General features: G+C 42.2%; 1 protein-coding gene across 1 annotated transcript; it reads left to right on the top strand.

Moving 5' to 3' along the window:
* The first annotated feature begins 21,032 nt into the window (after positions 1 to 21,032).
* On the top strand, positions 21,033 to 231,148 carry DDX10 (DEAD-box helicase 10). The gene is made up of 18 exons (XM_063127078.1): positions 21,033 to 21,226; positions 26,948 to 27,008; positions 28,034 to 28,164; positions 28,532 to 28,690; positions 30,966 to 31,086; positions 32,199 to 32,388; positions 42,800 to 42,926; positions 45,231 to 45,393; positions 47,633 to 47,717; positions 60,214 to 60,315; positions 64,197 to 64,284; positions 75,095 to 75,183; positions 77,750 to 78,173; positions 145,163 to 145,276; positions 150,313 to 150,474; positions 171,268 to 171,324; positions 219,066 to 219,190; positions 229,996 to 231,148. The coding sequence occupies exons 1-18, from the start codon at positions 21,044 to 21,046 to the stop codon at positions 230,162 to 230,164; spliced, it is 2,550 nt and encodes an 849-aa protein (XP_062983148.1). The 5' UTR covers positions 21,033 to 21,043; the 3' UTR covers positions 230,165 to 231,148.
* The last annotated feature ends 5,779 nt before the right edge of the window (positions 231,149 to 236,927 follow it).

The raw sequence follows: 236,927 nt of genomic DNA, 5'->3' as shown, positions 1-236,927 counted from the left end.
CGAGTGAGTGACTGCCCGCTCGGCTAATCAAGGCGAGGGCGCCGGAGGCTGAAAAAGGCGGGAACATGCCAATCCCTTGTTTGCGAAAGGGCGGGATCTGCATTATCCCTCAAAGCGGCTGAAGGGTTGTGCAGTGTATTGCAGTGTAGTTAGTGCCTCAGCTCTTGTCTACATGCGAAGGCCCTGCTTCATTCTCCTTCTCAAATATTTACTTTCAAAGTCTTTAGGGATGGAAAATGTTTGCTTTGGCTGTTGATAGCTGCATTTGTAAAGCTGCGAGAGGTGATAGGATATAAGGGCAGGAACTACGCTACTGCTTTAAAGCGCTTTTTTAACAGTTTTGACAACTGTTGGGGCCCAGGACACACTCCATATACCATTTGCAAAACTGTTATAAAGCGCTTTAAAGCAGTAGTGTAGATCCAGGATATCCAAAGGGAATTTATTGGCAAAAGCTGCACTGTGAATGATCAGTCAATAACGGGTTTGTCACAGTCAGTACTTGTTGCAGTTAAGGTGCACTGCAATCCTATGTATGTTTAGAGAGAGAAAAAGCCCTACAATTTCCAGCATGCCCTTAATTTGCTTCTGACCTCACAGATTATAATTCTTACAGCACCACCTAATAATAATAATAATAATAATAATTAATATTTCTTACCTGCCTCTCCCTCTGGATCAAGGCGGGGTGCTCTACATAAACTTGAAACTCTCCATAATACCGCATGCATCTGATGAAGTGGGATATGGCATGCAAAAGCTTATGACAGAATAAATTTATTAGTCTTTAAGGTTTCGCAAGACTTGTTTTTGCTGCAATAGACAGCTATCATCTGGAAATTGTCCCAAAGGGTGTGTTTGTCACAGCACAGGACTAGCACAGTACTAGAAAATCAGCTTTTGGGGCACACTTATTTGTAATCATAATAGATATTATCATCATAGTGGCTTCTCATGATTTTATGATTTGTAATCATTGTAGATATATAATAGTAAGCTTCCAGTGCCTATTAGCGTGGAAGCAAAACACAGCTAATCAAAAAGGAGGTAGTGGTTTCTACACTCCTATAAGTAGAAGTATGTAAGTTTGTAAATTAAAAGAAAAAGTAAAGACAGAAGGAACCCCAAACAGCCCAATAAAGATTGTGCATGTTAAGTGGCCTTCAGGAGCTACAAGATGTTAAATGTGTCGTGCGGGGGGAGAGGAATTAAAAAATAGGAGAGGAGAGATGGATTTGATCTGAAAGAAACCTAGTTCTGCAGAAAGGAGTGGCTGGCTGGAACCCCCAACCAATTCATATTAGGAGGTGAGTATACACTGCAACATTTTGTTGCAGGTCCCATTTATATTCATTTATTTATTTATCTGATTGATTAATTCACAGAGAGCTTCGACTATTAGGAGGTATAGAAATTTAATAAAATAAAATGGCTGGGGAATTCTGGGAGTTGTAGAACTTTTGTTCTGTCAATATGCATAGGATTGTGTCTTAAGTAGACCTTTTGTCTGATCCAGCAGGGTTCTTCGGATGTGCTTCTGACATGGCATTGCTGGATTATCTGGTACTGATCATTGAATTACCATGGCTTGGGAAAGCATGATCAAGGCCCTGCTATTGAGGATGTTCACACCCCAGGCTAGCTATGAAATAGCTTACGAACTGCAAAATGTGCACTTCCTGCAATGCTCCACACTGAAACTAATAAATGTACAAAAGAGTATCTCACAAAAGAGTTGTGAGGTACACAAGCACCTCACTTTTAAAACTTTTTCCCAAGAAGGATGACCAATGTGCTTGGACATATTTTCCCAGACTCATTTACGCATATAAACGTGAGTAATAATTTTGATTTAGCTTGGATTCTGTCAAACAGGGTTTTTTTAATGACATAAAAATAGTCTCTACACCTGGACAAAAAAAGCCTGATGTGATAGTTACCAGAAGACATAATTTAATTTTGCTGGTGGCTGATGCATATAGTTTTAATGAATGGCCAAGTGGGAGAAGTACTTCAACTACTACATTGTTATGTGACTCAGAAATTCTTAAGCTTGTGTGTTTACATATAATATTGTACTGTGGGAGACTTTGTACCCTCTCGTTCTCAATGGGTGTTTTTAAAGTGGCAGAGTTGTTAAAGGGCTGGAAGGGATGCTAAACAAAAGAAGGCAGAGAACAGGAAAACATGTTTTTTTAAAAATCAGCAGGATCTTCCAGCTGAAGAACTGTAGAATCAAGTCTCTTCCTGTCTCGATTAATTGCTATATGAGATAACTGAAGATTAGAAGGTAGCGTGCCAGACAAGTTTAATTAAACCCATGCATTAAATTACAAGGGAAAAGTCACACTGAAGTGTAAATGTAAATAAGAAGCTTCCCCCCACCCTCAAGATGTATACTATATTTTGGAATGGATTTGTCACAGTTAAAAATAGAATTGTTGAAGAGCTCATGATGGTAAAAAAAAAGTAATTCTATTTTATTGGAGTGTTGTTATTCAGAGCTCATATTATGAGAGTTAAGGTAGGAGGAACATCAATGAAATCCACAAGTTCCTCTTCTGGCTGCCCCCAGTTTTAGTCAAATAAAATTGTGTACATCACTCAGAGAGCTCTTATTATTGGGTCACTGATAGACTGAATGAATGAATGAATGAAACAAGTAGCTTTCTAGAAATAATACCCAAGTGCCCTTCTGGCTCCTTATAAGTTGAGCACTACTTTCATCTTGGTTTTGGCTTTGCTTTATACATAATCGCCAGCAGCACAACATTAATTCATAGGAACTCCTTTGTAGAGCTAAGTCTGCAAAAACAGCAATATGCAGCTGCTCCAGAGTGCACCCATGAAGCACTGTGTGATCAGGAGGCACCCCCGTGTTCTTAAGGCTTTTCTACACAAGGCTGTTAATCCGTTGCATCTACTTTCAGTTTTGTTGCAGATCTGAGATCCGAGCACTACATGAGGAGGGGTTACTTTCCTGCTTTTCTGCTACATAACCTCTAGGTGGCTCTGTCATAGAGTGGAAAGCACAAAGAAACAAGTGTTTTCTCTTGCTTTCAGAAATAAATAATTTTATTTACAGATAAAAAATTAGGCACAAAGGATAAAAAATTTAAAAGACCAAAAAGAGACCTTACAAAAGCCTCATGAAACAGCCAAATCAAACAACAAACCACATGAGTGAGGGTAACTCCTCTAGTTAGATCCACTCTCTGTATGAAGACACACAGGTCCATAGAAGGCCTGTGAAAATGGTAACCAAAATGAGCTTACATTTCACGTGAAATGTTGCTCTTTAATCAAATGTAGTTTGGCTATTACAGGCCATAATCAGAGAATGCCATGACCTTGTAATACTGAAGAAAACACTGGTATAGTACCCTATTATTAACTCCTGTTAGGCGTATCCACAATATTGTTATATTGGAAATCTTCAGATTAAGAGGAAATCATGTTTCCTTACTGGGGCTTTGCTTCCTGCTTTTCTAGTGCAACTGTGACGGGCTACATTACATGGGCAAGGGGCGACCACATGGTCAATAATGGAAAACTACCCTCTTCTTTGTGTTCATAGCCCTGAATGGGACAGTGCCCTTTAGTGGGTATTTTGTAGCACAAGTTTCCCTGCATATGGTAGGAAATCCTGAGATATTTCAGCAGAATCAGGATATCCAAGGTTTTATTAAGAATGGAATTACTGAAGAAAGGTGTGAGAGATATGTGGGAGGTTAACAATGTCATCAAAAGGACCTGTGAACTTCTCTGAATGGCCAGTCACAATCATGTCTTATTTCCCTTGTGTGAAAAAGCTCATTGTATTATATGGTGTGTGTGTGTGTGTGTATAGATATATAGATACACACACAAGAGATTTTTTTTAGTACTTTTGTAAGTAAACCCCTTAAAGATTTTATTAGATAAATATTATCAATCAATCAATAATAAAATAATGTCTATGCATCACAGCAATTACTAATGATAATAACTGCTGTAGATGGAGTCCCTTGGAGAATGTTTCCAGAGAAGCTCATGCATGCAATCATGTTCTACCAATGGTAAGGCAAATCTACTAAAGGTTTTTCTCCATTCCATTAAGTAATAGGACTCACTTCCAAGCTCTAATACTTAGGGTGGCTTTGCATATGCTCTTTGGGCCTATTTTGTTTGCTTTTGTAAGGTATTTCCCCATCACACAGAGGGAGTACATCTGCAAAGAGGTTACCTCATCTATCAGTGGCAACATGCCTCTGTGTACACTGACAGTGAGGAGCAGCTGGCGTTTGCTGGCATTTATGTGGAGGCATGTCTTACTACAGGTAGACATGGCAATGCCTCTCCTTGCTTATGTGAGGTGTGGAGTGCTGCACGGAAGCAAAATAAACCAAAAGCACATGTGCCACACTGTGTCAGCAAATTAGTGCTTAGAATTATGGAATACCATCTGGCACACTAATCCAACATTTTCTTCTACTTTGCATTCTCCCGGTCTTCTCCTGAACCGTTTTGCCTGTTTGGGTTGGAGAGGTAACATCAGAAAGCTGAGGGTGAGGGAGCAAATAATGGTTTGGGGAAATTGCAGTTTTTCACCTTTGTGAGAGTTTTCAGAATGCCTCTTCCCACTAGAATTGTGTGTTGGATATTATTGCTTTCCCTGCTATAGGAAGCCATTGGAACCATTACAGAATCAGCTGCTACCACACCAATGCACAGCCACTTCTCAAACCAATTTTCATTTTTAGCAACCAATACATCCTACATTAAGGAAAAGGACAAAATTGGCATTACTACACAGATCAAGAAAGAAAGTTTCTAGAATGAATGTGAGTGTACAGAGGTGAGCAACAGCCAGTGCAGCTCCAGTTTGGAAACACACCTGAGCGATAGTGCAAGACTTAGGCCTTAGCTAGACCTAAGGTTTATCCTGGGATCGTCCCTGTTCATGTAAATGACACACAGGGGATCCCGGGAGCAGGCAGGGATGACCCCGGGACGATCCTGGGATAAATCTTAGGTCTAGCTAAGGCCTAAGTTAGTTTGGGGGTGCTCTTGGATCCAGAACTGTCACTTGAGGCACAGGTGAACTCAGTGGCAAAGAGCACCTTTTATCAGCTCAGGTTGATATACAAGCTGCGCCCTTATCTGGACAGAGATAGCTTAGCTACAGTTATCCATGCTCTGATAACCTCTCGCTTGGATTACTGCAATGCGTTATACGTGGGGCTGCCTTTGAAAATGGTCCGGAAACTTCAACTGGTGCAAAACAGGGCAGCACGCTTACTAACAGGGACTGGCCGACGAGACCACATTACGCCAGTCCTTTTCCAGCTTCATTGGCTGCCAGTCTAAGTCCGGGCCCGATTCAAAGTGCTGGTATTAACATTTAAAGCCCTAAACGGCTTGGGGCCAGGTTATCTGAAGGAACGCCTCCTCCCATATGTACCTGCCTGGACCCTAAGGTCATCTTCTGGGGTCCTTCTCCGTGAGCCCCTGCCAAAGGAAGTGAGGCAGGTGGCTACCAGGAGGAGGGCCTTCTCTGCTGTGGCACCCCAGCTGTGGAATGAGTTCCCTAAGGAGGTTCGCTTGGCACCTACATTATATGCTTTTAGACGCCAGGTGAAGACCTTTTTATTCTCCCAACATTTTAACAATCTATAAATTTTAAATAACATGGTTTTAAATTTGTAATTTTGCATTGCTGCTGTTTTTATCTGGTTGAGCTTTTATATTGTATTTTATATTATGGTTTTATACTGTTGTTTTATACTTTGAATGGTTTTAATTTTTGTGAACCGCCCAGAGAGCTCCGGCTATTGGGCGGTATAGAAATGTAATAAATAAATAAATAAATAAAACAAAGATGGAAGCAACTGAATCAAGAAACACAGCGACAGAGGAAGCAGGATACAGAAAAGAAAGGTGGGCTAAAGTGAACTGCCAAGGGAAGTTAGGGCCGGTGGCATGTAGTGGTTAGAGTGTTGGACCAGGAGGACCAAAGGGTTCATCAGATGAGCTTTTTATTGCACACTCGCTACTGCCCACTCACGGTTTTTCACGCATCCTTTAGATGATGCCATCTGCTTCCTGCGTGACTCCCGCTCCTTCTTTCCCTTTTTTGTCACAAAATGAACCCCTTTTAATCCGATTTTTTTGGGGGGGGGAGACAGAATGCCACAGTTTCCTGCTGTGTGCAAGAAAAGTGTTGTGATAAAAACGGCCCCTGAATGGGCCACATGGTCTTTGTTTACTTCCTCTTTGTTCTCCAGGAAGAAAGAAGTAATGTGGGACAGGAACGGGCCGGAGAAGCAACGGTAGGGAAGTGCAATTCCCCCCCCCCCCCCCGGCCATCTGATGGTACTCTAAGGTTCAAATCACTACACAAAGATCTCTGAATGACATTTTATTGTCTATCAAAGTAATCTAAACAACCATTTTCCTTCATCAATAAAATTTTCTTCAGGAACGTTTAAAGAGTGACCTTACCTCACTTTACAATTATATTGCCACTAGCACTGCTATTGATTTTTATTCTTCGAGATACAATCCTTGCCCCCAAGGACCATAAAGTGTAAAGGACACAAACGTATGTATCAAAACCTCAGTACTGTTCTTTTTTTTTAAAGAAGAAAACCATCTTTGCTGAGAGTGCTTTTGAATGCTTTAGAGAGGTGCTTAACCCTTCCCCAGCCCATTGCTTCTCTACTCAAAATGACTATCCTGAAACTGTTTGTCTTTTGGTGGAACTCCACTAGGCATGTTTCCACTGCTATTAATTTCCAAGCAATTCACAGTTCACACATCAGGCTGGAACTACACAGTCAGTGGCAAATACAGGATTCCCAACCTATGTTTGCCATACATGTTCAAACCGGTGTTGGTAGCACCTTGCATTTACTGGGGAGATGCAACAGATGGGATCCTCTCTCATCTGCCCCTTTCCTCTGCAACCTCTCCTCCTAGCCACATTTCCCCTAGATAGGTTTCCCAGCGAAGTGAGTAAGATCTGGTTTGCACATCATAACCAACTATGGTTATGATAGTTAGTTGGGAACATTGCAGGAGCGAGCAAGTGTGTGGCCTCCCACCTGCTCGCCACTTCTGCTTCATTTCTGCTTTTGTAAACAACCCAGGAATGGTGCATTCCTGGGTGGTTCATCATGACATGAGCACCAGGAACCCTTAGTTGTTGAGCAGAAAACAACTCAGAGTGTTTAACTCAATACTAAACTCTGAGTTAAAACTCTTGAGTTGTTTCCACCACAGTAATCCAGAGTCTTGAGTTCACACATCACAATAAACAACCCAGGAACAGGGTGTTCCTGTGTTGTTTATAAAAGTGGAAATGAAGATTAAGCGGCAAGTGGGCAGGAGGCAGAGAACTTGCTTGCTCACTCCTGACAACTCATGGGTTGGTGTTACGTATGAACCTGGGGGCTGTCTATATATGGGGAAAGCCCTGGGGTGGCTATGCTGTGGTGTTTATATGATGCAGCAGACACTGTGGAGCCATCCTGGGGCTTTCCTCTAAAGCTCCAAAATAAAAAAGTCAGGGACTTACCCTGGCATTTTTCTCTTGAGTGAGGCAAGGGCAGCTCATCTGCTGTCTATCGCTGCTCTGGAGTGAGGCGGAGGTATGGCCGGGCTGTTGGCAACCCCTGATTGATCGCCGTTTGCCTGGGCAGTGGGGAGGGGGCAGGCCAGCAAGTTGAATGGCTGCCAGAACACGCCCATGCTGCCTCCGGCAAGGGGAGAAAAGTCTCCCTTTTGTTGTGTGTGTGGGGAGTTCTCCATTCTCTTAGCTTCAATCCCGGCGAGGTAAGGAGGGAAAAAGCCAGGGAGGGATGGGCAGTGGCAGTTCCCGCTCCCTGGATGATCCATATGAACCCCTGCCTTGATCCTTGGCATGAGGAGAAGGTAGCATAACCCCGCAGGAGCGAAACCATGGGGTTTGGAGGACTCGCAGCACTAATGTGACATCGTTAACCCAGGTCCCAGGTCTAAAAGTAGTTGGGGAACTGCACTGACTGGTTTTGCAGTGTATATATGAGAAATTTAGAATTAAGCCTGTTGGCTGCTGTGTTTTCTTATGATACTGTGTGTGCCCTTGGGTGCAGACACTAAACAGAACTGGGGAAACCTTTTGTTTCCCTATGACTGGGGTCTAGCTGCCAAGGTCCCAATTTTTGTTTAATTCCACACCATGGCCAGGCAGAGTTGAAATGCAGGTCATAAAAATGGTGCCCTGTTTAAAAAAATCTTATCTGATGCATAATGAAGCAGATAAAAATAGCACTGTGGAAAAATGTGAATGGCGAGTATGACTAAATCAATAATATGAAATGCATTATGGTTGTGTACAGCCCAGGGCAGGCCCAATTAGTACTCCACCTAGAAAAATTCCATTTGCATGTATAGACCCGTATGTGGTGGATATAAAGGTTGCTGAGGAGTGACAGGGGGAAAAAAGCTCTACTACCACAATTTAAAATAAAAATAAAAGTCCTAAAGCCATTAGATCTCACGGTATAAAGAGTAAGTAATTTTTTGTTTCCAGCTGGTGAAAGCATGAGCAGCATGGCTGATTAAGGATAAATACTTAAGAGTAAAAGTCTAGTGTCACTTGGATTTAAAGAGATTGCTCACATATATGAATTTAATTTATATCTCACCTCTTTTTTCCAACAGTAAAACTTAAACCAGATAACAAAATACTTATATGATACACATTGGGTACATAGAATTATCAGAAATCAACACTTTCTGGGTTAGATTATTCAGTATATATGGTACAGAATGCTACAAATAATTTTGGATGTCCATTAGTGAATCTGAATGCCCCCTGTAGACGAAGGCCGGAGTCAATCCGACCTTCCTGCAAGGTGGGCCCCAGATCAAACATCCCGTTGTCCCCGGCCACCCCTCGCCCTAGCCCTTCCCCAACCGGGATGAGCCAGAAATTCCTGGAATAAAACACACACACACTCAGCGTAAGGGCCAAAACAAGTTTAATATAAATCAGCTAAAACTAACACGTAAGGTTTTGGCCGGAGGTAGCAGCATGTATAAAAAGGATAAGGAATAAAAGGATAGGGTGAAGGGATTAAAGGAAAGATTACAAAAGGAGAAGGCACTAATAGCCAGCACTCCATCTAAAACCTGCAAACACACAACCCTCCCCTGGCCATAAAAGCGGCTAGCTTGTCTCAGGAAAACCAGACCTGTAAAAAATAAACAAAGACTCTAGCTTACTCCAACCAACCATCCTAGGCTGCTTTTGATGTTCTTCCTCCAAACCCAAAGAGAAGACACCCTCCTACGCAGGATACCCTTTTTATCCCCTTGTGGCTATAGGGCCTCATGACCCCGCTGAACCAACCTCTAACTCAGCCTGGCTGTTAACGCCCCTCCCTTCTTGGAGAGGGCTTCGCCCTCTCTCTCACACTAAACCCAATTATTCTAACGACTAGGGAGATAAACTGCAGGTGCAAGGCCCAATCTGACCTTGAAGTCTCTTGGAGTCTTGGCGCCTAGAGTCCCAAACTCCCACCTCCACTTAACATACCATCATGGCTACACAATACATACCAGAACAGATACACAGCAGAAAGAATAATACAATTAAAAAGCCAGTATACTTTAAGAGCCAGTACATTTCATAAATCAGCAAAACCCCACGTCCTTCACACCCCCTATTGGAGTCATAATTTTGGATTAGATTGATCCATGTTCTAATTGGTTTCTGTTCACCACTCTGCTGCTAAGATCATCTTGGCTCGCCGCTCTGACCATGTAACTCCACTTCTGAAATTTCTTCAATGGCTTCCAATTCACTTCAGAATCCAATATAAACTTCTCCTGTTGACCTACAAAGCTTTTCACTGTCTAGCTCCTTCCTATCTCTCCTCTCTCATCTCACACTATCGCCCCGCTCGTGCTCTTCGCTCCTCTGATGCCATGTTTCTCGCCTGCCCAAGGGTCTCTACTTCCCTTGCTCGGCTTCGTCCATTTTCTTCGGCTGCCCCTTATGCCTGGAACGCTCTTCCAGAACATTTGAGAACTACAAGTTCAACTTCAGCTTTTAAAGCTCAGCTAAAAACTTTTCTTTTTCCTAAAGCTTTTAAAACCTGATTTTGTTCTGACTTTATACTGTTAGTTTTACCCTACCCAGTGCCTGTTTACCCTACCCTGTGCCTGTTTGCATTCTCTTCCCCTCCTTATTGTTTTATTATGATTTTATTAGAATGTAAGCCTATGCGGCAGGGTCTTGCTATTTACTGTTTTACTCTGTACAGCACCATGTACATTGATGGTGCTATATAAATAAATAAATAAATAATAATAATAATAATAATAATAATAATAATAATTCAGTAAGTCAATTCTTCTGTTCTTAAAATAACAAATGAGTTATATCTATTGCCAATCATCACAGTGCAAGAATATATTGTTGAACAGTATGATCACTTTCCAATGCCAAAACTGAAAATCCAGTCATGTTACCATTAACTGCAAATATTTGACATTGGCCAATTATGTTTGTAGGCTACTGGAAAAGCAAATATATAGAAAGTTCTTGGTTTGCAAGGTGCATGACATCTCCCATTCTTGTTTATAAAAGGTGGGTACATAGAACTACCATTCCCAAGATTCCCTGTGGAGAGAGGCAACTTAAACCAGTTCAATTGTATCCTCCTGTACTACTTGATTTCCCTTGGCATCTCTTGGCATGACACAACCAGGGAGTTGCAGCTACTCAAAGGAGATAAAAACAATTTCGCAATGTGCTGCAAGCCTATACACACTTATCTAATACATGTCTACTCAAAGTAAGTCCCATTGGTTGCAATGGGGCTTGCTTCCAGGTAAGGTGGTATAGGATTTCACCCTCAGTGTCATTGAACTCAGTGGGACTTACTTCTGAGTAGGATTGTGCTGTAAATTAGTCAAGCTCAGTGCCCATAGAAACCAATGGGACTTAAACAGTTATGACTGATAATTCTCACATGCATTGGGGTGGGGGGAAGCAATGAGGCAGATCTACCACGTCATCTACAGCTTAGCTGGGGAGGGTGTTGGGGTCCCCCCTATTTTGACCCTGTTGAGGCTGGTTTTTAAAAAGTTCCTCTCGCATTAGAGGGAATTTTCCTATATACAGGGAAACAAGAGTGGTTTTGGATCCAGTGGATAAAATCTGGCTTCACCCCTGGAACACCTCATTAGCTTTCCCCCCACTGTGGCCTCCACTACAGCAGAGACCGACATCCTAACCATCTCCAGCCATCAACAAATGGGGGTAGGATTCTCCTCTTAGAGCATCATCACACAGGGGGAAATCATGTTTCCTTACCACTTCTCCGCCCCCGCTTCTATCCCTCATTACTACCTCTCTCTTCCCAGCCAGAAATTTTGCTGCGGGGCGCACACCCCTACTAACTGGCAGTAATTCTCCAAGTTTTCAAACAGAGCTCCTTCCCAGCCTTGCTATCTAAGACCCTTTTAAAACTGGAGATGTCAGGGATTGAATCAATGCAAACTGTGCTCTCCCACATTTAATTCCAAATTTAAAAAATGTCTGCTGGCTTGAATCGTTCATAGAGATGTTTAGTACTCAAATGTTTCTGACTTCACATAGATCAATACCATGATAAGCTTCCATGGAGAAACTAGCACAACATTTCCATGCTCCGCACCTTTCGACAAGGCACCTGAGCGCAAACCTCAATTTTGCATGATGCTGCAAACCTCCCTCAGGTGGGATGATCAGCAGCATGGATGGAAGATTGCTTGTTATGTGTTGTTCACCTGGAATGATTTGAACAACTCATTTTCCAAAGAAAGTTCATGAAGGAAAAACTAAATGGCCAGGCAAAAGATAGGCATGCAAAATGTTTGATCCTGTACTACCACAAGCATCACTTACTTTATTTTTATTTAAATTAAAAATTGCCTACCAAATCGTTTTCAAAATATCAGATTTCTAAAGCAATTAAAATATTGTGAAATATAGGATAGCAAAAACATTGTCTCAAAGAAGATAAGAGTATTGTAAAATAATCAAGCACCGCTGTAACAAAACTCAATTAGCAGAGCAATCCTATACGTGGCTACTGAAACAAGTGAGACCTGTAATAAAGGGAGCTTCCTGATGGATAGCTCCTAGCACTACCAGTCAAAAGGCATTGTGCAACTCTTCTGTCTTTCCTGCCTTAATGGACTTTGGGGTAAGAAAAATGACACAAGGAATGGTGGGAAAACCCAGGAGTGTAACAAACGGAAAAGGGCGATTTCTCAACTCCCCATTACATTCTGTTAATGGCAATTGCACATTAAAAGCCTTGCCTGTATACACCCAAATTCTTGCCATGTGGAGTTCTCCTGTACAGAATGACTGCCAGCAGTTACTCCATTCAATTCCCCTCCCTGCCATTTTCTGTCCATTCCCTGCCACCAAAAATCAGTTAGCATTCCATGCGTACTGAGTGTGCTCAGTCCTCACTGGGATCTGAGGAGGGGTGAAAACCCCTCAGGATCCCCCCCCCCCCCAACGTTGTATTTCTGCAAATCTTTGGGTTCCCCCCAAGTCTGCTAATTCCTCTGTGCTGTGTGTGGATCGTGCCATTTTGGCTACGTAGTTAGTGTTACTTAAGAGTTTGGTATTAGTAATGTATGATGACATTTGAAGGCAAATCCCTCCAATACACACAATGGGCCAATTTTGGGAATGCAAACAAAGAGCCCAATTCCTTTTTAGAAGTAAGTGGCAGGCTGTCTGCAGAATCTGGGCTACAATCCTAAATGCACTTACAAGGGAGTATGCTCCATCGAATACTATGAGACTTACTTGTGATTAAATGTGCATAGGATTGCACAGTTGGTTAAGAGCCATGGGCAGACATGCTAACCCTCACTCAGGGTTGTTGTTGAACAGTGAGTTGTTTGTTGAACCATAGGTTAACTGTGTTGTCTAAACCCAAGACATTTTCCACAGGGTTAACAAGCCATCCAATGTGGCTTTTTAACCATCCTGAACAATCTAACAACAAACCATGGGTTTTCAAGGTGGCTTGTTCAAGAAAAATAAATCACACTGCATGGTTAACATTCCACCCTGCAGAAAATGTCCTGGGTTCTGACAATACGTTAACCTACAGTTCAACAACAAACCACACTCAACCATTGTTGTACGAACCCAGTCAATGGCTCAATGATAGATAAAGCACATGTTGTATGGATGGGGCTCTAGGTTTTACTTCCTGTTCTCTCTGGTTAAGGGTCCACAGGTAACCAGATCGGGGTGTGTATGAAATCAACAATCCCGCCTCAAATCTGAGTTTAATAGTTGCTAATCATAGGCATACACAAGGCACACTCTAATGTCTCAAGCAATAAGCGCAGAATTGAGGGAGCCATCGAGTAGAGATCCAGACGGGGATCCAAGGCCATAGCTAGACCTAAGGTTTATCCCTGGATCGTCCAGGGGTCAAACCTGTTCATCTAGGTGACACACAGGGGATCCAGTGCTCAGGCAGGGGTGAACCCTGGATGATCCTAAGATAAACCTTAGGTCTAGCTGTGGCCCAAATGCAGTGGGAACAGTTCTCCGTCTGCCCTGCCACCATGCTGAAGAACCACGGCCTCCGAGAGAGCACCATTGTCCCCGGCAGCAAGAGTGAAAAGGAATTGCTCTGTTGGGAGCCTCTCTGCCAGGAACTGTGCTTCAAAGAGGCCAGGAGGAGGGGACTGGAAAGCTAATATTGCCTCGTATGCCCTTCCTCTGGTCAGTGTCACCACAAAGCCCCACCAATTCTGGGTCTTGAGGAGCATCTCCTCATTCCCTCCCCACCTGGGGGACGTCTACACGGGTGCTTTACCCCGGGGTAGCTTTGGAGTGATGCAGCTGCCACTCCGAAGGGATCTAGGGGCAAAGCCCCAAAGCTCGCCCCAACTTTTTTAGCTCGGAGCCAGGCTCTGTGCCTCTGTGGAAGCTTTTTAAGGGGGGGGGAATTAAAGGGGGCAGGGGGCGGATGGGGGGGGAGAGGAATGGGGCAGCCAGAGCGAGCTCAGAGGTACAAGAGCTGGCTGCCCTGTTCCCCCCCCCTCCCCAGTGCTCCCGGCAGCAGCAGCTGGGGAGAGAGGAACAGGGCAGCATGGAGTCAGCTGCCACTGCTGGGAACGCTGGGGAGGGGGAAGGAATAGGGCAGCGGGCTCTCCTACCTCTGAGCTCACTCTGGCTGCCCCGTTCCTCTCCCCTTTTTTATGTTTAATCTTTAGATGCAAAGGATCGCATCTCCCCTCTTCCCCCCCTCCCTGTTTGCTGCAAATGCGATCCTTCACATTTACAGCTAAACAAACAAAAACTTTTCCCATTAAAAAAAACACCCCTTATCAGAGAGGAGAGGGCACAGATGCTCCGAGGTGCCTCAGGTGGGCAGGCACGGCAGCGGCGGAGGCTCCTGTAAACCCGCAACTGCGCTCCTTCCCATATGGACACTGGGAAGGAGCATCAATGCTGCTGCGCCCCGGCTCGCTCTGCCGGGCGCAGCAATACTGCTGTGGTATAGACGAGGGCCAGCAATGGCCCTCCTGCGGTCAGGCAAGCTAAACGTGGAATAGCGCATCAGTGTCTCCAGTGTTTAATAAATAAATGAATAAAAATAATGCCCTTTATGATCTGAACTAAAAGGACCATTGCACTTGGCTTAATAGAAGTTGCCCCCTTACATCCTTACAAACAGGCACTTTAAAAACGCTTAACACACATGCACATTTACCCATTAGTAAGTCTGCTTACAGGTAATGGACTAAAGAACACAAGAGGCAGTTCTAACCTAAGATATCTGACCCCTTACTATAAATGTATTTAAATTTCATGCTACTTTAAATGCCATGACCTCCTCCAAAACATCCTGAAATTGTAGTTTGGAGAGATGCTATGAAATTTCTTTTGCAAGTATCTAGCACTCTCCACTGCAGAACTAACCTTCCCTAAGTTCTTGGGAAAAAGGCAATTACAATTAAACCAGTTAAAATCTGTAGTATAGCACATGCCATTAGAAACTAGCAAAGGCAGCCTACAAATATTGATTGTGCTATTTGATTGTGCACTATTTATTAAAGTTCAGCCAAAAAGGACTTAAAAGGAAATCTAATAGTTTGAACCCTCTTCCGACAACACCATGTTTCTGTCTCTACCAAGCTGGTATTGCAAGACCTGAAATTGCCATCAGAATCATTACTAAACCAACCACATTGGTCAGCATTGTAGGTTAACCACAACCTGAACTGTATCTGAAAATAAACCAATGCAGACTGCCAGTCAAGCATGGATGAGACGCAGACGTATATGATATTTTGCTATAGCTGTCAGTTCTAGAGAGAGGCCATAGCTCAGTGGTAAAGACATGCTTTGCATCTAGAATTCTTAATTCTTAGCATCTCTGTGCAAATAAGTTCAAGGAAAAGGCCTAAGAAGCACTCCTGCTCGACATCCTAAAGAACAGCTGCCAGCAAAGAGTAGAAAATACCAGTCTAGATGTATTAATGGCTGACAACATAAAGCAGGCTCTTATGCATCAGCTGAAACTTCAAACGAATGATAAGTATAACTCGAATGAGAAGAGTTAGTTGCACCTGCTGAATAAAAATAATAATAATGAAAATTCTTACCTTGTTTGATATCTGCAATGGATTAATTTTAGGGTCAGACCTTTCCCATATTTTTTATTAGGTGGTTTCTCCTCAACCTACGAAGGAAATGTTTTTATGTTCCAGCACTTATATTCCAAGTTTTAAGCCTATCTCTTAAATTCCAATATGATACATCAGTAAAGGGACTATAACAAACCTTTCTCAATGCCTTTCAGTGAGCTGTCAGGAAAAGTCTTGGATCCAGACTGTCAAACGCCAAGTTGGGTCTTCTCTGTATTTATTTCCCCATCCGGTAGATGTTCTTAGAGAAGTGTAATATGTCTGTCATCTATACATTGCAGAATGTTTCTTGTCAATTCAGCCCTTCTTGGGTAGATTTAAGAGTTGCAACTTTGGGATTAAACAGACACACAAACAGGAAGTTTAGTGTTTATTAAGAGACATGACAGAGAGACAGAGCAACACCCAAAGTTGAAAGCAAAGTAGGTCATCCTGAGGATGGCAATTAGAAGATGAATTAACAGGTTTGGCTTCTATTATTTTGCAAAACGGAGATTAAGAAAGCTGATTTGTGTTTTGATAAGTCACACCATAGTTTCTGGTTGTCTCTTAAGAAAGCACATTTAAGAAGTGTGCATTCATTTCAGGTTAGTGCACCTTTTTTAGGATTTATGGGACTTTACCCTCTGCCTGCTATCATGTTTTCTGTGCAGTTAATGTCATCCCACTCTTTAAACTTTCTTTGAGAGCTTTAGTGAAGGAATACATTCTACATGGTATTTATTATATTTCTAGCCTCTCCTAACCAGAAGGCTGAGGAAGAATTAGAGCAGTTTCACCAGTAAGATGAATCACTGTCCTTAAATGGTTCTTCAAGTCATCTTGAATAGACAGGCCTTGGGGAAACTTCGCCCTGATCCGGACAATTGCCCAGCCTTCACGTGGTGGCTATTGGCCATGATGGTTATAAGCAAACTCTGTGGTATGCCACAAAGAGTGTTTCCAGACAGAGGGCTGCTAGCACTATCTATCAAAACATACTTGGATCTAGGATCTGTCTTCCACAAGGCTCCATTCGCAAAAGGTCCCTCCATGCAATTTCTGGGGAAACCCCCCCCCCCATCCCCATCCCTCCATTCAGCAGGGTCTCCTGACTCTTACCTGGTTTGCACAATCACGGCAGCCCACCGTGGGACCCATGGCCACCAGATTGAGTATTCAACCTGCTGCCCACCTCCCCAACTTCTCGTGTGGTCTGAATCCAACAAGGGTGGCTTGTTAGGAGGGTTAACAAACCACCCCACAAACAGCCATGGGTTCTGGATGGTTTGTTAACTACCCCCAACAAGCCACCTTCATCCGGTTTGGATCACATGAGAAACTGTGCCTGGCAAGGATAGTTATGAAAATCAGGCCAGCATGTGCAGGGTGTTAAGCAAACCAGCCCTCTGTCTAGCATTTTCAGGGGTCTGGAGGTGCCAGGGAAGTCCATTTCCATCAGCGCAGTTTATCCAGTGTAGATCTGAGTCTAATCTGCTGATTGTAAGCCTATACGGCAGGGTCTTGCTATTTACTGTGTAATCTGTACAGCACCATGTACATTGATGGTGCTATATAAATAAATAAATAAATAATAATAATGGGGTCAGACAAAGGGTTCCTAGTTCTACCTGTCACAAGTCATTGGGCTCATCTACACCAAGCAGGATATTGCACTATGAAAGTGGTATATAAAAGGCAGGAGCCACACTGCTGCTTCTGTAGTGGTATTGAAGTGCACTGACAACTGTTGGGGCCCATTGACACAGACCATATACTGCTTTCATACCACTATATCCTGCTTGGTGTGGCTCCTGCCTTTTATATACCACTTTCATAGTGGAATATCCTGCTTGGTGTAGATCTGGCCATTGTGTACCTATTCCATCTTTTCCTCCTTCAGGCACAATCCTATCCAGATAATTGCCAGCCTCCAACTGTCCTTTGCAGGGCAGCTAGAGCAAGGATGGGATCCTCTCCTCTGTGTTCCTGCTGCTCTGCATTTTTGCCTAAATGGGTGCTTTTGCCCATCCAGGCGCAACTTCGGGGAGAGGCGATCCCCGGGATATCAGCAGGTCTAGACATGCGCCTTGTTGATTCTCCTTGATCTCTCAGCGACTTCCAGTACCATCGGCCATGGTATCTTTCTGGGGCAATTGTCTGAGTTGGGAGTGGGAGGTATTGCACTGCAGTGGTTTTGCTCCTATTTGGGGGGTCAGCTCCAGAAGGTGGTGCTTGGGGAACATTGCTCAGCCCTGTGGATTCTCCTGTATTGTTTTTTTTGCAGGGGTCAGTTCTGTTCAACAAGCTGCTCAACATCTACATGAAACCACTGAGTGTGGTCATCCGGAGTTTTGGACTGTATTGTCATCAGTATATTGATGACACACAGCATCACTTTTCATTCTCATCTTCATCAGATGAGGCTGTGGATGTGCTAGATCGGTGCCTGGCTGCGACAATGGATTGGATGAGAGCTAATAAACTGAAACTCAATCCAGACAAAACTAAGACACTCTTAGTAGGTGGTTCTTCTGATTGGATAGAGGATACTCAACCTGTTCTGGATGGGGTTGTGCTCCCCCTGAAGGAGCAGATTCATAGCTTGGAGGTGGCAATAACAATAATAATTACAGCAATAAGTAGTTATACTTAAAACATGTTCTGTAGTCAGGAAATTCCTGAATTAGTAAAAGACAACATGACTTGGCAAAGCCTGTCATGTCCAGCTAGAAAAAACGCCACAAGCAAGAAAAGAGGAATAATAATTATTATTATAAGCCAAATAAAGTCTGGGTGAATAAGTGCATTTTAAGGAGGCGTTTAAAACACACCACATTTTCTGTCTCTCCCAAGCTGCACATTTGTTTTTGTGTGTGTTTGTTTTTCCAGAGGGTGAAAAAGTTATTTTAGAGACAGGCAGTAAATTGCTCCTATTGGTTTATGTGGAACAAAATATTATGTATGCTGTCTTGTGAGTGTATGGGTGCTTCCAGTTGAAGGGCTCCTAGCACTATGGTCAAAATACATTGTGCAGCTATTCCAACTTTTCTTTCTTAACATTTTCCACAGTAAGGAAAAAAAGAAAGAAAGAAGCAGTGGGAAAACACAGGTTACAAATGGAAAACATTATCATCCGGATCCCACATTTTATTTATTTATTTATTGCATTTGTATACCGCCCAATAGCCGAAGCTCTCTGGGCGGTTCTGTGAACAAGGCAGGGCAACTGCAGGATAAAAACCTCCGATAGAAGCACCGTTTACTGAAAAGAGGCTTGCAAATAAAATAAAATAGCTACTGAGATCCTGAGTGTGCGGGATTGAACACTATACTATGGGGCCTTTCCACAAAGAAATTAATGTGAACTCTGTAGATTATATGCTTTCCTCCTCTGTGTTTGTGCGGTGTACACGGACAGCAAAACTACAACATATTTCACAATCTATGCACAATAAATTGTATGTTAATTCCGACATGAAGGTGAAATCTGTGAACTAAATCTTCATCTGAACAATTTCCAGAAAGACTGCGGTATTAATCTGTTGCAGTAAAAACAACTGAAGAGTCTTGTGGCATCTTGGACATGAGCCATGGTTAGCAGTGAGGGTAGGGGACCTCAGATATGTTCAGAGACATTTTCCATTATTATTTTATATACACCAGAACTCAAGCCGGGCTTTGGAAACCGAAACCAGAGCTATTCCTATCAGCTATTAATCCTATTTCATTCATGAACATTCTAGACATATGCAACAATTATGACCTCTAGTGGTTTACTGTGCAAAAACCATTATCTGTAGGGTGAACTCCTACTGAATAGCAACAGCGTTGTCCAAGCAATCTGTTAGCCTCAGCAAAGACACTGTTGACTTTGTCTGAAAATGGTATTGGATCTTCTCTTTATTAATGCTATACAACCCCCTAGAGATGAGCTGGAAACAGGTTTGGGGATACAAGGAAATTCCATAGATGCAGGACTAAGCTCTGGTTAAAATTAAGCCCCGTGCGACAAGTACAGGAATATAGTTCAGCCTTCCCAAACTTAGTGTCCTCCAGATATTTTGAACGGGAACTCCCAGCATTCCTGACAATTGGTCATGATGATTATATTTATATTCCACTCTTTTTCCTTTTGCAAGGAACCCAAGGCAGCTTACAAGGTTTTCCTCTTCTCCGTTTTATCTTTACAACAATCCTGTGAGGTAGATTAGGCTGATAGTCAGTGACCAGCCTGATCATTGACCAGCCTGAAATCTCCCGGTAAGCTTCATGGCTGAAGGGGACTAGAACCGGGATCTCCCAAGTTTAAGTCCAACACACATGATGATGGAAGTGGAAGTACAAAACATTGGGAGGGCACAAGGTTGGGGAATGCTGCCACTCCTTTCTCATATCACCCCTTCCTCTTTCAAGCAATATTAAAAACAAAACCCACCACCACCCTGAAGCATAACACTATGCAAAATCTCAAGACAAAGTATCAATGCAAAAGAGAAGATCAATACAAAATGTAAGATCCAGTATCAGAGGCAGTAAGCCTGTGTGCACCAGTTGCTGGGGAACATGGGTGTGAGGGTGCTGTTGCACCATGTCCTGCTTTGTTGGACCCTGGTCAACAGCTGGTTGGCCACTGTGTGAACAGAGTGCTGGACTAGAAGGACTCTGGGTCTGATCTAGCATGGCCTTTTATGTTCTTACCCACGTTATCCAATATCAGAAAATGAGAGCTGGTGTGGTGATGAAAGTGTTGGACTGGGACTCAGGAGATTTGGGTCCTAGTCCCCTCTCTGCCATGAAACTCACTTTGGGCCAATCATTGACTCTCAGCCTAACCTACCTCACAGGGGTGTTGTGTGAATAAAATGGAGGACCGTATAAGCCACCTTGGTTTCCTTGCAAGAGAAAAAAAGGCAGTGTATAAAGGTAATAATAATAATAACAACATTAATTTAACATAAATTCTATTAAAGTTTACAGCAGCTTCCCCCAACCTGGCACAAACCAACATCCCATCCCTGAGTTGTAGTCCGACACATCTGGACGGGGCCAGGTGGGGGAGGCTGGTTTATAGGACCGACGGTGGAAGCCGCATTAAGCAGCCGGCGCTCATCCGGGAGAGATCCCAGCCTTTCCAGAGTGGAGCCGACCGTTCTCAGCCAGCGGCGGATCTCCCAGCAGACGCTCGTGTGGATGGGTCGGAGGGAGGAGGAGGAGGAGGAGGCAGGGCTGGGCGGGGCGTTGACGCGCTCTCCGCGCGCCCGGCTCCTCCTCCGGCCGTCGCGTTTCCCCGGCAGGAAGCGTGTTTCGCAGCGCGCACGCCGGCTGTGTGAGCGGCTGGGGGAGTAAAGGCAGGATGGAGAAAACGGGCGCGGGCCTGGGGGAGCCGAGCCCCGATCCGGTGCGCAGCTTCGAGCGCTGGAAGCAGAAATACGCCAAGCGCAAGAACAAGCTGCGGCTGCAGCGCAAGCAGAAGAAGCGGCCCGAGTGGGAGGTGGAGAGGGAGGGCATCGCCAGCTTGGAGCGACGCTACTCGGAGGTGAGGGGAGCGGGGCGTCGGCCTTCTGGAGACCTGTTGCCCGAGCCGGGCAGCGGGCTAGTCCTTGGAACGCATGGAGGAATGGCGGCGCCGTTGAGCGTGTGCAGAGTGCTTTTCCCTCACGGTCGAAGGAGCATAACCGGCGGCCCCAGCGGTATCTAGGGAACATCTTAACGCGTGTTTAAACAGAAAAAGAAGCCCCACAACTCCCAGCATCCCCGGGCATGCTGGGAATTGTAGGACTTCTTTTCTGACTAAACAAGCACAGTATTGCACCTTACGGTTGTATCCAGTGTTTGTCTAACTTATATCCCATTTATTTCCATGCGTTTATTCTATGTAGGATTAACATTGGACATGATTGTGGCATCCGTTTTAGTGTTGGGTCAAAGCCACATTGGTCAGATGTGACTTTGGTCACCTAGCAGGGTAGAGGCAGAATCCAACAGAGGCCTTACTGCCCCACTGATTCTCTTCTGCCCTGCTTATTGGGAATCCCCACCACGCTTTAGCACTCATTTCTGGAAGCACTCATTTCTGGAAGAAGGTAGGGTGGCAGAGCTTGCATAAAGGAGTTCCACTGCCTTGCCTCCTTCCAGAAACAAGCACTTCATTTCAATGCTTTCCCTCCAAAGTGGTAAATCTCCCTTGCTTAAGTGATGGGTCCTGCTTGCACAGTGCAATCGGGGTGGGGGACCCACCATTATTATTATTAATATTTATATAGAGCCATCAGTGTTCATGGTGCTGTACAGAAGAAAATAAAACAGAATACAAAACACCCTGCCATATGGCTTACATTCTGAAATCACAATAACAAACAAACAGGGAGGGGAAAGGCCAACCAGCATGGGGGACAATAAAACTAATAATAAAAACTAGTATCATCACACTATGGATTATAAGCTTTTGAAAAAAGAAACGTTTTCAAGTAAGATTGCGGAAGGGAATTGATGGGGCCGAAAAGAATCAGGGCCGTGAGTGTCCTATTGATTCTGCCCTAGGTGCTTTGGATGTGCTGAGAGGAGAAGAAAAGCAAAATGCTCAGGAGATCTATGCAGTGGATGAAGTGGGCTATAGGAAGTGAGCTCATGCTATAATAAATGTACTAACCTTTAAAGTGGTGAAATGGTCTTTTTAATCTTTTCCTGCAGTGGACTAGTAAGGCAACATTCTAAAAATTGTCACACATACTGTGGGTTTCAGAATGTAAGACCAAAACTACACATTTCTTTCTTACTTACTCTCAAGTGAACTCAGGGCTCCCAACCTAGATCAGAACCCTAGCATGGGCAGAAGGGGGTGTTTTAATCCTTTATTTTGATGGATCCTTTTTTGGCAATTAAATTTGTAGGTTTCGGGGAGGCAGACCAGATAGCGAGAAAGCCTCCACCCCCATACTAGAGTCCCGGTCTGGATTGGGCCCCATGTGCTTTCCTTTAGAGCAAGAAGTAATGCCTGGGTTCACACAACACACTAACCCACACTCAGTAGCTAAGTGTGGGTTGCTGTTGAACCATGGGTTAGCATGTTGTCTGAACTCAGGACATTTCCCACAGTTTTGCTTCTTAACTATGCAATGTGGCTTATTTTTCTCGAACAAGCAACCTTAAGAACCCATGGTTCATTGTTGGGTTGTTTAGGGTGATTAACAAGCCACACTTGCATGGTTAAGAAATATCCCTGCCAAAGTTGTCCTGGGTTCAGACAACATGCTTACCCATGGTTCAACAAACAACCTACGATTCAACAAGAACCCCAAGCTTCACTCAACTACTGAGTGTAGGTTAGTGTGTTGTGTGAACAGTCCCAATGTGTAGCTTGGCCCTAAATGTGCAAGTTCCAAGGAGGCTTTGAGCCCAATCATAGAATAGTAGAGTTGGAAGAGGCCTACAAGGCCATCAAGTCCAACCTCCTGCTCAGTGCAGGAATCCACCTTAAAGCATACCTGAAGATGGCTGTTCAGCTGCCTCTTGAATGCCTCTAGTGTGGGAGAACCCATTACCTCCCTAGGTAATTCGTTCCATTGTCATACTGTTCTAACAGTCAGGAAGTTTTTCCTGATGTCCAGCCGCAATCTGGCTTCCTGTGACTTGAGGCCATTATTCCATGTCCTGCACTCTGGGATGATAGAGAAGAGATCCTAGCCCTCCTCTGAGACCTTTCAAGCACTTGAAGAGTGATGTCATGTCTCCCCTCAGGCTTCTCTTCTCAAGGCTAAACATGCCATCTTTATATTAGGAAAAAAGCCATTGACACAGAGGGCTGGTTTGCATGATTGTGGAGGGAAAATAAGCCATATCCACTTTCTCCACACTGTGCATAATTCTGTACACCTCTATCATATATCCCCTTATTTACCTTTTCACCGAGCTAAACAATCCCAGCTGTTGCAACCTTCCCTCATAACGGAGTTTCTCCAGCCTCTGTACTGCACTGCCCCCCCCCCATTTGCCACAGTTACCCACTGCCTGTGCCATATGTGGTACATGCTTGCAGGTAATAGCACATATTGATTGTGTTTGATTATTGAATATGTGTGTACATAAGGTGGGAAATCAGCATTAGCTCCTGCTTTCCATCTCGTGCACCATATGTATTTACAGCACAATATATTCCTGTGAAATTGCAAGGATAAAATTCCTGCACATAGAAAAGTAGTATGTCAGGGAGAAAGGTAAATGGGGTTCATGTTTCCTTCAATGGAAGGAGGTTGTGGAATTGGGTAGAACAGTCACATGATAGAGGGGTATAAAATTTTGTCTGGAGTGCAGAAAGTGGGCAGAGAGTTTTTTTGTCTCATATTTTAAGAACATGGGGTCATCCAGTGAAACTGATTGGTGGGAGATTCAGGACAGATAAAAGGAAGTTTAGTGCATGCCATACAGCACATAGTGTGGAATTCACGGTGAAGAAGTGTGGGGATGGTCACTTTCTTAAATCGTTTTAAAAGGAGATTTAGACAAGTTCATAGAGGATAGGTCTTTAAGTGACTTGGTCTGCACAATATGACAAGTTGGAATACTGGTTGAACTCTGGGCTGTTGTGTTGTGTGAACCCAGCCGCGTTAACAAACCCGACAACAAATTATGGGTTATTTTCATGAGCTGCTCATGGTTAACAAACTATGCTTTCTTAGCATGGTTGGATTCACACAACACAACAACCCAGGATTCAGTGACAACCCATATTCAACCCATGCTCAGGCTTGTCATGTGTGAACCCAGCTGATGGCTATCTATTACCTCTAGTATCAGAGACCGTGTGCCCCTCAACATCAATTGCTAGGGAACATGAGCTGGAGGATGCTATTGTACTGCTTTGGGGCTTCCCAGAAGCATCTGGTTGACTACTGGAGGAGAGAAGATGGTGAACTAGATAGGTCTCAGTCCTGATTCATCACTGGTTTCTTTGGTGTCAGTAGTGTTTGCATGACAGGAAGTGTGTTTGGCAGCCCCTACTCTTGGCTGCTCTTTTAAAACTATTTCTATCATTTATGACCAGGATGGGGATTGGAACTCCCATTGTCCACCATTTGCTATGCTTGCAAGGGCAGATGGGAATTGCAGTCTACCAATATCTGGAGGGTAACACATTCCCCACCCCAGATTTTTGAAATGATTGCATTTAGCAGAATCCATCTTTCTTTGTAGAAGACTCAGCTGGTGTGAGTGGTTTTTCAACTTCAATCCATATAAGCAGTTGAAATACTCAAAGCATTATATGTTGTTTGCAGTGAATTAATCCCAGTCTCACTGTTTCATGCTTCACAAACTAGTTCCCCCTTTCTCTGCATTTAAAGACACTGAAATAATTTCATTCTTCTTTAATTCTTCTAAAATACTTTCGTTGTCTTATATCAAAACCTCTTTGCTGAAATGGCCAATATGTTTTTTAGCTCCCACCGAAACTAAACTGCAGTGGCGCGCCCAATTGGCATTTTGATTACTCTTTGTGCCCATAATAGGATTTTGAATCAACGGCATGTGTGAGAAACACGCGGAGTACAAAAACAGCGACTGCTTTTAATTTATATGTATATCCCGTATCCCAAGAGTGGAAATAATGAGACAGATTTATTCTGAAGGCATACCTGTGAGTTTTAAGACTTCTGTATGAGGCAGATCTGTAATCAGTTTTTATCTCTGCAGTTAAATGAAAATTAGATGCTTGATTTGGGGAGCGGCGGGGTAAGGTGGGATTGCAGGTTGAAATATGTTCAGATAGCATCACTTCCTCTTATTATATATTGAAAAAGCATATGCACACACATGCATCTCATTCTGGGGAACTGCAAATACTGGAGTTGGGTGTGTTTACTGGATGGCTGTGTTCGGACGCCACAATAGTTAATGGTGGGTTAATAGTCTTATTCTGTTTATTTTATTTATTATTACATTTATATCCCGCCTTTTTTCCTCCTTAAGGAACCCAAGGCGGTGTACATAATCCTCCTCCTCTCCACTTTCTCCTCACAACAACAACCCTGTGAGGTGGTTTGGGCTGAGAGTCTGTGACTGGCCTAAAGTCACCCAGTGGGTTTCCGTGGCTGAGTGGAGACTAGAACCCAGATCTCTTGACTCCTAGTCCGACACGTTAGCCACTACACCTCACTAGTCAACTCACAGTTGGTTATTTTGCGGGTATTCCCCACACGATCACAGAAATAACCAACTGTGAATTGTTTCTAAGCATCTGTGAGTGGGTTATTAATCCGTGGTGCGTTGACTAACTCATCCCTTGCCCTCCTCTCAGTTCATTTGCGTAACATCATTCCTTGCTGCCGAAATAGAGTTCTGCCAGCTTGAGTAGGGTGACCATATGAAAAGGAGGACAGGGCTCCTGTATCTTTAACAGTTGTTTTGAAAAGGAAATTTCAGCAGGTGTCATTTGTATATATGGGGAACCTGGTGAAATTCCCTCTTCATCACAACAGTTAAAGCTGCAGGTGCCCTGCCCTCTTTTAAATCTGGTCACTCTAGTATAGCTCCTGCAGCTTTCACTGTTGTGATGAAGAGGGAATTTCACCAGGTTCTCCATATATACAAATGACACTTGCTGAAATTCCCTTTTCTATGCAACTGTTAAAGATACAGGAGCCCTGTCCTCCTTTTCATATGGTCACCCTAAGCTTGAGCAGAGCGGCTGCAGTCACGTTGACCTCTCTTGCCTAGTGACTGTAGCTGACGAAAATAACCAACAGTGCCTTCCACATGAGATGATAACCAATGGTGGTTTAAATAACTCACTCTGCATGTTGTTGGTGATTTGTGTGGGTTATTTCAGCAAAATAACCCACTCTGGGTTAAAAAAAGCCCTGCCACACCCACGGTTTTGTTTAAGGCTCTAATCCTACGCGCAGTTAGTTGGCAGTAAGTCTTACTGAGCTCAATGGGACTTACTTCTCCGTAAACATGGATAAGATAGCGCTGTAGGTCTGTTTAAGGAAACAACCATCCTCAGACTGTATCTCAAATGCAACAGTGCAGTTCCTGACTTAATGTTACATGTGAAACTGTATTGGCAGCACTTCAAAATCTCTCTCATGGCAGCTAATTGTGAGTAATTCAGAAATTCAAAGGCGAGGGAACTGAGTTAAACCGTTTGTACGGTGACCTGCATCAATTTTAACAGTACTAGCCGAAATGAGTTTCTTTCATATTTCATTCAATATTTTAAAATATAATGAGTTGGGTTTTGTTTCTTGTTGCTTAATTTCAGATAAATGCAAAAGAAATTGTCAGATTTTCGGATTTCCCATTGTCTAAGAAAACAGTGAAAGGTAAGCACAGTACTTTTGTAAGCGTCCTTATGGCAACCTTGCCAATAAGTTGTTAGCTCACCCTTCGGCATGACCTTACATTAGTCATTTTTAGCCTAGTACTTCCTCCTCTATAATTTTTTTTTATTAAGGTTCTCTGCCTAGTCACCTTGAAGCACTTGACTGGCCTGTAAGTAACTAGGCAGCAGTTATTTATATGCTTCTTTGATAAGCAAGTTAAAGATAGTTTATAGTCGCAAGTTCTAGTCAAAATAAAATTTCCTTCATGGAAGTCACTTCCATGTAGGGCTTTATACGAGTCCCACATGTAATTTGTCATGTGTGGCACAGGTAAACATCTATTGCTCTACTTATGTGATGAAATCAGACACAAGTGCATTTATTGTGCATTTATTTATTTATTATTGCATTCATGTCCCACCTTTTTTCCTCTTAAGGAACCCAAGGCGGTGTACATAATCCTCCTGCTCTCCATTTTATCCTCACACCAACAACCACCCTGTGAGGTTGGTTGGGCTGAGAGTCTGTGACTGGCTCAAAGTCACCCAGTGGGTTTCCATGGCCGAGTGGGGACTAGAACCTGGATCTCCCGACTCCTAGTCCAACACTTTAGCCACTACACCACGCTGGCTCTTATGGTGAACTGTAAGCAAGATCTGGCAAGCCTTTATTGCCTTTACTATTTTTAGGGAGGGCAGGCAAAAATCTCCATATATGATATGCAAAAACTTAGCTGTTCAAAGAGGTCCACAGAAATGTTTACTAGCCCACATGCCCTTTAGTCATCTGTGGCATTCTGTCCAAAACAACCCCTGCTCCCCCACTCATGTCTATTCCAGTTTACAAAATGCCCCTTGTCTAGTCACCAGTAAGTCACGCTTTGCTCATCACAGGTGACTAGAGAATGGTTCAGTCCCTCCCATACATGTTAAAAGGACCACTTCACAGATGCTGCCAAATGCCGCCTTAGATAAACTGCTGATTACAAGCATGTTAAAACCATAGTTTTGTTTTCTGTCCACCAGGCTTGCAGGAATCTCAGTATCGCATGGTAACCGAAATCCAGAGGCAGACCATAGGTTTGGCTTTACAAGGTAAAGATGTGCTGGGAGCTGCCAAGACCGGATCAGGCAAAACCTTGGCTTTTCTTGTACCTGTAAGTAATGAACCTCCTTGCTACATGTGATGCTATAAGCTAATCTTTATTGCATTTCATTAAAAGGTTACTTGGCCAAATACAGAGCTGGCCTGTAGCATAGCTTGCTGGGGCATGCTGGAAATTGTAGGACTTCTTTTCTGTCTAACCATGCATAGGATTGCACCATTAAGTATTTTTTAGTACATTGCACTTGGTACACTTTGGGACAAACTACAGTATGGCTGTAAACCTTACAATTGTAATATGAATATAATATATCCGCGTATATACAGTGTTGAAAAAAATATTGTCCTGGTTGTTCTGTTTAAATTTTTTTTTTTAAAAAAGCACTCCATTTTCTAATTAGCATTTTGTAACCATTCAGGCTCTGGAAATCTTATACCGCCAGCAGTGGACTTCCATGGATGGGTTGGGAGTTTTGATAATTTCACCTACCAGAGAGCTGGCCTACCAAACATTTGAGGTTCTGCGTAAGGTGGGGAAGAATCAAGACTTCTCAGCGGGTCTTGTCATCGGTGGAAAGGTTTGCTTCCCCCTATTTTTAGAATAAATGTTTTGAGTATGAAAAATGTGAATATTTGAGTGAGCTTTGCAGAGAGAGAGACTGGATTCAGACAACGTTAACCAACAGTGGGTTAAATAGTCAACGGTTGGTTAAATAGTCAATGATTAATTATTGTGTCGTCTGTCAGGACTTTTTCACATCATGCTTGGTTATTCAGCCAAAATAACGAACGCAAATAACCAACGCTGTGCAGAATTGATTATTTGGTTATTGTGTTGTCTGTTGGGCACCATTGAGTGTTTTGTTGCGCACAGTTCGTTATTTTCAGCGACTACAGAGTCCCCTGGCAAGAGTGACCAAAGTGGCAGCTGCTGCTCTAGTCCAGCCGGCAGAACGGGAGATGGGATACCAGTGGGAGGACTGAGGGAGGGAGAGAATGGGGGAGATGTGTCAATCAAACACACTGTTGACTAACAGTCAGTTCAACGCTGGCCTTAATCCACACCATGGTTGATTATAATCATGTCGTGTGGGGAGTACCCCCTTGATAATCAACCGTGGAGTTGACTATTAACCCACCATTGGCTATTGTGTTGTCTGAATGTAGCCAACGAGAGAGAGGTTGGGAACTCCTGCATTCATTGTTGTGTTTCTCTCTTGTTCTCTGACTGCTCCCCTGTTTGTCTTTTTGTGCCTGTCATTAAGGCTGCTTAGAACAGCCTTGCATTTAAACATTAGCCTGGCATGCAAGGAAGAATTGCATGGAGACAAGTGCATGGAATTCCGTGCAAGTGACTGATGGGGCTAGTGGAAGAGGGAGACAGTGCTCCGACCCTTCTTTGCGCCAGCATAACCATGGCTCAGGCTTCTGTAGGAGGGACAGATCTCTCTGTCCCTCTTTCGCTGGCCTCTAGCAGTGAGTAACTTTTATGGACTAATTTGCAAGGCCAGCTTAGGCAGACGTTTTTCCCTGTTGAATTCCACCCTGCATAATCCTTAAGGCCTGTCCTTATGGTTTGGCTTGGAAAGTTCCTTGGAAGGAGTTTCATTGAACCTGCCGGAACAGTCTTTCAAGGAAACCTGGGTCAGGCTGAGGGCCATGCCGATGAAAACAAAGCCATGTCGACCATTCCCCATTGTATCTGTATGCCCTGGCCAGTAAAAGCTGTTGCAATCAAGAAGGTATTGAAGCACTGCTGCCCTCTAAATAATTTTCCCACTGTTTTGCCAAGGGGCAGAGGGCACAGTCGTAGGTGTCCTCCAGAGCCAGTCAGCCTTGGTGTGTGTTGGCTCCCTTCCCATGGATACATTTGTCTTTGTGAACTCCCTGGGGCTTTTTATACCACACCAGTCCGCACCTACCTATACCTGTGAATTGACAAACTAGCTAGTAACTACTTACCTGCAAGGTTACATATATTTTTCTTGGGTTATCGGCTTATCACTTCCCACAGCTAGCATCTTTGATTACTTTATCTGTGCATCGGGCTACCCTGGTCGCCTCCCTTAATATTTTCATGGGAATATTAAAGGCGGGGAAGACACACAGTGCGGGAATACCGGCTCAACATTTAGCCAATGGGGGAACCACTGTTATACACCACTACACCCTCCAGATCACAATATTCTTCCAAAAGGCCTGCCACTGCGCCCACCTTACCCATTTTCCCTTTCTCCCTGCTGAGAGAGGCCTGCCTCTCAAAGCACAGAAAAGGGGAAGCAGCTAGCGCCTCTGCCACATGCCTTGCTCTGTCCCTGTTGGTGTGTGAAGGAAGACTCAACCAGTGATAGGAAAAGCGGCCGTTCGTCCCAGCACTGGCTGAATCCCCTTGGACTGCATCCCTGCTTTTATCTCCAACCTGACCCAAGTTAGCAGTGTAGATACTTCCAGAGGGCAAAGCCTGGAACTCAGGCTCTGCAGGCCTCATGTGGAACCTCCATGGGCCATAGGTTCCACACCCCTGCATTAAAGCCTTTCCTGGAAATGTTTTGATTCTAGAAAGGTCCAGTGCGTGTAAGCAAACTGTGATGTGGCATGTGCTCAGGAATGCCCCAGATTGGAGGCTGTTCCATCTTGAGAGTTTTCTGCGTGCTGTGGCTCAACGTGCAGCTCCAATGAGTGTCTCCATGTCACCACAAGGCACGCGCATGCACAGCTGGCAGTCACATGGGGGAAGTGGCCGCATCTGTGCTGTGACCTGCTGCACCTTGCCTTCTATAGAACTCTCCATGTGGGAGGTATATCTTCTGACCTGATCAATCCTAACCCCCCAAAATCTGTCTGATATTTCAGGACTTGAAACAAGAATCGGAAAGAATCCACAATATAAATATACTCATATGTACTCCCGGTCGACTTTTGCAGCACATGGACGAAACGTCGTATTTCCATGCCTCTAATCTGCAAATGCTGAGTAAGCATAAGATGTTAGTTTGAAACCATTTGCAGGATTAATGGGAATTCAGTTGTGGACTTCTGTTCAAAACGCTTGCGTTGGAAACCATTGCTCTGACCTTCAGTTCTGTTAAAGCTTCCAGCAGTGCTGTCTAGACTTTTACAGCCTTTCTGAAAAGAAGCATCTTCCCCCTGATCCTTTTTTGTAGCAGCTTGAAGGCCAGGAATCCCTGTCTGGAGCCAGTTCCATGGCCAAGGGGGTAAAGCGTCCTGTCCTGACTGCGGATGGAGGATCTCTAGTGGTAAGGGAAGGTTCCAGGGGAGCAGACCCAGCTCTAGGCGCTCATAAGGATGGCAGCTGTAGCTCTGTCTGCAGTCTTATGCGCAGTTACCTGGGAGTAAGCTCAGCTGAATGCAATGGGACTTCTCAGAAAGCACTAGTAAGATTGTGCAGTCCGTCAGCCCACTTGCTAGCCAGGAGAGCTGAAAGCAGTGAACATTTGTATATTGTATTTTATATTATGGTTTTATACTGTTGTTTTATACTTTGAATGGTTTTAATTTTTGTGAACCGCCCAGAGAGCTCCGGCTATTGGGCGGTATAGAAATGTAATAAATAAATAAAACATTGGCCGGATCCGTAGGCAGCTCCAAACTGACATTTTGGTCCATTGAGATCTGGAGCCCAACTGAGTCCTGATCTCTTCCCTTGGCTTGGGTAGAGATGAGAAGGCGTGGGCTTTTGCAGACTCCACGAGGGTCAGATTTGACCCCTGGGTCTGCGCTTCCCTCCTGGACTAGAAGATCCCCAAGATCGCTCCCAACTTTATGGTTCTACGAATCAGTGTCCTGATTACAGCTGAATGCTGGAGCCATGATACAAAACAGGCCCTAAATTGGGAAAAAGCCTGCCATGTTCCAACCGGTGCTATAAGTCAATAGGATGGGAATGGAAACCGTAGGGATTAAGAAGAAACACAATCTTCATTCTCCTGTATATTTTGGAGCAATGAGTTTCATGCGGATAAGCCCACAGTATCAGTGTAGAAATTAGTCTTGCCTTCTGTCTGAAGGTTAGAAAGCTTTAGATCGAAAATCCAATTCCCTCCAGCCGGCCTTTTCTCATTCCAGTACTAGATGAAGCCGACAGAATTTTGGACATGGGCTTTGCTGAGACGATGAATGCGATTGTAGAAAACCTTCCCAAGAAACGCCAAACGCTGCTTTTCTCGGCCACGCAAACCAAATCTGTGAAGGACCTGGCCCGGCTGAGCTTGAAAGATCCGGAATATGTTTGGGTGCACGAAAAAGCAAAGTTCAGGTAGGAAAACTCCTGTCGTTTTAGAGCTCAGTGGAATAAATTCACAAGGGAAGAGGGAGAGTGCTATTATCTAACCTCAGGATATGCTTGTGATGAAGCAGATCAGAAAATGTGCTCTCTCTCTCTCTCTCTCTCTCTCACACACACACACACACCACACACACACACACACACACACCCTCTCTCGCAACATGCATACATGCGTGCACACTCCTGTTCACACACGCATGCCCACACTCAGAAAAGAGAATTAATCTGTTTAATCAAACTGTGGTCATAGATCTCCTTGCTTCAAGTCCTGCTCCATTATTTCAAGAATTGTATGTGTCTGTATTACAAATCGCTTTGATATATAACTTTTTGGCCTTCAGGCAGGGAGCCGAGAGCTAAACGTAAGTATATAAAACAGCCAATTTAAAATAGGCGAAACGAGCTTAACTGTGCGGCTGACAAAAGCCAGCCCAAGTAATTTTTTTATTTGATCCAGCCCACCCTATCTCAGAGGCTTCTGTGCGTGACAGGAAAATAGGAAGTGCAGGATACCCTGTTACAATCCAGTTAATTACCAGTCGGACAGCTGAAGGCACAATGCAGACTTCCAAGTATGCATACTTAGGATTGTAACCCTAGTAAGTTCTGTTGAAAGCAGTGGGTTTCACTTCTAAGTGTCCCACCCCTGGGCATGCATCCCACCCACTACTGATCACATCATGCTGGAGTGTCCATGATTCTCAAGTGTGTGATAGGCTTTTCTGTTTACCCAGTTTCCTACTCCATACATAGCCTCAGTTCTGGGTGATGATGATGTTGGTCTACAATGGAGTGGGGACCTTGTCATCCTCCAGATGTTATACTACAGCTCAAGCTTGGGTTGGATCCAGAGTTAGTCATACTTCGAGTAGACCTATTGAAACCAATGGGGTGCCAGTTAGTCATGGCTAAATTAAGACCTGTTGATTTCAATAGGTCTATTGTAAGCATGACTAATGGCAGCTCCAATCCTTCATTACCTTTGACCATGGTAGCTGGGGCTTCTGGAAGCTGTTGTCCAACAATGTCTGGATCACAGGCTTCCCCATGCCTGATCTCCAAGCTTGATTTGAGTTCATGAGCTGTGTTGGCTAGCTGTGCTCTTTTTAAGGTCTGTTTGGATTATTGGGAACAAGTTTCTGAGGAAGACTCTCCCACATTGGCAACAAGATGAGTGTGTTGACCAACATGGCCTTGCTGCCACTGTGCCGGAAAACGTCAATATATCGACCTACATTCTTCTGAGTGCAGCTGGTTCAGGTTGGACTGTAACTCTGTGTTCCTAGGGTGGCCTTCTTGGTGATGGCCCCTCAATTATGGAATGATCTCCCCACTGAGGCTTGCCTGGAGCCAACATTGTTATATTTTCAGCACTGGGTTAAAACTGCCCTCTTCTCTCAGGCATTTGGCAGTATATAACAAGTTTTTAATCAGGTTCTGGATTGTCGTTGGCTGATGGTTTAAACATTATTTTTAGATGTATGTTGTTTGTTGTGCGTGCGATCTGTTTTTCTGTCTTTATGTAAATGGTTTTTATATATTTTATTATATATTTTAATGGTTTTTAATGTTTGTGAGCTTCCCGGAGAGTTTCAGCTACGGGGCGGTATAAAAATATAATGAAGGAATGAGTACCTGCATGTATGCATGGTAGGGATATAGGAAGCTGTTTTATACTGAGTCAGACCCTTGGTACATCTAACCCAGTATTGTCGACTCTGACTGGCAGCAGTGGCTCTCCAGGGTTTCAGGCAGGAGTTTTCCCAGCCCTGTCTGGAGACATCGGGGATTGAACCTGGGATGTTCTGCATGCAAAGGAGATGCTCCACCACTGAGCTATAGCTGTTCCCCAACGCATACATGGCGTGTGTGTGTGTGTGTGTGTGTATGGATGAGGGTGATTTGGGTGTGTGTTATGTGAGAACACGAGTGTTTGTCTGTGTGTGTTGGTGATCTGGGATGAAAGAGAAAAATAGACTGAAGAAGAGTGGGGAGAAATGAGTCAGAGGCAGGGAGGAGAACAGGACCTGAGATGTTGATTGAATTGAAGGCAGTGCTTAATAACATAAGAAGCTGCCTTTACTGAGTCAGACCATCTAGCCCTGTGTTGTTGGCACTGACTGGCAGCACCTCTCCGGGGTTTCAGGCAGGAGTTTTTCCAGCCCCACTTGGAGATGCTGCGGGTTGAACCTGGGGCCTTCTGTATGCAAAGCAGGTGCTCTACCAACTGAGCTATATAGCTCCTTCCCACTTAAGGTTATTCTGTCCCAGTTCTTTTAGCCTCGGCCCTTCAGTAATACTGACTATAGCTCAAAGGGTTGTAAGGATTGCAGAGTTAGTGTTTGCAAAGCATTTCAAGCACTGATGCATTATTATTATTATTATTATTTGTATACCGCCCCATAGCTGAAGCTTTCTGGGCGGTTCACATAAGATCAAAACACTTAAAAACAATATACAAAATTTAAAACCGCAAAAACATACAGCATACACAGAAACATACATTTAAAACAACTATAAACAGCTTTGAAAACAAATCTAGGATCAGTAAAGCTCATCACATATTGCTAAATGCCTGAGAAAAGAGAAAAGTTTTAACCTGGCGCCGAAAAGGTTTCAATGTTGGTGCCAGGTGGGATGATGATGATGATGATGATAATCTTACGTTGCTCTTTCAGAAAGAGTTGTAACATCAAAATGTGAGAGATCTGTTATTGTACCTTGATTGAAATTCGACTTGGCTGCTGGGGCCAGAGAAAATGGCCTGGCTGACCAAATCTACCCCTACACGTCTATTTCTCCATCCATGCTTGTCTAAAACATAACAATAGGCACTTAGACTTCTGATTTCTGACTTTATACATGTGCTTGCAGGGCTTTTTCTTCCTCTTCCTGATGAGAAAAGATGATTGTCTTTTTGATCGACCTCCACTTTCTCTCTTGAAACATTCCAGCAGCTAGAGTTAGACAATAAAAAGGAACAGAAGTAAATGGAGCCTTTCTTTCTCAACAGGAATTACTGCCTTGAGAAATAGTATTTCATTGGTTTACCAGAACAGGGGGGAAAAATTCTAAGCAGAATTAGTACAAGGCAGCAATGTCAGTTGCTTAATTCACAGAGCAATGGGCTGAATCAAATCATTACAGAACATTGCAATTTCTGTAATGCCAGTAACATCTTAAATAAAACACTGCAGATATTTTTTTAATGGTTTCAGGTTCTTCTTCGTGGTCTCTATGCATCACACATATGGGCTTTGCGCCTGCGCAGAGACCAGACCGGAACCTTCTCTAGCTGAGTGGAACGTTTTTGGCGGGAACCCCTCCCCCCACGCTACCGCGCATGTCCATGGGGTTCCCGCCCTTACCTCAGTTCTTCGTCGTCCGCGTTGTGCCTAGACCGAAAAACTTTACCTCTAGCGTTTTCTCTGTTGATCTATTTAAAATACTTTTCTAACTTACCTTTTCTTCAGCTTTCTTCTTTTTCGTCCTTTTTCTCTCTTTATCTATATAAAAAAAAAAAAAAAAAAAATATTTTTGTAGTTAGATTTCTCCTCAGCGACTTCGGTCGTGTGAGGCCTTTATGGCAATCAAAGCACCATTTAGAAAGTGCGTCAAGTGCGGAGCTAAGCTCCCTCCGTCTGACGGCCATTCTTTGTGCATTATCTGTTTGGGAGAGGGACATGTGGTAGAGACCTGCCACCATTGTATGTCTTTTACCAAACAAACCAGAAAACACCGAGCAGACCGACTCCGCTCCGTACTTTGGGAGAAGGCTCTCAAGGCCACAGAGGCCTCTTCGATGGAAAGAACGGCGGTTCATAAGTCTGTTGCCCGTAAAACGGCAGTTACAAAGACTGTTGCGGAGAAACCGTCAGACCATAGCACTGAAGTGCAGACCAGAGCAAATAGGGCTGAGATACCCCTCACGCCTGGTCGGTCTTTATCGAGTTCTATGGCTAAGACAATCCCAAAATCAGCCAGAACTCTGATATCTTCTTCTGAGCCGGAGAAGAAAAAGAAGAAGAAGAAAAAGAGGGATGTGGAGAAATCCACCGTACCGTCACCTCGACATCGGGAATCGGCCAAGAGCCATTCCACACCTCCTGCCGTACCGACCACTTCGATACCGAGGTCACCTTCGGTACCGAGATCTATGTCAGTACCGACGGCCACGGTACCGACATGTCCTCCAAGTTTGTCCGAGGGTGAAATTCGGGATTCAGTGTCGGTAACGTCTGCTCGGCAACCTATGAGGCCGCAAGAACTTGTACAGCCTTCCCCAAGACGGACCTCAAGAACAGATTGGGACAGAGCATCGCAGTACTCTGATTCCCAGCCTAGATACAGCACTTATGACTGGGAAAGATACCGTCCTCAACAATATTTTCAAGGGGATCAAGGTTACTACCAGCAGGAAGGTTATTATGCACAGCCTCCTCCAACAACAAGAGTCTGCCAGTTGCCTCTGCCTTCTCCATCCGCTCAGTTAATGTCGACGGTATCGACGCCTCGACACCGTGCACAGCAAGCAATACCTTCTGCTGCATCCGCTACTGTGCTACCGCAAGACGAACAGCATGGTCTGCAAGTGGTGACGTTATCATCACCAGAGGATAACTATCCTTCCGATTCTGAATCTGAACATTCAGTTGCTCCAGCTGCCCCTTCACCTGACGATGCAATCGACGATACAGACCCGTCCTCTCCTTCGGACGATATGGTTCGTTTTTCGGACCATATGCTTAGGATGTCCAGAGCATTGGGACTTGACATACAGGAAACAGATGAATCGGTAGTCGACCCAATTTATGATGTCTTTCAGTCGACAACGAACCAACGTTTGGCCATTCCTGTTCCTCAAGCCTTGAAGCAAACGGCTCAACTGTCATGGAAAACCCCTGCAGTGACACAGGCAACATCAAAGAGATTGGAGACACTCTATAAAGTTAAGGAAGAGGATGCACAATTTTTGCTTCAACATCCTAAGCCGAATTCCATTGTAGTGGAATCGGCACAGGGACAGTCACAAAAGACTCATTCTGCACCTGTCGATAGAGAGGGGAGGAAATTGGACCAAACTGGCAGGAGAGTTTACTCGTCTTCATCTTTGGGTATCAGAGCATCGGTGTACGAGGCAACGATGGCGAGATATCAGATTTTCCTTTGGGAAAAGATGGGTTCTCTATGCGAACATCTTCCGGAGGATAAGAAGGAGCTCGCAAGAGTATTCCAGAATGAAGCGACAGCCATAGCAAGGCAGCAATTGTCTACCGCTCGACATCAGGTGGATTGCCACTCAAAGTCGATGATGGGGGCCATTTCTTTGAGGAGGCACGCTTGGCTCAGATCAGCCAATCTTACTCAAGAAACGAAAGGGAGGATAGAGAGCATGCCATTCGATGGCGAAGGTCTATTTAATACAAAGACCGACGAGACGCTGGACTCTATCTACAAGGCGAGAACAACAGCCAAAAAGATGGGGTTTACTGCTCCTCCTCCACAGACTCAATACCGACAGAGGAGATGGATAAGACCTCCTCCACAACAACAACGGCCCCAATACCAGCAACCAAGGCAGCAGCAGCAACAACTTCAAAGGAAGCGGCCTTATCAGAGCCGTTTCCAACAGGAAAAGCGTCAGCCCGACTTCTCTAAGAAGCAGCGGGTTTGACTCCTCGGCTCCAGATCCACCCCCTTTTGCGAACCGCCTAGCACCCCATTACCATCAATGGGAGTTAATAACAACAGACTCCTGGGTGCTCACTATCATCAACTCGGGCTATGCCATCGAGCTCGATGCCCTCCCTCCCTTTTCCGGCGTGAAAGCAACGACTCCATCCCCTCCTCTGCTGCTCGAGGTACAGACCTTACTATCGAAGGGAGCCATCTCTCCCGTGCCTGCAGAGGAACTCAATCAGGGATTTTTCTCTCGTTACTTCACGGTCCCGAAGAAAGATGGAGGTCTTCGACCGATCATGGACTTAAGACAGCTGAACAAGTTCATCACCCCGAGGAAGTTCCGTATGACAACGGTTACTTCAATTCTGCAGCTTCTACAGAAAGGAGTTTGGTTTGCAGTGGTGGATCTGAAGGATGCGTACTTCCACATTTCCATCAGGAAGTCGCATCAAGCTTACCTTCGGTTTTCGATCGGAGTGTCCCAGTACCAGTTCACCGTTCTTCCGTTCGGATTGGCCACGGCGCCGAGGGTCTTCACGAAGGTTATGGCGGTGGTATGCGCCCACCTAAGGCAGAAAGGCATTTGTGTTTATCCGTACCTGGACGATTGGCTTCTCGTAGCGGACAGCAGCGAGGCGCTCCAGTCGGATATACTAACCACCCTCAACCTGTTGGACTCGTTGGGGCTGTGGGTCAACCACGAAAAGTCCATTTTGACTCCACAGCAGAGATTGGACTTCATAGGGGTAACCCTATCCTCTCGGGACGGGAGAGCATACTTACCTTTAACCAGGGCAAACACCTTGCAGCAGTTAGCCATCGACATCGAGAGCCGGCGGAAAGTATTGGCTTGGACAGTCCAGAGACTATTAGGCCTGATGGCAGCCACTACGGCAGTCATCAGGTTTGCAAGACTCAGAATGAGGGTATTGCAGGCCTGGTTTTTAAGAACTTTCGATCTCAGGCTCAATGCTCGAAGAACTTACCTTTCGTTACCGAAGCAAGTCAGGGCATCGCTGAAATGGTGGTTCTCGATGTCGACTCTTATCGAAGGCGTTCCATTCCAACAACAGGCGCCTTCGGTAACGATCACCACGGATGCATCCTTAGAAGGATGGGGAGCCCATTGCAGCTCCTTAACCTCTCAGGGTCGTTGGTCTCGATCACAGAGGGAGCATCACATCAACCATCTCGAACTCCTGGCAGTAGAAAATGCAGTAAAAGCATTTGCACAGATGATCGAGGGCAAGAATGTCTTGATCGCGACAGACAATACTACTGTAGTGGCATACATCAACAGGCAGGGTGGAACAAGATCACACCCCCTGAACCGTTCTGCACTCAGGATATGGAACTGGTGCATAAAGAGAAGGACTTACCTGACTGCGATCCATGTAGCCGGCAAGGAGAACGTCTTTGCGGACTCTCTCAGCAGATCCTTCCATGTCAACCACGAGTGGGAGCTCGACGTCGAAGTGCGGGAAAGCCTTTTTCGGTACTGGGGCCGCCCTGTTGTCGATGTCTTCGCTACCGAGGACAACGCAGTCTGCGCCAAGTTTTGCAGCAGGGCAGGAAGAGGAAAGCGCTCTCTAGGAGACGCTTTCACCAGAACTTGGAGAGGAAATCTCCTGTACATGTTTCCTCCCTTTCCACTGTTGACAAGAGTGATAGCCAAGATCCAGATGGACAACTCCGATTGCATCCTGATCACGCCGTGGTGGCCTCGACAGACGTGGTTCTCACACGCTCTTCGGTTATCGAGAGGGGATTACATCAGGCTCCCGTCGACACCGAAGTTACTGTCTCGACACCAGGGCAGGGTTCGACACGCAGATCTGTCGACCCTCAAGATGACTGCATGGAGGATAACAACAACTCCTCCTCTGCAACTAGAACTTTGACTGTGGATCACATTATATTGGCAGCACTAAAGCCTTCCACTAGGAAAACTTATGCAGCAAAGTGGCAAAGATTTCGGAACTTTGCTTCAGCACAAGATCAAACACCAGAATCTTGCCACTTGCCCTTCATCCTTAATTATTTATTGACACTTTTCCAGCAGGGACTTAAGCTCGCATCCATCAGGGTTCACCTTGCTGCGATTACATCTTTTCACCGGGGTGTGGATGGTTTTACACCTTTTACCCATCCAACAACCAAGAAATTTCTGAAAGGTCTGAAGAACACGATACCGACTGTGAAGACTATCGTGCCGCCTTGGAGCCTGTCAGTTGTGCTGCAAGCATTGACACGCAAGCCCTTCGAGCCCATGGCTTCGACGGACCTTAGGCTGCTTACTTTAAAGACTGTCTTTTTAGTAGCCATCACATCAGCAAGACGTGCAAGTGAGCTTAAAGCTCTTAGGATAGATGTTCCATACACTATCTTTCATAAGGACAAGGTTGTGCTACGCACAGACCCAGCCTTCCTGCCTAAGGTAGTGTCTACTTTTCATCTGTCCCAGCATATTTCTTTACCTGCTTTCTTTCCTAATCCAACTACACCTCTTGAGTCTTCTTTGCATACTCTCGATGTAAGAAGGGCTCTTGCTTTTTACAAAGACAGGACAGAGACATTTAGAAAGACAAAGCAACTGTTTATTTGTTATGGTGAGCCTTCTAAGGGACTCCCTGTCTCCTGCCAACGACTGTCACGCTGGATAGTGGAGACAATAGAATTGGCCTACTCTATTGCTAAATTAGAGTTAGTGAAACCTGTGACGGCTCATTCCACCAGAGCTGTTTCAACATCGGTGGCCTTCACCAGAGGTGTTCCCTTGGCAGAAGTCTGTAGAGCCGCAACGTGGTCCACTCCATCCACGTTTGTCAAGCACTACAGTTTGGACACCCGTGCGAGGCAGGACTGCTCGTTTGGGAGGACTGTGCTTTCAGAGATCTTCAGATGATGCACCAACCCACCTCCAAAGGTATGTCAGCTCGCTATTCGCCCATATGTGTGATGCATAGAGACCACGAAGAAGAAATGCAGGTTGCTTACCTGTAACTGTAGTTCTTCGAGTGGTCATCTATGCATTCACACAACCCACCCACCATCCCCACTTGGTGGTGTGAGACTTACAAATGACACTGTTTTATTGTGGAATGTACTTTACTTTATTTACACTCATGTTTATGGGGGCACAACGTCGGACTCCTGTAAACTGAGGTAAGGGCGGGAACCCCATGGACATGCGCGGTAGCGTGGGGGGAGGGGTTCCCGCCAAAAACGTTCCACTCAGCTAGAGAAGGTTCCGGTCTGGTCTCTGCGCAGGCGCAAAGCCCATATGTGTGAATGCATAGATGACCACTCGAAGAACTACAGTTACAGGTAAGCAACCTGCATTTCAACAGTGGAAGGATATAATGAAGCATTTTACATAGTTTGGGAAGCAGGATAGCTGCACCTTCTTCTTTTAACCCCCAACTTGAATTTAAGATGTTGGTTGTGTATCTCAACAATGTTGTTGTGCATGCAAACACAGAATCTGTTTAGAATGCATCTATGTTTAATTCCGCTTTGCAAACTGGGTTGTGGTGGGGCTTTCTGCTATAGCTCAGTGAAGACCACATATTTTGCATGCAGGGGACCACCAATGGAAACAGAAAGTGGCTTGGGTGTGGTGTGCGTCCCCACAATTCATGGGTTAATTAACCCATGATTTCCTGCCAGATGCCACTATTACATCCAAACAGGATCACAGCCGTTGATTTCTGGTTCCCATTTGAAAGCTATGTTCTTGGTAGCAGGATCATGACATGGTTAGAAGAAGATGCTGTCCACCTGCATCTTTATGGTACAAGACTGATTTTGCCTGACATTGGTTACTATCAAATCATGGTGATCAATGAGAAACATCCCATGCATGCCAGTCAAACGGCTACTCTTTGAATGGGAGTGGGAGAATCCTACTGATGGAGGATAAGGCTATCAATGGCTACTAGTCATGATGGTTATATTTTACCTCCACTATCAGAGGCCGTATGTTAGACTAGATAGGACTTTGTTGTGATCTAGCACATTTCTTCTTATGTTCTTGGAAGGAATTAGAAGGAAGAGAGGACAGGGAATTATGGCTGATTTATCTCCTGCTACCCTCAGTTGGATGTAGTGAAAATTACATTCCTTGTCCATGATCCTTACTTAATGTGTCAGTGTGCTGGTTATGACCTACAGTACATAGCCCGGCATGCGTGGGACCAGGTTATGTGAAAGACAGCATTCTCCCAAACAAGCCTGTCCAGGTTTTAAGATCTTCAAGATAGGGCGTACTTTGTATCTTGCTAACAACTGAAGGGCTTTTGGTGGGAACTCAAGAGAGGACCTCCCCGGTGGCTACCTTCGGGCTCTGGAGCTCCTTTTCAGGAAAGGTCTAGCTAGCTTTGAGTGATCGTCTGCCCACAGACAAATTCATTTTTATTTCAAACATCCTTTGACCCACTAACTGACCTATAAATATCATGATTGGTTTTAACTGCCTGTTTGTATTGATTTTATTAATGTCTTACCTGACTTGGCTTTATCCTTTTTTATGTTGTATTTTATTGCTAATTTATTGATGATACAGTGTTTGTAGTTTTGTTAATGCTGTTAGCTTCCTTGAGCAGCATTAGTTGATAGTTGGGGTGCAAATGTGACATCATCATCATTACAGTAGCTAGTAATGGTATTTATGATTATAATATGACTTTTCTGTTTTTAGTACTCCAGCAACTTTGGAACAGAACTACACTGTTTGTGAACTGCCTCAAAAAGTCAGTATGTTGTACTCGTTTTTGAAAACTCACCTGAATAAGAAGAGTATTGTATTTTTTGCAAGCTGTAAAGAGGTATTGCATACTGATATTCCTGTTCTTCAGTTTATAAAAAAAAATCTTTTGTGTGTTTCTGTATGCATTTTTGTATGCATATCCCTAATATGCGTGTTTCTGTATGCATTTTTGGTTGGTGGAATTGCATCATAATCTGGAGAGTGCCAATATGGGAAGACAACTGTGCTCCAATTTGCACATTGTTTTGGGAAGTGCAAATGTTGTATGTTCATATCACTGTGTGAACTGAAAGAAGTTCTCCAATCCCTATCTGTATCTCAGAGGTCCTATTCACAGATAACTAATCTACAGCTCGTCAAGAGAGAAGGGTAGGAAAGAGAGAAAGCTAGGGTAGAATCTGAACTACTTATTCTGATAAACACATTTTAAAAAATACCAACCACTCTTTAAATTGGCCGCTTTTATTTTGAACAAATAGCAGCCACGGGGCCCCTGGTTTGGACTGTGTCTCTGTTCTGGTTTGCTTTTGAAAACATTCCTCTCCAGCTGTTATTTACCCCCAACAGTGCTGTTAGCAGTAAACTGCACCTTTTGAATAGCATCCATGGAGTGCCGTCTTCCGAATGAAACCAGCTGGTTCGGCAACCTGTTCTGGATTTGGGAGCCTATGGTTGCTTTTTTCTTTAAAATAAAAGTGGTCAGTTGAAGTACACTTTAAAAATTAAAATTAAAGTGTGCTTAGTGTAAATATGTTGTTTGGCTCCTAGTTTTCTATGTTCAAGGGAGCATGTGTCTGTGTAGGTGTTTTTTGTTCATTTGGGCTCTTCCCTGAAGTTTAAAGTGGTGCTGGCCAAGCACAGAATTACCACGATATCTGTTGTATGTGACAGCTAGGCTGAAGAGCCAACTCACATATTACATGTTGGTGGCGGGTGGGCGGGTCTCACTTCTGTGTCTGTGTGTACAGGAATGATGCAGTGTGTGAAGGGGGGATTTGCAGATTTTCAGTTATAGCCAATGGAACTTGGACCCTTAAGAGTTCAGACTGGTTCTGACTAAAACCTGGAGCAGATTCCCCACCCCACTGACATTGGAGCTACCAGCCTGCACTTATAGAAATGTTGTAAATGAATAAATAGCTTGGCTGGGGGCTGTAGAGGAAGGAAGGGAAAAACTGCCCCTCCGCTAGCGCACTGTGTTCTGTGCTAAGCATAGAGGAGGGACGTAGCATTCTTAGGAATGTGGCAGGTGCCCGACCAGGCCTGGAAGTCTGATGGGCTCCCCCACGTCTGCCCCTGAGACCCAGTCGGGCACCTCTGATGCATTTGCAGACCCACAGGTTGAGTGCCAGCATGGTGAACATGCACCCGGCAGCCCTCCGGACTGTTCCGGAGCGTCCATTGTGAGCGACAATGGAGGCTCCAGGAATGATGTAATTTATTTATTTGTTTGTTTATTGCATTTATACACCGCCCCATAGCCGAAGGTCTCTGGGTGGTTCACATAAATTGCCTGTCAGTGGTAAAGGGTTGAGCAAGCTTTTAGCTCCTGGTCTAGAACTGATCAAATCCCAAGTCCTCTGGCTGCTATAGAGTAGAAATGAAAGCGCTGGGCGTTCCAGTCATAGAACCATAGAATAGTAGAGCTGGAAGGGGCCTATAAGGCCAGCGAGTCCAGCCCCCTGCTCAATGCAGGAATCCACCTTAAAGCATCCCTGACAGAAGGCTGTCCAGCTGCATCTTGAAGGCCTCTGGGGTGGGAGAGCCCACTGCCTCCCTAGGTCATTGGTTCCATTGTCATACTGGCTGGACATCAGAAAGCTTTTCCTGATGTCCAGCCAGAATCTGGCTTCCTGTAATTTGAGCCCATGATTCCATGTGCTGCACTCTGGGATGATTAAGAAGAGATCCTGGCCCTCCTCCGTATGAAAACTTTTCACTACATGAAGAATGCTGTCATGTCTCCCCTCAGTCATCTCTTCTCAAGGCTAAACATGCCCTCCTCTGAACCCCCTCCAGCTTGTCTGCATCCTTCTTGAAGTGTGGTGCCCAGAACTGGCCACAGTACTTAAGACGAGGCCTTACCAGTGCCAAATAGAGGGGAACCAGTACCTCGCTCAATTTGGAAGCTAGCCCTAATAGTCAAGGACATCCTGCATAATATAGTTTGGCCCTATATATTGATGTACATTAGGCTTCTCCAGCCTGGAAGGCTGGCTGGGGATGATAGGAATTGTGGTTCAACACATCTGGAGAGCAATAGGTTGGGGAAGGTTGATGGTACATGGTACTTTACAGAGTTACATAAGCAAAAGACAGGTCTTGCCCCAAAGTACATAACAATCTAAATCTTGGCTTCTAGGTTCAGTATTTGTTTAGAGTGTTCTGCCGACTTCGGCCTGGGCTTCCTATGCTGGCTCTTCATGGCAAGCAGCAACAGATGAAAAGAATGGAGGTCTACAACGATTTTGTGCGCAAGAAATCGGCAGTTCTCTTTGCTACGGATCTTGCAGCTCGGGGGCTGGGTACGTAGCCTCTCCGTTTCCTGCATGTTCATATAAAGTTTAAGGATGACTGTATGGCCTGGAGGATTGCAAACCCCATGGCTGCTTCTGCTTCTAAGCTAGCAAATTGTTATTGCCTTCTGTACCAGTCAGCAACATTCCTTTGTGTTTTTGGAAAGATGAGTCAAAAGCACAATTACAGTGATCTCATGAGAACAGCAAGTGTCTTATCTGTGTAGCCTGGTACTGTATCTGGAGGCTCTAATGAGGTGACATCCAGCCTCTTTATCCAATTAGTAAGTGCACCTGGGTGAAGGGGATGCTTATGTGTGCCAAAGAAATGCCAAGTTGTGCCTTGTTTATCACAACTAACTAGACTTATGCTATAGATTCTTATGATGAGAAGAGCTGCTTTGTTATTAACTACATGCAATTAATCACTTAAGCTTAACTTGGCAGCAATGCCAAGTTCAGTTATGCAATAATTGTTCTTGTGCCCAGGTGTGGGGGTCCAGATTTTGCTGAAGGGTCTTTTGTGCAGGAAGCTTTCACAGTCTGGTCCACTTTTATTGGAATATGCCTGAAAAGTGCTGAAATATACCAATAAATCAGTCTCCTTGTAAGCAAATCTATGAGTCTGGCTACTTTTTGTCTCTTTGGTAACCCTGAAAAAACCCTGAAAGCCCACGGCCGGGGCATACAATGTCTTATCCAGCCTTTGGATCCCCAGATGTTGGACTACAATTTCCACCTTCTCCAACCAGTATGACCTCTTGAGGGTGGGGGTTGTAGTCCAGCAATGCCTGTGTACTTAGGGTTGGGAAAGGCTGACGAAAGCATTTTGTCTCTGACCAGCAGTTCCTTATAACTAGGGGTGGGTGAATTCACCTGCGCCAGGCTCAGGGAGCGCTTGCCTCATTGCTCCAGCTGTTTGCCCCTGCTCAAGCTTCTTCCTGAAGCTCAGCTTGGCCTGGTGAGTGATTGGCAGCCGCCATTGATGGAGGAAGGGGGATGTGCGTGATTTCAGCACATGGGCTGGTGGCTGCACCCAACTGGGGCTGGGCGGGTGGACGCAGGAGAGGGTGTTCTGCAGGATATCTGGACCCAGTTGGGCGTTCGAAACATCCCTACTTATAACTGTATGTGTCCGGCCTGAAAGCACTCTTGTATAGTTCTTGAATTTTGACTGTCGAGTCCAGATAGTGAAATATATGAAAAATACAAGAGAATGTGGATACAATCCTCTAGGAGAAGGTGTGGGGCAGGTAAAGTGGTTTTGTTCCTCCCATTAGGCTTTGCTTCTCCCAGTGGGCTTTGCTTCTCTCATTGGAGAAGCCTCATGTTCAGCAAAGTCAGTTCCTGTGCCTGAGATGACCCAATAATATACGGTGGTACGGCCCTGCCCATTTTACCTCAGGGGACATGGCCTCCACCCCTGTGTCATTTTGTTCATGGAGGGCTGGGTGGGTGGGTGGTCATCCGGCCCCTCACCCCATTTTGGTTGCCCGCTCTTGCCCTGATGGTCAGCTGCACTAGCTTTTCCACCTTTTGGAGAGAGATGAGACAGGCAGAAAAAGGGGGATAGAAAAAGAATGAAGGTCAGATAAAGCTGAAGGAAAAACTAATATTTATTTTTATTTTTATTTAAGGATTTTTATGCCGCCATTCAGCCAAAAAAGGATCTCATGGCGGCTTACAAAAGTATTTCTTGACAGTCCCTGCCCACAGGCTTACAATCTAAAAGACATGACACAAAAGGAAAAGGGATTGGGAGGGAGGAGGAGGAGGGGGAAAAGGAAAGCAAATTCAGGCACTACAATCTTAGTTGCAAAAAATATATTAGAATATAAAATTAAAAAATTGTCCTGAGTTGCTCATTTGGGCTAAGGGTATTTCCTGTCTATAAGAAGGTTAAAGGCTGCTGGTCTTAATGATGGGACGGTTAGCCTTACTTTTGAATTTGTCAAAATGCAAATTATCTGTCTCTCCTTGTCAAGTATAAAATTACGTTCCCTTTCACTATCATTGCTTAGGAAATGAAGATGCTATTAATTTCAGTTCCATCTGACAAATAGATGAAGCTGGGCTATGTGATTAATTTTACTTTGTGAACAGTCTGTTTGAATACAGTGCCTCTAAAATAGATCTGAAGAGCAAAATGTGTAGCGAATTACACTGCCTGATGAGAAACTGTTTCTTTGTGGATGGGGTTACATGCTTTCTGAGCTCAAAATCTGTCCCCTCCTCACCTGTTCTACAGATTTCCCCGCCGTGAACTGGGTCATTCAGTTTGACTGTCCGGAAGATGCAAATACGTACATTCACAGAGTTGGGAGAACGGCCAGGTAAGGATCAGTTGAACAGATTACAAAAGATGATATATGGAGGTAGAAAGAATAAACAAAGAAAGCTCATGTCTCTTCAAGTTATAAAGCAGTTAACAGGGTGGATTTGCTTTAAATCAATTTGATTTAAATCACGATTTAAATCACTACTTAGAAAGACTCGATTTAATCATGTGACTTACCCCCCTCCAAAAAAAGTGCACTCTTCATCGCTATATTTTACACAACTCAGAGTTACCAAAGACTCATTCTTGCTTGTGTATTCTTAATATTTACAACCAGATGAAGGTTTCATTTTTAGAATAGCAACTTTTCAGATTAGTTTTACAGTTATATCAAAAAATACTGATTTGGTTATACTATTAGAAACACATCATAGATAGATAATTATGAAATTATTGCTAGGTGAACTATCACTAGTTGAATAGGTTAATCATTCATATTTGGACAACTTTTCTTCTGTACTTTATTGGAAGAAGAAAAATAATCTTACATAAACCTCTGGAAGAGCATGACATTGTGAATGGATTAATGGAATTCATTCACCAAAAAAATTAAACAGCCTCATGCTACATAATTAAAAACGAATCCTTATTTCATGATGAATAACCCTTGGACTATAATGTATCTTAAATAGAAAAGTATCTTTAGATAGATTTTTCCTCAAAAAGGATTTTATTAAAAAAAATCCAATTTAAATAAAAAAAATCCAATTTAAATAAAAAAAGTCTGATTTTTTTATTTTTAAAAAATATTGTTGATTTTTATCCACCCTGGTTGTCCACTTGGCTGTAGGTCTGGGTCCCCAAGACATACGGAGCGCATCTCCCAGGGCCGGAGCAGGTTAGCTGAATGAATCCTGCTAAAAGCTGCTCAGAATGTTAGGCTACATTAGCTTCTGGAGCTGAAAAAAGTGCAGAAAAGGGCAGCTAAAATGATTGAGGGGCTGGATCATCTCCCCTATGAAGGAAGGTTACATCAACTGGGATTGTTTAGCTTGGAGAAAAGGAGGCTAAGGGGAGATGTGATAGAGATGTACAAAACTATGCATGGTGTGGAGAATGTGGATAGGGAGACATTTTTCTCCCTCTCTCAAAATACTAGAACAAGGGGACATCCCATGAAGCTGATTTGTGGGAGATCCAGGACAAATAAAAGGAAGTAGTTCTTCACACAGCGCATAGTTAAATTATGGAACTCACTACCACAGGATGTAGTGATGGCCACCAATTTGAATGGCTTAAAAGGGGGGTTGGATAAATTCCTGGAGGCAAAGGCTATCAATGGCTACTAGCCCTGATGGTTGTGTGCTATCTCCAATTTTCGAGGCAATAAGCCTGTGTGCACCAGTTGCTGGGGAACATGGGTGGGAGGGTGCTGTTGCACCGTGTCCTGCTTGTTTATCCCTGGTCAATGGCTGGTTGGCCACTGTGTTAACAGAGTGCTGGACCAGATGGACCCTTCTTATGATCCAGCATGGCACTTCTTATGTTCTTCTATACATACATTTTTTGTCTATAAATGTGTAAATATATTGGATACACATATATGTGCGTTTTGGACGGACCTGTGAAAACTCACTAAGGCCTTAGCTAGACCTAAGATTTATCCCGGAATTGTCCTGGGGTCATCCCTGCCTGCTCCTGGGATCCCCTGTGTGTTATTTACATGAACAGGGATGATCCCGGGACGATCCCAGGATAAACCTTAGGTCTAGCTAAGGCCTAAGTCTCCTCGCCATTTCTTACGGTACCAAATACACTACAATAGGTTGTGAAAATGGTCATAAGACAGCCTTTCCCACCATGATACCCTCTGGATATTTTGGATTATTATAGCTGGCAAGGTGCTGTTGCACTCATCCTGCTTGCTTTTTTTGTTTTGTTTTTTATGGGCAGCTGGTTGGGTGTTCTGTGAACAGAATGCTGGGCTAGACGTACCCTGACCTGATCCAGTATGGCTCTTCTTACGTTCTTATGTACAATGCATTGGCCATAGTTGATGCGGATGACAGGAGCTGTAGTCGGAAATTTTCAGAGGGCACCAGATTGAAGAAGGCTGTCAGAAGCCCTGTGTTGCATTAAATTTGATAGAATGCCTTGGCTTTCATTCGATCTGGCTTGCAACTGTGGAACAGAAAAGAACGAAATGGCCGAAGCGTAGCCATCTTGGATGACTTGTATATGTGACAAGGGAAAAGAACTGAGAGTGCTGATCAGTTATGTTTCATGGAGATAGTGAGAAATGCCTTACTTAAACTCATTCTAACAAGGGCCGTAACGGTGATAACCAAAGTGTATAAATGCTTTCCTAAAAGTTACACTGGCATTCTGTCCAGCTGCTTCTCTTGCAAATGCAAGTAAGAACATGTCTCTGACTTTTGTTTGCAACCTAAATGCAGAAGTGAAGACATGTTTTTTTTCCTTCCACACAGAAAATATGTTTCTTTATCTCTCTATTTTTGGTCTTGATGAGCACTTCATCCAGCATCACATACCTTATTGCAGAAAGGTCCTGGATTTAAATTATTCAAAAACTATCACAACCCATGGGGCAAAGTTGATTCCAATTTCAGGATCTAAAAAATTCCACTCCCCCTCCCCCATTAAATCTAATATGTTGGTATGCCTAGCACACAGTTTGCCTTAATATAGCGTATTAGTAGCAGGCCGGGATACATTTTGCCTGTGTTTTAAAATATTTACTAGATGTGTATATTATTTTTGCATGGGACTCCGAGCCTCCCATCCAGATTACTGATCAGGTTCGTATCTGCTTAGCTTCGGTAATGATGCAGCTTCTTGTCTCCAGACTCTTCACTGGGCCTGTTATTAGTATCTGTTTTGCATACAAATATTCTGTCATTAAGTATTTGTTCTTGCAAATCTTGTTAAGAAATCACTTAGGCTCTTATTTCAGTATGCCTTATTCCGGAGGTGAGGGGAGTCATAAGCAGTATGCAGTTTCTGAAGCACACTCTGGTTGATTGTTAGGAAACTGAGAATCTCTTCTTTAATTTATTAAGCTTCTGGTGCTTATGACAGCAGAGCAGAGTGACAGCAAGGAGTCTCTAGAGACCTAGAAAACTGGGATAGAGACGCAAGCTTCCTTGAATTTTTAAGGAATGATTAAAGTGTCTTATTATTATTCACTTTTATACTGCCCCATAGCCAAAACTCTCTGGGCAGTTTACAACAATTCATAAAAATCGAAAAGACGACATAATGACAATAATCTACAATTTTTAACATAGAAAAATTAAAACAACAAAAACAGCTAAAAACAATTTAAATGAACAGTATTCTAAAACAGGAGTCATAGATGCCTCATCATAAACCATTAAATGCCTGGGAGTAAGGCATGGTCTTTACACCTCCATCCAGATCAGCATTTGAAGAAAATAATATTAGTCCAGTAACGCTGAAGCACAAAAGCAATAACCGAACAACAAGAAGAAAACCTCTGAGCTACTAAAAGAAGGACGCTAGGGGACAGTGCAAGGCATAAAGCGATGGAACAAATTGTGTAATATATCAAGGTGGATCAAAATCAAGTAAGCGATCCATTAAAATATTGGAAGCAAATCTGAAAAATTGTAAGAAGGAATTGCCATCAACGTCAATAAAGAGCAATACTCTGATATTGCTTAGGAGTGTTTTTCTTCTCCACCGGTGTCTCTGTGTCTAATCCCTTTTTACAGCTGTCAGAGCTGTTGGCCATCAGTACATCTTGTGGTGGTGAATTCCATAGTTTATGTGGAGTTAAGGTGTGGAAGCTTAAAGCTTACATTTCCATACTGGAAGAAACCAAAGTTTCCCATTATGTTCAAATTCAAGAGACTGTACACTAGTTCAAACCAGGCTAGGAACACAAGAAGAGCTCAGCTGGTTCAGATCAAAGACCGATGTGGCCTGGCATCCTGTTCCTCACAGTGGCCGGGCAGAGGCCTATGGGAAGCACGCAAGTAAGACATGAGGGTAATGCTCTCTGACTAGGCATTGATTCCAGATGTTCTGTCTGTCATCAGTGAGGTTTGATCCATGTATTCAAAGGAAGCAGTGCCAGAAAAGCACAGGTGACTTGCTCTAGTTCGCCTCACATTTCTGGGCCTTGTCCAAAGTGAGGAGGTGAGTGTTGTGTCCCCAAAGGGAAATACTGAGAGACCAAGTCTGGTGTAGTGAAGAGGGTATCGAACTAGGACCAGGTAGTCCTGCATTTAAATCTCTGTTTAGCTATGAAGCTCACTTTGTGATCTTGGTCCACTCACCCTCTTCCTTTGTGAGGATTCAGTGGGGCACGGTTGAGGAGAACCCTATGCACTGGTCTATGGTTGGATAAAATGGAGTAGACGTAATATTCTCCCACACACTTGGGCTGAGACCTGGAAGCTTGTGAAGAGGAAGACACTTGCTGCCTTTAAGCATCTACAGCATTCTTTCCTAACCTTAGGTCACCATATGATGTTGGATTGCAATGCCCATCACCCCTTACCATTGGCCTTGCTGGCAGGGGATGATGGAAGTTGTGATCCCTGGAAAGGCTGATCTAAAGCATTCTTCAATGATGAGAGAAAAGTACTTTGCACGTGTTTTGAAACACTCTGTGGCACATAGAGCCATTGCAAGACTATTGTCACAAAAACTTTTTTTAAAAAATGTGTTCCCAGAATTACAGTCAACTGTTGTCTTGGCCAGAAAATTTTGATGCAGTTTTTTGTTGGATTCTCTGGTAGGCTGTGTTAAAAATGCACCCCCCCCCCCGTATCATCTATAATTTTTCAGTGGAATAAGGGTTCTGTTCTATAATGTATTGCACATTACAGAATCCAGTTCTGTTAAAGAAAACTGCGTTTGGTTTCCTTTGACCTCATGTTTCTGACTTTTTGCATATTATTATTATATTTATTTATTTGTATCCTGCCTTTTGCATATGGAAGGAAATGCTGAGAAATCTATTCAAGCATGCCGCTGCCGCTGCTCTTTGATCCAAGATTTTTTGTTTAAAATGGGTTAAGAGGAGACAGGGAGAAGCACATTGGTGACTTCTAGTTCTCGTTGATGTGTTTGTTAACTGAATGCTCTAGGGACGCAGCTTTGCAAAGGAAGCTGTCTGAGCTGGTTTATTGACAAATATAGCTGCCACTTCACAGCAATTATTTTTGAGTGTGTACAGTAGCTGCAAATACGTTGGTGTACTCCTGTTCTATGTGAAGAAATCTTAAAATATCTGAACAAATGTATAGAGCAGATTGTGTAAATTTGACAGAAATTACAGGTAGCTGAATTTGTCCATTAGAAAAGAAAACCAACACTAGCAGTTCTTTTCTATTTAGTGAGGGCCACCAACTTGGGTGGCTTTAAAAGCAGATTAGAAAAACTCATGTAGAATAGAGCAATCAGTGGCTGCCAGTCATAGTAGCTATACGCTGCAGGATTAGAGGCAGTATGCTTCTCAATACTAGTATCTGGGAACACCTGGGTGGTTGCTTTTGCCCTTAAGTCCTGTTTGTGGGTTTCCCATTGGGGCGTTGGCCACCAGGGGAATTGATGACTGTTCTTACGCTCGTAGTACTGAGCAAGTTTTCACATTCATGAAAATGCTTCATCGGTTTGGGTGTCGAAGGGACCAAAACAAAATGGGTGGGGGGAAATGATGATGTACCTAATTCACAGTTTGTAGTCGTCTTCAGATGGAATGAATGAGATATTGGGGAAGTGTTACACAGCTTTAATTAGTTTAGACTGTGCTTGGTGAAAAAGATCTTTGGTTGAGCCAAAGACCTGGTTCATATGTAAGGTCCACAAATTGGTTAAACAGCTCCTGGGCTGTGAGCATGCTGCCTCCTGTATGCCCATCATTTCCACTTTTACATCATAACCCATGATTGACTCCTTTGTAGGTTGTTGAACGTGACATCCAAATTTGGACCGATGGGTTGTTTAGGGGCTGAACAACCCATGATTTGTTGTTGGGTTAACTCCTAGGTTGTTTACCCCCTAAGCAACCCATTTGTCCAGGTAGGACAATGAACTATGAAGGAACTGATTGTAGGTTGTTAATTAAAAGTGGGAGTAGTGGGTAAGCTGCAGGCAGTGTGCCCACTCTCTTCTGCTTGTCTCCAACTGCCCATGGTTTATTACACACGGATATCCCTGGTCTGCAGTGAAGAGAAACAATGTTACTTTTTCTTCTGAAAATATGAGCATCAACAGCTATTTAATTACACTTGGGGATTGTAGTGGCTTGATCTGTAGAGTCCCTAAATGTAGTCTAGTTATTCTAGATCATTTTGTGTTTATTGACCATGCATCTAATCCTATAGTTGGCATGTGGTTGTAGTTCCAAGTCATTTTGAGGAGGTAGTGGAGGATGTTGGACCAGAGTTCCTATTCTGCGTGCGAGCACACACACACAGAGTTGTTGGTAAGTCATAGCCACATGAATTCCCCTTTTGGGGGCTGGGCGAATTTATTCCCCATAAATTCGCCCAGCCCCCAGTTGGCGGCTGGGCGCAGATTTAGTCCAGTGGGTCTCCTAGGGCTAATCCCTAGGCTAGTTTGATGTTTGTATTTTCCTGTTTTTGATCCTTGTCTCTTCCTGTATCAAAACGGACACTTCACGATTGGAATACTTTTTAACAAAAGCCAGAAAAATGAACTCTAAATGATTGGTGAATATGTTTACTTTTCCCTTCCCATATATTTTTTCAGTTAAAAATATGAAGTCAAAGGAGTTAATTGCTAAACACTCGCTAAGTCCAGGTTGTACCTTTTAAATAATTTTCTTTTGGTCCTTCCTCTAAACCAACTCTAAATGTTCCCAGTATGAGATTGCAACTCCTTAAAGAGAACAGAAATGAGTGAGCAAGAGAGTGATGTACACTTAAAAAAAAAAAACTTTAAAAAAATTGAATCAACACTTTTAATAGTCATTAATGAGGTTAGAGATAATTACAAAGTTTCATGGGCTGTGAGAGTGCATAACTGCATCGAATGAAAGCTAAATTAAATATCTAATTAGGAATCTGGGTACTGGCTGTAATTAAATTTGGGTGGAGGGACCTATTTTAAGTCTAAAATCAAATTATTAGATCTTTGTGAAAATTTGACGCAGAAACCTTTGGACTGTTTTGACAATGAGAGAGAGAGAGTTTTGGGGTATTTATCATATTAGTAGTCTTTTGTTCTCCAGGAGTTCAGGAAAGTGTTCATGGGCCCTCATTTTATCTTCCCCCAAACCCCGTGGGTTGGACACATGGCTCATTTCAGACATCACATCAAGCCATAGTTTATGCTAGAGATCACTGAGTACCCAAACCAGCCTTTCACCTTCCGGTGGGTTAAGAGCTGCTTATCTGCTTTTGTTTTCCCTTGTTTCAGCTTCATATGCTTTCCCATGTCTCTGTGATGCAGCCATCCTGGAGATGGAGCGATGGTCAGAACTGTGTCTTGTCAATTTGAACATCACCCCAAATTTGTGAACCATCCAGAGAGCTTCAGCTATTGGGCGGTATAGACATGTAAAAACAAACAAACAATAAATCACAATTCATAAACAGCACAAACTGTGGTCTGCAAACCCACATCAAACCATGGTTTCTGATACTGGTTTGCTGGTTAGTAGCAAACCACAGTTTGACAATTCAGATATCATGCAAAGTTTTCTTAACCGTGCTTTGGTGTGATGCCGGAGTTAAGCTGTTTATAGTGATTCCTTGGGCCTTTTTCTTGGGCCTTTACTCATCTAAAGAATGATAGAAAATCTGTATTACTAACCCCAGCCTTAAATAAAGTAGAAAAAATGGTACTTTTTGTGTGTGAGCACACTTGTTTTAGTTTTTTAATTAACCCAAACTGACCCCAAAATCAGAAAGGCTGTCTCATAACTTCATTGACTGTGGAATAATTCTGTTCTATCAAATGGTAGCAAAAGATAAAGGTTAGATTATGACATTTTTAAGAACTAGAGAATACCAGATGTTGTTTTAAAATCCTGCAAAAAGGTTTCTACTGGCTCCTTATAAATATTTACACTTTTTCTCTAGACAAGTTACCATTAACATTCTCTTGACCTCTATGAGAAGGCTCATTTCAGTACAGGGCTATTAACGATTGGATAGTAGAGCTTGGAGTGTCTTCATGCAGAAACATTTTTTTAAATGTGTTTTTTTAAAAATTGATGTTCCTTTTGCTCCTTTGCCTTATTTTAGTCCAAGAAGATTATTTTGATCACATTTTATATAATCTAATGGAATATAATACCACTAGAGGACAGCAGTTGTTAGCTTTCATTTTTTAAGGCCATGGTAACATATTTTTCACCAACATTACATTTCATGGTGCACAGGAATGCAGCAAACTTAATATTTGAAAATTCAGCTACCATAAATTGTATAGTGGTGATATGTGTTTGTGTGTCATTTAATCGGATATTGATCTCTTTTGTTTTATGTAATGGTTTTGATACAGATTTAGGCCGTCGCTAGACCTAAGGTTTATCCCAGGATCATCCCGGGTTCGTCCCTGCCTGAGCGCTGGATGCCCTGTGTGGCACTTAGATCAACAGGTTTGACCCCAGGACAATCCTGGGATAAACCTTAGGTCTAGCTACGGCCTAAATCACATGTAGAGTAGATCCAGTGAACTAAAGGAGACATAAGTTAGTCCCATTGATTTCAATGGGTCTATCCTAAGTATAACTCAATGTCAATACAGCTACACATTCATGGAACCATGATTTGGTGGCATTCAAATTTTTTAAAAATGTTATGCTCACAGCTAGAATTGGCTGCTTCCAAGAACACTTGCTGACAAATTTTGGTTTGTTGCTGTATAATGTGTGAAATGATCCTTTGAGACTGAGGGCTGCGTCAGTGACAAACCATGAAGCATCGTTATGAGAACGAGCAGGTGCGAGCCTTGGATTCACACACTCTCTCCTCTCCTCTACTAACCAAGATATCAAGCTAGGTTGGTATCCTGGTTTGTGAATAAACTATGGTTTGCACAAACAGCATTTTGCTGTACACGGACAAAAAGAGAAACTGCAATTCGTTGCAAGCCATGATCAGAAGCTTTACATATGTTTTTCTTTGTGCATGTGTACTTGAGCCCAAGGCGTGTGCCTGTTTAGTCACAATCTGGCCTCCCACTGCTAGAAGCTGGTTTACTGCCATTTGTGGATTTTAAAAAATAAATATAAAAGGGCCTTTTTGTGCCCAGTTCTAAAGCCTCTGCAGCTGTGAGGCTGGCATAGTTAGGAGTTGTAGCAAGGTGGGTTCCTGTTGCTTAGGGTTGGGGACAAAAAGAATGGACCTGTCCAGTTTCACATTGTTTGCCTCACAGAGGATGCCTCAGCAGTCCAAAACCTCTGCTTTTGTGACATTTATTTATTTATTTATTTATTTACAATATTTATATACTGCTCCCCATTGAAAATTTCGGAGCGGTGTACAAGATAAAATAAAATAAAAACAGAATAAAACACTTTAAATTAGATTCTAAAAGATGCAAAATAAGGTAGGGTTGTTAATGCAGCAGGGCTATTCCAGATTTTAGAGGGAGAAGGGAAAGATTCTCAGCAAATTCTAAGCCAACTGTTAGATAGATACAATGTTAAACCAATTATATATATGCAAATAATTTGCACCTTTGGCTTGCATGCTTGTGACTCAGGCCCATTTAATCATCTGTAACAATACTCAGTCATTGTGTAGAACCAGTGAGTTGGCCAAAAATATAGCTGCTGTTGAGGAATGTGTACATGGGGTCTGGAAAATGGGTGGGGCGCTGCATGTTAGTGATGTATGCTCGTGTTTAAGCCTCATGGCAGTGATGCATGCGCATGTAACCCACTTAGAACATAGGAAGCAGCCTTATTCCGAGTCAGACCATCGGTCCAGCTAGCTCCATATTGTCTACTATGCTGACAGGCAGCAGTTCTTTGAATTTTCATACACAGGGTTTTCCCCAGCCTACCTGGAGGTGGTCAGGATTTGAACCTGGGACCTTTCTGCATGCGAAAAATCTGTTCTTCCCCTGAACCGAAGTCCTTTCCCTTGAATAATATTTTCAGTTGCCTCGGAGCCAAACTTTTAAAACGAATTCCAGCCACATAATGTACAATAGAGCCATGATGCGTAAATGTGGACATTGGTCCACTGTTGGTTTTTTGGATGCTCAAAGAGCCCATTGATCAAATTTGAGCAAACGCTTTAACACTTTAATAGGCAATTACTTGTAATAAACGGAGCTTTAGCCTGAGACCGTTTATACTTGGCAAATCCTTTATTTGAAGGGCTGCAGCCGCCTCGGTTTTCGAACAGGATCTCCCACACAGACTAAAGTATTTCTGTTTAATTGAGGTGGACTGATAGGGAGAGGCAGTCTGGTGTTGGCTTTATATGTAATAACGTTTGTGACTTTAAAATGGTCAGAGTCTCACTGTCTTCCATTTAACGGTTAGGATCATTTGGCGTATTGCACAATGACAGTAACAGCTGCTTTTGAGGGATTTTGAATGGAGATGGTCTGAAGTAGGAGATCTTAAATTCTAAAATTCAAAAAGCTGTCATTCTTTACTGAGAGACCGGAAAGTCATTTATAATATCTCTTACATGCTTTGTGCAGCCAGCGATGCCCCCCTTGACCTCTTTGGTTTGTGAATATAATGGGAGACTTTGGAAACAGCTAACTCCATCGGTGCTATGGTTTTGTTTCCTCAGCAGATGTTTTGCAGCCACCAATGTGCCGCTAGTAAGCTTTTTTTTATTTTTTTAAGGATCTGTCCAGAGCCTCTGCCCTTGAAAAAGGCTGTCCCATAACATGGTGCAAGACCTTGGAGATGGATGGACAAGGAGATGTCTCACTGCTATCCATATAACCTCTAGGCCTCAGCATGATGGGGACAAACTCTTTATCCACTTTGGAGCTGGCTACATTGGGACATAAGAAGAGCCAAGCTGGATCAGACCAAAGTCCTATCCAGTCAAGTTTTCTCTTCCCAAAGTGGCCAGTGGGATGCTTCTGGGAAGCCTACAAGTATCACTTCACTGGCTGCCAATTAGTTTCCAGACGAAGTATGACGTGTTGGTTATTACCGTTAAAGCCCTACATGGTTTGGGTCCAGGTTACCTGCGGGATTGCCTTCTCCCGTACAATCTGCCCCTCACACTTAGGTCCTCTGGGAAGAATTTGCTTCAGTCAGCGCAAATTAGGCTGACAACCATTACCCAGAGGACCTTCTCTTCTGCCACTCCCAGACTGCAGAATGGCCTGGTGGGAGAGATCCGCCAACTTAATAGTCTTCTTGAATTTAAAAAAGCTATAAAGATGGATCTCTTCTGGCAGACCTACCCAGTTGAATTTTAAGATGTCTTAAAAGATTTTAAGATTTTAATAATGTATTGGTTTTATGTTTTTAATCAGTTTTATGTATTTTATATTTTTGTATTCAGTGTTGTTCCCTGCCTCGATCCAGAGGGAGAGGCGGGTAAGAAATAGATGATGATGATGATGATGATGATGATGATGATGATGATGGAAGTAGCATATGAACTACTAGCCACTGATTGCCTTACACCCCATGAAATAATAAAATGGGCAGAGAGGTTGTTGTCACTGTCGTTGTGATGTCCCTGAGGTTATGCAGGGCCTTAGTGTGCCTGGAGATAGGCAAAGGACTATCTTAAATTATAGGTGTGGGCAGACTTTTGGCTTGCGGGATCTACTTTTTTTTCAGCCAGGGTGTCAAGATCCATACTCACAGCCAGTCACAAAATGGGGATGGGGAAGGGGGAGCCCATTACAGAGCGGTGGCTTGGCAACAGAGCCAGTTATAAAATGGCAGCTTGGGGTGGAGCCATTTCCAAAAAGTGGCTTCTTTATCCCATGGTGAGTCATACACTGGAGTAGCCTGCCTCAATTGATACACAATTTACTATGAATCAGAGATTCTAATGTCAAACCCTAAAAATAAATACAGAAATACCTGATTAGAGAGATAAAATGTTTTGACACATGAATGTGGATATGCAACTGGACTACTTCAAATGTGTCTTCGTACTTAATAAACAGATTTTTTTCAGAAATGCAAATGGCATCAGCTAGGATTACTGAGATTATAGCGTGGAGGGGGGAATTTAACTTATTTTTCACTTTGCAGCAGTTCTGAGGAAAACCCTTCCTCTGCAGCTGATACATGCACTTAAAAGAAAAGAAAACCCAGCAACAATGTATTTAATGTCTCTAATTTGGCCCTAAGAAGAGCTGTTCATATTTACTTACAATGCGGAAATCTTATCAGGAAAACGTCACAGCCATCCATTTATTTATTTATTACATTTATATCCCACCTTTCTTCCATTGTGGAACTCAAGGTGGCTACATGTGGCTTTCAGGTGGTCTCCCTTCCAAGCACTGGCCAGACCCAGACCAGCTTAGCTTCAACAAGGTGGCTGCTTCATGTGCCTTCAAACTCTGTCCTGTTCCTTATTTAGGTTCAAAGAAGGCGGCGAAGCTCTGCTTGTGCTGCTTCCTTCTGAGGAAAACAGTATGATTCAGCAGTTGTCACAGAAGAAAGTTCCTGTCAACAACATCAAGTAAGTTTTTTAGCTGTTTGTATCTATTGTGGTCGGTCTTTTCTCTTTGCATCTCCTCCCTATTGCTTCAGTTCACTCATTAGTTTCATTTATTACACATACATCCCTTCCAAGGGATATCTTTTCCAAAGAGCGCAAGGTGACATGTGGGTATGTCTCTCTCTCTCTCTCTCTCTCTCTCTCTCTCTCTCTCTCTCCCCCTCTCCCCCCTGCCCCTTTTTAATGCTTGCAGCAACCTTGTGAGGTAGACTAAGCTGAGAGATTGTGACTGGTCCATGTTCTCCTAGTCCAGTGTTCTAACCTGGGGGTAGACAACCTGGTGCCCTCCAGATATTTTAGACTAAAACTCCCAGATTCCTCTTCATGGTCTTTGGGCATCCCATAGATTATGGGCTCTGCGCCTGCACTGAGCCTTGTTTCGGGAAGCTTCCATAGCTGAGGATTGTCTTGGTGGGATCCCTCACCCACTGTCCTACTGTGTATGCCCCGCAGATTCCCTCAGTTCTCTTTCGACCACGACTTAGGCTGCCTTTCGGGAGCTTCAGTCTGTGAGAAATCTCTTTTTTGTGTTCTAGCTGAGATTTTTTACTCATTCTGTTAGTTTCCCCCCGTTTCCCCCTCAAGTTTTTCTTGTTCCTATTTTTTTTTTAAAAATCCCACTACTTCAACTGAGAGATTGTGAGTGGCCCATGTTCTGCTAGCCTAGTGCTCATGGGGTAGATAACCAGGTGCTCTCCAGATATTTTCAATAGAACTCCCAGAATCCCTGACCATTGGCTATGCAGGAGTTATAGGCTAAAACATCTGGAGGGCACTCAGTTGCCTGCCTGTGCTTTAACCACTATTCCACACTGGCTCTTTCATGGAGGTTATGATATAACAATCCAAAGCTGTGTGCTGTGAAAGAACTCCCTAGTGTACAATGAGCAATGAATTTAATTAATTAAAGACTCCTGTGATGCCAAAGGCCATGCCCATGGAACAGGGTGCCCGCTGCATCTCTGCATGATTCAACTGCTGCAGCCTTGAGTCCTTCTCATCAGCTTCCTCTGAGCATTCTCCCAACTCTGCATCTGGAGTGACAGGAGTGTTCAGTCATTCCCTTGACAGAAATACAGCAGAATTACCCACCCACAGAGAAGACATCCTGTGGCATCCCTGCATGAGTCACTGCCCCAGACTTTCTTTCATCAGTTGTATACGCATTTTGTGCCAAGGACAGTTTCTTGAATAGACAAATGTGCCCCAAAAGGTTGCTTATACCTGGTCTACATTACTTGGTAGTGGCTCTCCAAAGTTTGAGATGGAAATCTTTCCTTGCGCAACTTGGAGATGCTAGGGATTGAACCCTTTGCGTTCAAAGCTTGTGCTCTCCCCCCTGAACTAGGGTTCTTCTGGAGCCAGTGTGGTGTAGTGGCTAAAGTGTTAGACTAGGAGTTGGGAGATCCGGGTTCTAGTCCCCACTCAGCCATGGAAACCCACTGGGTGACTTTGGGCCAGTCACAGACTCTCAGCCCATCCTACCTCACAGGGTTGTTGTTGTGAGGATAAAAAATGAGAGAAAGAGGATTATGTATGCCACCTTGGGTTCCTTGGAGGAAAAAATTACATCTTTTAGATTGTAAGCCTGTGGGCAGGGACTGTCAAGAAATACTTTTGTAAGCCGCTGCGAGAGCCTTTTTTGGCTGAATGGCGGCATAAAAATCCTTAAATAAATAAATAAATAAATAAATAAAATAAATAAATAAAAAAGGCAGGATGTAAATGCAACAAATAAAAAATAAAAATAAAATAAAAATATCAAAGATCATTGATTCCACCCAGAAACATGGTAGCGGGTTCCTCTGGAGGTGAGTATTTCTTACTTATCCACTCTTTTTTAAAAAAACAAAAACAACCCACAACTTTTGGGGTGTAAGAGTAAAATGTGCTAAGGCCAAGCCAAATGTTGAGTGGAATGAAAAGCATTGCCCCAAACCGGGGAATGATTGAGGGGAGAGCGAAACCTTACAAAAGATGGGAGTACATGTATGTGGCTTTGTGTGTGTTTATGATTAAATATATTTTCTACGAACACATGATTTTATTTCAACAGGCATAGCTCCACTTGAATTTGGCACATTGTTTCTAATCAGTTTCATTAAACCTGTTTTGTTCTCTGTTTTTGTGTGTGTGTGTTTTCACAATTGATGGTGTTCTCTCTCCCCCCCCCTTTTTTAATACTTGATTTTCACCAGTGAAACTGCTGCTTTAAGCTACCTGACATGTACCTTTCAAAAAATGATGTTGTCCCTTTCAAAATATTGGTGACCCTGGTTTTTCCCCACTGTCTTTCAATTGGCTGGTGAATTTAGGATGGAGTCAAAACATCCACCCCCATCCCCGTTGGAACGCTGGCCAAAAGTGTGCCTTTGGTTTTAATTCAGGACAAAAAAGCTATCAGAAGTTTAGGAAATTCCTGTGCTGCTGCATTAAAATGTTAATCTGAAATATAAGTCTGTAGCTTTAGTGCTGTTTTTATCCCTTTTCCTCTGATAGTCTCCTTTCTTACAACGTAATGACATCTGTTTTATACCTCCATGCATACAAACCTAATTAGCATTGGGTGCCCAATATCTCAGTCACTCAATATGCACCAAAATTGGTTCACATGCTCCACTGAAGTAGCTGTTGGCTTCCAGTAATACTGTTTACCATGCTGTTTTAAATCATAGATGATAAGTGAAGATGCAGTAAAGCTTTCAAATCCTAGTAAATGGCGCTTTTCTGGTTTTTTTTTCTGAAAGGCAGATAATGACTTGCAAAGGTCGTTTAAATAGCAGAACTGTAGTTTATTGTAGAAAGGCAGTGGAGCTAATGAGCCTTAACCATTTTTATACCTAGAAGTGTTACACCCAAATTCTAGATACAACTGCCTCAGCTGGGTTTGCTGAGGGGCTAAAATGCTGATGGCTTCAGGGGGTCAGAGGCTGCTGTAAGGTCTAATTCAGCAGTCCCTGGTCTGGTGCCTTCCAGAAATGCGGGACTACAAATCCCAGAATCCCCAGCCTGCCAGGCTCGGCATGTTACTCAAGGCTGGACTTCTTTTCTTCAGCAGTATCAGTGCATGATTTACCTTTCGGCCATTTTCTGGCCCAAATAATTTGAGGACATGTCTTTTCTGCACAGATTACATGAAGTCCATGCTGCCTAGAGACAGCTGCTCTGTGTACATGAGTCAGTCTTTGCTTACTTTCATTGAAATCCCAAAGGTCTAGAAAAGCCATAGAAGCCAATATTGTTTCTAAGGCTTCAATGGGGTATACTGAGTTTGATACAGATGTGTCCTAGCCTTGTCCCATGATGGCGAACCACTTAATTTCCGCATCCATGTGCGTCCTACCTATCTGTGAAACTGCAGTTGTAGAAATGCCTCAGTCTTATTTAAGCGCTAAAAAAAATAATGTCTTCAACAGTTCTCTCATGAGAAATACCGTGTCATTGTGAAGTTTATTGCCGTATATTTTGCTCCCCTCTTCAGGGTGAGCTCAATTTTCCACCCTTTTAGAAGCTCAAGAAGCAATTTAATGTTAATTGTTTGGCTTTACCTTGAAAAATCGTTGCCTCTTCCAGTTTAAACTGTTCTCTGGATAAAAGGCCAGAGCTTCTGTTTGCTTTGCCTGCATTATTCATTCGAGGAGAATAGTCTTCATGCCTGATGTGATTTCCACTGAGTCTTGTTCAGAGGGGTATAGCTTTTATCTGTGGGAGAGGGGAAAAGTGCTCCTGTGAATTTGATACAGAGCTTTGAAACCCTTTAGGAGGAGATTTTTTTTTTTTTAAAAAAAGTGTTGTTTTTCACCTTCTCTCCCCACCCACCCACCTCTGGCTGTTCCCCTCAGAATCAACCCTGAGAAGCTTGTAGACATCCAGAAGAAGTTGCAGTCATTCTTGGCTCAAGATCAAGAGTTGAAAGAGAGAGCACAACGGGTAAGTTGCTCTTATAGCACTTTTGGTATAATTATTTATCTGGGGTTGGATTGAGAAGGGCTGTTCTCACAGAAAGTGCCTTCATTTGATTTCGGAGGATCCCCTTCCCCCCCTGTATCACAGCCTCCTGACCCTCTGAGTAGCATTTTCGGGGTGTGTATGGTTGGGTGTGCCTTGGGTGGAAGTGGGTGAGGAGGACTGCTTTTGCTAGCCCAGCTACATATTTGGATCCAAGCAATGGTATATTTTAATTATGATATCTCTTGAAATTCAATAAGATTTTTAGTTATGTGTGTTGCAATAGAGACTGAAAGGTGTTCTCCAAGGACAGGCACAGTGTCTTATGAAAGGAACACAAACTCTTCACTGTAGAATTAAAAATACAGTTGACGTCCTGGGCTTCTAACTACAGTCACTCCCAGGAGCCAACTTAACAGCAACAATAGCAAGGCTGTTTCTTCTTCCCACACCGCCCTGAGAGGCAGATAGCTGACAGCAGAAAACCTGAGCTCTCCACAGCTATATGGACACAGGAAGCTGTTTTATATTATGCCAGGCAGTATCCAATGGTAGCCTTACCTGGACCAGGGCCATTCACCTTAGTCATCTATTCTGTGTTGGACTACCTTTGGATACTGCCCTGTTTGTCCATCTAGTGCAAGGATGGGCAACTTATGTTCTGTTCAGAGCTGTATTCCCTCATGAGTAATCTGTGGAAGATTGCACACCAGCAGCGGGTAAGGCCAGTGCCAAAAATGGGTGGGTGGTCCCTGTTCTCTCTCTTTCTGCCGCTCCCTTTTTCTTTCTGCCACTCCCTTTTCTCTCTCTCTTTCAGCCACCCCCTTTCTCTCTCTTTCTGCCACTCCCTTTTCTCTCTCTCTTTCTGTCACCCTCTTTTCTCTCTCTTTCTTTCATCTCCTTTCCTCTCTCCACCTCTTCCCTACCGTCCAATGGGCTGCCATGAAAGTGACGGATCACTATTGCCAGAGAATCTGAACAGATCTCATGCAGAAGGCCTTTGAAATCAGACTGAAGGCCACATGAAATTAGGCCAAGTCCACAGGTTACCCAACCCTGACCCACCGCTCAGTGTTGTTCAGTGGGATTAGCAGCAGCTCTTCTAGGTCTCAGATAGAGAGAGGTCTTTTACATCAACTGCTTCCTGAACCTTTTAGGACAGTAGGGGAAGGTCTGGGAAGATGGTATCCCTTTTCCTTCCCTCCTCCTGAAACTTTTCTCCTCCTGAAGACATTTCTTTTCTCCCATGTATTTTAGAGTTTTTTAAATTTTGTTTTTAGATTTTATGGCGGTCTTTATTTTATATTAATTCCTGTGATCTTTATTGGGTTTTTTTTGTATTTTATTTTATTGGTTTTGTATTTTATTTTATTTTGGGGTTTTTTTTTGGTTTTATATTGTATTCTATTTTATTTACTTTTGTAATCTGCCCAGAGAACGTCTGTTATTGGGTGGATTAAAAATACGTTAAGGGCGCAATCCTCTGCATGTCCTACAACTCCCAGCATGCCCCAGCCAACATGGCTGGCTAGAGCATGTTGGGAGTTGTAGGACTTTTTTCTGTCTAAACATGCAGAAGACTGTGCCCTAAATTACTATAATTCCCCCCTCCCCATGTGCCCCAAACAGCACTACAGGGTCCCTGTTCCACTGCAGCATTTTATTTGTGGGAATAATGATGCACGGAGTATTCAACCGTGTGATCCTTCACCTGCAACCTGCAGAGGTACAATCTAGGAACGTTTTTACCATCTCAGCTGCTGTTTGTGCAAAATGCTTTTACCTTGGTTTCCATAGAGCCTGGAATTCTGGAAAGAATTACAGTGCTTTTTGGGTTGTATAGCAGTGACAAACTGCAACATTATCTTGGCTGGTAGTAGCTGTTGGTTCTAGCTGTTGGCTTACCATTTGGACTAGATTTTTTTACATTCATTTTTGATGTGGTGAAGTCACTGTGAAGTAACTCTTTGCCTGTCGTCACTTATTGATGAACATTTCCCCCCTCCCCCCTCCGGAATGCCCCTCCCCATACAGTGAGAGCTATTGAGACTTTGCACCTTCTGAAGAACTACCTTGTGCAGGATATGATTGTTCTAAAAATATTAGCACATTCGAAAGAAAAAATAAAACTGCTATTGTGTAGTAGATGGAATATAACACATGGTCTGGGGTCGAATTGTGATTCAGCCACAACTTTGTTATGGCCTTCACTGTCTTTCAGCCTAACCTACCCCACAAGTTTGTTGGGAAGATAAAAACGGAATAGTCCCCACCGATTCCACTCTATATTCCTTGGAGAAAGAGTTTGATACAAATGTGGGTGTGTTTTAAATGCGATAATTATTTTTTTAAAGTTCCAGAAACCAAACCAATTTGTGGATGACTTTTTACTGCCTCAGAAATGAACATGAGAATCCTGCCCCTTTATCAGAAATCTTACAGATCTGTGCCAATTATCCCCGTTTGTTTGCAATGCATGTCAAATCTTATAGCAATTTTCAAAGCTGCCAAAATATAATTTCATTTTTCCTTATTATTTTATTACTCTGATTTTATTGCACCTTTCCTCTGAGCAGCTCAGAGCAACATACATGGTGCCTTCCTTATTTTATCTTCCCAATAATATTATGAGGCTAAGAGCTGTTGTTTAGCCCAAGGTCATTCAGTTGGGACTTGAACCAGTCACCCCAGTTCTAGTCCAGGACTCCAGCTCAAGGGTAGGCAACCTGGTGCCCTCCAGATGTTTTGCACTGCAACTCCCATCAGCCCCAGGCACCACGGCCAGTGGTCAGAGATTATGAGAGTTGTAGATCTGAAGTAGTAGGCGATACTATTTGCAACCTGGCGCCTTTGAGATTGTTTGGACTACAACTCACATAATTCCCCACCATTGGCCATGGTGGCTGAGGCTGATGGGAGTTGTAGTCCAAAGCATACGAAAGGTGCCGGGTTGCTGTCCCCGGATATACCACTCTGGCTCTCTCAGGGTGATAGATCTTGTCCAAGGCATAGTGATAGGACCAGTGCAGAAGTTCAGAGAATGATCTGCTTCTACCACCAGTCTGGGAAATTGTGATAGTTTTGTCTTTTGTGGCAAGTACCAGGTTGCTCACTGGAGTGAAAGTTCAGTATATATGGACTTTTTGTGATTTCATAAGGGTAACAGGTGCTTCCTTCACAATGAAGTCTTTCTGTGCTTCTGATTTGGCCAGTTTCATTATAATCCTGTGTAAGCCTGCAGTTCCATATTGTTGATTTTTTGCCAGTAGCTATAAGGCTGGGTCAGGATTGTGTAGCTGCAACAGAAAGAGATGAAGGAAGGGAACAGAGCCAAATACTTTGGCTTCCACTTGGGGGATGGGGGTAGAGCAATAAACTTTACCCCCTTTTTAACAGCTTTTTCTGCAATGACTTTTTAAAACTCCCTTTAAAAAGAAAGATAAAATTAAATTGAGTGGAGTGAAATAGTCTTTGAGTTTCAGGATAGTGATGGAATGAGTTCAAACAACGGCTTTTGTCACAGCTGACAGATCTAGTGATGAACCTGCCCTGGAAATCCAAATTTTATTGCTATATTTAAAACCATTTTTATTGCTGCATGTTACCAATGTGAAATTGCAGTCTGCTTTCCCTTTCTGTTGAATAAAGCTTGTGGTTAGTTTCAAAATGCTTAAATTAAAGAGAGATGGGGGAAGAAGGTTCATCTAGCTTCATCAGTGGGCGCTAGGTGATGGCATCCGTTCATATATTTCCATGTGTGTTCATAGTGGTCCAGAGACCATGCAGAATACTTTATATGTCTCCTTGGCTTTAAGGAGGCTCAGCCTGCTAGTTTTAAGTTTCTTTTGCCTCAATCTTGTTTATACCCTAACGTGCACATGCTAAAAATTGGAATGTGCAACTATTCTTGTTTCGTTTACTGTCTCTTATAGGCAAGCTGTGGGTGAATTTAAAAGCCATGTGAAACTGGAATAGAAAAGTTGGCTACATGTGTAATACCCCTTAACCCCTGTGTTCCGCTGGCATTCTTGGCAACAGTGAGAGTTATTTTATTTTTTCTTGTCTTTAGCAAACAAAGAACATGGATTTCCACAGTTATGGAAATGTCTGTGAATTCTGCATGAGGTGCAAATTTGCTATTTCTTATATCCCTTTTGCTCCTTCAGATACTTAGATCTTTTTTTTTTTCAGTTCAAGCAAACGTTCATATAAAACGTTCATATAAAATATTTTTTAGTAACAGTGAAGCATGGCTGGAATACAAAGGCCTATTGAGGTACAACCATATGACAGTCTATTCCCTAATTGGGTTCGGGGGAGGGGAGGGGAGGGGAAGGGAAGCTGCAAGAGCAAATTATGACATAGGAAAAGTGAGTGCAGTAGGGTTGTGGGGAGGGAACTGCAGTATGCATGCATAATATTTGTATGCACCTGAGGAACTATTTGGATTCTATTCCATATCTGTCTCCTGCTTGCTGGCCTCATGCAGACATAATGGCCTTCTTCGGAAGCAACACTAAACGTTGGTTTATTGTTACGTGCAAATAGTTGAGCTGTGGATTCCCCCTTCCCTCCAGCATAACTGCAAGAAGGAAATTGGAAGCTTTCACCTCCATTTTTTGGAGGTGAAATAAGCATTATGTCTGAAGCTAGACAAACTGTGGCTAGTGTTAACATTGGTTTAGGGGAGCCGAGCCAACTTCACACCACAGTTTATGAAGTTGGCTTAGTTAAGATTAACTACAGTTTATTTTTTGGACGTAATGATAAGTTCCTCTTAACTGAAAACGGAAGCAAAAAGTCCCAATCTCCTTCCCAGCTGTCTTGGTGGGAGCCTTTTGGACGTAACACCATACCATAGTGTCTGAACCAGACCATTGTCTGGGCGCACTGAACCACATTTACAAGATTGCTAGCAGGTCTCAAGATCTTGCACTCACTTCACATTCTCCCTCCTCCCTTAACTGTGGTTAAGGGATATGTACCCAAGGGCACCATTTGCAGTCAGGCTTTTTGTTAACCAGAGTTTGGAACTGGTGAAAGAACCCTGGTTAAGCAGGTTCCCATAACTGCAGTTAAACTGGGAGTGGCAGGGCAGGGAGGAGAAAGGATTGCAGGAAGGGAGTTCAAAATCTGTCCCCAGTCTGTTAACTCTGGTTACAAGAGGTCTGGTATTACATCTCCACCACTTCACAGATGAGTAGTATTGTTTTATCTTCATCTTAAATATTTCTCTTGCACATGAGTGGATTCCTATATTTACTGCCTCTTCTGGATCTGTTCTGTCTATGGGAGCCTTCAATATTAAAGGAGCAGGTATCCATCACTTTGTCATCAAACCCTGCGGCTCTGTTAGAGATATTGCAATGGAATAGCCAAATTGAATTTTGAATTCAATCAAGCGTTATTGCTTCCACTTTGGATACAGCAGATTTTTTTTTTTTTACAAAAGTACATTGTTGTGTATGTGTGTTTTGAAAAAGTCCTCTAGGTGTCAAATGCCTCATTCCTTGAAAATATATATTTTTAAGAATGTTTTTAATGGTTGTGCAGGATTTAGTTTACAATACAAATAAGCTAACTGGGTCTGATGCTTAATACAAGGACTTTCAATAATGCCAATGAATTTGAAAGTCTGCTAGAACAGTTTGAAAACCAGTATAGCATCACAATTCAAGTATAGCCTACATCTGTGTGCGTATGTAGCAAGCTGCATTCTAGAAAGACAGACTGTTGGTCTATTTCACTGGTGGCTTTCCAAAATGTCGGGCAGAGGGTTTTTTTCCAGCCCTTTCACCTGAATCCTGCATCTGGAAATACCAGGGATTGAGCAGACATCCTATGCAGAAACATTTTTTCTTTTTTATTGTGAATTTAACAAAACAGAACAAAAATGAATCATGGAAAAGAAAAACAAAGAAACATTACATACACAGGGATATCATCATTTCCACACCCATCAGATATACGATTCATAAAAAGGGAGAGGGTTTTGCATAAGTTTCAAGGAAAGCAGACCAAATATCCATGTACTTATCCGCTTGCAAGTGGATAGATAACACCAGTTCAAATATTGATAGTGTTGCTAAGTCCTCAGTCCATTGAATTATGGGAAATAAGCAATTATCCTTCCAACGTGATAGTATGTCTTTTAGCTGTCATAAGGGCTCTGAAAATCCATTTGTGCTGACCCTGTGTTAACTTCCAAGAAGCTTGTAGGTAGTTTAGGAGGACATGCACATCATTCCATATTAATGATTGTTTCAGTACAAAGTTTATCCTTATTATAACCTCCTCTCAAAAGGGGGCAACTACTGGGCATTGCCAAAACATATGAATTAAAGAAGCATTAGGTGCATTGCATTTCCAACAATTATGCAAGTTAGACAAAGCCTTATTAAAATGGCTATGTGTAGTCCAATAAACCTAAAACTTTTTATATTGTATTTCGTAATTGTGTTTTAACCTGTTGGGTGTTTTACTGTGGTTTTAATTTTTGTGAACCGCCCAGAGAGCTTCGGCTATTGGGCGGTATAAAAATGTAATAAATAAATAAATAAATAAATAAAACAATTTTTTTTGCTGAATAAGGCCTAGCCTAAGATCCATAGATCTTATGCACAACCCCCCTAATGTACCCCCTAATGAGGTATACCCTCCTAAAATAAAATTGTCAAGGCTCCAAAGCCACGTAATTGTCAGCACGGGAAAAATGTATATGAATTGGATGAGAACACATTCTTTGACTTCCCCATCCTTAATATAGCCTTGTATATAAGTGACCAGGAAGCAGGACCTGCTTTTGGGTTGGACGAGCTGGGCGGTCATCTGTGGGGGCAATCTCAGCTGAGGGGGGCGCCAAGTTGAGTTCAGTGGCTTTTTTTTTTTTTTAATGTACTGTCTTTAGTGAGCTAAGTGTCTGTAACTTTATTTTTCAAGATTCTACAGGGTTGTTCTGGGGTATTAACTGCAACAATGATCTTCCTTTGCTTAGCTTTAAAGTAACTTTCTTTTTCAATTACCACTTTATTGTCATTGGTGCTGTGTAAAAATCAGTGGAACACAACTTTACTTTGAGGCAACTTTACTGAGCACTTAGCACTTCAAATACTGTAAACATTGTAAGTGCTATATCAATAATAATAAAATAAAGCTGTAAGTTGCAAGAGGTCAGCCAGATACCCTTTTCTTTTATAACTTTTGTTTATTACTTTAAAAGATAAAAATAATAGATATTCTAAAATACAGAACAATGACCAAAATATAGGGACAGTTACAATACACACACACAAAAGTAAAACTGTGTGTCAAGTTCTGCTGTGTTGCATAGTGTGCTACCGCTGCTCAGAATATGGCTTTTCAAATTATGGCCAGTGAAAACTGTGGCACAGTGGCTGGGAGATCAAGGTTTTGAGCAATGGCATTCTCTGTGGCATCACACCTGCACCAGGCCCCATAAATCCTCTGGGCTGCCCTGCAAATCTGACTAGGGAGGGGTCACAAAAGGCACTCCTAATCCAGGGCTCTATTTACCCTAGGAAGTCTATGCAGCTAAGTGAATGGACTTGCACAGAAGGGACCAAGCTCTTCTTCCTTCTTCCACCAGTCTGCTTAGTTTCTGTGTTAGCTGTGGAGGAAGGAACGTCTCTTCCTCCACAACCAGCATGAAAATGCTGGCAGTGGGGGGTACGGATTACTCTGTCCCTTTTTTTAGGGTGGCCATATGAAAAGGAGGACAGGGCTCCTGTATCTTTAACAGTTGTATTGAAATGGAAATTTCAGCAGGTGTCATTTGTATATATGAGGAATGTGGGGAAATTTCCTCTTAATCACAGCAGTTAAAGCTGCAGGTGCCCTGCCCTCTTTTAAATCTGGTCACTCTAGTATAGCTCCTGCAGCTTTAACTGTTGTGATGAAGAGGGAATTTCGCCAGATTCTCCATATATACAAATGACACCTGCTGAACTTCCCTTTTCTATGCAACTGTTAAAGATACAGGAGCCCTGTCCTCCTTTTCATATGGTCACCCTATAATTATTAGTCTGCTTGGTAGAAGGCGATTTTTACTAGTCTATTAAGATGCTAGTATCCTGCATTTCTGTGCTGGCTTCAGAGATTTTGTACAGCCATCCAGCTGATTGGGCTTAGTTCCCCTGAAAGGGACTCATTGAAGTTGCCTCTTTAAGATACTTTACTGGGTTGGGTTGGCCATGGTTAATGTTGTCTTTCAATAATTCATTTTGATTGATCTACTGGCCAGTTGTGGAAATAGGGATTTTTTTATCCTGAGTTGGGCCAGCTGCCTGTTTATAAGTGGTGAGGCCTGGGTTATATTTAGTTAGCAGGCTAGTAAAAACTTTTGCGGGCTAGTAATGCTTGTGAACTTATTTGCAAGACTCCCTTAAATGTAGTAATGCTACTGAAGCATTTAACTAACTGCTAATCCTACAGCACAAGCCTCAATTTTGGCCATCTGCCTTGCTGTGAGATAGCTGATGGCACTCATATTATGTACAAAGAAAGTTGGAAAATATCAGTCAGTTGTTTTGCATATATACTGTGTTCCAATGTGGGCCATTGGTGTATTCACATGATGAATGTCTCAGTTGCTACAGCTTGAGATTCTCACCATAATCGTTCCATGGTTTGTCCTGGCATTGAACTAGTTGTTGAGTACCCTCCTTATCACTTGTTTATACCAAATAACAACAGCAGATATTGAGGGTTATATAAAAGCAAAACTGCACAATTTAATTGGACTGACAGAATTGCCATTTTGTTGCAGGATTTTTGTGTATTTATGTAGTTTAGATTAAAGTAGAGGGGTGTGTGTGTGTGTGAGAGAGAGAGAGAGAGATAATGAGAAAGACTCAATTCAATAAATCTTTTGAACATTTTAAAAATTGTAAAATGTAATGAATGGTTATAGATTTTCAATAATGACTTGTGGGTAGCGGAAGAGTAAATGAGAACTCCATACATGAACCAGTAAATATATCTGTGAAACTATTTTTGCTCCTCTCCTTCCCAAACAAACATTACAGAACACTGGTGTGGAAACATAGAACAGCATGATTTAATGAATTATACACTTCAGTTACCAGCCAAATGAAAGGGCATGCTGGTAGCAGCAGGTTATTCAGTTTTATGAAAGTGGTTTTCCAGTGTTTTATTGCAGCCTGGATAACATCACGCTACAAGCAAAATCTGTGACTACAGTTTTTGTTGTTGTTTCGAACGATGGGTTTTAAGGGCAAAAATATCCCATACCACAGCTTCTATTAGTAGTTTAACATTATTTTCAGTGACAGAGGAAATAGCCTCAATTTTAAGAAGTAATAGAGAGAAAAAGACATTATTTTGAAAGGCAAGGAGAGAAGAATGCTGTAAGTGTACTTACGGTTTTAACTTTTGTGATTCACCCAGAGAGCTTCAGCTATTGGGTGGCATAGAAATGAAATAAATAAATAAATAAATAAATAAATGGGGCTTACTCTCAGGAATGTGTGCATAGGATTAGAGATGTGAATATTTGGTGAGAATGAGGAAAAATTCAGGGTGGGGAAACCTATTCTCTCTCTCCCCCCCCCCCCCGATCCATGGGGAAAAAACCAGGATTTTTAAAACCCATTTTCCTTGGTTTTTGTTTCCCCAGGCCTTCACATTTCTTAATATGATTCCAGTCAGAGTTCAACTACCAGACTGGACAGTGATCATAATTGTATTTGAAGAATTCCATTGTAGTGAGTCTGAATTTATGATATAAAATACAAGAATTCTATCTTCGCAGTTTGCGTAAGAAAGTAATCATGGCTCTGTGGCTAGGGTTTTTTTTGTTTTTGTTTTTATTTTAAATAAGAACTGCAGGTGGCCATATATGAATCTAAACCTGGAGGTTGTGTTCTCTAGCTTGCTCTCGAGAAACTGGAGCTTGAAGTACAGCAGGCAGTAGGTACGTTTCTGGTGCCCAGACAAAAGCAACTCTGGTGCCCAGACAAAGGCAGGACTGTGGAGAAATGCCCTCCTCTCGGGGGTGAGGTCGGGGGCTTTTAGTTATTTTTAGACCAGTAGGGGCTACCATCCCCAATGCATCTTGGAATGATGCTTTATTGTGACATAGCATTGTTCTGGGGTGTTATATATGTAGTGGGTTGGATCCACGTTAAGCATGACTAAGTCTGGAACCCACCCATTGGTTGTGGTTGAGCCATTGGTTGCTTATTAGATTATTCAAACGTTTTTCCTAGTCCTAATTAACAGAAGGCCTGAGCAATCCAGGGGTTTCATGCTACCTTTGAATTGCAAGTGTGTGCGTGTGTGTGTGTGATATTACATATCCATTTTGTCTTCTGCACTTGTAGTGGGATTGGTGGCCTGAGCTCATTAAGATGGATCCTTTCTTCCAAACACTTGGGTTCTTGGTCCAAGTCCAGGTTGAGATTTGCCTCCTAATTTTATACGGGATGTTCAGGGCCCATATTTTATGGTTATGTTCCCACCATTATAATTTCTTATTTAAATATGCAGATATTGTAACTGTTGAGGAAAGTTTAGAAATGTAACTCTTCCGAGAGCTCAAGATACATAAAAAGCATAATTGAAAAAAATTAATCTCTTGACTTTGGGACTCGTAATAGCGAAAAAGTGCTATGAGCTGATCTACTTTTAGGAGTAATTAGTTTTAACTGAAATGCAGTGCATTGATTTCAGTTCTTTAACATTTTGTATTCCTTTTTAGATGTTAGAATATGCCTCTACTGTGCAAACAAGTTTCTCTTCTCCTTTTTTCTAGTGTTTTGTTTCCTATCTGCGATCCGTCTACCTAATGAAGAACAAAGAAGTTTTTGATGTATTCAAATTACCCATAGCTGAATATGCCCTGTAAGTGCTATTATCTGTAATAATTACAAATGCTAAAAGTGCTAATTAAAAGTCTGGAGTTTTTTTGTTTTTGTTTTTAAAAAGTGGTTTCTTTTGTGCTGCACAAAGCAATGTTGAGTCAGAGTTTCAAATTAGGAATCAAACTATTCTTATAAAAAGTTGAGGGATGTGTGTGCATGGCCCACATAGGAAACATCAATAAATGAACACCTACCCATCTTTTGCTGCCTTCAAGATCACAGATTTGGGTAACATGCTAAGCTTTAAGTTTCTGTTTAGCTTAGCTGTCACCCTAGTGGGGTAGAGCAAAGTGGAAATGCACACAGTTAATTCACAATAAGCCAGGGTTCTCTGGAATCCATGTTTTTTTGTGCGAACCTGGCCACTGCCTTTCTGTGACCGGGTCTCAGGGCTGCTGGGTGGTTTGTTAACCACTACAACCAACCACCCTTTCTGGGTTTGAATGTTACAACGAGTTGTGTGGCTTGTTGTGATGCTTGAACCAGGGGAGAAGTAATTAATAGAAATCTGGTCAGCATGCAACCAGTGCATGCAGGGTAGTTAACAAGCCACCATGGTTTATAAGCTACTCTGATAACAAGTGAACCTGCTTCTATGTACTGATATGTTCATAATACAGAGCTGCCACTACCATAGCATGAAAGGATTATACATTGTAGCAATGTCAATTATGAATTACTCTTATTTCTTTTCTTCCCACATCCTGGTTTTCAAGTTTTTCTTTCCCAGAAAAATGTCCCAGCTAACATGCAACATAACATGCCTCCTTGAGGACATGAAACGTGCTCACCCATGATTTGCTGGGGGTTGGTTCCCCCCCCCCATTTGGGTTTTGTTTTGTACTTCTGTATGCCTTGGGATTCACCCAAGAAGGCAGGGGTGGGTGACATCTGGAGCTCTGGGAACCATTTTCGCCTTCTGCCCCCCCCGCTCCTGGACAGGGCACATTCTCCTGAAAAGTGAATTAAAAATATTATTTTATGAGGAAAAAATGGCATCTGGAGTATTACAGAGTGCCCAAAAGGTCAAATCTAGCTTGTCTGCAACCTACATTTGACCCTTCTAGGGCTCCATAGCAGCTGTTGAGCCCTAAAATGGTCTAATCTAGTTTCTTTGGAGTGTGAGTGTGTGGTGAGGGGGCAGTCATGGGTGGTGGGGGATGTGTGGCCTGCAGTCGACAGGTTCCCCAGCCCCTCTAAAATGGCAAGCATGCTTATACCTCCCTCTTTTTCTCTATGGCCCATATTAGTTCCAATATTACCATTACAGGAGCAGTTTGCTCTTAGAGGGAGTGATATTTTTACCACGATTGGGGTGCAGGGAGCAAAGTCTGCTTCCGTATCAATGTATCTTGGGCCCTCCCTGAATTAGTATATAGTGGTGGGCGGGCGGGAATAGTTTTGCGTGTAGAGGTAGTCTAGAGTGCCCTAACAACTCTACAGATTGCCTCAAAGGTTGCCTACTCATGCTTTAGATGGTCTGTTTCTCATATTTGATACTGGTTTACTTTATTTTACTGATTTAAATTCAGTAAAATTAATGCTGAAGAACAGGACTGAAATTCTTCAAATAATTAAATACATTATCTTGGAAAGCTACTTGTAAGAGGACGGATAAGAACTGAAGCAAGAAGGAGAGAAATAGCCTCAGTTCAGATTTTTGCCCAGCTAAAATTTGTCTTTGAGTAGTAGATGAGCAAGCTGGTCTCCATCCCCTTCATTATGTAGTTAAGATAATATGTGATATGGGGAGGGTGATGGACATTTAATGTAAAGTCCCATTTATTTATAGGTTAGTTGTAGCATTTTTATAGTCAGATTTTTTTATTTGTCTTTTATTATAATTGTATTTGCCTCAAGAAAACATATGATGTTACCCACTTTAGACTTCCATTTGTAAGGAAAAGTGGGGTAAAAGTAGCTATTGATGATGAACAGATTATCCATGACTATGCTAATCTTCCTTCACTCTAGCATGTAAATTTATTTATTTTATTTATTTATTTATTTATTTATTTATTTATTTATTACATTTTTATACCGCCCAATAGCCGAAGCTCTCTGGGCGGTTCTCGAAAATAAAGTTACAGACACTTAGCTCACTAAAGACAGTACATTTAAAAAAAAAACAGCCACTGAACTGGAGTGGACAATATGTCTGCCCCACCCCGCGGTCTTTTTTGTGGCCTGTCCTGCTGGCATAATCCCCCCCCCCGATTTCGCTGTTAAACAAGGCACATGGGAAGTAGCAGCATACCCAAATTATAGTGATGCATTCTACAATGTGGCAGCTGCAATTCCGGGAAAGGTGCAGTCCCTACTGGGGTTCCAAGAGACAAGTTGGCCCCTGTACCAGTGGAAGTTAAGACTGACACCAGCTTGATATGTCTGTGATCTGGGGTTCATCAAGGAGACCACGGCTAAAAGCACTTGCTGCTATAAAATGAATAAAACGATGCAGTCTGAGTTTTATGCACTGCAATGGGTAGCATTTAAAGCTAGAGCAGAGAGCCTGTTCTTACTTAGTACGCTTTTCTACTTTACAGCTCTCTTGGGCTTGCAGTGGCCCCTCGTGTCCGGTTTCTTCAGAAGGTGCAGAAGAAAATGTTTGAGAACGAGCCTGAAAAAGAAAACCCTTTAAAGGGGACGGAGCAGCCTGAAGATGCAGGTTTTTCTGTAAGCAATGAAGAAGCAGAGTACTGCAGAGTACCCTTCAGTGAAGCGGTAAAGTTAGGAGGAGAGGAGATGAAAGAGTTCTCCAACAAAGGCAGTGAAACTGAGAATGACACATCTCAGGATCAGCCTGAGACGGGAGAAGAGCCTGTAACAGTCAAGGGTTCAAAAGCTGAACGCCTGAAGTTTTTTGAAGAGGATGATGGTGACGATGATGACGACACTAAGGACTTTGATGTGCTGACTGTAAAACGGCGGAATGTGTTTGGCTTGGAAGCAAGAGACAATATAGTACCGGTAAGATAGTTTTTGTTTTTTTATACATTCAGATTTCTTTTGTTAAAAGCCTCTTCTGGGTTTGTTGTTGTTGTTGTTGTTGTTTGTTTTACCTTCTATATTAAAACTGACAAAAGGCAAAACCCTCACAATGCGACCAGGCAGCTCCTACTAAGTGCTTGAGTTCGTGTGTTTCAGGGCCGTAAGACCCTCTTTTCTTTCACTCCAGGAAATGTGAGAGCAATTTCTCTTTGATCCAGTCCCATAGCCCTGGTGAGGGGATTTGAATTAAAAACTTTTGTGGGTGGAGCCAGCTGTGTGAATCTTTTCCAGCCAATTAGCACCCTCCTCTTGACCACGCGGTTGCAAAATTAATAAAATCTTAGTATAGTAGAGTTGGAAGGGGCCTATAAGGCCATTGAGTCCAACCCCCTGCTCAATGCAGGAATCCACCTTAAAGCATCCCTGACAGATGGCTGTCCAGCTGCCTCTTCAATGCCTCTAGTGTGGGAGAGCCGACTGCCGCCGTAGATAATTGGTTCCATTGTCATACTGGTGTAACAGTGAGGAAGTTTTTCCTGATGTCCAGCCGGAATCTGGCTTCCCGTAACTCGAGCCCATGATTCCGTGTCCTGCACTCTGGGAGGATCAAGAAGAGATCCTGGCCCTCCTCTGTGTGACAACCTTTCAAATACTTGAAGAGTGCTATCATGTCTCCCCTCAGTCTTCTCTTCTCAAGGCTAAACATGCCCAGTTCTTTCACAGACATTCTTCCAATGTTGTGAATCTTTCTCTGGGGAAGCATTTCTCGTGCCTAAGTGTGTGTGCGTGTGTGGAGCTCAGATATAATTAGGAGGACTGTTGTGTAGTTACAAATTAAGAATGATACTTGCGAAGACTTTTCCCCATCACTACAGAGGTAGTTGTGACGAAACTTTCTTCAGTTGCTTTCCTTTCCTCATTCAAAATCCTAGGTGTAGGTTGTGGTCTAACCCAGCTAAATTCTTTCCTATGAAAAGCTGATTTTGGCTACTTGCATAAAATTTACTAATACAATCTGAACATGTTTAGCTACAGCTTGTTGCCCACCCCTGCCATAGCACTTGTTGCCTCTCCATGATGGCCAAACTGTTCTTAAACGTTTTATACTGCAACTCCCATTATACCATGCCAACATGGCCAGTGGTCAGGGATAGTCAAGTTCCTCCTCAGAAGAAGACTCCTCAAGGGGGGCTATGATAGGTATAGTGAGGAACATGCTCCAAAATATCTGAAAGGTGCCATGTTTCCTACCCTTGGGGTATGATATTGCCCACAACTTTGAAGTCTGTGTTTGTTTAGCGGCTAGTAATTTGCTTTCCCCCTGCCCTCAAATAAAAGTTGATAATCCCAGGATCCTCACATATATACAATATAATTTATATTGTGGCTCAGGAACTTGGAGTATATGTTATGGTTGAACCATATTCCCTAAGCCCCTCCCTGTTCAGATTATTGGCTAATATGAACAAGTAGAGGAACCCTGCCATTGAGTCAGCCCCTTAACAGAAGCGAAATCCGGGAGCAAGCCACATTATCTAGCATGCAGTCTATGGCAATGGTCTTCAACTGGTCCAGATTCGAGACCCACCTCGAACTCCCAACCTGCATCATGGGATTCACTTTCACAATTTTCTCCATTCCCAAAATAATAGCAACAGCTTCGCTGCGACCCATCTGGACTGATCTTGTGATCCACTCTTTGTCACGACCCACCAGTTGAAGACTACTGGTCTATGGCTATGACAGTTCCTAATGTCCGCTAGGAAGTATGAGGAGATCCTATCTGGGGTTGGCTGGGAATATAATTTTCAAGCTAGCCTTCATCTGAAGCTTTTTGCTCTCTAGACATCTGATTTATATGCTCCTGCCCTCTGGTTGTCCGAGATCTGGATTGCATAGATTGATTTACTTCAAGTTAATGTATTGATGCTTTCTCTTTATGTTGAGGGGGGGGGGTTAGATGACCTTTTGACTTTTTGAATAGCTTGATTCTGTTTTCAACATCCCCAAAATGTTCTTTGTATTAATGCAAGTATTACATCATAGGGTTTCATTTTTACTAAGGTTTTCGCTTTCAGGAACTCTGCCATTCCCATATTTCAATTTCTAATAGGCTTTTAAACCCTGGAATCGCTAAAACTAAAGAGATGATTTCATGTTATTTCATTACGTAGCAATAGGCCATGTGGATTTGCTGTATGAGAGGCATGCAACATAACTTATACTTGGTGTTTGCAATTATGATTCATTAGTTCTTCCCTTTTGAAAAGCTTAAGTGGCCATATGTCTTGGTGAGAACATTGACCTTTTTAAAAAATGTAGTCATGTGCATAGAAAAACTTTAAAAGAAAATAGTGGGCTTAATTGGGGAAAATAATGTTAGCATTGTTGTTGTAATACAAATACTTTATGGATCTAAAGTTCTTGGACTATTTAATTGCATGAAGGATTGAGAAGCTGAAGAAACATTCTCCTCTTATAGAAGGATTTTGCATAGTTCTTCATATGAATGAAAACAGATAAGGGAAAAGAGGCAAGCCTCAAAATGACACTGGCCAAGACATTTTGGGTGGAAACTTTCTTTAGGGTTCAAGAATTAAATTTATCGAGTGTTTCTGATAAGGAAACATCTAATATGGTAACAAGCTTGAAAGAGGTTGCCCTACTACAAATACCTAAGACATTGAATTGTGCCGCTGAGGAAGGTTTCCACCAAAACACGTTGGGCATGTGAATCCACACCTATAAATACTGGGGATGAGGAAATGGAGCATATGGATATTAACCTTAATGAATTTAGAACTTCAAAATGAGGATAAGTAACATAATTCCACAAAGCTGCTTCATCCCCAGGGTTTTTTCAGGAAATGTTCAGCTCGTGCGAAGAGTGCAGAGCAGGACCGCATACGTCAGTGGAAGAACCTTGACACCTTTTTAAGAAGCATTCTACTTCCACTGCACTTTAGCACTAGCTCAGTCTAACACTTCTGTTTTAAGCAAAAATTAATAAATAAAAATCAGTTCCGTCAGCATAAACTTTTTTGACAGCTCATTTAAAAAGTTGTCACGAAGGAAACAAGTTGCTTAATTAATTTTGGGGTTTTTAAGGCTGTGATATCTTTTTAAATAATCTGTGGGAGTTGGTCTTGAAATTAGCATTATTATGAGTAGCAGTGTTTTAATAATCTACTGAGAAAGGGAACGATTTCAGAATTTTCTCACTGTATAGCAGGAGGGGGGAACCTGTGGCCCTCTAGATGTTTTTGACTACAACTCCCATCATTCCTAGTCATATACCGTACTGGCTGTGTCTAATGGAAGTTGTAGTCTAGAAGGTCATGGGTACCCCACCTCTGTTGTATGGTTTTGAAATGTACTTTGTTCAGGTTAATAGGAGAGATCTTTTGTGTGTCTAATCTTGATTATGTGTAAAGAAGTCAACAACGGCCAATTCAGTTGCAAAGTGCCTTAAAAACTTTATAAAGGCTTGATTTTAAGGATTTATGATTAATTTACTGTGAAGACAATTTACACAATATTAAAAAGTAGCACCAACAACCAGCAACAAACCAACCAACCAGGTATAACCCCCAAAACCACACGTCTTAAATTCCGTAGGCCAGGATGTAAGAACATGTTTTTAAGCAACTTCCTAAACGTGAAACGTGAAGAAATAAATAGGATAGTGTTTTAATATGGATAAGGGCACTGGGTAAGAACAACGGAATGCAAGATTGCTGCTTGTGGAGTGTGTGTCTCGTAACTAGCAATATTTCTTCCGTTTATATTTGGCCTTTCTTTTAAGGCAGGGATGAGTAACTTGTGATCCTTCAGATATTTGGTCTACAGCTCCCATGATCCTTCACCATTGGCTACATTGGTTAGAATCATAGAATAGTAGAGTTGGAAGGGGCCTATAAGGCCATTGAGTCCAACCCCCTGCTCAATGCAGGAGTCCATTAGCGCTGATGGAAGCTGCAGGCTGAAATATCTGGAGGACCACGGGTTGCCCATGCCTGTTCTAAGGAGTTCAAAGCAGCACATACATCATTCCCAGGTAGTCTCTTCCTAGCTGCCAAGATGGCAACTTGGCTTGCCTTTAAACACTTGAAAGTGCTATCGCATGATTTGGCCCCATCCACGTGTGTGTTTTATAGTGTTCCCCTCACTACGAAACACATCATGCTTTAATGCAGATGATTCTCAAGTGCGCGGCAGGCCTCTCTGCATACCTAATTTCCCGCTCCAAATTTAGCCTCAAGATGATGTCGATCTACAAGCATTATTTGGGTTTCAGAACTCAATGGGCTGTGCTCTTTTTAACTGTTTGGATTATTTCAAACAAGTTGCTGCCGAGAGAATTCTCCTGCATTTCCAGCAAGGCTAGTGTGTGGTGCTACAAGGCTTAGGTGCTGCTATGCCTTAAACTTCAGTATACCTACTTTACTGGTCCCAGACCTGATTAGTTTTATGTCCTTTCAGTCCTTGTCTAAAGACCAATATGGAGATATACCTGAGTGCCATTTTGATCATTCATAAATTAACTTTATGTGGTGGTGGTGGAGAAGGAGGAGCAGCAGCAGCAGGGGGACTGTAATTCAGTGGTAGAGCACACTTCGCTCCCCAGCACCTCCAGCCAGGGCTAGAAAAGAATCCGGACTTGAAACTTCGAGAGCTGCTGCAAGTCAGTGTTGACAGTACTGAGCTAGATGGACCAATGGCCTGACTTTGTATAAGGCAGCTTCTTATGTCTTTCTGTTTTTTTGTTATTGGTGCAACATGTTTCTTGGGTGCTTTAAAAAGAACAGGGACCTGCTTGCAGGAGAGGGCACAACATGCAAGGAAAAGAGGAATGGAGAGGGCAAGGAGTGGCAATAATAAAAAAAAGAGTAGGGGCGTGCAATGTGTAGCCCTGAATAAATTTTAGCCTGTAACTCCCCTGATCCCTCACTGTTGGCCCTGTTGGCTAAGGCTGATGGGAGTTGTAGGCCAGAATATCTGTGGGGGGGGGAGCACAAGTTGCCCACCCTTGAAATCGAGGTTGAATAACATTTTCTGAAGACCGGAGAGGTTAGTAGTGTTAAGACAGGTGGGAAAGCAGGTGTCTTGAGTTTGGGGGATGGCTTCTTAGATGCAATGGAAGTCGGATTGCTCTTGGAAGGAAAGGACGTAGCAGAGCTCAGTGTGTAGACCTTTGGAGTTGGGTCTTGGAAGGAAAGGACATAGCAGAGCTCAGGGTGTAGACCTTTGGAGTTGAGTCTTGGAAGGAAAGGACGTAGCAGAGCTCAGGGTGTAGACCTTTGGAGTTGGGTCTTGGAAGGAAAGGACGTAGCAGAGCTCAGGGTGTAGACCTTTGGAGTTGAGTCTTGGAAGGAAAGGACGTAGCAGAGCTCAGGGTGTAGACCTTTGGAGTTGGGTCTTGGAAGGAAAGGACGTAGCAGAGCTCAGGGTGTAGACCTTTGGAGTTGGGTCTTGGTCCAAAGGCATTCACAATGATAATAGAAGTGTGCAAGTTTTATTTCCTTACGCTGGGTGTCCTTGGTAGCCAGGCAACACTTGTGGCTGCCATAACCCTGCCCTGCCCTTGAGTTGGACAACGGTTGTAATCTTGCATCTGGCATTGTATTGATCTTTGGAGGTGTTTCAGGTGTCTCCAAAGTACACTGCTACCGCAGGGGACAGTTCTCCGACTCCCAGCTGTGGATCCCTCACCTTTACAGTGCTAATTATGCACATCCATTGGCTACCAGCAGGGCTTTCATTCTTAGAAATCTAGTTGATAATGATCCTAGGAATTTCTTGTATCGGTATCATCCCCACCTTTGAAAATGATTGCTTTCTTGTATGTGTGTGTCTCAAGGACTTTGCTGTTAGATCACAGTGCTTGACTGACTTCATTTTCCTATAATGAGTGAAATGTGATTACTTAAACTGTACTGTCCAAGTCTATCACAAATGGAAGTTTATAAAAGGTATGTGACTTTCTTAGAACTACTTGTCTGTGTTATTGAACATCAATTTTATGTACGCTGACAGCTAAGGTTAGAACGCATATGGAGAGAGACAGTTCAAATAGAATGAAGTATTTTGTTAGTAGCAGAGCCTGAGCTAGACTTTTACATTTCTCTGAAGTCCTGTATGCCCCTTTCCCTCTGTTTCTGTGCTCTCTCTCACTGTATTTGAAACAATAAATAAGAGACTAGGAATATGACTTTGCACTTGGCATGTAGAAACGGAGCCTGTGAATTGGGTGGGAAAAGCCCTGAGGCCTTGGGTGACAGAAGGGTGTAGAACATGTTTTCAACCTGAGATTTCCTCACAATGTTTTTGATAAGTGTTTTCAGCTACTTCAACTACTTCTGTCTTAAATTATATAGTAGGTCACCTGGGGCTGGTTCACACATTTATGTATAACACTTGAATTCCCCACACTTAATAACTGCATGTGATGATTGGCAATCAGTTGTGTCTGCCCTGATACGGAATGGTGTTATATCTGAGGTTGCCCATTCACACACATGTGCCAAGTTATCATTTGATGAGATTGAAAATGAAGTGATGAAAGTCAGTTTTCATCAGTTTCGTTGGAAATGTTACCTGCTTATAACTTTTATTCATTATGAGCATTTAAGGATTCCTAATGGACTTATATGTTCCTTGTTGTGTATTCTTGTAGAGTTTTTACAAGTTCCATTGAAGTGAAACATGTTTTCTGGCTTTACGATAGGAGAACATGTTCTTTTGAATAGTTGATGCTACGGTTCTGCCGTTTAAACTAGAATGCTCTCCACAATTCAGAAAATCTTCACCTTGGATTTTAGTCACGATGGGATTTTAGCTGTGCAAATTAAAATGGAGTAGTTTTTCCCCCCTAAAAAGGATGTATTATTTGTTATCAGAGACCCTATCTTGAAGTTTATAAGGCCAAATATTAATGTATTTAAAGCCCCAAAGTAGTCCACAATGGCTTGCACTACTGAACCTTGTTTCTAGCTTTCCTTTTGGTCTTGATGTCAACTCAGTTGAGTGACTGCATAGCCAAGCCTTTGATTTTATTGAATGAGCATCAAGAGGGGACCAAGGCTCCAGGCGGATACCCCATGCCCTCCTCTAAAGTCCTTGAGAGTGATGGAAGGAATGGTGTTGACGTATGTGTGTGGGGATTTCATATTTGAACTAGTCTCTGAGCACAACCTAGAGGTAGCCTGTACCATACATCTGAAAATAAGAAAAGCCTCACTTGTGACTGACTTGGAAGAGTGTCACAGTTCCATTCCACATACTGTAACAGTTGTTGGGAAGGGGAAAGGAAGAGGTGAATTGTTGTGAGGGCCTGGAACAAATCGAAGCTTTCAGGATGTAAACCAGAAACTACAGTGTAAATGGTGGTGGTTATTATTTACAATGATATTTAAGTTGTCCTTAAAGGTAGAACGTTCTCATAGTTGTTGTGTAGAACATAGTTTGTACCCAGAAGATACTTGTCTTGAAATTAATGCTCAGAGGGTTTCCTCCTCTGAGTAAGATGGATAATCAAGTGAAGAAGTGCATTCTTTGGAAGTAAGACATTGTCCAAGACATGTGTCCGCATTGTACGAAGTCAGTTAAGAATGATTTTCTACCACTAGTCTGCTCAGATACTTCTATACTAATTTAGCAGATGATTGAGAGAGCCTTGCCCAAGCTCCATTGCAGAGAATGGAAGATGCTTAGCAACCCTGCTTGATGACTTATACCTCAAGTCAGGAAGAATCACGCTGACAGCATTATAATAATTTGCCCCCGGGTCTTCAAAAATATATTCTCAGTGGAATGTATTTGTCAGACTTTTAGGCTTTTAATAGAATTTGGTTTTGAGTTGTTTCTTGGATTTGATTGGAAAACATTAGAAGATGAAGAAATAATGAACAGACGTACTTTGAAAACAATTAAGAGTGTCTATTCTCATAGTTTATCCTGTTGCTTTGTTAACATCCCACAATAGCGATGCCGACTGGGAGGTCCATTTTTTGCATGATATGAAAACATTGTTAGGATAACCCATATACTCTCCCTGATCAGCAACGGAGTAAGTTTGTACACAGCAGTATCTATACAGATAATGAATGGTATGTGTAAATAGGAGCCAAGTGCTTGGATTTAAGGCGACAATCATAGGGCTAGTCCTTGAGGACCTTAATTTGTTGAGGACCTTAATATTCATATTAAATTCTCTGAGTAAAAATATAACAATGAAGGTCTTGGGGTTTTTATTTAAAGGCAAGGGAAATTACTAGGAAGAAATAATGATGGGGGAATACAAAGGCATGTGGCCTTTTAAATATGCAATGAGTGGGGCGGGGAGAGATGGGGGCTGCAGTGGTAACGTGTAGGAGGAATACATGGGAAGTGAGCAAGAGGAAAAACTAACGAAATGTTAAGTAGAGAAAATGTGGTGAAGACAGCCCTACTAATTAAATCAAACTTAAAATCTGATGAAAGACGTATTTCTTTGACAGACTTTCTAAGACTCTTTTGAAATATGGAAAGGAGAGAGTAGGTGTTAATGATGTATTTTGACGGAAGAATGAAAAGAGTGGAATTGTTGCCCCGGATATTGGGCATACAATCTAATCAGCATAGCAAGACAAGTGGTTTTTATTTTTATTTTACAAAGCAGATAAAAACTCAGCCTACTGCATCAGTGGGTGGCTTCTTAACTTCGTATTGTACAAGGCAGTTCAAGAGAAATCCTTGTTAGAATGTCTGTCTGACACTTCTGGACAAACAGTTTCACCCTTTCAATTTTCCATCAAATATTTCAGACACTCCTCTTTCAGCTTAAGAAAGAGACGTTGTTATAAAGTTTTCTTCTTAAAATGCATGGTTGGTCAACAAAGTAAACTGATCTTACAATCAGCCTGGTACTTCTTGCTTCTTGTGATGTAGGAAAAGTGACTTTCATATTTTAACTTTACATTTTTAATACCTTTATCAAAGTATTTCTCAGGCTGTGTAGTTTTCTTTGTAGGCATGTTCAGTTCCTACAGCAGAGGAGCTATTTGCTGTCAGATGAAATAAAGCTTTAAGTATGTTATTTGAAGCTGATGGAGAAAGACAGTTTGACGCAGTAATTCATCAGTGTGTGTGTGTGCATAAGAAGGGAGATGTATGACTGAACCTTAGCTTATAAGCATTATAAGTGTGAGATATGTTAACAAGTAAGATCTTGAAAAATAACATGTACATTTATTTATTTTTGCAAATCAGCCTTTTCCACTCTGATGCCCTATAGATGTTTTAAACTTCAGCTCCCATCAGCCCCAACCTGCATGAGCAGTTGTCAAGAATATTGTAGTTCAAAACATCTGGAGGGCACCAGATTGGGAGAGGAAGTTTCAAATGATGATTGGAGTAATTAGATGGGAGGACAACTCCTTTAATTAAGTTACAGTAATGTATGCACAGATCAATGAATGTAAGTTACAATAAAGACATCCAGGCTTAGTAACGTCAGGATTCTCTTGCTCCTAGCTGCCATGAGCCTCCTGCCCACGCAACATTTCACAGAACAAATTTGCTAGGGCAAATGCCAACAAAATACCAGCTACATGTACAAAAAGCCGTCATGGCTGAGCTTCTTAGTAACAATTTGATTTCTGATATAGTTCCAGATGCTGCTTGGGAAAGCTGCTGTTGAGAAAAAGATTAAAAAAATCACTTTCCATATGTGTGTTTGTATGTCTAGGCTATGAATTCTGCTCTTTAAATTAGGATTCAGCCCAGATCTGAGACTGATTCCTGGAAAAGCTGAAATCCTCTTCCAATGTTCGCTATTTGAGCCCATCATAGAGAAACATACCAAAAGAAGTAGTTATTTCATTCTGCAGGATTTTATTCTTTCTTGATACCTTTAAGAACATCACTGCATCCACCTGACTTTCCAAATTGAAGCTTGTTTATTAAATATATCCTGTTTAACCTTGCAAAGAAGAAGAGACGTCTTAAAATGCCCTTAATTCTTGGTTATGTTCACTTTTAATAGCTTACTCACAGCAGCAGGGAATAAATTGGTATGATGGAAATAAATTCTCTTCTTTGGTGTTTTCCTTGTTCGCTCTCAGTGAAATCTCTTGCTTATCTTCCTCTTTCATATACCATTATGAAAGTGGAAAATAGTATAACATCATTATACAATTCCTATACCATTCCATATCCCATACACCAAACATCTATGACTATATTCTTTCTGATTTAGCAGTTGTTGTAAAATATTCATGTACTCATTATTGGAATAAGTGTTAGCTGTTGGCTTTTGTAAAAAAAACTATATATATTAAATAAATACACACATCTTTCCACAGCTAAACTCATCCATGTTGATCTAATACACAGGATTCTGTGCCCTCATATCAGCAGAGCTGGTTTCTTCCTTGCACCCACTGATTTTATTTTTAGCTCAGCCTTACTTTTGGTTTTGTTCTCTATTTGAAGTGCCTTTTGTATTTGATATGATAGTGTATGTATTGCATATTGTGGATAAACTAGGTGCTAAGAGGTCAGATAGGAGTCAGGTTCGCAGTGTAAACATATTGTAAAGCCAATCGGAAAAGGGATGCCGAGAAAAGCATATTAAGAGTAAAATCTTCATGTATTTGGAGCAGAATCCGTTGACTTTTCTTCCTTGTTGAAAACAGAACTTCCATTGAATATACTAGAAGTGGGGACCTGTGACCCCCCCCCCCCCAGATGTTACTGGATGTTAATTCCCAACATCTCCATCCAGAACAGCCAGTGGTTTCCATTCAGTGCTGATGACTGTTAGCAATTTAGTTGTTGGATTCTAGTCTTTACTTAAAAGTAACGTATTTGTTTCAGATCATAGAATCATATCATAGAATCATATAATAGTAGAGTTGGAAGGGGCCTATAAGGCCATCAAGTCCAACCCCCTTGTTGTACAAATGAGCAGATGAGCTGATTTAGACACTGAGTGGGGCAAGTGTTACCTCTAATATAATGTCTGAAGTGTTATGCCTATAAGTGTGCAATGTCTGTTGTGTAGATGTTGCATTTAGGCAAAAATTCGTAATTATTGTTGATTTTGTGGGTCTGCAGTTCCCACAGAGATTAGTATGTCTGACATGGCCCAGAGCAGGCTTAAAATCATTTCTTCCACAAAACCAACTCCATAAAAATGACCCCCCAAAATATGACAAATAAGGCATTCTGTATTTCCATCCTAAAGAACGGATTTTTTTTCTGTTCTAGCAGCCAAACTGATCTCTCATCAGCCCTGTTCAGACAACACACTAAGCCATGAAGTGTAAGCATTTTGATTGCTTAGTGTGTTGTGTGAATGGTGTTTTTCCTAACTATAGCACTAGAGATGTGAAGGCCCGGGGGAAAAACCAGAAAATTTGGGGAAAAAACTGTCCCCCCCCATTTCCCCCCCAAAGCCTTTTGTGTTTTTCCCCCTGAAAAATTGGGGGGTGGGATGAAGAAAAAAGGGATTATGGGATGTTTTATTTTAGCATAATGAATAAAATGTTTAAAACAAGGTGTTCAGATATTTACTTCTCCAAATGATTTCTAAAAACTATGTACAGTATCAGATCATTACAATTTCTGTGCACCAAGGACAAGCAAGTCCTAGGTTACAAACTGAGACTACAACTCTCAAGTGCAACATGCATTTCTGCCTCTGGGGGGCACTGCCATTGAAGCAGAGACTGAAACTGATAGCTATAGCTCAGAAAATGAGCCTGATTAAATCTCATGCATATTCATTGTTTGTTTGACACTGTGGAGGACTAGCGGAGACATAAATAATTTTCTTTGTTACTAATGTTGGTGGTGTCTTTTGTTGTTGTTGCTGTTGTTGTTGTTGTTTTAAATTGTTTTTTGCCTGGTCCTCGTAAATTGGCAAAACCAAAAAGGTTCCTTACAGTTCAGGTGTTCCTAACAGTTCAGGAGCTTGTAGGTCCATTTGTTACCAAAAAAGTAAAAAAATAAAAAAGCAAATTCAATATTGTTTGAATACACTGTTATTTTAATATACCAAATGTAATAATTTTATGCCAAACCAACTTGTACATAATTACATTTTATGTCCCTAAATAACAAAGTGACTTTCAATCTGTAAAAAGTGCTAATATTGAATTATTTCAATTTTTCCAAAAATTTTCATTCCCCCCCCCCCGAAAAACAACCATCCCCCCCCATGGCTTCAAAATGTCCCGAAATTTTACATATCTAGTTGGCTACTTAACCATGATTTAACCATGCCCACTAACTAAAAAGAGTGTGGTGTTGGAGGAACCCAGGACGGTGGTTCTGGGCGACTTCAACTTTCATGCAGAGGCTGTCTCTGGGGCTCCGGCTCGGGACTTTATGGCCTCCATGACAAACATTGGGCTGTCTCAGTTTGTCATTGGCCCAACACATAAAGCAGGGCATACCCTTGATTTGGTTTTTTCTCCAAGCTGTGAGATGGGTAGTCTGAAGATTGGGGGGGGGGGCAAGTAACCCCATTGTCATGGTCAGACCATTTCTTGGTGAGATTTGAACTCACAGCGTTACTACCCTCCTGCAAGGGTGAGGGACCCATTTGGATGGTCTGCCCCAGGAGACTGATGGAATCCAATGGATTTCTGAATGCTCTTGGGGATTTTCCAGTGGAGTGAGCTGGTGATCCAGCCGAGGCCCTAGCCTCAGTGTGGAATGGTGAGATGCGGAGGACCATCGACTTGATCGCACCTGAGTGTCCTCTCCGGTCCTGTAGAGCCCGCTCTGTTCTTGGTATACTAAGGAGTTGCAGTCAATGAAACAGGCTGGACGTCGGCTGGAGCGCAAATGGCGCAAGACTTGAAGCAAAGATGACCGAGCACGCTGTAGAGCGCATAATCGTGCCTATTGCGTGGCAGTGCGGGCAGCAAAGAAGGCTTATTTTGCTGCCTCCATTGCATCCTCGAATAGCCGTCCAGCGGAGCTCTTCCGGGTGGTCCGGGGGCTGCTAACATCCTCCCCAGCAAATGGGGCCCTGGCTCCGTCAAGGACCCGCTGTGACCTTTTTGCATCACACTTTGAGGACAAGATCGCTTCTCTCTGCAGCGAGCTTGACGTTTTTAGTGCAGCTCCAGTTGAGGTGTCCGATGCCACCATCTGCCCAATTTTGTGGGATCAGTTCCAGTTATTGCAGCCTGATGATGTAGACAAGGTGCTTGCAGCAGTGCGGCCGACCACTTGCCCTCTCGATCCCTGTCCCTCCTGGCTTATAAAAGCAAGCCGTGGGGGTCTGACTGGATGGGTCCAGGGGGTGATAAATGCTTCTCTCCGGGAAGGGGTGGTCCCTGCTGTCCTTAAGGAGGCAGTAGTGCGACCACTCCTGAAGAAGCCCACCCTGGACCCGATGGTATTAGGCAACTACCGCCCAGTTGCTAACACTCCTTTTTTAGGGAAGGTACTTGAGAGGGTTGTGGCGGAGCAACTGCAGGCACTCTTGGAGGATACTGATTATCTAGATCCATTCCAGTCTGGGTTCCGATCTGGTTACGGGACTGAATCAGCCTTGGTCGCCCTGATGGATGACCTTTATCAAGATAGGAACAGGGGGAATGCAACCCTGTTAATCCTGCTCAATCTCTCGGCGGCTTTTGATACCATTCACCATGGTATCCTCCTGGATCGACTCTGTGGGATGGGCATCGGAGGCACTGTTTTACAGTGGTTCCGGTCCTACCTACGGGGTCGTTTTCAGAGAGTAGCATTGGGTGACCAGTCCTCGGCCTCCTGACAATTGAGCTATGGAGTGCCGCAGGGCACCATCTTGTCCCCAATGTTATTTAACATCTATATGAAGCTGTTGGGAGTGGTCATTAGGGGATTTGGAGCTAAATGCCATCAATACGCTGATGACACGTAGCTCTATCTCCCTGTGACAACTGAATCAGGTGAGGCTGTGCAAGTCCTGGACCAGTGTCTAGACTCAGTAATGGGCTGGATGAGGGCCAATAAACTGAGACTAAATCCTGGCAAGACGGAAGCCCTATTATTATTATTATTATTATTATTATTATTATTATTATTATTATTATTAATTTATAGAGCACCATCAATGTACATGGTGCTGTACAGAGTAAAACAGTAAATAGCGAGACCCTGCCGCATAGGCTTACATTCTAATAAAATCATAGTAAAGCAATAAGGAGGGGAAGAGAATGCAAACAGGCACTGGGTAGGGTAAACAGGCACAGGGTAGGGTAAAACTAACAGTATAGAGTCCAAGGTGAGTGGTTCCCGAGTCCGGGAGACAGGCTCATTGCCTGTTCTGGATTGGGTTGCTCTGCCTCTGAAAGAACAGGTTCGTAGTTTGGGGGTACTCTTAGACCCATTTCTGTCGTTGGAGGCTCAAGTAGCCGCCACGGCTCGGAGTGCCTTTTACCATCTTCGGTTGGTTCGCCAACTACGGCCTCTCCTGGACAGGGATAGCTTGACCATGGTGGTACAGGCATTGGTAACCTCAAGATTGGATTACTGCAATGCGCTCTTTGTGGGGCTGCCCTTAAAGCTGCTCCGGAAGCTGGAGCTAGTGCAGAATGCTGCAGCTCGGCTGTTGTCTGGAGCTGCCCCTTTCCAGCATGTAACTCCTCTGCTGAGGGAACTGCACTGGATGCCTATTCGCTACCGGGCCAGGTTGAAGGTTCTTGTACTTGTGTACAAAGCCCTAAACAACTTGGGACCAGGATACCTGAGAGAGCGCCTTCTCCCTTACCAACCTGCCCGGTCCCTGAGGTCATCCGAGGGCCTGCTCCTGGTGGTTCCACCTAGATCCATCCTCCGATTGGAATCCACCAGGGGAAGAGCCTTCAGCGTGGTGGCTCCCCTCCTGTGGAACTCCCTGCCTCTGGAGGTCAGGCAGGCTCCAACCTTGTACTCCTTTCGGCGCCTCCTGAAAACATCTTTATTCCAAGAAGCCTTTCTTTAACATGCAGCCTTGGATTTCTGTGTTGTTGTTGTCTTGCTTCTTTTTAAATTTTGTTTTAACTGTTTTATTCTGTTTTTATTTTCATTTTACCTTGTACACTGCTCCGAAATTTTTTCAATGAGGAGCGGTATATAAATATTCTAAATAAATAAATAACCACAAGAGGGTTAGCGGCCCTAACCATGGCTTGGCATGTTGTCTGACATGCCATCAGCTTCTGATTCCCAAATTGCCCTAAATTAGGGGTGGGCAACTTGTCCTCCATGTGTTTTCAGCTATAACTCCCATAGTCCATTGTCATAGGCTATGCTGACCTTTTCTTTTGGATGAAGACGCATATGACACTTTCCTACATGGACTCCTCCTTTACTGGTTTAATTTAAAACATATGCCTAGCTTACAGAGCATTTCTGTTGTTACCTGAATTGAACTCTGACCTTGGAATCTCCAAAGTATTCAAAGCCAGGCCAGGCTACTGCTGGTAGGATGGAAGTGAGGGAGGTGCAGCGTATTACACTGTTTCCTTTCCTCCCCGAATGATTTAATTTTGTTTTTATGAATTCCCTCCCATTGAAACCACAGCATCTGCCCATTAGCTGCCTAGTTGCCTTCACGCTGCTCTGAAAGAAGGGCTCCAGAGGTTTCCACAGGTGCTGGGAGGGGGCATCCTAGTTGCCTTCACGCTGCTCTGAAAGAAGGGCTCCAGAGGTTTCCACAGGTGCTGGGAGGGGGCATCCAAGCTGGGGTCTCCCCGCCTGAGACCACCTCTCTCTGCCCTGGGAGGGGGAGATCCGATAAACCCCATGGCCCCTGAGATGCCTACCCAGGGACCATAGGACTGCAGCCTAACCCTCATCCTGTTGAGCTCTTGAATATGTTTACAAGAAAAAAACCTGTGTGGTGTAGTAGCTAAAGTTTTGGACTGGGGAGTTGGGAGATCCAGGTTCTAGTTCCCACTCAGCCATGGAAACCCACTGGGTGACTTTGGGCCAGTCACAGACTCTCAGCCCAACTCACCTCACAGGGTTGTTGTTGTGAGGATAAAATGGAGAGCAGGAGGATTATGTATGCCACCTTGGGTTCCTTTGAGAAAAAAGGCGTGATATAAATGCAATAATAATAAATAAGAAATCTTAGATTTTGTGTAGAGCAACACCTACTTTCCCTAGGCAATTTCTGCCTAGGAAAATACCACACCCCACAGATACCACCATCATAGCGGAAGTGCATTGCAAGTCTTATTCCGCCACATATACATGGATTGGGATGACAGCCAAACATGGGAAAATAACCCCTCGTGTAGTTTGGTGCATGAAGCAGCCCAGTAGCACATTGAAGTAACCTATATGCAGAGTCAAGTGAGAGGCACTTAATGTGAATTGCTCAATGCCATTTTTACCAAGTGCTTTTTTAAAGCCCTACAGTTTCATATTTACAATTCCCCATGACCCTTGTCTGTCACTCTTGTGCTTCATTTCTTTTCTTAAAGCATGAGCCATAAATGCCAGTGACATTTAAGATTTCACACATCACATAACTAGGAACCTTCTGGAAATGTCCTCATCAGAAGACCCAGCTATTTAAAATAGTGTGGTAGAAATAGGGTTTTGCGTTACCTTTTTTTTAAAAAATCCTGCTTCATCATTTACTTCTAGTTTTACTTCAAAGTTTTACTTCGAAGTAAAACTAGCATACATTAACATGCTATTAGGGCAAAACAATATGGCAAAATCCCAGGCATGTGGAAACGTAGCACTGGCCTCAAACAGCTGGTTAGTAAATAGGGCTACGTTATATGGGCACACAGGTCATTAGTTATATAAAGAATGTTGCTGAGAGACATACCTTAATTATCTATTTATTTAAAGGCATTTTATTTTATTGATTTATTTCATTTCTATGCCACCCAATAGCCGAAGCTCTCTGAGCAGCTCACAACAAATAATTAAAATATACAACATTTAAATCAATTTAAACAGCTAAAAACAATTACAACAGAATACTGACATGTTCAGACAGCAGGCATAGATCCCTATCATATGCCATTAAATGCCTGGGAGTAGAGGACAGTCTTAACCTGGTGTGGAAAGGATGACAATGTTGGCGCCACGCAGGCCTCAATGGAGAGCTCAGTTGGGGGGCCACCACTGAGAAGTCCCTCTCCCTTGTTCCCACTCTCTGAGCCTCGCTCAGACAAAGCACTCAGAGGAAGTGCTTTGGACAACCATCTGTCAGGGATGCTATAGGGTGGATTCCTGCATTGAGCAGGGGGTTGGACTCGATGGCCTTGTAGGCCCCTTCCAACTCTGCTATTCTGTGATTCTATGAAGGCCCCAGATGTTGATCATACTGTCTGGGAGAGGTGTTCTGACAGGTATTGCGGTCCCAAGATGTGTAATGCTTTATAGGTTAAAACCAGCACGTTGAATCAGGCTCAGAAACATATAGCCCATCTTAGGTTGACTTGCAGGACAATGTCCTCTCTAGATGGCTTATGAATACAAAATAGGTAAAACACAGTTCCAGTAATGTATTACTTATTTATTTACAGTATTTTACAATCTAAAAAGACATGACACACTAAGAAAAAGGAATGGGGGTGGAAGAAGAAAGCAAATTAAGCCTATCAGACGCGTTGATGGAATTGCCTTGCTTCCCACGCCCATCTCCCTCAGTAGAGCCAGCTGGAATGGTTGCTGGTGGTAACAGCTGATGGAGGAAGTTGTCAAAAAGCCAGCAAACAGTAACTACACATTGACTCTGTTCAGACAACATGCTAAGCCATAGTGGGTAAGCATTTTGAGCTAAAAATGACTTAGCGTGTCATGTGAACCATGACTCAGCATGTTGTGTGAACCATTCCTAACCATGGTGGCTACATAGCCATGGTTTAAACACACTAACCATTTGCTGCAAAAAGAATTGCTTAGCGTGTTGTCTGAACAGGCCCATTAATTGAACTCTTTGAAACAACCTTCCCAACCTGGTGCCTTCCAGGTGTGTTGGACTACAACTCACATTGGTCATGCCGACCAAGGATGATGGGGTGTTCTAGTCTAATGCACTTGGAAGGTGTGCCAGTTTGGGGAAGCCTGCTTTAAAAGGTATTACTCAGCTCAGCCTGAAAAAAAAAAACTTCAAGATCCAATAACCAGCCATCTAAAACCAGCAACAACTTTAATAAAATCGTCTTTGTTAAAAGCCAGTTCTGGAACAAATGGTTCTTCAAAGCCTGAAGGTGGACATCTATCAAGCTGCTTGAAATAGAATCTGGTTCGGCCTACTTGCCTTGTTGTTGAATATACTTTAAGGGGAGTTAAATGCATCATTTGTGTGTGCTTTGCAGGATGGGCATAGCCAAATGAATCCTGTATGAAAAGATTGTGCGCACCCCTTAAATTTTCAGCTTTTAATCTGACTTGATTTAACTGCAGCTCTGTTTGTGACTTGCAGCGACAGCTCAGATAGAGCAACTTAAGGGTCAACTATGTAATACAGCCACAGTTGTGGTGATGTTATTAGACAGCCTCGGGTAAATTCTGTCGCTTTGAGCTTTATACTGCAGCTATTTAAATTTTACAGAACATTGCCGCTCTGACACTGGACTATGGAGAAAATCTAAATTGAGCTGCAGTTTGCCAAGGGTTATATTTCTTCTTGGAGTGAGTAATTTTAAAAATCTTTGCCATCACCCCACACCCATTACAAGTTAGCCTTCCTTAATATGAGGTTTCCCAAGCTTTCTCATTTTCAACATCTAAAATTCCTCATTTAATTATGTAAAATTGAGCTTACAATTGCCCCTTTTTAATCATAAGTATCCAGAGGTGCTGGTGATCTTCCTTCCTTCCTTTATTTATTTATTTACTTAGACTGGGTTCAGACAACACAATAACTAATTGTGGTTTAAATAGTCGATAGTTGGTTATTTAACCCACTATGGGTTATCGTGTTGTGTGAAGGGAGTTTTTTTAACCAACAGTTGGTTGGTTAAATAGTGTATCTATTTTGTATGTGAATGGCCTGTGGCCTAAGCATTAATAAATTACTACTACTACTACTACTACTACTAACCAATGCAAATAATCAAGGCTGTGCAGAGTTGGCTATTTCAACTACTATTGGTTATCGTGTCTTGTGGAGGGCAGCATTGGTTATTTAGCCAGCCACAGAGTCGCAAGGCAGGAGTGTTCAAAGTGGTGGCTGCTGCTCTAGTCCGGCTGGCAGGATAGATTTTCAGTAGCTGATGGAATACTAGTGGGAGGAGGGGGGGGGAATGACTGAGTCAACTCAGCTTGGACTAATAGTCAACTCAACACAAATCCTAATGCACACCACGGTTGATTATTATCATTTTGTGTGGGGAGTACCCCCTAATTAAACAACTGTTGAGTTGACAATTACAACACGACTGTTGTCTGAAAATAGCCTTACAGTATTTTTACCTTGCTTTTCAGCCAAAAAAGGGCTCTCAGAGCAGCTTACTACCATTAATAATGAGGGTTACAATTTAAGAGACATGACACAAAAGGAAAAGGGATTGGGAAGGAAGAGGAATAAAAGCAAACCTCAGGAACCAATTCTTAGTTTCAGGGTCCTTATAGGTGTTCTTTCCAGCAGGGAAGGGTGAAACAGGCTCCCTGCCAAAGCTATTCCTTTTCTGGCTGTTATATGGGGCCCAAATTCTTTACTAACAAACTACCTACTAAATGGTGAGGATGTATATAAACTAGCCATGTCTGTATTTGCCCGCATTCATTCTTAACTGTTTGCTTCTGCCTCTCTTAAGAAAGTATTCCTTTGCCCCTTTACTTTGTATATATTGGTTCCTAGACATGCAAATTGGCCTGACATGAGAGTGAGGATTCTTGCAATTCAGGGCTGGGCCGACGTCAGGCTTGTAGGATGGATTTACTTTGTTTTTTATTGGAATCTCAAGATCCAGCAATCCAAGCCTGGTGCAAAAGACATAAAGAATTTTGAGCCCAGGAAATTGTTTTGGGTAGTAGAAGAGAATGGAATCAGTCTTTCTGCACCAAACCTCACTCTTTGTTACCCCAAGCTTTCTTCATTTGAGCAGTGGGAAGGGGGAACAGTAATTTTGTGGCTGATATTGTTAAACCATTGGGAGTCTTAAATCCTTGCAGATCTGTTTATTATTTATAAAAAATCTATTATCAAAATAATAATAACAATCTCAAAGCAGGGTATAATGTGAATAAAGCAGTAAAATCATACTTTCAAATCATCAGTCAGCAATAAAACAGGAGAGAGCACTTAATAGGTAAATAATGTTGTACAAAGCACAGCAATACAGATTTAATCAAATCTACTTCAGTTCAGCGAGAGAGCTTCCGGTAGATCCAGATCTATCTTCTGCTCTCCTGTGGTGTACTAGCTAGCATAAAAAGCGCTGCTGAAATAAAAGCATCAATGACTCCTTAAAATAGGGGAAAGTTGCTTGTAGCGGGAGCTTTCCCCTGGGTACATTTTCAATTTATTTACCTTTTCTTCTCCTTCCCAGCTTTTCAATACTTCTCTTGCCTGTACTAGCAGAGCAATTAGGGTGGCCATGTGTCATCTTTTACCCAGGACAGTCCTCTGTTTGGAGGGCTGCCAGAGGACTGCCCTATATTTAAAGCTATCCTCTATTTGAAGTACTGCTCTGTCAGACATTTATGTTCAATGGATGCTTGTTGTACGGCAGGGATGGTCATGATGTCTGGGATGGTGCCAGTATTTATTTAAAATATTTCTTGGCCACGTTTCAGGGCAGGAGCCCCCCTCCCCCTCCAAAGGCAGCGTACAACTCTACAACATATAATAAAAAGCGATGCGGTATTTAAAACACACACACAACATAAACAGTAAAGACACAATTACAAACAGCAACAACAGCAAACGTATCAGGGGAAGGCCAGAGTAAAATAATAGGTTTCAGGGCCTTCTTTAGAGTCTGCAATGATGGGGCCTAGTTGACCCCCGATGGCAACTTATTCCAGAGGTGGGGGGCCACTGCAGAAAAGCGCCCCTCTTGTGCAGTTGCCCACTTAACTGCTGACATAGGTGGGCAAATGAGAAGGGCCTATACTGTGACCTCAATTCCTCCTCTATGCGTGAAGTCCTCGTCACATGTTGTATCCATCAAGGGGGCTTTATAGAAAGGTGTTTTTATCTATGAGAGGGTGGGTAACCTTTTTGCCTGAGGGCCAGGGGGTACTTGACAGTCTTTACCCTGTCCACTCATCCATTCATTCTCTCTCTCTCTCTCTCTCTCTCTCTTTCTCTCTCTCCCTCTCTCTCTCACACACACACTCCCCCCCCCCATGGATTAGCATACAGGAAAGGAAGGTTTAATGAACCCGTCTACACTCTCTGGTCTCCCCATCACAGTCATGCTCTCTCCAGACAACCGCTCAATTGTTTGGCAGGCTGAGTTAGCATGATTGACAAGGTTCATTTCTGTCTGTCCTCCTCCCCAAGAAAACGTCTGCACCAAGTGCCTGACAGTGTTACTGCAGGTCACAATTAAATTAACATTAATATATGTGCACATCCCTAAGGTCCCTTTAGTATACACCAAGTATCAGGTGTCTAGGGTTCAGGGTCATGGCACTGATGGATGGACACCCACCCACCCTTTTATTATTGTAAATAAGTGAGTAGCTGCCATTCATTGCTATGGGGAAAGGTGACTATTTATTTATTTACAATATTTACATACTGCTCCCCATTCAGAATTTTGGAATGGTGTACAATATAAAATAAAATAAAAGCAGAATAAAACACTTTAAAATAGATTTTAAAAGAAGCAAAATGTACAGTGAACTGTGGCTAGTCATTAAGGAAAGACTTTCTGGAACAATGATGTTTTCAGGAGGCGCCGGAAGGAATACAAAGTTGCTTTCTGCCTGACCTCCAGAGGCAGGGAATTCCATAGGAAAGGGGCCACCATGCTGAAGGCTCTTCCCCTGGTGGACTCCAATCAGATGATAGGCCTATGTGGAACCTGCCCTCGGATGACCTCAGTGACCGGGCAGGTTGATAGGGGAGAAGGCTCTCTCTCTGGTATCCCGGTCCCAAGTTATTTAGGGCTTTTGTACACTAGTACAAGAACCTTAAACCTGGCCTGTTAGCGAATAGGCAGCCAGTGCAGTACCCTCAGCAAAGGAGTTGCATGCTGGAAAGGAGCAGCTACAGACAACAGCCAAACTGCAGCATTCTGCACTAGCTGCAGCTTTAAGGGCAGCCCCACATAGCGTGCATTGCAGTACTCCAATCTTTAGGTTACTAATGCCTGTACCACTGTGGCCAAGCTATCGCTGCATTTTGGGACAGTGTAACCTGTTATCCATTGCACTGTCTGGTCACCACCGTCAGAGAGGAATGGGAGGGCTCATAAGAAGTGCCCTGTTGGATCTGACCAAAGGTCTGTCTCTGGAAGCACTCTGTTTATGACCGCCACCACCCAGACTGGGTCCTGGGAAGCCTACAAGCAAGGGCATGAGGGCAATAACCCTCTCCCACTCTTGTCCCCCTAGCAAATGGTATTCAGAGACATAAACTTAATAACAGGTCGCAGAGGGGCGACTTCAATGAAGTCATCCTTACCTCTGTATTTTGCAGGGCAGCGCGATAATTCTGAAAATCAGTTGTGGGACTAAACCCTGGCTCAGATTTAGCCCTGAGCTAATATATACAAACAGTCATGGTGGCATATATACAGTTGCTTCACGTACTTCATCAGTGAGAGGATGTATAGCTAGTAGTAATTCCCTCTGGTCAATAGATAACATGTTGGTCTGGGTTCCCAGTGTGAAAACCCTTTATGCTAAACTGAGCTTCACAAATGACAATTTATTTTTTGTACCAGCAAAAGCATTGTGGCCTCAACAGTGTTTCTTTTAGCCATTGGCCTTCAAGACTGGAAAAGATGCTTAAAAACTCCTTGGTCTGAATTATATAAATTATATCCACTTTCTCTCCCTGCCACCCCCTCACCCTGGCCCCAACTCTCATGAAATTCCATTGAAATATATCGCTCCTGTGTTTTGCATGTTCATAATCTAAAACGGTTCCAGTATGAAATCAAAATTCTGTGTTCCTGCTATGAGGCTTGAGGCATCTGAATGTCACGCTGCATGGGAGGAGATTGAATTCTTCCACTTTAATAGGATTGTGGGAATAATAAAGTTGCAATTTATAGTTGTCATAAGGAGAAGGTTAGCAGGTTGATCGGAAATGAATTGAAACTGACCTGCTTTCCTCATCTCTTTGAGTTAATTTACTGTCTTGCCTTTTCATGCAGCTATGTTCACTTATTTCTTTTAGAATTTTTCAGTCTGCAAGTAAACCTGCTTTCTGAAAAACGACGTTGAACCAAGTAAATTGGTGCCCAATAGAAGCTTTCCTGAGTATCGTTTAGCTGCAATTCTGTTTGTACATAATTATTGATGTTTGGTGCCAACATTGGCCACTGTGTGAACGGAATGCTTGACTAGATGGACCCGTTGATCCAGCATGGCTCTTCTTATGTTCATATTTCTGAAACAAACCAGATTACAAATAGTCAATTTCTTTCTTCCATCTGCCTAACCAAGAAAAAAGGGTTGTTTAACTGGAATAGAAAAGTTGGATCCCCATCAAGATTGGAATTCATGTCTCTGCCTGCATGCCCTTGTGGGGGATTGGATCATGGAGGAGGGAGGGGAGAGAGACAGACAGATAGAACTTGCTGTTTCTCAATAGGATAAAAGCTTGACTTCTTCCTGTCTCCAACAGTGGAATGTTACAACCTGTTCTTGTTTGATACCTGGTAGATGGGATGGGGTGACAGTGTGAGAAACACAGCTGAAAAAATATTAACAAGCCGCCATGATCAAAGGTGGTTGTGCTTTTTGTCCAACTCGCCTGTTTAATCCATACACACCTGGCAATTCAATTTGAATTAAGATGGTACCATTAATGTTACAACTCTGGGACTATTATGCCTGATCCTGTGAGAGGCAGTACTGGCACAGTGGTTCACAGGATCAAGCATGAAGAATGGGGTGTTCTTCGTTGTAGCTCCACAGCTCTCCTGGCAAGGGTTAGTCTGGCTCCTTCACTGCTTACTTTCCAGCAGGCAATTAAAACTTGGTATTTCTGAGAGCCTTTGTCATGGACCAGGATCCCAACTTCTCATCCTCAGATGATCCACCCCCTTGTCCTCCAGGGAGACTCTAGAGTTAATGGTAGAGGGAGATGACTTAGTGATGGAGAGGCATCATGAGGCTTCCACCTTCCCAAGAACCACTTCACTAGAAAGACCCAGGTGTCAACTCCCCTGTGTCCACAGGAGGCTATATTACCATCCTCAAACTGAAGACTCAGGCTATGAGGACAGTAGCATTCCTGAGCCACTCCTAAATCGTTACAGCCTGAGATTGCTAAAACAAGTCAAGCCCCTTTAATAGACCAAGCCTCATTGAGTATAGAGGTGGGACCAACCAATGTAATGGCTGTTGCTCTCCTATTTAAGTCCCAGTCTTGCTCTGCTCTTTGTTGGAGCAGCATATAGACAACCCCGTCTGGCTTCCACATCACTTAGAGCGTTCTGTGATGCTAATGTATTTCATTCTCATTCCCTGAGAAACCTGACGCAACTTGACCCATGCTCAAGACCTGATATTTAGCACAACCTTGAAACCCATAGCAGAACCATATATCACAGAGCACATTCAGAAACCACAGTCTAAAATGGTGCAGCCCGTGGGGAAATCACTGACCGATTTACCACTGCCTATACTGCTGTTACCCTCCTTTCCCCCTTTCTACGATTTTGTGGTTTTTAAATTATCTTTATGGCATGCTTTATTTTATACTGAGTTTGTCATTATTGTAGCTGCCTTAGGCTTTTCATTCTGAAAGAAAGGTAGGGTAAAAATAAAGTGAAAAGAGTAAAAGTCATTTGATTTCTAAAACTGCAGAGGTTGCAAGACTTCAAATCGGAGAAAATAGTTCTTGTCACCACTTTCTCTACTACACTTTACCTCCATAGGTATAAACATAGCTTGGCTTTAAACCCATTTGAAGGCTTCTTGAACATTTTTTAAGTCATAAAACATTATCCTGAACTGCTTTGTTCTCTGGACTGGAAAAAGAACATTCTCCAAGCTGCTTGAAAGCCATTTGGATTCTTCCCAGCTATCAGCCTTCCTTAACCTAGTGTCCTCCAGATGTGTTTGTCTGCAACTCCCAGATGCATAGCTGGCTGGGTGATTCTGGGAATTGTAGTCCAACACATCTGGAGGGCACCAGGTTGGGGAAGGCTGTTATAGGAAATGGGCTAGGCAAAAGCGGCAAAACTGCTTATAAGATCAGTTAACTTTTAGACTGCTGCAGTCCATGACCAGTGTTCAGAAGCTGCAAATTCTGCCACAGGTTTGAAGAGATATTTTATTCATTTCTGGAAAATACTTGCTTTAAAAAAGTCAAAGCAAGGGTTCACTTTGGGTCTGAAAGAAAAAACACGCTAGAAGGCCCAGTTGTGTATTAATGTGTAACTTTAACAGCTGTTCTAAAATTGGGTTTGACAGCTGATTTGCTGCAGGCTTATCTGAGGCAGCAGGATAAGCAACAGACAAGGAATAGCATCCTATACTGGCTGCACATAAAGCCCAATATGTACTTTTCCCCTTGAGGTTATTTGGAACAGATTGGTAGAAAAGAACAATGGCATCAGCGATTCAAATAGTCAAGCAGCGTATTATTATATTTATTTATTTATTACATTTATATACCGCCCCACAGCCGAAGCTCTCTGGGCAGTTCACAAAAGTTAAGACAGTAAACATTAAAAAGGATACAAAATTTAAAAACCATCAGAAACATAAAAACAACAGTATAAAAACAGTATCCATTAAAAAAAAACAGTTCTGGGGTCCATTAGAAAACAAACTTAGCGTTGTTAAATGCTGTTAAATGCCTGGGAGAAGAGAAAAGTCTTGACCTGGCGCTGAAAAGGTAACAATGTTGGCACCAGGCGAGCCTCATTAGGGAGATCATTCCACAGTCGGGGGGCCATCACTCAAAAGGCCCTCTCCCTTGTTGTTATTATTATTATATTATCATCATCATCCTTACAGTAATTTATTCTTACAGAGCTTGCCATGTATTTTTAAAACTATCTGCCACAATGAACATATACTGGCACGGCTGTAGATTTGGTTTCATTGTCCTTATAATTTCAAGATTATTACTTATAACTGTGTTATCTTCCTAGTCTCTCCCTTTTGGGTTTTGGAGCTGTTTTTACCATTTGCTCCGGTTCTTCGTCTGCAAAGTTTGCTCAGTGCTTTGACACCCACAGATTATTTGGCAAATTCATACATTCCCATATATGAGCCTTAATAGGGCAGGGCAAAAAAATGGGGACACTGTGTTCATGAACAGTGTGTGTGTGTGAGTGTGATGGTTGGATTCGGCACTGATCAGCTGCTTGGGAAGATGTTTGTGTGCCTGTGTAGGAAACTTGGATGCACCTGAAGTGGACAGGAGGCACAGGCTACCATCAGAAACCAACATGGGTCCCTTGTATTTAAACACTAGCTGATATACCCAGCGTTGCTCGGTCCCCCTAAGATATAAGTCTGTGAGGTAATCATCTTAAACTAGTAGGCTGATGCTAGGCCTGTGAGTTAATCTTTAAACAAATTAAATTCATTTCTCCCCCCCCCCCCCACGACAACCCCACAAGTTAGGCCACTCCTAGGCCTGTGAGGTAACTTTGAAACAGATAAAATTGGTTTCTCTTTTCTATCTTTCTCACCCCCGATGCAGGCCAGGGCTGCCTTAAAGCCACAACTCTCCGTGGCTTGCTTGACCATCTTCTGCTTTGGGCTCTTGGCTGGTGCCGAGAAGCCTCCAAGGGTGGCTGGGCTTTTTGCCCACTGAGTACTCCAGCAGGAGGCTGTATTGAAGCGCCAGGGGCAGACGGTCCATGCTGGATTGTGGAATCGGTGCCGGTAGGCAGGCCATGAGGGAGCTGAGTTAGGATGAGAGATAGTGACCTGGTTTGCTAATCCATACATTATTTAAAATCAGCCATTCTACATGCCAGTACTACACCTACCAGCAGGCCTTTGACAGCTTGCAGGTGCCCGCGTCCTCTGAGAAATCCTCTTGTTGCCAATGCTGCTCTTCAATAGAGCGTCGAGGAATAGCATTGCCAAGGAGGGGACGCGCCCAGCTCCAGCCAATCCTGCTGGGACTGCCTCAGCCTGCGCTTCTCACCCATCAAGTGCTCCAACAGGAGCCTGTACTGAAAGGCCGAGGCTGGGCTGGGCACTTTCTCCACTTCACCGGGTCTGTTTCTGGGCATGCGCAGAGTGCCTCCCCTTCCTCCCTCCCTCTTAACGGTGAAGGCTATGCACTTGCTTCTCCCAGATTCTGAGAAAACAGCGATATTAGGATGGAGCGCCTTTGAGCATGTTTGGCCCTTCAAAGTCATGCTGTTGTATCTAATTATGATTTTAAAACCACGCAGAGGGCGGGAGGAGGCACCACAAATGGACGTAGCCCATTTATGTGGGTTGTTTCCTTTTATATTTATTTATTTATTTATTTATACCATTTATATCCCGCCCTATATCATTAAGATCTCAGGGCGGCGTACAGATAAAAGCATACAGTATAAAACAGTAAATATACACAGCTAAAACCAAATTAAATCATAAACCAAGTTAAAACAATATAATTTAAAAGCAGTAAAACAGTTTAAACAGTTAAAACAATGTGCCATCTTAGTGAATTTAACCATTAAAAGCTTTGTTAAAATGCCATGTTTTCACTTGGTGCCGGAATAAAATCAGCATTGGCGCCAGTCGGGCCTCCAAGGGGAGGGCATTCCACAGTCCGGGTGCCACAACAGAGAAAGCCCTCTCCCTTGTCCCATCATAGCGAATGTGTTGTGCTGGTGGGATGCAGAGAAGGGCTCCTCCAACAGATCTCAAGTCTCGGGCAGGCAATATGGAATCAGCACCATGTACATTGATGGTGCTATATAAATAAATAAATAAATAATAATAATGGATTGACTGTTCAAGACCAACCTTAAGAGTCGAGGTTGTGAAAGACATGCAGCGGCAATCTGCCCATGCACTCACAATAGCCACCAAAGGCCAGTGAGTCTGGCCTCCCACCCAAGGCATGCTTGGGAGTTCTGCCCGAGGCATGCTGGGAGTTGTAGGTGTAAGCCTTGGTTTTTATTAAATTCTTTAAAAATATTTAAAAGCCAAAATTCTGTGTTTTTAGATTTTTCTGGTATATTGTACAACCAGACCTATCAGCATGCCAAATTTCAAGTTTCTAACTCATCTGGAAGTGGGTAAACATTTTCGGACATACATCGCACTCACATACTTTCTGCTTTATAGGTAGAAATCCACACACATCACCACCACAAATTGTGCATGCTGGACCCTCTAACCTGCCTGAGCTTCACTGTCAATCTCTTTCATTGTTTTCTCTTAATGTAAAGTAAGACCAGTCAAGGGGGATACAATAAAGGAATTGTGAGGAAGGTTGACTAGTAACATTAAGTGCAGCAAAAGCAAGTTGATGGAGAAGTGCAAGGAAGACTTTGTTAAGATCGATCTGGAAGAGAGATTTGAAGGAGAAGAGAGTGCACCTTGACCCATGGGGAGATAGAGGTTATTCTAGACATAGGATTGCCATGGGAGAAAGAAACAAAATGGTTAAAACAGGCTAAGCTTGTGTGCGAGCAGAGAGAGAGAGAATGAGAAATTATTATGGGGAAATGAGGGGTTGATCACAGTCAAAGTAGGGGAGCAGAGAGCTTTAAATGGAGTTTGATATTGAAGCTGAAAAAAGGCGATAGGGATTTAAGCCAAATGAAATTCACGATGCTTGACTCTGATCATGACAGTTCTTAAATGTATTTGTTTCAGCAGTGTCTTCTTCGAATGTTATGCATTCTGTGCTCCTTTCATTTTAATTAAAATGTCAGGGATGCATTAGCCTATTGATTGAAGGCTTTACGGTGCGATTCTTCGAGCTGGAAACCCCAAAGGTGCTTTGACACATGTGTGCATTGCCAAGGGGTGTCTAGGTGAAAAATTCTTCCCATCACGGCATGAAGGTTATCGTTATAAATGTGCTTACAAGCCTGAAAGAAAAAGGCTGCTGAAGTGGTGGTAGTGGCGATTACCCTTTGCTCAGTAACTCTGCAGCTAGAACAGCTGCGCTGTTTTGTGATGGATGCAGCTGAGTTTTTCGGTAGCCATGTATTTATTGCTGCACTAGCTTTTCTTAACTTGCAAAAAATATATATAAAAAAATCTCTACATGTTTGATGATATAAAATGTGCTCAATTTTACCTGCTCAGGGATGTAACCTCAAGTAAAAGTATAGATTCCAGATAACAGAAATAATGCAGTTAAGGATTTCAAATCCCCTTTGGAACCAACCTTTGTACCATGAAATGCCAGATATTATCTGTTGCAAATATCCTAAATTAATGAGCTGGGTATCTAAAAATTATTCATTGTAAACCTATTTCTGTTTCTTATATGAAATTTCTTCTACTAATACATATTTAACATATAAAAAGGCGGAGGCATGAGGAGCTTCTTTGGGGAGGAGGGAAGAACGGGGTGGGGTGGGGAGGTGTTGGACTGAGAGTCGGGAGATCCGGGTTCTAGTCTCCACTCGGTCATGGAAACTCACTGGGTGACTTTGGGCCAGTCACAGACTCTCAGCCCAACCTATCTCACAGGGTTGTTGTTGTGAGGACAAAATGGAGAGGAGGAAGATTATGTATGCCGCCTTGGGTTCCTTGGACAAAAAAAAAAAAGGCGAGATATAAATGTAATAACTAAATAAATAATCAAATCCTGGGGTTATCAAGTTGAGCTTTCTTGAGCAGGATATTCAACCAAGAAACCCCACTTTCCAGCCTGAAGGTACAGGGACTTTGAGAAGAACCTCAGATGATCTTATCATTTGGGCAGGGTCATTCAAAAAGCTTTTTGGATACCTGGATCCAAAATTGTTTAGGATTTTAAAGGTAAACATCAGCACTTCAAATTGGGCTTGGAAATGGACTGGTTGCTATTTCAGCTGTTTAAAGACCAGAGATTGTTGGCTTCTCCAAAGCATTTGGCTGGCCTTTGTTTGGAACAAGATATTGGATCATAATGACCTTTGGTCTTATCCAACAGTCTCTTTTGTTGTTAAGAATCTGTAGTATAAACTTGTAGGTTAAACCCACTTTGTTATTAAGAACTTCATGTTTCTGTAGGCTCCAGTGAAGAGACGGACAAAACCCCATTCTTTTTGTTGTTGAAAAAGTTAATTAAATTTAGTTGGTTGCTTAAAATTTCATGCAATGGGGGGTCAATTGGAATTCTTAGTTGGATCAATAATGGGTGACTCTGTGCATGCAATGTCATGTTCACTGATTGTGCTGTAAAAATAAATAAAACAACTCTTGACAATCTGAATATGCTACTTTCACCTCTGTTTCTGATGCCATGTTTCTCGCCTGCCCAAGGGCCTCTACTTCCCTTGCTCGGCTTCGTCCATTCTCTTCTGCTGCCCCTTATGCCTGGAACGCTCTTCCAGAACATTTGAGAACTACAAGTTCAACCGCAGCTTTTAAAGCTCAACTAAAAACTTTTCTTTTTCCTAAAGCTTTTAAAACTTGATGTTGTGCAGACTTCTACTGTTACTTTCTACTGTTAGTTTTACCCTACCCTGTGCCTGCTTACCCTACCCTGTACCTGTTTGCATTCTCTTCCCCTCCTTATTGTTTTACTATGATTTTATTAGATTGTAAGCCTATGCGGCAGGGTCTTGCTATTTACTGTTTTACTCTGTACAGCACCATGTACACTGATGGTGCTATATAAATAATAATAATAATAATAATAATAATAATAATAATAATAATAATAGTTTCTGTGTAACAACCTTTCCCCAATGCTGGTTGCAAATGATGGAAATTGTAGTTCAGCACATCTGCAGGGCACTAGGTTGGGACAGGCTGTTATATGGACTGTTGGGTATGGAAATAATTTTTTGCTTCATCAGTGTGGAAGCATTCACTGTTGTTTCTACATTAAATAATATTCTGGTCATCTATTCAGACAGATTAAAAACATGCAAAACAATATTTGTACATCTGATAAGGATATAAATTGACAGATGCTACTGTAGGAAGGCAATATGGAAAATATTAATTACTTGTAAGCAAAATTAAATGCACCCTGCCACAAGAGGATAAATGCAATTTAGAATATTTCATTAGACTCTTGAAGAACTATTATGTTTGCTATAAAATTACCCCGAAGTATGTATCTTTTGATAAAAACTGTGGCAGAAAAAATCTGTAGTACATACTCTTCAAAGTGCAGATAGAATCAAACACCAGCCTTTCAGTAATTTAAAACAATATTTTTAAGTGCACTTTTTAATTTAAAAACCTAAGCAGCGCAGTTTGAGAAAAGAGTTGCTATTTAAAATGAGATTCATTTAATTCAGTAAGCAAAGCCTCTGCTTTATTAGAGCTAAAAGAGCAGAATACGAAAGAACTCTCTGCATTTATTTTGCTGCAAATGTTCTAGAAATATTGGTGACACACACGGCAGCAAAGATGAGCGGGGGTATGGGAATGTAGTATAACTAATAAAATAAATGTGCTGGAGGTGACAAAGGAATGGAAGGGTGGACGTTTTATCTGAAACTTTATATTGTTATTTTTCAATATAAGGAATTAGTTTTTAGGCTTTCCAACACTTCAAAGAACAGACAAAACTAGGGATACTCCTGTATTTTTAATTGTCACACTCCAGGTCATAGACCAAAGGTACTTTCTCACCATCTCGAGCACTGTTACCGTGTTGTTAAAGGCCTTTATCCACTTGGCATATACTGTATTGATTTACTCTTGCAGTAGGCTTTCCTGCCCTGGTTTAAAATGACAAAGGATGGTTGTTCCTTCGGACGGATAAACTAGAAAAATAAAAAATATGTAATTACATCATATGTTATCAAAATGGACCTCAACAGCATGAATATTGGCACACCATGTGATGCCTCTGGGTTGTATCTAGTCGTGTTATTTCTCTAGTTCAAAGCTTTGACATAAATGTCAAATCCTGTATTTTTATTGTGGTTAGTGTTAACAGCTATGTTTTTTTGAAATCTGAGCTTGGAACAATTTGTTATCTCCAAACCAGGAACTCTGATTAGTGTTAACTAAAGTTTATTGTTAACAAGCCAGGATTAACTTTAGTTAACACTAATCAGAGTTCCCAGTTTAGACATAACAAATTTCATTTAACTGAAAATGGAAGCAGAACCGTCTGATCTCGTGGCCATGCCAGAGGGGAGTGGGGACTAAACTATGTTTAATGTTACATGTGAAGACCCCGTTCAGACAACATGCTAAGCCATGGTTAGGCCACTAACCCTTTTGCAGCAAATGGTTAGTATGTGTGCTTAAACCATGGGTATGTAGCCACCATGGTTAGGAATGGTTCACACGACACTAAGTCATGGTTCACATGACATGCTAGTCCATAATGTTTAGCTCAAAATGCTTAACCACCGAACTGAGCCTAAGTGTGCTTGGCCACTGATGAAGACTTCGTGTTGAAACGCATTTGGCCTGTTCATTTTATGTTGTTTCTGCTGGATATTTGTTCCAAATTGAAATTGTTATTTATTACAGTCACAGACCAGTAAAATCAACACCAAAACATGCAAAGGATAGATAAAAAGTGACATAAAAACAAAATACAGCTTAGTGAGTTACTTCTCTCAGAAGGATTGCAGCGTTATTTTTCTAATTTGCATTGAGGTCATGAGAAACTTAGAGACCCTTTCAGTAATATGGGAGGACACATCCCTTAAACAGATTAATACTAATGTTGTGGGGTTACATCCAGAAAAGGCTGTTAATAAAGGAAAGATTAACTTTTTTCTGCATTCCTCATACATGTTACAATGCAAAATGACATGTTCAACAGATTCTATTGCTCCAGAACCACAGGGACATCTGTTCATTAACTGGGATCTTACTAAATCGTCCTTCTAGTAATGCTGATGGCAACACATTAAAGTGAGCAAGGGTAAATACTCTCCTATACTTGGGAGGCAGTGGCAGACTTTTTATTTCTGGGCGCAAAGATTACTGCAGACGCTGACTGCAGACAGGAAATCAGAAGACGTTTACTTCTTGGGAGGAGAGCAATGACAAATTTTGATAAAATAGTTAAGAGCAGAGACACCACACTGACAACAAAGGTCCGCATAGTTAAAGCAATGGTATTCCCCATAGTAACCTATGGCTGCGAGAGCTGGACCATAAGGAAGGCTGAGCGAAGGAAGATAGATGCTTTTGAACTGTGGTGTTGGAGGGAAATTCTGAGAGTGCCGTGGACTGCAAGAAGATCCAACCAGTCCATACTCCAGGAAATAAAGCCAGACTGCTCACTTGAGGGAATGGTATTAAAGGCAAAACTGAAGTACTTTGGCCACATAATGAGAAGACAGGATACCCTGGAGAAGAGGCTGATGCTAGGGAAAGTGGAAGGCAAAAGGAAGAGGGGCCGACCAAGGGCAAGATGGATGGATGATATTCTGGAGGTGACAGACTTGACCTTGGGGGAGCTAGGGGTGGCGACAGCCGACAGAAAGCTCTGGCGTGGGCTGGTCCATGAAGTCACGAAGAGTCGGAAATGACTGAACGAATAAACAACAAAAAAGCAAACTTGAATCCATGAGATAGTGGCTTCCCTGTATGAATTAATTCAAAAGAATCGTGCAGCATAGACTTGGATGGTGTTTCTCAGGTCAGCCAAGAAAATGTATGAGGCAGAAATGTGCAGGTGTGTCATTTGATGTGAACATTTTTCAGTGAATTGTATGTGATCGTCTGAGATGCCTGACTAAAATAATCAAAAGGTTTCTCTGTAGCACATATTTTAAATGGGGTGTGTGTGAAGGAGGAGGAACAGGGTGGTAATGGGGGGCGGGAAGGGGGACTTTAATTCTTTTTTTTACCAGGAAATTTAGGGTTATATTCCCAGAGATTTTTAATGACTATATAATAAAAGGAAGTACTTCTTCACACAGTACATAGTTAAACTATGGAATTCACTACTACAAAGTGTAGTGACGGCCACCAATTTGGATGGCTTTAAAAGGAGGAGGAATGAATTCCTGGAGGTGAAGGCTATCAATGACTAAGCCTATATACATCAGTTGGTGGGGAACATGGGCAGGAGGGTGCTGTTGCACCGTATCTTGCTCGTGGGTCCCTGGTTGACAGCTGGTTGGCCACTGTGTGAATGAATGCTGGACTCAGTGGACCCTTGTTCTGATCCAGCAGGGCTCTTCTTATGTTCTTATGCCTGCATTTTCAAGGTGGTGCTTTATTAAAATTCTCTTGTAGTGCTTCTGTTTGCCATCTCTGATGCTGGTTCTAGAGAACACCAATGGCCAGTAGCAAACAGAAGGGCCACAGAGTTCTCTATTCTCTGTCTCTGCTGTGGCAATTCAACTCCTCAATTTCCAGCAGCAGAGGGGAGGGGGGCATGCCTCAATTTTCTGTTTTGTATTGATTTGCAACCCTTATGCAACTTTGGCTGCCTTGAGTGTTTGTTTCAAAAGGCAGAAGTTCAATTTAATGAGTAAATAAGGATAGGTGACTTCTGGCAAATTTTAAAATCCATGCTTTTTCTTATATATATTCAATAGCTGAGGGCCCTTACTTAGAGGTTTGTATCTTCTGTCCTTAGATGCCCCAGGCGGACATATTGCTGTCAGTCACTTAAGTATCTTTAGAACAGGCTTCCATTCTGCATGTCTTTCCTCATCAGTGTTAACCATAGTGTAGTGTGAAGTATCTGCCTATGAACCTGTTCAGATGACATGATAAGCAATGGTGGTTAAGCATTTTGAGCTAAACATTATGGCTTAGTGTGTTGTGTGAACTATGACATAGTGTGCCGTGCAAACCATTCCTAAATATGGTGGCTACATAACCATGGCTTAAACACGATCACTAACCGTAGTGAGTTTGTTAGTGAGCAGAAATATGGACTTCACAAAGTTCCAAAAATGCTGCTAAGAGACTTGTGTAGCCTAACACAGTGAATCGATTTTAGCAGGCTTTAGTTGGCCTACTTTTCTCATAGAGTCTTATCTCAAGATGAGCTGGGAGGTTTTCACTCCTAAGCAGGCACTAGAAAGGCAATTAGTTTACCAAGCTGAGAACCTGCGAGAGGGAGCCCCCTCCGCTCCTTCTGAGAGTGGGGAGGGATGTAGCCTGTCAGCTCCTGAGAGGGAGACAGACATCTAGCAGAGGAGGTTATAAGATCCAATCCACAAGCTTTGTGGTCAACCTGGAGAACTTCTGTGGCCTAAGGGATGGTTTCCCTCTGTTGTGCCCCCCCCCCCCCCCGGATAGACACCCAGCTATGAGAACTTGATTAGCGGGAAGGAGGTGTGAACTTTCTTTGCATGTATATATTCTGCATCCCTTCTCTATCAATAACTGTCATCTTTTTGCACAAGTGGATTGTTTCATCTTGGTAACCAAAAGAACTTTATGGATAACTTGGCCCTGGCAGAACTAGAACCCAGATCTAAGACACTAACCATTTGCTGCAAAAAGGTTAGCGCCCTAACATGTTGTCTGAACCGGCCCAATTTTATCTAGAGTTAAAGGTACAATCTTATGCATGTTTAGACAGACAACCAATTGCTGTTTAAAAAAAACCTGAAAAACATTCTTACCTTCTGGTGGATGTTGCTTTCTGCTGAGGGTCTGGCAGGCTTCCCCACCCCCACCCCCAAGCCGAATTCAGAAACAAAAATTAACACCCCCTCCAAACACTGCTTAGACTCCTTTTGCTACATACAGAAGAGACGGAGGCTCGGCTCCAGACACTGTTCTCTGTGAGGGCCACACGCATCGTTATTTTAGATACAAGCTCAAGAGACACTTCAATTTATGTGCTGAATGAATCTGAATATCTGTGCTTTTCCTGGCTGTACTACTAATGATGAGGGCTAAATGCATTGTTTCAAAAACACCGCTGTTATTTGACAACTTGTTCTCTTCTGCTTTGGTTAGGGCTGTAAATAAAAGGTGCTTAATTTGCCTAAGCCTGTTGAATGGTATTCTCAGGAGGGAAGCACTAATCATTTCAAGCACTGTTTGTGGTGTTTTGACAGCTTGATCCATTTACAAAATAGATTGCTGTGGATAGGCAGGGGAGGGGATGTGAAGAGTTCTTTAGATTCAGAATTGCCCATATGGACAACCCCTTCTCTCTCTGAAAAACTGAGTGGTATACCGAGAATGTAGAATACTTTAAAACATTTTCAGAAGAAGAAAACGTGGAGGCGGGTTGTATACAGCCCCAAATCTGTCTGCCCTAGCAAGGGTTTTTGGCAGAGTTTACCCATACTGACCTGCTTTGGTTATGGCATACATACAGAAAAAGAAAAAAAAAAACAGGAAGGCAACCAATCCAGGGAAAAGGAAGAAATCTTGGGGGGAAAGGAAATTAAGGGGAGACAAGATAGAGATGTACAAAATTATGCATGGTGTGGAGAATGTGGATAGTGAGACATTCCTCTCTCTCTCTCCCATAATACTAGAACCTGGGGCCATCCCATGAAGCTGATTGGTGGGAGATTCAAGACAGATAAAAAGGAAGGATTTCTTCACACAGCGCATAGTTAAACCATGGAATTCACTACCACAAGATGTGGTGATGGCCACCAAATTGGATGCCTTTAAAAGAGGGTTGGACAAATTCTTGGAGGAGAAGGCTATCAATGGCTACTAGTCCTAATGGCTATGTGTTACCTCCAGTATCAGAGGCAGTAAGCCAGTTGCTGGGGAACATGGGTGGGAGGGTGCTGTTGCACAGTATCCTGGTTGTGGGTCCCGTTTTTAGTAGAGGATAAAGAGTTAAAGCCCTCCTACCCCTGTGTTAAGGTTCCAGTCCAGCTCACCCTCCTGCACTTACTTTAAAGTTAAAAAAGTATAACATGTAGTTTCAGAGTAATGTGTAGCTTGGGACATGGGCACTTGACATTTTCGTCTCCAGTTTTGTGCACCTGGATATCTCCTCCCTTCTTTTGCTATGGGAGGCATGCAAGCCTGCCCAGTGGGCCTGAACAACTCATGACCCACCAAGACACCAGGTTCTACTGCTCCTTCTCCCCCCACCCCCACATAAGCAACTAGAAAATGCAAAATAAAGAGAATGGCAGATGAACTGGGGTGCAGAAAGAAACAGTAAAGAGATTTAGGAGATAGAATAACTGGGCCCAACAAAGGTGGATTGCTCAAGGTGAAGCAAAGAACAGGTGGGACGCTTTCCCAAATTTGAGCTGAGAAATTATGGCCTATTGTGTTTTGAAGGCCAAGGTCAGGGTAGGCAACCCGGCGCTTCCATGGTGCCTGTGGGTTGAGGTGAGTTGCAGTCCAAGGATTATATACATTGTTGGTCCTAGTTGGAGTAGAACCATTGCCATGCATGGGACTTCAGTTAGACTAACATTGGATAGAACTCACTGGATACAACCCCAAAACATCTGGAGAGCATCAGATTGCCTACTTGCCTAGATTATATTGATATATGAAACTAACTTGCACTGAGTCAGATCAATGAACGATCCAGTCCAATGTTGCCTACTGTGACTAGCAGGAGATTCTCCAGCTGAGGATGCTTTTTTTCATTGCTCCCATTTTTTATTGGAGATACGAGAGATTGAACCCAGGACCTTCAGTCAGTATGATGTAGTGGTTGGAGTGTTGGACTTGAGCTCGGGAGACGTGTGTCCAAATCCTTACACAGCAGTGAAGCTCACTGGTTGACCTTGAACCAGTCACTAATTCTCAGCCTAGTGGACCTCACATGGTTGTTGTAGTATGCTGTTGTTCAGAAGGAAGCAGTTTTTAATTTGTGTAATTGTAAATGCACATTTTGCAGTACAATCCTATATATAAGAAGTAAGATCCAGTTAAGTCAATGCCGCACTCCCATGTAAGTGTGTATAAGATTGTAGTCTTAGTAAATGAAAAAGAAGATACTGAACGGCTAGAAGGAATAAAACAGACTAGAATACATAGTTTTTTTTAAAAAAAGAATCTCTATATAGGCTATGAAAATTTTATTAGATGTTTAAAAATGTAGAGCTTCATTTGCAACTTGGCTGACTTTTTTGGGGGTCTGAGAATATTGCCAGAATGCATTGTGATGAATTCAAATGATTGCATAAGTCTTTCAAATATTGTTTCGGAGAAGTGAGAATTGCAAATGAAAACTAGTGCAGAGACAAGGGAATAGTTCTGGAGGAAGAGTTATTCATACCGCTTGAATGAATATCTTTAACCTTTTTTAAAACAACTGCATATACTTGAAAAAAAAGTAAGAAAAGAGAGGATATATACAGGGGTTGTGCGTTCACTGCAGTTAAGATTCTGTACCCAGAAAATGCACATTCTGCATCAAAATTGAATTCTGAAAAGTGTATAAGTAATGATACAGAGAAGATTTTCATGATTTCTCTTATTTTACACGATTTATTCTAAAACCCTTCCTAGCACATTAAATACAGGAGATATTAATCAGACACTATTATGTTTTTTGAGATTTCAACAGGCATTGCCAACCAAAGTTTCTAGCATATATAAAGACTAGAAATTTGCTTTTTTTTAAAAGAAAAAATATAAAGGAAACAAATTAGGATCCCAAACTCTGTGCCTTTGGTTCTATCACCTAACCGTAACTACGATCAACATCTAAGGCCTTCCTCCAGGTGCCTACTCTGAGGGAGACTTGGAGGATGGCAGCAAGGATGGTGCCCCCCCCCCCAATTATGGAACAATCTCCCTGATGAGGCTCGCCTGGCGCCAACATTGTTACCTTTTTGGCACCAGGTCAAGACTTTTCTCCCAGGCATTTAACAGCATATGCTGAGTTTTTTTTAATGGGCCCCAGAATAGTTGTTTTAAGTGGATGTTGTCTGTTTTTATGGTTTTAAATTTTCTATATTTGTTTTTAATGTCCACTGTTTTAATCTTCGTAAACCGCCCAGAGAGCTTTGGCTATGAGATGGTATATAAATGCAATAAATAAATAAAATGTTCTAGGTGTTATATCCTAGGTGTGAGGATAGGTACCAGAGAGAGCCCTTTGCCTTTGGTGAGAAAGTGGTGCAGTTCTCACATTGCATTTACTGTTAGTGAATCGCCAAGAAACTTCTCATGCGCAATGGCTATGGACATGAATGGCACTCCACAGTTGTGAAGCTGTAAAAGTCCCATTCCAGTGGGGCTTTTGTAGAATAACTCCTTGTTGGATTGTATTTTAAAGCAGTGAGTGCTTTAGGGATTTCTGCTGGTGTAGCGTTCATTGAAACTATGGGACATTTGACCCTATGCTGCCAATTAAATTTACCAGTTTTTCCATTTCTCCCAGTACAAACCTAGAAATCTAATTGAGCATACCTGCTAGCATGTTCAGTCCCTGCAACACTAATTCCCTGGCTCTTTCCAGCTCTGACAAACATTCATCTCCTGACCTGCCCAACTAGCCTGACATTGAGTTACCAGTGACCCCTTCCGCACAATAGGAAAGCTTACATCTTATCTGAGTCCGTATCATAGCGGTGTCTACAGTGTGGAATAATTGTCCCCCCCCCCCCCCCCGAGATTAGACATGCACTGACAATTCTTATTTTTAGGCACAGGCTGAAGCTTTCCTGGTACAGTTTAGCCTACTTATTTGCATACCCTTATGGATATGCAAATATTGTTTAATGATTCCCTGTATTGCTTTTATGTTTTTAAGATTGGTGTGCACCACTATGAGATGTGCAGGTGGTTTATGAATATTTGTAAATTGATAAATATTATTAATCATCGGCAAATATTTGTGCCACCCTACAGGTGTTGCACATGCCTCTGTTACTTTTAACATTGCTTTGTTCTTTGGGTAAAACACACACACACACACACACACACACACACAGAGTAACTTGCCCTTATTCTGAATTTTACTTCAGTGTGCTGTGGAAACCTTATCCTGATTTCTGTTGGTATAGTTTTCAGACTTTTGTTTAATTGTTTTGAAGATGGATTATTTTTATCTAGCATTTATATCTGCCGCATACATACAATCGCTTCCAATCATTTTCTGATACAGTTGAGCTGACGCTTACAGATGTTTTAAAATTACCATAATAGTATTGCATTGTGTTGAACAAGTAAGAATCTCTGTAAAAATGCATTATTCTGGATAGGCTTATGCCATCTTTAGCTTGCTAAATTAACTGGTTTGAAATGAGAAAAGAACATAAGGTTTTGAAACTTGCTACCAGCAAATCAGCCTCTTTCCTCCCCACACTCATCATTTGTGCCTCATTCACTCACATTTTGGCTTCACACCCATTCTGTGACCCATTTTCAATCCTCCAATGTTTCCACAATGCTTCTTCCATTTTGTCTTGAACTGCAGAAAGTCCAGTTTTTGAGAAACAGGAGAGTAGCGCAATCTCCAGAGGTATAGATACTCTTGGTGCTACTCTTCCATCTTTTTCAAGAAGTTTGGTTTGGATGTGGGTAGTGACATAAAGGCCAGGTGACCCTATTACAGCTCAGCACACATTCACCGTAACCTTTGCAGTGGGCACCATTGCGACGTCTTGCCTTGACCTGTGTCACCCACAGGCTACTTGACAGGACTATCCACGCCACTAGCACTTAGGACCTACTTCAATCCCCCTTGTGCGGATGATGTGTGTGAGGGTTTAGGCCTACTGCTGCTGCGTCTCTCTCGCCTTTATTCCCCACAGCTTCATAGCCCAGCAACCTAGCCCTCAGTTTCCCATTCCGCTGCCACTATTAACTGTATCCTCCTCAGGCACTCTTCCACAGACCGCAGCAGTTGTTTGAATTAATTGGAATTTATTAATATAAGTAATTGTGTATAAATAAGCTTAATGGTTTCCTCAGTTGCATTGTGTATGATTACAAGGTTTCTTCGTGTATTGGTTTCTGCAAGTTCTTTCTCAAAAGGTTCCACTATAGAATACTACTGTCTATATATTCAATTATAAACTGTCTATATACTATCTTTATTCTCAACCCAATATCTCATATCAATCCTTCCTATCCAGTATCTGCCTCTCACTCTCTTCACACAATCATCCACACTACTACTGTCATATATCTCTTTTCTCTCCACAGAATCATGCACTTCTACTGCTCATACACTTCTGTCTTCCTATCAGCTAAAACTATATATAGAAAGAGAGCTAGGGCTCAGCTACACCAAGCAGGATATTCCACTATGAAAGCGGTATATAAAAGTCAGGAGCCACACGACTGCTTTATAGCTGTATTGAAGTGTACTGCAGGATCTTCACTACTGCTTTATAGTGGTACTGAAGTGCACTGACAACTGTTGGGGCCTGTGCCAGCTCTACACCAAGCAGATATAACACTATGAAAGTGGTATGAAAGCGGTATATGGTATGTGTCAATGGGCCTCAACAGTTATCAGTGCACTTCAATACCGCTATAAAGCAGCAGTGTGGCTTCTGCCTTTTATATACCACTTTCATAGTGGAATATCCTGCTTGGTATAGATGAGCCCCTGCATTTTCCAGCTCCAGCCAGCCAATCCAAGCACTCCCCCGCCACCATCCAATTAGCACTCAGGCATTCACTCCCCCTTCTTCTGTTTCATACTTACCCAACCTAGAAATACAAATTGTAAGTACATTGAGGCCTACTTACTTCCTGGAACTTTATGCTTAATATAAACAATAGCTTTGCAAATATTTATATTTAAGGCATATAAGGCAGCTGAACATCACAGCCATTTTATAATCCTTTTTTAAATTTTCTTTTACTTTATTCCTCAGATCTTTTCAATAGTGCTAAAATGCTTTTCTGGCTATATTTTTTAATTATTAAACTAATAGCAACATAAGTCACATATGGGCAGCTCCTAGATGCTCTCTGTGTGACCTGCAGAACCCCTGGGGTGCCCAGCTGGTCAGCCAGCAGCTGGGTGGTGGGAAAGAGACCATTATTTCCCCAGTGCCGTCATCAGTGGGGAAACCACAGTCCTCATCATGATTGCACAGGAGTGGGAAGCTCTTACCTTGCCTCCTTCCAGCAATCCTAATCTCTGAGAAGTGGGAGAAGCTTTAATCTCATCATCTCTCCAGTGATCTTGACAGAGCCTTTAAAGGATCAGGAAACAGGTGCAAAGTTTGAATGATGTGCCAAGAATGTATAATAGACAAGTTTGTGTGGTCTTAAAGAAAGGTCGAAACATAATGGAGATATCCTAGTATTGATGAAATAGATAATTCATGAAAAATTCCCTTGATACTTTCCAAGTACCTTTTATTGCTGCATTGAAAACATGTTTCATAAGCTTTATTGCCAGTTTTAGGTGCAATAGAAATGCTTCTTGACTTCACTTTAAAGTAATATTTTTGAGAGTAATTATTTAAAGCTGCAGTGCTGTACTCATTGAGTGGGATTTACTTTTGCGTAGACATAAACAGGATTGCTCTGTAAATCATTTTTCAATAAGTTTGAAAACATTTTTCAAAGAAATCACAAATGCAGTGTCATGTACCCACTGAATACTATACTTGTTTTGAATCGCCACCCCATTATAGATATTCGTTGAGTCTTATCACGAAGAATTGTAGAATTATAAATGGAGAGAGCTTGATGGAAACCCATTACAAGCATTGGCTTTAGCAGATCTATGCATCATAAGAAACAAGGAAAACAGCTCTTCCCCTCCATACTATTGTACAAACAAAGTACCTGATACAAGGATGTCAGTATAAGCTACATTTTCCAACACCTGAAATTGCATGAAGGAATGAATGAATGGGCTGCCAGGAATGAATTCAGCTGTTCTGTTTGCATGTGTGTATGTGGTGGTGGGGATATTGTAGACGATGTTATGCCCAAAGAACCAATCATAGGCTTGAGGGCTGATAATGTATGTTCAGAAAACGCATATGGCATAACCCTCCTGAGATTTGTGCCCCTTTAGAATGAAGTTGGGAGATCATATGATAGCATTCTTCCCAGTGTGAAAAACTTCCTACTTACGGAATACCAACATATCAAGGAGAAAGATCAAATCTAGTCTTGTCCATGATGTGCTAGCATTCTATGTGCAATCATTTGTTTTTTTGTACATGGAAAAGCATTCAAACAGGCAATCTCATACCAGCATTCTGAAACACTACAGCTATGAGGGCTGTATCATGTAGTGGTGGTGTTTGTTTTCCAGAACGTGGGAATCAGAACTAAGATGATTTGTGGGAATAAAATATCTGAAGCTAGCAGTAATTGGTGAACTTTTAAATAAATTAATAATGTTAAGGAGGCAATTTTGAAGAAGCTTCCTGAGATAAAGGTATATCCTGATGGCTGCTTTATTTCCTTGAGCTCCAATTTCAGTTTAAACGGAGTCCTAAGAGAAAACCCAATCTATGATATAGTGTAGAGGTTTTTTTATTTTGGATAGTTAAACTTTAGAAGCTTTGACTATGAAGATGAAATACACTGAGATTTCAGTTCTAGAATAATAGGAAATCCATTCCGTTGTGCATCTGTAATAGGGGAAAAATAATAATTCTATAATATTATTCTCCCCATCACCATGTTAACTGAATAGTGTTCTGGTAGGTAAAGTAAATGGAGTTTATCAAGTAAATGATTGATTTAGACATAGGACAGCAGTTTGTTTTCTTAAAAGACAACAGTGAAAAGTGGAATAGATGCTCTGGCTGTGCAAATTAAAATAGTAAAGCTAATATTACTGTGCAAATTTTCTTCTCATTTTTTTAAGCATTTCAGCATTCAGGAAATGATAGAACAATGCCCAAGGCCAGGATCAAAAGCAATGTGAATTTTCTGATTTCTGCTTTGGGCTTATGTTTCCTGATCATCAGTCCCTCCTTCCATTCATGTCCCACCTGTTTGTAAGAGGTTAAGGCATGGGAAGCAATGGGCCTGTTCAGAGAACACTCTAAGCTGTGGTTAGGTCGCTGATCCTTTTGCAGCAAATGGTTAGTGAGCATGTTTAAACTGTGGTTAGGAATGGTTCACATGACATGCTAAGCCATAATGTTTACTCCAAAATGCTTAACCACCGTGGCTTAGTGTGTCATCTGAACAGGGTCAGTGAAAAGATTTTGGATGGGAGTCTTGGGAACTCCCCCCAATCCCAGCACAACTCCTCTTGCTTTAATTTTTATTTTGAAAAGGCCTATGCCTCCCCCCTTAGTTCAAAGTAGCTTACAAAACTAAAACAATACAGTTGTAAAACCAGCTTATCTAAAATACTAACCCCAAAGTATCAGCGTCTCTCATTATCCTCTTTAGCTGTAAAATTTCATACATGTGTCTTCCTTCTCTTCATCTCTGGGGTTCCAGACAGTGATGCTCAGCTTCCCTCCTTAGCTTCCTTCACTTCTTCCCCCACCCCTTCCATCCTGTTGTCACTTCTGACAAGGCTGACTAGCCCTCCTGTGAGCCAGTGATGTATTCTGTATCTATCCTGGAATGAAAGGCATTGAACATGCAATGTAGGATTGCTGAAATCTGAGAACAGGAAGTTGGTGACTCATTTTCTATACCTCTTTTAGAAGACCAAAAAAAAAAAAAAAAAAAAGATCACTGGAATTGCTTGTACTCTTACAATGAATCTTAGATAAATGCATCCTCTTAATCCTTAAATTGGATGGAACCAAAAAGACATCTAACCTCTGCTGGAAGGGGAGATCAAATAAATGATCCTCCACAATCTCAGGCCACAAGATTCAGAGTTCAAAGGCGCTTGCGGAATAAATAGTTCCAGATGGCTCAAGCAAACAGACCCAGCAGACATGAGAGTGCAGGCAAGTATTATAATGCAGACTAACCATCATTGGATAGATATTTCTAAAAAGCTTATTTCAATAGATAGGTCTCTTCATTCTTTGGAACAATTGTAATAAATATTTTACAAACTGTGTCTTTTTATATTGGTTCTCCTTGTCTTGCAAGGTAATTGCTCTAATTCAGCAATCATTTCGGTTCTCCGCCAAGCGACATGGATTATATTCTTGAATTTTGTTTAGGGCTAATTATGAACTATTGCATTTCAGGCCGAGTTTGTCCCTAAAAGAAATTTCCACTTAAGTTTTTGAAAGCTTTTCACCCAGTTATCATTTGATTCTGTGTCATATTGTAGTTGAGAAACTTGAAGATGATTAATAGAATTTTAAGGTCGAAGTATCAAATTGGAATTGGATGTGTTAAAGGCCGCTGAAAATTCCTTTAGAGTTAGACAGCAGGCAAGGCAGTTAATTAACTGCAGTGGCTTATTAAATTCAAGAGAAATGACTTTTTCACATTTCACAGGAAGTTTAAAAACTCAACTTTTCTGCATCATACTGGCTCAGTTCAGATGTAATGCTTAGCCATAGTTTAATGGTATATATGTGAGCCATGGGGTGATTTGCACACTCCCCCTCTCCTCTTCTGCACACAAGAGCAGGAGATTAAAAGTTTCTGCTTTAAAATTTAAACTGACCAGAATTCCCCATTATATCCAAACTTGGGGGATTCTGGTTAATGTAAACTCTGGTTAATGCAAAGAAGCCAGGATGAAATCATGGTTTGTGTTCCTAGCTTGTTCACTATCTATATCTATTAGGAATTATTGTCCATGTGTGTTGAGGTCTATCTATGTAGGCACCTATGAAGATGTAATGGCAAATGCAACGGTAATAATCATGCCTGGAGATCAGCCGGTACTGGCTAGTTGATCATAATGTATAAATAAGAATATCTGTAAACGGCTTCCATATACACCAATTGTTTCCAAACTTTTTCAGGTCACCACCCCCTTGAGTTCCACAAACTCATGCCCAGTGCCCCCCTACCCTACCCTATAAAAATCATTATTCAGAATAGTGGTTTTCAACAACCCACCAAGGAAGATAATAACAATAAAATTCAAAACAGTAACAATTAATTGAATATTTACTATTTTTAATTGTTGTAAACTGCCCAGAGAGCTTCGGCTGTGGGGCGGTATATAAATGTAATTAAATAAATAAATAAATAAATATTTATTCAAAATCTAATTACATTTTTTAGTTTATTTATTCAATTAAACATAATTGATGAACTTTATCCAGTGATATAATCTTTTCAAAGTCTGATAGTCATTTAGCAAGGATACTAGATATCACATTTAGTAGAACTTTACGTTAAAAAAAGCCTAGAAAGAACATTTATGTTTTTTAAAAAAGCCTTTTGAATGAACATTTATGTTTAAAAAGCCTATTGAAAGAAATTTATGTTAGTTCAAAAAACTGTGACATTTTGTTATTCTGTGGAAGGAATTTTATGGCAAATTAAGAAACAAAAAAAAATCTATTAAGATTTCTATCACCCCCTTGTTAATATTATTCAGTATATTGTACCACATTGTAGTTGTGTGCCCTCGGCACTCATTGGTTGTCATTAGAACAGAGGGTAAACACCCATGTAAGTCTTAGAGTAGACCTATTTAAGTGACTGGGATTTAAATTAATCCTGACTAATTTAAGTCACATGAATTTCTTATCACTCACATTAAAAGCTCTTCCAGTGCAAACCTCCTGCAGCAGCTTCAAAGCAGCCTCGTTAGCTGCATCCCCTGCCACCTCTCCGAAGCAACTTCCTTCTCTTCTGCCGCGGCCTCAGTCACTGCCTCTTTGAAGGTGCCTTCTCCTCTGGGACGCATGTGGCACAGGCTGGTCTGGCGTGAAAGTGCCCCCCCCCATCTCATAGACTCAAATCGCACGAGACTTCATACTTCCTGGGGAAAACAAGCTCGAGCGAGGGACGAGGCTTCTGAGCTGGAAGAGGTGTGTGTGGGGTGTGTGTGTGTCCATTTCTCGGTAAGATTTAGAGGAGGTTTAGAGGACTCGCACAGATTTAGAGATTTTCCCTGTGGGTCTCTAGTCACTCTGTTTTAGTACCTTCTGGAGATACCACCACGAGCGCCCCCCTGCCACCCTTTTGCCTGTTAGTGCCCCCTGCCATTCCTTTGCCTCTTAACGCCCTCTATGCAATCCCATCGCCCCCAGTGGGGCGGTACCCGCCCACCTTGGGAACCACTGATATACAATGTATGTAGTTTACCCAGAGTTTCCAGAGAGCTTATTTTAGAAATAACACATTGTCTGGTAATCGTGTGTGTGTGTGTGTGTGTGTGTGTGTAATGTGAATGGGGAAGAATCAAAGTTTGAGTTTGCCCTACATTTTTGGAAAATAGCTCAAATGCTATCAATACACATCTTGGTTGGGCCTTCAGGGTTGGGCCTTCAGGATGGGCCTTCAGGGTGCAGTTAGAACTGGACTGTGGGTTTAAACTCCAGAACCCCCAACCCAATGACTATTGGGAGGAAATGGGGATAGATGCATAGTGTAGCTAGCCAGGCATATACGTGACTGCAAATGCTCATTTTATTATTTCTACTTTAAAATATATATTCTCCTTTTCAACAACAAAATGGTGCTTATTCCCAAGTAAACATGTGTAGCATCAGAAGCAAACTCCATTTTATTCCTGTAGTCACAATAGTTCTATGGTTTAAGTGAATGTGAAACTGCATATGCTCAGAGGATTTCTTCATTCGATTCCATATATCAGGAATATAGAAGCGGTTGTAAAGCACTTAAATGAGTAGGTGCAAAAAGAGAAATATTAGTTGTACGTGTCACAACTGAACATGGCCGTCTGAAGCCCCCCCTGTAAAACCATGTCCATCTGAAGCACCCACCCACCTCCATCAGTAAAACCATTAAGTCCAAGATTTAAAATTGCCTAGATGTCCCACAGCATTCTGGAAATTGTTCTTTTTAGAGTACCCCAAACTTAGTTTTAAGAAAGACGCCATATGATCTTTCCAATGCTAACAAAGTATCCCAGTGATGCAGGAGATGATTTTCATCATAAATATGCCCAGCATGTATATGTTAACCAAAGTAAACACTATAAAATTCCTATATAAAAAATTGCGGAATTCCCAGGGCAAGCAAATTGAAGGCCAACCTCATATACACACACACACACACACATACCTTATGTGGAAGATTTAGAGTGTTTACGAAGCAATTTAATGTCGATTATTTTACCAAATCAGCTAATATGCTGATATATTCTTTGCTTAAGGAGTCCATTAAATGCCACGGTGACAAAGTTAATTGCATGCTTACATGCTATGAAATCTTACAATAAAGCCCTTGACTAAAAGACCTTTTATTGCTAGCTATACCCAAGGCTGTGTGTACTCTGTGCCAAGAAAACTCAAATTGTGCTGTCATAAATTATGCATATTTGCATCTCTTTACCTCATTTCTGTACTTTGCATAGTTATTTAGCTTTTAAAAAACCCTGCGATTTCTGGCATGGCCTGCGGTCGGGAATGGAGGAGGAAAAGGAAGGCCAAATGTATTGATTGGGTTATATGCAATAGGAGCCCCTCCCTTAAATCACTGGAAAGCAGCTCAGTGCGTGTGCATTGTTTATCTGTCACATATATATCCTACCTTTCTTCCATGATGGAAATCAAGATAGCAGCCATAGGGTTCTGGTGATGTGCACCACCTCCCTCTGTCTCTCCAGCATTAGTAAATAACCCAGAGAGCAATCCTATGGTCCTTAGGAGAGTTTCCCAGGGAACATAGGAATGCTCAGAAGGGGGAGTTGGAGATCCACCTCCTCCCTGCCCCCTTACAACTAGCATGGAAAGAACCACGCCAGCTGCCCTTCAAGATCAGAAAAGCAACCTTGGAGAGGAGGGAAAAGGGACATTCTGGTGGGCGGGAGGTGAGACTGGAGAGGCCAGGATATGAGTTATCCCAAGCTCTGCCTCTGAAGTGCCTTCGCTAGGTGGCCTGTAAAGCCCGCCTAGCAGAAATCAGGAAATTCGGAAGATGGGGAGGCGACATTCGCTTCTGCCACTCCTCCTGCCCTACTAGCTTCAGCCTAGCAGGGCATAAGAATCTTGGAAGATGCCGAGTTTGGAGGCTTTTGAGCAGTGAAGGCGCAAATGATAAGATTGTGCCCTAAGTATACCCAAAGTTTGCTCAGGTAGTACCACTTCCTGTTCAGCACATTCTCTTGGCTGGACCCTTGACTGATATAAATCTGAATGAGCCTGAGGTTCATGCATGTAACATTAAAGCATAGTTTAGCATTATGTCTGAACCGGATCACCAAGTCAAACCATAGTTAAGCTTCATTAACCATTTTTTGGTGTGATGGCTGAATTGAGACAGTGGCTGTGTGTGGATCTAGTGCTGAACTATAGTTCTGGTGCTATGGGAATAGGCTAGGCAAGCCTTGAACTGGCATGCACCCCCTCTCCTCTCCTCCTCCGGCACAGCTGTGATGAGGATATCAGAAGCTGCTGCTTCCATTTTACATTAACCACAGTTTGGCATGTTGTTTGAACCCTAACTTTGGTTATCATAAGTATGGTTAGTGAAAACACTCCTTCATAAACTATGATTTGAAGTTGGCTTGTTTCCACTAACCATAGTTAAGATTAACCACAGTTTAATCCTCCTGTGCCGAGAGAGGGGGGTCTTGCTCCAACTTCTTTCCATAACACTAAACTATGGTTTAGTATTATGTCTGAACCAGTCCAGTATGTCCTAGCAGTAAATACTGCCCTGCAACTTCCGTTGGATTGATACATTACATGCCATATAGGTAAGATATTGAACAGTTTGTGTTGGTGAACTGGTCCCATCTCATTGATTTTCCTATAGGTTGCTGTGACAGGTTATGCTAAATGCTGAAAGCCATTGATTTCTTAAAGAGCAAAGTGGATAGATAAAGCAATTAGTTACCCCAGTTAGCTTCTGTACTGCAGGTGGTTAGAAAATGAATTATGAATATGGTCTTGGAAGGATCGTGTTTTAACGCAGGTACTAAACTTTTCAATCTTCCCTATGGCAGAATATGAACACCATATATTTTGTGCTGTTTTGTAAATATAAAGGCAGATCTGTAGCCCTTATTTGGAGACACATGCAACTTTCAACAAGGAATGCCAAACACTGCTCTCAGGCCATGAATTGTGCCCTGCTAGAAAATGGACAATCCACTGTTTGTGCTTGTCCTGGGCGGGCTGCACAAACAAGAGACTTTTTTATTGAGCCTAAATGTAGCTGGTGGGCTGTGTTCAATTTATGGATCTCATGTTGTACAATCCGGTTGTAAATGGCTTTGGAATGCACTGTTAAGCTAGGATACAGTGCAGTAAGCAGCTGAATGAGAAAAGAAATGAGTCAGCAGGCTAAAAGAATGATCTTTAAAACATTTGGGTAACATATTTTGTATTTTCCAGTTGCTAGAAAATTAGTTATCCAGTTTTGACTACATGTTGTAATATGAGCGGGTTTGTATGTCTAGCGAGTGCGGAATATTTGACTGAGTGGGTGTGGCTAGTGATGCTGTGAGAAATGGGGAGGGACGAGTATAAATAGTTTGGCTGAGGGGATTGTGGTCTAGTCTGGTCTAGTCTTGTTTTGTCTGAGTCTGATTATTATTCTTGCGGCTGAAATTTTCAATGGGGAGCTGTATATAAATATTGTAAATAAATAATAATAAATAAAGAAGCATTTACATACATGATAGGATTATTACGTGGTAGATAATAGCAGTGGTTTGTTGGTTGGTTTTAGAAGTGCTGCTCAAGCATAAATGTATCATAATTTCCTAGATTTTGGTGTTGTTTGTTTCAGAACAGGCATACAGATTGCAATGTCTATCATCCCTAGTCTTTCCAGCAAGGGCATTGAACCTTTTTCAATCCAAGGGATGAATTTAATCTAAGAGAAGATCTTGGGAATCAGATTCCAGCAGTGGGCAGGGCCAAAGGCAAAAATGGGTTGGGGACTAAAATCATCCCCAAATTCCCCTGTTCCTAGCATTTGTATTGTGTAGTGTGAGTAACGTTACCAAGAGGTAAGCTACAGCAGTGGTTTAAAAGTGCTTTAAGAATCTAGCACACACCCAGGCATATTTACTCAGAAGTAAGAGGGGCAATGCTTTATGCATGTTTGCTCAGAAGAAAGCCACGTTAAGAGTCCCAGAGTGATGTTAAGCATGTCTATCAGGTAAGCCACAGCAGTGGTTTAAAATTGCTTTAAAAGTCAAACGTATATTACACACACACACACACACACACACACACACACACACACACATGCATTTTTACTCAGAAGTAAGGAGGTATCTCTATGCATCTGCATCTTCCATTAATACTCAGAAGGAAGGCACCTCCAGAGGTGCAATATTTACTCAGAATCTAACAACAATTGGAGACACAGAGCAAGGGCATGCCTGTTTATGTGAACAGCAAGTGCAGAGCAGTGCATTCGACATAACGCGCAGGTGTAAGACACATTGAAAGGGACAAGCACAGAGAAGCAAAACATGCAGAAAGGAAAGTGGAGCACTTTAAATTTCAGGCAGAGAAGTCCTGCCTCCCTCCCTCTCCCCCCCCCCCCCAGTTTTCCTTGCGGTCACATGCAGTAATCTTTCAGTATGACCCCAAGAAAACAAGCGCTTCCTAACAATACTTAGCAATCACTGAGCAGGCAACAGGAGAGCTCAGTGAACACAGAAATTGGGGACTCCACCTGGCTGATTCCAGAAATAACTGAGGTCAGCAGGTTGCACAAATGTGTTCTCTTCCCACCCCAAGTGCTTTGGCTTTCTCTGAAGTTTTCTGGAGATGTACAACGTTATCAGGAAACGCACTGGATGAACAGAACAAGCTGCAGTGTGTGGGAAAGGTCAGATTATGTTCCATTCAGTATACAGCAATAGGAAAAGGAAGGGGAAACAAAGCAATCTGGAAATTGGACCAATTGGCAGTTTGTGCAGATTGAAGCAGAAAAACAATGGGTAGGGTGTGACTTCACTAGGGTGACCATATGGAAAAGAGGACAGGGCTTCTGTATTTTTAACAGTTGTATTGAAAGGGGGATTTCAACAGGTGTCATTTGTATGCATGCAGCACCTGATGAAATTCCCTCTTCATCACAACTGTTAAAGCTGCAGGAGACCTGCCATCTTTTGTATCTGGTCACTCTTCAAAAGAGGGTACGGCTTCTGCAGCTTTAACTGTTGTGATGAAGAGGGAATTTCACCAGGTGCTGCATGAATTGCACCTGCTGAAATTCCATTTTCTATACAACTGTTAAAAATACAGGAGCCCTGTCCTCCTTTTCATATGGTCACCTTACTTCAAGAAATGGGCATGCCATCCTGGAAAGCTCAGGAATTGAATTGTGGATCCTGGCGGGACAGGTTTGACACTGCTGTTTTACAAAAATATTCTGTGGAGAAGTGAATAGTTTTTGTTCTTTCATTTTAACCTTTTTTAGGGTGTGGAGTTTATGAAATCTTCTGAACATTGCTCAGAGTAATATTTTTGATTTAAAATCCAAGCCTTCGCAGATGTGTGCTGTGCCGTCAAGCAAGTCATTTTCTTATCACCTTGTTCTTGGAGAACATGATCACAAATAATGTTGGCATGAACTTCTTGCCTTGTCAGACAGATGTTTTCACATTCTTATACACTCTGTAAAGCGTTCTTCCTTGTGAGTTTTAACTTCAGTTGGTTGGGATTCTATTAATTAAGTGGGAGGAAATGAATTTAAAAATGGTATTGATATCCCACTCTTATGAACTAAAAACATTAACATTGCCTTGCAGGTGTTTTTCTAAATTACTGTGATAAAGAAGCAGTGTTTACAAACATAAGAAAGTTATGCTGGATCAGATCAAGGTTTCATTTACTGCAGCATTCTGTTCACATACTGCCCAACTAGCTGCTTGTTTAGAGCAGAGCTGGACAAAAGGTAGATTGGGATCTACTGGTAGATGTCAGGGCGATTTATGATATTGGTGGCATACCTCTAGTATTAGAGGCAGCATGCCCATGTACACCAGTTGCTGGGGAACATGGGCAGGAGGGTGCTGTTGCAGTAATGTCCTGCTTGTGGGCTTTCCGTGTGCAGCTGTTTGGCCACTGTGTGAATAGAATGCTGGACTAGATGGACCCTTGGTCTGATGCTGCAGGGCTCTTCTATATTCTTACATTTAACAATAACCAAAGTCTCTCTGCCACCCCAATTTAGAGCGCAGTCCTCAACATCTCTATTCAGAAGTAAGTCCCAGTGTTTTCAATGGGATTTATTCTATAGTATTGTCCTCTAAATTAGGCTGAAGCAAAGGAAGCTTGAGGGGAAACCCAGAGTGGATTTTGTGTGGGAGAACTGTGAGCTCAGTTTGGGGTCTGCAAACAAATTCCTGGGCTGAGCATGTGCTAAGGGGTTCCTTAATTCCATATCTGCTCTCTGCCCTTTCTTTCCCCTCACCCCACTGCATTATTTGGCTCAGTTTGGTGGGTCTTTGAGTTCCAATAAAATAAGCCAAGTAGATCCCGCACACCTAATGTCTGCCCATCCCTGCTTTAGAGTATTTGAAGTGCTGAATAAGTGCCAGGTTTTATTTGTCTTTAAAAAGAGTTTCTACAGCAGCTCTAGGTCGTAACGTCCTTCTGTGATGAGCAGTGTAAAAAAGAGCAGAGAGACTTAGTATTTGATTATTATTTGCACTAATTTCTTTAGAGATCTATCCACTTTAGAATTCTTACCTGTCTTCTGAATACACTTGCAAGTTATAATAGGTGGGAGATTCTTAGCCATTTAGCATCCATCACTCTGTTGCAGGCAAGCAGGAATTTATCCTTGGTTTGGCACATCCAAACCTGCACTCTTCACCTGGAGCTTTTTAAATCTAGCAACTCCTTCTTTGACTGAGTAGAAGGTGTTTTAGCTAATGCTTTGGTGACATCATTCCTGTTTTACTGTTGCCTCAGAGAAAACAAATTCTCCTGGAGTCTCAATTTCCAGGTATGCTATTGTACAGTCTTTGAAGAAAGATAATGAGGGAGTGTGAAATAGTGTCATTTCTCTGAATTAATGATGTGACACCATTGAAGGTGTGCTTTTAATACAAGTCTCACACATATCTGAAACATTATCGGTTTTATTCATTTAATATAACTTTATTCAGGAAACATACATTGCATTTTGGACGATATGGATAATTAACATTTCTTTCCTCTGTTTTTTGCATTTGACAATTTCCATATGTCAGGTCCACAGTTTAATTATCTGTAACAACACAACAGACTTCTTTGAAAATATATATTAAAATGTAGCAGTTGCGTAGTAATTAACTTCTAGCTAACGCCCTCCCTTTTATCCACTTACTATACCCACATATTCCATATGTATGCCCCCCATCTCTCTCCCCCCCCAAAGTCAATTTCGCTGTATCTACTCTGGTTGCATCTTAAAATCTTCCTTTTATTTGAGGCGTTACCAACTCCAGAGCTGCTGCAAGGGGCAGGTGAACAAGTTTTTTGCCTTTGACACCAACTACTGAAGAAGAGGGAAGAAGAGCTGAGTTGGGCTGGGTGGAGTTGCCACAATGCAGTACTTGAGGATCTGGACCAGTCCTTGTCTGGAACTTTGCCCCTTAGTGGCTCAGTGTTGATCAATGCAGTGTGAAAACTCCACCCCACGGTTGAGTTTTTAGGGGGTACTCCCCCACACACATGTTCTAACTCCACTGTTGTGTGATTGTGGACTACTGTGGAGTTGAGTAAAATCCATCGTGATGTTTGATTGACAGTTCCTCCGCCCTCTCTCTTTCCCTGGTCCCCCAATGGTATCCCATCAGCCATTGCTCCTAGAGCGGCGCTCGCTCCTTTTGCCACTCTTGCCAGGGAACTCTGTTGCCAGTGGGAAAAGTCAACACAATGCAACGGAAAGGTCCATGGAGCCCTCCACACAACACGCAACACAACGGTTGTGTGGGAACTCTCCTCTGCATGGCATAGATATTCTGCATGGAGTGTTTTCCAAAAATAACTTCACTGTTGCCTGGAGTTTTCCCACCAGACAACACATTTCTCAACGGGATGTATAAACTCCACTGTGGAGTCCTAAAACCACTGTTGAGAAGCAGGTTGTCTGAGCTGAGCCAATGTCTTTTCTTTCCTTGCCCCAGTCATGGCTTCCTCATTTCCACCTCAGGCAAGCTGATCCTCTCTCTCTGCAGCCATTTGGCATGTTGGTTTCTCCTGTGGCAAGCAGATGCCATGAGGTTCCTCCTGTACCAGTGGAGAAGTGGTCCCTGGCTGTGCTTGTCACTGTGTTCCCCTTTCCTGTCTGTCTCTATTCCTGCAGTGGCATCTGACCCTTCTTTTGTCTGGATGGCTGATTTTCTTTCTCCCCTCCTTGCACCACTGCTGCCATGGCAATGCCCCCCCCCCCTTTCCTAGCTTTTTGGATCTGCCTTTCTTTTGGGTGAGGTATGTCAATTTATATTTATTTATTTATTTATTACATTTATATACCGCCCCATAGCCGAAGCTCTCTGGGTGGTTTAAAAAAGATAAAAACAGTGAACATTAAAAAGTATACAAAATTTAAAACCAACAAAAGCATAAAAACAACAATATCCATTTAAAACAACAGTTCTGGGGTCCATTAAAAACAAACAAACAAACTCAGCATATGTTGTTAAATGCCTGGAAGAAGGCATTTAAATGCCTGTCAAGTCATTTTCTCTTTAAAGAAATGTTTTGTTTGTTTGGTTTAAAGAACGAAATGGCAGAAAAATCCTCCTGTTTTATGGGAATATAAAGGAAAATGCAGGCAAAATTCCTGAGGGGTTCCTTGCTCTTTCCATGCATTGCCCTTCCTGTTCAGAATAGCTGCCCTCTTGGACTGCGGCCTGTGCTTCATAGCCAAGGCTTACGGCCACATCCCGTGATGGTCACTCCTCCATCTCACTCCTCAAAGACACTGCTAGCTGTGATTGAATGCTCATCTCTTCACCACCTACATCCCAAGAGAGTCAACCAGGATCCACGCACTCCAAACACTGGCAGAACAGTTATTCATATGGATTTAGAGTGTGGCTTTTTAGAGTATGCTTTTACTTTAAAGTGGGTGTGAAGCAAGGAAAAGGTGTACGACAGTGCAGTCCCATATGTGTCTATACAGAGGTAAGCCCCATTGGCTTACTTCCAGGTAAATGTGTACAGGATTGCAGCTTCAATTTCAGAGTAACGTTGTGGGGATTTATCTTCTGATTGAGAATATTAAGAATATTGAGAGTTGCTCATTATAAGCCTAAAGTTCCTGTTCTGTATCAGCATCCTCAGGTTCAACCATGCATGATTTTATAAATCTTGTCCCGCATCACCATTTTCCTAAATTAAAAAGCTCCAAACGTTGTAGCTGTTCCTCATTAAATGGTGCTCTAGCCTCCCGCTAGACGTTTCTGCATGTGTTACTTGATTTGCGTTTGTTGAGAGGATTTTACCCTTAAAGGTGGCCTAAAAGCAATTTTAAATAACATTTAAATGTTTAGCTTCAATTGTTGTAATGTTAAAGAAATAAAAAACAGAAGAAGTCAATATCCCAGGAATGTCGTGGTTTCCTCTCCCTACCCCCATGAACCCTTTTTATGCTGTTCAAGAACCTCCAAATGACTCACACCAGTAGTTTCATGTAGATGTTAAAAAACATGGGGGGACGGGACATGATAGAACCTTGCAGCACCCCACATGCTAATAGCTATGGGATGGAACAGAAGTCGCCCAGCACCACTTTCTGAGACCAATTCTCCAGGAAGGACCAGAACCACTTTAACACTGGGCCTCCTAAGGCCAGCCCAGATAAATGATCCAGAATGATTCCATGGTCAAAGGTATCGAAAGCTGTTGAGAGGTCCAGAAGAACCAACTGCGTGTCCCTGGCATAAGTCATCAACCAGGGCAACCAAGTCCGTTTCCTTCCTATAACCAGGTCTGAAACCTGATTGGAATAGATCTAAATAATCAGTATCATCCAATACTGCTTGGAATAGTGAGGCCAGACTCCAGCACCTTGCCCAAAAATGACAAATTTGTCCTCGGACAGTAGCTATCTGAAACCATAAGGTCTACATTTAGTTCTTCAACAAGGGCTTCATCGCTGCTTCTTTCAATGCTTATCCCGTCCAGCTTTAAACCTCGTTTCAACTGTTGTTTCTTTAGCACAATCCCATTCTCTTTTTTATTGTTAGCTCTTGGAAGAGATGGTTCTTTTTAATGTGTCTGAGTGAATGGATGCAGAATGCCCAGATAAGCTGAAATGATTTGGGTTAGTTTTAGGTGACAATGGGAAAATGTACACATCAGATTTGGCTCACTGGTAAAAGTGAGTAATGCAGACCAACACTTCAGACCAGAATGTATTAACTCCAGTTCTGAAGTGATGCTATTGTGAAAGGTTCATGGGATGTGGTGAGCATCCTAGATGTATACAGATATCCAATGATAGCAGGGCGCTCGTTGATTGGATGTTGTCCAGAGCTTTGTCATTGATTAATAGGAGACACCAAGGAATCCTGGTCAGCAGCTGAGCATTTTAGCCAGGAAAGTAAATAATATCTGCTGGTAGTTGTGCAGACTATGATTTACTGAGGGTATTTTGCATGCTGCAAAAACAAGGGTTGCATCAAATTTACTTTTTTTGGCTGCTGAAAATAATTGCTGCTGTTAGGATTTATATAAGTTGTTTTACATTCTGATTGTGTCTTTGGTAATTTACTGTGCTGGAAGAGAGTGTGTTTGATTTGTAACTGGGAGGATTTGTGCTCTGAAACCAGCTAAATGGATCTCCAAGTTAATAAATGCATTATTTATACACTGGAGCTGTGACAAGGAAAACTACCCCTCTGCCTGTGCTCCAACCCTACAGCGTATCACCCAGAATATGGGGTCTTGTAAGAGACTGATTTGCTTCACATGTTCAGTGTAGACGTAGCACTAGTTTTCTGCAAGCCATAGTTTAAAAATGATGAGCTGGCTTTGGCAACGTATGTTCTTCTTCCGGCTCAGCTCCAGGTTTTTCTTGGGCCTTGGGATGACACCCTCAGTGGACGGCTTGGGACCAGGCTACCTGAAAGATTGCATTCTCCTATACGAGCCTGTCCAAGTCTTAAAATATCTGAGAGAGGCCCTTCTTTCAACACTGCTAGATGAGACGCAAGAAAGGGCTTTCTTGTTGGCCGCTCCAAAGCTGTGGAACTCCCTGCTAAGAGGCACTAGGTTTGCTCCTTCCCCTAGTGAGCTAAGACATTTTATGTCAGTCTGTTGGGCTGGATGCTGTTTGTATTCTGTTATTGTTGTGTTTCTAATTGTGTTTCATTGCATTTGTTTTATTACGTTTTTATCAAGTTTTATTTGTGATTGCAAGCTGCCTTCTGTGCCTGTTTTCTTGGTAGAAAGGTGAGGTACAAAAAATCAATTAATCACACACACACACAGAGACTCACACACATACACACGCTCAGTCTCACAATCTCACTGTCATTCTTACCAGCTGGTATTGCTCCTCACTAGAGCTGGCACCAGACTCTATTGTGCCACCAGCATAGTATTGTCGCTAGGCCATTGCTGCCACCATGCCTCCTGCCGCTGAAGCCCCTCACCCACTCACAAAGTCCCACCTGCATGCCAGCCAGCTGGAGGGCCAAAGGCACCCACTTGCTTGCAGAAGCATTGTCAGTTCTTCCTCCCTCCAGTGTAGGCCTTTTTTTTAATGGGGGGGGGGCTGTGCCGGTAGCTCTGGCCCCTCCTCCCTGGCCCGACCAGCCTTGCTGGCAAAGCACTGTGGTGACCAGCCAGCTGAGCCTTCTTGCCCTCATGTGCATGTTTATTTTTTTAAATATACTTTAAATGTATCTTTTGATAGCAGAGATCTGAACCAATTACACACTGCCTTTGTGGGTGGACTTAGCCAATGATGGCACAGGAGCAAGGTAAAAACCACATTGTGCCCTCATTGGCTGTGTCCCCTCAAAGACAGCATTGGATTGGTTCAAAAGGTCACATGTGGTTTGTTTTTTCCTTTTAACCTTGGACTCCACAGGGCCCATAGGCATGGCCATAGTGGGGTCGGCGAGGAGGATGGTTGAGACTGTGGCAGGGGCAGGGAGAGGCCTTTCTCAGCCTTTGAGTCCTCAGCACCTACCTGCCCCGGCCACGGATGTCAGAACTGCTCCTCAGACATTATCAGAAAAGGGAACAAAAGATGATGCCACTTTGCATAAAATTTACATAAGCTAATCTATATGTATAGATGCACATCTGGAAAGAATTATTATAATTTAAATAGAAACACTGTACATCTCACCATAGTGTGGAAGACTGTGACCAGGCAAGCACGTCTGTGCCTTGCTGAATCTGCTGCCTAGGTGCTGGTGATGGCCAGCTTCAAGGCTCTGCACTTCCTTCGAATGGTCCTAAATAATAATAATAATAATAATAATAATAATAATAATAATAATAATAATAATTTTATTTCTTACCCGCCTCTCCATTTTGATCGAGGTGGGGAACAACAGCAAGTATAAAATACATAAAATACTGGTTAAAAACTTAGTATACATTGTTGGAAAAAGGAAAGGAACTTCTCGTGCAAGCACTTGAGTCATTGCTGACTCTTGAAGGGATGCCTGCTTTCGCTGACGTTTTCTTTTTATTTATTTTATTTATTATTTATTTATTATTACATTTTTATACCGCCCAATAGCCGAAGCTCTCTGGGCGGTTCACTTGGCAGACTTTGTAGAGGGGTGGTTTGCCATTGCCTTCCCCAGTCGCAGTTAACTTTCCACCAGCTAGCTGGGTACTCATTTTACCGACCTCGGAAGGATGGAAGGCTGAGTCGACCTGAGCCGGCTGCCTGAGAACCAGCTTCCGCTGGGATCGAACTCAGGCCGTGGGGAGAGTTTCGGCTGCAGTAACTGCTGCTTTACCACTCTGCGCCACATGAGGCTTCAAACATTGCCCTTCAAACATTGTTTAAATTTGTAATTTTGCATTGCTGCTGTTTTTATCTGGTTGAGCTTTTATATTTTATTTTATATTATGGTTTTATACTGTTGTTTTATACTTTGAATGGTTTTCAATTTTGTGAACCGCCCAGAGAGCAGTATATTGGGCGGTATAGAAATGTAATAAATAAATAAATCATCCATCCTTAAAAACATCCTAAAATTCCACTGGATAGGTTTGCTGGAAGATATCAGTCTTTATGGCTTTCTTAAATGCTAAAAGACTGTTAAGTTAACAAATCTCCTCCAGCAGGCCATTCCACAGTCTGGGAGCAGCAGAAGAGAAGGTCCTCTGAGTAATACCTGTCAGCCTAATTTTGGCTGGCTGAAGGAAAATCTTCCCAGAGGACCTGAGTGTGTGGGATGGATTGTATGGGAGAAGGCGATCCCACAGGTAGCCTGGACCCAAACCATGTAGGGCTTTAAAGGTGATACCAACACTTTATACTTCGCCCGGAAACTAATTGGCAGCCAGTGAAGAGATTTTAAAACTGGTGTAATGTGGTCACCTCTAGGTGTACCAGTGACCAGCCTGGCTGCCATATATCTTTAAACCAGATTTCGACTGGACAGCCCTTCAGATAGAGAGGATGCCTTCAAAACAGAGGACAAACCTCTGGCAGCCCTTCGAACAGAGGACTATCCTCTGTAAAAGAGAGATGCATGGCCACCCTAAGGAGATGCATACACACACACACACACACACACACACACACACACTCACAGTCTCCTTGTGTTTAATAGAGTCCTCCTATAACAATGGTACACTGTCAGCATCCTCTCTTGTTTGATTTGTGACCACACAAATGTTTGTTATCGCATAGCAGGATATCAGTTTAAAGTATCCAGTGTTCCACAGAACTGCTGGATGTTATTTCTTCTAAGCCTTCTTGCAGATGGCTTAGTTGTAAAACGGTACAATGCAAAGCACAGTTTGAGATCTGCCATTTTCAAGAACTTTGGTTTATTCGGTTCGCTAAATGACAAATTGCTATAGGGTTGCAGGACTGGAAGGTTGATATCAGTCTGAATCTTTATAGAAAAACGCTTGATCAGACAGAATGTAAACTTCCTGAGCTCTGCAAATAGCAAGGATACTTCTGTGCCAATGTTACAGAGAGATTGGAGTGAAACAGTGTGGGATTCAGGTTGTAATTTGTAGGTTTTGAGATGCAAAATAAATCTAGTCTATCTGCACCTCTTTTCAAGGGGAGGGAGAAGGTTGAAATTAAATGTATTGCGTTCAGTCAAAAACATTCCATTTTTGCAGACTGGAATTCAGAGGTTGTAAGATTCAGTCATATTATTTTGTAATGCAGCCTGTTATTTCCTAGTAATATAGCATTTTAATGTGAAACGCATGATATTTGCTGTCCTCTCAATAACTCTGTGAGACCAGTCACAATATTTGTCTCGTCTGGCACTGAGGCACATTGCAGAAGGACACCGCCTGATTTGTTAACCATGGCTAGGAAAACAGGGACATCTTTCAGGATTAGTCCCTCCCCCCCCCCCACAGTCTTCCTCTCTTGTACATGATTTCTTCTCTCCCTTCTTTTTTAGACCTAACCTCAATGCAGCAATCTCATGTGTGTCTTTGCTAACCATTACAAACATGCTTAGAAGTAATTTTGCAAGTTGTGGACCAAGCAGGACAGATAAAAGGAAGTACTTTGTCACACAACACATAGTTAAACTGTGGAATTCACTCTCACAAGATGTAGTGATGGCCACCAATTTGGATGGCTTTAAAAGGGGGTTGGATAAATTCCTGGAGGAGAAGGCTATCATTGGCTTCTAGTCTTGATGACTATGTGCTACTTCCAGTATCAGAGGCTGGGGAACATGGGTGGGAGGGTGCTGTTGCACTGTGTCCTGCTTATGGGTCCTTGGTCAACAGCTGATTGGCCACTGTGTGAACAGAGTGCTAGACTTTATTTATTTATTTATTTATTTATTTATTTATTTAAACATTTGTATCCTGCCCCATATCACTAGGATCTCAGTGCGACATACAGATAAAATTATATAAACAATGTTAAAACCATAATATACACAAATTGAAAACAAATTAAACCACTAATCAAGCCTTGGACCCTTAGTCTGATCCAGCAAGGCTCTTCTTATGTTCTTATAGCCTGCAAGGGAAGGAGGGAGTCCCCCCCCCCCAGTCTCCTAATCATGGAGAGAGTGAAGCATTACCTCTACCTTGGTCCTATGACACACACTGCTCCCGTAGATGCTGAAATGGTTCTGAAATAATTAGAACGTTTCCTGGACCCAACGCATGCTCAGCTACCTGTGGATTTTTATTTCCCTTGGCCTCAGTTTCTCAACTGTGAAAAAATAGCATTAATCTGTATAAAAGGCCTTTTTGTACAAAGTGGTGCCCCCAGACACCTTCCTTGGTGTCCACCGAGACACCTTATTCCTCCCAATATTTAAACTAGTTAAACTATGGAATTCACTCCCACAAGATGTAGTGATGGCCATCAATTTGGATGGCTTTAAAAGGGGGTTGGATAAATTCCTGGAGGAGAAGGCTCTCAATGGCTGCTAGTCATGATGACTAAGTGCAACCTCCAGTATCAGAGGCAGTAGACCTGCATGCACTAGTTGTTGGGGAACATGTTTCACCTGTGTCCTGCTTATGGGTCCCTGGTTGACAGCTGGTTGGTCCTGTGTGAACAGAGTGCTGGACTAGATGGACTCTTGGTCTGATCCATCGTGGCTCTTCTTATGTTCTTATTTTCTTAGCGGCAGCTGGGATTGCTTCACAGCTAAGTAGGAGCCTCTAGCTGCTCTCATCTTAATTTCCTGTGGATGCCTAAGGGCATGTTATTTGTCCTTTGTGACTAGCCATGCCCACCCATTGCAGTCATTTTATGGTTGTGCTCAGGACAGTTTCCCAAATTTCCAAATGGGCCCACAGGCCTAAAAGCCTGCCTACCCCCTCTTTACGCTGTATTCGTTTTTACAGCAATTCAGAAGTAACTATCAACTTGCAATTTTCTTAGAATTACATAGTTCACATTATAAGTTTCAAAATCTTAATTTATTTAATATATTGTCTCTCCAAAGTGGCAACATGCTGCTCCAGGTGCGTGATGAAGAATCCCACAAAACTTGAATTCTGTACCCAAGGATGCTTGAATTCCAATGAGCAATATCTAATATGCACCCTTTCATTTTCTTTTGGTTTAAAAAAATTAAGGGACATTTAAAAAAAAAAAGAATGGAACAGGGTATCTTTTACAAAATGGGATCAACATTGTCATTGTTGAGGCCCTGACACATTACTGAATAAAACAATGAGTGAAGTTCAAGCTTTTTTGTTGTTCTTTCTTGAATTCCTTCTAGCTGCCTGTTCTCCTAATGTTAGAGGTAGTTATTGAAAGTGGCAGGTTAAAAATTGGATTCCAGAGGGCAAGATATGATTGACTATGTAATTTTCATTAAGGCCCGCAAGGAAATGTATATTCATGCCTTCATCTCCCTCTCCCCCTGCCCCTGACGTTATTTTGAATGGAGATCATTGTGGAGAACACACTAGCAATATCCATTTCTTGCTTACTAATACGGTAGCAGTGGAATAGGAAATAAGAATCAATGTTCTTTCATTATTTAATTGAATCTTTCTTGTCCTGGGGATGCGGGGTGGGCAGGGGGCTTGAATAAGGTGACCATATGAAAAGGAGGACAGGATTCCTGTATCTTTAACAGTTGTATAGAAAATGGAATTTCAGCAGGTGTCATTTGTATATATGGGGATCCTGGTGAAATTCCCTCTTCATCACAACAGTTAAAGCTGAAGGAGCCACGCCTTCTTTTGTAGAGTGACCAGATACAAAGGACAGCAGGTCTCCTGCAGCTTTAACTGTTGTGATGAAGAGGGAATTTCATCAGGTGCTGCATGCATACAAATGACACTTGCTGAAATCCCCCTTTCAATACAACTGTTAAAGATACAGGAGCCCTGTCCTCCATTCCATATGGTCAACCTAGGCTTGAATGATTTCAGCAAAATACCTGAAATAAGCTTGCCTGGTATCTTTTAAGGCTAAAATTGCTTCATCTCCCTTCTTCCTTTCGCATTACTACGAATGTGTTCTATGGTTACTGCTTTATTGTAAATTTTTAATAGCAGACACTTTCCATGTGGTGAAAGTGAGCCACGTGGCAAGCTGCTTTCTACCTTTCGGCTGCCTTGTGATGGGGGCAACCATCAATACAGAGATGGTTTTAAGTAGCTGCTGTGGCAGTTTCTGTGTGAAGCATGGTTGAGGGGGAACTTCTTGTGATATGTCCTCAGAAGGCTGCTTCCCAAGTTTACTCTGAAGGCTCTTCTGTGTAGGAATTAAAATGAATCTGATGTGTGCACATCTAACAGTCTCACATTTCCCCCACTATCTGTACATCACGGCCCACATCGGGCCCCCTAGCGTTTTTGCAAGGCCAGACAATTCCAAGCAACCCACTGGAGGCTGCCAAAATTTGACAGCGTAGCAGCAAAAAAATGGTGTTTTCTTTTAAAAATAAGACTCAGAAGAACTGGGGGGAGGTGCAGTTTTTCTTTAAAACAAGGCATGCGTTCTCCACAGGCTTTATTTTAAGGGGGAAATGGGCCCCTTTTGCTACTGCTGCACCTCTGAATTTCAGCAGTAAATTTGGCAAGGACCAGGGGGCAGGGGAAGCCCTTGGTGGATTCCAGGGAGAATAGGCTCCTAGACCCCTGGATGTTGCCCACCCTTGAGGAAAATGTAGCATTTGAAGAGGATCTGAGACATTCTTTTCCTGACGTAGTTTATTAAAGGCCTAAGCAACTTCTGAAGGCAATGTAGGTGGATATTCCCCCCCCCCCCCGGGTGGGTGAGCATCAGTCAAGGGAGTAAATATGGGATGGTTTATGTTTATTTTTATTGTACTTCTTTCTTCTTTTCTTTCATTAGATGCTTTTATCTGCTCTGAGCCTGTGCTGGTTATTTATTTATTTATTTATTTATTTATTGCATTTCTATACCGCCCAATAGCCAAAGCTCTCTTATAATTTTAAAACCAAAATTAATTAACTTGTATTAGAACCTTTCAGGCATTAGTGTGGCTTATAAAGACGTTTATTAGCATTTATTAATTTAGACATTTATTAAGTAGCCCCTAAGCCATATTTCTTCTGTATTTAAAAAAAATTGTTCTTAAAAGATAATCTGTTTTAATCATTGTAGTTTGATTGGTATTAATGATGTCTGGAATAAGGTAGCTCTTATAAATAGCTTTGGAGTAAACTAATAAAGTTGAAAACAGCAAAAGCATATTGGAAAATATGATATTATAAATCTCATCTTGTAATCTTATAACTGGCAGATCATATTTATAGGTGTTCCGTATTAAATATTTTGAGTGCTTGTCAGCCTAATAGCTTTCACTGAGGAATGAAATAATTTTACATTACCCAATATATAGTAATGGGTAAAGAGAGTGGGGTGGGAAATCGGCAGCGTTGTTTACTTTTTGTGCCTGCCAGACTTTTTAAATTCTTGTAGATATCGTTACAGCAATCCAGTTGCAACATTCTTCTTCCAAGCTCAATTGAAAATATTGTGCTGTAGCTCTCACCCTTCTCAGTGGTTTATATATAGGAGAAGATTCCAGCAGATCGTGTTCGTTGTATTAACCATAGTTATGAACTAGTGTTTGCTGTATTGTCATCCTTTTAGATGCTCAAGTTCACATTTATCACTGATTTGAATATCACCACCACCACCACCACACTCTATGGGTTGTTGCTTCCTCTAACAGCAAACTAAGGGGACCATTGCTGACGGAAATGAGTAACAAGAGGGGGGAGGTACCAGCATGTGCAAAGGAACCCCAAGATTTGCAGTACAAAACAATATTTTTTAAAAATAAAAACAAACTAAGAGGGCAAGAAACCCCAAAAACAATCCAGTGAGGATTGAGCATGCTCAGTAGCCACAAAATGTTGATTGACAGTTGGAAACAAAAAATGGAAAACGGCTGATACCCTTCTTGCATTCCTTATATCTGATAATACCCCAGAGGAAGATGTGTCTGCCTAGCACCCTGAACAGGAGGGTCCCACTTCTAGAATCTAATATTTATTGTAGCAGCTGTTGTGAACTGCCCTGAGCAACACATTTTGCTTCTTTCTTTCTTTCTTTCTTTCTTTCTTTCTTTCTTTCTTTCTTTTTATTTATTTGAATTTAGACAATTACAAAGCAAGTCAGTACTGAGACAAAATTCTTATAGCAAACAAGAGGAAGTTGCTGTTTGTGTTTAACATTTGTATAGTTGTACCTAGAAATTATCAAGTTGTGCAACTGGATGCCTTATGTTCTTCATGACCCAATTTGGGATGGCTACACCACTGCCTGTTGTAGGTTGGGGACTCATCATTCCTTTCTCCATTCTGATGATAGAAAGACAATGTTCACATGATCAAAATAAGCCAGGCGTGATTTCCATACTCACTGCTTCACCCTGACGTGTTGTGTTGTTTGAATCCAAGCAGCATGGCTTGTTGGATGGAGAAACAACCCTCTAATAACCCTACAACAACCTGTGGGTTGGAAATTGCTCCTGGCACCATGACTTATTTTCATTGTGCAAACCAAGTTATTGAGTACTTGGTTTCTTTGTCGCTCTTTCTTCTTCCTCTAGAGATATTTAAGCATCACATTTTAAAGCATATTTCCAAAACCTGTAGAAACTTTGCTGGAATTTTTTTTTTACTTAAATACATCATTTTGCCAAACAGATTGCCTTTTTGCAGATGATGGTAGTGGTGTATGTTGCATATTGTTTTCCTAGAATTTTACGTGTTAAAATTTAACCGGGTTGTCTTCCGTCTGTTCTTCTTTTACAGAATACATCAAATATTTTACAGAATACATCAAATTCAAAGCTGAAGAAGAAAATAACTAAAACAAAAGAAGCTAAAAAGGTTTTGAAGAGAAAATTTAAAGTAAACACAAAAATCATATTTACTGAAGATGGGGAGGTAAGATCAAATAAGAACTGTTTGTTTATACAGGCAAGAGCTCCTGCATATGTATCTGGGGCCTAGAGCAGAAGTCATCTGCTAACTATAGTTTCCTGTTTTGTTTGAACCAGGAAGTTCTGAATGATGGTTTTGGAACAAGCCAGGATAGTTAAACATAGTTTGAGTTGGCTTAATATCCTGGTTTGTTATAAAGTCATTAACCATTGTTTCCTGGTTTGGAAAAAACAGGGAAACTAATTCATGGAAGACACTTTGGTTTGTTTCCTGCTTTGTGTCAAGGGAGGAATGAAGGAACTGCATGCACCAATGGGCTTATTCACATCTTGCCTTATTAAGCTGAAATATTATCAGTCAAACCTTCTCACTGGCCTGGTTCAGACCACACTAAACCATGCTGCATAACCACAAAATGATTAAGGGAATGCATTAATACATTCCTTTAACCATTTTGTGGTTAAGCAGCATGATTTAGCGTGTTGTTTGAACCAGGCCACTGACAGTCTGCCAAGGAACTCCTTTGAGTGGGCTGTGGGACCCCAGCACCATGCCACAGATTCTGTGTCATACTCAGTTTACCCAGGGACTCTGGTCAAGTCTGTAGGTTTTCCCCCAATACAACAGTGATGTATTTTCACTGAGATATTCAAAGTTCTTTCCTAGCCTTCATGATAATGCGCTTAAGTTTGTGGCCTTATTGAATGCTACCTTTTGGCAGTGTGGTTTGCAAGTCCACAATAAAACTAACAGAAGAAATAACTGGTGGACTTTTCCATAGCAGTTGGTGACAAAGGGTGGTATTTGATAAGGGCCACAATATAGTGCTTCTGGGGCCCAAGACTTGATACGAGCAAAAGTGCTCGTTTCTGGAAGGGGCATGTCGCGTCCCTTCCAGGAACCAATGTTTTCGTTCATGTTGTGGCTTGGCCATAGAAGCCCTAAATCGTGGTTGTAGGTGGATCTGGGCTGGTGGGGCTGGGTGGACGTGGCCTGGGCCCCCGCAGGGCTGGCCACGTGCACATGCCCCCTACTTGATACTACCCAAAAGCCCAATTTAAAATTCCTTCTGCACATCAGGGCAGGTAAACTGAGCATATTCGGTGGGGAGGTCTTGCTAGACTGCAGGAGGAGTTGCTAGGTTTATCTATTTATTTGTTTAAAATATTTCTAGGCCACCTCCCATGGTGGCTTACAACAATAAAATTCCATATAGAAAAAAACCCAATACAGTAACAACAACAACAACAACAACACCCCCCCAAAAAAAACCCTAATAAAAGCAACAGACACCAGGAATAATGTATCTGTCCTGGAGAGTTCTAAACACCTACAACACAACTGCAGCTACAGACCAGAACACTCCAGTAAAACGTAATCAGGGGAAGGCCAGAATAAACAAGTAAGTTTTCACGTTCTTTCTAAAAGCTGCAGTGATGGGGCCTAACAGACCCCCAATGGCAACATATTCCAGCGATGTGGGAACACTGCAGAAAAAAATATTTATTTATTTATTGCATCTCTATACCACCCAATAGCCGAAGCTCTCTAGGTGGTTTACAGAAAAGGCCCTCTCTCGTGAACCAGCCCACCTAACTGCCCTCAAAGTTGGGCGAGTGAGAAGGGTTTTGGTTCTTCTTCGTGGTCTCTCTGCATCACACATATGGGCTCTGTGCCTGCGCAGGGCCAGCTCCGGAAACTTCTATAGCTGAAATCTTTTTAGGCGGGAACCCCTCCCCCACCGTCGGCTAAGCATGCTCAGGGGTTCCCGCCTGATCCCCTCAGTTCTCTTCAACCGCCTGTAGGGTCAACAGCGTTTAGGCAGGCTGATATGGGTAAAGGTGGCCGTTCGAGTAATTTGGTCCCAAACTGTTTAAGGCTGTAAAGGCCAAAACCAGCACTTTAAATTGCGCAGTTGCATGTGATGTTTATTTGTGAAACATTGTCAGTTGCAACAGTGTTTTGAACAATGTTGCTTCACAGAAATGTTTTGACCCATTTCAGTAGATAAGCACTGAGGCCATGTTTATGCTACTGAATTTCCATAGGAAATTGCATTTGACCATGATGTTCTGAAAACGAAACATTTATTTTCACTGCATTGAAGGATATGGCAAATGCTCTGACTAAGGTGAAGTTGGAATGCTTTGCTCCTTAAAATAATTTAGTGCATTGCTAATTTGAAGCTGAAAACAACGGATAGTGTCAGGGTTAGAAGATAGGCCCATGACCCTTCTCTCTCTCTCTGGGAGATCTTCTGACACTTTGCAAAAGATTGGGCATAAAAGGTGGGCAGCCTGGGGTAGCACCAAAGCTTTAATTTGTTTTGCCCTTATCCAGTCCATTACTGACATCAAGCACCATTTTAGAACCAAACAGCTTCCTTGGAGAGATAGAGTTGGGTTTCATCAGTGTGTGGATGGCACTGAATCCCAAACTCCCATAATTAGGCCTGAAGCCAAATATCTGAACTGGCATGGTCGTGCATGCCTTAGTTACATCCTGTTTGGACTACTGTAATATGCTCTATGTGGGGCGGCCTTTGAAAATGGCTCAGAAATTTCAGCTAGTCCAGAATGCTGAGGCCAAACTGTTGGCTGGGGCTGGTTATAGGGACCATGCAATTGCCTTGTTACAATGCTTCACTGTTTCTGGGCAGAATTCAAACTGCTAGTGATGAGCTAAAAAGCCCTATATGCCTTAAGACCAGACTATCTGAAAAAACGACTTCTCCCACATGGAACGTCCCTGGTTCTTAAGATCTTCTGGGGATGCCCTGCTTTTGAGACCACCACTATCGCAAGAACATCATAAGAAGAGCCATGCTGGATCAGACCAAGGGTCCAGCTAGTCCAGCACTCTGTTCACATATTGGCCAGGAACCCACAAGCAGGACGTGGGTGCAACAGCAACTGGTGTACATAGGCTTATTGCCTCTGATATCAGAGACACATTGGGTGGCGACCCAAGCGGGGACTTTTCAGTGGCTGCCCCCAGGCTGTGGAACTCCTTCCCAAATGAGCCTAGGTTGCTCCCTCTCTGGTCTCCTTCCCTGGCAGGCAAAGACCACTTTATTCAAGAAGGCCTTTGGCCTGTAAGTGGGTCTGTTGGATCGGGTGCTATCTTTTATTTTTTAATTTTTAATTCTGTAGTATTCTTTTATTGTATTTTAATGTATTGCTTTATTGCTTTAAACTATTTTAACTATGCCTGTAAGCCTCCTTGAGTGCCATTTTTTGGTAGAAAGGTGGGGTGAAAATCAAATCAAATAAATCAAATAAATAGTGGCTGTAGTTAGTAGTTTGGTAAAAAGTTACTACAATTTCTTTCTCTTTTTTTTTAGGAAGCACTGTTATGTGTTTCTGTAGTAGCTCTGGATGCTGAACTGTCAGTTTCTATAATTAGGTCCATGTATTAAAGCTCGGTGTTGGTTTTTTTATGAATTTGCGTGAGGAATGATCATGTTGAATGCGATGCTGCATTCAAAATGTGAAATAGCAATATGGGTTCCGGTGATATTCTGAGCTAATCTCATGGGAAGAGCAAAATGAAATAAGACATTAAAGGCACTGGCTGGCCTTTTCAGGTATTTGTGCATGTGGTCTTGTCAGTTTGAATAAGCACATGTGTAAAAATATAAGGTGCCTAATAAGTATTGCATGAGGAGTATTATCTCCATCTCATTGGTGTGCATTTTCTGCATACTAATACTCACATTCACCATGTCCTTTGCTTCTTCCTTTCCCCGTTGCTCTATGCTTCGGCTATTGGGCGGTATAGAAATACAATAAATAAATAAATAAATAAATATGCAGGATTCTTTTAAGGGCTTTGCTTCGCCCAGCCCAATAACTCCCCCTTTCCCCATAATAGTAACAGGTTCATCTACCTGCTCTGCCATTTTTCCTCCCCCCACTCCATTCCTACTGCAGGTGAGGAGAGGGTGGTTATTGCACTTACAAGCTCAGCAGGATTAGATGACGGAACAAGCCAGTTGGGTCCCTCCTGGTCCTATACAATGGCTAACCTGACTCCACGCTCTGAACGGCTCATTGCTCTGGCGTAGACCAAACTAGCATTGGACTGCCTTGCCTTCGTGTGTCCCAGCTCGACTCTAGACAAATCATCTTAACATAAAATAGCCTAATTGCACATTCTGTGTGATGGAGTGCTAAGTGTGTTTGACTGGATCAATCGCAGTCTGAAATTAATAAAACTATTCTCAGTAGTGCTTTGCAAATGGACCTTCTATCCACCAAAGTTGGCTTGGTAAAATTCTAGGGAATCTCTCTTATTCCTCTGGACCAAACCAGCAAAGAATTTTTAGAACCCAGGAAGTCGCCTTATGAATGGGTCAAACTATTTGTTCATCTAACTCAGTATTGTCTGTTCTGACTGGCAAGAATTCCCCAGGGTTTCAGGCAGAGGTTTTCCTATCACTTGGTCCCTGATCCTTTAAAGTGGAGATACTATGAATTGAAGGTGTTCTGGGACCTTCTGCACTCCAAACATTTCTGGGTCATTCTTCCCTCACTTCAACCCCCGTTTTTATGTGTGTGTGTGACCCCCAAATGCATGTCTTTATAGGCACTGAATTGACTAAAGAGAGTCCTTCCATTGCAATTAAAATCTTTCATGAAAGCAGCCATTCTGAATTTAGCAATAAGACATAAAATTGGGACAATGTGGAGTATTCCTGTGAAGCATTCCTGTCAGCCAGCTTTGCCCTCCTCCAGGGATCTCCATTACATTCTGCCTTGATCCTGGATCTACAGTTCCTCAAACCCCTTCCCCCAAAGTCCATCAATGTTCTGTGTCCACTCAGTATGCTCAGGCTGTTTGGGCTTCTTCCCCATTAGGGTTTTGTTTTTGTTTTCCTAAAGGTTTTTATGTACTTGGGGTTTCTCCAAGCCTGCTGATAATTCCCTCTTGGGCGTTGATGATGCCATTTTGGCTACACAAAGATCCACACTCACTTCTGAACTGTGGAAATAGAGGGAATGATGCAATGATGTTCTCATTGTTCTTCTGTGATTCAGTTAATTCAGCAATGGCCACCGGCACAAAAGTCTGTCCAAGACAAAGCAAAAGATGATGACAATTCTGATGGCATCGATCTAGACAAAGCAAAAGAGAGGTTGCAGGAAGAGGACAAATTCGACAAAGAAGAATATAGAAAGAAAATTAAAGAAAAACACAGGGTAAGTCAAGCTTGCTCCCATTTGTTGGAATGTTTGAGAAATGCTGAGAAATTCTGGCATGGGGATAAGTGTGCATAATGTTTCAGTGCGCGTGAGACTTTGCACATTGAACTATTTCAATTAAATTCATGTGTTGTTTAAATCTTCTGTAGTGTTTGTTACATCACTTCCTATGCTACTCAGATGTAGGAACCAGGGAGATCAGGCAGGGGGGTGGGCAACATGGTTACTTCTCACAGCTGTGTTGTCATTCCCTGGGGACAGGCACCTCTAGCCAGCAAGTAAGTGCACTGTCAGTCTTGGGTGATCTTCTAGTTCCAAATATTATCAAAGTGGTGAAGAAGCAAATATGCAGCAGTGGCAACCAAACCACCCAGGATAGCTGGCTAATAGCTGAAGTTTGATGATTAAATGCATTTACATGATAGCCATAGTAGAGAACAGGGCAATATTTGAAGGGCCATAACAATGGAGGACATGGGGTGGTATGCCATCAAGAACTATGGGGACCAGAGAGGTTTGTATTAGTGAAGCCTTGGGCATATTACATTTTATTTAAATGCCCACATTTTGCATAGATGTGATTGAGAACTATTTGAAATGGTAATGAATTATTCAAGAAATGTCATAGCTATAATATGATTGATTTTAGCTATAATGTAAAGTTTTAGTGCTAGTGCTTCAAACTCCCCATTTGGCATTTTAGAAAAAAACACCCTAAATTGTAGGCCATAAAAATGCAAAGATTGTTTCTGGACCATTTATTTGTCATAAACCAGAGCTGAAAGTTTGAGAACTTGACAGCACACAATAGTTATAAATGCTGCTCTGTCTCATTATTGACCATTGATCATTCTCCTCCTTCTCATTATTGTTATTTATAGCATTTATGTTGATATAGCAGCTAAAAGCCTATATCAGGATTGCACCCTGTTCTTTATAAATACAAGAACAAATAATCTGTTTCTTCAGCGAACCTAAAGGAAAGTAGTAAAGTTCTTCTTTGTGATTTCTGTGTTTTACACACATGGGTTCTGTGCTTTTGCAGAACATCCAATGGAACCTTCTAGAGCTGAAACTTTTAGGCATGAAGTCTTCTATGCCCTCCACCTGCGCATGGCATGGGGTGGCACTTCTGCCTTTCCCCTCAGTTCCTCTTTGACCACCACAGCAGCTGCATTTTTGAGAGCCTTCTTCAACTAAATCTATTGTTACTAGTATTCTGTTACTAGTATTGTTCCCCCCCCCTCTTTTCTCTCTTTATATTAGCTTCTCCTTTACAACATTGTGCTCTGAGATCTTCTGGGGAGGCCTTTCTCTCAGTCCCACCAATATCACAGGCATACCTAATGGGTACGTGGGAGAGGGCCTTCACAGTGGCTGCTCCAAGGCTCTGGAACTCCCTTCCCAGGGAGGCTAGGCTGGCTCCCTCCCTTTGTGTTACACTTTCGGAGGCAGGCAAAACCTTTTTTTGTTTTGACAGGCTTTTGGAAATACTGTGGACTTGTGTTAATGTATTTGATTTTTTTTATTATTGTTACTGCTTTTTTAAAAAAATTAAAAATGTTTTTAATTTTACTGTGCGTTTAATTCTATTTTAACTTTTGTAAATTTATATTTATGTGTTTTAATTGTATATGTTTTAATCTTATAAACTGCCTTGAAAACTGGGGAAAAGGTTGGAAATAATTAATAATAATAATAATAATAATAATAATAATAATAATAATAATAATTTCTTGTAGCGTGCTACCTCCTCTGCAGTTCCCTCTCTCAATGGCCTATTGGCCTTTAAGCCTTTTTCTGTGAATGTGTGGACTGTGGGCTCCTGCCAGCAGACGGCCATAGTCTCTGCCTCTTCTGGTTGGGCAAAGGGCATGTGGTAGAGTCATGTACACATTTCCAAGGAATTACTAAACAAGCACACAAGAACCACCACAATTGACATTCATTTGCTGCTTCTGGCAGCAACTATGACGTTGTATCTAGTTCTGCCTTGTGTTGCAATTTAGTATTATAGTAATGTCTGTTGCTGGTCTATGCATTAGATTTCTAAATAATCCACAAGAATGCTTAGCAAAATTCTCCCATTCCCTTCATCTGCAGACTGCTTTGTAATTTGGGGGAGGGGGTAGTGCTTTAAATTTTTTTTCCATGGGACCTAATCCTACATTCCTCAGAATTGTGGTTTCTATATGACAATAAGTTCCTTGGATTTCTGTGAGACTTATTTCCAATATATGTCTTAAATTTCTATTTAGTTCACAAGGATGCTTAACGAAATTATCAAATATAAATGTATAGAGAGGTGTTTTCCAAAGAGAATACTTCTGTTTGAAACAGAACTAAAAGATCTATATGTGAAAACTATAGCATTATTCAAGAGTACTCAAAATGAAGTACAAGAATTATAGTATTATTCTAAATCAAGAATTACTTAGAAACTTGTGTCAATACTCTTTGCCAATATTCTTTTATTACTGTTTACAGTTTCCTTCATTTCATGAAGGGTAATAAATTCCATTGTATATATAAAAAAACCTTCAATCCAGTAATAAAGGTTCTATAAAGCTGGAGCTTTTAAATGCATTTTTCATCTACTCTCAAATTCTGGACTTTAAAATCTCCCCCCCCCCCAACATAACAGTTTGCTGAAGTCATTTTTAAAACCAAAAAATAAATGTCAAATTAATGTTAGTTGTACATTTATGCATTATAAAAAGTGTAAGGAGTCTGAAGGATTGACTGATAAAATGTTTAATAACTGGTTCTGGCAATTGAAGTACCAAAACTTAATTTTCAGAGTTCATAAATTTGTCACTGAGCTGGCTCAGTGATTTATAATATTTTGATCAGTCATTTCACACTTCTTCATTAACACTTGCCCTTGAAATTGAATTGCTTTACTTCCGTTTTCCGAGTTTTTAAATATTAAAACTGATTTTTCCTGCTGTTTCAAAGAGAAAACAAATCAAATGATTTTGCTGTTCTATTCTCAAATTCCTCACATTTGGAAAACTTGCTATCCATACCCCAGTGACAAGTATAGGTTTAAAATACTTTGATCAAACACTTATTTGAAATATGAAAGTGTTTACTATTAAGATGGAAGTTATGCCCTATGGAAGGCATTGAAATCTGTGTTGTTGAGACCATTCAAACTGTGCAAAAACTATAGATGTAGCATAACATGAAGGCATTAGATGCCACCTTTCCAGGGTCTAATCTACACCAAGCAGGATATTGCACTATGAAAGTGGTATATAAAAGGCAGGAGCCACACTAGTGCTTTATAGCGGTATTGAAGTGCACTGACAACACTCAGGCCTAATCTACACCAAGCAGGATATTTGACTATGAAAGCAGTATATAAAAGGCAGGAGCCACACTACTGCTTTATCGTGGTATTGAAGTGCACTGACAATTGTTGGGGCCCATTGACACATCATCATCATCATCATTATTATTATTATTATTATTATATTTTCTTACCTGCCTCTCCATTTTGATTGAGGTGGGGAACAACAGTAAGTATAAAATACATAAAATACTGGTTAAAAACTTAGTATACATTGTTAAAACATCCTAAAAAGCATCCTAAAAGCATATTATATACCGCTTTCATAGTGCTATATCCTGCTTTGTGTGGCTCCTGCCTTTTATATACTGCTTCCATACTGCTTTCATAGTCAAATATCCTGCTTGGTGTAGATTAGGCCCAGGTTTTAAATCCAAGTTTATATAGTTGGACAGCTATGCTACCAAGTTCTGAATCCATAGGTGAGGACGGCTAACAACTCTCTAGCCCTGTTCAGGTGTTCTCTAAATGTGTTGTTTAAACACACGAGAAGCGGTTTCCCTCCAGCCCTGTCTCCCTCCATTGTCACTCTTGTCATGGAGAGTCAGACTTATGGAGGGCAACTTTGTGAAGAGGAGAGCTTCCCAGGTCTATAGGGGCTCTCCACAAGATAAAGAACCCTGATTTTCCAGCACTACCCTCAGCAGGCCTATAACTCTATCCCTTGGCCTTCTAATCTTGCCTGACTTCAAACTATATGGACTGCAAAATGGTTAGGGAAGACTTCCCCCAGTGGCTGAAGAAGTACTGCAGACTTCAACCACATGGACACATTCTAATTAATGAATATTAATTAATACATTTAAAAATAATATAACTCTGATGTGCACACTCCTATGGTTCCCTTAGTATGCACCCCAAGTTTCAGATGTCTAAGTTTCACAGTCTTGGAGCTTTGGCTGTGATGGACAGATGGACAGACAAATATATTTTGTTATTACAGAAGTGCACAAGTTTGACACCTTCACTTTCCCACAGCAGTGTAGGAAACAAGATTGAAAAGGCCCAGCGCAAAGATAAGGGGGGGGGGGGAAGGAAAATAGAACTTCCATGTAAATCTGAAGTCTTGAATTACTTAACCTTGAAAGAAGAGTTAATAGACTTGACAGAGGTACTTAAAATTATGAAGAGCATAATAAAATACAGATCGATCTTGCTTTCTGCACTTTTGTAGTATTCAAACAAGAGCTTGCTGAAAGTTAATGGGAAGTGTCTTGTATCAAATAAAGGGCAGAACTGTTACATCCAGCAAGGCGCTGTCTGCAGGGGTGTAGCTCTACTATTAGGCAATTGCGACTTCATAAAACACTTCTACTATACTTGCCAACCATAGGATTGATTTGAAAGATGCTCTTCCTGTACCTTGAGATTATCAGATAATTCAAGGGATTTGCACTTGATCCTCTTTAAGCCTTTGACTGATTTGGATATAAAATCAAATTGGGATTAATTAAAAACACAAATTAAAAATATTTAACAAGAGCTTGGGAAACGATTCTGTGTTTTGAAATATTTGGCACATGACCATAGTATTATAGAGTGATGTGTGGATAGATTTTATATACTGCCTGATTTGCTTTTAAAAAAAAAAAAGCAATGAAAGTTTTATTATTTAAAACCATACAATGATTTTAAATAATATAACATTGGAGCAATAAAAACAAAACCAGTAAAAACAGTAAAATTTTAAAAGGCTAAAGTGAAAAATTGCATTGAAAATATATAGGTCAACATTTCACAAATGGATTTGGCCATGGAACGCTTTTGGGCTTGAAATATATTAAAATGCTGGTCCCAGGGCTATGGTAGTCCCCTAGGATAGAGCGGGGTAGAGGAAATTTGAGCAAAAAAGATGAACATGATGGCATGAGAGATGCTGAAGATTGTCTTTAAAATTGCCACCATTTTAGGTTGTAGTTCTTTGCACACTTACCTGGGCGTAGGGCCCCTGGAAACATAGCAGGACCTACCATAGGGTTGCATTTTTAGATGCATCCAGTGCTCTGTGCCTCTCTAAGCAGCAAGGTCCTGTGCTACCTTGTTTCTCCTTTTCTCTGCTAATAATACATTGTCCCTGCGTCTTGTAGAGGAGCTGTAGGTAGCTTAGTGGTAGATCACATGCTTTGCATGCAAAAGGTCCCAAGTTCAATTTCTGGCATTTCTGGGTAGGTCTGGGCAGGACCCTTGTCTGAGCTGCTGGAAATGCCATAAACAACAAAGCAAAACTAATCTTTAACAAAATACACCATCAACAAAAGCCAAAGTTAAGAAAAGAGATATACCTCTATGCAGGACTCTTTAAAACAAAAGAATACAAATTGTGTTATAACAGTATAGCAATTACAAATATAACAATATAAAAAGTAAAAACCTTTATGTAAAACCTGTTAATTTTAACTGTTATAATTTACAGATTTTACATATTAAGGTTTTATATTTGTTACTGCTCTACTGTTAGAATACAATTTGTATTAAAGTATCCAGCACAGAGCTATATATTTTCCTTAACTTTGGTTTTTGTTGAGCCACAGGAGGGAGTAAGGGAGCACTAGGACTGCCTGACACAGCCTATAGAAATTCCAGGAAATATCAACATTACCCAGTACGCACTGGGTAAAGGAGAGGTTAAGGCATGGTAAGCAGTGGGATTGTTCAGATATCATGCTAAGCCATGGTTAGGCCGCTAACCCTTTTGCAGCAAATGGTTAGTGAGTGTGTATAAACTGTGGTTATGTATCCACCATGGTTAGGAATGGTTTACATGACATGCCTAAATCGTGGTTCACACAACATGCTACACCATTTTTTAATTCCCCCCTTTTTATTGTGAATATCAACAAAACAGAACAGAAAATACATCATGAAAAAGAAAAGAGTTTTTTTTTACATATATAGCAATATTGTCATTTTCCCATCATGTGCACCATTCTCCCCCCCCCCCCTTTTTAAAAAATGGATTGTCATACATTGGGCTTGTTCAAATAACATGGTTTGGCTGTTAAGCCTTTTGCAGCAAATGATTAGTGAGCATGTTTAAACCATGGTTATGTAGCCACCATGGTTAGGAATGGTTCACATGACACGCCAAGTTATGGCTCACACCACATGCTAAGCCATAACGTTTAGCTTAAAACGCTAATATTGAACAGGGTCAATATTAACTAGGCTCTCCCAGGGCTTCAGGGAGGATAACTGCTCATCGTTCTGTAAACTGATCAACAAAGTAGATGGTCCTTTGAACATTGAGTAAAGCATGCCTCCGGTTTCAATCCAGCCTAAAATCCTGTCATTTTAGGTATTCCAGATTTTGGAAAACTATGTAGACAATTTAAATACAAAACTGCTTCCATGTTTAAGAGCCTTTCAGGCCTGTGAAATTTGAATGAAATGGGGAAAATAAGCCAAAACAAGAATCCCATAAAATCAGGGGAAGACACATGGCTCTTGCGTATTAACTGATCTTGCTTTAGATAATGTGTGCAAAAATGACAAGAGCACAACTTTCAGGCTGCTGTTCAATATGGCAGTAAATAGAACAAGCTTCCTCAAAATTGTCAAGATGTCCTCATTCCGAACAATGCAAAGGCAGATACAATTTCCATCTCCTCGTACACATACCCGTAATCCTGCCTGCTATGCTTTCACCCACTTACTTTGGGTATTATTATTTTATTTTTTTGAGAGTGTCCCAGATGTGACACATTGGCAGGCATATTAAAATACTTACGAAGTACAGTATGTCTTCAAAGTATTGACTGTCAAGAGTCTGTAGGATTGCCTGAATTTTGACAATATGGTAAATGTCCCAACCTACTTCAGTGTTTCTGTGAATGCAATCTAATAACAATTTTTGTTTAGAAGGAGACTGACCATTCCCCTCTATATTTTTTCCCACTTTTATGGCAAGAAAATTAAACGCATTTGAAAAGTAATAATGTTTCCCCCTCTACCTCATTTCAAATAGACTGTGGTAGAGTTTCTCTCCCTCTCCCTCCTTACACCCCCCTCTCTTAAGTAGCAGGTAAGGTCTGACAAATATCCTCAGGCAAATAGTAAGGTCATGTATTAATTATGATTAGAAAATTACATTTTCCCTCTCCTCAAATAGAGAAAATTTACTGTGCATACAAAAGAACATTTATTTTCTTTTTAAAAAAATACAGTGGAAAGGTGATTAATTTTGAGAAGCAGACATCCGTCGTATTGCCAATTTGCCCTTAGGCTGAAACTTTTACATACAATGGAATAAGTTCTGCAAGTCAGTCCCCATGTGAGTTGATTCAGAACTAGTTATGTAATGTGTGAAATTCACTCTAGAGAATGCTGCAGCTGAAATGTTCAACCAAAGCAATGCAGACTGTTACACAGAATGGAGGATGAGTACAGAAGCACTACTTTGTTCCCAGCAGGCACTCATGATCTCCATCTCCAATGGTCTGTGGACCTTAGGCTTTGGCCAAATGCAATGCCAGTCTGGTTACAAAATCTTTGTCTACGTATATTGGAGAATCCACGGTTGAACTATGAGACTGAGGCTGGAATTTAGCCTAGTGAGCTACCTAGAATTGTCTGCAGAGGCTTCACTGCCGTGCTCTAGACTGAGTCCTGGCTTTTTGCAAATACAGGGAGGTATACAACAGAGCAGTCAATTTAGCAAGCAAATGGTCAAGCACAAGTCCAGTAGGGGTTGGGCCAAGGCAGGAGTGGTTGAGATAGCAGGCAGAGATCAAAACACAGTCAGTCAGATAAATAACACAGTCCAGAAGCAGGGCCAAGAAAGAGACCAAGTGTCAATAGCACAAACCGTCAAACTCTAGAGCCAGCACAAACATTATTGCTTGCAGCTCTCCAGTTATCAGTGAGAGCTGATATAGCCAGAACTTCTATATCCCACCCACTACTCAGCTGCATCCTGTTAGAAGTTTGTCAGATGTCCTCCTCATGAGGAGAGCCCAACTCATGAACAGTCTTCTTCAGTAAGTGAGCCCTCCTTTGCCTGGCCACCATCCTATTGGGGATCTTAAGGTGCTGGCATTTTCGAGGGCTGGGTGGTGGCCCAGCATCTCCCTCTGCCTCAGAAGTGGAGCGCTCTGCTCTCTAGGAGGGAGATTCAAAGGCATCCCTCCTGATGGTCTCAGACCCTCTTGGCTAGTGCCAGGGTGTCTTAAAGGGCCAGCTGGTGCTGAGGGTTCTGGTTCCTCCTCTGAAGATGACTCCAGTGTTGGCATAACACCTGGGGCCATGACACCCACAGCCCCTGTTCATACACAATAGGAAATTGGGATGCCCAGCATTAAATTCTGTTTTGAATCTCCTCAAGACTCACCTCCAGTTGGCACTGCCAATTTCACCCATGCTGCATCACTACGATATTCCCTTCACATTTGTTTTGTCCTCTGATTTTGTTGAATTATCATTCCAAACTAGCATGACCAACTTCTTCCCTTGGTGGCTTATTAGTTGTTAAGAGACAAGTCTGATTGCATTGCTGTCACCTCTTGTAGAGTCCCTGTTAGTTGCAATGCTGCCACCATCAATGCTTTAGGATGGTGCAGCCATGCTCGAACCCAGACTGTTGGAGTGTATGGATTTAGACTGGGATGGAGAGTGGGAGAGAGAGAGGTGGAACGACTGATAGGTAAAGGGTACATTGCCAGTGGGGTATCTTAACAAGGAGAAGGAAGACCTTTTGGGAATGAGCAGCACTTGCAGAGATAGTCTGTCAAATCAACCTGTCCTACAGAAGTGGCATTTCATTTGTTATTGATTTATTAATAGTACTTATACTATTAATAAGTATAAATACTATTATCCCTATTATACTATGCTGGAGTGCTGGGCTGAAAACAACAGAATGAAATTTAATAGGGATAAATGCCAAGTTCTACATTTAGGAAATAGAAACCAAATGCACAGTTACAAGTTGGGGGATACTTGGCTCAGCAATACTACAAACGAGAAGGATCTTGGAATTGTTGTAGATCACAAGCTGAATATGAGCCAACAGTGTGATATGGCTGCAAGAAAGGAAAATGCTATTTTGGGCTGCATTAATAGAAGTATAGCTTCCAAATCATGGGAGGTACTGGTTCCTCTCTATTCGGCCCTGGTTAGGCCTCATCTAGAGTATTGCATCCAGTTCTGGGCTCCACAATTCAAGAAGGACGCAGACAAGCTGGAGCATGTTCAGAGGAGGGCAACCAGGATGATCAGGGGTCTGGAAACAATGAAGAGAGACTGAAAGAACTGGGCATGTTTAGCCTGGAGAAGAGAAGATTGAGGGGAGACATGATAGCACTCTTCAAATACTTAAAAGGTTGTCCCACAGAGGAGGGCCAGGATCTCTTCTCGATTCTCTGAGAGTGCAGGACACGGAATAACGGGCTCAAGTTAAAGGAAGCCAGATTCCAGCTGGACATCAGGAAAAACTTACTGACTGTTAGAGCAGTACGACAATGGAATCAGTTACCTAGGGAGGTTGTGGGCTCTCCCACACTAGAGGCATTCAAGAGGCAGCTGGACAACCATCTGTCGGGGATGCTTTAGGGTGGATTCCTGCATTGAGCAGGGGGTTGGTTGGCCTTGTAGGCCCCTTCCAACTCTGCTATTCTATGATTCTATGATATATTACTTAAATCGTTGTGGCTTACACTAAAATGCGTATGACATATAGTAATGTAATAATAATAATTTAAAACATAACAACAACAACAACAACAGTAAAACAAAGACAGTGTCATACATTGGTTCTGTTCAGACAACACACTTACCCATGATTTGGCCGTTAACTCTTTTGCATCAAATGGTTAGCGAGCATGTTTAAACTGTGGTTATGTAGCCACCATGGTTAGGAATGGTTCACATGACATGCCAAGTTATGTGTCACACCACATGCTAAACATAATGTTTAATTCAAAATGCTTAACCACCATGGCCAAGCATGTCATCTGAACAGGGTCAATATGGTGGAGAGTAGAGTGGGAGAATTGAGCTTCCATTCTGAAAATGTGGAAGGATATAAAGTTTAAACAACTGGCAAGGATATGACATTTGCTGTTGGCATTGTGACATTGATACAATAGATACAATGTACATATCATGTCCACAATATGAATTGCTTCCCAGGAGTATTTTCTTGTTCTTTTCTATTAGAAATGTACAATACAGCCAAAATGTAGAACTCTTTATGAGAAGACATTAGCATGTTTAGCAGTATTAAAGAATGAAATGCAGTACTTCCCTTAAAGCACAATAGTTCTGTTTTTCAAGTCCACAAGTCATTTGCTTTTAATCACCGATTCTTTTCATGCAAATGGTTTACGGTGTAGCAAAAGCAAATGATAACATCTCACATTCTTAGTGTGAAATATGGGCATACAGCCTCCAAGAAAGCACTGTCTCTTGAATAACTTATAGTAGTTTACAAAATCTGGAGATCTGAGTGATATCGAGGCTTGTGAAAGTCTGTAGATAAAAGCCTAGTTGTGAAATATATGAGCTACTTTCTGAAATAGTTTTAACTAAAATGGTTTGATTATGATTTGTGTGTTCCTTCATTGTATCTCTGCTTCGCCTCCCTGCCCCCCCCCCCTGTTTCTGGCACAATGCAGCTCTAATTTTATCTAGGAGCTTCTGCATACTTCCATCACACAAAATGCAGAATCCTTTGGTAAATGTCCAATCTTGCTGAGAGGTATTTCACGGATGCTTTCTTGAATCGGGGATCTCAATAAAATAGTTTTTATTTTCTGCCTCGAAGCGTTACTTATTCTCTACCTTTTCTCCCACAATGTAAAATTACACCTGTTTTATGTGAACAGGGGCCTGGTGACAGCATTTGTCCTTGCACGAACCTTTCTCTAAAATTTTACTTGCTGGTTTCTTCAAAAAGCCACCTTCTTCATCGTGGTCTCTATGCATCACACATATGGGCTTTGCGCCTGCGCAGAGACCAGACCGGAATCTCCAATAGCTTAGGGAAACGCTTTTGGGCGGGAACCCCTCCCCCACGCTACCGCGCATGTCCACGGGGTTCCCGCCCTTCCCTCAGTTCTTCGTCGTCCGCCATCGTGCTTAGACGTAGAAACCGTGTTCTCTCCAGCTTGTTTGCTACTTACCGTTTTTACCTCGCTTTTGACTTCTCTTCTGCACTTTTTTCTCTTTCTTGTCTTACCTAAAAAAAAAAAAAAAAAAAAAAATTCTTATATATATATCTATATATATTGTTGTTATTCCTACTTTTTTTCCAACGATCACCGATCGCCTGAGGCGCCTGAGGCGCATGGCCGTAAGGGCCCCCTTCAGAAAGTGCGTGAAATGTGGCGCTAAATTGCCACCTAAGGACGGTCACTCGCTGTGTGTGTTGTGTTTGGGCGAGGCGCATAAAGTCCAACAGTGCCACCATTGTATGGCGTTTACCAAACAAACACGGAAAAATAGATCAGATAGACTGCGGTCTATACTGTGGGAAAAGGCTCTGCGGGCAACTGAACCTACGCCTCATAAGCGTAAGGAACAACACTCCTCGAGGGCAATGGAAAAATCCCTTAGCCCAGAAATTCAATCGATTGTGGTTGGTGAGGAGTTGATGGCGGATAACAGGGCCATACCCCTGACGCCAGGCCGATCCCTAGCGGCTTCCGCAGCCAAGAAGATTTCGAAAAAGGCTCGGACCCCTAAATCGGCGGAACAGCTTAAGAAAAAGAAGAAAAAGAGGAAGGACGCTGAAAAATGCTCCACCTCGAGGGTCGATACCCTATCTTCGATACCCGCTGAGCCTACCGGGTCGGCGCCGACCTCGGTATCGACGCAATTGCCGCTACCAGCACCCTTACCGACTGCGAGGAGCTCCATGTCGGAGGGTGAAATTCGGGACTCCACATCGGTTGTATCCATACCATCGGCTCAGGTACCGTGCACGACTGAGCTGGAAGAGTCGACTAGGCTTGTTCCACATCGGCAACATCGATCTCCTGGCCCGGTTTTTGATCGAAGGCACCGATCTCCTGGTCCGGATTTTGATCGAGTATCTCAATACTCTGAACACCAACGTGACTACCCTTATGATTGGGAGTATTATCGGCCCCGGGACTATTACCCATCTGACCACAGACGATATGAACATTTTGCACAACCTCCTCCGAATTCGAGAGTCCTGCAGGTTCCTCCAGATCCTCGATCCTATACGCCTCGCAGCCGTGATAGTAGGGTTGGGCGAATAGAGCATCGTTCGATACCGACCGCTACGGTTGTCGCTCCTTCACCTCAGCAAGAATTGGTTTTGCAGCCAGCACATCAGACGGTGCGGGCGGCTCAAGACTCTCCGGATGAGGACTACAGGTCTGACTCAGACTCCGTAGTATCTGTAGCCCCATCTATGCCTTCACCTGATGACATTGTAAATGCTCATGAGCCTGTCTCTGCATCTGAAGATGTAGGAAAATTCTCAGATCAGGTACTCCGAATGGCAAAATCTCTAGGTCTCGATATCGACCAGCCAACAGAGATTGACGATGACCCGATCTATGATGTGTCTCGAACGGAGTCTAGCTCTACCATAGCTATTCCTTTACCTCCTACACTACGAAGGACTGCACAGATCTCATGGAAAAATCCTTGCGCAGCTCAGTCCACATCAAAAAGATTAGAGTCAATGTACAAGGTCAAAGAAGCCAATGCCGAGTTTCTATTCCAGCACCCGAAACCGAATTCCATAATTGTGGAATCTGCTCAGGGAAGATCCCAGAAGGTGCACTCAGCCCCCACTGACAGAGAAGGTAGAAAGTTAGACTACCTGGGCAGGAAGGTGTATGCTTCATCTTCTCTTGGAATACGAACCTCTGCGTACGAGGCTACCATGGCCAGGTACCAGATATTCATCCTGGAAAAATTGAATTCTCTATCTGACCATCTGCCTGAAGATAAACGGGAGTTAGCGAGAATCTTCCACACTGAGGCAACGGCAATAGCCCATCTACAGTTAAACTCGGCAAAACATCAAACGGATTCCCATTCCAAATCAATGATGGGTTCTATAGCCCTTCGACGTCATGCTTGGCTGAGATCAGCCAACTTGACAAACGAAACTAAGACCAGAATAGAGAGCCTGCCTTTTGACGGAGAGGGGCTATTCAATAACAAAACCGACGAGTCTTTAGATTCGATTTATAAGGCTCGTACGACCGCCAAAAAGATGGGTTTCTCACAACCCCAACCACAATTAAAGCAAAGGCGCTGGACTAGACAACCGTACCAGCAGATCCAACAGCGTCCCCAGTTTGACAAGCAACCTCCAAAACAGCAACAACAGATGCAGAGAAAGAGACCTTATCAAGGTCGATACCAGCAAAGCAGACATCAGCCGGATTTCTCAAAGAGGCAGCGGCTTTGACTTCTCCGTACCAGGCCTACTACCCTTTACAGACCGTCTAGCACCCAAGTACCATCAATGGGAGTTCATAACATCCGACTCCTGGGTGCTCACTATCATCAAGACGGGTTACGCCATCGAATTCGATGGCCTTCCTTTCTCTTCGGGAGTGAAGATAACAGCACCATCCCCTCCTCTGCTGCTCGAGGTACAGACCTTACTATCGAAGGGAGCCATCTCTCCCGTACCTACAGAGGAGCTCAACCAGGGATTTTTCTCCCGTTACTTCACGGTCCCGAAGAGAGATGGAGGTCTTCGACCGATCATGGACTTAAGACAACTGAACAAATATATCACCCCAAGGAAGTTTCGTATGACAACAGTCACTTCTATCCTCCAACTGTTGCATACAGGGGTGTGGTTCGCGGTAGTAGACCTGAAGGATGCGTATTTCCACATCGCCATCAGGAAGTCGCATCGAACTTACCTACGGTTCTCCATCGGCGTCGAGCAGTTCCAATTCAACGTTCTTCCTTTCGGCCTCGCGACGGCGCCGAGGGTTTTCACGAAGGTGATGGCTGTTGTGTGTGCCCACCTGCGGAAGAAGGAAATACATGTTTATCCATACATAGACGACTGGCTCCTGGTTGCGGAGGACAGTCACACGCTCCAGGAGAATATAGCCACGACTCTAGAACTTTTAGAATCCCTTGGCCTGTGGGTCAATCAGGAAAAATCTATACTGACTCCTCAGCGAACGATAGACTTCATAGGAGTGACTCTGTCGTCTCGAGATGGAAGAGCTTACCTCCCGCTTGCGAGGGCAAAAACACTTCGAGACCTGATTCTCGATGTCGAAACCCAGGCAAAACCTTCGGCATGGACAATCCAACGATTGCTGGGTTTGATGGCGGCGACGACCGCTGTCATCAGATTCGCCAGATTGCGAATGAGGATTCTTCAAGGGTGGTTCTTGAAGACCTTCGATCTTCGACGCAACGCTCGCAGGACTTACCTTTCGATACCGAGTCAGGTCCGGGCGTCGTTGAGATGGTGGCTTTCGATGGGAAACCTCCTGGAAGGGATTCCTTTTCAGCAAAGAGCACCATCGCTTACCATCACGACAGACGCTTCTCTCGATGGATGGGGAGCTCACTGCAATTCGCTCACCGTCCAAGGTCGATGGTCCCCTCGGCAGAAAGGGGATCATATCAATCACCTAGAACTCTTGGCTGTGGAAAATGCTTTAAAAGCGTTTGCCCAGATCATCGAGGGCAAAGACGTTCTGATTGCAACAGACAACACCACTGTTGTCTGTTACATAAACAGGCAAGGGGGAACGAGGTCATACCCCTTAACCCGCTCTGCACTCAGGATTTGGAATTGGTGTATAAGGAGACAAACTTACCTGACTGCGATCCACGTAGCGGGGAAGGAGAACATCGTAGCGGACTCCCTAAGCAGGTCCTTCCACGTCGATCACGAATGGGAGCTCGATATCGAAGTAAGAAGCAACCTCTTTCGATATTGGGGCGATCCGTCTGTCGATGTCTTTGCCACTGCAGAAAACGCAGTTTGTACCAACTTCTGCAGCAGAGCAGGAAGCGGAAGGAACTCGCTAGGAGACGCCTTCGCAAGAACCTGGACAGGGGGACTACTATACATTTTCCCACCGTTCCCACTACTGACAAAAGTCGTGGCCAAGATAAGAACAGACGGCACAAACTGTATTCTGATCGCGCCGTGGTGGCCTCGACAACCATGGTTCCCTCATGCTCTTCGACTGTCGAAAAGGGATTACATCGAGCTACCATCGATACCGAACCTTCTGTCTCGACACCAAGGCAGAGTTCGACACCCAGACCTCTCGACACTCAAGATGACGGCATGGAGAATACTGCCATAACCTCCGGTATCGAACAGTTGACGGTACAGAGTATTTTGACTGCATCGAGAAAACCTTCGACAAGGAAATCATATGCGGCTAAGTGGCAGAGGTTTTCTAAATTTGCGGTGCAAATGAATCACATCGCTGAGGCTTGTCCCATGTCTGTGATTCTAGAATACCTACTCTCACTGTTCCAAGGAGGCTTAGGACTTTCGTCCATCAGAGTCCATTTGGCTGCCATCACTGCTTTTCATGAAGGTGTAGAAGGGTTCTCGCCTTCACCCATCCTACATCCAAGGAATTTTTAAAGGGTTTGAAAAACACCATACCGACTACTAGAAACATCGTACCATCGTGGAGCTTGTCGGTGGTGCTCCATGCATTGATAAAGAAACCCTTTGAGCCCATGGCTACAACGGACTTAAGACTCTTGACTCTCAAGACTGTGTTTCTGGTAGCCATAACTTCAGCAAGGCGTGCAAGTGAGCTTAGAGCTCTAAGAATTGATGCGCCATATACAATTTTCCATAATGACAAGGTCGTGTTGCGAACAGACCCATCCTTTTTACCCAAGGTCGTGACACCCTTTCACTTGGCTCAGGACATTATTTTGCCAGCCTTCTTTCCAAACCCTACAACGTCTACAGACACTGCTCTCCACATGCTGGACGTTAGAAGAGCTCTTTCTTTCTATAGAGCTAGAACTGAAGGATTTAGAAAATCCAAACAACTATTCGTATGTTATGGTGAGCCTTATAAGGGACTCCCGGTGTCATGCCAGCGATTGTCACGCTGGATAGTAGAGACAATTGAACTTGCCTACTCTATCTCTAAGCTAGAGATACATCGACCTGTGACAGCTCATTCAACCAGAGCGATGTCGACGTCGGTGGCCTTCAGCAGGGGTGTTCCACTTCAGGACGTTTGTAAGGCTGCGACTTGGTCCACCCCTTCTACATTTGTCAAGCATTATAGCTTAGACACTCGATCCAGACATGACTGTTCGTTTGGAAGGGCGGTGCTCTCGGAAGTGTTGAAATAGTACACCAACCCACCTCCAAGGTATGTGAGCTTGCTACTCGCCCATATGTGTGATGCATAGAGACCACGATGAAGAAATGCAGGTTGCTTACCTGTAACTGTAGTTCTTCGAGTGGTCATCTATGCATTCACACAACCCACCCACCATCCCCTCTTGGTGGTGTGATATTTGATAATGACATAGTTGACTATAGATTTATTTTATCTTATTTATTGATTTACACTCATGTTTATGGGGGCACGATGTCGGACTCCTGTAAACTGAGGGAAGGGCGGGAACCCCGTGGACATGCGCGGTAGCGTGGGGGAGGGGTTCCCGCCCAAAAGCGTTTCCCTAAGCTATTGGAGATTCCGGTCTGGTCTCTGCGCAGGCGCAAAGCCCATATGTGTGAATGCATAGATGACCACTCGAAGAACTACAGTTACAGGTAAGCAACCTGCATTTCTCCTTTACAAACAGACACAAAACCTAGCTCCTATAAAGCGTGCGTTATCTTTTTCTGTTTTCCAACCTCTCCCCACCTCCTCTAAATTATTCCATATATTAGGTTGCCATCTGTCTAATGTATTGTCCTGGTTCTGCATACGTTGCTACCGCTGGTCCATGAAATGCAATCCCTCCCAACCTGCACGCTTCTTGTTTTCCCATCGGCCATCTTCTCTGGCAAGCACTGCATCTTGATGGGTGAAATGTACCAGGTGCTTTCTGCTCTGTAACCTCTTCTCCATTCAGTGGGGCATGCCCCTGATCCCCACGCAAGCCCCTGTAAAATGATCAGAGCTTGCACAGCAGTGAAGCCTGGTGATTTGCACCCTGTCTTTTCCGTTTGGCTCAATTATACTTGATTGACTTGATGAGTGAGACGAATGACTGTCACCAAAATAGATTTTATTACCCTGTGCTCAGAAGAATCTTTCCTCTGAATTTTTCATGTTGTCCTATTTCAAATCTGTTTTCATCTTGTTCTGGTTTGTCAGCTGTCTTAGCTTTCTCTCCCCTCCCCCCTCCCCTTCCTCCCAGGTCACTTAATGTACCTTTACTCTCTCCGGCTCCTTTTTCAAAGGTAGCACTTTAAAGGCAGCAGGTAGTTTTTCACCGAAATGGCCCAGTGACATGGGTTGACAGGCTACAGCAAAGCAGGCCACGACAAAGTAGTTTGGAAATTGGATTGGAGGAGTTAGAAAATTGACTACTACTGGCTTATTGGGCCAAGGCGCTTATAGGAAATGCAGAAGAATTGAACAAGTCACAGTTGGGTTGCTGGGATGGCAAGAAATGGCCTGCATTGGTGGAGAGATAGAGCAGAGGAATGTGTTGTCATTTTCACCTCTGTTTTATCTGGAGTAGTTGGTGGATTGCGCAGGCCATTTCAGCTGGCTTTTTTTTTTAAAAAAAAAATTCTCTTCCTTTTGCGCTACTGAAATAAATGGACTCTTCATAGAATAAATTGTATGAATTTGGTTGTGTGTGCATGTGCATGCAAGTTTTCATCTTAATTTTAGGTGAGGGGGTACAGACTGCTCCTTCTCCTCTGTAAAATAGCAGGGGAGCCTTATTTCTTTATTTTTTTAGCTATTTCCAGAGGGGCCATTGACCCTGTTCAGATGACATGCTGAGCCATGGTGGTTAAGCATTTTGACCTAAACATTATGGCTTAGCATGTCGTGGGAACCATTCGTACCATGGTGGCTTTATAACCACAGTAATCTCTTCATTGGCTTCCAATTCACTACAGAATCCAATATAAACTTCTCCTGTTAACCTTCAAAGCTTTTCATGGTCTAGCTCCTTCCTATCTCTCCTCTCTCATCTCACACTATTGCCCCGCTCGTGCTCTTCGCTCCTCTGATGCCATGTTTCTCGCCTGCCCAAGGGCCTCTACTTCCCTTGCTCGGCTTCGTCCATTCTCTTCTGCTGCCCCTTACGCCTGGAACGCTCTTCCAGAACATTTGAGAACTACAAGTTCCACCGCAGCTTTTAAAGCTCAACTAAAAACTTTTCTTTTTCCTAAAGCTTTTAAAACTTGATGTTGTGCAGACTTCTACTGTTACTTTCTACTGTTAGTTTTACCCTACCCTGTGCCTGCTTACCCTACCTACCCTGTACCTGTTTGCATTCTCTTCCCCTCCTTATTGTTTTACTATGATTTTATTAGATTGTAAGCCTATGCGGCAGGGTCTTGCTATTTACTGTTTTACTCTGTACAGCACCATGTACACTGATGGTGCTATATAAATAAATAAATAAATAAATAAATAAATAATAATAATAATAATAATAATAATAATAATAATAATAATAATAATAATAACACAGTTTAGACATGCTCTAGCCATTTACTGCAAAAGGGTCACCATGACTTAGTGTGTTAGTCTGTTGTAATAAAAACAACAAAGAGTCCTGTGACACCTTAAAGACTTGCACATTTATTCTAGCGTAAGCTTTCATGGACTGTGTCCAAGGGAATACATTTGTTAGTCTTTAAGGTGCCATAAGACACTTTGTATTTTGTTTTGCAGTGGTCTTCTTTGAGTTCCACAGACTGTTATGGTTGGTCTTCTCTGGCCTGCAAGGTCCTTAGATTTTTCATATTGCTTAGTAATGGCAAAAAATTGGAATGTATCCTGCAATGGCTAATCAATTCGCACCTCTACAGCTAAAAACAGACTAATAATCCTTACTTTCAATTCTGGCTTGGCAGGATATGTTGAAAATAACAGTCTGCCCTTCTGCCACTCCAATGTATTATAACAAGGCTTGACGCATATAATCCACTGCCATCTTCTGAGTGACACCTCTCAAGGAGGGTTTTTCTTCATCATGTTCACCATTTGATCAGCTGCATGTGTGAAAAGACCATTATAGCTCTAAACTACCAGGCAGAGCTTTGGTTACAAAAAGAAAAGTTAGCATCGGGACAGGAGCGTCATGTTAAAGTCTGTGAATATCATCTTTGTGCAGTTCCTTTTAAAAAACAACAAGACTGAACTTTGTTTTGTCACATTTCCTCCACATCTGTTAGCAATTTTGTTTCAAAAAGTCCACATGAAAATCCCTGCACATTTTTGTGCGTGTTTCTCCTAATATGCACATTGTTAAATGCAATTTCCCCTAATAAGCACATGCTTGGCTACCGGTGTTCCTTAATATAGTGTGCAATTGTATGTATTTTCACTGATATATGTAATCTCAATTGGTAAAATTCTCCCGCATGAGCGAATATTGAAGCATAACTGTATTTCAATTTGGGATGTATGAATTGGGTACATTTGTATTAAAATGTGAACTGAACTCATTTCTCCCTCATCTCCCCTTAAAACACATTATTGGAACCATATCTACATTCTGGGAATGACGAAGCGCTCATCGTTGACATTCACAGATATACCAGATAGCTATGGGCTTTGAGGGTGGGTGGCCATGTGGTCGATAACGCAGAAGAGCTGCAGTGCTTGGGAGAGATGAGATGTTAAATAGGTGAATGTACCAAAAGCAATAACAACCATGTTACTTGGAGGAACCAAATGCTGATAAAGCATCATCCTGGCTTAATTAATCAACACACTATACCCTTCATGCCAAACAAGGTAATTTTGCAGTTCCATAGTCACTGTTCTTCCAGAGATGGCATTTTACAAAGTGGTTGTGTAATGAGCTCCCCATGATACGCATGCTAAGGCTGGAACCACTGTAAAGCAACTTGGTACTCCAACCTGGCCCGAAGGAAAGGGCCAGACAGGCGTTCAAAGGAATGGCTAAAAAGAGTAACTGGTGCTCGTTACATTTGTAGGCCTTTCGGACTCATGAGAGCCCTGTGAAAAGACACGCACAGTGGTGTGCAAGCTTTTGATGATGATAGCAAAGGGCAAGATAGAAAGCTTCCCTGGCAGGCCGGATACCAGCTATTACATAATCGCACTTGTGAATAATTCTTGTTAAAATTAAGATCGAATTGGGACTCCATTCAGTCATGCATTCATTATTTTACACTTGAAAGCTAATGGTAAGAGGCAAGCAGATACCAGGAAGGCTCTTTGTAAAATGACCAGGTTTGCTTTTTATCTTTTTTTTTTTAATGTCTCTTTGCCTTTTTTTTTTTTAAGTTTAGCTTCATGTGTTTAATTTGTCACTTACAGGAAAAAAGGCTGAAAGAAAAGGCAGCCAGGAGGGAAGCCAGAAAAAGAAGTGCCAAGGTAAGGATTTTTATTCTTTCAGTGAAACTGTTTGTGGCTTTGGAAATGCAGCATGAACGAACCAGTTTTGATGACATGTTTTTTCTTAATGTTTCCTAATATTGCCAGATAGCCACCAACATTTTGCTTTTCTTATTTTATACCTCTACATATTGTGAAATGGACAAGGAAGCTATCTGGTTTAGGAGTCTGAATGGGCTTTATCTGTCCTGGAAAAGTTATTCTCAAAGACATCAGTTCAACGTTCTGCAGCAGTGAAGACAGGAAATTCAGAGCTGGGAATGGCTAGAAAAGGGACTGAAAACAAAACAGATGTCATAACACCAATATATAAATCTGCAATAGACTAGCATAGATGTAATATTTCCAATCTATTAACTATATTTAGAATAGACCATGCGATCAGGACTAAGTTACAGGATCCTCTAATATGGATACCACCCAGGCTTTCCCCTACCAGACTTAAACATATTTAAGTGTTGAGCAAAATAACACTATACTCAAGTGTACCAACATTAACTACAGTAAATGAGAGGCTGCCAATTAAGAATGGCTTCAAAGCTAGGTTTGAAACTGGATGAGCAAAGCTGGTTAAGAGAGAACCAGGTTACTCAGTATTATGGTTCATGTGGATACCAGTGTAGCTCTTAGCCAGAAATAAGTTCAGCTAAGGGTAATTGGTATGCAAGTAGTGAAGAGATTGCATAATCCCATAATCATAAACATGCTTAAAAGGTCAGGGAAATTACATTTGCACTGATGTAATGTGCCCATTTTTTAAATCCTGTGTGAAGTGAAGTTCTTACTACCCCAACTCAAAAACAGTATTGTAGGACTGGGGAAGTTTGAAAAAAGGGCAACCTAAATGACCATAGGGTGGAGCGTCATGCTTATTAAGAAAGGCATAAGACTTGTTTTAGTTTATTGAGAGTTTATTATTACAGCTTAGTAAGAACAACATGATAAGAGACTTACAAAATTGTGAGCACATGGAGAGAGTTGAGTAGAGAAATAATTAGATCAATACACTAGAACTCTAGATTATTCAGTCTAATTGTTTGACATCAGGCTAGGGATAAAGAAAAGGAAGTCCTTCACACGACTCATATAATTTTCTTGTGAAATCCATTGCCTCTGGATGTTGTACTGTTCACTAGTTTACATGGGTTTAAAAAAGCATGGAACATGTTCATGAAGCATAGATTTGAATACACTACCATGTACCTCTGAGTGCCCATGCCAAAAACAGACGGGAAGGGCTGTCTATTTTTATGTTACATTAAAATATGGACATAGAGAAGCTAATGACAATTCACTTTTGAAATGCCTTGTTTGTGCACTTCCTAAGGTGATTTGGCTGATGACCGTTGGTGACAGAATCGGTGAGTGCATATGTGAAGGTTCAGACTACAAGTCCCATAAACTCCAACCAGTATGGCCAATGGTCTGAGATTATGGAAGCTGTAGTCCAAGACATCTAGAGGGCACCAAGTTGCCTACTCCTAGAGTAATCCCTTATGATATTTTTTATGATATTTTGTCTGTTATTACTTTGTTTCCTCCTTTCTTTTTTAAATCTTTTTTTTTACCACTATAGGATCCCCCATCACCACGCAAGTGTGGGCTTTCATTTCAATTGGGTTCTGAGAGTGCTTGTGTAACTGATTGAATGTAATAAACCAATAGGTTATCAAATTTGCAGATGACACAAAATTGGGTGGGAAAGCTAATACCCTGGAAGACAGAAACAAATTTCAAAGTGATCTTGATTGCCTGGAGTGCTGGGCTGAAAACAAAATAATGAAATTTAATAGGGATAAAAGCCAAGTTCTACACCTAGGAAAAAGAAACCAAATGCACAGTGACAAGATGGGGGATACTTGGCTCAACAATACTACAAACGAGAAGGATCTTGGAATTGTTGTAGATCACAAGCTGAATATGAGCCAACAGTGCGATATGGCTGCAAGAAAGGAAAATGCTATTTTGGGCTGGATTAATAGAAATATAGCTTCCAAATCACGTGAGGTACTGGTTCCTCTCTATTCAGCCCTGGTTAGGCCTCATCTAGAGTACTGCATCCAGTTCTGGGCTCCACAATTCAAGAAGGACACAGACAAGCTGGAGTGTGTTCAGAGGAGGGCAACCAGGATGATCAGGGATCTGGAAACAAAGCTCTATGAGGAGAGACTGAAAGAACTGGGCATGTTTAGTTGGGAGAATGAAAATTGAGGGGAGACATGATAGTACTCTTCAAATACTTGAAAGGTTGTCACACAGATGAAGGCCAGGACCTCTTCTCGATCCTCCCAGAGTGCAGGACATGGAATAATGGGTTCAAGTTACAGGAAGCCAGATTCTGGCTGGACATCATGAAAAATTTCCTGACTGTTAGAGCAGTACAACAATGGAACCAATTACCCAGGGAGGTCATGGGCTTTCATAGAATAGCAGAGTTGGAAGGGGCCTACAAGGCCATCAAGTCCAACCCCCTGCTCAATGCAGGAATCCACCCTAAAGCATCCCTGACAGATGGTTGTCCAGTTGCCTCTTGAATGACTCTAGTGTGGGAGAGCCCACAACCTCCCTAGGTAACTGATTCCACACTAGTTTTCTCACACTAGTTTACATGGTGGGAGACATGGCTGTCCAGCTACCTTCAAAAGGCAGCTGGACAGCCATCTGTCAGGTATGCTTTAAAGTAGATTTCTTTAAAGCAGGGGGTTGGACTTGATGGCCTTGTAGGCCTCATCCAACTCTACTATTCTATGAATTGCAGTATTTGTTTCTGATGTAGCATTGAAGAAGAGCTTTTAACTGAAGTTTGGAATGTTTATGCCATGAATAATTCCCAGACCCAAGCTTTCCAATGAAGACATAATGCAAATCACATGTTAAGCTATAATTTTGCATTGGCATATTTATTGCAGCAGAAAGTTCAGTCTGTTCAAAGGACATTGGACCTCCAACCTAGAAAATCATTTCCGCCAATCATGTGCATCATTTCCCATACCTACCTTATTATGTTGCATCTAAATAACTGTGATTTGTATCTGGCACTTAGCGAAGATTAGATTCCTTTGAGAGTAATCTCATGATGTTATTGTGCTGGTTCTTTATCTGTGTTCTCTTCATGCTGTCAATGGAACTTATAGAACTGGTCTAGGAAAATGACTCTCATTGTAGTTGGGAAGTGCGGAAGTAATAGCTCTTCCTTTGTGAAGAAAAGACTGGTTCTGCTGAGTAGGAACTTTTAGCTCCATGGCTTTAAAAAGATTCTATTCAAGAAAAAAGCGTTACAGCATGACATTTAAATGATGTCTGTCAGGGCTGTCTCTGCAGTGGTGCTATAAATCAGACCAAAAATGCATGTAACTCAGCCCAAGGCCCAGACATTCAGGAGCTGGAAGGCTGGAAATTCCCCTGGATTGACCACAGAAGGACAGAGTGGTTGGGTTTGCATGATCACAGAGGGAAAATAAGCTACAATGACTTCTCTTCCCATCCCACTTGTGCTGGTTTGAGCCACCTATTAGCACAATTACCCTCGCTGAGTGTAGGATGTCATGACATCTGAACCTGGCGAAGGAGGCTGGCTGGCTGGTTTACAAACCATCCTGAAAACCATAGCTTGTCTTAAGCCTGCTGGTTGGTTTGTAAGCCACCTCAACCACTCACCCTCGCTGCGTTCAGATGTCATGACAACCCGTGCCCAGCATGGGTTATTAGGCGGCTCACAACTGCCACACATGAAGAGGCTTATTTTCCCTCTGTGCTCATGCGAACCCAGTCAATGCCAGTTTCCTAGTATTTATGCTAGGTGTTGGTTATCTCTACCTATAAAGCGGAAAGTATGTGTGTGTCACGTTTGTCCGGAAACGTTTACCCACTACCAGATGAGTAGGAAATTTGAAATTTTGCATGCTGATAGGTCTGGCTGTACAATGTACCAGAAAAATCTAAAAACACAGAATTTTGGGTTTTAAGTATTTTTAAAGAATTTAATAAAACCTTGGCTTATTCCTGCAACTCCCAGCATGCCAGACTAACCAGCCTTTGGCGGCCGTTGTGAGTGCACAGTTGGATGGCTGCTGCATGTATTTCACAACTCCGACTCCTAAGGTTGGTCTCAAGCACCACCGAACCAATGGAAAAAAAGAGAGCCAAGCTCTGGTGCTATGAAACGATCTTTTTCTTTAATCTTTAATGAAAGTGCAGTATGGACCGCTCAGCCGGACTACACTTCCCATGAGCCTCAGCAGCAGGACTCACATTGGACAAGTTGGGAACCATGGTGAAAGGCATGCCAGGAGTTGTAGTTTTTATTTTATGTGGGGACAAGGAAAATTACAGCCCAACAAAGGGGGCAAGTGCCCAGGCCAGCCCTAGTGCTTCAGTATAGCCTCCTACTGGAGCACTTGGTGGGTGAGAAGCACAGGCCAAGGTAGGTGCAGGCCTTCAATCCAGCTGCCCTTGGAGGCTTCCTGGCTTCTGCCAAGAGTCCTGAGCCGAAGATGGTCAAGCAGGCCATGGAGAGCTGGGGCTGCAAGGTGGCCCTGGCCTGCGTCCTGGGTGTGAGAGAGAGAGAGGAGGGGGAAACTATTTTACTTCGTTTAAACGTTAACTCACAGGCCTAGCACTGGACTACTATTGGACTACTGGAGCACTGGACTACTACCTCACTGACATATCTTAGGGGGCCTGAGCAACGCTGGGTATATCAGCTAGTGATCTATAAAGGCCATAATGGCAGGGCCTAGCACAGGGGTAGGCAACCATTTGGTGGCGTGGGCACATTTGGCAATTCAAGGAAATGTCTTGGGCACCACCACAAAATGGCTGCAATGGGAGGTATGGCAAAGAACAAGTAACCCGCCCAAAAGACTGAGTACAAGAAAGAGGTGGGGCCTGAGCCTCAACATACTAAATAACTCCTTTGAAACCACTTTTCAGCACCAACAAAAACATATTTTGCAATAATCCCAGCTGCTAGTAAGAAAAAGTGTTTGTTTGTCTTAAAGTGGGAAAGGTAAGGCACATTGGTGGGCACCAAGAAAAGTGTCCAGGGATGCCTGCGGGCACCATGTTGCCTACTCCTGGTCCATCATATCCATGGAGATGTCTCCTGTATGGACCGCCCTAGTCGGTGAGGTCAGCTGGAGAGTCTTTGTTCTGGATTTGGCCTTGACATGAAGCAAGCACTTGCAGGGCTTGGGACAGGGCATTCACTGCAGCAGCACAGCTTGCAAATGAGATACCTGTGCGTGGCCTGATAGACCACATCTCATTGATAGTATTTAGATATAAAGTGCGAGCTCCCAGGCATTTTAAATGGAGTTGCGGGTGTTTTAGCTGTTGCCTTTTCAACTTTTTTTGTTTGCTTTAAAGATTTCTATGCCTTCCTTCTGTAAGAACTCTCAGATCTGTGTGTGATAAAATAAAAATACAATAATTGTACAGAACACTAGTAAAAAACTGAAAACTAATCCAGCTGAACCAGGAAATAAAACAAACGCATACTATTCAGTAGCGTACAGCAACAGAACACATAAAACCAGTATAATATTAAGAGTGATAAAAATGCAATTAAATGATAAAAGCATACTAAAAACAACAGTAAAAACAGCAATAAAAACAACAACAAAACAGCAATAAAAACAGCAACAGCGGCAATCATATTAGGAGAAGGCCAGAGTACAGTAATATGTTTTCAAGGCCTTAAAAGCCTGCAGCGATGGAGTATGGTGGACCCCCAATGGCAACTTATTCCAGAGGTGTCGGGGCCGCTGCAGAGAAGGTCCTCTGAAGTGTGGTCACCCACCTAACTGCTCTTACAGGTGGGCAAATGAGAAGAGCCTCTCTTGTTGATCTTAGGTGCAGGCAGGCTGATATGGGTGAAGGTGGTCTTTCAAGTAATTTGAATGTCAAGACCAGCACTTTAAATTGGGCTCAGCCACACACCATTAACTAGTGCAGTTGGTGCAGTATACACATATATGATCTCATCACCTCGCCCCCACCAACACTCGAGTGGCCGCGTTCTGGACATCACTGAGGCAAGAGCCACACTACTGCTTTATAGTGGTATTGAAGTGCACTGACAACTGTTGGGGCCCATTGACACATAACATATACTGCTTTCATACTGCAATATCCTGTTTGGTGTAGATTAGGCCTTAGTCTAAACCAATATGGCTCTTCTTATGTTCTTAAGTAGATTTCCCCAACCTGGTGTCCTCCAGATATCTTAAACTGCAACTCCCATAATCCCCAGACAGCATAATTCCCAACCAGGAGCACACCACTTTGGGGGAAGGCTGTTGTTAAGTATAAGAAAGTCTTCAAAAGCACCTTTTGTTTCTGAAGCACCCCTTTGTTTAGATTCCAGTAGCTTCCTTTAGCTTAATGAAGATTATTTTTTGTTGATTTGTGGTACAGTTCATTGGATATTATTTTAGATATTTCCTACTCCCTACAAAGCTATAAATAACAATGTATTTGGTCAGGAGGGAGAGAAAACGCAAACTGGTCAGAGAATTTGACAGCTCTGAACCAGGAGTCAAAATTCTTACGTGAGTCCAAGGGAGCCAAAGATGATGTACAGAGAAGCAGTCCCAAAGACTTCCTCCTTGCTTCAGGAACCTCTCTAGTTTCAGCAACTGTGCCTGAAGACTTTCACAGTTCGCCCAGGGTCAGGATCAAGGAGCCCCATGTGAGCTTTCAGATTTAATACACTGGAAAGAAGCTATAAAATAAGCGCCAGCCATTACGAAAGAAAATACAACCACTGTATCAGAAATACTGCTTTATTTTCCCCCACTCAGAATCGTAAATCCACAACCAGGAAGGCCATGTTCTGTGAGCTCAGTTGGAGCAGAACAAATGAAAACATTACGTCAGCATTTGAGCTAATCAACCACTGATGTATTAGATTGTGGACACAAATTCCATTTGGGTTTAGTGAAGTGGAATCTGTTAATTTGCAACTACGGGGATAGGGTGAGGTTAGAGAGCCCTCCCTTACATTTAGGGGGGGGGGAGTGTATTTGGCCTAGCTCTATGCCAGCCCACTCCCTGATGTTTGGTCAGCCCATAGAGCTCTTACGTAAGAGGGCTGGGCCCTGATTGAGCCAGAGTTCCCCTCTTGTGTAGATTGTAAAAGATCTCTACACAATTATGGGTAAAGAGCCCTCTCACGTGCCAGATAGGGCTAGCCTGTGCACCCTAATGACCCATCTCACAATACTTTCAATACATGTGATGGAGGGATGTCTGATTCCTCCTAGTAGCATCATTAGAAGAGAAGGAGGTTTGGGAAATTGGGATACTGGCATTTGGCAAGTATGTCAAGAAGTAGGAATTGGGTCCAAGAAGGAGGACTAGACCTATAGCTACAAATTTTGGTGTAAGGAGGACTAGAAGGTATAGAGGTATGGGAAAGAATAAATTCAGAGCAGAGAGAGCCTTAATGCAGATAGCTTAATATGATGAAAGTAATTTAATTCTATTAATATTCCTTACAAGTTTTATAAGATTTTAGAAAGCAAGTACCTAGTGCTTATCAAGTACCTAGTGCTTATCCAAGTGATTTCACTAGAAATTTCACTTCACAATAGTGAAGTGATTTCACTAGAAAAGGATGGAAAGAAGTTTGCTACATACTGAGCAGCTGGGTGCATTGCCTGGTTCTTTTCCTTTAGCTCCTTGGTTTGTGATTTCTTTAGCCCTTTGATATAAATATGCGTCTTTTTACAAATCAAAGATGAAAATACAGGGAAGGGGCCTTGGGTCTCACAGATGGTAGGTGGGATCATTCAGCCCCCCACTGAGAATGACAGAGTGGCAGAGGCTGATGAAGAGTGGAGCCATTCTATCCCGAAGGACTGCAGAAGGCCTCATCAGGGGTCCCGTCTCTTTTTGGGTCAGCGTATTTGGAATTTTGAGAAAGTGTCATAGGCGCTCTCACAAAATGGCTGTCATGAGGGGCTTCTCCCATTTTTAAAATAGCTGCCATGGCGGGCACAGCTGGTCTCAAAACACTCATTTCCCAGAAGGCAAACTGGTGAGGTAAAACGAAAAGTAACTTGACAAGCATGTAAGTAAAAGGCAGAGATGGGGTTTGGGCGCCAAATAAAGATGATATGCAAGGTCAGCACTTTGCTTTGCAGCAAGCCAGCGTCTCAGTTTTTTAAAAAAAAATCTTAAGGCATAAAACAAAAACCAGGAGAGCAGGGAGTCTGGCGTGTGCCAAGAGAGGTATTTGAGGGTAGTTTACTTGCGTCAGCCTTTAAGTGAAATTAGGTAGATCTAAGGAGTTTATTGAGTATCTTTCTCTCCTACTGCTCTTTGAACAGTTAATATGGTCAGGATCCAGCACTGTCAGAGGCCAGCAACAGGGTCCAGGGCAGGCATGGATTATATTGTTTATTGGCGAGGAGGGGGTTGGGTTAACCCCTGGATTCCCTTCCTCACATTCATTGAACACTATGAAGTTGTGACTCATGTGTACCACTCTAAGGTTAGGAACACTACACCCCAAATTTGCACACGGGCCTCCCAGTTTCACTCTGCACTTTTGCACCACCTGTGGCCAGCTCACTAGTACCATAGATACCCCCTTTCCCATCTTTTGTTCTTAGGGAAAAATCTCTCTCCGAAACCAAGGTCTTTAAAAAGGGATTTCCTACAGTAAAAGTTCAGTCTTTGCTTCTACATGTATTTAGGTTTGCTTGCCCCCTTACCCTCTTATTTGAGTTTCCCTTCCCCACCTCTGTGTTTGTTTTGCCCTTTTTCAACCTTCCCTCTCAGAGGAGAAGCTCTTCCCCCTCCTCTTCTGGAATAATGTTTGCACTCTAAATTCATTTTCAATCCTCTGCCTCTGTTTTTTTCAGTCTCTCCTCCCCCCCCCACTCAGACAAGCTTGCCACATTGCCTCAGTAATGTGTTGCTTATGTTTTGACTCCTTCCTCTTCCCAGTTGAGATTTCTAACTGTCTGTTTGCTGCCTCTCCCTAACCTTTCCTTATTTGACAGCATCCTCCCACAATCTCTCTCAGCCTTCCTGTTCTCCCACCTCCCCGTAGACTTAATTAAATCATTCCCAGTTCTTCTGCGTGGTCTCTGTGCATCACACACTATGGGCTTTTGCGCCTGCGCAAGACCAGTGTCGGGAACTTCAATAGCTGAGTATGACTTTTGGCGGGATCCCCGCCCACCATCCTACTGCGCATGTCCAGGGGGTCCCGCCATGCTCCTCAGTTCTCTTTCAACCGCGCTGCTACCAGCACGTCCGGCGCTTCGCTCGTCTTCAAAGAGAATATTAGCTGAGATTCTTACCTTATCTTATTCTTATCCTTCCTTTCTTCTTGTTTTTCTCCTTTTTCTCTTTATTCTCCTAAAAAAACAAACAAAACTATTACTCTTCATTATTCTTACTTTCGGTTTCCATTCTAATGTCTGACTCTAACAAAGGACCGTTTAAAAGATGCCTTTCCTGTAATGGAAAGGTCCCTCTTTCTGATGGACACTCTTTGTGCCTCTTATGTTTGGGAGAGTCGCACATCGTTGAAGCCTGTTCGTGCTGCATGAAGCTATCCAAACAGTCTCGACGAAATAGAGCTGATAGACTAAAAGCTCTACTTTGGAAAAAGGCCCTTGAATCGGTTCATGAACCAATTCCGCAGGCCTCGACATCGACTGCCCTGCCCCTATCTCCTATCATGGAACAACGGGCACCTACGGGCAAGAAATCCCATACCTTTGTAGCAGCTAAAAAGCTCTCAAAAAGGGCAAGGGATCATAAAGCGGACAACGGAAAGCAAAAGAAAAAACCTCGCCGAGAAAAGGAAGCATGTCCTCCATCTCTCCCTCCGACGCCACAGGCACAACCGATACCGTCGGTACCGTCGCCTCCGCCGCCACCGACATCACCGCCACTCCCTTCGGTACCGTTACCTACGGCATCGATGTCAGAGGGTGAACTCCGGAATTCCCCATTATCGTCTAGGGCCATTCCATCGGCACAACAACCTCCCGAACAAGAGGTTCCAACTCAAGCGGCCGCTCGCCCTCCTTCTTACAGGTCACGCTCACCATTACGTGACTGGGACTCCGAGTCAAATTGGTCCATGTTAGGTCCGCGCGACTCGTATCGGCATCGAGACCGAGAACCTGATCGCCGTCAGGGCCAAGAGTTTGCCGTAGCATACCACCGTTCTCCATATCGTGAACGACCAGTTCCGCGTGCGCAATCTCCACCACTTCCGCCGGTACCTCCCAGATTTGCATCACTACAGCGCTCACTGCAAATACAGCAACGACGCCATGATCGACGTAGATCGCCCTCTCCTTCTGATGACTGCCAATCCGATTCATCTTCGGTCGTATCGGTACCGAGATCGGTACCATCACCAACTGACACTGTCGATACAACTGAACACGTGTCCCCTTCCGACGACACCAACCATTTCACAGAGCAAATCGTTCGTATGGCTCAATCTCTCGGCATAGATGCCCAACAACCGTCCGATGACGTTTCTGACCCTATCTTTGATAACCATCGACCCGTAAAGCCTATCGAGCCAAACGTCGCCGGTTCAGACCCTTTGCAATGCAACACAAATTTGATCCCCAAAACTGCTCCATCAGGAATGTCCTTCTTTTTCTAAAACACCTTGTGGATTCACGTCTTAAAAATTCCTCACTCCGGGTTCATCTAGCAGCCTTATCAGCTACACACCCTCCAATCCAAGGGCATTCCGTTTTCACTCATCCTCTCATCAAACAATTCCTGAAAGGTGCAAAAAACTTATTTCCTCCAATAAAACACATCACTCCACAATGGAGCCTGTCGGTCGTCTTAAAAGCTCTGACGGCAAAACCTTTCGAACCTTTAGCATCCATCAACTTACGCCTCCTCTCCATGAAAGTAGCTTTCCTCGTGGCCATTACGTCCGCTCGTCGAGCCTCTGAACTTACTGCCCTTCGAGTCGACCCACCATATCTGTCTTTCCACCCTGACAAGGTCACACTTCGGCCAGATCTACAATTCCTTCCAAAGGTTGTGACATCTTTCCATCTCAACCAAGATATCATTCTCCCTACTTTCTTCAAACAGCCTTCTTCTCCACTAGAAACAGCTTTGCACTGTCTCGATGTCCGTCGAGCCCTTGCGTTTTACAAATCTCGAACTGAGCCATTTAGAACCTCTCCTCGCCTATTTGTGGCATATGGCAAGCCAAACCAAGGCGCACCTATATCTTCACAAAGACTTGCTGTTTGGATCACCCAGACAATTCAGCTGGCATACCAGCTCCAAAATTTACCGGTTCCTGACCATCTAACAGCGCACTCTACTAGAGGCATCGCCACCTCTACTGCCTTTTCCAGAGGAGTTCCAGTGCAAGAACTTTGTAGAGCGGCCACAAGCCCTCTACCTTTATTAGACACTACCGACTAGATGTCAAAGCCAGAGCTGATTCCAGTTTCGGTAGAGCTGTCTTATCTTCACTTCTGTAACACCAACTCAACCAACGAGACTACCCTCCTCCGGTAAGTCAGCTTACTATTCGCCCATAGTGTGTGATGCACAGAGACCACGCAGAAGAAATGCAGGTTGCTTACCTGTAACCGTAGTTCTTCTAGTGGTCATCTGTGCATTCACACAACCCACCCACCATCCCCTCTTGTCTCGTTCAGGCTTGAGGTATGCTGCATTATATTGTGACACCTGTCACACATACTATATGGTTCATCATAATCGTACATATCCATAGACATGCATGTCTGTCTACTCACATATTACTGTGCCAACATGTATATATTTATATATGCATACACACTGTTATACATATATACATATACATATAGCTATCCTTGGCTCTATTGAACGCGGTCTCAAGGAACTGAGGAGCATGGCGGGACCCCCTGGACATGCGCAGTAGGATGGTGGGCGGGAATCCCGCCAAAAGTCATACTCAGCTATTGAAGTTCCCGACACTGGTCTTGCGCAGGCGCAAAAGCCCATAGTGTGTGATGCACAGAGACCACTAGAAGAACTACAGTTACAGGTAAGCAACCTGCATTTCCATTTGAGTGCTGCCCATACACACACACACACACACACACACACAATTTATGTACTAAAGTTTATATTTGATTATTCTAATATCTGGCTCTGGTTTTGTTACTATTTCCCTCACCTCAGAGAGCCCAGTTTTAGGTCTATTGTTTTCTTCAGTTGGGCATCAGATTCCTGTCACTGTGTACTGTGATTTGAGGCTTGAGATCCTCTAGATGAGCATTCCTCTTGTAAACATGAACATTACAAATGTGGATGAGGACACGTGGCAACACAGGGCTCACAGGGACAGAGGATGGTAATGTGGTCCAAGACAGGCAGTTAGGTTTCCAGAGCAGGGGGACAAGGACCCAAGGCAGGTCCAGAAGGCAGTAGAATTGTGGCAATAGGTGTCCTGTCACTGAGCTGCCCTGAGACTGGAGAGCAGAAGGGAAGCAGCTGCAGGGAGCTCTCCCTACCAGAAAGAACAATTTCTGTATTTATTTTATTATTTCATTTATATCCCACCTTTTTTCCTCCAAGGAACCCAAGGCGGCCTACATAATTCTCCTCCTGTCCATTTTATCCTCACAACAACAACAACCCTGTGAAGTAGGTTGGGCTGAGAGTCTGTGGCCAGCCCAAAGTCACCCAGTGAGTTTCCATGGCCGAGTGGGGACTAGAACCCGGATCTCCCGACTCCCAGTCCGACACTCTAGCCACTACACCACAATGGCCTTCAACTGCCTGTAGCTCTGGGACTCCAGAAGAAGGAGAAAGAACATTCTAGCCCCATCCATTGGCTTAAAGACCAAGACTCACATCCAAGCAAGAGCACCAGAAAATGAAGATCACTTTGGCTTGAAGTGCATTTAAATGTCCGCCAATAGCTTATTAACTTGTTCTGGCCTTGAAAAACTGATCTGTCCCTTCTTCCTTTTCCCTCACCTGCCTTTGTAAGTCTTGTTTTAGTTCTGGCCTGAAAAACTGATCTTCCTCCTCTTCCCTTTCTCTCCACTACCCTTCCCTTGTAAGTCTTGTTTTAGTTTGTAAGCCCAATGGCAGGGCTGGTCTCTCTCTCTCTCTCTTTTTTTTATTTCTGTGAGCCTCATTGGGAGACCATAGTTGTCCGAAAGTAATTGCTCCTTTGTGATGATTTCCTCAGACTTGGCAGTCAAGCCTGAGAAAGTTGGGTGTATAAGGCTAGCAAGGCCCTTAATTGGCTCCTCAGATCACTTGACCCAGCTACGTTGACACTGGGCCTGTTCAGACACCATATTTAGGCTGCTAACCATTTTGCAGCAAATGGTTAGTGAGCATGTTTAAACTGTAGTTATGTAACCACCATAGTTAGGAACGGTTCACACGAAAACACTCTGAGTCATGGTTCACATTACACGCTAAGCCATAATGTTTAGCTCAGAATGCTTAACCATCGTGGCTTAGCGTGTCATCTGAACAGAGTCACTAGCTGCAATCTCTCTCTCTCTCTGGCTCTATCAAGGCAGCACAGTGAAGCCAACCATTTTCTCTATCTACAACTTTGTCCCAATAATACATACATTAAGCCACTTGAGCCTTGTTGCCAGACTCCCACGTTTGATCCAGCTGATGCCTTTATAAACATTTATATAGTGTAAATAAAATGGACGTCTTTATACAGTACTTGGCAAGCACTTCAAATACATTACCTCAGGAAACCCTGAGGTAACCCAGTAATCAACAGCCAAATATGGTAGGTCAGTATTATTATCCCCACTTTGCAGATATGGGGGCCAAGAATAAAATAGCGAGTCAGTGGCTGAGATAATATTTGGAGCAGGAGATTCCTGGTTCTCACCTCATACCCGGTACCAGCAATCCTAGACAAGAATAATCAAGGAGGACCTAGCTAAATCATCAATTCATTCTAACTAGAATCTCAGAATTGTATTGTTTTATTCACTTACTTTTCTAATAGCTATGACGAGCAAGCAGCATATTTTGCTTGTAAGCAGTGTACGATGGTACATTGTCAACTTGGATTAGTAGATACAAGTGGAATCTGGAACTAATTGTTGCCATGGAGAATACTCCTGTCCTGGGTTTCAGCCAACCAGCCATAACCTTTTCCAAGATACTCTGTTCCGTCCCTCCTCCTCCTCCTCCCAGTTCACGTTTTTCCCCACTTCAACAGTAAGCAAGCATTCTGTGGCCACTGAACATTGCTTAGTTCTAATTTAGCAGGGCTGGACAGGTTGTCCCCTTAGGGTTTTTTTTTTGTGTGTGGAGGGAGTATTTTTTGCAAAAATCCTGCTAATCCTTCCCTCTTGTGCTTGGGTAATGCCATTTTGTCCACATAAAGATCTACACTTGGCAAATTAGTATATGTAGGATGTGTGGCTTTATTTTGTATTTGTAAAGATCAAGCCCTTGCCTAGTGTTTTGTTTTTTTTACAAAGATTTGAGAATCAGAAGCTGTATTAGGAACATAGGAGGAACATAGTGAGTTAGACCATTGGTCCATCTCGCCTCATATGGTTGACACAGGCCTCATAGACCTAAGGTTTATCCCTGGATCGTCCAGGGGTCAAACCTGTTCATCTAGGTGACACACGGTATCCAGTGCTCAGGCAGGGGCGAACCCTGGATGATCCCAGGATGAACCTTAGGTCTAGCTGTGGCCACAGACTTGGAGCGGCTCTTCAGGATTTCAGGCAGCAGTCTTTTCTCACCCTACCTGGAGAGGCTGGGGATCGAACCTGGGACCTCCTGCACGCAAAGAATGTGCTCCATCACACTGAGCTATGGCTCCTCCATATCTATGGCCACTCCATATGTGCATTAATACACCCATCATGCAAGATAGCATGTAGGCCTTCTGGTTAGCTATTCTTGGAGGTAGAATGGTGGAAAAGATGGACTTTCTGTCTGATTGAGCTGTGCAGAATCGTCACGGGATTTTTATATACTAAACTAATAGCAATATCCCATCCAGTAATCAATGTATCTTTGTAGTAGTTTCACCAACACCATGCTAGCCACAGGCTTTAATCAGTTTTACTGCAATTGCAATTTCACAGCAATCAGGGGAATCATACCTAGTATATTAAAATGTGTACCAGCTTCCATTCTCTTTCCTTGCAGTCCTAGTGGACTTCAGGGTAGCTTCTTCATCCAGGATTTCTTATCTGGATGGGAACATATTTTTACATAAAGCACTGTGCCATTAAAATATGGTTTGAATAGCTACTCTGTATAAATTGCTAACGCTGTAGGGCTGCTTATCACCACTTTGTGATTTGTGGAAGCATCCACGGTTGGGACCAGGATCCATGCTGTTACCTTGAACTTCTTTCAGAAACTATGCATGTCACAAAAGATAACTTTGCACACAGAAGACACATTTTGGTAGTTTATTAGAGTTGGTAGAATAATAAAAACGAAGGAGATTATCCCAACTCTGTGTGAAATCTGGAGGTGAGCAGTTACACTAGGCTCAAGCCAACAAAGAGAAATAATAGAGATCTTAGAGTCTATTTTAATGCCACTATCTGCAAAAATTGGTGCTTAATCTGTACTGACTTTATAAACGATCACAGCTTCTATAATTGTGGTATCCAGGACAAAACCTTTTAAGTGCGGCTTTCCAATGTTCCTTGCAGTGTTATGACTCTGAAAACTTGTGCATATGCTCGGTATTACCTATTTTGTGTGTGTGATAAGTTACCATGAGGGAAAAATGCAAAACCGTATTGAAAAATCTGTTGAGTCATTGGTCCATTGTGCTTCTTGAAAAAAGGAGAGAGGGGTGGAAATTGCATTAGGGCAACACAACAAAGATGGAGGGAAAGGCATGGAATGGAAAAGGAATGGAAGTTGAAATTAAAATGGATACCACAGTGCAAACTATGCATCTGTAAACACATAGCTTGATGGCCTCATGAGATGATGTTGTAGTTTATTCCATGGCCCAGTGTCAGCCCTCGGTACTCTGGTCCAGCTCCCTGTTCTGCAGCTCCTTGGCAGAACTCACTTTTGACTCTTGCCCTCCCTTCTGTAGCTGGTAAGCTGATCTAATGAGCTTTGTGTGGCTGGCTGTGGAAGCCACCATTTTAACTTCCCACAATAACCCCAACACAGTATAATACTGTAGCACCAGTAGAACTGAAGGAGACTCATTCCATAGCAATTCGGGTCCTGGAGAACTGGGGCACTAGAAGGCATTTTGCTGTGGCCCCACACAAACCTGGAATCAATCTCACTTTTCCCTTCAAAATACACATCAGCCGGGAGAGTAGAGGACATCTTTTCTGGTTACCATTTGGTCATGTTTAGTGGAAAGGCTATGACTTATACACAGGTGGCCTGCATAAATAATGTTATATGCATGAATTTTGTGTTCTGACATTGGAACCCAGATTCAAAATGTTGAGAAGTCGCACACAAATTTGGTCTCGCAGGCTGATGGATAGATGATAATTGGGGAGTAAACTGTTGAATGGGGCTTTGCAAGAGATTGCAGTCAGGCAACAGATGCAATGTTCAGGTTTATTTATAAAATGTGTAGTTATAGAACTTGCTGTATAGCTCTGCAACACTGTCTGTGGCTGTGCAGTTCTCCTTGCTTCCAAACTTCATCTCTGAGCAACAGCGCTCCCAGCTGTATTGACTTCAGATAATACTAGGAAGAAAATACACAAAGAACCCCTCCACACTGAAGGGGTTCATTACATTTATATCCCACCTTTTTTCCTCCTTAAGGAACCCAAGGTGGCATACGTAATCCTCTTCCTCCTCTCTTTTTTAGCCTCACAATGACCACTTTGTGAGGTAGGCTGGGCTGAGAGTCTGTGACTGGCCCAAAGTCACCCAGTGGGTTTCCATGGCTGAGTGGGGACTAGAACCCAGATCTCCCGATTCCCAGTCCAACACTTTAGCCACTACACCACACTGGCATTTAGCATTTATAGTGCACTTTCTGAGCACTTCACGTACAACAACCTTGTAAAGTACGACAGCATTGTTACCCCCATATTGCAGATGGGGAGGAGGGGACTGAAGCAGAGAGTGACTTGCCTAAGGCCACTGAGTGAGTTCATGGGAGACACGTTTTCAAACGAGAGGCTTTCTGATTTGGTAGCTCAGTTTCTTAGCCACAGCCCTACACCAGTTCTTACCACCAAAGACAGTTACTCTATTAGCCCATCTCTTCCCCACCCCTATTGCTAGAATATGGATGGAAGGACCTAATTTTATATTACAGTCTTTCAACTGTAATTCTGACCTTTTAAATCAAGCTATTACTATTTTTGTCAGTGTTCTTTGTCGTATTGCCAGTTTTGAAATTATCTCTTAATTTATTACCTGCCACTTAGTATTCACAGTTCATCCATGCAAATCAATATTTCTGGTTCTTGTTCCGTTATGAAAAATTGTCCATATCTTCATTAATTTAGAAGGGTACAACTGTCTCAAGTGGCTTCTCTTTTTAATTTTTCAGTATTTGTTGGCCTGAGAAAATGCTTGATGTTAAAAGTTAATCGAATTTTCATGTCACAACACTCCCAGCAGTGGCTACTTTCTCCCTCTTGGGAAGCTTTCATTGTGGTCCATCTGTTGCAATGGAGATGCAAGGTGTTATTCCCACTTCAAGTACAGTATGCACCTTCTTACTGCCTCACTGGCCATGATCTTCTCCCTCTACCCAACCCAATTCAAGCTTGATAGAAATACTACTACTAATATAATTAGTTCTTACCCTCCTCTCCCTTTGGATCAAGGCAGGGAACAACATTAGTACAACAATACAATATAAATCAAATACATAAAATTAATTAAAAGAGCATACAAAACCAATACAATATCAAAAAACAATCAAGACATTTTAAAATTCTTGGTTTAAAATTCATCTGGGTAGGCCTACCAAAAGAGGCTAGTCTTCATAACTCTGTATTTTAACTCTGTATTTTAATCTTATATCAACTTTGCTATGTGGTTTTATCCTGGTTGCGCTTTTTATATTGTATTTCGTAATTGTGTTTTAACCTGTTGGGTGTTTTACTGTGGTTTTAATTTTTGTGAACCGCCCAGAGAGCTTCGGCTATTGGGCGGTATAAAAATGTAATAAATAAATAAATAACTGTCTTAAACTCAGAGAGAGAGTTAAGTTGACGAATCTCCTCCGGCAGGCCATTCCATAGTCTGGGGGCGACAGAAGAAAAGATCTTCTGGGTAACAATTGTCAGCCTAGCTTTGGAATGAATGGGAAGGAAGCAGTATTGTTGACAAATAGGGGGTGAACTGAACCACCGTCCCAAATTCACCATTCATGGTGGCTGCTTTGGACCCCTTTCGGGATGGTAGTGATTCAGTTCTTGAAACAGTTTCAAAGGAGATGGGAGTGGACTACTGTCCACACATTCTAGAAGGTAAAAATGGCAGGTAAAGTTCTGCTGCCAGCATCTTTGAAAATATATTTAGAAGAGGTAAGAAGCCCACTGTGTTGCAATTGAAGCCCACTTCCTTACATTTTGTTTCTGGTCAATAGAGGCTCGTGGCTCCGATTTCAGAGGGGCTGTGGATCCATTCTGGGCTTCAGTCAGAACCAGCCAGAATGCTAAGGGAGCTATCCAGAGTGCTGAACCCTATCCCCAAAATACATCCAGCATTTTGGATAGCTCTTTTAGAGTTCTGTCTGATTCTGAATGAAACCCAGAATGGATTCACAGCCCTGCCAGAATTCAAGCCACCAGTCTCCACTGCTTCAGGATCTTTCCTAAAATGGCCGCTGAAATTCAGGTGCTCCCCAGACTGAAAAGGAGATCAGTCCTAGTTGCCATTAGCTCTTTTCAGATGACACAAATGTGCATCAGGGAGGGTAATGGGATCACAGCATCCCAACTGACAAACGTTTAATAAGCTCTCTGGACTGATCCTATATATGTGCACACATGTAGCATCCGTTTATAACACCTACAGAAGGCGTATAGGTTATGAGTGGGGTCTTCTGCCATGATCCGATTTCCCCCACCATTCAATATAGCTTTTTACATTATATGAAAAGGTTTCAAGGAGCAAGAACCCTTTTCTTCCTCCAACTCTTGGTCAGCTCTGTGTCTTCTGGGCAGTGCTATGTTAGGGAGTTTTTCTTTAGGGGCTCAATCCTATGCATGTTTAGACAGAAAAAAGTCCTGTATTTCCCAGCATGTCCCAGCCAGTAGGACATTTTTTTTCCTGTCTAAATATGCCTAGTAGTATCTGAGAATCTTAACTCCAAGTCTTTCCATGAAGTCTAAGAGACAATTTAAGAATGAGCCACCCTATCTCTAGCTATTTTCCCTTTGGCTGCATTCAGCAGTTTCGTACATCAAAGAAACTTTTTCCAAGTTTTGAATTGAAGCACTCCACTTGCTGCTGTTCTCCCACCCCACTGTGCTTGTTTGTAGCTTGCATTTCTACGTGACTTACTACTAGCACGCACCCTGTGCCATCATTGGTAGCTCTGAAAAAACAATGGTTATAATCAGCAATCAGAAAGACATTGTCTCTTTGCTGGCTAATTATTTTAGAAACTATTATTCAAATTAATTGAGGCTTCTGAAATCGTTAATATTCCAGCTGCTGGAAGGGTCTGTGAGCACATTTGCTGAACTTTGAAGTGTCCCCTTTTGAAATCTGTTAGGGTTGTTTTAAAGATTTTGAAAATACATAATGTTCTCCCTTCTGCACATCATGCTATGTTCAAGCAGAATTGATTAAGAACAGCTTGGTGGTCTAATCATAGTGGTGTAGCATATAGACACATGCTTCAAAACAAGAAAATCTGAACTTCGAAAACCCTGCAAAGGTTTCATTAAAAATGTGATAACTCATTACTCAAGTCACCTGGCATATGTTTTAGTATATGACACCCAGCAAATCACCCCCTTTTTTAGACCTATTTTGTCAGTGGTAGACACAAACCTGTGCTTTCCAGATGTTTTGGACTACAACTCCCATTAGATCCAGCCAATGTGACCAGTGCTCAGGAATTCTGAGAGTTGTGGTCCAAATATCTGGAGAGTGCTGAATTTCCTACTCCTGTCTTATGTCCTAGTACCAAACACTCTTCCAAGAACATATTAAGACATTCTTTTTTCATAACTAAGCTACACAGTTGGCAGAATTATATGGTGCAGCTCTTGCTAGACTATATTACTTCAACATGCAAATGGTGGAATTGACCTCCTAAAAAAGGGTCTGGCACATAGAATAACTTAATTGGAAGTTCTGATTAAAGCAGTGTTTTAAGATAATACTTTTTATAATGAAAAATAAAGAATTGAAATTTAACATTTGTACTCAAGGGGGTCTAGTAAAACCAGCTATCAAGTTGCTAACTTTTTATTATGTATTGTTGCAAGTTGATATCAGATGATTCCAAAAATTATTTTCAGATCACAACACACTCTGCTTGAACTTGACTATTCAACGTCTATAGCAGCCTTCCCCAACCTGATGTCTTCCCAGATGATGCCCTCCCAATGGACTGCTGGCTGGGACTGATGGAGGCTGTAGTCCAACACGTCTGGAGGATGTCAGGTCAAGGAAGGCAGATCTATAGCTTCTGAACAAGTTCTAACGTGTTGCTCTAATCTGGTGGTACTGAAATTCTGAAGCAGACCTCATGGAGGTAGAGTAGTTTCAAGCTGAGATGGTGGATAAGCACAGGCTCTTTCCTTGACAGCCTACTGTTTGTGAGCTTGTTCACTGGGGCACTACAGTGCTGAGAACCAATGGAGTATCCTCTGTTTTTATGGACTTTCTGCTGTGTCCCTTCCATGTGAACCTTGGTGTTGCTTGGCATTTTTACTTCATTATTTTTAAATCTGGGGGATGCTCAAGTATCTCTCTTCTTGACTTTCTGAGCTTCTTTGAGATAAATGACCGTGGTTGTTTGTACAAGATAATTTTAAAAGTTGTGTCAGCAAAGTAAATCACATATAGACAAGAAAGAATGATCACTATTTGCAGCCTGAGTCAACTTGCGTTTATACAATTGATTTACCATTTAGCTGCTCTTTGGAGATGAAAATCCATAAAGAACATTAGGTTTCCTTCTAAAAGCTCTTGCACAGTATCATTATCCCAATACTATATGTTGATTGTGTGGTCCAAAAAATATATTGTTAGACTTTTAAAATTCCCCCTCTGTCTGCCCCTCTGGAACTGATGTAGACCCATTATTATCAGCAGCTCCCCATTAAGTTCTGTGGGCCAAAGTCAGCAGCTAACATGTGGTACACAATTGAGAAGGTAGGTAAACCTTCACACTGGACAGGTTTAAGCCCCCCCCCCATTCCAACTATGTCCCTAAATTCACCCCTTTTATTTTATCCCATATAAGTGAATGGCTGCCATTAAGCCTGTGGAGAGAAATAAAGTTCGACCATTGGGCAAAATGCTGTATTAAGGACAGCACCTACTCTTTTCCCCAAACATTAGATATCCTATCCCTGATTGACACAGAATCTGTAGGACGCTGCAACAAAGACACTCTCCATCCTCCTCCAAAAAACTTCTTGCAGTATACAGATTCTCTCTCCAAGACACATGCCATCCATCTTCATGATGGACATTTTGCTAGTAGTAGTAATATTCAGAACAGGAATTTATGTGTTTTTTTACACCTGCCAGGTTAAAATCAGTGAGCTGTAATTACAGTTCCACCATCATTTTTCATTTTAAAGAAAAAATTAATTAGTTGGTAAGCTAACTTAGGGGGAAAATTCCCTTGTTTCCCTGCATCTCAGTGTCAGACTATGTAGCAGAGTTCACTGCCGTATTATTCATTCTTTAACGGAAGCGTGACATCTGCTTATTTGGAGACATAATACCCCTAGCTGTTTGGTTTCCTTCAAATACATTTCTAAGCAGCTAAACTGCTTTGAGTCACAACTTTTTTTGTTTTTGATTAAACAGCCATATGCTTTAGAATTAAACAGATTCAGTTGTTATATTAAATTTGTAGATGACTCGCTACCTTACAAAACTCAATTACCTCATATCCCCCATCAGCCCTTTCAGAATACAACAGATGGAATAGTTCTGCTGCACCGTCATGTTTTCTTGACTTATGATTAGAATTTCTAAAGATAATGTGTCACTCGCATGTTTTGGTTTCTCCTCTCAGAAGTTCTGCTTTTGATTGCTCTCTTCCTTAGCGTGTAGTCATTACGCAGCTGGGAACCTTCTGGCTTATGTTATGGGAGCCTGCAGCAGCTCAAGATTGTAGAAAATTGCTTTATGTTTGTTTTTTCTGAGACTGATCACCCCAAGGATAATTAATTGTATCCATTCCCCTCCACCCACCCACTTCGCAAAATTTGACCAGCTAATTTTGCTTTCATCTCCAGACTGGGGCCATGCATGTCAAAAGAAAAGATGCAGGTATAGAAGTCATTTAGGCCAGCACTTTTCAAACATTCGGTATTCTGGATCAACCAGTTTGTGAAGGAACCCTTGTCCGTCTGCACGTTGCAGGGGAGTGCAACACCCTGAAACATGCTCCATTTTCAGAGGAAAGTATTTCTTTACACAAGACACAATTTGTCTTAATAGAATTTGCAGGCACAAGATGTGGTGGTGGCCATTAGCTGTTAGATGCCTTTAAAAAGAGATTTGACAGATTCATAGAGGAGAAGGCCTATCAACACCTGTCAGCCCTGATAGCTAAATGGAGGTTCCTCCATATTCAGGGATAGGGGTTTCTCTGAATTCCATTCGCTGTGGGTCAGATGGAGAGAACTTCTGTGCTTCTGGTCTTCCCAGGAAGCATCTGGATCTGGCTGGCCACTGTGTTGAAAACAGGATGCTAAACAGCACGGGCCCCACTTCTGTTCCACAACTATAACATAATTATGTAGTAATTCTGTCTTGCATTCCACCATCTTGCCCTTTTGATTTGTGTGTGTGCGTGTGTGTGTGTGTGTGTGTGTGTGTGAGAGAGAGAGAGAGAGAGAGAGATTTCCTATAGCAGCCTTCCCTATCCTGGTACCCTCTAGATGTGTTGGATTGCAACTCCTGTAATCCCAGCCAGGGGACCAGGTTGGGGAAGACTGTCCTAAGGTAATATTTTCTAGATGAGACAAATATGTAATTTGCATTCACTTTCTCTCTTATGTGTTAATGATTGCCAAAGGCCTTGGGACTTTCTATTTGGGATGCTTAAGAATTCAATCTTTGTCAATGTCTATATGATATAACCTCATCTGTACATCTCAGGTTGCTGTGTGGATTGGAACTTAGCTATCCACCAGGTTTTATAATTCGCTCGATGTTACAATACAGTTCTTGGCAAGTTTAAATAGATCAAAAATACCATATGGGAGAGAAACACACACACACGCTTAAATACTGTCTTGTTTTTTTTTTAAAAAAAGTACAGGTTAATGCAGGAACAGAACAGAGTTATGGGTAAAAATGTGTGAAAGTGATATGGGGTGCAAATAGATAGATTCTCCTATCCTTACCTTTTGATAGTGAATTATTTTCAGAGATGTGGGGCACTGGATTCCGTTAACACACATTTTCAACTGTAGTTTTTCATGTGCTTCCTTCTTCTGTAGCACCCTGTGCTTTTTCATATCCCAGAATGGGAAAGGGAGGTATGGCAGGTTGAACAGGAGAATTTCCAATTAGACCTTGTACTCCAAGGATGGGCAAGTGTCCGGATGTTGCAAATCCCATCATTCCTCACCATCAGCTATGCTGCCTCAGACTGATGGGAGTTGTAGTCCAACAATATTTGGAGGGCCACACTTTCTCCATCCCTATTATACTGAGAAAAGAGCACCTTTTCCTCTGTTTGAAGGTGGGAGGCAGGAGGAGTGTCTTATTCCAGTGTTGATACAAAAACAGGCAGATCTAGCAATGTTCATTGAATGTTATTATTGATGGCCTGGAATGCCAAGTATAATATACCTTTGCTGTTTCTGGGTCCTTAGCTGCCGAGTTGCCGAGTTATGAAGAAGCTGCCAATTGGACACTGGTCAAGACTAGTGGTGACCAACAATCTGTCACATGTCCAGTCCTAGTGTATATGAGAGTGCAATTTGGACCTAGAAAATGGTGTATATTTAGTTGCTAGTGCCCTGGTAGAACTTTGCTTCTAGTACGCCAAGCCAGGGAACATGAGTTCAGGCCTGTGTCATAGTCTGGTCTGTATGTCTGAAAAGCCCAGTCTAGGAGTGCCACAGATTGCCTAACCATGAAATAGAGTTTTCAGCTGAACTCAGTGCTCCAGTATGGTTGAGGAAACAGCCTATTTACCATCCTTTAATTGCTCTTATGAACATAGGAAACTGCTATATACTGTGACCGGATTGGGCCAATTATGTCGACAGAGGCTGTGGGAAGGAACTCAAGTCAGATGTGCAGTGCGAAATAGCGGGGTGAAGAACCAGAACTTTAGGGAGAGAGAGACAATGAAAAAACTGTCCAGGTGTAATCCAATTGGTTATATCAAAGCCCAACCATAACCTCTCCCTCTGTAGGAACACAGCAACTCATGGGGAGGGTATGGGGAGGAGGTGGATGTGACGGACACAAGAATCAGATATTGGGTCAAGAGATGCAGCTTTGGAAAGTAAGGTGTTCTGCAAGGTTGGCCCATCACAAGAGGTCTCTAGGGAAAGATCCTCCCTGAGAGCAGACGAGGAGAGCCTTTCAAGTTCTGTTCTGCAGGGTTGTGCCAGATTCAGAGCAACTTTCTCCTATTGGGATCTTTAAGTAGTCTGTTCAGTTTAATCAGGGATGTTAGTGGTAGGTTGTCATAGGATGACAAAGTCTGTAACCTGAACTGCTGTGGGATTGATTGATTCACATAATAAAGCCTATTTACTTAGAGATCAGCTTTTTTGTTTGACTACCAACAAGCTGGCAGGGCTCGAAACTTGACAGTCAGCGCACTGGTCCATCTAGTTCAGTATTGCCTACAACAGGGGTAATAAGTGTGGTGCAAGTGTGAACCCATGTGCCTCCAGACAACTTTCTTGGCATTTGCCAAGGTGCGTTACCCCTCTCACTTTGTGAAAAAATAATTAACGTGTTTATGACCAGCAGCTGGGATTGCCATGAAATAGGTTTCTGCTGCTGCTGAAAACTGTAGTTTCAAAGTAGTTGTTCAGTGTGTTGGGGCTCAGATCCCACGTCTGCCTTTTATTCAGCCTTTTGCATGGTGTCCAGGACAGTTTCTCAAACTGCAAAATGCGCCCACAGCCCCAAAAGGTTGCCTAAACCTGGTCTACACTGACTGGCAGGAGCTCTCCAGGGTTTCAGCAGGGATTTTTGTCAGCTATACGTGGAGATGCCGAGGATTGAACCTGGGCCCTTCTGCATGCAAAGCAGACATTCTACAGCTCAGCTGCAGCGTTTCCTCTTCCCTCTCCGGTTGATCTGTTGCAACTGAAGTTGCCCGAGGCTTATTTAATTATGGCAAACTAAGAATCTGTACTTGTGTTTTGAAGCTAAAGAAGTATGAGACAAATGTGGTGGCATAGCTTGCATGGTTCTTCTCATCAAACCTCGATGCATGTACTGGTGGTGCTTGGGAATTTATCAGGATGGTGACAATTTATAGATATTTTTTAATGCTGCTTAAAGCAGTTTTGTCCTAATTGAAAGGCCAGCCTGCTGAGTTAATTAACAGAGATTTAAAGGATCTGGCATCTATCTATCTATCTATCTATCTATCTATCTATCTATATATTCATTATTAGAAATGCAAGAGAGAGAGAACATTTCTGAGCGCTCGGGAAAATATGCTGCATTGTATTTTTCATATGCATTCGAAAGATGATTCCCAGTGTCATTTATTAAACTTTGCCTTTCCAAGTAACCTTCAGTGTCCCCTCTATTTTAGTGTATTACTAATTGCATTTGACTGTCAGTCTTTCTGGTGAATTAGATATTAAAAGCTATCTTGGTATGAATACAAAAGAGAATTAAAAAGATTAACTTAGTCTGTGGAAATTTTAGAACTGTTTATATTGCCTTCACCATTAAAAATATGAGACATGGGCCTGTGTTGCACATAACACTAAACCATGGTTTAGGTTGTTGACTTCTGGGTTGTTGTGTGAACATGACCACACTAACAAACTATGGTTTGTTAACCACAAACAACCCAGAAAGAGAACTGGGTTGTGAGCTCTGGGTTGTTTAAACCATGGGTTATCATTACATGTGAACCCAGAACTGTGGGTTGTTCATGGGTAGTTTTGCTAGGCTACAGAAGTGGTGGGCAAGAATGGTAAACAATCCCAGCCACTCCACGTACCAGTATAACAGTGCCTCAGAGACACTTGGGATACTGGGAAGGAATGAGTATGTTATGTTATAATTTATTTCTATGCTGCCTTTTGGCCAAAAGTATCCCCAAAGTGGCTCACAAATACAATATTTGACAACACTAAGTGCAAGTTTACAGTAGAAATATCACAGCAATATTCAACAATATACTAAACAACAATATCACAGCAATATTCATTATGTTATGTTGTTGTTGTTATTATTATTATTATTATTTGTATCCTTTTGCCCAATACTGGGGATATTTGCCCAATATGTTATACTATGTTTCATTATACTTTATTAACATATGTACTTTATACTTTATTAAAGGGGGAAGGAAGCAACATAAGCATTGCAAAAATAACCATGGTTTGTTCAATCTTCTGCTAGAAAAACCATGGGTAGGTCAGAAAACCATGGGTTAAATAAACTGGGGTTTAGCGTTATTGTGAACCAGTCCAGTATCAACATATTTCAAATATTCTGGTATGGTATCTATTAAATTTGACTGAGGATTATTATCTGCATAAGGAGATCAGGCGACAAATGAGCATTGATACAGATTAATGTCATGTTTAACCAGAGATATTTTCTCTAATACTTTTATCCATGTTTTTGGGTGGTTTATCACTTGAGCCCTTTTCATACATTTAGCAGAATTGAATAGTAAAATTTTGCCTTGATAGTTTAGGCAGCAGATGGTGCTTTGTATATTTCTCCTATGAAGTGGGGGAAACTCTCTCTTTGTAGGAAACTAGCCTGCTAGGGTGAAAACTAGGCTGTAGCCTCCTCCCTACCGTGCTAGTTTTTTACATGAAGGGAAAAGGGTCCCCCCCCCTTTTCATGGTGGGAAGTGCATTCAAACTTTCAAAGTACCACCACTTTTGGTGGGTATATCGGAAATGATTTATAAAACTCCCATACAAGATCAGAAGAAATTCATGTTTCTGGGCCGGCCCTACTGTTAGCACACAACATTTTTCCTGTGATCTCGGGAGCCACACATGCATGCATGCATATTCAACACCATCACAGGATAGTAAACTGAAATCCTAGTATTTGGTGGCTGCTCCTCTTTAACTTCCACCCCTTATACATACATGGTGGAAATTAAGAGCCATATGCGGAGGGGGACAGAGGATGTGGGGAGCTTTTAGACAGAGTCTGACAAGAAAGATAAAGGTTAATTTTTGTGAACCGCCCAGAGAGCTCCGGCTATTGGGCGGTATAGAAATGTAATAAATAAATAAATAAATAAATAAATAAATAAATAAGGTTCCTATCCACAGGCACCTGATGAAGAGACACAGGTGACAAACCTACCACAAATGCCCCAGAGTGGCAAAGACCTATTTGTAGTAGGAGAAGTGTTCATAATTATTATTTGTTTTTGTTTGTGTGGGTTTTTTTTAAAGGCCCCTGCAAGTATTGGAAAAATGTGTAATGCCAAACAAACCACTCTTCAAAACAGAGCGTTGTTCTTTTATTTTCCAAATGAATCTTAGCCATAAGTCATAGAGAGGCTGCTAGAAGATGCTCTGGCTTCCGCAGTCAAAGGGCAAGGGTACTCAGCAGCCCCAAGCCCCATCGGTGACAATAGTTCAGTTGGCTGCAAGTACAGCTTAAAATTGGCAGAGGTGGCAGGTCACGACTGCCACAAGGAAGTCCTTGATGGCTGGTTGCGGCCTGTACGTTGTGCACCCTGCATTAGACAGACTGAAGAATTAACTTCAGGTGTCAGGAGTTTGTGTAGGGGGCAGGAGCAGCAGCAGCAGCACTCCCACCCATGCCATGCCCTTCTTTTGGAAGAGAGGTGTGTGGGTGTGTGGGTGTGACACATATCCTACCCTGCACCCTCTAAGCCACCCTACTGCCCTCAGGTGGGGTGGAGGACACTGCCCTGTCACCAGTATTGAAGTAAAATTCAACTGACTGTGTAGTTTGTTTTTGTACATAGAATGGGTGACAGGTGCCATCTTTGCTCTTTGCCTCAGGCAGAAAAATGTTTTGGACATGATCCCCCTGCTCTGATCCAGTGTTTTCATATCTGGCTGAGGGGAGAAAGAGAGGACCTCCCACCCCCAAATTTTGTTTTGTTTTCATTTTCGTGGGCTTTCGCATCTCTTGTTTTACCTCAGCTCATATGCAGAAAAGGAAAAAGTCTTAAATGCCTTGGCACTGTGATGTTCTTGGGAACAGAATTTTGTCTTGTCCTGTTCTGTCAACAATTGATACTCTGCGACCTAAATGTAATTAGGCCTTACTGACCTAAAAATAATTATAGTAAGTTACTTATGTAATGAAGTTACTATATAATTATAGTAAGTTAATTTAGAACTTAGAAGAACCAAGCAATACAGATTGGAAGTGATTTAAAAACAAGCTCAATTTAGTTTTGGGGTGGGTTTTTTCTTAGTATCCTGCCCTTTTTTCAAGGCGTGTATAGAAACTTATTTGGTCTCTCCCCCCCACCCCCAATCCCTCCATTTCATCCTCACAGCAACCCTCCGAGGTAGGGTAGTTTGAGATATAAGGAATGGCTGAAGGTGACCCATTGAGCTTCTTTGCTAAGTAGGTCTCTGTGATCGGACACTCTAATTGCTACACTGCGTTGGCTATGCTATCATGAAATTCGGGATAAGTTATGGATGGAGAATGCCAGTCTCTTCGATGTTAATATTCGTGACTTTTTACTGCGTCAAATAAAGGGTAAAATACACAATTTTGCATAATCCTAAAGGTCTAAAACTAAAGTAAAACTAAAGCAATTAGCCACTGTCGTTGAGTCATAAAGCTCCATTCATATTAAAATCCAAATGTTGGTAGCAAGCCAGGCAGTGTTGGCTACTCTGTTGATGACTGCATCATGATTTTTATTATCCAGCAAAAACTGAGACAGTCTGTCTAATTACAGCTGTTACTGCCCATAAAAACTATTCAGAAACCTTTTTAAAATGTGCTGTGTTTGGCTTTAAGGCTTTGCTGTTCATGAAGAAGATTATGGGGATTTAGTTTTTACTGGACCAACTTCTGCATGCTTGAGCATATTACTGTCTTTGGGTTTCATGTTACTGACAGTCAAGTAGAAAGGAATGGAAAGGGAGGCAGTTCTCACCTTTATAGAGATGCTATGTCCCCTAGCTAACAGCTTGTTAAAGCTATAAGGTGTATCTTCCCCAGTCCGTGGGAGGGGATATAATTTGCAAAGTGACCCAACGCTAGTCAGGTGAGGATTTTGGAGTTAACAGAAGCTAGCTTCTTCATCTTCACTAGTTTCTAGTCCATTTCCATGCCCAAAGTGCTATTTTTAACCTTTAACCTCTAAACAGCTTGTGGAGGTGTTACCTCTCCTGCTGTCATTTTCTGAAGCCCCTCTCTGGGTTCTCAACTGAACGGGAGGTGGGTGGAGAGCAGATAGACAACTTTTTCAATGTTGGTGCCCACTTATGGAATCCCTGTGCCAGAGATGTTGCTTTCTGTTTGGTTCCAGGTAAAGACCTTTTTTCTTTTTCCAGGCTTTAGTCTTTTGCTTTTAAAAATGTGTTAGTGCTTTTTTTAAAAACAAAATAAAAAAATCTTGCATTGATCTTCATTTTACAGTGGTTTTATTCTGTGGGTGTTTTAATTTGTTTTAGATTTTACAGTATGTTTGTTATATGTGTGTATTTTATGCTTTGAATCTTTATTTTGTGAACTGCCCAGTAAGCTTCACCTATTGAGTGGTATGGAAATACCGGTAATAATAAAACATAAAAATACAAAATGGATCTCATTGCCATCTGTGAGGTTGAGGAAAAATACAAAATGGATCCTATTGCCATGTACCAGGCTTACAATTACGTTCGCAAATCATGCGAACATGGCACCGTTCTCAACAAAGCAACTGGAAGCTGAAAAATGCAGTTCCTAACTGATTACATTTGTACCCTCATAGTGGGCTTTTACTTTGCTCTGTGTACACTATATGTCAGAAAGCATCTTTCTCTACTTAGCAAAGATATCTGGACCTCCTCCCTTGTGTCTTAAGAGGTTTATGGCTTGATGTTGTTGCATGTATTATCCAAAAAACCTTTGTGTAATGCAGCACTAACTGATAACATTCCTCTTGTGAAAACAGTTCAGGGCAGTTTTCTGCAAATTGCCTATTTTTCTGGATTAACTGAGGCTGTATAAAGCCTTAAATTGCATTCAGTGTTTCAGTTATTCTAGCCAAAATAACAATGATACAAATCAACCTACCGAAATTACCTTGTTCTGTTCCATTTATTATTTATATACTTCTACAACTTACTTATTGCCTTTCAGCCTGTGGAAATTCAAGACGCTGTGCAATAACAGCATACCATCCCTCTTTTAACATAGGCTAGTTCTCTGTGTATATATACATTTTTTTAAAAGAATTTGCTACTTTTTGTATGCTTGTTGGAACCACTAATTGTAAAATGTCATTGATCACTTGTATGCAGTTCACTCAGTGATTTATTATTGTTGATTGTATGTTTATAACGAATGAATATGTAGTTGTATCAAATCTGTAAGAAATTGGTAAAAATATTTGGGGGGGGGAACAGCATCACTTGCCTACTGAGATAGCCATCCTTATGCTTCGTTTGTCTAAGGGGGTTTCACTTGCCACTTGCGTACGTGGATGAGATGGCAGTGCAGGGAGGAGGGATTTAGATTTGTTAGGCACTCAGGTACCTTTTGCACTCATGTCCTGCCACAGGCCTCTAATTGGCTGCTGTGCAAACAGAATTCTGGACTAGATAGGCCTTTGATCTGATTTTAAAGGGTTCTTCTTATGTAACTTCTGCGGGGTTTACTGTTGTTTCCCCCCCCCTCTTGAAAGTCAATTTTTGATTGATAAAGCAAACTCCTTCTTGAAATTGAATGTATGTGGCCTTGCATCACCTTTGCAGAAACATAAAAATATTTGTAAAATACACATACGCCACAATAGATTAATATTGCACAAGTAACAATTCGACGATTTTGTTTTCATGCGCTATTTCCTACAATTCTGGCAATTATTACAGATGAAATTGGTAATAACAGTTGCTTGGGCATTAAAATGGCCTACCATCTGATTGTTGAATCTAGCATTACAATGCAATTAAAACAAAATGGTAAGTAGCAGCAACATTGGCGTGCTCAGGGGGAGCCTTGGCCACTTTCCCAGAAACTATATTTGACATAATTCTAGAGGGACCTTTTCACTTCATTGTAATTTTATAAAGTCTTAAGTGTTCCAAGTAAAAATGTTAACACCTCGAACCGTGATTACCTACGTAAACTGACTTTATCTGCCCACTGGTGTGGCTGGATTTCTGTCCATTTGTTTGGTGGTGTACATAGGAGAACATTTGATGGTATACATAGGAGAACAAATCATAGGCATCCATTCTACTTACTGTTTAGTTGAAGAAAATTATTATTATTATTATTATCATTATTATTATTATTATTTCTAACCCGCCTCTCCATCCTGATTGAGGCGGGGAACAACAGGTATAAAATACATAAAATATTAATCAAAACACAATATGCATTGTTAAAACTTCATAAAAAACATACTAAAAACAAAACATCCCAACATTCCACTGGATAGGCCTGCTGGAAGAGATTAGTCTTTATAGCTTTCTTAAATGCTAAAAGACTGTTAAGTTGACGAATCTTCGGCCTTTCTTCAGTACCAGTTGTGCAAAGATCTGCATTGTTCAGTGTCAGTGTAGGAGTCTTGAAGTGAGGGTTGTAGCAGTGGGATCCAGGTGTGTATTTCTCCACTTTACCTGAGGAAGGTAATATTTCCAGGCCACCAGTGCCTCCAGACCATATATGTGGCTCAGAGACGTTCTGATGCTTTCATCTATAGCATGCCCATCTTGTGGTGGAATTTAGGTCAGTTTATTTATTTTATTTTATTTATTTATTGCATTTTTATACCACCCAATAGCTGAAGCTCCCTGGGCGATTTCTACAATTGCTCAATGTGCCCCAAAAGGTTGCCTGCTCTTGCCTGTTCTGGGGGGTCTCAGGGTTCAAAGGGGGATCACTGACGTCATCTTTGCTCTGCTTCCATGGAAGGAAACATCCCAGGAGCAGAATTCCACTTGCGGGACTTTTCTACTAGTGAGAGCAAATTCAGGATCCCAGCCATAGAATCATAGAATAACAGAGTTGGAAGGGGCCTACAAGGCCATCGAGTCCAACCCCCTGCTCAATGCAGGAATCCACCCTACAGCATCCCTGACAGATGGTTGTCCAGCTGCCTCTTGAAGGCCTCTAGTGTGGGAGAGCCCACAACCTCCCTAGGTAACTGATTCCATTGTCGTACTGCTCTAACAGTCAGGAAGATCTGGCTTCCTTTAACTTGATCCCGTTATTCCGTGTCCTAGTTCAGTATAAATGGTAATTGTAAAACCATACTCTTGAATATCAACATAGAAGATGCTTCCAACAACATTGGTATTAGGCCCTTTCTACATCTAAGGGTTATCCTGGGGAAATGGAGGGATCGTCCCTGTCTGCTCCCAGGATCTCCTGTGTGTCATTTGGATGCACAGGGATGATCCCAGGGAAAAAGGCAGGCGTAGAAAGGGCCTCAGTCACTTGCTGCAAACCAAGCATTTACAAGGAAGATGTGATTTAAAGTCTTTTGATTTTTCTATGCAGTGTTGTTAGCACATAATTAAGAAAGGTGCAATTAAAAAAGAAGGCTGCCCTCCATCTGACAGAATAAATGTGTCTTTTTTATTATTGCAACCCTAATAGAAAGAACCAGTGAGGTGAATAATAAAATAACCCTTATTTAAAAACAATAAAGAAACACAGTTCCTGTCAAAAAATAAATTAATTTAATTACCTACAGGTAAATGATTCAGTTCACAGCTAGTTATGATGCTATAAAAACTCTTTGATTTACTCTACTGTACTAGTTAATTCTATACAATGCAGACATTTGTGTCATTCAATCTACATTTGCTAGAATAAAATTACCAGTTTGAGAAATCTCCATTAAAACCTCATCTGTGTTTTAATTGCAACGTCAGAGTTACCAAAATAAAGAGCTGCATTTTACCGAGTGCTTTTTTAAAATGTCAAATAGGTTCTTTTTTTCTTTTTTCTTCATTTTTACAACTGCTCTCTTAACATGTTCATTTTGCTCTGAAGATGTGCCAGAAAACTTTCTCAGATACTACACGTGGAGGAAGATGCAAGGGACAGCCACCAATGTTCCTTTTTTCCATTAAAATGCCAGTGTCTTAGCAGTAATTTCCCTTAAGGTAGGGGTGGACAACCTTGTGCCCTCCAGTTGTGATCCAGATGTTTTGGACCACAATTACTTGCATTCCGGACTATTGGTCATGTTGATCAGGGCTTATAGGAGTTGTAGTACAAAACTTTTCCTACCCCTTCTAAAGTTATTGTGGATTAGAATAATTGAATTATAGGGTTGAAAGGAACCATTTAGGCCATTGAGTCCAACCCCCTGTTTAGTTCAAGAATCTAGTTTAAAGCGTTCAGGACAGATGTCTGTCCAGTCTCTGTTTGAATATCTCCAACAACAAAGAGCCCATCACCTCCCTAGCCAGACTAGGAGTTGTCTGACTGCTCTGACCACTAGGAGTTGTTTTTTTTCTGATGTTCAACCAAAATCTTCTTTCCTTTAACTTATTTATTTATTTATTTATTTGATGCATTTATATACTGCCCAATAGCCAGAGCTCTTAAGCTCATTATTTTATGTCATACAGTCATACTTAAGCTCTTAAGCTCATTATTTTATGTCATACAGTCATACTCAGGGTAGACCCATTGAAGGAAATGGGGATTAAGTTTGTTAAGGTTACGTTAGTTATGACTAACTTAAGTCCCATTGATTAACAGATCTTCTCTGAAAGTATGACTAACCCTGGATAAAACCCTATGGGCTAAATCCAATATTACACAAGCAGATGCCCACCTGTTCAATGGGAGTTTCTGTCCTTCCCCCACCCACCCCGGAACCCCACCCACGCCCCTCAAATCTGCTCTGGAGAGTCCCCCATCCTTCTGAAGCAGATTTGGGGCTGGAGAGGGGAGGGGAATTCATTCTGTGAATGGTGTCCATTCTGCTAGCAGAAGAACACCGTTGGATACAATACTATGTACTTTATAACTTGTGTGGCAGGATAGCTGGGCTTCCTAGCATTTTTGGGGAAGCGGAGTGTTTTCCTATCACCACAATTGTGCCCACAAATGAAATGCTTGTGATTTATTCTAGTGGTGTGAATGCTTTCTCTTTATTTTCATCCGGCACTGCCCGCATACTTTCAGCGTTCAAAGCAGGTGAGCATCCAAGATGTACACAAAAAGGGAGAGAAGTTTCAGGATGCTATAGAAACATTTATCAGGCTTTTGTATAATAAACCTTTCTGTAGCATCCTGTGACTGCTCTTCCTTTTCGTATACCACATACTTTCAGATCTGTCATTATAATCATATGGGCTAGAAACTTTATTTTAAAAAAATGAAGCTGAGATTTTTGGGATGATGACTTGCACAGGCTATGCCTTGATACTTTTTTTTGCTGCACTTGCACAAAATCAGTTATACATACCTGAATATATTGTATAATTCTGAATATAATTTACAAGTTATTAATGTTTTGGCAGTGTACTTTTTGCATGAAAAGCCTTTGTCTATCCTATGTAGAGGAACTTTACTTTTACTGTTATTCCATTTGGTTTCTTCAATGCTTGGAAAAGAGATTTCACACTGACTAGGTGATAAAAGCTCGTTAGATTTACTGCATAGTGTGTAATTTTGCATAGTGCAGATCTAAATAATATTACAAATTTCAAATCTCTTCTCTAAAACATTGTCTCAACTTTATTCAGGCGTTGGAATCAAATTTCAGGAAGATTATTTCATTTCAGGTCTTTTTATTTCTAAACACCGTGCATTGCAATTTGGAAACGTAGCCACCAAATAAAACGTACTTTGACAAATGCAAGCTTGGTGGATTGCAAAGGTTTGGGGAATAAAATGGGAGTGTGAGGAATTGGACAGAATGATTATCGAGGAGGGGCAAAGTGGCAGGTTCCTTAAGTACAAACGGAACACATTCAGAAGAAAAAAAATTCAACTTGAAAAACAATTTGGTGGAAAAGTAATGATCTCAGATGTGTGTCTTTATCTCAAAGCTTCTCAGGGCATATTGTAACTTGGTGCTCTCTAGAAATGTTGTGCTGCAACTCCCAGCTGGAAGTTTATTATTATTTATTCATTTGTTGCATTTATATCCCGCCTTTTTTCCTCCAAGGAACGCAAGGCGGTGTACATAATCCTCCTCCCCATTTTATTCTCACAACAACAACCCTGTGAGGTAGGTTGGGCTGAGAGTCTGTGACTGGCCCAAAGTCACCCAGTGGGTTTCCATGGCTGAGAGGAGACTAGAACTCGGATCTCCCGACTCCCAGTCCAACACTTTAGCCACTACAGCACACTGGCTGAAGTTAAGAGTCTAACAGATCTGGAAGACAGGAGGTTGGGGAAGATTGTTCTAGGGAAATGTAGACACCTGGGTTCACACAACATGCTAACCCACCATGGTTATTGTGTTGTCTGAACATAGTGCTTTTTCCGCAGGGTAAGTTAATATGCTTTCTGAATGTGGTGCATTTCCCACAGGGTTAGCGTGTTGTCTGAATGCGGTGCATTTTCTGCAGGGTTGCTTGCACCGCCAAATGCACTACCTTCAAATGGGGCAGCCATTTTGCCTCTGCACTACCTCAGTACATTCTGCATCCCATATCTTGTGTAAGACATGCCAGCTGGAGTGGGGAACGGTGCTACTATAGACGTATTTGCAACATGAACACTGTTCAAGCATCCTGAACCTGAATAGAGTAGATGTGTTAGGAGAGGGAATGCTCCACTCCACCCTTTCCATCGTCACATTTGTTGCCCTTCGTCACATTTGTTGCCCTCTACTTGCAAAGGGTGACAGTCTGAAAAGAAGAAGCTCCTTTACCTGCTGGAGGCTCTCCACAAGAGTCATTACCCTTATTTGTCAGCGTTCTTGCTCACATGGAGACCCTCCACAAATACAAAAGTCTCTCCTCTACAGACTGTTGCCCTCCTCCACAAGTACAGGCCGACAAATGAGGCGGCAGAGATGAACAGGCCTGGATTGCATCCTCTCCTCACGGGTTTGCTCTGTCCAGAAAGCCTGAAAAGGACTACAATTGCTGCGCTGTCTTTGCTGACCCCACTATCTCTCTAGTCTAGCAGCAGTTAGCACAACCCCTGTCCCCTTCTTTTCACTGAGAGGGGGGAAGGCTTGTAGGTGCACAAGATTTATTTATTTTAATTGAGCCAAGTGTGTTAGGAATACCACGCCTGAAAAAAGAATCCGTATCTGCTTGTCTTTCCTTGAAATTTTATTTTTGAAATTCTTGAGCAGCCCTAGTTATGTTTGGACCAGTTTTTGAAGCAAATTGACCTGACCTGACTTACACCTCCTGGGCTAATGGGTGGATTGGAATGCAGTTATGCTTTGGATTTCATACTTCTCTGGATTTTACACTTCGCTGAATTTTTGCGATGCACTACTCCGCTAACTCCCCAGTCCCCCGCAATGCATAGAAATATTCATATTTTAGAGTAAATGCATTTTAGAAATGTGTGCTTGAGAGAGAATCTTGTCAGAAAACATTATTAAAAAATAGTATATGAAGTCAAATGTTTATGCAGATATTTTTTTTTTTACAAAAAGTCTGGAAACAGGACAGAATGAATTTATGAATGAACAAGAGTGAAACTGACGATGACTAAAAGTAGATAGGTACATTCCTCCCTCCTAGTTTAAATATTAAAATATATTTTAGAAGAAGTGTTATTCGGAGTAGATACTTAATATCGTACGCATTGAAATATTTAGAAGAGGGCTGAGCTATGGTGGGTCCCCCTTTCAGAGAGATTTGGAATATTTGCCATTAATGTGGGGAAATGTTTCTGGCTTGGTTAGCATTTTGTTAACTTAATCCGGTGTTTCAAGTTTTTTCCATGATCATCTCATCCCACACTCAAAAAACCAAGCTGTCATTTACTTCCATTTTTAGCATTCTCTTTTATAACAATCCTGCAGCAACCCACCTGCACCTTTTTCAAGCAAGTCTTTGAGATGACATGAACAAGTAGCAGTTGAAATGTGATTCAATTCCCAAGTGACTTTCTGTTGGGAAATCTAAATCTCCCAGACACTTGTATTAAGTTGTCTTTATTTTCAGCTGTCACTGCATCGCAGCACCATTTATTTGGGTTGAACAACAACAGAAACTAAGTGATAAAAGATAACATTCAAGATTGTGGGTTAGTTTGCTTGATTGGTATTATTTTAAGTTTTGATATTTGGCTGACTTTTCTGTCTTACCAATAGTAAGGAGTCCCCATGTAATAGCGTCAGAATTTGTTGTCAAATCCAGATTAACACAGAGAATTAGCTAGAGATGTTATGTATTTGAAATTTAAATTCTGTGTTATTCATCTGTCTTTTGGAGAATTCAGCAGAGTTCTCATATCAACTAGGAACGGTAAATTTGCTGCCCTGAATTTGAATAGGTCTTCTTTCCTTCTTCTTGGTGTATTTAATTTCTTTTTATTTTATGTTATTTGTCAAAAGAGAAAGTTTCTGTTCAGTTTCCACAGAACAAAGCTACTTGTTAGCTAGTAATGAGAACACTTTCACAAGTTTTTCAGTCTAGATATGTCTGGAAATGATTCAGAATTTATACAGCAGCTGAATAGATTGAAGGCTTTTCATTTAGATCTATTTGTCAGATGGCGCTTATTGCCAGAAATCAAGTTTTTTACATTATTGTTATCATTCTTATGAATGTTATCATTCTCTACTGGGCATGTATAAATATGGTCTTAGATATGTTAGGACAATATTAATAAATTGACTCTAAAGAAAAGTATTGTAAAGTGGAAGAGTTTTACTTTTGGTTTCTTCCTGTTTCCAGTGTGTCATCGTATTGGAGCAGGCATGATTCCAACCTGAAAATAAATGCCCATCTCTGCTAGTTTAACAGTGAACATATCCACTATATCAGGGGTATTAAACATCTTTTAGCCCAAGGGCCAAATTCAATTTCAGAGAAGGTCTCAAGAAGCCAGAAGCCAGTAGGGAGCAGGGCCAAAAAGGGGGTGGAGCCAAAATTCCAAAAGTACAAACAAATTTCAGCTTAAAACTCTTATTTCCAGTAACTAAGCCTTAAGAGAGGCATTTCAATCTTTTAGAATGGTGGGGAAAACTGTGCAAGTGCCTGGAAACTACCAAAAGGAGGGAAGGGTGTGTCACCATCTGGGGAACCCAAGTGGGCCAGATTTGGCCCATGGATGTTAGGTTCTGCCCCCCTGCACTAGATGACAGGTCTTCAGCTGGTGAGTTGTGTTCCATGAATGGTTCATGTCCTAATGTTAGGAGGGTCACCACAGCAACCACACCATTATTATTTGTTATTACTTACTACTACGTTTCTATGCCGCAGCAGTTTACATAAGATTGAAACAATTAAAAACAATATACAAAATTTTAAACCGCAAAAAACATACATCTGAAAACAATAAACAACTTTATAGCCAACTATAAAAACAGATCCAGGATTGATGAAGCTCATCAGATATTGCTAAATGCCTGGGCAAAGAGAAAAGTTTTTACCTGGCGCTGAAAAGATAGCAATGTTGGCGCCAGGTGGGCTTCGATGGGGAGATAATTCCATAATTGGGGGGCCACCACAGAGAAGGCCCATTATTTGTTTTTATTCTTGGTTAGGATTTTTTTTTAAAGAGGAGAAGAACTAGGGGGGAGAAAAGGAGAAAGAAAGGAACATGAAGGTTAGGTGCCATGTTGAGAATAAAAATGGATTAATGGTTTGGAAAGGTTGAAGACTTTACTGAATTGTTGTTGTTGTCCAGCATTTTGATTCATACCAGTACAAATATCTCATTTTTGCAATGTTTGCATGTACAAGAATATGTGTATAGTTAGGTCAGTGTTTAGCACACTCTTTCACAAGGGGATGGAATGGGTAACAACAGCTAAAGAAATTTTAAAAAGATATGCAATTAAAACAAATGCCCAATTAAAACACACACACCTCTGCTTAATCCTGGTTGTTGAATCCCAGCCCAAAGATGAAAGTTGTACAGCTCTTAACTGAGAGTACTTAGGCTTGTACCACAAGTTGCCTACCCCAGAATATACGGTTTATAGGTCAAAGGCAGCGCAACGAATGGTGCTTGTAAGTCACTAGGGAATGGCTTCCAGATGGCCAGGGAAGGTTAGAACATAATAGCTTGCCTTCTCCGTTCCTTCCCTCCCCAAAACTGAGACAAATATTTACTTGCTTTCCTCCTGTGAGAGATGTTGTGGGTGTGCTTGACAGATAATGGAAGAAAATAGATATGAACAATATTAAAAATCAAGCAAACACTCAAGTCTTGTTTCAGATATCATTACTTTTTACTAAATTAATTTATGATGTTTCAATTGTATAACAGTTGAAGTCTAATATGTAGCATTAATAACTGCAGCCTTTGGTTTGATCACTTTTATCCAACTTGTCCCCAAATGTAATCTTCCAGGAGTTGAGAAGCCTTGTTTTCTATTTTTATGAAAGCTGGACACAAATCATCCATCACAGAACGCATTTCATCTTGCTTGCCATAGATAAGTTACACTCTTTACAAAGTATAAGGATTTGTCAAGTATTCCTGTAATAAAGAGACAAATGAATGAGCAGCTTGGAAATGTAATATGCTTGCAGATGAAAAATCGGCATTTCATAGACTGTGGCGTGCTCTGCAGAAAGGACTTTAATACCCACATAAAAAGAGAGGAATTTTGTCCTTCTGTAAATGTAGGGACTGTTCACGCATTACAAGAGGGCTCTGTGAAGCAGCCCCCAACTTTCCTTGAGAACTAGGGCTATGCAGGCATTCACCTACATACAACATGAGTTGGGCTAAAGTGGGTACAGGGCATGGCAACCATGCAAGCCCTGCCACTAAACACACACCACCTCCCCATATGTTGGGTGTAAAGATCTGAATATAGGGGGTTGTAATGTGCACAGGTCTTTGATGTAGCCGGGGTATAGGGGATGCCTGGGGGCGGGGCTTGATAGCTCACGCACATCCTAACCCTGCTAGCTATTCCTGTGATGCACGAAGAACAGTAAAGTGTGGATTGTGCTGTCTACAGATATAGTTTCCTGGCCTTAGCGCACACAGTGGCTAAAAGAAACACAATATGATCTATAAATGTGAGATACTTTGCCGCTGTTGTGAAAGGAATTACCACTGGGCAGTTGCAACCATGTTTATGAAGAACTTGGCTTACATGCTGCAGCTGTCCACATGGTGCATCCCACAGACACATTCAGGATCAGGGTACACCTTGATCTCTACTGTCAGTTCATGCATTTCTTCTTTGGACAGGGTGGGGATAGGTGCGGTAAGGTCACAAAGATTTGTGAGTGTCATATATATACCAGATACAGGAATCTTGTCCTTATCTGCCCCCTGAGTTGACCGTGTCATGACTCTCCGCCCCCTACCCCACCCCGCCCCACCGAACCAGATACTAATTTTATATAAATTGCCACATTCTCTATAAGGCTTTGGCTAAAATTTTGAAGGTGTCCTAGACCATAGTGAATCACTACATGGATATGTGTTGTCTGAGCATTCAGAAGATCAGTTCATCACTCCACCAACTTTTGATAAATAAAAGTCTTAAATTCTGTGCTGTGCGCAAAATTTTCAAAATAAAAGATGCATGAATCGTTGGTGAGCCATCATTATTTTATGATCAGGCCAACATAGCATGAAAAATAATTCCACCCTCTTAGTTTTAACCCAAAAGGTCAAAGATCAGGGCATGAATTTAGAGATTTAAACATGTGTGTTCGTGTTATAATGGGGATTGTTTCCCTAAACTTCAGGACTTTGGAAAGTTAAGCATCATGAAGATTAGAAACCTACATTTTTGCCAAAAGAAAACTGAACTGTTTAAAACATTAAAATTATTGGGTTAACACAAGCCCTTGGGTTGCTCTAAAACAGGTCGTTAAAGCAGCTACTTTCTGCTCTTTATTGTCCATATTCCTAAACGGTTATTTTAGTACTGAAAGAGGAAAAATTGTAGCATTTTCTAATTTCAGCTGTAGTCCTATGCATATTTAGGCAGAAAAAAGGCCTTCAACTCTCAGCATTAGGTGGCTGGGGAATGCTGGGAGTTGTAGGACTTTTTTTCTGTCTAAACATGCATAGGATTTCACCCTTAACTTCCCCCCCCCTCCCCAATTTCAATGGAAGCAAAGTTATAGAGAAGTTCCATGAAGTTAAATAAACTCATTTTTGTGTGTGCGCACATTTTCCCAGTGGGCATATAGTGAGCTCCCTGAAGAAGGTTGATGTCTTGAAATGTTTGAACACAAGAGACTACTTTTGAGAATTACTTTCTGTACATGGGCTGACAGCCGTGACTGCTGTGAACCTGAAGGTGATGAAAGGGTGTGTGAGATAAGAGAATGTAGACACATCAGGTACGTTTTGTATAATATGAAAGAAGAAAAGATTTAAGTTCTTCTTATTGTTTTAAATAGCTTCAGCTATTGGGCGGTATAAAAATGCAATAAATAAATATTTATATCTCCTCAATCTTGCTAAACCTGTTTTGCGCAGAAGTGAAGGCTTTGGCCTTTTCTTTATACTTCCTTGTATTTTGTTATAACATAGATAGGATTCCTTATAAGCTGAAGTCTACTGTCCTAAACACATTTACTTAAGATTAGATGCCACTCAAATTAGTGTAAATGAGTTTTCAGCCAGGAATTTAATATCACAAAGGTTTTGAACTCTCAAGTCCGTATTAAAGTCAATTCATTTTCACTCACTTCAGTTGTTTTTTTTATTGAAAAGAATGCTTTCAGAGGAGGTCAGAAATATCCCCCACCCATTAAAAAAAAACACCTTAAATATATGAATATGCACCTTTTTTGTTTCGAAACTTTTCACTGCCAACCTCCTCCCTCCAATATTAGGGTGACCATATTTTCGAAACAAAAAAGGAGGACAACATGATCGGCCCCCAAGGGGACGTGTATGATTGTCACAAGTTTCTCTACTCTAACATTAGAGTGGGTGTTGTGGGCGGTGGACACTACTTGGCCCGCTTGCACTTCTCACTTAGAGTGCATTAGCTTCTCAAGGCTTGTGCCGCAGAATTACAAGGCAAGAGCTGTAATTGTAATCCGGATAGGTTACAAGAGCTGTAACCCGGATAGGTTTTCGGCAGCACTGGCTGATGGGATACTAGCGGGAGGACTGACGGGGGAGAGAGGGCGGGAGATGAGTCAGTCAACTCAACACTGATCCTAATTCATACCATGGTTGATTATTACCATATTGTGTGGGGAGTACCCCCTAGATAAAGAACTGTCGAGTTGATTATTACCCCACCATTCATAATCGGGTTATCTGAATGCAAAGAGGTGAACATAACAGAGTGTGATGCTGCCTCCCACTTCCAGTCACAGCAACAGTGAAAAGCAAGCCTACTAGCATTGTAACCAGACATGTGATGATAAAATTAGCTGAATTATTGTACTTTGCACATTCATCTCTACACAATTGGGGGGGGGGAATGCAACACACTCTCACACACAAACCCCAAATAACCAAATTGCCAATCTGTGTAGCTGCTTTTAGGCTTTGGGCTGTTTTGTTCCCTCTAATTCTCTCATCCCTTTTTTTCTCTGAACTTTTTCAGATGGGGGCAGGGGAAATCGCGTTTCCCTCCCATCGCTTTGAATCGTGCTTCTGTCCCAAAATAGGGATGAGCGCTTCCTCTCTTCTCAGATGGAGGAGGAGGTAGTAGTGGTAAGAGGAAGTAAACAACGACCACGTGGCTCATTCTGTGGGCGGGGTTTATTTACGCTGCTTTTCCTGCACACGGCAGGAAATGGCAGCATGTTTCAGTACAGGAAAAAATAGATTTTGCGGCTTTTTTTTTTTTTTTTTTGAGACGGGAAAATGATCAGAAAGAACGGGAGACTGGCGGGAGGTGGATGGTGTCGTGAATAGGACGCCCGAAAATGTGTGAGAGCACAGCAACTAGCATTGCTATAAAACTCTCTCTGCCTTTTTTATTGGTAGTTTGCAGTAGAGATGACTCCAGCTCTGATTTTAGTGATAATTATGAACCATGGTTTACAGTTACTTGTTATATGTTAGGAAAAAATGTTCCAGTCTAAACACTGACTTTATGTTGCCTATTTATAACAAGCATGATTCCACCCCCTTTCCCCTCTATCATTATTTCCCTGTGACCTTTTAAATACTACAAGAGAATTTCATTAGAAAGCAGTAATGGTCCCCTGCAGAGGCGTCCAGGGCATATTTTCCTCCTTGTCATCTTGCAATGTTCTCTGACTCCAAAGGTCAACGAGATGAGCTTCACTAGGAAACACACAAAGTTATTATATTGCCAAACCGGTGTCCTTGCATCTAAATGCAGTGCATGTTTAAAAAAACGAAAAGAAATAAAAAAAGAAACAGTTCAAGGAGGGCAGAATGCTAAAAATAACAAGTTCATTCAAAATGGAGCTTAGTAAAAGAGTAATCAAAGGTGAAGGCCATTGGAAAGATAATTCTTGTGGAAAATCCTTCCTCTTGAAATATTTTTAAAAAATGTAGAGAGACATTCTAGTCTCTTTTGTTAAACATTAGAATTTACCGGTGAAATGCCCATCATTACAATGGCTGGGGTGAATTAGGAGTGACATCTTGTTTATTTCAAGGGCCCTGGGAAGATACATTATGGCTCTATTGATTCTGTACAGAGAACCACATCGCACCGCTCATCCCTTCAAGGATTTCTGTCATTGAAGGCCTGGCAGCACTTTTATTCTTTCCTTTAGAAGTGAATGGTATTCCGGACAGATAAAAGGAAGTACTTCTTCACACAGCGCATAGTTAAATTATGGAACTCACTACTACAAGATGTAGTGATAGCCACCAATTTGGATGGCTTTAAAAAGAGTTGGATACATTCCTGGAAGAGAAGTCTATCAATGCTACTAGCCCTGATGGTTATTTGCTATCTCCAGTATCTGAGGCAGTAAGACTGTGTGCACCAGTTGCTGGGGAACATGGGTGGGAGAGTGATGTCCTGCTTGTTCATCCCTGGCCGATGGCTGGTTGGCCACTGTGTGAATGGAGTGCTGGACTGGATGGACCCTTGGTCTGATCCAGCATGGCTCTTCTTATCTTCTAGTGGTAACCATACACTTAAATGGGGGAAGCTAGAGGGGTGCACTCAAGAATACTAATGGGGAAGGCTAAACCTGCTCTCTATCTGCAGTTATCACAGACTGAGGAACATAGGAAGCTGCATCCGTCTCCCCCAGTATCATCTACTGGGTTTGGCAGTAGTTCACCAGCATTTCTGGCAGAGTATGTCCCAGCCCTACCTGGAAATGCCTGGATTGAACCTGGGACCTTTTTCACGCCAAGCATGTGCTCTATTGCTGAGCTTAGAGACCTTCTAATTGTTCCATTTAAAGGTTCTTCCACCTCTTCATCTGCACAATCCCATTCTGAGTTCTGTTCCTTTGTTATTCCAGGACAGGCTTGTGTGATGTATGGTCCACCAAAACAGGCATATCCCACTAGTCGTGACCTGCAACCTGCTAGGTTCTTGATCACCCCCGTTTTTTCACCTCCCATTCATGATGTTTTATTGAGCATCATAGGTCACAAGTCACAACAGGCCAGCTCTAGAGTGTGTCAGCGTTGGGAGCATAGGATGGAATGCAGAAGATGGTAGCCAAAGTGACAGCTGGTTAACTCAAAGTAAGATGTGCAAATCACTATCCCATTCCATTTGGTCCTGACTTCCCCATTAGGATTGCCAGGTTACAGTGCTGTGACAGTGACTGAGGGCCGAGCTCAGCAAAGTCCTCCCTTCAATGCAACTCTCAAGGTCTGGGCCTTGCAAACCTATGCCGCCTTGGTTCTCTAGCCTATAGTCCCTAACCTTTTCCCTCAGGCCTCTGTCTCGTCCTCATGCCCTTCCCTTTGCTTCAGCTACCTTACCTCTGGTCTTCCCGCACCTTAGACTCCTTACCTTCTGGGAGCTTTCCCCAGCATTCCAGCCCTCAGCTGCTCCTCACAGTTCTCCCTCCCTTAATGCCTGTGTCAGGTCTTAAGCTCTGCCAAACTGACAACCACCCCTGCCCTCATACTGTGAGAATAACGTTGCTGATAGCTTTGTTCCCTGAGCAATGCAATGTTCATGGACCAATTGGTGCCAGAGACTCCACTGCCATAAGCGCAATGCAATATCAAGAAGCCCTGGGCAAATATTGTCTGCTATTCTCAAGTCCCAGTTTGGTCATTTGCTTTTGTATTTGCACTTGTATATAGTAGAGTTATTACCTGTCTGCTTGCTGTGTGTAAGTGAGCATTTATAAGGGTTCAACCGTTAGACCCAAACTGCATGAAGCCTGCTTTCAAATAAGCAGTCGTGATGTGGAGATGATCACTTCTTTACCCAAAGGTTGTTCTCTTGGTATTATCCTTCGTTGCTTTTCGTCAGACTTAACAGAGGACATTCTGTGCTGTTTCAAATTCATTTTGTTTCAAGCCGTATGAGGAGATAAGCTAGGACACCAAAAGCTCCTGCATAGCTATTGCTTTCCTGAGCTGAAGCCTGTCCTTGATATGGATAAGAAGCAACTAAGGGATTGGCTATTTTGGATAGATTCTGGGAGGGATCTGCAACCAATTAAAAACTCTAAATTCTCCCAGTGGTTCCCTCTTTTGAAAACAGAACATTTCAGAGCCAGCTATTTGTCCAAACTGAGGCCTCTTTCCCTAAGAACTGCTTTTATTGAACTGAGATGCCAAGTTATGCCAACTGCAGTTCTGGATGGACACTACCACAAGGTGCCATTTGAATGCAGACTATGCATCTCTGGCTGACATCAAATGGAAGACATTGTTTACTACATGTTAATTTGGCCTGTGTATACGGACCCAAAAGAGAGATTCCTGAACGCCTTTGCAGGAACGGTTCTTTTTCTTCCAAGTGATACCAACAGTTATGTGACACATAAAGTGGCTTTGTTTGCTCTGGCAGCAAAAAAGATTAGGAAGAGAGAACTAGACAAAATTGCCGTAAACTGCCATGGAGATTCAGACTGCTGAGTGAAAGCTGAGTTTTAGTTATGGCAAATTCTAAGTTATCTGTATAATTTTCTACTGTTTGAAATATTTGTATTACTGCATATATGTATAAATATTTTCTTTTGATGTATTTGTCATGGCCTTTGGCCAGTACAATAAACTTAGCAACTTGGCTAGGGCACAGATTGTTAAAGATCCAAAATGTTGCATTGAAGGGGCGTTGTTAATTTTGTATGGCGCATTATCTTTGGGACATCCTACATTTTCAGGGCTGGCTCTAGATTTCAGGGCAGGGCTTCACAACCTTTTCAGCCCTGAATATGGCCACTTACAATGCTGGTTCAGGGACAGAGTGAACAGATCATTGTGAGAACAGATTGTTCTTTCTGCAGTACTAGTAGCAGTGGGCAAAGAGCAATTTTATGAGGAAATTGGCATGGGTGAATTGGTTGGTAGTACAGACAGGGGTCTGCAGTGAAGGCCTTGGGTGGTTACATGCAACCCATGGGTTGTGCACCCCTGTTTTTTTTGGGGGGGGGGGTCCTCATGCAAGTGAGAACCCCTTGTCACTGCTGCAGTTTGGCATGTGAGGCAATGTCAACAGCCACAAGAAGCAGCAGCAGGGTGCTCTGTTACGTGGTGGTCCCCTCCAGACTTCTGGCACTTGAGCATCGGCCTGAGAATGCCAGCTTGTGGTCACCAGGCCTGCATCTCATCAGTGGAAACAAGGGAGAACACATAGCAAACATTTTCAAAACAGGACAGACGCAATCATAAGAGCACCATCAGTAGTGCAGTGCCAGTGGTGAGGAGGGCCCTTTCCAATACAGGGAGCAGCTTCAGAAGAGCTATATTTATCAGGACCGCAGTAGGGTGTGAAGGCGTTAAGCCCCCCTCCTCCCAGTCACTAACAACCCCTTCCCCCAGTGGCTGCTATTTGTGTTTTTTTAAAAACATGCATATGAAATGCAAAAACACCTTTAACGTTGCATCTAAATAGGTCCTGATTTGTGAGGAAAGGATTAAATGATTACATTTTACATCGACTGATAGTGAGATGCTTGTACACCTAAGAGGATTGGGAATGTGAGATATGGAGATGTTTAACTCTGCAAATCTTCTTTACGCAGGTTGAAGAGGAAAATGTAGCCTTTCTCGATTGCAGTGAAAGTGATGATGAATTTGATCCAAGCACCCTCCCAGACCCTGATAGATATAGAGATTCTGACCAAGAGGCTGATCCAGAAAGTTGTGGGTATGTGTCTACGATTTTTATTTCTTCGCTCATCCTTGTTTTCACATCTCCATCTTATCAAAATCCTAAACGTGGAACATCAAACCAGTGAAAAGTACCTTTATTCTGCTACAATCATATCAACCAGTAACCTAGAGTTCTTTTGCAGTTACTAATGTTTTTGGCTTTCAGCTGCCTCTCCTGCCATGCATATCTTCATGAGAATATGAAAATAGCAGAGGGAAATTTGTATGCTGTGGTATTTGACCCTTGAAGAGCAAGTGAAACTTGAATTGTGCACACTGCTTGACTAACGTCATACTTATACTAATGCTTCCATCCCAGTTGTTGGCTAGATTGGGGGTGATTTTTCTTTTAACAACAGATCTCCATGTGCCAGTAAATGGTAACTTACCATTTGTTTTGGAATTAAGATTTGCAGAAGCACACTTGTCACCCTCTTCTGATGGTTGCCCATGTATTTGTATCTCACGTCTGCTAAAACAACCAAAGCGACTTACAAAAATTTGACTGAGCAGCATGACAGAAGAGCCTTCATTGTTCCACAAAGCCATAATTACTGTCCCTTCTGCATATCCCTTAAGAACACAAATTTTGATGGATCTGGAGAACCATTATTTTATCATTTATTTATTTATTTATTTATTTATTTATTTATTTATTTATTTATTTTATTACATTTATATACCGATCGATAGCTGAAGCTCTCTGGGCAGTTTACAAAAGTTAAAAACAATGAACATTAAAAACAGATATACAAAATTTAAAACCACCAAAAGTGTAAAAAAGAACAATATCCACTTAAAACAACTATTCTCGGGTCAGTTAAAAACTCAGCATATGCTGTTAAATGCTGTTAAATGCCTGGGAGAAGAGAAAAGTCTTGACCTGGCGCTGAAAAGATAACAGTGTTGGCTCCAGGCGAGCCTCATCGGGAACAGCATTCCATAATTGGGGGGGCACCACCGAGAAGACCCTCTCCCTTGTTGCCATCCTCCGAGCTTCCCTCAGAGTAGGCACTCGGAGGAGGACCTTAGATGTTGACTTATATGTTGACTTATATGTTGTTGATTTCCCAAATTTAAAGTGGTTGCCATGTTCTTTCCTACCAGGTTGCTAGCTGTTTAGGAGCAATTCAGCTCTGAAATTCTTGCAACAAGCAAATGTTTTTTACGATCTTGGTATGAAAAGAAAAAATCAATATTTTTTAGACAATCAACAAATTAGGGCCTGATCCTGTTGTCCCAAGGAGGGCTTCCCAGGTGTCATAGGATTTTGCAAAACTCGCTCTCGGCCAGCAGCTTCTTCTCTCAGAAGTCTCCTTGGAGTAATGTCAGAAAGATCCACTGTCATTACAGTGATAGAGAGGGGGGAAATATGAGGGCATTGGAGGAGGATGTTGGGGAAGATACCCCCATAATGGGCGGGGGGGGGGTATGTAAGCGGTGGCACTGCCATACTTATTTTCTTTACCACTGGGATCAGTGAGAGGGGAAATCTAAAAACAACGAAAAAACAGCCAATCATAAGAGGGAAGCGGGGGAACTTTAAATGCAAGGCTTTGGATTTGGCAGTTTATCTGCATGGATCCCCCCGCCCGCCTCTCCTCCATTTAATTACTCTACCCATTGAGTGTTAGTGAGGGGGGGATGTTTCTCACTTGAGAAAAGGCTTACAATATAAGTTTGCCTTTATTTTACCTTTGCATTTTGTATTATGTTTTAATTGTGCCATTTTGTTAAGTATTTACTAGTTGATGTTTTTTCTTGCGCTGGACTTTCAGGGTTTTAGTATGATTTCTATCATTTTGTTATGTTTTTAACTGTGCTGTGCTGAGAGAGCTAGTTTTATGAGGCATTTAATACATAACATAAATAAATGTAATAATATATTTTGTTCTCTACCATGGAGAGAGAGAGAGAGAATGAACCTTACAGGACAGTTCCATGCTGTCAGTTTTGAAGCTTTCTGATTCACTTTTGTGACAGGTTATCACTGGACTCCGCATGTTTCAAGAATTTTCTGCTACCAAGAGCTCACTATAGTCTGCTGGCCAGCTTCAGGGCACAGCAGAAAACCGCTTTGGCTGACCAAGCTACTGATTAACTGTATAATGAGGAAGTCTACCTCAGGAGCCCATGCTCCGGATTTAGTTCTGCTTCTCTCCTGTGCTTCTTTATACGAGTTATAATTGGTTCACACATTCCATTTTGTGAGCCGGGAGCCATCATGTTGTACCAAGAGTCTTTTGTGTGGAAGCTTGATCTGATGTAAAGGAAAATCCAGTCTTGCGTTATTTTCACAAAGCTGAGGGAAAGATTTGGTTCCCTGGTCTGCAAATAAGAGAGAAGGCGTATATAAAATATAAAAAGCAGGGATTACGGTGCATTCACAGCTGCAGCTTAAGTTCTGGTTGTGGCTGTCAGTTTTGCCCCTCAATGCTGCCTCTCTGCCTCCCTCGGCTCTGTTGCCATCAGTAGTGTAGTGGCAAATATTGCCCGGCAGGCACTATCCATGACAGTCCCAGTAGCCATGCTGGGAATTGTAGGACTTTTTTATGTCAAAACAAGCATAGAATTGTGCCCTTGGAAACATTAAAGCAGGGGTGGACAACTTGTGCTCCCCACCAGATGTTTCGGCCTACAAATCCCCTCAGCCCTAGACAGCATCAACAACAGTGAGGGCTGAGGAGAGTCATAGGCCAAAACTTTTGAATGGCCACAAGTTGCCCAACCCTGCTTTATAAAGGTTTAACTATCTGTCTCTGGGTGAAGATGTTTCTTTTAATTGTTAATCTTTTCAGCCATAATTTTAATTCCACCCCCCTCGTATGGGAAGCAACTTATATACAATATACTATTTTAAATTTGCCTTTAAATGGAACTGCCTTCTAGGCATCCCTCCACCAGATGAGTAATTAAAGTCCTAACATGTAATGTAAGATGGATTTTGGTATATCTAGCAACAATTTATCATGTTGCTGTTTAAGGCTATCATAATGTTAAATAGTTAATGAGGTGAGGAGTTTGTGGAGGGTCAATCAGGGCATAAAATCAGTAGCCCTAAATATTCATTAGGCAGTCAAATTGATTTTTTCACTTATCTAATTCCTCAACCATTTAGAAAAGAAATTTTGCGTTAGAACAAAGTTTCATTTCTATGAAAAGATCATGAGTTAACTTTTTGTGTACGGGACTGTTCATCTTAGTGTTATTTCTAAATGTGCCCTGCGTAGAATGAGTCAGTGGTTTTAGGGCAAATTTCTACCCCTGATTTTCACTAACTATGATTATAATTGTGGACAGTTAGAGGATCAATCATTAAATGAATGCTGCTTCTTTTTGTCTAAACGTGCATGGGATTGTGCCCTTAATTATTGTTGCAAGATACTTTGAGCTTTGGAGAAGTGACATATACATGTTTTAAAATAAATAATACTCTGTGCTTGTTTGGAAGAAAGCTGAGAAGAGGGAGTGAAAGAAAATGGAGACATGGCAAAGGGGTCAGGAGGAGAAAAATCTAGAAATAGCTAGAGATGGCTTGAGGGCTGATCAGCATAAGCTGTTGAAGGACATTTTGATCCGACGTGCAGAGCAGTAGAGGAGGCACAAACTGTGCAGCAGTGAATGATGGACAATGAAGACAATTTTGGCAGCCAGAGTTCCAATGGACTGAGGAAGATGAAGTTTAGTGCCTGAAGGGATGGAGAAATGAGGTTTTGATGACCAAGCCTGGAGATGATTAGTTGTTGGCCTTGTTACGAGTTTGGGTTGTGTCATAGGTTACATGGAGTTTGTTTGCTTTGACTGGACCATCATTTTGAACATTGTTATATGCTATGTGTGGGCTTTGTTAGTTTAAAGGATTTTTCTTTAAAGCGAATATACTTGTAGTTTGCAAAACAATGAGGTCTGTAGTGGGATGATGGCTATTAGTAGGCATTGAGCAGGGGGTTGGACTTGATGGCCTTATAGGCACTTCCAACTCTACTATTCTATGTATAGATTTTGTAAAATCTGCTCCATTGGCATTTCACAGATTGTCTCGTGTCTTTCGTTCCATTGTCTCCTCATTGCCGGAATAGTTCCTCCCCCCAATGCACAAATCCCACCCCCAATGCTAATTTACATGCTTTAGCCTATGGGGGAAATGCGTATTTTCAGCCAGTTCTTTTATTTTTTTACATATTTTTTCCCCACTAAATATGTGAGAAATTCCAGAAAATAAAAAACTGGTCCGCAGGTCCACGGACTCCATGCGAATTGGGAGAGGCACATTTCAATGCCCTGCTGCCTGATGCAGCCACCTCACTCTGCTTCATGCCTGGGCCAGCCCTGATCAATAGCCATCTGCTAGAGCCCCAGTGTCCTGGTATGACCTCTCACTGTGCTGATACCTGCCTGCCCCTTCCCCTATTTTAATTTCCCTCTGACAATTCACCTGATATAGCATCACTCTGGGGCATTGTGGAAATGAAAATGGTTGCCTGCCGCTGTTACCATCAATCCTCATTGTGCCCGGTGGGCTCCATTTAATTATGTTTTGCTCATCCTGTGACTCAGTCCCTTGGTTAGTCCAAGATGGCTTTCAACCGATCTTTTGAATTCTAGGGCACTTGGAGTTATATTAAATCTCAGGAAGATTATTCTTTCCCCCCTTTTTTCTTCTTCTTTTGGTTGTGTTATAAACCTCATTTTAGAACCTTTTCACTATGTGTTAAGTAGAATGGCTGGAAAAGAGAACCACACCACACGCCATGTATTTTCACCGCTGTGTGAAGTCAATGTTTTGACACTTGGCGAGGAAGAAGCAGCGCCAGGGCTCCACAGAAGGGTCTGCATTAATTAATCTTCGTTAGGATGCCTGCCATGGCCTTGTCAATTAAAATGTATGTGTGTGGTTTGCTGCCCGATGTCCTTGATTAGCAAAACGCCAGTTCTTAGGGACTCTTTTTCCTAAGATTTCTGTTCTGCGTTGCAGCTGGGCTTCCTTAAGAAAGTAGGGATTCAAACTACATGAAGTTAGATATCAGGCCGGAAAGGGGCATTACTAGTGTTAATATTTATTTATTTATTTATTTATTACATTTTTATACCGTCCAATAGCCGAAGCTCTCTGGGCGGTTCACAAAAATTAAAACCATAATAAAACAACCAACAGGTTAAAAACACAAATACAAAATACAGTAACCAGGATAAAACCATGCAGCAAAATTGATGTAAGATTAAAATACAAAGTTAGAACAATAAAATTTAAAATTAAGTTAAAATTAAGTGTTAAAATACTGAGAGAATAAAAAGGTCTTCAGCTGGCGATGAAAAGAGTACAGTGTAGGCGCCAGACAGACCTTTCTGGGGAGCTCATTCCACAGCCGGGGTGCCACAGCAGAGAAAGCCCTCTTCCTAGTAGCCACCTGCCTCACTTCCTTTGGCAGGGGCTCACGGAGAAGGGCCCCTGTAGATGATCTTAAGGTCCGGGCAGGTACATTTCAAATGAGATTAATGGGATTAATGCAGCGACTTAGGTCCTTGACCCCCTTGTGGGTAGGGGCCAGGCTGCTCTTACTCAAAGGCGCTTATAGTAAATTCCCACTGACTAGTAGAAATAATGGTGATAGGGCAGCTGCCAATGGAACATAGGAAACTGCCTCATATAGAGCCAGACCATTGGTCCATCTTTCTCAGCATTATCTATGCTGGTAGCAGCCCCTACACTGGGTTTCAGAGAAGGGTCTTTTCTAGTCCATCCTGGAGATGCCAGGGAGCTCCTCTGCACAGAACATTTGTATGCAAACCTAGAAACTGTAAGGGGAATGTTTTGGACTTCAGCTCCCAGCATTCCTAGCTATCGGCCATGCTGGCAGAGGCTTCTGAGAGCTAAAGTCCAAAACATCTGGAGATCTACCTGCTGCCCACCCTTGGTTTAAATATCACAATGATATCTCCATCCTAACCCTTTCTCTCTCCATACACTTCTTTCTTGGAGCCAGTCTTCGTTTCATGGTACTTGCCTGGAAGGCTTCTGGAAGCACAGTTAGCGTGTGTGTGTGTATCAAGTGAAGGTGCTTACCACATAGACAGAGGCTACACCAGCCTTCCCCAACCCAGGGCCTTCCAGATGGGTTGGACTACAACTTCCATCATCCCTAGTCAGCATGGAAATTCTGCGCTGCATCATATGGCACAGTGCCAGATGTTGATCTCTTCAAGAGCTGGATAATGAAAGTTTTTCATCAGAAGATCTCGCCTCTTCCCTTCCCTTTGGGGCAAAGAGGTCTTTATGTTGCCCCCAGAAGGTGGTGAGGAGAGGCTTCCTTTGGATGATATTTATTTATTTATTTACAATATTTATATACCGCTCCTCATTGAAAAAATTTCGGAACGGTGTACAAGGTAAAATGAAAATAAAAACAGAATAAAACAGTTAAAACAAAATTTAAAAAGAAGCAAAACAACAACAACACAGAAATCCAAGGCTGCATGTTAAAGAAAGGCTTCTTGGAATAAAGATGTTTTCAGGAGGCACCGAAAGGAGTACAAGGTTGGCGCCTGCCTGACCTCCAGAGGCAGGGAGTTCCACAGGAGGGGCGCCACCACGCTGCAGGCTCTTCCCCTGGTGGATTCCAATCGGAGGATGGATCTATGTGGAACCACCAGGAGCAGGCCCTCAGATGACCTCAGTGACAGAGCAGGTTGATAAGGGAGAAGGCGCTCTCTCAGGTATCCTGGTCCCAAGTTATGATAGTAACTATGGGCACATTTCTTTCTTTTCCCAAATTGTCTTGTGAGTTTTTAATATCCACATCCTTTCTTCTTGTGTTAAACGTGCTGTCCTTAGCTGCCATATTCTCAGTTCATCTAAGCACTATGCTAGCTGGGAATAATCAAAAGAGATACTTGCTCCTTACATAAGTACTTTCAGGATTAATCCAAAACTATCCCTTTTGATTGGCCCAACTCACAAATATATTTCTCAAAAGCTTCAAATGAATTTTGGTGGTGATGATTAATCCAGACATCGGAGTGAAAGAGAGAGCTATCCATTTGGTAGCTGATTTAAAAACAAACTTGTAGTGCCTTAAAGAGCTTGTTTTACATAAGGCCCATTTCTAGATACTGTACATGTTTTGCTTCCTTGTTTTATACTATTATGTGTTTTAATCACCAACCTCATTATGAAAAGTTGCCCTAATTACAAATTCAGTCAAGTGTAATCCTTCCTGGTTTAAAATCCATTCCTGTGATAGAAGTATTGGGTTGGATTGTAAATTGGATAAGGCATTTTTCTTAAATTAACCTGATTTAAGTATAATATAGCTATAAAAAAACTTCATGTGGGTGTCTGTACCAAAGTAAATTTTTGCTTTATATCAGGACACAGAGTAAATACAGTTTTAAATAGGTAGTTTAGAGTGCAGTGATTTTTGAGTGCATGATTTCTTATCCACCATGTCCATAGGGCTTGGGATAAAGGAATTCAAATTACAGTATCTTCACAAGAGCCTGTTGAAGATTGTAAGACTAATAAATAATAACCTGCCCAAGGTCACTGAGTAAAAAGGGCATTTGAGCTCATGTCCAAATCTATCACTCTAGCCCAGCCTTCCCCAACCTGGTGTTCTCCTGGTGTTTTGGACTACAGTTCCCAGAATTCCTGACCATTAGCCATGCTGTGTAGGGCTTACTGGAGTTGAAGTCCAAAACACCTGGAGGCCACCCAGGTTGGAGAAGTCTGATGTAGCCTATGACCTTGTTCACATGTAATGAAAAGCCAGCGTGGATGAATTTCCTCAAGGGACTTCTCTTTATGGGGGCAACTGCCACTGAATATTTGGGGTGCAGCGGGGGCACACCATAGCCTATTTTTACCTACCAAAGGTAAGTTGTTTGGTGTGGTTAATAAGCCACCCCAACCCTAAAACAGCCCATGACTCAAATATTCAAAATGGTGGCTACCGCTGCATCGAGAAGCCCCACAGAGAAACTCACCCATGGTGGCTTCTCATTGCATGTGCACTGGGCTTGTGTAGCACTGGCCTGGTTTGCACAATTGTAATGAAGCTTGTTAGCCACCTCATAAGCTTGTAAAGCACCTTGTACATGCCAGCTATGTGCTGGCTGGATTTGCATAAATACCCTTGTTGGGACGACTTCTCATCTTGTGCAAACCTGATGAGGGTGCTGTGTTGGGGTGGCTAACAAACCACCCAGAATGCATGGGCTGCTGTAGGTTGTAGGGTGGTTTGCTACCCATGGCAACAAGGCATGCCGGTGAGGATAATTATGGTAATCCACCCAACACACAACCAGCACCATAGGTTGTTAACCACCCTGCAATCATGCGAACTGGCCAACTGGTTTTATGGGAATGGTATTCCAGGGTGGTTTAGCAACCTAACTTTATTTAATCTTTTAAATTAGGAATAAGTTTTTGAAGGGGGCAGGGAGTAGAGAACATTGCAGGCACCATTGGAGGACCAGCAGGTGCCATGGCACCCATGGGTGCCACGTACGGGACCCCTACATTACATTAATGAGGTAGTATGTAGATGAAGCTTATCTTATTTTCTGCACTTAGTGTAATGGTGCCACCAATTCAGATCAGGACCACCATGCTCCAGGGAAGAGAGGGTTAAACTCCCCCCTTTTTTTCCTGAGATCCCCCCATGGGGTGTGTGTGGAGTTTTAAAATAGAAAGTCTCCATGGGAGTGGTAATGGCAGGAAGGGGGAGTTTTCATCCTACCCTCCCACAGTGTGGTCAACATTATTAATGTAGTGATACATTAGTGATGTATTAATAACGCTCTTCTACTCAGTTTGCCACTTGTCCCCAGTAAAGATGGACTCTCACCTGGATTTTTCTCCAATTATTGTATATTCTGTTTCTTTCTTCAGTTTAATAGACAGGTACATGATGATAGTTAGAATGCCGTCTTGTTGACAAAAGCAGCACAGGTAGGCAGAACATATGGATTGTGCACCTGCAATCTCACTGCAAAACAGGCCGGTCTAATTTTATCAAACTTGACAGAGACAAGGCAATTGAAAATATTTTCTTTCTCATTTTTTGGGAGGATGCTGATATAAGTTAGCAAATTCACATTTTAATATGTCATATTATTCATATTATTACTTGTAAAGCTATGCTTTTTTCATAATAGTAGGCATTCTGTTATTCCTATGATTATAAACAAAGCTGACCTAAATAATTTCAAATGTTGTTCTTGTTAGGCAAGCTATGAGTCTTTTTTATATGTGGCTTCTCTTAAAAAAAAAAGAGAGAGTTAAAAATCACCTGTACTTTCTTTCACACATGTGGGCGGATTTCAGCTCAGCTTGAAAGATGCCCAGGATGATTTTGCAACCAAAGGATTTTGAAAAATTAGCCATCTGGTAGCGGGTAGTTGCCCTCCTAAAATCTGGAGCAAATTTGACCAGCTGTCTACCATCTGATATACTATTTCCCCCTGAGTTTAATGAATTCTTACAAAAGAAAATCAGTCCTAATACAGGACCATTTCCTTGGTATATTAAAATATCCCAATGTACAGATTCATCTTCTCTGTTGACACATCTTGGCAGGCATTAGAATTGCCAAATTATTGGAAAACAATTATCTGAACAGGCTTTATAGCTGTTGTGCACTATTTATACTGCCTATTAGGTGCAACAAGCCCACCAACTATTTGTATATAGGAAATGGATTGACACATCCCTCAAAAATGGATAAAAGATTTGTTTTAACGAGGTTTCCTCTGCAGTAACTGTCACACAGGCTTCAATCTTTCTATTTCAACAGCCTCTTTTTTTGGGGGGGGGAGTGTTTTAATTATGCTATGTAAAAAACCCCCTAAAAAAAACCCCTTTCCTCGATTTTTGAAAGACTTAAGAACAATTCAAGGAAGTTAATAGAAAAGAGGGGCAGATTTATGGAATTATCAGGAAGTAATTAGTGTAAGAAAAACCATAACAGCCCAGACAGTTAGCGGGGTTCCTTATGCGTTTTTCCAACCTCTCTCTAAGTTTAAATGTCAAATATTTAACCCTCAGACCACTAATTACATTTAAGGTGCAATCCTGTGCATGTTTAGATAGAAAAAAATACTGCAACTCCCAACATGCCCCAGACAGAATAGCTAGTTGGGGCACACTGGAAGTTGTAGGACTTTTTCTGTCCAAACATGCATAGGATTTCCCCCTTAGACTGTAATTGTATACACACTTACTTGGTAGGAAGTCCCAATGAACTCAGTGGAACTTACACCCAAGTAAGCGTGACTAGGATTGCACTGTCAGGCTCTAATCTAGATCAAATTGGTTTTTTTGTTTGTTTATTTATAACATTTCTATACCACCCAGTAACCAAAGCTCACTTAGTTGTAGCCAAGTCTAATTGAAAGCAATGGGACTTATTAGTTAGGGTGACCATATGAAAAGGGAGACGGGGCGCCTGTATCTTTAGCAGTTGTATATAGCAGGTGTCATTTGTATGCATGCAGCACCTGGTAAAATTCCCTCTGCATCGCAACAGTTAAAGCTGCAGGAGCCCTACCTAGTTTGACCAGATACAAAAGAGGGCAGGGCTCCTGCAGATTTAACCTTACCACCAGTGCATGAAAGCATTTTTCTAATTTAGATTTTTAGTTCTTCCATCCATGGTTTTCCTTTTCAGAACCACCACTTTATTTCTCTTTTACTTGTGCATAAATCTGCCTTGTTCAAACTGAATTTGCTTGCATGATGCTTTATTGGCTTAAATCCATGTTTTGTTTTGTTTTTTAAAAGTAATTGATTTATTTCTACAGTGAGCTTGGGATGGAAAAACAACATTTTGGCAGAAGCCCATCAGCGGTGGAAAGCGCACCAAAAAGAAAGAAGATGAAACTTATTCAAGAGGACTCATTTGCACCATTAGATACTGGCCTTTCGCTTGCAGAAGATGAAGCACTGGTATTACATCTGCTCAACAATTGAAGATAAAAATAAATAAATCCCTCTCTTATTCCAAAGCTATTTTTGTCTTTGTTATTACTTAGGGCAGTATCCAATGGGACACTGTGCCCCCACTAATTCTGTTGCACCAATTCTGTTCTGCAAGCTAGGCCCACTGCTTGCGCAACATAGATTTAGTGCTTCCGGAGCAATCAGAAACTAATGGAAATGCTTGCTTATAGAACAGGGCAGGTCAGCAAAGCTCTCATAAGACAACTCTGCCAACCTGTCTTGATCCAGAAAAGAGCATTTCTGTTACTTTCGGGGCCTACTACAAGAAGCATTCAATGTCTGTTGTGCAAGTGGTGGGTTGAATTAGGACAGCCATATGGAAAGGAGGACAGGGCTCCTGTACCCTTAGCAGTTGTGTAGAAAAGGGAATTTCAGCAGGTGTCATTTGTATGCATGCAGCACCTGGTGAAATCTCCTCTTTATCACAACAGTTAAAAGTTGCAGGAGCCCTGCCCTCTTTGGTATGTTGTAAGTCTAGTATAGCCACCTATTCATACAGTAATATGTATTGCCAGTTGAATGCCAATAAATATTACTGTATCAATGTCTGAAACCATGGTCTTTCCAATGGAAGGCTCATTATCAGTTTGGTTAATTAGCTTACTTTAGATGCTATAAGGATTTCTGAACTTTCAGATCTTCTGATACTTTCTAAATAGAACCTAAACTTTTGATGACTTTTTAAAGCTGAAATTGTTGTAAAGTGTATTATTGCTGTATAGAAATACAGGACCTTTGTGTAATTGGGATAAAGGGACTTTATTATACTAGTTAGCCTTGTTGTAGGTAATTGACCAAAAAAAAAAAAAGGATTGTATGAATAAGCACATAATTTTGCATATTAATAATGATACACCTTTTTTGCAAAATGAAATCAGATATGGCTTCACTGTAATAATTTGTTTTAAAGTTTTTATTTGAAATTCTGAAACTTTGGAATAAATACCCCTATCCTTGCTCTCCAATCAAGTGTGAGTCCATTTATCCCACATATGCAAAAGCCAAAAACACACATTTTGCTCTCAGGTGCTTCCAGACGAAGCTTTTGTTGTGTAATCACCCTGCCTCATTCACAGAATTTTAGAAAGGGTCCAGACAGCATTGTGATCTATTTGTATTCAACCCAGGTTTTCCACTGCTGTGTCCTTTTTTTTTCTAACTGCAAAAAACCCATTAAAGAACAGCAGTGCATTATTTTTCAGCAGGTGTGTATAAGAGTATGTACACTTGAGGCAGGGTGGGAAGAATTGTCCTTGGGGAAGGTGAATTATGTGTTGAAGATGACTCTCCTTTCGCTATCTATCATTTGCTGCGCATTTCCAGTTGAAGCATCGCCTGTTTTTATTTCTAGAGAGGGAAGCAAAACTGATACAGATCGTATCAATTTCACTGCAGCCTTTCTTTCTCCCTCTGAAGAAACAGCATTTGGAAATAATGACTCAAAAAAGCCCCTTCAAATGTGGAGGCATGTGCAGTTGTAACCAGATTCTGCTATCTTCTAGCCTGGTTGTTAAACTGACCAGAAAATCAAGGGGGTTGAAACCGACTTCGATGAAACAAGGAGGTTTCCTAGTAGATTGACGGGTGAAAGTTGGGATTTAAAACCTCATGACAACCATGTTTACTCAGAAGTAAATCTGTAATCTACATTTTTACTCTGTAAGGTTTTGTAATATTTTTTATACTGGAAACTGCTTACAGGAGGTATAAAACATAAATAAAAGTAAAAGAGGGATAGTGGGGAAGGGGCACTTGTGGTCCTCCTGATATTTTGGCATATAATTCCATCAGCTCTAACCAGCATAACTATTGGTGAAGGATAATGGGAGTTGTAGGCCATAGCATCTGTGGGGGGAACACGAGCTGCCCACCCCTGCAACAGAGAAAGGGATGTTGACTCCATGCCCTGTTTGCAAGCTTCCAGAGGCAGGCCACCCACCATTGGAAACTGGATACTGGGTTGCTCTTATGTTCTCTAGTACTCTCTTTGCCAATGAGTTTACAGTTACCTGTCAGAGGCTTGTTAGTGTCCAAACTCTGAACGTTTCTGAAAACATACCTGCCAAGTTTGTAAGTTTCAAGCTTTATTCTCACAGCACAATACAAAAATAATCCAAAATGTATGTGAGGCATGGGGAGTCTGTTTTGGGTGGGAATTTCGACATGATGTGGTGAGACCAGAGTAGAAGCATCTTTCGGTTACTATTTTCTTGACAATTGAGTGAAATCTTGGCTTCAGGGTGAGTTGTCAAATGATGTCTACGTTGGACCATGATATCAACGTTACACAGGAACAGGCTTCTTTGGATTGATGCCATCGCTGACACGTTGCTTAGTTCCTTAAATTTGTTTTGCTAGTGAAGGATGGAAAGATTTAATTGAAGAGAAATGAATTTTATTTCAACCCCAGTGGTAGATCTTGGCTACAATGGAGGAAAAAACTCAGCAAAAGCAACCAAATAAAAATCATTACAGTACTCAAAATGAAACAAACAAACGGCTTTTAATGGTGTGGAAGAATGGCAAAAAACAAATAAATCTTCCATTTACATGTTGAGTGTCATTTTAAATTGTGATTCAGGACTCCGTGAATGAGGAAATCATACTTAATTCTAACGCAACTATCAATTTGAAGTTTCGTTTCAGCTTGGCATTAGGATCACTGTGATAAATATATGCAGTAGCAATCAAAAGTCATTCGCATTTCAGTGTTATTGCGTTAACATTCAAAAATAGCAATGCTGTTCCTAATTGGGTGAGGATAATTTGCTCTTACCTAGAAATGTTTATATGCTTCAGCTGAAACAACCCTCCCCCTCTGCACCTTCTTTTTGTGTTCTACAAAGCAACACTTGGGACACAGTCCAATTGGGATGGTGATAAGCCTCCGAACTTTGAGGGGCACAGCCACCCAATGCAGAGCAGAAGGAGCGGCAGAGGTGATCTTCGTTCCATGCTCTCCCCACTCTGCACTTTGGCTAGATGGTATTTTTCGCCCATCTAGCTGGAGCTCGGCAGCTTTGGAGGGAAGGTAGGATGACCATATGAAAAGGGGGGCAGGGATCCTGTATCTTTAACAGTTGCATAGAAAAGGGGATTTCAGCAGGTGTCATTTGTATGCATGCAGCACCTGGTGAAATTCCCCTCTTCATCACAACAATTTATTTATTTATTTATTGCATTTTTATATCACCCAATAGCTGAAGCTCCCTGGGCAGTTCACAAAGCTGCAGGATCTATACTAGAGTGAACAGATACAAAATAAGGCACGGCTCATGCAGCTTTAATTGTTGTGATAAGGAGGGAATTTCAACAGGTGCTGTATGCATATAAATGACACCTGCTGAAATTCCCTTTTCTATACAACTGTTAAAGATACAGGAGCCCTGTCTCCCTTTTTATATGATCACCCTAAGGGAAGAAGGTTGGGGAGGCTTGAGGATATGTCATAAGCTGGCCTCCCCAAGCCAGAGGAAACCTTCTTAAACAAATGTAGAGTGCAATGTAGTAAACTAGCTGTGATGTTACCAGTGCAAGAACCACAGCGGCTAGGTTATCCCTATTGAGGAACAGGCATAGTTGGTGCACCAAAGTTCTTAATGGGAACTCTGGGCCATAGTGCTAATGTATCAGAGGACCAGGTGTCGAATTTCCACAACACAGGGGGACCCTAACATGAGCCAGGTGCAGGGTCCTCCTAAGGGCAGGCCACAAAGAGTGCTTATCCCCCTCCTGTTCAGCCTAACATGAACACTGTCGGCATAGTGCTGTGTTGAGTACAGTCTCAAGGCCACTCATGTGCTCTGCGCATATAGCCACAACACCCATTTCTCTGTATGACACTCCTCTTCCTGCTTTGTTCCTTGCCAAAGAAGCATTCAACTCTGTCCGACAAAAAAATCATGTGCCATGTTTTTAGAATTGTCTGGGCATGCTTTTCAAAGGAAAGCGATTGCTCAACAAGTTTCTTGGGTGCATAACTTGAATTTTGACAACCTCAAATAAACCCCCCTCTACCAAAGGTTAGGGTCTGCATTCAGAAGGGATGTACGAATTAGCAAGTTTATCAAGGTTCTTCAAATTCAACCTTGAAGCTCATCCAGACTTCTGTTTATATAGCAAATTGTTTTTTCTGCAGAAAACATTGTGTGTGTTTTCATATGCATTTTTTCAAATGTATGCATCAGTTGTGTGCATCTTGGAAATGTGCACATTTTCCACACACTTTTTCAGGGTGTGTGTCCATGAATAGCATCACCAGCTAGGAAATGTACGGACCTTGAGTGTAGTTCAGGTCTGTGTCTGGGAGGTATGAACTGGGTAAGTTCTGGTCAAAAATGAACGAGGACAAATTTCTCATACATCCCTAGTGTTAACAAGGTCAGAAACCATTATAATGACTGAATCATAAGTTTGCTAGTCTAACTTATTGATCCATGCAACTTATGGCTCAGTGATCTCCTGGCAGGCAGAGGGCTTAAGTAGATTAATCAGAGGTTTTGAACTTTGAAATCAAAGCAGGAGAACAGCAAGGCCAGTGACATGGTACATCTCTACAAAAACTCTATTTTTCTGCAAGCTCTTTGAAGTCCTCTAAGGTAGGAATATCTGGCAACAGGGAGGCAAGAGTTAACACCATCCTAAGGTGGCATTTCACAGGCCAGCCTTGACACCCTATTGATTGGAGTGAGCCGGTGAGCTTCTCCCTGGTCTGTCGCATTTTTAACAAGCCCTATTAGATTTGATGATCCACACCATGAACACGAACAGCTGCTGTCTCTCTGAATCAAGCTGCTGCTCGTTACACTTCTGTGAGCACAGAACATGGGACCGAAAGGAAAGGGGGTGGGGGAGAGGATAAAAGCAAACATTACAAAGGCCGGAGACCTGCCAGCTGAAAGAACAAAAATGTGCCGTCCTGTTCCTATTTGCATCTCAACAATTCATCATTATTCTTCCTAGACAAAAGACAAACTAAATGTTTTCTAGACACTTCTTCCATCGTCAATAGTGGATGGTGGTCAAATTACAGTTTTGGAGAAAGATGGCACTCAGAATTTATTTATTTATTGACATTTATGTCCCGACTTTCCTGCAAAGGAGCTCAAGGAAGAATGCATGGCTTATCTAAGGTAAGTTAGGCTCAGAGTTAGTGATTGGCTCAAGGTCATCCAATAAGATTCATGGTTAAGTGGGGATTTGAACCTGAGTCTCCCCAATGCTAATCCAACATACTAATCACTACATCATACCGTCTCTGAATATTCACCAGCTATTCCACTTGTCTGTACAATGGGAGGAGAAAGGACTGTTAAAACCAAAAACAATGTTTTTGGTCTGGGCATGTTCTGAGAAGTCTTAATTCTTACCAAAAATGTGGCTCCCTTTGGAGCCACATTTTTACATCTGGCTTTGGTTGGTGGATCTCTGGTTTGTAGTACAAAACGAACACACACAAAAGCAAAGTAGATTCTGCAAGCCTGATGTCTACCTGCCCCTGCCTTAAACTATGGTGGTTACATGGTTAAGCTGGCCATAAGAGGACTCGCTGGATGGATTAAGATAACCCCCAGCTGTAGAAGGCAGGAATTCAAAGTCATTTCACTCACTTTAAAGCAGAATAACTTGAAGCTTTGTGCTTTTCTAATTTCATAGCCTTTAAGACCTTACTTTATAGCTAAACTTATGTGCATGTCTTGTCAATATCCTCACGACGAATGGCTCATACATACATTCCATTTTATGTTTAACTAGCTGATGTACCCGGTGTGGTAGCAAATTCCATAATTTAACTACGTGCTGTGTGAAGTAGTACTTCCTTTCGTCTGTCCCAAAACTTCCACCACTTAGCTCTATTGGTTGACTGCTAGTTCTTGTATTATGGGAGAAAAACTTTTCTCTATTCAGTTTCTCCAAACCATGCATATTGTTTGTTAACTTACATACAAAGGGACTCTGAAGGCAGCTAACAACCAACGTTGGGCTATGAGTGCTAAATAAACTGTCAACACACAAAAGTATAGATAACAGGCATTCCTAAACATTAATCATGTACGAATACAGAGTCAATATTCTCTAATAAATTATATATAGAACACTTTCTGTTTTATTAGTTCAGTGCAAACCAAAAACTACTGTTGAAATAATACTGATCTGATAAAAAGTTTTTAAGCCTCAAACAGCAGCAAAAGAAATATATGTATATCCATTTCAAAAAAGTTCTCCCATTGCTTTTGTAGCATCAGACCATAAAGCTTAAAGTGTGTGTGTGTGTGTTTTACTGCACCATTTCAGTAAATTTCTAAATGCAAGCATGCCCTGATTTTTAAAATTATTGTTTGACTCAACGGCTTTTTCTTCATAGCTATTCCCAAAATTTCACCTGTCTATTGTGCTTGGTGGTGCTGCTGATGTTGATAATCTCCTTAGACCAATTTAAAGTATTGGCTGCCCTTATTGCTCCAGTATCTGAGGCAATAAACCTATATACACCAGTTGCTAGAAAACATGGGTGGGAGGGTGCTGTTGCACCCATGTCCTGCTCGTGGGTTCCTGGTTAACAGCTGTGTGAACAGAGTGCTGGATTAAATAGACCCATGGTCTGATACACCATGACTCTTATAGAATAGTAGAGTTGGGAGGGGCCTACAAGGCCATCGAGTCCAACCTCCTGCTCAATGCAGGAATCCACCTTAAAGCATCCCTGACAGATAGCTGTCTAGCTGCCTCTTGA

The sequence above is a fragment of the Elgaria multicarinata genome, chromosome 5, assembly GCF_023053635.1.
Source record: "Elgaria multicarinata webbii isolate HBS135686 ecotype San Diego chromosome 5, rElgMul1.1.pri, whole genome shotgun sequence".
Lineage (NCBI taxonomy): Eukaryota > Metazoa > Chordata > Lepidosauria > Squamata > Anguidae > Elgaria > Elgaria multicarinata.
This window is presented reverse-complemented; position numbering and strand designations above follow the sequence as displayed.

Bases quoted from the DNA above. Each gene is read 5' to 3' on its own strand.
- DDX10 (XM_063127078.1), top strand. From the start codon at position 21,044: ATGGAGAAAACGGGCGCGGGCCTGGGGGAGCCGAGCCCCGATCCGGTG. The intron at 32,389-42,799 runs GTAGGAAAACTC...TTCTGTTTTTAG, and splicing joins CACGAAAAAGCAAAGTTCAG to TACTCCAGCAACTTTGGAAC. The intron at 47,718-60,213 runs GTAAGGATCAGT...TTCCTTATTTAG, and splicing joins AGAGTTGGGAGAACGGCCAG to GTTCAAAGAAGGCGGCGAAG.